The 261990-nt window shown below is 41.1% G+C and overlaps 16 protein-coding genes and 2 long non-coding RNA genes across 41 annotated transcripts; 10 read left to right on the plus strand and 8 right to left on the minus strand.

The window, feature by feature from the left end:
- Positions 1-6026: 6026 nt before the first annotated feature.
- On the plus strand, positions 6027-10111 carry tma16 (translation machinery associated 16 homolog). Its single transcript, XM_026171397.1, has 7 exons — positions 6027-6133; positions 6219-6322; positions 6609-6646; positions 6746-6830; positions 8906-9054; positions 9155-9197; positions 9401-10111. Exons 1-7 carry the CDS (start codon positions 6131-6133, stop codon positions 9588-9590), a joined length of 612 nt encoding a protein of 203 aa, XP_026027182.1. The 5' UTR covers positions 6027-6130; the 3' UTR covers positions 9591-10111.
- A 389-nt stretch (positions 10112-10500) lies between these two features.
- marchf1 (membrane-associated ring finger (C3HC4) 1) lies at positions 10501-48248 on the minus strand. Of its 3 annotated transcripts, XM_026171394.1 has the most exons (9): positions 48234-48248; positions 25323-25723; positions 18768-18818; positions 17607-17680; positions 15764-16582; positions 15430-15610; positions 15173-15317; positions 11676-11720; positions 10501-11582 (listed from the first exon to the last, which is right to left on the minus strand). In XM_026171394.1, exons 2-9 carry the CDS (start codon positions 25407-25409, stop codon positions 11266-11268), a joined length of 1719 nt encoding a protein of 572 aa, XP_026027179.1. In that variant the 5' UTR covers positions 25410-25723; positions 48234-48248; the 3' UTR covers positions 10501-11265. The 3 variants fall into 3 exon arrangements, with proteins under 3 accessions (XP_026027179.1, XP_026027180.1, XP_026027181.1); XM_026171395.1 differs by lacking the exons at positions 25323-25723; positions 48234-48248 and adding an exon at positions 22316-23088; XM_026171396.1 differs by lacking the exons at positions 11676-11720; positions 48234-48248 and having other exon boundaries at positions 25323-26394.
- On the plus strand, positions 37271-40239 carry LOC113024377 (uncharacterized). The gene is made up of 3 exons (XR_003272651.1): positions 37271-38495; positions 38575-38708; positions 39821-40239. It is a non-coding gene; the product is annotated as an uncharacterized LOC113024377 (long non-coding RNA).
- Positions 48249-51093: 2845 nt separating the features above from the next.
- tmem192 (transmembrane protein 192) lies at positions 51094-62213 on the minus strand. Of its 6 annotated transcripts, none has more exons than XM_026171407.1 (6): positions 61669-62197; positions 60766-60918; positions 60412-60673; positions 60175-60297; positions 53018-53123; positions 51094-51799 (listed from the first exon to the last, which is right to left on the minus strand). In XM_026171407.1, the coding sequence occupies exons 1-6, from the start codon at positions 61696-61698 to the stop codon at positions 51685-51687; spliced, it is 789 nt and encodes a 262-aa protein (XP_026027192.1). In that variant the 5' UTR covers positions 61699-62197; the 3' UTR covers positions 51094-51684. The 6 variants fall into 6 exon arrangements, with proteins under 6 accessions (XP_026027192.1, XP_026027191.1, XP_026027195.1 ...); XM_026171406.1 differs by having other exon boundaries at positions 60766-60921; positions 61669-62196; XM_026171410.1 differs by lacking the exon at positions 61669-62197 and adding an exon at positions 61484-61588.
- Positions 62214-62544: 331 nt separating this feature from the next.
- On the minus strand, positions 62545-93931 carry LOC113024378 (LIM and calponin homology domains-containing protein 1-like). 7 transcript variants are annotated; one of them, XM_026171399.1, is made up of 31 exons: positions 93360-93931; positions 84031-84101; positions 83853-83922; positions 83657-83763; positions 83536-83566; positions 83329-83439; positions 82734-82861; positions 82046-82116; positions 80380-80581; positions 80023-80223; positions 79259-79567; positions 78821-79090; positions 76548-76805; positions 75002-75364; positions 74558-74866; positions 72461-72817; positions 72158-72196; positions 70688-70817; positions 70454-70611; positions 69692-70340; positions 68042-68365; positions 67497-67596; positions 67382-67407; positions 67072-67185; positions 66829-66921; positions 66510-66711; positions 66246-66345; positions 65851-65925; positions 65606-65714; positions 64221-64323; positions 62545-63893 (listed from the first exon to the last, which is right to left on the minus strand). In XM_026171399.1, the coding sequence occupies exons 1-31, from the start codon at positions 93468-93470 to the stop codon at positions 63868-63870; spliced, it is 5217 nt and encodes a 1738-aa protein (XP_026027184.1). In that variant the 5' UTR covers positions 93471-93931; the 3' UTR covers positions 62545-63867. The 7 variants fall into 7 exon arrangements, with proteins under 7 accessions (XP_026027184.1, XP_026027183.1, XP_026027185.1 ...); XM_026171398.1 differs by having other exon boundaries at positions 72461-72820; XM_026171400.1 differs by lacking the exon at positions 67072-67185 and having other exon boundaries at positions 72461-72820.
- Positions 93932-95139: 1208 nt separating this feature from the next.
- uchl1 (ubiquitin carboxyl-terminal esterase L1 (ubiquitin thiolesterase)) lies at positions 95140-101123 on the minus strand. Its single transcript, XM_026171413.1, has 9 exons — positions 101018-101123; positions 100909-100920; positions 100344-100472; positions 99803-99944; positions 99476-99561; positions 97888-97935; positions 97542-97611; positions 97397-97455; positions 95140-96121 (listed from the first exon to the last, which is right to left on the minus strand). Exons 1-9 carry the CDS (start codon positions 101048-101050, stop codon positions 96038-96040), a joined length of 663 nt encoding a protein of 220 aa, XP_026027198.1. The 5' UTR covers positions 101051-101123; the 3' UTR covers positions 95140-96037.
- Positions 101124-106586: 5463 nt separating this feature from the next.
- On the plus strand, positions 106587-115122 carry anxa5b (annexin A5b). 2 transcript variants are annotated; one of them, XM_026171414.1, is made up of 13 exons: positions 106587-106732; positions 107440-107493; positions 110310-110394; positions 110723-110817; positions 112045-112158; positions 112294-112384; positions 112584-112663; positions 112745-112795; positions 113409-113502; positions 113817-113912; positions 114236-114294; positions 114509-114631; positions 114718-115122. In XM_026171414.1, exons 2-13 carry the CDS (start codon positions 107491-107493, stop codon positions 114778-114780), a joined length of 954 nt encoding a protein of 317 aa, XP_026027199.1. In that variant the 5' UTR covers positions 106587-106732; positions 107440-107490; the 3' UTR covers positions 114781-115122. The 2 variants fall into 2 exon arrangements, with proteins under 2 accessions (XP_026027199.1, XP_026027200.1); XM_026171415.1 differs by lacking the exons at positions 106587-106732; positions 107440-107493 and having other exon boundaries at positions 110286-110394.
- Positions 115123-131238: 16116 nt separating this feature from the next.
- LOC113023310 (uncharacterized) lies at positions 131239-133647 on the plus strand. Its single transcript, XR_003272539.1, has 3 exons — positions 131239-131330; positions 132734-132784; positions 133533-133647. It is a non-coding gene; the product is annotated as an uncharacterized LOC113023310 (long non-coding RNA).
- Positions 133648-146499: 12852 nt separating this feature from the next.
- Positions 146500-147500, minus strand: LOC113023312 (fibroblast growth factor-binding protein 1). The gene is made up of 2 exons (XM_026169333.1): positions 147430-147500; positions 146500-147341 (listed from the first exon to the last, which is right to left on the minus strand). The coding sequence occupies exons 1-2, from the start codon at positions 147498-147500 to the stop codon at positions 146666-146668; spliced, it is 747 nt and encodes a 248-aa protein (XP_026025118.1). The 3' UTR covers positions 146500-146665.
- Positions 147501-150712: 3212 nt separating this feature from the next.
- fgfbp2b (fibroblast growth factor binding protein 2b) lies at positions 150713-152067 on the minus strand. The gene is made up of 2 exons (XM_026169334.1): positions 151186-152067; positions 150713-151019 (listed from the first exon to the last, which is right to left on the minus strand). Exon 1 carries the CDS (start codon positions 151988-151990, stop codon positions 151205-151207), a length of 786 nt encoding a protein of 261 aa, XP_026025119.1. The 5' UTR covers positions 151991-152067; the 3' UTR covers positions 150713-151019; positions 151186-151204.
- Positions 152068-154983: 2916 nt separating this feature from the next.
- prom1b (prominin 1 b) lies at positions 154984-183334 on the minus strand. Of its 10 annotated transcripts, none has more exons than XM_026171417.1 (30): positions 182764-183334; positions 170256-170317; positions 169436-169462; positions 169134-169339; positions 166736-166856; positions 166576-166639; positions 166387-166476; positions 166026-166049; positions 165582-165799; positions 165415-165489; positions 165252-165315; positions 165090-165098; positions 164815-164974; positions 164425-164577; positions 163924-164047; positions 163701-163804; positions 163484-163568; positions 163245-163391; positions 162816-162887; positions 162092-162184; positions 161386-161403; positions 161140-161193; positions 160946-161026; positions 160147-160215; positions 159830-159919; positions 157554-157669; positions 157025-157087; positions 156775-156873; positions 155662-155696; positions 154984-155576 (listed from the first exon to the last, which is right to left on the minus strand). In XM_026171417.1, the coding sequence occupies exons 1-28, from the start codon at positions 183032-183034 to the stop codon at positions 156804-156806; spliced, it is 2730 nt and encodes a 909-aa protein (XP_026027202.1). In that variant the 5' UTR covers positions 183035-183334; the 3' UTR covers positions 154984-155576; positions 155662-155696; positions 156775-156803. The 10 variants fall into 10 exon arrangements, with proteins under 10 accessions (XP_026027202.1, XP_026027201.1, XP_026027204.1 ...); XM_026171416.1 differs by having other exon boundaries at positions 156717-156873; XM_026171419.1 differs by lacking the exon at positions 166026-166049 and having other exon boundaries at positions 156717-156873; positions 182764-183333.
- A 1145-nt stretch (positions 183335-184479) lies between these two features.
- Positions 184480-194659, minus strand: tapt1b (transmembrane anterior posterior transformation 1b). The gene is made up of 14 exons (XM_026171427.1): positions 194426-194659; positions 192046-192176; positions 191829-191947; positions 191420-191582; positions 191180-191315; positions 190660-190757; positions 190493-190562; positions 190239-190319; positions 189937-190046; positions 187930-187989; positions 186989-187057; positions 186823-186899; positions 186557-186729; positions 184480-186477 (listed from the first exon to the last, which is right to left on the minus strand). The coding sequence occupies exons 1-14, from the start codon at positions 194595-194597 to the stop codon at positions 186224-186226; spliced, it is 1713 nt and encodes a 570-aa protein (XP_026027212.1). The 5' UTR covers positions 194598-194659; the 3' UTR covers positions 184480-186223.
- A 1397-nt stretch (positions 194660-196056) lies between these two features.
- On the plus strand, positions 196057-197255 carry clrn2 (clarin 2). The gene is made up of 3 exons (XM_026169370.1): positions 196057-196309; positions 196724-196903; positions 196987-197255. The coding sequence occupies exons 1-3, from the start codon at positions 196057-196059 to the stop codon at positions 197253-197255; spliced, it is 702 nt and encodes a 233-aa protein (XP_026025155.1).
- Positions 197256-199141: 1886 nt separating this feature from the next.
- lap3 (leucine aminopeptidase 3) lies at positions 199142-205505 on the plus strand. Its single transcript, XM_026171428.1, has 13 exons — positions 199142-199345; positions 199519-199640; positions 199722-199776; positions 199863-199968; positions 200941-201100; positions 201194-201358; positions 202201-202359; positions 202431-202555; positions 202661-202749; positions 204401-204503; positions 204612-204691; positions 204770-204882; positions 205008-205505. The coding sequence occupies exons 1-13, from the start codon at positions 199247-199249 to the stop codon at positions 205192-205194; spliced, it is 1563 nt and encodes a 520-aa protein (XP_026027213.1). The 5' UTR covers positions 199142-199246; the 3' UTR covers positions 205195-205505.
- Positions 205506-206113: 608 nt separating this feature from the next.
- Positions 206114-209640, plus strand: med28 (mediator complex subunit 28). Its single transcript, XM_026171429.1, has 4 exons — positions 206114-206334; positions 208665-208731; positions 208810-208922; positions 209063-209640. The coding sequence occupies exons 1-4, from the start codon at positions 206176-206178 to the stop codon at positions 209264-209266; spliced, it is 543 nt and encodes a 180-aa protein (XP_026027214.1). The 5' UTR covers positions 206114-206175; the 3' UTR covers positions 209267-209640.
- A 2386-nt stretch (positions 209641-212026) lies between these two features.
- klhl2 (kelch-like family member 2) lies at positions 212027-222894 on the plus strand. Its single transcript, XM_026171430.1, has 15 exons — positions 212027-212529; positions 214621-214740; positions 214837-214943; positions 215057-215178; positions 218203-218365; positions 218530-218639; positions 218735-218851; positions 219944-220093; positions 220171-220288; positions 220462-220659; positions 220799-220900; positions 221149-221277; positions 221440-221580; positions 221674-221817; positions 222376-222894. Exons 1-15 carry the CDS (start codon positions 212462-212464, stop codon positions 222402-222404), a joined length of 1818 nt encoding a protein of 605 aa, XP_026027215.1. The 5' UTR covers positions 212027-212461; the 3' UTR covers positions 222405-222894.
- Positions 222895-228461: 5567 nt separating this feature from the next.
- On the plus strand, positions 228462-232913 carry msmo1 (methylsterol monooxygenase 1). Its single transcript, XM_026171433.1, has 6 exons — positions 228462-228542; positions 229324-229620; positions 229757-229905; positions 230391-230517; positions 230688-230842; positions 232440-232913. Exons 2-6 carry the CDS (start codon positions 229366-229368, stop codon positions 232627-232629), a joined length of 876 nt encoding a protein of 291 aa, XP_026027218.1. The 5' UTR covers positions 228462-228542; positions 229324-229365; the 3' UTR covers positions 232630-232913.
- A 1603-nt stretch (positions 232914-234516) lies between these two features.
- cpe (carboxypeptidase E) lies at positions 234517-252227 on the plus strand. The gene is made up of 9 exons (XM_026171432.1): positions 234517-234936; positions 244073-244269; positions 244459-244626; positions 246085-246202; positions 246807-246989; positions 248016-248155; positions 248716-248815; positions 249009-249127; positions 251039-252227. The coding sequence occupies exons 1-9, from the start codon at positions 234696-234698 to the stop codon at positions 251135-251137; spliced, it is 1365 nt and encodes a 454-aa protein (XP_026027217.1). The 5' UTR covers positions 234517-234695; the 3' UTR covers positions 251138-252227.
- The last annotated feature ends 9763 nt before the right edge of the window (positions 252228-261990 follow it).

Genomic DNA, 261990 nt, shown 5'->3' on the forward strand with positions numbered 1-261990 from the left:
GAACAAGACTCTGTGTGCCTGCAATGCATTCATTTTCAAAATATATTTCAGTCCATAGGTTTTTGGATAAACATAGTTTTGGTTGTTTTGTCTCAGCTCAACAACACCACGATGAAAAAAAAACAACTTCAACATATCTAACCAAATTAAAAAAAACACTGTCAAAGAGGAGGGCATATCACTGTCAAAGTATAACCAGGCTTTCTGATACAAACATTTGGATTAGCAGAAAACAGTGAAATCATGCACAAATGCTTTTTCTACCATAATAGCCCCATGAGTGGGAGGCTCAGAAAAACTGCCCTGGGGACCCTCAAGAGGGAAATCCAGCCATGATGATGACTGTGGATGAGTGAACAGTGAACTAAGTAATTCACAACATGTAAAAGTCTGAACAAAAAGTGCAGTAGTACTATCAGAAAAAGTACACTTTAAAATCTGATTGTGTGATATAACAAATTAAGAACTAGTGATTATATGTACATGCAGACATTTAATGATAGCTGCAATAGTTGATAGTTTTGTGTATTCATTGGTTTGAATGTTTTTACATTTTTCAGTTTGGTTTCAATTAGTTTACAAATACAACACATTTAAAGGTTGTTGAATTTTTAATAAAATCAATATAATATTTACATTTGATACTGATTTTAACTGGTAAGTCACACAATAGTTGTCCTGGGTTTAGTTGTGTATTATGTAAGGTGTCAGTCTCTGTCTAACAGAATCAAAACCTCCTATGTATGTGTGCCACAGGATCCCAGACAGAATCAGTGTCTTTCTTCTGGCCGAGTTCAAATAAAAAACGCCACATAAGCCCTGTGTCACGAAAATGGACACCAGGTATGAAATACAACAGCAAACACCCAACCCTCCACCTCCTCCTCCTGTTCCTGCTGGACCATCCGCCTCCCCTCAGCTAGCAGCAATGAATCATACTGGAGAATCTTTCCTGGGATCAGCTCCATCTCTGTTTCAGGAGCAAGCTCCATTGATGGTCACTCCCATTATCCCGGTGGAAGCTCACCTCCTCACTCAGCCAGGAACTGATGGCCAGGTGAGACAGCCAGAGGTGGTGGCAGGTGTTTACTGATAAAGGTGCTTAAAACTGTCAGATACTTCAGGTCAGATGAAAGAAAAATTGTTTTTCTGCTGCCACCTTCCTTGTATTTTACCTTTGTATAACTGTGGTGTGAAGCTTTGCTGATCAGTAAACTTAATCACTGCCTGTAATTATAATTCCAAAAATAAGTGAGGAGCGCAAAGTGAAGCTATGTATAAATGTAGTTTTATGCACATGTTCTCCTCCCACTGATCACTTTGTGTTGTTCATGCAATCTTCTTTGAATCTGGTGAAGATTAAATTACCAAAGTTTGAATTTGTCCACACGTACATGTTTCTGTGGCGCTTATCATTATTAGCCTCTGAAGTGCTGGACTAAGTGTCAGTATCGTGGGGTTGTAACCTTCTCCCTCCCTCCACAGAAGCTACTGTATCAGTGGCCTGTAAATGTGATCCCCAAAGCACCACCAGACACTGTTCTTGCTCCTCCACCCACCAGGTCCACTCCAAGGTAAGTTTGCTGTGCTGCTTTTTCTCACCGTCCTGCAGGTTTCTCACAGTGTTGACATGTGCTCTTACTCTGTGTTTTATCCCTGTAGAAAACGACCGCGTCAATCCCATCAGGATGACGGACGCCCTTCTATTAAGAAGCCACCAAATGCCTTCATGGTCTATCTGAAAGAGCAGAGGCCAAAGGTGGTGGCTGAATTGAACATGAGTGGGAGTGCAGCTGTGAATGCAGTTGTGGGAGCGAGAGTAAGTGTGTAACTAACTCTACATACATTTATGGATCTGTTCGTGTTTTGTGCTCGTGTTTATGCATGTGTACCAGCTGTCCTGTAGTAATGTGTAGTAACAGTGTAGCTGTGCATTTGTATATGCTGACAGTGTGTTCCTGTGCTCTTCTGTCCACAGTGGAAGTTGCTCTCAAAAGATGAGCAGGCGAAATATTTCGATCGGGCGGAGACAGAAAGATGGCGTCACACAAACGAGCATCCACAGCGGTCCACCAAAGACAACTACGTATGTCCAAAGTGCCAGCATTCATACATGTGCCTGTGACTGCACTGAATGATGAAACATTCACATCGGAGAGTTTGTATCAGCTCGTGAAAATTCTAATGTGTTTGTTTTTAGGGCAAAAAGAGGAAGAGAGTCAGAAATCGGAGCTGTACCACCGGTGAGAGACTATTTCTGGGAATCATGGCGTTTCCTTCGATACATCCGACCTATCCTTCAAATTCGGGGAAATGAAGGAGCGTTTGTCGGCCGCATTTGGAGCAGCCTTCGAATTGGGACAGCCTTCAGCACCTGGCTGTGACATAATCGGCCTTCAATTGCAGCCTTCGAAGGTAGTAGCCCCTGAATTGGGGCATAGTTAAAGATAGCCTTCCTGAAAAAATTCATTAGTGTGTTTAACAAAGGCTTGAACTTGTGACACAGCATCACATAAACTCATCACCTTTTGTCAAAGTAACAGTTGCTGACTGGCTAAGGAAGCAGGCAGGGAGAAGAATCTGTATCCCTCCATGAGAGAGAGGAAGGGATCACAGCTGGTGAGTTTCTATTGTCGCACAAAAGGACATTTTATTGACACCTGTTCTTTGCGGTTAACCAACATCCAGCAGTCATAGTAGGGATAACGGCAGGCAAAATTAATCAAGCATCCCTACATAGACTTCTGCTCAGTGCTAAATTCACCTCTCAGATAGTTTCCCATTCACTTTGAGCACTCATAGACAAACACATTTTGGGGCTCAAACCAAAGCCATCAAGCTCAATATTCCTTTGGGGGAGCTGCCAGAAACACTTCACTTATCCACATTACTATCTACATTCCAGATATCACCCATCCTACAGAAGTGGTAGCTCTCATTATCAGCCAACCACTCCAAACATATTAAGATGCATCTCTTTGAAGCCCCTGGTATTAGGACACCCTTCATTAAGCAACCACAATCCTCACGTGGAACAAAAGCTCTTCTTCTGGTTCAAGCAACGATTGCTGTGACTATTTAAGTCACAGCAATCGTTGTCAGTCCTGCGTGCTGCACAACAACATTCAATATTTAGTATTTACTGTTAGCTAGATTAATGCGATGGTGCTGTGTTTATTATGTCGCCCTCGTTTTTGCTTTTTCTCTCAACAGGTGATCTGGGAGATTTGTTTCCTTTTTAAGTGTCCTTTCTCACTGTCCCCCTTCATCTTTCTTTCTCTCTTTCCTATCCCCCAGCCATGTCTGTAACAACTGAAAATAAAATGAAATAAATAATAACAACAAAGGTTGATCAAATGGACCAAAAAAGCAAGGCCGTGATGATCCACTTGGCAAAGTAAATCCGTTGGGCATCTTTGTTGGCTTTCAGACATCAGTTCTAACAGCTACAACAACAACAGACAGGTCCCTTTGCTGTTGCATTGATATTTCGAGGTTTGAACAACATTACTGTTAAAAATAAATACCCATTACATCTGTTTTTCTCTGTTTGTTTTTTTGTTTTTGTTTTTTGTTTTTTTTTTAAGTGGATTTATGCAATACTTGTAATCTTGTTCATATCAGTCAAGGAGATGGATAGAAAACAACATTCAAAACCCAACTTGCTCATTTTGAATACTTAGTAATGCCATTCTGACGCACCAACAACTCTGATATTGGTAAATGACATCATCTGAGACTTTCTGAACTAGTTTGTGTTTACCTTTCTTGAAAAGATCTGGATCTTTTCCAGGAACCTCTCTGAGAGTCAGTCTGTCATTCGCCAGGTTTTCCATCACTTACTGGAGAACAAATTGTATGTGAAAAGTGAGAAGTTTAAATTTTAATCCTTACTCTATCTTGTCCCTTGGCTGTGTCGTCAAATGATCAAATTAGCACAGACCCCAGCCAGAGTCCAGGGAGTTATGGACTTGCCCTGAACCAGCTACCAGAAAACATTTTCAGTGTTTCCTTGGCCTTGCCAATTTCTACCGTAAGCTCATCCGTAAACACAATAAGATTGTACTGCCACTAATGTCAGGGCTCAGTTGCCAGCAATGAGAAAACGGACTTGGCAGAGAAACTGTGGCTCAAGAGTTGGCTGACTGGGGCACTGAAACAGAGCGAAAAGAGAGTCAAGGTGGTTCTGAGAAGTGCGAGCAAAGTCCAGGTGAAATGTCTAAAGTCTTACCTATTTGCAGGTAGAGTGAGCTGGAGGGGAAGGTCTTGGTTGGAGTGGTTGTGGTCTTGGTGGGTCCAGTGAGGATTGATCCTGAGGTTCCAAGCAGTGAAAGGGGGGCAGGCAGGTGTGGATGGATATCATTCAGTGAGATATTACTGGCTTTGATGGAGCAGAAGTGACCAGCATCCAGGTTGGAGAAATTATGGTAAGATGGAGAGAGTATGTCCATAAACTGACAGAGAAGACAAGAGAAGGTACTATGGCACTATGATTAACACAGGATACAAGTAGCTGCAAACTAACATAGGTTAGCAGACATTCTGGCAAGGGTTAGTTGTAAGCGCTGGTCTTAAGTACTGCCGGTCTAATCAGCTCCAGCTGGAAGCCCTGGGAGGAGTGATGATGACCCAGAGGAGCAGCGCCAGGCACTACGGAAAAACACTAACTCACCCAGACCAAGCAGGAAACCACTCTCACCTCTCCAAAGTTTCCAATCAGCTGGCATGAATCTGCTCAGAAGGCATTCAAGAGACTTAAGGAACTGTTTTATCACATCTGTGTGTGTGTAATAAATCTGCAAGCGTAGGAGATATTAATGGTTGAAAAGTCTTGACGTCTTGCTCAAATCACTGAATTTACACACAAGTCATCAGTTTCACATCACTCAGCTTTTAAATTGGCTGTTTCTTTACACCCGACTTTTGCAATACTTCTCCCACAACAGATCTGTGCAGCAGTTTGTACTTGTGTGGAGAGAGTAGTCTATAATTGAGAGCTCATTAACCCAAGTCAGACTCAATGCTCAGCAAGTACCACCAGGTGTCTTACTCTTAATGGAGTATTATCCTAGTATATTATTATTTTATATAAGTAAATGAATTCTCCCGTCACTACTGACAGAGAAAAAAGACTGTGGCAGAAAGGCATCCCACCTTATTAACTGTGACTAGGCTTGGGAGACAGAGCTATTCATACATGGTTAGTCTGCTTACTCACATTTCATAAATGCTTTAGTGTGATAAAACTTACATCGACCATATTTTTCTATTCTATAAAAATCCACGAATGCAGATGCAAAATTACAAAAACAAACACACACAAAAAGTATAACTGTCCAAAAACTTATGGGCCTGCCTGTAGCTCCAAAATGAGTGCATTTCAGGCAGACGGAGGCTCGCTCCTCTCCTCATATCCAATCTTTTCAATGAAGCCTGCAGTGCAGGGGGAGTCCGACTGGTCTCAACTGGTCCCACTAATGCCGCTGCATTCATTCAGCACCCGTGTGGACATGAATGTTGATATTATAATTTCCTCTTCTCTACAGATACTTATTCCTGAGTCAAGGAGTAGCACCTAAATCTTGCCAAACACAGATATAGATCAAATCAAGTACACTTGTTTTCTCAACAATAAACGCAATATCAGTATTGGAGTGAAGCAGATCCAAATGTCTGGGTTTTACTTAAAAAATGGATAAGAAGGAGAATAAAGCACCATTCTTTATCATTTTAATTTTATTCATGGAGTGATTACTTTGTGTAATTTAGCTACAGAATTTGTAATGTATCCATATTTATTGTGCAGTCTGTTTCAGTGTTTACATTTCTTTAATTATAAAAACATGAAGAGGAAAAATTCATTAATTTTCATTAATTTCTTATTATATATACGTGTGTGTGTGTGTGTGTGTGTGTGTGTGTGTGTGTGTGTGTGTATAAATTTCTCAATTTATTTTTGATCGCATCTTAAAATTGTATTATTATTAGTAGCAGTAGTAGTAGAGGTATCTCATTAAGTTGGAGGAACCTCTCTAGTTTCCCCGCACGACGTCCGGATTTAATTTGAAGACGGACCACTTCCGGTCCAGCTGTCAACAGACCCCGCAGCACACGTGTTTCCACAGTTAAAATGGTGAGTATGTTGAACTGTGGGGTTTTCTGTTTGTGTAGCGTTAATAAAAGGCCTCTAAATGATCGGAGCTCGTCGTGTTTTTTAGCCGAAGATTCAGAGGGGAAAACCTGCGGAGAAAGTGGTTCATCCGTACAGCCGGAAGGCAGCTTATATGGCCCGAGAGGAGTGCAGACTTAGGAGGAAAGAGAGGTTTGTAGATGGCCGCAGAGATCAGCTCACCTTAACGAATCAATAGCATGTTGTTAGCCTCACATTTGAGCATTGTGTTAAACTCTTGCCATGTCTCCGCCTCCGCGCTGCGAGTCTGCAGATGCAAATACGAGCGTGGCTCCAGGGACATGTTATTAAATGTAACTTGGGCTGATTGAGACACTTCATCCTGCCTTGACAGTTTTCTTTAACCTCTTGTGTGAAGTAAACAGCGTCTGTGTGATGATTTAAAGGAGGTTTAACTGGTTTCTTTCTGATGCTGCAGGCAAAAGACTGAGAAAGCTACTCGTCTAAGCAACATTGGTGAGAGCAAGCTTTTCGTTCATGTTATTGCAAGAGCAAAAAAGAAAAAGGTGTTTATTGATGTTTTCTTTCCTTTTTTTCTTGTATCTCCAATCACAGGTGAGAAGCTCTTGTGGTTTCAGAGTGAGCTGGATCCAGCTAAGGCGACTTACACAAAAAAAGACGCCTGCGACATCATTGAGAGGTTTGGCTCTGGGCTTATGTTCATTTTGAATTTGGAGTACATTATTTTTCATTTGGAAGTGCACAAACAAAAAGACAGAGAGAGCCCGTACATGCATTAAACTGTGAGCCCATCAGCCAGTCTGTGAGCTGCCCCAGTCTCTGGTGAGAGTGGTTCATGTTTTCAGGGCTGAGACTTCATCATCCATCAGCTGGCCATTGTTTACAAAACGCTACATGTCATCAGACAGCAGGTGATGATTTCATTTGGGCAAATAGAGCCTAGGGCTGCCACAAACGATTATTTTGATAGTCGACTAGTCACCGATTATTTTTGTGATTAGTCGACTAATCAGATCATCATCCATTGGACGTAAAACTACAGCTTATTGCACCAGCAGCATCTGCTCTTATATAACTATCATTAGCTTACAGCTTTAAGTGTTTAAGGTCTGTGCTAACTAAAAATAAAGACAAGATGATAGTTTATTAAATTTTAATGAAATTTGCAGATTGTCTCGGTGAAGTTTAATAAACTCCTTTCTATCTAAAATATAACAGGACACCGGAGTATATTCTGGAGCATCTCACACTTCTGATGATCAGTTGTCTGCTTGACGTTTATTCAGCTGTGTAAAAACTATAACTTTAATCTCAGCCAAACCGATTTACTCAGGAACAAATAAAATACTAAAAAAAGCCAAACAATAACATTTTTAAGTTATCTCAGTGACTTATATATGTTTAACCTGAGTAGCGAAAGACGGCGGTGGGTTTGAAAACGATTTCGGTGTTCTCACAGGCTCTAGTTAGCCTTGCCCCCGGCTAGCTATCCAGCTATTCGCTAACAGACGTCTCCGAAAACGTCGGCGCGCTTTTGAAAATATGTGGTGTCTTAATAAACTGAGCAGATATTTGAGGTTTACACAGCTACATTCTTGCCTGAAAATATGTTAAACGTTTATTTTGTGACCCAGAAAGAGTAATATTAAAACTAATTAGCTGCCGCCATTGTTGGAAACTGAGCTGGGCTGCGCTATGAATTCTGGGACAGAGCTACTTCTTCTTCGGGGTTTAACGGCAGCTGGCATCCTTGTACATGCAGCGGTGCCATCTTCTGTTTCAGTCCGTTATTACACTCTTAAATCTTACTACTTATTCCTGCGTCTTTTGTGATCTTACAAAGCTTCAAACGACGCATCGACTATTAAATCAGTCGTCGACAATTTTGATAGTCGACGTAATCGTGGCAGCCCTAATACAGCCCTCGTTTTATTCTCCAGCCTGCATGAACCCAACCCCCTCTACCATGATTGGTCGGTTCCACTCCGACTATAAACAGAAACCATCACCTTCAACAATCACAACCAAAAGTTTGAGCCGTGGCGTTAATTTTGTGCAGTTTTTATTCGAATGTATTCCTTTTTATGTGAAACGAAGATACAGATCAATCATATGTGTGTTTTATGAGTTTCAGAGTCTTTTGTGGTCACATAAATAACAGTTTAAGCAAGGAATTTACAGCACTGACTTTTCTTCATAACTTCTGCAGTTCTCTATGGTGTGCTGGATATCCATGTCAGGGGAAAATCCTGATTGTGTTCCCAAGTCGATCAGTTTGTCGCCAATAAAAACATCTTAAAAGACCAGCTTCTTTTATCGCTCCCAGAACAGTTTGGTGACAATCTTTGCATTTTCCAGCACAAAGGAGCACCGTGTCCCGAGGAAAAAATGGTAATTAAGCGGCCTGAAGATCATCAAATTAACTACCTAGATCCTAATGCCACCATAATCTAGTTACAGTCCTTGAACGTGAACAAGCAGAACCCCAGAACCTGTGATGAACCTGGAGCACTGATGAGCCAGGAATGAATCGCAATCAGTCAGGATTTTGCCCGGACACTGATATCCAGCACACCACAAAGAACTGCAGATCTCATGAAGAAGAAGGTTAAATACTGTAAACATTGACTTTATGCATAAATTATATTTTTCCCCCAATGAAAGTGTTTTAAACTCATGAAATACTTGTATATGTATCCTAAAATAAAATGAAGCAACAAAGTGTATGAACAGTAGTATGTTTTCTGTCTTCAGATACCTCCACAGATTTGACTCTGAACTTGAGCAGATTGAACTCATGAATGGGATCAAAGGTCGGCAGGGTCGTCTCCATGGCGCCAGAGAGGCCGTAATCAAACAGACCATCGAGCGAGAGCGGGCACAGTTTGAGGGTGTCGGTTTCGGTGAGTCCTCGTTTTTAAAAAAAAGAAATAAAAAAGAAACGAGTAATTTATAGACACCTCTGGCTGTAAAACTGTCTGATCCTCTGCTGCGGTGTTTCAGAAATCCCCGACATCATCAACGGAAAACATCTGAAGACCTTTAGGTGAGTGGACGAGCTTTAATGAGCTAAACTCAACCTCTTGTTTCTCTTTGTTTGAGAAGATGTTATAATTATTCAGCTTCCATCATTTCACGGATTGGCTGATCAGCTGATAAAAGTGCATACATGGACTCTTAAGTCTGAACTTGAAATGATTCGATTTTGAAGACTGGTCATTAGTATTGTTGCATTTTTAAATTTTGCAGAGAGTGGACTGGGGACCTGAAGAAACTTCCGAATATTAAACTGCGCAAGGTCTCGAACAAAAGTTTAGAGTCAAAGAAGGAAGGAGAGGAGAAACACGAGGGCGAGGAGAATCAGGAGAATGATGATAATGAGGAAGATGGAAGCGATTTGGACAGTGAGCAAATGGATGAGATTTCAGACTCCCACTGAGACTCTTCATGTTGGACCTGCTGGAGTATTAAGACTTTCAGCACACTTAATGTGATGTGTGAGAAAATGCTGCTGCTATTCCTGGACCGTCCACGAGATGGTGCTACAGCCTCAAATAGCAAAGTCAGATTTTTTTTTTCCCAGTCTGAACTCCTGCTAAAAGTTTCTCAGTGACTTCACACCAGCCTTTCAGAGGTTTCTACATTCATCATTTATTGCACAAACAAATATGCGTTTCATGTAACCAGAATGCTCTGTTTTATTTAGAAAATAGCGGTTGCGGTGGGTTTAAGACACAGAGGAAACTGTATTTTCTGTGAGGTGAGAAACCAAATCGAGACTATAAAAGTGGTCATGTGTGAGTAACAGTCGCTTTGAGTAGGCCGACTTTGTGTTGGTTCGAATCAAGAGAAATGCTCATAATCTAATGTAAAAACATGAATGGGGGGAAACCATGAAAGCTCTAGTTACATCGACATATAAATAAAGGTTGTCCAGCTCAGGACCTCCGAAGCTGCAAACGACTGGGCTACTGTAGACTTTCTATTTTAACAAATAATCTGACGATAACTTTCAGACTATTACGTTTTTAGATCTCCGACTGAGCTAAAGGTTCAGTTTACGGTCTGTTTCTCTACTTATAACATCTGACTCTTTGGTGTCTGAAGACCTGATTGTCCAAAAGGAGAGTAAAGGTCTCAGTATGCTTCAGAGCTTGTCACACAGGCCCGATCAGGCAGGTTTAAAACAAACTCAAGCTATTGTATTTTTTTTATCCTGCCTCACTCTCACTTTTGACAACTTTTCCAAATTCATTAAAAACTTTTGAGTAGTGTGTCTGCGGGTCATAGATCTGCACTTCATGTAAAGTGATTGGTCCATATGTTTTTTTCAAAAATACGACAGCAGCTCAACTTCTAAATGGAGAAGTCTCAGTGAACACCAGGGGCACAGATGTGTTACAGATCTCAGAGTCAGCACCGTGGCTGCAGTGACTGAATCTGGAGCGTTTCAGAGTAGCCCTTATCTGCTACAATGTTGCATCTCTGATTCTACAATTCATGCGAGGCTTCAGCTGGGCCAATCAGGACTGTGTAGGCTCTCTTCTGGGACTTCCCAGCTCTCAGCAAGAGCAGCAGCAAGTCCCCCTCACAGAACAGTGGCAGCATCAGTGAAAGCAGGTCAGAGAAGCTGGGTGGTAAAAGCTGAAGCAGCTTATTAATTGTCCCGCCTTGTGGATGTGTGACAGTGTCAGCTGATGTGGGGACTGATTACGAGTCATATGCGTGATTCATTTGAAACATACTGAGACCTTTGATGAGCATCTGCAGAGTGTTCACATCTTTAACTCATATCAGTGCAGGTTGAGAAAGTGCATACTGGGATAAAATAGTGTCGGTAAACCACAAAACACGGTCTTTACGAGCATTCTGTGCCGATGGCTTTGTTTCTGTCCTCTCTCCACACTCTGCCCCTCTTCTTTTCTTCGTGAAGCCCTTCTGACCCCAACTTTTCTGGATCACCGAAGGACTGGATCAGTTCGTTTGTCCAACAGCACCCACTGGAGTTGAGAACAACATTACAACACTGCACAAGTCCAAATCTCACTGTGCTCATTGACATTACCATGAGCAGAGTGGGATTAGGGACTGTTCTCGGAGCAGGAGGAGATGAGTCAAACAGGGTTTTGCGCCGGCGCCACGGCAGCCTCCACTGACGTGTCAGAGTCCATCGGAGCTGCCGGAGCTGGGGCCTGGCTGACCGGCACCTCCACGGTTTCATGCCTGCCATTGGCGATGGTGCTTTGCCGGGCCTGGGGGTTGTGCAGGTCCTTCTCAGGACAGTTCTGCACAGTGATGATGCGATTGAAGGCCTTGAGGCGGCGCCACAGCTGCAGGTAGACTTTACACTGGATGTACATAAAGATGAGGCCACCCGTGAAGCCAATGGCCACCACAATCAGCTTAGTCCAGAAGGGCCACTCCAGCACACCTGAAAGGACACCGACACACACACAGCAGCTGTTAGTGCCCCTCGCAGACGTGTGAGGGGTCAAGATGGTGGCATGTGCAGAGCTGTGCTTACCCTGCGGCGTATAGTACTTCAGAAGAGAAACTCTCCATAATTCGGCTGCAATCAAGAGCGATTTCTCTTTTTAATCTCTGGAGAAAATATTCTATTGTGCAAACACTGTAGAAATACTCTAAATATTAATGCTTATGATTTTATAGGTCATATCGTTAGCTTCATAGCATAAGTGCCTAAGTCATTTGACTAAGTCAAATGACTTAGGCAATTATGCTATGAAGCTAACGATATGTATTTTTCTGCATCTACTCTTACGTCCTACATCGTAAACACAACACGACACACACCACCACTGAACACAACCATGAATGTAGAAGAGCACTGAGGGGTGTTAACTGTGACTTGAAGGATAACTCGTGGATCAGAGGATACTGATCAACAATCGCATCATCTTCACATTCCTGAGAGTGTTCATCTCACAGATTTCAGGTATAAGTAGTGTACCATGCAAATTACTTTTGCATTAGTTTCCAAGTGGTTTTCTCCATCCGGCTGTTTTAAAAAAATTATTATTATGTTGTTGAGATTATACTCCGAGGCTGCAGTGGGAACCTTCCTGTCTTTGAAGTATAACATCTGAAACCTTATTGTTGCAGACAGTTGGTCTTTGGGTTTCACTTTCCAATAAATTTGGTAGGTGTTTCTCTTAGAATTACCAAAAAATGTGTCACCTTTGTCAAAATAACTTCCTGTAAACTTGAAAATTGAAACATTTTCAGTAAATGTTAATTTCCCCAGAAACACAAAAATGACACATTAAACTAAAAGCTCTTTTATATTCGTTAACAGTGACTTTCAACTTCATTAGGTACCGCTGCCTTGATTCTTCGTTGCACAGATTCAACAAGGTGCCGGAAACACATTTTGGTCCATATTGACACAACAACATCACACAGTAGCTGCAGATTTGTCAGCTGCACAGTCGTGATGTGAATCTCTCGTTCCACCACATCACAAAGCTGCTCTTTTGGACCGAGGTCTGGTGACTGTGGAGGCCATTTGTGTACAGTTAATACATTGATTTGAACATTGTGTGACATGGTGCGTTATCAGGAGATGTGCATACTGTTCTCATAAGGGGACAAAATCAGTCTGGCCCATCTCCTCTGATCTGTGGCATTAGCAAGGAATTTCGTTCCATAGAACCGCTGCACACTGGTTGTGTGGGAAAATCTTAGTCCATCAACAGTTTCTGAACTACCCAGATGAGCCCATTTGGCACCAACAACCATGACGGCGTCCCGTCACTTAAATGGCCCTACTTCTTCATTCTGATGCTCAGTTTGAACATCAGCAGATGATCTTGACCATATCTAACCAGCCAATGTGATTGGCTGATTAGATATTTCTTTTAATTGGCAGTTGAACACATGTACCTAATAAAGTGGCCTGTGAATATGGCAAGCGCGATGTAGTTACCTGGCCACATACCACAAGTATTGCTAAACATGCTCAGTTCAGCAGCTTCACACATTTATTTTGAGACTTTCAAATGTTATAAACTGTCTGAGAAACTGAAAGTTAACTCTTCAGAGGATGTCTAAAAGCAAAGTCCGTCTTCCACACTAGAGCAGGACGCCTAATGTGTCTAATGTTTAGGGACGACTATCACAGTAAAACACCTAATGTATAATGTACCTAATATACCCAAACAGGCGAAACTTTTTAAAATCACTTAACCAGAGTCAGGCATACCTGCAGGTTAAAGGTACCCTGTGGGGTGCTGTGGGGGCATGTTGGGAGTGGATTATGCACACTGTATTCTTTGACATATTGTACCAGTAGAGTTGAACCTAATACACTTTGCATGGTTACAATCCTGTATAAATCCATTCCACCCACATCAATACCGGCCATAAGTAACTGACTACACCAGAAAAGAAACATTAAAGAAGTTAAACCTACTCTGTGTGAGTGAGTGGAAACTCCTTTCCACTCACTCATGCCATCTGTATGAATGAATCAATGAAAAGGAAAACAACACCCACACATTAATGCACCCATTTTAGGAGTTCTTACTAATTCTGTGTATTTGTCGGTTATTCTATAAGAGAAGAGGTGAATATGAAATCTGAGGGATTTTATGGCTCATAGGGTGCATTAACAAACGCTACGCACACCCAGAAAAAGAAAGTGAAGTAAGTGGGTGAAAGGTGACATTCAATTATAATTCTCATTTAAAAAAGACAAACTATCAGCAGACAATTTAATTATAATTATAAATATAGATCCACACATTGATCATAGTAGATGATAATAAAAAAAGAAGGCTTTTTGTTTATGTTACATGTGGTGAGAAATAGTATCCAACATGTAACTATGGACACACGTGTAGGGATGGGTATTGATAAGATTTTAACGATTCCGATTCCATTTTCGATTCTGTTTAACGATTCGATTCTTTATCGATTCTTATTTTTAAAAAAGGAGAACACTAAAGTCGATTAGCTTAGAACTTTGTTTTATATCTTCTCTTTGAACAAGATAGAAATTTAGGAGTAACATGGCCTTACAAACCCAACAGTGAGATCTTAAGAGATCCACAGCCTACGGCTCTTCAATGGGGTGTCACCGGGTCCCCAGGAAAAAAAATGTAAATGTAAAATAATAAAATAAATATTCTTCTGTAGCAATAACAAAGTGTAACATAAATTATTCTGTAGCAATTACACAAGAATATCCAGAAATGTCCCTGCCTACAATTAAACACATTCACTTACCAAAGTGAAATCGGGGGCATCTGCTGTGGCAAATGGGTGCAAGCCTTTGACCACAAACTCAGTCACTGCTCGGTGACATTCGTCTATCCTGGCCTGAAAGGAGACGCTACCGGTAGACTGCAGCGAGAACTGCCAGCATCTGAGCCAGCCAGACTCTGTCTGTCTCATCACGGTCACCTAAATGCACAGTAATGGCAGGTTTTGTAATAAGGCAGATCGCGCTAACATAATATGCACTGTTGTTGATTATTTACCTGCCACATTAACGGGAGAGGACGTGCAAACGTTACCGCTGCTGCTGGGTTGAGATTCATGAGTCCGGAGCGGAATTAAAAACACGACATTCATTTAAGGTTATCGTGTGTTTTGTGAGCAAATGCTTTTGCATATTCGTAGTGTTTCCTCCCTTAAATGAAATATCTACTTTGCAAGTATTGCAAGTTGCCCTGTTGTCATCCGTTCTCGTAAAGTATGACCAAACTTTTGAGCATTTGAGCCGCTGGCGCCGTGTTTCCTGCCGAGTAAATGACGCTCCGCAACGTGGTGACGTCATTCGGGGCGACTGGAATCGATAAGGGAATCGTTTGCAAAAATGGCAAACAATTCCAAGGAATTGAAACAGTGGGAACCGGTTCTTGTTGAGAACCGGTTTTCGATACCCATCCCTACACACGTGTTGACATGCAAACAGTGAAGGAGACACCACAGGGACCGTACTGCATGCTGCCTGACTCTGGCGTGTGAGCGGCGGGGAGGCGAAGGGAAAGCACTGACCGTTCTTTCCGAGTCGGATCTCTTCAGCAGTTCTCCTCACCAGAATGTAGACCGACCACAATATACACACTATCGCTATCAGGTGAAACAGCACTGAACAGAAGATCTTCCTCCTCTCGCTCTTCGACATGTGTAGCTTCTCCCACTGGAAGAAAGAGGCGCGAACACAGGAGGGAGACAGAGAAACACGCTCAGAACTGCCCTGCATATCTCAGCGCTTAACGCTTTTCAGGAAGACCTAAGTGTGTGCGGCGTACCTTGCTTAAAGGTTTGAGCTTCGTCTCCATGATGAAGTCAAATTTGCAGAGTTCACAGCAGCGAGTGTCGGAGGATTTGATCCACTGGTTGAGACAGGCCTGATGAACAAAACTGAGGCTTCCCGTGCAGCGACAGGGCATTATCAACGGACACTCGTCGTCCCCCTCACAGTGGCAGATCCTGCACACAGACAGAAGGAGGAGAAATGACCTGCAGTCTCTGCACTGTTTTATTTTAGTGCCTCTCTTTGTCTTTGTTTGTTTGGCCTCATCTGGGCAATGAAGATAAACTTGGGGTCAGTACATGATCAGTTTTCACACTTATGTAACTAACCTGCAGACCTCCAGCTCAGAGTCGTCAGAGCAGGGATGCGGTGTGTTCCCATTCGCACCACAGTGTTTCTGGAGTGTGGGCACTGACATATCCCCGCCCCCTGAACCCTTCTCCTGGTATCTCTTGGTGATGAGCTCCTCGCCGTCGTCGGCCAATGAGGAGCTGCCTCTTGGGCTCTGTGACTTGTAGCTCTTCGTATCCTTATCTCTGCCCTGCGATCGATCCCTCTGCGATGCATGGCCGTCTCTCTTCACTGAGCTCCCGTGGTTGTGGCGCTTCTTAAGGCCGCTGCTGTCCTCCATCAGAGGTTGACTCTCTTTCCCTTCATCTGAGCCCACAGATTGCAGCTCCATGATCTCGGCTTTGTCTTCTCCTCCTTTGTGTGGGTTTATCACCTCCCTGTCCCGGCTGCTCCCGCTGCGGCGGCGCGCTCTTCTGGCTTTCTCTTTGCTCCAGCTGCGGCTCTCGCGGCACGCCTCATCCTCAGAGGAGTCTGAATGCGGCGCACCTGTGCACCGGAAGCGAGGCGGGAGATCCCTCCGGTTCCTGAAGGAGTGCTCCCTCTTCTCGCCCAGCTCACTACGGTCAGAGCTGAGGCTCCGGTCGCTGTGGTCGTGCTTGCCATTGGTTTCCACGCAGTCGATGGCCGTGCAGCTGCTTCTCTTGCGGCGGTGACGTCGCTTCACCTGCTTTTTCTGTGCCTGAGCCGATGAGCCCAGAGTGGTGCCAGTGACCGTCATTGCAGAGGAGTTGTGCGTGTGCTTTTTGTGTTTGCGTGACTCAGACACATCCTCCTCTAAGCGGGTCAGCTGTCCAGAACTAAACACACACACACACATTCACACACAGATGGAGATGAAATAAAGTGAAACAAGATGGAAAAACATAAATCTGTCATAACTAAAGCAATGGGCTGAAACATAGCTGCATGATTTTAAAGATTAAGTTTAGTCAATTTACTAGTAACAATTTATGCTACCATTTTTGATTTTGATTACTTAACAAGTAACTGGACTTTACACCATTGCAACACTGATTCTTTTCTTTTTCAGGCTTTCTGGTGTATTTACGGTAAAATGACACTTCTCTTTATATATTCTCTGCTGTCATAATTTCTAAGTGACAGAATTAGGGCTGCCTATGATTTCTCTCTTATACTTGGAAACACGTTATGATCACAGAATATCTCATTCTTCTTTAATTAATGTAGATAACAAAGAGTTATTTGCTATTAGAGGTTGCTAACACAGCTTCTGTTTCATTTGAAGCTGAGAGTAGTTGGACAGAAGCTGCCGCTGCAAAACAGGAAATGGATAATAGGAAACAGAATGGAAACTACAGCTTATGATCAGACTAAATAATCAAACAAGCAGGCAGTGGACATGGACTGAACTTAGGACAGCAAATTAAGGTGCTAACACACACACACACACACACACACACACACACACACACACACACACACACACACACACACACACACACACACACAGGCTTGTTTCGACCATGAAGCCAAAGGACTGAGCCTGTCAGTGTGGCCAACACGGCACCAGTGGGTATAACAAGCTGAAGGTTTCCATTTCTGCAATCAGTCATCTCCCCCCCATTGATTGCACTATGGGAGCGCCACAGCACACATTTTAAGTTTGTTATGCCCTTGGGGTGCAGCCGACCATGCTAATTCAGTCTCCCACTCAGAAGAGAAGTGTGCATGTTAATATCACAGAGAGAAGGCTGGCTGCTCTTGGCTTTAAAAGAGATGTCTTAACAGATATTTGCAGATAGTCAAGGAATGGAGTCTCTCTTCCCAGGTAACTGTAACTGCAAGAGAAGCCAATCTTACCTGCATATGTCCTGAGCGGATGGTGTTATGGATGTCCTTGAGGCTGTAGTGAGCCCTGCAGTCGAGTTGCTAGCCTGCAACCACCAACATCCTCTATTTAGTGCATTCTACAATTACTTATGAGTTACTAAACAACCAATCACACATTGTTTTATGAATCAGGTGCCAGTAAATGTTTACTGGTGCTCAAATGTGGTTGCATTTTAATTTTTTTATTCATTTATTTTTTGTAGAAGGTACTCCTGAAATACCCAAAACCCTAAGATTTGAGTATCAAACATACTCCTTAATGTACTATCATTTGTCATGTGGGTGACCCTTTACTGTAACTCTTACTGTAGGTACTGACAATTTAACTTACCTAATGGATAAAATATAGACAGTAGATATATATAAAATACTACAATAAGATTGAAGGTGAATCATTAATTTCTGAGGGAAAACAGCTTTTAGATTCTCTCCTACACACTGCAAAAAGTTTTCTTCCACTGTGCTTGCATTCAATAATCAGTGACACTGAGTAGGTTGCACCTCATTTATGCACCCATACTATACTGTAAATCGCTGCTGCTTTTTGAAGCTCTTTTAGCTAATATGTGAACAAAAAACTGCTTATTTCCGCCTCTGGCAAAAGTAGAGTAACTAGAGCTATTTGAGCTGCATTTCTGGTCATGTAAAAAACTTAACTTCCGTGTTATGATTTCTACTTTCAAATCGGGTTTAGTCTCAGATGATTCATCGGAATACACTGAAGACAGTCTTCAGCCGGTGATGTTGTTTTTGTTAAAAACAGCTGCCTAGTGCTGCTAAAAACCAGCGTGAGGGTAGCGAGCCTTATTTATTTGAAGGCCGTGCGAAAAAAAAAATAGAAAAGACTTATAGATGTGATAAAAAAAAAGTGATCTGTAGCTTTTCAAATGATGATTGATGTTTATATGAGAAATCTGAACTAATGGACCTTAAATGAAAATTGAGTACTCTGTGTGAGTCATGCATCAGTGTGCACTTGGTGTTTTGTGAACATCCATCTCTACTCTAAGTGTGACACACACCCTAACCACATTCTCGTACATCAAACTGTGCTTTCCCATGCAATGCTACCGTTCACTATGAACTGTGACCTTAATTTTAATGCTTTAAGCACCGATATTTAACAGTTACCTTGGAGATGTTGCTGGATCGACTCCCTGAGCGCCCAGGTGCCTTCCTCCCCTGCAGGGGAGATGGAGAGACAGAAAATCATTAGAGCCCAATAAACACGCTGAAGGATGTGATGCTTTAATAGTGCGCAGCAGCTGTGGAGCCTGAGGCTTTTAAACCAATGATTTCTTTGGCACACAACACCAGACAGAACCATAAAATCATATTGGAACAATATTTTACAGCCCTTGTGTCGACTTCAGCTAATGGCTGATTCACCCGAATATGTGTTAGTGCAATCTGCTGCAGAGCTGCTGCTGCTTTTTTTTTTTTTCTGTGTATGATAATGATAGATAAAGTCTTTTAAACTACTCAAATATGCCCATGTCAAGTTCAGGAAGGTGAATATTAATGCACAGAAAAGCAGCAAAAGGGTTTTGTTTTTTTCATTTATATTTGTTTGTTTCTTTTCTTTTTTTTTTTTTGAGAAATGAATGCCGCATAATAGCTTTAGCAATAACTTCTAAATCACCTGGCGGCTTCACCTTCAAACTGCAATCATTATAATTTAAATCAAATGATTACACACATCAGGCATGCTGTTAACGTTCAAACTAAAGTTTAAATCTTCCCCGTGCCCCCGCCCACCCAACACCAAGACCTCCAAAAATAGGCGAGGTGAGAAATGTGTCTGTTTTTGTAGAAAAGACACTAAAGTTTAAATCTGCAATAAAAACAAAACTCCAATAATCAAACTAAGCTGCTTTTAACACCAGCAGGTATTCAGCGCTGATCAGTCCTACTGTGTTTACCGATGAAAATCCAGCATCAAGAGTCGTGCACAGCCTCATGTCCTTGCTGCTTCATTGTGACCTGAGCTAAAGCCAGCCAATCCTATTACCTGGTTGTCCTGCTAAGAGCACAAGATGCTGCTCTGCAATGTGTCTCTATTTAAAGGCAACTTAAGGCACTTTTTCTAGAATCTGCCCTGAGCGCTGATTGTCTGAACTCACCTATTAGACCTTGGGCTTCGCCAGCAGACATCTGTGGCCTGCAGCAGCTTTACTTACCAATGAGATGGTGGCGAGTGGGAGCTACCAAGTGACGACCAGCTGGTAAACCACCAAGAAGGAAAATATCTTCTCCATAATAATTTGGTGCCAAATTATTTTCCAGACACTTTCGATCTGTCCTGATCCCAAAATTCTTACCATCATATCACTGAAACCTAGCTTCTATTTTACGTATGAACCACATCAACAACATGGCTCAATTCAAATGAAATCAGCTGGTTGTGAGTTGGGAAAGCTACAGATTGCTGAATAAGTAATGCAGATGAACCGAAGCAGTCACAGCGAGCAATTATTTTTCTGGTTCGCTTTCATCCTCAGCCACATGGACCTTTGCACCTGCATTATGGGATTAAATCTGGCTTTGTTGCAGATATTTGTTGGATACTGTTTTAAGTATCATACATGCAATGAGCTCAAGCTAATAACCTACCAACTGTCTGCTACTGCTGTGGGTGGGCAGTGGAGAATGAACTGGCAGGAGTTAAAAGGACAATGGACATCATGGATAAAGCTGGCTGTATTTTCCTTTCTGTCAATAAATCCTAAAACCAAAGATGTAACTGCAACTTTTCCCAAAACCAGTACCCATCTGATCCTAATGTCATATATTATAGAGTATCTATAACACCTGTCAGTATGAAAGTGGACACTTTAAAGGGCTGAGATTTGTTAAGTTTTATGTATCTTACAGGATGTTTGTGGAGTTCAAAGTTGGAATGTTAAATGTGCGTGGTTTTTCCATAGATCTATTTTTTTAAATACTTGACATAAAATAGGAAAACCTGAGCTTGCATCAGCCCATACACAGCCACAGTTGTAGGTACACTCTGTGAAAATCACTGAAATAAATAAGAGACACTGACAAGCAGAGAACTGCATCATCTAAGCTGATCAAGGGATTTTCTGATGGCCACTTTTAAATCAGTGCAGCCCTGCTTGGATTCAAAGCAAACACTCCTCTGCCTTTTAGAGGAGATGGACACGTGTTCACATGTATGTGACCAGTTATAATTACTCACATCATCTTTCCAAAGTTTCATAATAAAAAGGGTATTTCTAAGAAGATACAACTACTGATGCCTGGGAGTCGTGTAATTCCTTCCAGTCAGGTTGGTTTCCGTGTTGTGGTAAACCTCTAATGCGTCAAAAAAACAAACAAAAAAACCCCCCCAGAAGTGGGTGATCAAAGACTACAGCTATGAAAGGAAATAATGAGATCTTGATTTTGTTTGGAGTTTTTTCCATTAACATTAATGCTTACCCCCAAAACACAACCAACATCAGCTACACAACCAGTGAGCTAAAGCAGACATTCTCCAACAAAACTGATTTATTTTACCAAACTAGAATATCTTTTGGAAAAGACGTGCATGGACATGTATGTGCTGTTTTATTATTTTAAAAAAGTAATAGATGGGGCGATTAATACCATTTTCCTTCTTGCATTCTGTTGCTCTAAATAGTGTTTAACATTGCTTAAAACAACAAAAAAGAAATCAACAGGAAACAGACTTGAGCCTGCCAGGCCAACTGTTTCCTCCTGCTTCTAGTCTTTGTGCTATGCTAGGCTAAACACATCTGGGACCAACCTTAACTCATAGATAAAGTTCCAAAACACGTCATGTGTGAGTTGCTACAACTTATCGATACCCTGCAACTGAGTCTTTCACCCTTCTAAGGCCAACAAAGCCCAAACAATTCAAGCACACTTCCTTTGATGGAGCATACGTACAAATAAAGAAGAAGCACCTCTCAGGTAAGAAAAGAGGCCAAAAACAAGGGAGGCAGCACAAGTTTGTCCTACACCTAAAAATAAATACTGCACAGACCCAGTCAGATAGTTAACCTGTCTTTTATAAAGCACGTGTGCACAATATGCTTTACATGATAAAGGGGTGAGATGTGTCTAACTGCACAACAGCAGTCTAGCAGACAAAATAACACTTTGTGTATTTATAGACGTTTTCTAGCTTGCTCATTGTGTGAATATGTAAAACAGTTTCTTGCCTTTCTAAACGAAAGGACATTACATCAATTCGAAATACATCTATGTGACAACAAAGGTTAATCAAGAGAAAAGCAAAAAGAAGCTTTACCCTTAGCAGACGAGCATAAAGCACCATAATACCATAATAATGACTGCGTTCATAGCACTGGTACAGTACTGACACTTCAATTCTTTGGCTGGCACATAACAGAGATTAAAAAATACTATTCAAAGATATAAGAGCAAATGCTATTCTACAATTCCTAATATCAGGGCTAAACACTCACAAAAATACTTTGGTCATGAATTCTTAGAGAAAATACACGACATCAAATTTTTTAAGTGCATCAACTTTTAAATGCCACAGCAAAAGAGGGCAATAAGAAACTGACCATCATAAGACTCCAGCAAAACACATAATTCCTCTAGATTTAGCTTCTATAAGCTATAACTGATAGCTCTCCAGTAATGAAGTGAAGTTTCAGAGGTAGCGTACTGCTGTCGCTCACCTGAACCTCGAATCCTCTGTTGGCACTCTGGCTCTGATGCACAGCAGAAACTCTGGCGAGTCTGTGTGTGGACATGTGCATGTTTCTTCAGAGGGGATTAAGTGATGTAGCATGGACTGAGGGATGTATTTTGGTTCTGTAGTTTGGCATACGATCAAACACACCTACAGCCACATTTAGACAACCAACCGTGACACTGCAGCTGCACACTTTATATTTGAAAACGGTGCATTTGACAAAATTCCAGCTTTAAACAACCTCAGAGCATTTGTGTCTTTATAACACAAAGTGTTCACTGAGCCACAGTGAAAGTTCAGGTGAAAACAACAGATACAATTCCATAAGAAACCCAGAGTCACAGACCAAACTGACCAACAACTGTCAGCAAATCCTGACTTTATTATCAAGTTCTGATTGTTCCAACAATATATTTTTTTGTTTGTTTTTTGTTGAAACTTCAGCCGAATATCAACCATAAACAGATCGTCTTAAGATGCAGATCAAAACGGTAGAAAGGAACAGTGTTTCAGTGCTTTACGAGCACAAGCCGTAGCATTTAAAAACATGGAAATCCAAATGTAACAACTATGCATCTCACCATCTGGAAAGTGTCTGATTAGCAGCAGCATCGTTTTTCAGCATGACCAAGATCACCAAAAACACTGCCAATGCAGTGAAAACATACCTGGATAGAAAAACAGACGATAAAACACCATCAGTCATGGATCAGAGCCATGACCTCAACGTTACTGAAGCAGTGTGATATCTTCTCAACAGAGAACAGAACAAAAGGCAGCCAACATACAAAGAAGAGCTCTGAATGTTCTTCAAGAAGCCTGGAGAACTATTCCTGAAGACGACTTGAAAACTTACAAGAAATAGAGAGTTCAGGCTGTGCTGATGATCAAAAGTGGTTATACTAAATTCTGACGTACAAGCTTGCCAAAATTGTACAAACTCTGTTTTTACTTCATATACTGTATTTCCATTTATTCCATGTAGTACTGCAAATCCATCAGTTCTGACAAGATCTCCAACACCACCGGCTGAAATGCAGCCCAAAACCATACAGAGCCTCCACCTCCACATTACAAAAGGCCCTAGACTCTCCTGACCTCCTCCTTATGTAATGGTAATTTGAACCAAAAATGTAACATTTGGATTCATCACTCCATGAGACCTGTTGCCCCTGATTTTCAGCGCAGTTGTTTTGCAATTTGACATACCTCAACCTTTTCTTCCCGTTTCCCTTCCTAAAGAATGACTTCTTGACAGCAACCCTTCCAACAGTAGATGGATCTGCTGAAGGTCCGGATGCATCTCTCAGGTTTTGTGTCAGGTATTTGCTGGATTTTTTTTCCCATTTCTTCAGTACATGACTCTCAGATAGTGTTCATCTGCTGCAGATAGTTTTTAGGCCTGCCACTTCTTCATCTGCTATTTTCTTATCCATTTTCCTCAAACTTTTAAGGACACTCTGCACACCATGCCAAGAAGTTTTTGGCTAAGAGCTCACTAACAAGGAATCACACTGATGGTGCAAAAATAATATTCTATCCCTGTGGTAAAAGTAGAATACATTTTTAAACAAGATCAGAACAGCTTACTGTACAAACACCAATGTTTAGATATTACAGTTATTGCAGGTGTTTCTGCAATAGAAGCAGGATAAGGTTCCTCTGGTGGAAGTGCCCCACAAATCCAGCCTTAAACCACTGGTGTAACCAAACAGTAATGGTACACATGATGTATCATGGTTGATTTATTCAGATTAACTTTGAGTCCATTAACTGTATTTTCTTCACTGGATTGTTCTCAGCTGCAACTGAAAAAAAGAGGAAAATTGCAACAAAAAAACCCAAAACAAAACAAAAAAACCCCCCCACAATGTAATGAAATGATGAACATTTCCAAAAGTCTGTATACTTTTGGGACTGCTCTACAAGATTAAGAAGAAAACACAACACTGCACCAACCTGAGGAAGCTGGCACAGCTATTTCAGCAATTTCTCGCTTCATAAGCAGATTTGTAATGATTAGGGGGATATCAAAAACAAAGAAACTAGCCTGGGAAGACTTATTCAACAAATTATGTATGAGTATTATTTGTTAGATAATGTATGGGCATTATACTCATCCTGTTCTTTATCAGTACTGTCAGAGAAATACAGCACTATGCTATGCATCTGACTTTATCACCTGTGACCAGATGTGTAGCAGTTTTTGTACCACAGCATACCATGAAGTGAAGTGAGGTCAAGTTTAGGCCCATTCCTGACATTATGAAACCATTGCTCTGATGGTGGAAAACTTTAATCAGCAACTGAAGAACTGCAGATATCAAGGAGTATTTTAAGATGGAATGTTATTTTGGATAAGTTGATGCTATATTAAAATTGTATACAGCTTAAATATCAAGATGATAAATTTGACCATTCAATTTGTTTAGCGAGCTCTCCTGCATGAAAAATGCTTACGTATATGAGCTGTGCTCCATCAGCTCCTACAGCTGTGTGTGTGCCATGATGTGTCACTGTGGGATATTTTACTTGCTGTGAACTGATGTGATGTAATTTAATCCTTCAGTCTGTGATATGATAGCTATGATGTCAGGCTCTACCTCAAAGCACCAAACCCCAAGTGAAGGATCTGTGATACATCTATACTGTACATGTGTGTTGTTTAGTGAGTGAGCTGAAAAGCCTGGGAACTGAAACTGAAGGCTGATAAAAAACACGCACAGAAGCGTGCGCGCGCACACACACACACACACACACACACACACACACACACACACACACACACACACACACACACACACACACAATGTCCACAAGATTAATACTGAATCGATTTACCTCAGCCTTCTGACAGCAGAAACAACTTTTTTGCAATCTTAAATCACCAACTTTATGCTACTTTTAAGCCTTAACCAAAAAAACAACAACACAACGGTCACACAAAGCCTTTACTCACCCTTAGTGAAATTTCGAGGTCAGAGACTCACCTCGGTCTTGTCTTTGGAGCGAAGAGCACTCTTGCCATTGTTGGCTATGTCCCTGGACGGAACCACAGTTATCTGTTGTACTGGCATGCTGCTGTTTCCAGGCAACGCTCCGGAGTTACTCCCACAGCATTCCCAGTCCTGTCCTCCAATCTGCGTCCCTGCGTGGGATCTGTTCTCGCGTCCGCAAGCTCGTTCCTGAAATAAGAAGAGGCACTCCCGGATCGCACTTATTTATCGAGCCAATCCGGATCATCAAGAAGAGCGGAGATGAAACGGGATCAGGTCACCGTGGTAACAAGAAGATAGCAGGATGGTGGGGTGTGAGGTCGTCATGACGACTGGGAAACTACTCCACAGTGCCCACCACCTCCTCCTCTTCCTCCCCTTTTTTCGCTTTCCTCCTGAGAGCGAGACAAGAGAGGAAGAGTTGAGATGGAGCTGAGCAGTAAACAAGGAGGCAGGGAAACTGTGTTGTTGTGACGCACGTGTGTGTGAGTGTGTGAGAGTATGTGTGTGTTCTTGTGTGTCTTTGCAAAAGGGGTGGAGCCAGGATTTTGTCGCTGTATAACAAGCATAAGGTCCACGAGGATTAGGGCTTAGACTAACCTCAATCTCCTCCTCAGACCAGTGGCGCTGCTAATAAGCTTACACAACTTGTGCACATGGACAGCACTCACTCATACACACACCTCATTCCTTCAGTCATGTTAGGCAATTAAACGAACATTAATATCTGACTCGCTATGAAAGGACAAATCTCCAGCCATATCAGTCTTCACTTCAAAGAGTGCGTTTGTGTGTGGGAGGGTTGTGTGTGTGTGGGTGGCAAGGATGTAATCCTATTTCACATGGTCTCGGGTCACGAGGATTATGATTGATATAACCGGAAAATGTGTGACTGAAAGTGATTACTGAAAAGCAGGGGCATCTTCACAGACATGCTCAGGTAGTATTAGAGAAACTAGAGCCAGGAGTTAAACTAGGAGCAACTAAAGATGCTTTTAAAAAGTAGCTCAAACTACTTTGTGAGACAAAGAGTTACAAAATACATGTGACACATTTAAAAAATAAACAAAGCACCCCAATATTCACAGGTTACACATAAACTAGGGCTGTGCGATATGACCAAAATCTCATATCCCGATATAAGAATTCTATCGTCCGATAACGATATAAATCACAAAAATGTAACATTTTCTGTAAATTCTGTGAATCTCGGGCAGCTCGTCTTGCTGGAAGTGTTTCCAGCTGCGCGTCATGTAGCTGGAGTCGAGTGTTTTAACCGATGCATGAAACTATACATTTTTAGACATAAGTTGTAACAGCCGCCGTTTTCTTTGTATTTATTACACGGCGTGCTGCGGGGAAAAGCCTGTTCTAACGTTTGAGTCTAAGGTTTATTTTTTAGCACCTGGCGGCTCTTTTTTACTTGTCATCCGTAAACAATCTGCTATTTCACGTGATTCAGTTTATTTTGAAAAGTCTCAACAGGATCTTGAGCTTTATTGTGAAAGGTTTATGTGGAAAATAAACAAGCGGACACGCGATGGTGTTACCATCGTTGTTGCTAACCACAACGCATAAAAACAGGTGCTTGTCTGTCCATAGTGTGGTTATATAAAATATAAGAGAAAGAGAGAACTTTACGAAATTAATATAGGCACTACAGTGACCATCAAAATGGTGAAAAAATATTGCCGTAAATAGTTTATTTTGCGACATCATGAAACAAACGACAGCGTAAAATGAAACTATAGACGTTTTTATATCCTCATCCGATATATATCGTTATATCGAACAGCCCTAACATAAACCCTCAAAAGTGTAGTATCAGGTAAATGTTAAGTGGTAGGAACGTTTCTGCTGGGTTGTTGTTGTGGGGGGGGATGGAAAAATAATAAAGGACACTCATAGGAGTAATGGGGCGTCTCGTGTGTCTGTGTGTTATGCCTCCAGTCAAATAACATCCATAACCTCAAATAACGGAACATGGTGTCAGAAGACAACTGGAAACGTTAGTTGGGCATAAGTGAAAGGTTTCGGCGTCGGTGCCAGGTTAAAGGTCGGCCATAGAGGAGCTGCGCGAAAAGAGACGTGGCGTCATGAGTCAGTTTCAAGTCACCCCGCCGGAGAAGTTCACTGGACCAAATGGATAAAGCGTTTTGACAGATTTCGCATCGCGTCTGGATTGGAGACGCAAGCGGACGAAAATCAAGTGAACGCCCTTATCTACACTATGGGCGAGGAGGCAGAGGACATATTGGTATCCCTGCACCTGACTCCCGAAGAGGCGAGCGATTATGAGACCGTTAAAAGGAGGTTGGATGCTCACTTCGTAGCCCGAAGAAACATCATATTTGAGCGAGCGAAGTTTAACCAGCGCCAACAAGAGACGGGTGAGTCAGTTGACAACTTCCATACTGCACTGCATTGTCTGGCAGAACATTGTGGATACGGGACTTTGCATGACGAAATGGTGCGAGACAGATTTGTCGTGGGTCTGAAAGACAATCGATTGACAGAACAGCTACAAATGGATCCAGAACTAACGCTAGAGAAAGCGCTTAACAGAGCCCGACAAAGTGAGCTTGTAAAGAAGCAACAAGAGATGCTAAGCACTAACTTTAAAATGGATATTACCAACTCACAACTGAACCGTGTCCATGCTAAACGGCAAGAAGGGGCACGTCCCAAGCAGCTGACACCGCTACATAAACAAACCGCCAAAACACAGAAAGAAAAAAAGACACAATGCAGAAGATGTGGAGACATAAAAGGTCACAATCTTCAACAATGCCCTGCGAGGGAAGCCGCATGTAATTACTGTAAGAAAAAAGGACATTTTGCCAGGAGGTGCAGAAACAAAAAACTGTGTGAAGTCAATGCTGCAACAGTTTCAGAGAACAGCGATACAGATGATGAGGTCGCTTTCTTGGGTTCCCTCTCTGCGGACACCAAAGAGAGTCCATGGGTAACAGAGATACATGTGGACAAATGCAACACATTCTTTAAAATCGACACCGGAGCGGATGTCACAGCAGTCCCAGAGACTTTCTACACACAGCATCAGTTGGGGAGATTGGATAAGCCCAAAAGGGTTCTGCAGGGCCCAGGAGGAACACGTCTGAAGGTAAAAGGCATGTTCACAGCCACTCTCAGCAAGAACAACCACAAAACCAAAGAAGACATTTATGTCGTAAAGGGTTTATGCACACCGCTGCTGAGCGGGCATGCTGCAGTGGCACTACAGCTGGTTGCTAGAGTTAATCATATTAGCTTAGACTCTATTGACGCTGTCAAACAAGAATTCCCCAAGCTTTTCAACGGCTTAGGCAAAATGGAGGGGGAGTACAATATTGTTCTGAAACCAGAGGCACAGCCGTTTTCCCTCTCGACCCCTAGGCGAATCTCTCTTCCACTCTTACCAAAGGTTAAAGAAGAGCTGAACAGGATGGAGCAGCAGGGTGTCATTTCCAAGGTGGAGGAGCCCACTGATTGGTGCGCGCCTATGGTGGTGGTTCCTAAGCGCACAGGCAAAGTGAGAATATGCAGCGATCTCACTGAACTAAACAAATATGTCATGAGAGAGAAGCATCCACTCCCTTCAGTAGAACACACACTAGGACAGCTTGCAGGAGCAAAAGTGTTTTCAAAGCTGGATGCCAATGCAGGATTTTGGCAGATTCCCTTATCCAGGGACTCTTCTTTGCTCACGACCTTTATTACACCTTTTGGTCGGTATTGTTATAATCGTCTGTGCTTTGGAATCTCATCAGCCCCAGAACACTTCCAGAAACGGATGGCACGCATTCTTGAGGGTTTAGAAGGAGTCCTCTGCCAGATGGATGATGTGCTCATCTGGGGGACGTCACAAGCAGAGCATGATGAGAGACTTCGAAAAGCACTGGTTCGACTGCAGGAGGCTGGAGTAACATTGAACGACAAGTGTGAGTTCTCCAAGAACAGGATAAAGTTCCTGGGGCAGGTCATTGAGGCATCGGGGGTTAGCGCAGATCCTGACAAGGCGCATGCCGTGAGTTCCATGGATGAGCCCAGCAACGTAAGTGAGGTGAGACGCTTCCTGGGCATGGTGAATCACCTAGGAAAGTTTCTTCCTCACCTGGCGGAAAAAACGCGCCCCCTAAGAGATCTACTGAAGAAGTCCAACCTGTGGTCATGGGGGCCACAGCAGCAGCAGGCTTTCGACGGCATCAAAAAAGAACTGACAACACCCCCAGGGCTTGCTCTGTATGATCCAAATGCTGAAACGTGCGTATCAGCTGATTCATCTTCGTATGGCTTGGGAGCAGTGCTTCTCCAGCGGCACGCCGATCTAGGGTGGAAACCAGTAGCATACGCTTCAAAAGCTCTCAGCGCGACAGAGCAGCGATATGCTCAAATTGAGAAGGAGGCCCTCGCTTCAACATGGGCCTGTGAGAGGTTTGCAGAGTTCCTAATTGGGAAAACATTCCACATTGAAACAGACCACAAACCTCTGGTCTCGTTGCTTGGCTCCAAGGGCCTGGACGAGCTTCCACCTCGTATACAACGTCTACGCATGCGATTGATGAGGTTCTCTTATACCATATCTCATGTTCCTGGTAGAGACATTGCAACAGCAGATGTACTGTCAAGAGCTCCTGTATGTGACACAACTGATGGTTTGCCGGAGGAAGAAATCAACTTGTATGTGGAGTCCGTCATAGCAAGCCTGCCAGCCACAGAGCCACGACTCAGAGAAATCCAGACACATCAGGACAATGACAGCATTCTAAGCCAGCTGAAGAAGTTCTGTGTGGAAGGATGGCCAGATAAGTACTCCATCGAAAGGGTTTTCCAGCCTTATCTGCCATTTTCAGGTGACCTCACAGTCCACAATGGTTTGCTTCTTTATGGGAGCAGAATAGCGATTCCCACATCGCTCAGAGCAGACATTCTGTCTAAACTACATGAGGGACACCTAGGAATAACGAAATGCAGAGAGAGAGCTAAACAATCTGTTTGGTGGCCAGGCCTGAGCAGTGAGCTGATAAAAGTGATTGGGACCTGTGACACTTGCTGCCGTGAGCGGACTAACCACAAAGAAACCATGCTACCTACCGAGTTCCCACAAAGACCGTGGGCCATGGTTGGAACTGATCTGTTCCAGATAGAGAATAAACAGTACCTGGTCATTGTGGATTACTTTTCCAGATTCTTCGAAGTTGCCAAACTGACATCTACAACATCAGAGGCAGTGATCGTGCACTGTAAATCAATCTTTGCACGTCATGGCATACCAGAGCGGGTTCGCTCTGATAATGGACCTCAGTTTTCGTCTGATTCCTTCAAAAGATTTGCACAAGAATGGGGTTTTAGCCATGAGACATCCAGTCCCCACTTCCCTCAGAGCAATGGGGAGGCCGAGAGGGCAGTCAGGACCATCAAAAGTCTTCTTAAAAAGTCTGGCGATCCCTATCTCGCCCTTATGGCATACCGGACCACTCCATTGGCAAATGGCTACAGCCCAACGGAGCTTCTCATGGGTAGACGGATAAGGACAACTATTCCTGTCATCCCATCACAGCTACATCCAAGAGGTACGGACACAGACAAGCTCAAAGCTATAGAACAATCGTACAGACAAAAGCAAAGACAAAACTACAACCGCAGACACAGAGCACATGATATGCTACAGCTCAATCCTGGAGACAAAGTGTGGGTCTCAGACATGGATACTAGAGGGACAGTCGTGTCCATGGCAGGCTCACCGAGGTCCTACATCATCGAGACAGCAAAGGGCACGCTGAGAAGAAACCGTTACCATCTTACATGGACACCTGGGGCACCAGAGATTTCTGGCGATCCACCAGAGGCTTCACCTGAGAACTCTGTTCCAGCTGCACAGATTGTGTCGGTTCCAGACACTATCTCACAGGAGGCCTCCAGCATACCTAAAAGACTATGTTTGCTCATAGGGCTTGGAACTGAGTGAGCACTGGGGCAGAATAATCCCCACACTCAGGCTGAGGGCTGGGTAGTCTACCCCATCCCTCATAGAGACAATGAGAAATAAAGCAAATGGTTGCACTGTTTAAACATGTTGTTTGTAGCTGCACTGAATAGTTCAGAAATGTGCACTTATGCTTAGTGTTCAGAGTTGTATACTTTGAGAGTTTATTTTTGGACATTCTGAGTAGTCTGGTTTGAAACCAAGCGAGTTCAGTAAACAAGCTGTTACCAGATAAAGCACAAGGACATAGTAATAGTATACTTTAAAGCGTGCGGGTCTAATCTGTTTTCTTGGTTATATTCCAGCATCACATCCTATTTAGTAGGGGGGATGTAGTATCATGGTAAATGTTAAGTGGTAGGAACGTTTCTGCTGGGTTGTTGTTGTGGGGGGGGATGGAAAAATAATAAAGGACACTCATAGGAGTAATGGGGCGTCTCGTGTGTCTGTGTGTTATGCCTCCAGTCAAATAACATCCATAACCTCAAATAACGGAACAAAAAGTAGGCCTAAACAAACAAAAAAATTCATCTGGGCTTTTGATGAGGACACATCACAACTCCTCACATTAAATTCCTGTTGTTAACAAATACGCTTTCATAGGATCTTCTTGGTTAAAGACTGAACCAGTTTTCTTAGATTATATTGTAAGGTGAAGACCCTGCAATATTATTAAGAATGAATGAATGAGTGAATTAGAAAAATGTTCATCTGTTGTCAGCATGTGCTCGTTTAAGGTGGACTGAGCCAAAGTGGAAAGCTGTAATCTGGTCTGATAAATCAAAGTCAGGAAATCATGGAACAGCCATTTCTGGGCTAGAAAGAGACACCATATAGCTTGTTTTTGGTGCACAGCTCACAAGCAATCATATGTGACTGTATGGAGTACCATTAGTGTGCAGGGCACCACTGTGTTGCATCATCTCTTCTCCTCTGAGTGTTTGGGAGCTAAGGAGTCCAAATGGTTTTGCACTGTTGCAGCAGGATTTCAGCTGCTCAGGAGGTAAGAGCCTGCTTTGTTGTATTATTCATTTTGTAATGCTCCAAATGTTTTTTCAGTGGGTGACAGCTCAGGAATGCAGGCTGGCCAGTTTCAGAGATATTATGAAATACACGGCATGAAAAGAATCCCGAAGTGTAATAGGAGAAGAGATGAGGGTTAAGAGTAGGGTTGCCAACCGTCCCTTAAAAAACGGAATCGTCCCGTATTTCGAAACAAAAGTACACGTCCCGTATTGAGCTAATAAGGGACGCACTTTGTCCCGTAATACAGTGAGAATCAAAAGTAGTCTATAAATGTTTATGGAATTAACGCTTTGTTTGAAAACATAATTCCCAGCCCCTCTCCTGCTTTGTGACCAATGAGCTGACAGCACACTTATGACAATTCGAGTATGACAATTCAGATTATCTCATTGGTCGAGGAAAGGTCGCTTGCGGAGAAAATACCGGAAGACAACAGATGACCACAACAACAAGCATGGCCAACAGGGAAACAAACGCCGACACTGCGGTGCACGTCTCGGACGACAGTACACCTAAAGCTGGGCAGACACTGTGCGATTTTTTTCAGTCACGTTATTCAGCTCTTGCTCAAACTGCACGATTGACTCGCAGGGATTAGAAGTTGGTAGGTCACGATGCAGGTCTCACACTATACGGCCCGATGCTCTGATGCGACCTGAGTGCTCACACTGTGCCAACATAACATGAAGGTTATAACAGACAATCTGTCGCTCTCTCTCTCTGTCTTTCACTCACACAGACACACCACCATCAACTTTGCTAAATTGCTAATGAAAAACATGATCAGGCAGCTGTGATTGAGCAGCAATGTAAATCCAACTGTTTTCACGGTTGTTGTGGTCGTGATAATTTTGTGATGCCACATCGAAAAGGCTCGGATGAGCTTTCCAAAGTTCTACAAGTGCCTCCATCACTTGTGTCCAGATCACACGCTGCACAGCCGTGCTGCGCCGTCTTTTTCACCGATGTTTACGTGTTTGCGCGTGAGCAGTGTGAGCGGCTGTGGTGACACCCTCACGAGCGATTGATGATCGGGAGCTGGTCGTGAGGTGTTAATCGCTTCTCGTTACCCCACGTATACTACACGATGCACGATGAAGGCCAAAATCGTGCACGATAACACCTATAAAGCGCACTGCACTGTGTGCCGGCGCACTTTTTCCATAGGCATGCTTCTAGTGGTGGGCACAAGAAGAACATGAGGGGCGTGAAAGCTCGGGGAACCCTTAACCAATTTTTTGTCCACCAGGCCACGGCAGAAGCAGATATGGCATGTAAACACTGGTTTGTTGTTTAAACCCTCTGGTTAAGGTTAATATGGGCATGTGCGGTGAATATCAGCGCTATGTGGCCAGAAGTGTGATAATATAATTTATTTTGTGTAATAAACAACTGCAAGGATGGATGATTACAACAAATTGATGACTAATACATAAAAGTAATACATAGATGAATAATGATGATGAGTTAAGGTGCGTAATCATGGGAACAAGTGGGTTTACAAACAGGAGCAGCTGATTAGAAAAGCTGAAATAATACCTCAACTGAAGCCAATTGTACTAAATGCACTATATGTGCACTGTTACAAGAATATTTTTCGTTCTATTGCTTTCTATTAATTTATATAATTTTAAGTTAAGCAGGACAGAGTTCTTTTAAAGAAAGATTTACTTATATTCTCAAAAGTTAAGCATGACAGGCTTCTGTTTAAGAAAGAGACCTGTTTTACTGTGTTAATGTTGTCATTTTGAGCTAAAAATAAATGGCTAAATGATCATTTGTTTCCCATATGGTCATATCACAAAGAATATGCATCTGCTTAAATCAAATTCAAGTCAAATGGTTAAAAAATAATTTCACACACACAAAAAAAGAGCTACCACACTGGGAAGGGTGAAGACAACTGGGTTGCCCGGCCCTGGCCACGAGGTGTCCCTTATTTATTTTTCAGGGAGTTGGCAACCCTAGTTAAGAGAAGCCTTTTGAGAGACTTATTTTGGGGCAAATAAAACTACATTTCATGAATTTTCTTGCAAGCTTTAAGTTTACTCCATGACTTTATGCAGAAAAACTAATGAAAGATAACTTGTTTACGTGATTATCTGTGTGAACACCTATATCAAAGCAGAGGTTTTTACAGTTTGCGGGTTTGGCCTATTCAGGTGCGTGTAAACACAATGCCACAATCTCCCCAGGAGTGGATGTCCAAGCAAATCCCAGCATTGCACAGTCAAACCATGCAATACTCAAAGAAATCTAAGAGCTACATCTCAGACTCTACAGACTCTAAGTATGGCTTGTTTGGAAAGGTTCTGTCATGGTCCTGGGTCGGTGACCCAGCGCTTTTAGTTATCATTTTCTAGTTTATGATGATGATGATTATTATTGTTTGAGTTCTGTGTGTTATATTTGGTCTGCCTTTGAGTCTGTCTCTGTCTATGGTGTCACCCCATCTGTTTGTGAATCTGTCTGGTTAGGTCAATGTCTTGTCTGGTTCCATGTGTCTGAGTTTCCTGTTTTATTGTGAAGGTTTGTGTCATATGTGAGTGTGCTCAGTTTACGTTTCCCCTGTCTCGTCAGCTGTGATTTCTCCCAGGTGTGTTCCCCTCCTGTCTCTCATCCCTTGATTCTGCCGTCTGTGTATTTAAGCCCTGTGTTTCTCTGTGTCAGTGTCGCGTCGTACCCTCAACTAGCTGTGTGTTCTGCGTCTATGTTCCTAGTGTTTGGTCTCCTGCTCCAGTTTAGTGTTTCTTTCCAGTGTTTCAGTCCTTGGTTCCGCTGTTCTGACTTTTGGTTTTCTTTTGGTGAGTTTAGTTGTACGAGGTTTTTCCCAGCAATAAAGCCGCGCCTTAAGTTTCACTTCCGTGTCTGAGTTCTGCATTTTGGGTCCACCGCTCCTGCTTGCCTGCCACACAGCGATTCATGACAGGTTCACTCTCAGTAAAAAGAACATGGCAGCATGGCTTAGCTTAGCTTATCCTAGCAAAGCTGCATCTGAAGAAAACTGCAAGACTTCTGGAACAATGTACTTTATTCAGATGAAACCAAACCAAACTGGCCTAAAAACCAAACTCAGCATTTCAGCACCAACAGCTCACACCAGCTGTCGAGTAAGGTGGTGGAGAGATGATCATTTGGGTTTGTTTTCCACCCACAAAAGCTGGGTACCGGGCAGTCATTGAGTTGACCATGAACTCTTCTGAACACCAAAGTATTGTAGAGTCAAATACGAGGTCATCTCTGTGACAGGAATAAAGAGTACAATGATGCCAAACACAGCAGCAAATCTACAACAAAATGTCTATAAACGGAAACTAGCGGTGTTGCAGTGGCCCACTGAAAGTCCTGACAGCACATAAACAAATGTCCACAAACCTCAATGCACTGAATTTTAGAGAAGAGTAGGTCAAAATCTCTCCACAAATTCAAGTTATATCAGCTCAAGCTGGCTTTACAAGCTACTGAATCATGGCTAGGACTGAATTCATTTACCATTTGTCACTTGCATATATTGTTATTTTGTGTTCTGTTATGTTTTAGTCAATCATAATGCTTTAATGTAAACACAGCACATGTAACCTTGGCTCTGCATACTATCTCTGTTTGTGGTAGCATTGGTTACATTCAGTACATCTGTGTTCCTAAAGCTAAATGTCACTTAATCATTAGTCGATTTGAATCTTTCATTTGTTTATGTAGTTTGGTTATATTTACCACTGTGTGTTCCTTTGTGCAGGTCCTATATGTGAAACAGGTATGTGCTGTTTTCCTATCACTTTCCATGCTGCTTATGTTATGCTACCTTCAAAGGATTGCACAGAGCTGTATAAAAACGTATTTTTACACATGGATGCATGTGCGTGAAGGTATTTTGAAATAGCTGTAAAATTACGAGACACTCGCTTTTATAAGGATTTTAGTTTAACACAATATAGCTGCAATCAAGTATAATGTTACGTGCGTGTGTTGGTGGGTTATTTGTTTCCTAATGTGTGTATGCAAATTCACCTGTGCAGGGGCTCGGCTGTGATTGGTGGACCTAAGGAACGACCTGATGTAACTGGTTCCTGCTGTGGACATGAACTATAAAAGGGCGACTGAAAAGCTGCGGTGCGGGGGGTGTGGCAGACTTCCCGTGCACTTGCCTCAGGTCCAGACGGAGCGGCCGTAGCTATTTGGTTAAAAGGTCGGGCATGTGTGTGAAGTGCGGAGCAAGTAGGGGTGAGCTGCCGATTATTTTGGGAAGCCTTCTTTTCTCCTGTGTTTTTAGACCAGGGAGGTCAGACTGTGTTATTTCTTTCTTTTCTTTTCCTTGAACAGGTCAGAGGGGAACCGAAGCCTAGGTTGAGTTTTGTTTGTTGTGTTGGCCTTAGCTCACCCCGAAATTATACACTGCCACTACCATTGTTGTGAATAAACTATTGTTAAAAGTCCGATGCTGTGACTGTGTCTGTTTGGGCGTGGGAAGTCATGGGACACCCCGCTCCTGTTACGGTCATTTCGAGCCGGGTCGTAACATATAAGATATAAAATAAGATTTATTTTTAAATACATTGTTTTTGCATTGTTTCTAACCAAATACAGGGTTTTTAAGACTTGCAGAATCACTGCATGCCACCATTTTTTCAACAGAGTTAGTGTGGAGTTCACAAACTGCCTACATGCACAATAAAATTCAGAAGATTACAAATAGCAGCATTCAAGCTGCACATCTCAGGGGACATAGAAATAGTTCTATGTTTGGCTTTTTACGGATGATCAGCAAGCATTTATTCTCAAAAGAAGGTGTTTTTTGTGTTTTGTTTTTTTTATTAAAGCATTCAAAACTATATCCTAAATCCAAACTACCTTGGGATGTACAGTACTTTATTTATTATTATTATAGGTTATAAGTTAAGTGGTTTGAATCTTTTAAAATCCTTCTTTTTTTTAATGAACATGCTCTTGTGCTTTGGTTGAATTGAACTTAAACTTTCTGTCTCCAGTTTGTTAGTTTCTCACTTCTCCAGACTGCAAGATTTCCTGTGTGGAATGATTTTCATGAGCAGTGACCCATAGTTTGACAAGCAGCAAGTGTCAGCATTCAGAAGCTTCCCAAAACCACTCCAGACACTTATTTGTGGATTTATTTTAAAGCACCATCTAAATTAACTTTAATTTTAAGAGATTAAAACTGAATGCACAAAGTCAACAGTTACATTTGCTTTGATTTTGATGACTATGACCCTGGGATACAATCTTAAAACCTCTATTTTCATTCTCCTGTTCTGCTTCTACCACCATCTTTGCTGTTCCAAAAGTACCCTAAAAGCTTTAAATTCAAGATTATTGCTCCTATAATATCTCTGCTCAAACTATCTGTTCTTATGCTTTTATTTCCTGATTCTTTTGCAGAACGCACATGAGCTGTACCACAAGAACATCAACTGCATGCTAAGAGCAGTGACAGCCTTGGTTTTAAAGAAGTGGTGGTCAAAGAAATGCCCCAGATAAGCCCACCCACATCCTTTTTACTGACACATACATACTAAAATAAACATCACCACAAAAACATATAATGGCAATGGTAATCAGAATTAATACTCTTTGTGGTTCCACATTTTCCAAACACCATTCCTTTATCAGTTACAGTCTGAAAAGCTTCAGTTTGTCAGTGTACATTTAAAAGAATACAAGCATGTGTTTACTGGATGCTCGCACTGAAGTTGGGCATGGTTTCAGCATACAATTTTACCACATCACAAGCCTTGAGAAAAAACATTTTCTTCCACAGAGAGGTTCAGTTACTGAGGAAACACAAAGCTCTTCATCTCACTGTTTAAGACCCAAACCCAGGAAAAGCAACATGCTTGAAAACAAAATGCATGCTTTTGGAGTTAGAACTTTCTGTGTAAAACACACAGAGACACAGACACACACATTCAGGGGAGGCTCAGGGCACCATTAATAATTACGGTTAATATGATCTCACTTAAACTTGAGAGGGGACGTGTAAGTCAGCTCTTCACAGCTCTTGCAAGTGCATGACACAGAGAGAGAGAAAGAGAGAGAGAGAGTGTGTCAGAGAGGACATAAAGTGTATGTGTGTGTGTGTGTGTCGTGTAATGCAGCTGCTGCGTGATGATCAACATCCACAAGCTTCTTTACTTCGCTAAGTAAGTGTTTCTCCCTCATTTTCAATTGCTGTGTCATATGATGTTGGATGATCTCACTGATGAAACTATCAATGTACAGCTGTGGGAGCAGGCGTAAATAGATGGCCTCTTCATTAGCTGAGCTGGAGATGCTGACCATCATGTTTTCTCTCCTGGTTTTTGCCCTCTTCACACTTGGAGGGATGCTCAATGAGGAATGTGGACAGTCAAATGGTACAACCAAGACACACACACACACACACATACACTAATGTCTGGACTGTGACTTAGCGTCTGCACTCACACTTAGGTAAAATAGCAAAATATTAGAGCACCAAAGTACTTCAAAAATGATTACACATTTCAAATAATAATAATATATAAATACATATATACATTCATACATATAGGAAATTTTTGTCATCAACTTAGTGAAGTTTGTCAACTCTGCAAGCATTAAGCACGTGTGGCACACATGTTTAACGAGATTTGGATTTCCACATAACAGAGTTATTTCCACATAACTGAGAGTTATTTCCACATAACTGAGAGTTATTTCCACATAACTGAGAGTTATTTCCACATAACTGAACTTTCTATATCTTCCTCCTGTTAAGACAAACCCGTCTAATTATGAACCTCAGCTTTGAAGCGTTATCTTTAACCTTATTTTCACACAATAAGGTTCTCTTTGTATTTCATTTGTACTTCCTTTGACTGGAATTGCTGCTTTGTTTTATATATTTTATGTTTTAGTGATATTAAATTATTATTATATTAAATGTATTATATTTTTTTTCCATTGGTTCATTTATACTTCCACTTAGAGAATGCTTCAGATAAAAAAAACTACCACTAGATCACAAGGCAAACTGTCCAGGCAGGATATAAGATTCTTATATATCTATTTACGATCTACTATCATGAATGAACCCCACACAATTTCTATCAAATGTATAAATCATATTTGATAGATTTATATATATATATATATATATATATATATATATATATATATATATATATATATATATACACACACACATATATATATATATATATATATATATATATATATATATATATATATATATATATATATATATATACACATACATTATTACATTTAATTCTAAGATTCGATTATGATAGGTCCATTTTTTTAAACATTTATATTTAATAGCCTACAACATGAAAGATGGTCAAATTATTTTGTTTGGCATCACATTAATTATTAAATGTTATTAATAAATCATTATTATTTTATGTGACCAGATCTGTGATAAAGTATTGCATTTTGAGGTGAAAAACCAAAGCAATTAACTTTCTGTTTCCATTTTCTGCAGCGACTAACACAAACCCACAAAACGATGTGCTGACTGTCTGACTTTGATGAGGGTTATGATTCAGATACAGAAGATTCACAGGGGAAAAGCAGCCCTCTGAGAATGTGACAGTCAAAGCCCCCTCCTGTGTGAACCTGTTGGTTACCAGACAAAAAGTTGAACTGATAACCTCTGAACACAAGTGCATGTGTACTTTGTTAAAGGATCTTGCATCCTCCAGGATGAGCCATAGGGGAGTGGCCTACACTACACATTTTAAAAGAAAAAAAAAGGACTGAACAAAGAAACGCCTGCTTTAACAAACAGTGTCAAGTCAGTATCTCGTGCCTGCTTTCTTTGTGAGAGTGTGAAGACAGAAGGATTTTATCTAACCTAGATCTGTAAGCAGCTGCTTCTACCAGTAAGTTTTAAAAGCTTAACCGTACCTGCTCTTCTTCTTATTCACTCTTTTCTTGTACCTCCTCTTTGAGTTGCTCAAGGATGTTTTCTTCTACCCACTGACGGTTACCTTTGATACTGGAAGGCAGTTGAAAAATCTAGGTCAAAAACAAAAGGTGTGTTTGGCAGGTTGTGAGCAAGCCATCTGATCACTCTATTGAAATGAGAAGTATGAATCACTTGTGCCAAGGCTCAAAGGCTATCGCTAGTGTGAATGCCTACATTTACAGAGAGAAAAATGTAGGAATCACAGGCCATCTGTGGTCGGCTACACTGATTCATTCAGCCTGTCTGTGACAACATAAAAATGCTCTGTTATTCAGCACCAGCTCTTGTTTGACAGCCGTGTTTTCATAAACATGTAAATCTATAACTATTTTGCTTACCTGACACGTGATGGCTAAAGAGTTAAAACAAAAAGAATATAATAAAGGATGTTTGATTCTGAAACTCTGCTGAAGATTAAAAATTTATTCACTGATGTTAAGTTCACAGAAAGTCCCTGAAACTTCAGTGACTGTACTTTTTTCTTTGATTTTTCACACTGACTGTTTTATTCATGGGAGCCCGGCCTGGAGTTTCAGCCTGCCACTCATACTGCGATACCACTGTACATTTCTTAACTTTCTAAACCCAGCAGGTGATACTGCTGAGGTTGTGTGAATTCTCACATTTCAAGCTGAATATAAAGCAGAGAAGTCTCGAATGTAATGCCAATTCCAAGTTTATACAGCCCTCTGGTGGCAGTGCATGCAGAACTGCACTCGAAGGATTGCAAAAGCCTTTAAAAAAAAAAATCGTCTACTGAACTCACTTACAGCCTGATTTGCTGGGCAGTTTACAGAGAATTAAACTGTTTAATATTTTAAAATGCGCCCCATTTTCATGAATACACATAGTCCATAACTTAATCTTAGAAGTATACACTTACCAGCCACTTCATAAGGTAGATGTTAGTATTCATTTTGCGGTACAGTGCCGCTTTAATTCAACCTGATATTGATTGATGATTTGTTCATACTGACACAATAGCATCACACAGCTGATAGTTGTCGGTTCAACCACATTCCATCGGATTCAGGTCTGGTGACTGTGGAGGCCACCTGAGTACAATGCGCTCATTGTCATTTTCAAGAAAGCAGTTTGAGATGATTTGACCTTTGTGACATGGTGTGTTATCATGCTGAAAGCAGCCACCAGAAGATAGGTCCACTGTCATCATAAAAGAGTGGACATGGTCAGCAAAAATACTCAGGGAGACTGTGGCATTTAAAAACATGCTCAGTTGGTACTAATGGGGCTAAAGCATGCCAAATAAACATCTCCCACCACCAGCAGCCTGAACAGTTGATACAAGGCAAAATGGATCCATGCTTTCACACCACACCAAACTGTGACCCAAATGTTGCAGCTAAAATTGATATCCATCAGATCAGCAACATTTCTACAACGTTCTATTGTCACATTTTGGTGAGCCCGTGTGAAATATAGCCTCCTGTTCTTAGAGGACAGAAGTGGCAGAAGTCTGCTGCTGTAGCGCATCTCTTTCAAAGTTCTCACCATTCTCTGTGAACCGTAGAGATGGTTGTGTGGGAAAATCCTAGCATTTAAGCAGCTTCTGAAATACTCAGACCCCCATTTGACAACATAACACATTTGAAAAGATTAAAACCGCCTTTCTTTCTCATTCTGATGCTCACTTTGAACTTCAGCAGGTCATCTTTATCATTTCTACATTCCTAAATCCACTGAGTTGCTGCCATCTAACTGGCTGACTAGAAATTTTCTATAACAAGCAGTTGAACAGGTATACCCAGCATAGTGGTTGGTGACTGTATAATTAGAAGCAAGAAGTTTAGTGAGCTAGATTCAAGATTGTTTGTTTGTCACGTGCATGGTTATACAGGTATAACACGCACTGAAATGTGACCTGATACGCTCCTCGACTGTGCAAAGAAATAAAAAAAGAGATCCTTTCTATGAGTAGTCTGCATGTTCCAGCTTTGCCAGTGTGGGTTTAGTAATTCCAGCTTTAGGCGTGGAAATGAGCCTGTGTGGTAGCTCTGTCTGTGCCTGAGCATAAAATTATACAGTGAAGCTACACTGTGGCAAAGAGTAATTTCTTCACTCCTCTGTATAAATGAGTCCTGTTTTGTGTTGTATAGTTGTGTAGATGGAACTGCCATTCACTGGCTTTGAGCTGACCTTCATCATCGTTGCCTTCATCATCTTCACTCTCTTCAGTTTGGCTTCAGTCTGTTTTCAACCACAGGCAGCCCGGCCAGGTACACATTTAGCCTCTGATATCACCACAGAAACCAACGTCAGCCTCTCTAACGCCGATTATCTATGCTCTATCTCAGAAAAAGATGTCTATGAAGTGAAGAAACTGCAGCCATGTAACAAGAAGCAGAGAGTGATCATCAAAGAAGCTGGACAGAACACATAAAGCAAACATTATAAACCCCAGCTGAGTGAAGGCAAAACTGAAAACACCGCTTACTGTTCTTCTTTTTTTTTGTATTAGTGTTGACGCAATTCCCATTACAGTAGGTTCCCACAATAAAGATAAGGTGGCAATAAACTGTACCCTATTAATTATACAGCTTCGTGAGTTATGAGTATTGTTATAAGGCTGAAGGTAATCATTTAGAAGTGTAACACAAATTGCTAACAGCATAACGTGATCTCAGCGTATTCAGGTATCTGGAGAGGACGATTAGATAAACTTGTAGAGCAAAGATCCTGTTTGTACAGTTTATCACTGTAACACCACATCTTTTCTTTCCTCTATGATAATTTGCTCTTTAGCTCCATCTCCAGTTTTAAAAAAGCATCAGCTGAATTCTGAACTGAGGCCACAGAAAAATAGGTAGAGTTAAATGCCGTGGAGCTGAAGAACCAGACAGAGCCGAACACTGATGCACAGATCTCTGACAAGCCGTGATGTCTGAGTTAGGATTTAACAAACCAAGTGACTTTCAGCCCCTGCAGCCCTCGTGGGGTGACATCCCAGGGGGTTAGAGGCTGCTCCCTGTGGAGAATGCCCCTCGACCCTTAAGCCCTCCATCAATCCTCTGCAGTCAGCCGTCTAGCTGTTGACATGAAGCGGAGGAGGAGCTCCAGAATAAAGCAACTGAGGAAGATTTTCTTTTAAAGACAGCGTCTTTGGTGTGTAATGATGATCCTGTGTGTGTGTGTGTGTGTGTGTGTGTGTGTGTGTGTGTGTGTGTGTGTGTGTGTGTGTGTGTGTGTGTATGCAGCCATTGAGGTTAGTATTGGGCTGTTGAAGAGATAAAGGGTCTTCAGAGTAATTAAGCTCTGGCTGGATGGCTACAGCCCTCATTAACACTGACGATATTGTGGCATGACAACAGACCCACTATCACTCTAATGATGGTCAATGAACTCACCAGGCCACAATCCACACCCGTGCACAAAGACACAAGGGCAAGGACACACCCCTACAAATTCAGACATCACGGCACATTTCAACTATGGCCACTCGTTTCATCACCTACACTCTGCTCCTGAATGAGAAACAGAAGAACCCACACAAGCTCCGGCCATCACGTCAGCTCTTTGATTCATAAGACCTTAGACTATGGAAACATCTCACGTGCAAACCATCCTATAAAGAGAGGGGTGATCATTCTTAAAAAGAAACAAACATAAACTCTTCCATATAAAGCACAAGGAGGTCATAATTATATGCAATCTTTGGACTATTTGTGAAATCGTGGTCTTATAATGCCAATATTTGTTTTTATTTTATTTTCAGCCCAGCAGTATTTGCAACAAGGCTTATAACAACCTATATGCCTATATTGGCCTTCATTTTTTTCTCATGTAATCCATTCTGTATCAAATCACCCAGAAATTTCCCAGAAATTCAGAACTCATTCACATTGTCTTTCTTGAACAACCAGCAGTGTGTACAATGGAAATGTGTTCAGCTTTCTATTATAACATGTAGCCCAACTGCTAAATATTTACATCTGAGAACCTACGATGAAAAATATTTATAACTAAATATTTCCGTTAAGCCGACTGGTTCTGGTATCTTTGTTTTTAGCAAAATAAATCCTTGATAAATCATAATACTGTGTTATATTGGTCATGAAATATTTCAATATCACCATTGAGCAGTCCCGCTGCTCATGATTTTTTAATATAACTGTGTTCTAATGTAAAAGGCAGTTGTGTATGAATAGTCTGAAAATAAAGATGGGAAGTTTATTGGGTTTATTTTGTTCTATCTCTAATGTAAAATTAAAAACTGTGGCACAGAGAATCACCAGATCCTCAACCATCATCAAATCTACAGCTGTACATCAGCTAAACATCAGTATCGACCTATGTGATTGATATCAAGTATAAAAAAATGGGCGTTGATTTGCCACATTAACTGTGCGCTAGATAAATGTTTGAAAATAGTGTGCTAAGGAACTGAGAGGATGACCTGTCTTTTGTTTATGCCTCCAGCGAAGTTGAAAAGACTTTCAAGAACGGTGATCTGGAAGCTCAATGGGGAAAAAACCTCACTAAAAAGTTCTACTGGTCACCCATCTACAGCATGTACCTTATATTACCATTTCAGTGTTTTAATGATATGTGCTAATGATCACCCAAGTCTAAAAGTTACAGGGGCATTTTATGGAGCACTGTTCTTCCAAGCAAGTTTTGTCAGAGATAAAGAAAGCTCCTTATCTGCTGATCCCGGTCAAGAGATGATGACAGAGGAAAAGAAGAAAGTGAAACTTTAAGAGGAGGGGAGGAGACGCTGTAAAGTCAGTACAGCTGCTGGGAAAACCAGGACTGCTGTTAACACTCGTAATAACAGCAGCCCTGCAGTCCAACTGTTTTCTGAGCTGCACACTAATTCAGAGCACACTGCCTGCTGAGTTCAGGCACACATTGGACTAAAATATGAGCACGCTGAGCGACGGGATTAATAACGGGGCTGGTACTTGGGAATGCTTCAAATAAATGGTCACACATAAGGCTGCAAATAATTTGCTACCAGCTATTTTTCCTCATTTAGTCACATCATGGTTCTGAAATGTCAAAAAAAAATCTTTTAACGTTTACTGCTATGCTGGACTAACTGCCCAAACTCAGACTTTTGAGTTTTACAATTTCAGTAGTCTGTCTAATTTAATTTTTTGAGACTTTTTGCTGACAAAAAAGTATTTAATCAGCTAATAAAATTCTTGCTCTAATCCAAAAAGAGGCTGATGTTTTAGCGCAGATACAAGTAGCAAGACAGCATTTTGGTTACTTTACACTCAGAGAGGTAAATCCACTTTCCAAATGGTTTCCATCACACACATGAACACATAAAGCACACATCCTGATGCTGTTTTAGCAAAGCAGAAAGAAACAATTTAGATAAATGCTCATCCTTCTCAGTCATTTCCACAGCAAAAGTGGATTTGCAGCTGTTCTGTTTTCTATCGATGTCAACTCATTATCTTCACATGTTATCTTGGGCTTGTTGTTTGTTAAACACTTCATACAATGCAAAAATGCACTGCACTGTTTAAGTAACCAAAGATGGCTCTCACGCCACAAAAGAACAAGCTTCACCTGCAGCCCTGCCAGGGTACTGCAGCAGTGTGAGAGCTCGCCCAGTCTGTGTGTGCCTCTCTCACGGGGGTGTGTTCAAGCAGGCTGGGTAATCCTCGTAAACACGAATAATCCCTTTTATAAGGGCAAATTATTACAACACGCTCTGCAGCGAAGACCTGGTGGGAGAATCTGGTATGAATCTTACTCTCTTACTCCAAAGGGCAGGTAGACAGAAAGTGAGGAACACAGAGAGGCAGAGGTCTGGCAGGAGTTAGCAGGCAGTGGATACCAGGTGGCTGTGAATGACAATTGAGACCAAATAAGCATATTCAAATTGGGAAAATAAAAGTTTTTTAAATGACAAAGGCAGCTGATATGCAAAGTGCAGCTCACCACAGAAACAAACTACATACCTCAGCAGAGTGTTTGCAGCAGGATGAATGTGTGTGTTTGTGTGTTGTTGGGGAAGAATCTCTGTCATTTCAAGGAGCATTTTTGCAAACATCATAAAGCAATAAAAGGCAACATTTGAAAATGCGACACCGACAAACAACACTAAAAAACACAAAGACCCTGGCCTTGGCTTTATTCTTGAGAGCTGAAGGAGCTGACGGCCCAGGTGCTCGTTCAGAGACTCTCTGACTGTTTCAAGCCCTGCGGTCCATTAGTGTCCTGCTGCTCCTCTAATCCTCATTCACATGTAACGGCTGACATTTCATCTTAATGTGTTAATTCATTAGCTGGGTGCTGAATGGAGAGACTCAGTCCACAGAGACGGCCGTCAGCAGACACACTAATGAGTCCCCCCCGCGCGCAGCCGGTGACTGCAGAGCTAATGCCAAGTGAAGTGGGTTACCTGCTGCAGGAAACCCCAACGATGGGCTACCCGGATACCCACGCAGGGCTGGATATTTCTTGGAATGTGGCATAATAAAAACAGCGCTTATACAATACAGACTCTTTTTACCAAAACCAAACAAAAGAAGCAAAGCCGAGAGAAATGCTGCTATTGTAAATGAAAAACCTGTCAGCACCACTCTTTGGGCTTTTAAATGTGCAAAGTTCTGCTTTATTTGATTTATGTATTCATTTTTAATTTCACCGTGGATCCATTGTAAAAAAATATATTATTTAATGATTATTTAATCATTTTTGGCATAATAATAATAATAATGTATTTTATCAGTGGGAAAAGCTGTGATGCAGTTAAAAATCCAGACTTTATCCCTTCCCCCTTCCCACTCTAAAAATCCTTGCTGAGGTTCTGCTGCTCCCTCTCATCGGATGAAGCCAGAAAAATAAGAATAACTAAACAATCTTTATATAAGTTAGCCACAGAATGCTTTGTTTACTTCTCTGGTTATCCTTGTGCTATAAGATATTTATCAAGTTCACCTGGATATTGTGGGTTGTTTTTTTTAACTGTAATGGTTTATCCATGTGATGAGAGAAACAACCAACTAAAAGCCAACATTACAGAGGCAGGCCTTCATGCTGTCACTCAGAGACAGTACAAGATCTACACAGACAGTTAAGACGTCTTTGGCCATCATTAGTCTGCCGTCCCCTAGATTTCATTCAGAGGACCGCTGCCCCCACCACCTCAACACCCAAAAGCTCCAGATGTATATATGTGTGTGTGTGTGTGTGTGTGTGTGTGCGCGCGCGCGCGCGTGTGTGTGTGTGTGTGTGTGTGTGTGTGTGTCTTCATCTGTTGGGGGGCAGGAGAGAGCTAGGCGGGATCTGGTTCTTGGAGGACCTGCTATTTCCAGTCACAGCTTCTTAAATCTTTGCTCTAATGTTACAGGTGATAAATCTTCCCTGCCTGCTCACTCCGCTCTCTTTGAAAATATCAGCCACTTGCGCACACAAAATACAGCATGCAGCATGAGTGTGTGTTCAAGGGGCAGTTCAGGGTGCACGGAGGGGGCTTCCTGTCATTTGAATTACCCCTCTACATGTGGGGTCAATATGTGCCAAAATGTGTGTTTGTGTGTGTGTGTTTGAGGGATAGAGAGTTTGTGTGTGTATGGGGGGGGGCTGTTGTGGGAACTACCCACCCACCCCCCTCCCTCTAAAAAAGGCTGTATAAAGGAGGAAGGGGGAGAAGCACCTTTGTCACTTCGCTCTCAGACACAGAGACAATCACTCTGGACACACACATTCCTTCAGGGACATAGCAATTATCCTCAGAAGAGATCTACTTGTTCGTACTGGATTCTCCCAGAGGAGGATTTTCTGACTGAAAAGAGAAGAGGGGCAAATCTGAAAGACACTCAGCATCTCCAGTCCAGTCCGGATTTGAGCTACAGGGACTCTCCGGAATTATTTGTGAAAATTATCATAAGTTTCAGCTCCTGAAACCAGCTGCCACCTAACTATGAGGATATTCAACCTGCTCTACCTTCTCATGCTGCTCGCAGTCATGGCAGCATCGGTCTCCTCTGCCAAGCCAGGTAAGCGTCCTCAGACTTCACCACCCAGAGGTGTCCATTTAAAGGGGGACGCCTATAAATCTGAACGTTAACGTTAGTAATGTCTGCTAGGTACAAAAATAAATACATAAATAAAGCTTTACAACCAGTTACATGGACCAAAACATAGTCCCGGTCAGCAGCGTTCTGAATCACTGCGCACTGACCCTTAAACTCGCATCCATAGCAACAAGCTTGGACTATGTTAGCTATAGTTAACTGTCACTAATAAAACAGATTAGCTTAACCCTATGAGTTAAACAGACTTAAAACTTTTAATAGAAAAGTTTATTTTATTTTTCTGTTTTAACCTAAGCAATGTTAAAAGTGCGCGAGATAATTTGACGGCCAATTATTGACGGGATGTTGGACGTTACTTCTTTATAACAGTGGTGATGCATTCACTGCTTGTTGTGAAAATTGTTGTGAAAAAGTTAAATAGTCAATATTTACAGTTATTATCTCAAAGATTTTCACCCGGTAACTTGAAATTATTTTTCTCAGTTTTGAGTTATTAGGTCAAACTTTTTTTTTGACTATTTGGAAATAAATAAATGAAACTTTTAGTGGTGGAATCAAGCTTCCTCAGCTCAAAGGCTCCAGTCTCATAAACAAATTACAGCTGAGTGACACTGATAATTAAGTGTCGGTATTTATTGATTTCGCATAATGCAGGAAAAGCACTTTTTAAAGCCTCCTTTTAGCCTGACCACAAATAAGTACCCCTCATCTGTAATAAGGAAAAAAACGTTTTAGTGTTCCTGCCTCGTAGCAGGTGCGCTTTCCCCCGCAAATTCTCGACTTTTTTTGCGGTTATCTTTGCGCAGATGCAAAAAAAAAAAAAGAAAAGAAAAGAAAAGAAAAAAAGGGGAGGGGGCGGCTGCTGTTAAAGGGGGAGGTTTTGTGCCTCGGGTCGTGATATAGGTTCATGTGCTGATGGCGAGGACACGATGATGAGAGGATAAAAGGAGGAGTGGAGGACAGCGGAGCGCCGCCGGGGTATCCGCAAAGCGGACCGGTGGGCCCTTTGTCCCCGGCTGGAAGGCGCTCCGGAGCGCTTTTGTTAATGACAGTGTTAAAACTTCATGCAAATACCCGTGCTTTATTTACATGACATGGAGTAGCAGTGGCAAGTATAAAGCAGGCTACCTTCAGGGTGGGGTGGGGGGCAGCTTCTTTCAGAGGTACAGGCAGAGAGGGTGGGAGGGGAGTCATAAAGTCATCTGGCGGTTTATCTCTTCCTGGGCTTGGCTGGCAGTCTGGATTTATTAGGGACGTATAAAAATAATCACGTGTTAGGTGAGTGTGTCCCAGCTGTTTGTAAATGGGTTGCAATATAAAAAAAAAAAAGAAACTCTTAAAGTGGTCAGGAGAGGTTATAGAGTTGCAGAAGGTTCAAAATTATATATGCCAGGCATCCACCTGCAGACCGCATGAATGGGCAGCTTTTTGCCTGATAGCAGTCTAATTTAATTAAATATCTGTTTACATCTACAATCAAACCATCTCTTTTACTCCAGATTTCTTGAACCTGAGGAAAAAATACCACAGACACCACTGCCCACACAGACGCTGCCTGCCTCTGCACTCCAGAGTACCCTTCCCTTGAGGTAAGAGACATTCACTCATGCATGTGTTCATATATAGCAGGAGGTTATGAGCCGAGCCTAACAAAAACAGGCTACGTGGCCGGCAGGTTGGCAGTCAGGAAAAGCGTGTGTGTGATTAGTGTTTACGAAGAACAGAGGACATAAATCTCACAAACTGAACTGGGAGGAGGTGAAAGAGGGGACTCAAGGTGACTTTATGTCTAAATGCTGTTTTTATCCATTACAGGTCAGGAGAACTGCAATGGGGAAGACTCGAGGAGAGAAATGTGAATATGGACCGCAGTTTGTGGCAGAAACATCACGGCTGGAGCCCATGAAAGAAGGGGAGATATGGGACTCCACAAAGATGCCACCCACAGACTTTAATGTACATGTATCTGCTTCTGCAGCAAGAATCTGAATATTCATTAAACCATGAAAAGCTACAACAGCTGGGCGACCACAGAGCTGGGCTCGGCCAGTTTTGAGCTCCTTCCAAATGATAAAACGGGGAAAATAGCATGAGAGCTTTTAATCAATATCATCAAGTATATTCAATAATCGATTTAAAAAGCTGCGGACCAAAGAGCTGTAAATACCCCTAGTATAGCTACAAATTGTTTATATTGTATGTTCAGATGTTTATTGAATTACTTTTTAATAAAAACAAAACAAAAAAGAAAACTGTTTTGTGTTTGTGTTAAAGATGCAATGCACTACATCCAGATTACACTTAACTCTTGACAGAACAGGTTTAAAAAAAAAAAAAAAAAAAAAAAAATATATATATATATATATATATGAATGTTAAATGCCCCGTATCAAACGGGGGATCCTGCTACCTGAAGGCCTCCTATTAAATCTGCACTCTCATCTGGAGCCACACGGGAAAGCCCTTGTAAATATTGCGCTCCCTGTGGAGTTACGGATACCGGAGCATAAAGGAGACACAATGCGGAACAAACACCAAGGCTTCAAATGACAATCTCCACATTTCATTAGTGTAGAGTCCCGTGACTGTTGGGAGTTTTAAGCGAAGAGGGAGAAGGCATTTACTCCAGCTGATGTTGACACTGCTGTGTTTCTATTGTTTCGTGCTCTTGCACCACATCACACAAGATAAACACTCGCCGACAAAAACAAAGCAGTTGCCACATACTTGGATACAGTCTCAACTCTCGCAGTGAAAAGGCTTTAAAAATCACAAGAATATTAAAGATTTATTGAAATCTGATCACAAACTATTCCAGTGACTGAACAAAGAAACACACTCCCCAAATAAACCACCGGCACACACATTTTTAGATACATAAAAAGCACTTACACGTTTTACAGCATGGTTTAACCGCTCTCGTTTAGTTTGATGCTGATAAGTGACAACCTCTCCCTGCTCGGTGAAGATGATCTTTAGAACAATTTCACCGCTCTGTTTCTTTCACAGCAACAAAAAGCGGCAGCACACGTGGGTCACCGGGGGTCGTGGCACAGTGATAACCCCCCCGCCCACCTCTGATCTGTGACCCACGACTTCTCCCCTCTGCCTCTTTAACTGCCCTCCCGCTTTCAGTTCACCTCCTCCTCCTTTATCTGTCCATTTCAGGTGAAGATGCCCCACAGAGGAGCCCTCTCACTCAGTCTGTGTGTACAGGTGCATTTGCCCACAGCTTCCCCTTCTTTTAAAGCCTCCAATTGCTTTTTTAAAATTCCTTGTAGAGTTAAATGATCAGGCTCTTTTTCCCCAGAGTGTTGGAGGGTGTCCTCGTCTGGCATCGAGGAAGAGGCCAAACTGTGGTTAGTGCTGTGCAGTGAGGTTGAGCAGCCTCTTGCTCAGTATGGTGTTGTGCTGTTTCAGGTACTCGATCAGATCGGCCTGTTTCTCCACCACCTCCTCCAGATTAGAGCTTCCTCTGTAACAAAAATAAGAGTTTGTAAAAGATCCTCATACAAGAATACCAGCCTTGAGGGTTATCTCAAGTATTTCTCAAACTATGCAGCAATAAAAAAAATAAAAAAAATGTCTACAAAATCTTCAAAAAGAGTGTGAGGGTCCAAAAATGCCGCCATCATCTCCGAGCCGAAGCTCATTTAAAATGGACTGAGGGAAAGTGGAAAGCTGTTCTGTAGTCAGACGAATTGAAATTTGAAAGTCTTTCTGCAGACAACACCAAAGAGCAGAGGGAGCATCCAGCTTGCTTCGGCGCTCAGTTCAAAAGTAAGCATCTTTTGTGTACATTAGTGTCAATGTACATTTGGAAAGCCATCATCAATGCTGAAAGGTATACACGCAGCTTTTGGGGTGACACGTGCTCCCATCCAGGTGACGTCTTACTCGTGAAAGACGTTCCATATTTGAGCAAGACAATGCTAAGCCACACACTGCATCTACTGCTACAGCATGTCTTTGTAGCAGAAGAGTCCAGGTGCTTAACTGGCCTACAGGTCAGATCTTACCCGAATAAAAAAAAACATAATATAAAAAAATTAAAATTGGCCAGTCATTAAATGGAAAATAAGACCCAAGACTGAGCAGCTAGGATCCTGTATTAGACGAGAATGAGACAACATTCCTCTCCAGCAGCTCCTCTCCTCAGTGCCCAGATGTTTACAGACTTGTTAAAAGAAGACTGGATGCTACACATGACCCTGTCTCACATGTTTTGGTATCTGATTGTATATACACAGGTTTGGAAGCAATTATGCTACCAGCCAGGGCTTGCTTGTTTCAGTAAGAAATTAAAGTCTGCACATATTAGAGCACCTCACTCACTGAAACATTTAATTCACTATGAAACAAAACAAACAAACAAAAAGATCACAAAGGAAGCCTGTAAAACATGCACCAAGTCTCATGTTGTGCCTCATCAGGCCCACATGACTGCATCTCCAAGCACTAACATCATAAAATTGTACTTTTTACCAAAGTTATTTTGTAATCTTTACCATCTGAATGTGAGGTAAATTGTAAACCGATCACGGGAGATGCTCTTAAACTGATCCCTTTTAAAATGGAAACTCATGCTGCTATGGCTTAAAATCACATTCATTCAATTCATGTGTCTCCACAGAGGAAACTTAAATCTGAGCACAGCGACACTTCTGTGGGTGCCTGAGTGAAACTGCTGTACCTGAATCCCGTCTCAGTCGGTGCGTTGGTGACGCTGTAGGTGTGTGAAAGCTCTTCCTGGCTCACATCTGGTGCAGCGCGCTCTCTGTTGAACCGCATCACTTTAACTGGAAAAGCAAACAAAAAGCTCTTAGCCTCGCAATAAAATCATCAAACCCGAGTTTTAATGCTGCCGACTGCTTGTAAAGGCACACAGACATTATTGAGCAGTGACAGGTTTCTACCCACGATAATCACCTAGGTGAGAAACATGACACTTTTAAAAAAAAATTTAAATTGTTTTTCATCCCTCTGACTCTCCTAAACACATAGAGGCTGTTATATCCTGCAGTTAGTTCTTATGGGCTGCCATATCCTGCACTTAAACCTCTAATTCTCACACCCTAAACATGCACCTTTACTAAGGGGTGGTGCTAGCAGCAAGGTGTGTGTATGGTGGGTCCAATAGTTTACAGTAAGAGAAGCTGCAAACAAAATATGTGCTGGAGGAGTTTTTAGGGTCACAAGGCTACGGTTTGAGTACGTCTGTAAGCCTGTATGGGTGAGGCTGCGATGAAGGCCAAAGGGAGGAGCTGGCCGAGTATTGATAAGACTTGAGCGTCATTAGCCAGAAGAAATTGTCAGGGAGGTTCTAAAGAGCACTATCTTTACTTTGCTACAGTGCAGCATCTCAACATCAACACTCACACACAATCCAAAGAAATGCTACACATTCCTGCATAATGAGGCCCTAAATCTGTGTGTGTGTGCTCACAAGTAAATAAAGCAATAATAAGTAAGTATTTGTGGGAGAGATTCCTACATTCCTCAGAAATGAGGTGGAGGAGAGAAAAGCAAAAGGTATAAAGGCAAAATGTCACGATGAGCCTTTGTTTGATGCAGAAAAATCACAAACTGCTCTGAAATATTTACAATACCAGGAGAGAGAAAAAAAAAAAATCAACCATTTTCCCAGCTCACAAAAACGCTTTCATATATTAAATTTTAAAAAAAAAAAATTAAAAGAAAAGTTTCATACACGAAAAATGCCTTTCAAAAATATTTTTTTTTTTTTAAAAAGCAGATGTATGGACAAATGTCCCTGAAAACTTTGCAGATTTCATTTTACTTTAAATATATTTGAACATTTAGCCGTTTTAACTTACATTAATTAGAACATTTAACAACGCAAATAAATCTAAGGAAAGCATGCACTGCATGCGGCAGGAAAAATCTTATTAACATCATAAAATGATGTATTTACATTTAGTTTTAGCAGACACACTGTCAGCGCTGCAGGCATCTGCTTCAGTAAAATTCTGACTTCAACAGACAGACACAACAGGATGGATGGATTGGGCAGTGTAAAGGAAGTGATACATTTCACATGTTCTTGTTACAGACTCTCACGGCTGGACAGACAGAGCTCAGGCCTGGTCTGCTCGCATCTGAGAAGCCTCAATGACCCATCCAGGAAGGCCCATTTCCAGGTGACAACAGCAAAGCTGCAGAAGTGCTAAGAGCGAATGCGCCCAGCATGGTAGTGCGCCGGAAGTGTCGGTGCGGCGCGGCTTTGCAGACCCCACGTCTACATTGTTGTAGCTATGCACCATCAGCAGGGGGCAGTGTCAAAAATATGTCCCACAACCAGTTATGTGGGCTACTGTTGTTAAAGTTTGTGGTGTTACAACTTCTACCACGAAAAGACAAGCGTTACCACAAGAGTCTTTCTAGTGAAGCAAAGCAAAACAATGAAAACTACTGACTGAAGCCATACTTGATGCTTTTCAACAAAGCTTTGAGATTCTTAATGTTTTTGAAGGACCACATGCAAGTACATCTGCATAACAGCTTTGGTAAAGTTCCCACAATCCTCCTTCTCTTAGCCAAAGAGCATCAATGCAGCACCATGACCTAGCCACATAACAGAGAGGAACCAGCAAGAACACACTTTTGAACAGAAAGCATATAGATAACAGAGAGAAGCAGCGGTGAAGTCTTCTAGGTGTAGTATATGCTATGAAAAAACATCAAAGTCGGGCACAGAGTAGCAAAAAGTGGTTAAGAACAGCAGAGCCGAGACCCTGTGGAACTTCAAGTTCCAGACACACGAGCAGCTGCTGACTAACCGGCCAGACACAGCGGTGGCTGACGAGAAGCAGAGGAGGCCAGCTGTGACAGATGTGGTAATCCCAGCTGACAATAACATCAGAAAGAAGGAGCACGAGAAGACGGAGAAGTAGCAGGGCCTGAAGGAACCAGTGGAACAGATGGTGGACAGAGTGGAGGAATTTGGTATATTAGGCTAGGAGAACACACAACAGGTTCAACATCTGAGATGATGAGCAGTGCAGTCCTGGGAACAGCTAAGATACTGCTCTGAATCCTAAAACTCCCAGGCTTCCGGTGTAGCAATCAGTGGGTAGAAAGAAGAACGCCAGTGCTCAGTTTCCAATAACTATAGATCTTTTGCAAGTAGGTCAGCCGAGAGCATGTTTTCCCTTACGAGTAATGTTGTCTAAGAGTCTTTTCTATCAGTAAATAGATAAAGTAAGCCACAGTATTGCAAACAATGAGCACAGGGTAATTTTTCATGCAAACCGACCCACATTTACTATATATAGCGAGGTGTGTTGAATGAGGTGCATTAAAAAGGCACATTAACATTTATCATTTACCTGCAGGGAAAAATATTCCAAGCATTAAACATCGATGATTATTTATCATTCATAAAATGGTGTGAGAGATTAAATATTCACTTGTAGTCTGCACTGATAGGCATCAAACAAATATATTCTAAAATAATAATAATAGTAATAATGATAAAATAATGGAGGACCTCCTGATCAAAAATGTGGTTTGAATCTTTTAAAAGTGATTCAGTCTTGTTTTACTTCTCCCCATCATGCAGTATATGGGGTTGGTGTGTGATCGGGTTATACTGCAGCTATCAGCATCAATGTGTGTGTGTCTCTGTTGTGCCCTGCAGTGCTTACACTAAGTTCTTGGTCAGCCAGAAGAGAGAGATGTAAGGTAGGCCTTTGAAGGCCGGGGCATGGCTTTGATGTGCAAGGAGGTCTATAGAGGAGAGGGTATTCATGTTAAAATGAGAGAGGTCGAAACATACAGAAAACCTTCAAAGACACACACACACACACACGAGCACAGACACATACCCACACACGCAATCACAATCAGGCACGCACTTCAAAGACAAGTTGAACGAGGACTTTATGGCTGCAGGCATTACATCTCTCTCTGAGAAAAAGAAGAAAAAGAGTTTGCTTTTTTCATTTTCTTTTTCACGACCTCACTGGTGCCACCTTGACTCTCTCCGATCTGTCAGGGTGCCTGTTTGTGCTCGGTTCGTGCTGTGAGGCATCGTTCTGATTGTGCTATGCCTGACTGCACTGATCTGAGCAGGAATGCAACCGGTGACCAGGGACACCCCCCACCACACACAAACACACTGAAAAACCAGCACTGTAAACACAGGGACAATGTGCATGGGTCTCCCATGGGTGAAGAGGGTGAAGGGGGTGAGGGCTACCCTTTGGCTAGGTTAAATCCTAATGCCTCTAATCTTTTCTCTGTGGCTCTTCGGTATCTTCATCTCACATCTGTGCCCCTCAGCTGCCAAACACAACTTTAATATGGATTTCCTTTCATCACATGATTCTTCAATATCAGCATCCTCTGATTTAGCATCTTTAACAGGAGTTTTCACTCAGAGGGAGGCAGGACTTCAAACACACACACACACACACACACACACACACACACACACACACACACACACACACACACACACACACACACACACACACACACACACACACACACACACACACACACACACACACACACACACACACACACACACACACACACACACACACACACACACACACACACACACACACGGCAAAATACTGTTAACTGCCGATTACGACAATATCGCATCGTGGTATTTTTGAAGACAACAAATTGCAATTCACACAATTGATTAAAAAAACAGATCTTTGTCATATGTTGCTGCGATCTTCACCCTCTGACACTTTGGATAAGCCTCAGTTCCTCTAATCTGGATAAGCAGTTAAAAGAAACGGGTGGATGGATGTAGCGGTTGCGTTTGTTAGGGGTTAAGATGCCAACCATGAGCCACAACGTCTCCAGATCACTAGCACCTGGGGGGGCTTTAGTCACATCTCTCTCATTCATTTCCTGTGGTTCCTCCCCGTTCTTCAACAAAGGCAGAAAAACAAATCTGTATAACCCCGATAACTTGCCAAATGAAACCAGATACCTTTTTAGTGCCTTATTTACTAAAAACAAAACAAACAAAAAATTTCTTTCCTTCTTTAAAACTTCTATTCTTCTCAGACACGTCATGAATGAGTGAACCACATAAGAAGATTTTAAATCAGTGAACTACTTCATAAAATCAAAAAATTAAGAATTGCTTTGGGTGCGTCTGCTTTTGATTCCTTTCCCCTGAACTAAAATTTGACTTCCTGCTACCACACAGTTTAGTTTGATGTGCCTCAAATGGAAAACTGGGAAGAATTTCAAGAATTTCTGGAGATTTATATTAAAATAAGGCGTTGACTTAATTTACAGCTGTGCACGTACGCGGTGTATAGCTTCATCTTATAAAATACTTACGTACAATTAAATGAAGTAAATCTGAGTCTCTGTCCTGTAAAACCATCTGAACACAGCAGTGTCTTCTACTATACCCGGTCCTCCTGTATGAAAACTGATTTGGTTTTAGGCATGCACGGCATCACCTGCTTATTTCACTGCATGTGTGGAAAGCATGCATTTAATGCATTTCATGGCTAGATTATGGTTCTGTGCTTTTTATTTTTTGCCTTTTTAAAAATGCATCACACTGTTTGCAAGTCTGATTCTAAAGGCTGTTTCTACATAAAAAGCAAACTTTTAGCTAACCTGACATTAAAAAAACAAACAAACAAAAAAAAAAACCAGATGATAAAAAATTTTGTAGATTAGTTTGGTTTCACCATCCTAATGAGCAATTAGTTTTATACTACAAAAAGCAGCGTCACAGTGAGGGACCTTTCCGTTAATAGCCGCTGCTTCGAGCCAACAAGCTACCAAAGCTACTTAATCTGAAATGTGTATCACAGGGTTAAATAACAATAGCTAAATTTAACCAGTTTGTTCTTGAGGGTTAAGGCAAAGGAAACGCACACAGTGGACACACAGACAGTGTTCAAAGTCTGCAAACACCGTGCTGAATCTGAAGCAAAGAATCAGCAGATCAGCAGAGAGGAGGAGGGTGGACAGAGAGTTGAATGGTTGATTGTCATGCTGTCGAGTCTGAAAAGGGCAGGGCAGGTATTGTAATGCAAACGCACTAAGACACAGTGTGGGGGTAGTGTGTGTGTAATGTAATCTACAGGGTGTGCCTCTCAATATAAAAAACAGCTGATGTTAGAGCTGCTATCTAATAAGTAATGCTGCAGCACAAAAAACACACTCTTATTATGAACTAGTGATTGAGAACCAACAGTAAAAAAGTGTTATTACATTAAACTCTACAAGCTGTATGGAAGCCAGTGAATGTGGTAGAGATAAAGTCCCAAACGTCTCTGGAGGTCTTATATCAGCTGTTTTTTTTTTAATCTGAGAAAAAACATCAAAAAAACCAAAACAAAATAAACTGATATTCGGTATTTAGTCAAGAGTTGTTTTCACAATGAAACTCTGGAAAATATCTGGAAAAACCTGGTCTGTGCATTATCTTACATGTGGCAGACACAGGACACCCACTTGCTCGCTCGCGATAGACTCTCTGGACAATTACTTGCTCTATTCCCACAAGGATTCAGTCAAACATTACACAGACTTTACTAGAAAGCAGGCAGGTTAAAGACTGTTTAATGTCTGCCCCGACTGATTAGGGCAAAAAAATGTCTTTAAAAAAAAATAAAAAAGGTTTAGGGGCTGTAGTGCATGAGTGAAAACAGCTTTCGTTCATTGCCAGGCGACTTTTTAGGAAAGAGAAGAAAATGTCTTTAACAGTTTAAAAAAAAAAAAAAAAAGGAAAAAAAAGAAAAAAGAAGAATGATTAAGCTAAGCATGGACTTCCTGTTTATTTTTCCATGTGCTGCCTTTTTGCAGCTAATATACAATACGGGATGCTGTGTAATAATAATAATAATGACGATGATGAATGTAATAACAGAATTCACTGGTATTGTATATCCGTTTTTAATGCAGTGCTGGCTGAGGGCCTGAAGCTCACAGGCATCCAGTAGTGACTTTAAGTCTTGTTCCTTTCTACAGAGAGATTTCCCCAGATTCTTAATGTACTCCAAATGAGATATAGCCATTCAGGGAACATTATTTTTTAAAATTTTCCACAATTTATAGATGCTGTTTTTGTGCAGATCAGTGAAACTCTGCTTTTCCAGTATGCTCATTTTTATACTAAAGTCACTAACCTGTTGCCAGTTAACCTGATTAGTTGAAAATGTTTTTGCAGCTGTTTCATTTTAGCACCACTTACTTTTCCAACCTTTTGCTCTCCCGGTCCCAACTTTTTTGAGACGTGTTGCCGCTGAAGAAATTCAAAGTGAGCTGAGATTTTTTAAGAATATTAAAACATCTCATTTTAAACATTTCATTCATCTTCAGTGTTCTATTGTGAATAAAATATTGGTGTATGAAGTTGAAAATGATTGCATTCTGTCTTTATTCACACACGTCCCAAACCACACCCAGACTTAAGTTTGACCACAACGAGTTTATCTGATCTGTACGTAAAGGAACTTATATTTCAGTTTCTTCTTCATAAAGAATTTTAAAACTGTATATTTTGTCTATACCTACCCTTTTTCAAATGTATATTTGATTTTTAAAATGGTTTATTACTCTACAACTTCAAGGTTAAACTATTTAGATGTGACAGGGAAGGTAGGAAAAAACAAGTACATGTGCAGACTAATTGGTTAGCAACAAGGAGCTCGAGTTTCATCTTTCAAAAAATAATTGTCTTGGTGTTTCAGAATGTAAGCCTGAGTATTTGATGATAAAGGTCTATATACATTATTTTAGAAACCTTAAATTTGTCTGCAGTCCTACAAAAGGGTCAATCTTAAATCCCCGATTGAGATTCTTTTACTCAACATTAAAATAAGATCACTTTACCTATGTAATACAGCAGGTATGGCAATGTCAACAAGACCTCAAATCCCAGAATACTGAGCAGCACGTAGACGTGTACAGTCTGTGGTAATCTCGCAGCCAGAAGAGTCATAAGCAGAGCGTTTCCTGTTCACACACACAGAAATATAAACACTTACTTATGTTTTAGGATTACTGCCACCTTGTGGATAACACTGCCCATTACAGATTCATTCACTGTATCCTCATGAAAAGTTGTACCTGCAGAGTGTATGATGAACGGCACCTGTTTCAGCCTCTGCATTTGTCTGTAAAACCGCAGGTATCCTCTGCTCCGAGCACGACTGTGGTGGTGATGCACGCAGCCTGTGAACACCAGCACCAGAATCCATAAACACGACTTTGCGAACACGATGACGCTGTCGCCTTGGACTCTCCCCAAAATACTCTTACACACTTCCTCTTGGCCGAATTTTAATACACACAGCACTGCCACGCAGACAGACAACACAACATAAACCACCTGAAAAGAACAAGAGAGTAGAGGATTTGAGACTTACTGGTATTTAATGACTTGGTGAACACTGCGTATGTGCAAATGTGTGCATATCATACATTCAGCAGAGTCAGCAGGATGGCATGGCAGTGTGTTGGCACAGTCTGAAACTCTCTCCTGATGGCAGAGTGGAGGGCATCCGCAGAGATCAGGGGCCCATCCACCAAAGGCTCTTCCTCTATGCTTCGTGTCATATCTGCGGAGGAGCCTGCCTGCTAAAACAAACACATACATGCTCTATGCAACTGCCGCCAGGTCGCTTAAAAGTACCTTAAATTCATTAAGTACGATCAGATCCTTGAGTTTGAGTTGATTTAGCAGCTGTTTACAGGAAGAAGCAGCAAATTTAAACGGTTTTTATCTCAAATTCACTATGGGCTTTTGGGTCTGATAGAAGTAATAAGTGGAGACTGAAAACAATGACTTCCCAAACTTACCCAGAAGCAGGTCTGCAATTAATTTGAGAGCAGACCAAGCAGGTCTGGCTTTAAGGTTTGTGTGCACTTCGAAAATGTATGCAAAACTAACGAGTATTTAAGGCTAGTCAGTCAAGGTTTAGGCACTTAGAAGCGTAAAGACAACTTATGGTGTGCTTACTCCACACCACTTGTGCTGGCTACTAAAAGAAAAAAAGAAGCTAATATAGGGTTTCAGTTCTTAATCTCGGTTCAATATCGGCACTGAAAATAAGGGAAATGAGCACATATTCATGAGTTAAAGAACTCGGTAGAGATATATAGAGCAAACATTTACTAGTTAATTATTTCCAAAACAAACCTGCTGCGGAACAAGAGAAGCAGAGTCGCAGCTAATTCACGTCTCATCGTGTTGTTTTTAGCCGACAGCTTCAACTAGCCAGCTAGCTCACAAGCTAACTTCCGCGTGCAGTTAAACATCAATATAAGGAAACAAGCGCGCTGTTGACGTGGCAATCAATTTAATGTGGATTGAAAGGTACGTACTGCATAAAGCGAGGGTCCCTTTGGGTCCATCTGTCCGGACGTTCAGCGTTTTTAAAATAACAACAACAAACTACATTGGCTTACAATTTATTTGCCAGATAGGTCAGGTGAATATTAGTAAACTTCCGGTCCTTCCTTTTTTGGCGCCGTTTTCTGGCTACTTGCTCAATAGTTCCGTTTTTTTTTAAATTTTAAAACCGAAAAATAATTACATCAAAACGACTTCAGATTGCGGTAAAGCCAAAACCGGACCGGATATGAAAAAAAGTTTACTGGTGTAAAAACCAGTTAGTTTTTTAAAGGCTCATTGAAAAGAGTTTTAAGCCTCAAACAAACTCATCCATCTACGAGGTGAACTATGAACAAAAAACTTGTGATCTGAATTTCTAAAGTGGGAAATGAAAAAAAGGCGAAGGTTTTAAGGGTGAAGAAATGACTCATCCTTCACACTACACTACTCATAATGTACTACAAAACCCGGATTACAATGCCAAGAGCTTACGTAGTGCTGTCTCAGAACATTTTATATATATTTTGTTATTTTTGTTTGTTTCTGTGTGTGTAATAAAATATAATACGACCTTCCTGAAACATTTGAACATTTCCATGGTAACAGCGAACAGCACCAATCAGAGACCTCGCTGGAATTTAGGCTTCTGGGTAAAGTAGTTTTCCCGCGATATCGAAAAACAAAACTGTTATTTGCTAAAATAACGCTGAGATCTCAGAGTTTCGAAGGGAGCACATACCGTCGTTTAACAGCGTCGAAGCTCGTAGTAAGTGTACTTGGCATGGCTATAACATTACAGCTCATAATCAAAATCGTTTATGTTGATGTCAGCATGAAAGTAAATCCAAATAAAGAAACAGATAGCATCCCATTTAAAACATTTTATTGATAAACATACAGTTACTATAAAAGACAATGAACTGTGCTCTATTCCTCTGAGAGATGAAGAAGCTGTCAGGTTTCCAGATTGAGGCGAGACAAGAGAGGATAGGACAGTTCAGATTATTCTCTGGGGAGGCAACGCTTGTGATACAGAGGCAAATGAGGAGAGATTTTAGGACACTGTGGATTACCTTAAGAAGATATTAAAACAGGGAAGCAGCAAGTAACATTATGTCATTGGTTTAGTTCACTGGAGGCGATGGAAGAGGACAGCAGGTGATTAGGAGAGACTGATCCATTTAACATTTATTTTTTGCTGGTATGGAACTGTGCATTAAGTCAAATCACACACTGCATTCACACACACACACACACACACACACACACACACACACACACACACACACACACACACACACACACACACACACACTATGTGCCAAGACCTTTAGGTCTGTATGAGTGTGAAATACTCCTGCACACTCCACTCGCCTTCGCATTCATTACATAAGGCACTGATTCAGGTGCAGTCTGTGAGAAGAAACAATGGCTAAAACATCCTAAAGGGAAATTATTTAAAATTCAAAGAACAAGCATTATTACTTAACAACATGCATTCTCATTCCTGTAAAATGACTTATAGAAGAAAATCAAAAACAAAATCATCAGAATGATGTACGACAAACACAAGGATAGGTAAGAAAATAACAACTCACTATCCATCTGAGCAATACTCACAAAAACTTATATATATATATGTTATTTTTATCCATGCAAAACTGTAAACACAAAACCCAAAAATAAAGGAGAAGGTATGAGTAAGGCATTATAATGGTCAAGCTACTTCAGGTTATCCAACCTGAACCCCTTTTGCATCACACTCAAGAGAGTGGAGTCACATGATCAATGCAGAAGCAGGAGTTAATGAGTCAAGATTTGGGAGGCCGATGTGTTACAGACAGTAGTGTTCAGCTCTTGGAGTAAGATCCCTATTGAATGTCTTGTATGGATGTGCAAACGCCTAAACAAACTGGTTTTTTGATTACATCCATGCTACACATACTAAAAACAAGTGTATACACGTGTACGGTTAAGAAGTATAGCGATAGTCCTGCAAGTCCATGTAGTTGAGACTTTTGACCCACGTGGATTCAGACTCCTCGTTGTGAACATCCACGTGAACTGTTGTGCATTCAAGGAGGAAAAAAGATGATGACTTGTAGCGTCAAGACTGTTTCAGTGTGATTCAGGGTTTTAGAAGAGTTCTCCACCCAATCACAGAGGGTCCAGCTCCAAAACAGTGGTCATCATAGTGTGGTGGGCTGACCTCGGCCTGCAAACAGAAACAGACATTAACAGTCATATAATAAGTTTACACTGAAATGGTTTGTACTATCTAAAATGTTTGGTATGTGAGATAAAGACAGAAACGATGTCTGTATATACTCATACTATAGAAGTTACTCAGACACCACAGACATTACAAAAATCCGATAAACAAAAAAAAGATGTTAGCAGTCAAAAAGCTGAAGTCAAAATGGAGCCCACAAACCAACGGGTGACATCACACAGGCTAGGTATGTGTTTTGTATGCCATCTGTGTGCAGGACAGGATGCAGTCCCTCTGTGCTGGTTTGTGTGGGTGTGCGTGTCTTCTCACCCCGAGATGCAATGTAGCACTCGTGGCAGCTCAGCATTCCCTTACGAATCCGTACGTCAGTCCCTGCAGTGGCGTCACCAAGCTGTACACCACACAGTCCACACTGCGTTTGGAAATACGGCAATTAACATTATGTACACACAGGACTGTCTTCATGTTGAAAACTCTCATTTTTACTCCTGTTGTGCATCAATTTTTTATGTGTTCTCTTCCTTGGACATAATTGTGATATAAACTCACCCACTTTATTATGTATACCTAACAGATCGGACCCCCTTGCCCACCCCTTATTTTTCCTTTCAGAAATGCTTCTTAAGCCATCAGTTGTCATAGATTCAACAAGGTGCTGGAAACATTCATCAGAGTATCACACAGTTGCTGCAGATTTTTCAGCTGTACAAATTTTGCAAATGTTTCTCTCATTGAAATTGTCACACCACTTTGGCAAGGTGCTCTGTTGTATTGAGATCTGGTGGCTGTGGAGGCCACTTGAGTACAGTGAACTCACTGTCGTGTTAAATGACCAGTTTGAGAGTATTTGAGCTTTGTGATTCGGTGTGTGATCCTGCTGGAAGTAGCCAACAGAAGATGGGTACACTGTGGCCATAAAAGAATGGAGATGGTCAGCAAAAATTGTCAGGTAGGCAGTGAAGATGAGATGATGCTCAGTTTGAGGTTATCTCAGCTTTGGGATATGGTGTGCTACTCTAGTCATTAAAGACTGGTACACTGTGGTCATAAAGAGATGGACATAGTCAGCAACAATACTGAGCAACAATATTTAGATAGTTTGTGATGTTGAAATGATACTCAGTTGGCACTAAGGGGCTCAAAGTGTGCCAAGAAAATATCCCCCGCATCACTACACAACCCAGCAGGATAGATTCATGCTTTCATGTCTTAATGTTGCAGCAGATATCGAGACTCATAAAACCAGGAAATGTTTTTCCAGTTTTCAAATGTCCAATTATGACTAAAAGAGCAAATTGTGTCTAAGGTTTCTTAGCTGACAGGAGTGGCTCTGGAGTGGTCTTTTGCTTCCAATCAGACATGTTGTGCCTTCAGACATGCTCTTTTTCATACTTGGTTGTAACAAGTGGTTATTTGAGTTAGTGTTGGCTACCAGGCCACCTTCAAAGCCACGCAAACTACATTCTTCCACATTCTGATGCTCACTTTGAACATAAGCAGGCCATCTTGACCATGTCTACACTGAGCGGCTGCCATGGGACTGGTTGAATAGGTATCCGTTTTTAGAAGCAGGTGAACAGGTGTACCTAATAAAGTGGCTGGTGGGTGTAGATGTGCTCAGGTGATCTCTGCGTATCTGCTTCGATATGGAGGAAAAATAAAATCATCTAATTAATCTGCATGAGCGTGCTAACCTTGAAACAGTGCATGTGGAAAAACAGTCCCAGCGTATCTATGATCATAGCAGCGCCTTTTCCCAGAGGCTGAGAACAACCAGTGCACAGTCTCTTTCCACTAACACACCTACACAAAAAAGAGAGCAGGGGAACAGTTAGTCAGATACAAACTCTGCTTTCCCCACATTAATGGATCTTCAATCTGCTGATCTGTGGTAATATTTCAGGTATTCATTGGTGCATATGTGTGCTAGCATCATCACCTGCTGGGTGAGGGAGGCTGAGGCTTTGGAGAGGAGGACTGTTGTTCACTTGTAACACCATCATGAGATCCAGATCTGAGGTTACAAAAAAAGAAAAATATTCACATACACAGCTGAAAGATATGTGCCATGCTAGTACCCCCCCCCCCCCCAAAAAACAAACAAACAAAAACAAACAAACAAAAACAAACAAATAAACAAACAAAAGAAACAACTTAAATCTTCTGACAATTGAATATTAACACCAGACAGGAGAGGTTGCTATTTTATCACAGGGCTCTCCAGAGAGAGCGAAAGTGCGAACTGCTGCTGCCAGAATTCAATCCAATAAGTAAAACAACTGTATAAAATAACACAAGGGTGTAGATACAGGCATATACAGCCACCTGGTGTACCTTTTAACAACCTGTCCCTGGTTCAGCTGAGTATTGCGGTCCAGAGAGGCTGTTTTCCACAATTCCTGTTTCTTTGAAGGTTCAACATCAGCCCCAGAATCTATAAAAATGAATAACATAGTATGATAAACTCTAAAGAATGCTTTACTGTTCTCATTATAAACGTTGTCCTTTGGAGGCTAAAGCTTCTTTGATCCAACTTCTTCAGATGTTTGTTTTTTCCCTCGCTTTGTCGGTCCAGAAATGTAAGTACTTCATGCTCACCCTGGAAGAAATGCAGCTTTGATGCATGCTGATCTTCATTCCCTGTAGAGATTTTTTGGCCATTGTGCTGCAGAGGAACATTTTTTCCCTTTGTGTTGTCGTTTTCTGTACCAGGTGAGGTTGTCGCCGTCTGTCCTGACACCTGGTTTAACAGGCCGGTAGGATTGAGGGGTGTGACGGTCTCCTCTAGAATCCGTCTTTCCTGGAAGAAGCACAGAGAAAACAAAAAATCAAAGATGAAAAATAGGACGTGCAGAACCAGCACACATAGTTTTTTTTTTTTTTTTAGCTTAAAGTGAGTCTGTCTAGATGTTTGCACCTCTTCATTGTGCTTCCTCTCCTCCTCTTCCACCTCGAGCTGTGCTTTCTCCCATTCCTTCATCAGCTTCTCTTGCTCTCGCTGGTATTGCTCCTGAAGTGAAACACGTTCATGTTAATTTCTGAATGCTCAGAAAACACATGTGACACACACACACAACATTTACACACGTGTCCATTACATCGCGTGCAGTCTGTTTTCTGCAAGGCATTCGTGCACATACACATCATTACACTGCAGTACCTTTAAGAGGCGCTCCTGCTCCTGTTGCCACCTTTCCAAGCGCTTACGCTCCTCATTGGGGTCCCAGACCCAGTGATTAACACGTTTAGCCAAGTTCAACATGGGGGTCTCAATCTACCCAGACCCGACCAACAACCACAGACACACACATGTATACCCACCAAAAGGACAGAAAGAGAGGAAAGGTGAGAGGACAAGTCTGACTACAGCGACTACAGTGACCACTGGAGACGAGGGGTCAGGACAGGATCATATTAAAGAATGAAGGAGAAACAGAAAGGAGGAGCTGGAGCTGCTCAGAGATACTCACGGTCACACTGCTCTCCTCAAGTCCTTCTGTGGAACGAGACAGACGCAAGCAGAATATTAGAGAAATGAAACGGGACGGCTACGCTGTGAAGGATTTGTTTGAAATGCAGTTTTACCCGAGACGGTGGGAGAATATTCTTCCATGCTGCTGGGTGTGGAAGATGGTTGAGTATTTTTTTCATCCTCTGGTTTCTCAAACAAGCCAGTGGTCTCAACCTGTGGATATGTGGGGTGAATATTAAACTATATTTATAAACTATCCAGTGGTAATAAAAAGGCAGGAAAAATAATTAATGAAAACTTAATTAACCCTGCTTGAGTGGCTTTGCATGATTCATAGTTTTAAATACTTATTTCTCTCATACTGGGCCTTGTGCAACTTTCTATAATGACCAATACAATTTTTTTGAAAGACCTTCAGAAACCGTGGAGAACTATTGCTCAAGACTCTGATGAATTTTCTCTTTACACCCTATGCAGCTGCTGTTTTACGTTAATGTAATTGTTCAATAATGTGATCTTCTTTAAACTATACTTTTGCTTTACAAGGGAGATCCATCACTGGAAGAAATGACTGTAGCAGAATGACAGCTTTTGTGTGGTACTTTTGCTAAATGGGACAAATAGGAAGCATCTTTTAATATGTCACTTGTAGCATTACCTCTCCGTCGTTTTGGGTGTCTGTGTGAAGCGGCTCCACAACCTTCTGCGTAAGCTCTGTCACAATAGTTGTTGTGATGATACAGTTTCGACCTTCGATCAGGGAGCTGATGGCAGAGCCTGAAGACGGCGTTGACTTCTCCGTCTCCGTAGGCTGCTGCTCTGCAGTCTCGGCACTTTTAACAGCCTCCACAGGTGGAGCATCTTTCTCCGCCTCTTTGGATAAAACATCTTTGGTCTCCTGTGGTGAGTGCTGAGGGGAGGTAGGTGGAGTGGAAACAGTTAGCTCCTCCGTCTCCTCTCCATTCACTCGTACCAACCCGTCCTTTTGAGAGGAAAGCAGAGAAAGGCGATGAGTAACTATAGCCAACCTATTTGGCATTTACTAAAACTGTACAAACTTTAACCGTGTAAAGCCTAAACCATGTTCACCAACTGTCAGAAAGTTCAATTTTTTAACTGGAGTGCTTATTGAACCTTCTGACAAGTTTCAATTTGTATCATTTTTGCAACCTTTGCTTTAGGGCTCAAAAACCCATGTATTGAATATGACACATTTGGTGCTGCAGGGTTTAAGAAATGGTTTATAAAACTTATAATGTAGTTAAAAGCATATGTAAGGGCTAGTGTGTTCATCAAGACACATTATTCGTTAATAATAAAAAATTGCTGCTTATAATGATCTGTTTTTACACAAGACTCCAATTATTGTATGACAGGAAAAGTCATACAGTTGTTGACACTGATGGGGCTTTTGTGTTGTTTCTCAGTTTTGGATTCTTGTTTAATATTATTGAGATTTGTTTCTGTTTTGTTATCAATGCTGTTCTGCTGCTTGTGAAGTTTTTGATTCTTGCGTTTATCGAGCTTTTGGTCCTTGTCTTGCTTCTGTTATTGACGACTCTTCAGTGTTCTCCTGCCTTTGACTCCCTCAGCCATGTCTATGCGTGCAAACACTTTCATCTACTTGTTTTTTGTTATGTGTCTCTTGTGTTTACCTCCTGTTTTCACATGTTGTTTCTGCCTGCTTTCTGCCCACACCTGTGTCCCGTTCCCTCCTGTCATTTCCCTCTGTTCACCTGTTTGTCTCTGTAGTCTGACTGCCTGCTGCCTCTGTTCCCTTTCCCTACTTTTCAATTATTTTGGGGGGCTTGTACATTTTTCATTTCACCTTTTCTTGCTTAATAAAAAATGTAAAAAGCTCAGCTTTAGTTTTCACATTTTGCTTCCCATGTCTGCTGCTGGGTCCACTTTTGTTTTCATTCTTCCCGAAACGGATATTTGCTTACACTTGCATTGCAATGTCTAATCTAAGCATTAACCATTTAGCCATGTGAAGGCTTTAATTACTAATGGCAAAATTTAGTTATTTACATGTAAACAAACATTAGGACTACAGGGATATTTTACCTAGACTATATGGATGGGAAAATACATACAGTTTTACATTTTCATTAGTGTTTAAATCTTCATAATGAATACTTTAAAAAATAATACTAATAAAAAAGTCGCCCATGATATTTTTTTCATGAAGAGTATTACAAAAGGTTTTGATGAGCAAGAGGAAAATAATAAAACTTTAAAAACATTAAAAGCTACAAACAACACAGGTACCAGCTATCAGTCAATCCTGATGGATCTGAGTCATTACCTTAATAGGTTTGTGCCCAGGGAGGACGGCCCCAGGCTGGCAGTAGGGTTTGGCTGCCAGCAGGGGGATGGGCCTGGAGGACACAGATGGTGGGGAGGGGAGAGCGTTTGCCGACTGTGTGGGGTGAGGCTGCCCTTGCGCACTCTGAGGTGAAGTGTGTTTTGTCTGAGGCTGTGGATCTCCTGTGATCGCAGCCTGTTGCGCAGTTGGAGACTCCATTAGTTGGGTCTGGGGTTCATTAAACTCCAGAGACTGAGGTGACACACTCAGTGAGTCTGTGACTGTGGACAGAGGACTGGTTGGACTGTTTGGTGTTAGAGGGCTGGTGGCTAATTTTTCTTGCTGATCTGATGTGTCTGTCTCTATCTCTTCAGGTTTCATGTGCTCCTGATTTGTAACTACATGTGATTCTGGTTGGCGCAGAGCCTCTGACATCTCAGCGTTATTAACAGGTGATTCTGGCTTCTGCTCTTTGTCCAGCTCATTTAGTTCGTTTTTGGGTGTGGAGGTGGATCTGGGTAGTTTTAGGGTGTCCAGTACTGCATCACTGATGGTGAAGCGGAGAGCATAGCGCTGCAAAACCAAGGCTGCCTCCTCTGGAGTCACTGCGCTTCTGTAGGCTTCACACAGATCTGCTTCTCTGCGCTCCCTAAAAAGAGCAGCAACACAAAGCATTTGTCCAAAGGTAGAAATACTGTCACGACACTAAATAAAGTATGTTTGTAAGGAAAGCAAGAAAAATGGTCTCTGTATAATCCTTACTTCTCCTCCACGATCTCTTTATAAGTCTTAATGCTCTTCCTCTTATTGCCGTCACGTCCCTCCCCCTTCATCCTCTTTTCTATTCTCTTCCTCTCCTCCTCCTTTCTGATTAGATCCTGTGACGCGCTGCGGCGGCGATTCTTCCAGCGAGCCAGGTCCTGTCACAAGTTCACATCATTAATATGTGGTTCTTATTTTCCCAATGCACCCTAAATGCTTCCTCACATCACTCACATCTTGCCAGTGGTCCTCATCCTCCAGAAAGTTGTTGTACTGCTCGTGCATGTGTTCATGTCGCGATTGGCTCAGCGACGGTAAGTGTCCCACCTCTTCCTCGTTAAGCATGTCACCCATACTTACACTCCTAGAAAAACAAAGGCTATAGTTTTACTTTAGATAAATCCCTTAAACGCCACAGTTAATCATTTTGCCTGATTTGGCTCTGGAAAACCCCTCCAGCAAGTTTAATCTATTATTTGCATTTAGTGACATCAACGTGTGTATAACACAGAGCCTAAAATAACACCCAAGCACTAGTCTAAAACAACACATAGTCCATGATAAAAAAAAAAGCAGCAAAAACAGGAAAAAAAGTCTTGAAAATAAATGCAACTGCAATTTTTTTTCTATAAATATACACAAACACGGAGAAAGACATGCACAACCAACAACTGTCCACTAAGAATACAAAATGCCCTCCTTAACTTTCTTTGCTACTTTGATAGAAGTTAGAAATAAATGTTTTGAGTTTTTTGGGGTTTTTTTTTAAAACATTGTTCACAAGGTAACAACCTTTCTTTTTAAAGTCTGGATAATGTCCATACGTCCTATCCTGGATCTGGGTTCTTTTGGTTCAAGGATGAATATATTATTTATACATGAAAAAAAAAACAAATACAGCATGATAGAAAAAATATAATAAAACCAATCTTTCTGTATATTAGTTGTGTATGTGTTGCCCGTGTCTCAACACAGTAACACTAGCAAAGACATGTTACTGCTTCTGCAAACTAATCACGAACCAGCTAATAAACTGAGCAAACACAACCACAGACTGTATATAAAAGATGGACATGGCTTCTAGGTTTAAAACCTGCACTCCTGTTAACACCAGCAGGGGGCGACTCCTGTGGATGGAAAAAGAGGCTTCCAGTTGTACACGGTAAAATAGAAAACGCCTGTGCTTCGTTTCTTCGTGACCCTTCCTGATGAATTTATGGGCTCACTTCCTGGTTTCAAGTGTGTTATGGTCCTCGGTAGACGGAGAAGCTGGTATAAACCCAGCTTCTCAGCTAGATCCACTTCTTCCTCATTGAGTACAGTTTTGAAACATCAAGATAGTGTTTGACAAAAATGCTCATCTCCAAGCATATGAGACTTACTAACTAACCATACTAACCAGTAAGTGTGGCACAGTGGCTGTGTCCATCTTTTACATACAGTCTATGAACATAAGATAAGAAACACAGTCATTCAACTTTGCAATGTAGTACAATCCGATGAAGGAGTCTATGTTGATGTGTAGTTTCATATGTAAAAGCAATCAATGGAAACCAAAAGCCTGACGCTATTGATGAATTAAAATGTATCAAAGCACATTATTGTAAGCATATTTTTGGATTCTACTCATGAATTGTGGCATGTGTAGTGTGTCCATATTGTTATCATGCAGGTGCTCATCCAGATTCACAGATAAACACTTACTCGGTGTCCTCAGACATAAAAGCAACACGTCGGCTCATCCTAAAACAGCAAGTAAATGAGAGGAAAGAGCAGGTGAGGGTATGGGTAAGAGCGGGGTTTGCAGGCGCCCTAAATGCACACAATATTTTTCAAAGCTAGCAATTTAACGTGTGAATCGCTAACAGAGGGAAATGTTTTGCTTTGCACATCTGAACAAAATCATAACAAATAAAACCTGCTAGAAAAGCAGAGCAACAATCCCATTCATCAAATCTGGGAGGGGGAGTGATAACACATGCACAAAAAGCTTAACAGTTATCTCACATCATTGGAGGAAGCTCGTCGTCCTCCAGCCAGAAGGGTTTCTTTCGAGGTTTCTCATTTACATCCTTCTTTCTCTCCTCCACCTCAGCTTTTTCCTCAACTCTCTCCTCCACTTTCTGCTTTTCCAGCCCTGACTTTACACTACAGACTTGTGCAGGACCAGGACTGGGTGCAGGCACGAGTGAAGGAGAAAAGAGGGGTTCAGCAGTAACTGTGGCAGAGGTATTAGGGACCATCGCACCTTCGCTTTCTTGCTTTTCCTCCTTTTCCTCACGCCTTTCTCTCAGCACTGCAAACGTGGGACTGGTTGGAGCTTTGGAGGGCAGGGCCTGTGGCTCTGCTGCCACAGCAACAATACTGCTGGAACAGCAACCCAGTGACAAGGCCAATATTAACAGAAAATATGCTTATAGGGGAAATTAAAACTGCATCACTGAAGACTGAAAGCTGATCCACTCTGGGTATGTTACAGCCTGCTATGAGATCACTGAGCGGGGATGGTTAGACAGTGCTTAAAGAGTCGGGTCACCCAAACAACATAATAATGCTTTTCTTGTCAACTTTTCATCTGATCTACTTTAAGTTCAACTTTGCTGTTGAACCAAGAAGGTGGAGTGTGAGTTTTTAGACTGTTTCATCAGTTCTGTTTCACGGATTCATTTTAAAGTCACACTGTATTACACTAGATGCTCTCTGTAGTAGCTACCAAGTCTCTTGCTGTTGAAGGGGTGTTCTTCCTTCATACAGTTGCCAAGTGCTTGCTTATAGAGAATTGTTGCAGTTCTCTGCAGTTGAAAAACTGAACTGAGCAGATTATAGTGGCTCCATAATGATGTGGCTTAGTTTACATATTAACCTAAGAAGAAAAAGATCCCTGGTTTCATTCTGGAAGACACAAATCCCTTTGGGGTTGTGTTCAGAAAGGCATTACGTCATTGGTGTAAAAATCTGCCAGATCAAATATGCGGCGCTACCTGCTGTAGAGACCCCCTAAGGAACACCTGATAGCATCTTTCTTTATTGGAAATTGTACAATGATACAAATGTCATTATCACCAAAACAACCAGACTACCAGAACAATATATTTAGAGGGTGATGCAGAAGATTTAGGTAATTATTTGTAATGATGGTAATTTAACTGGATATTGAACATGGCACACAGGTAAATCTTGCTACTACATGTTATATCATCTTGTAAAATGATACTTTTGCATCATTTCACTTTATTAAGATTCTATTTATGTTCACAAAACATGAACATGACATATTATGAGATATATGATATATTATAATGCCATCATGTTGCATGGCAACCACCTAACAATGGACTAGAAGGATCTGAGCATTACTGGGGACCCAAAAATGGACTAATTGCTTTAAGTAATCACACTCTCTTAGAGTGATGAAGTATATTGGTTTGCCAACAGCATGAAAATACTACACAGCACTGCAGCATGGGTAAGTACTAGTTTACATAAATAGGCAAAGCTTTCTGGCAGTTTTATAGATTTGGAGAATTTTTATAATTTGCATAAATGTGTTTCTCATCCCTAAAGCCAGATCTCTGCCAAAGACAGATTAAGTATTTATAGACTTTTTCAAGTTTACATTTTCACATAATTAGGGTGACCCAACCTTTAAGAGTTTCAACCTCTTCAGACTGAAACAGCAGCCATTTATGTGATTCAGCCGTGATTCATAGCCAACAGTCCTTTACACAACAACGACAAAAGTCACGCCTAACAAAACCTACGTTAGATGTCACGACAAAACATTCAACCACATTAGTTCAACCAAAGCACAAATGAGCCAAACCACGTGGGAAACAGAGCTGCAAGAATCCGACCACAGCAGCAAATCAAAGTCAACCAATCCTTTCATATGAATGAATGAACATCACACTCCACGCTGCAGGCATTCAGAAACACTCACAGCAACAATGCAGGCAAGTCGAGACTGTAATTCACCCAGGACACATGCTAATGTTAGTACTTGAAGATGTAAAGTAAACATCATTAAACCTTAATCCTTGCCAATAAACACTCTTTGTTAGTTGCAGTAGTTCACAAGTGCCACGATTTCTTTTCATTAAATACCTTTCACCCTCCTTCTTTTCTGTCAGCTTAGGCCTGCTGTGGAGCTGCTTCATAGCAGACACTGGACTGATGTTATACTTCACTGATCCAGGAACAGGCAGGAACTGATTTCTTTTAGCTGTGCTCGCTTTTTGGAACGACCCCGTCCTTCGAGCCATCATATCATCTTTCTCCGGGTCAGGCGCAGGCACATTTTCACCACACTCATCCTCATTATCACCGTATTCCCACTCTCCCTGAGACGCTGATCGGATCACTGTTGTCTCGACCTGCTGTTGAGGTGCTTCCATGGGCTGCTGGTGCTCCACTCTGTGACAAAAAGTCTTTTAACTGAAAGAACTAAACACCAAGTTATAGAACCTCTTTTATGATGCAAACAACACCCGAGCTTGTTAGTTGCATCTGCACCCTGTTAGACACACTCCAGATCACAGCTCAGCCCACCTGACGTCCAGTTTCTTGCTCCTGTCTGCCTGCACTTTCTTCTTGTTCTGCGGAGCAGCGTCTGTGGTTACCTCTCCCTGTGTGCAGCGTTTGGAGGAAGGCAGAGGTAGGAAGCGGTTGTAAGTCACTGTAGAGGCGCTTTGTTTATGGAAAACTCCCGTCCTCCTTGCCATCATGTCGTCTTTCTGAAGATCTGGGACTCTCCCCTCTTCTTCTTCCTCCTCCTCCTCTTCCTCTGATCTCCCCTCATATTGAGCCAGGCGGGCATCGATCTCAGCGGGAGTGGGAATGGCCTTGGTGGTCCAGGGTGGGAGGTCATCAGAGGGAGAGGTAGTTTGATTGGGGTCGGCTCCAACTACCTGGCTGTTGGAGTATTGCATAAAGGCTCAAACTACAGCAGCAAAAAACAGGTCACGTGCACCTGCAGATGACCCAGATATGGCCACAAAGCCCAGGCATCGACATGCAGGAAAGCACAGCAGCAAGAGCACAGACCAGAGAAGAAAATATCAACATTCAAGATTTAGGGGGGAAAAAGCACACAAACGTGACAAAGGTACAAAACTAAGATATTCAAGAGGTGTTTTAGTTATTATTATTATTATCATCATCTTGTACATTTGTATGTTCATGGCTGACGTATTGTGACAATCTCCCCCTCGGATATTAATGGCCAGAAAAGTGCACAACATCAACAGATGTTCACTTGATGATGAAAAATGAAACACTTTGTTTCATATTTTCATTTTCTATTTTATTATACATCTGTATAATAATATAATTAATTGGGACAAAAATAGACTGAGCATCAAATTCTAGTCCTTGAATGTGAGCGAATGTTTGTTCCAGATTCGAAGTGACCATCTCAACGTGTTCGAGAAACATGATGAGACATCGCTGAGTCAACACCCTGACAAAACTGGTCAAAATTTGCTCTTTAAATAAGTGAGGCCATGACTTTTCTTAATAACTAAATCATTTGGCTTTCATAAATCAGATTTAAGGATAAATCTGCGACAGGGTTTTTCCTGCAGATAAAAAATTCTGACAGCCTCTTAGAGAGAATGTAGTCAGAGCCAAAGGAAAATCCCTTCAGTTTGTATTTTTTGTATTTGTGACTGCATTTAATTAAGCACATTTCTATTCATCACATGCTCATAAGCAACAGGAACTTTACTATATGTATGTAATAGTGCTTGTGTACATGGTCTTCTATTAAAGGCTCATTCTGAACCAGGAAAAACCCCTACAGCTGACGTATGAGCTGCCCGGCAGATTTATCAAGCTCCATTTGCTGCAGTATTTACTACATGCATGTGTGTGTGTGTGTGTGTGTGTGTCAATGTGTAGGCTTTCCTTGCCCATTAAAACTACAAGCAAATCAGGACATTGCAGGAAAGACCATTCAAACTACCTATTATACAAATTCAAGTAGGAGCAATGCAACAAGTGATGCAGCACAAAAGCTTCCCTGGTGCGATCCATACTAATGCAAGCGACTTGGAATTCAAACCACTAAGTTGCCTCTGTTTGGCCGCGTCCATACCTGCGTTCCCACTCTGAAAGCTGGGAGCCCAGGCCAATGGTAGGCATGGCTATGGTTGCCTTGGAAAGGAGTCGTCTAAGTAACTCCGTCTCCTCGCCTTCACTCGACATGACTGTGTCTATTGGCTGCTCGATCTCAGTCACGCCCCCAAAGGTCACAACTTTGCCTTGACCTCGTCCAGCCTTTGCTGATCCGCTGAAGGGACCTCCATAATTTTTCACCAGGCAGGCCTGACACACGGGGCCTGGGCTAGTATCACTGTACATACAGTCTCACAAATTAAGACCCACAGCCACAAACACACACACACAACACCAGCAACACCACAAGCAGGGGGAAAAGAAATAATGAGCAACTACAGACGGAGGATGAGACTGTGAAAACAAAAGAAGGATTACATGGAAATGTTGAGTCAGATAGTGAGGATGGATGCACAAAAGAGGACAAAGCATGGGATTTTATATCCAAATTACTCAAACACTCATGTTCGCACACAGACACAGACACACACACACACACACAGTAAGGATTTGATCTATTCTAGGTGGTCACATTTTCTGCTCACTGCTGCTCCTCTGGGAACACAAAAAAGTCTTTATCCTATCTAATGACATCAGCACAGGCGGAGAAAAACAAAGCCAAGCAGTGCTCGCAGCCAACAGTCGCCTCTTTTTTGGTCTCACACACGGTCTCATACACACCGGCCAATTCCCTGCTCCTTTTCAAGTCCTGTCAAAGAAGACTGAAGAGGACTGAAGTGCACAATGATGAGGAGAACAAACAGCAGGCGAGAACACAGGGGGACAACAGAGACGAGGGAAGAAGGGAAAGTCCAGAGAGATGTAATTTAAAATTACTCTAAATATCTAACAGTAAGAGACTGTTGGGAGGGCTATAAACGTTATTTAATTTAAAGGCTTAACTAGTGACAGCTCACATTGTTGATGATTATTTAATTGTTCGTAAATGTAATAAATGTGACTATGATACGGAAACGTCTGTCTGTTTGCTTGTTTGTCCGCAAACTCCTCCTGGACCATTAGGAGTTGAGCCACTAAACTTGGTACACAGATACATTTAGGCCCCTGAAGGTTTTTATCTATATCAGATACTATGATGTTATCATCGTGTTGTCTAGCAACCACCTAGCAAAAGGCTAAAGGGACCCTTTTGTTCCCTTGCATAAACACTGAAAAACACTACTACGCCTAATGTTTTTAAACTTTTATTAATGTGTCACTTTGCCAACAGCACGAATGAGCCAAATAGTGCCGTGGCACAGGTGTGTAGTAAAATTAGACATTTTGAGAACTATGCTCACTTGCCAGGAACAAGATCCAAAAACTGATACCACTGTGGTGTAAGGTTATTATTGTTGACCAAAACTTAAAACTTAGTGTGAATTTTTTAAAAACCTAAATCAAAATAAACAAAAACATGCTTTAAAAAATGAAAACAAACAGAAATGCTATTGTGCCAAAAAATAATATTATAGAAATATGTCTTCAGAGGAGGCTTTGTTAGATATGCTTATTGAGACTATGACGTCTACAACACAAGGTTTGTACTACAATACCTGTTCTTATCCTTATCAACTAAAATAATCAAAGTGACACTGAAACTAATAAAACATACACTGTAACAAAACATTTTATACAATAAAAAGCTGAAGTGAAACAAAGCTACTCTGAAACTTTTTAAAACTCATACCTATCTCATTTATTATCATTTATTATCTCATTTAACAATCAAGTCTGAAACAAAATCTCTGAATTTTCCTCTGGCTGTTTAACGGGCTGAACGTGTTGGGTTTTTTTTACAACAATTATTTATTCTAAAATTATAATTTCACTTATGTTTTTGTTGTTTGGGTTTTAGATAGCTGAATATTCAATTTTCTGCCTTTTTAAATTCTATAGAAAGCATCTCATTTTCAGTTTCATTATCCTCCACCTTTTTGATAACATTTCCAATTAAAACACCAGACGTGATACTCTTCTGTGTCACACCCTGCTGGGGGGTTTAAAGTGGCTGACACAAACTGAATCTATATTGCTTCAGCTAAAAAATGAATTAAACACTTCTTTATATGAGAACTGCTTACCAATAAATAGTTTGATGATCTGATGAAGACTAAAATAAAACAAGAAACACACCCACCCACACCACCCATTCTCTTGTCACCTCTTAAAGATCACACACTTTGCATACAGCAGCATTTACATACATTGTCTTGCGTGTTTGCTGAAACAGACTGTGTGTGTTTTGGGCACCTTGGTTCACTCATCCTGAGTCTCTCCCACTTCTGCATATCTGCCTGGCTCATGGAGGAAGACACAAAGCTGACCGGGCCGTCCCTGTGAGGGAGGGGCCTACTCTGAGCCCGTCTACGAGCCAGGTCGTCCTTCTGCTTATTAGGCATCGCTTTAACCTTCCCCTCGTGTCCCTCGTCCTCCTCATCCTCCTCCTCCTCGTGGCAAGAGGGAGAGTTTAGGAAGGGGTTGTCTTTGCGTGTAATGATGTCAGCAACCGCCTCCTTCTCACTGTCCAACCACAGAGCCAGTACAGCAGCATCACACGGCACACATCAAAGTGGAGCGCAACACATCAAACCACAAGTGACCGCAGCAGGCAAAGAAACAAAGAGTGAGAAGAACGTTTAGAGGTGAGCGAGAGGAAATGGAGTCAAAACAACACCACGCTTTGCTAACCTGATCTCCTTCTCCTGAAGCATTTGCTGCGAGGCTCGTCTGATGCCCTCCCAGCGCTCTCTGTCTTTATCGGTACATAATGGAGGAGGGATGAACTGGTGCACTTTGGGTGCGACTGTGCCACGATGAGCTCGCCTGGACGCCAAGTCATCCTTCCGGACATCTGGAACTTTCCGCACTGCTGCTTCCTCTTCCCCGTCAGAGGGGGAATCCCACGCAGACTTCTGGGAGCTCAAAAAGTCGTTATCACGGCGGAGGATGATGTTCGGAGATGGTGACCTCGGTTCCTTTTCCTCCGTTTCGGGAGGGCTGGGGTTAGAGACGGGGTAGTGCAGCGAGGCAGTTTCAGAGGATAGTAATGTGCGGGTTTTGATTGACATGCGCCCAAACGGTTGTTAGTCCAGGTCAGTAGTCAGATGTGTCTTTATGTGTTTTAGAAACATGACACAACCACACAGAATTCCCGTCAGCTGAAACCTCTATCACAACACAAAGTGACATGGCTTAACTGCTCCTATATGTCTCTTCTCCATAAATCCAGCAATGACAAATCAGTTAGTTCACAGTCACAACAGACATCAGTGGGCTATCACACAAACATTCTCCTTAAAGCAGCAAGACAGTTACAGGCAGACAGCATCACTAAGCCAAAGGTTCATCCAGAGCACCTGTTTCTACCATCAGAAGTTCATGTTAGTGCATGTAAACAAAACCGTTTCTCCACCACAGCAGAGGCAGGAGTTGTCATGCCCATCCTCCCTGACCTGCTGTAGCGAACGACAGCAGGAAGAACTTTAATTCCTGCCTTCTCCAGCTTCTGCATCCTCCTCTGCTCCAACACTTCCTGGGTGACCACTTCCTCTTCCTGTTTTTCCCCATTGTTCTCAGGTGCCCAAGTGACAGTCTTGGAGGTTTTGTGGAGGAGTGTAATTTTTTTGCATTGATCTGCAGTAGCTTGTGGCTGACTGAGGAATGGCAGGAAGATTTAAAAAAGCACATTTGTGTTTTTTGTGCTTTTACCTCTTTTTTCACCTCGGTTTTTGTTTTTCCACAGTGACACTTGTATTGCTTTGGAAATCATTTAAAGCCAAATAATTTATTTTTAATATGTTGCTCATTACCTCCGCTGCTCTCTCTCTTCCGTATGTGGTTTTCGCCGTGGAGTTGGGACGTAGGAGGTGGCGTTGGTTCGGTTAGGAAGAAACTGGTTAAAGGGGACAGAACTTCTTGCTTCTTTGCTGGAAGTCCTTCTGGCCAACATGTCATCCTTCCGCACATCTGGCTTCCTGTTGGGGGCATCGGCCTCCGAGTCGCTGCCTCGCCCTGGGCAACAAAGAGCAACAGAGCATTACAGAGAAAATAATGCTGAAGGTCGTGCAGTTACTTCAAATTAGGCCTTCGATATAACACATAGAGACATACAGGACCCAGTTTTCACTGACACTGAGATGCAATCTGTAGTTGACTCTTATCAGGAGAAGAGAAACGACATTTAAATGTAGCCAATACATTTTAAAGGCCACTTCAGTTCCTCCTGGTAGCTTAAAAAAGACTCATCAGATTCTTACATAGCAGGAGTTTGCCTCCCAGACTGCAATCTAAGATGTGGTTAATGTTGTTAAAAGGATGTATCAACGCAAACCATCTTTTCCTAAACTTGCCCGAGCAGAGCTATTTCTCAAATCTAACCAAACTGCAACTGAAAACTGAAAATAACATCAAAGAAAGGAACGCCTTCTGCCTCAAAGCCCTGACAGCAAATATCTCCCACTAGCCCAACCAGCCTTCATTCACAAAAAGTGACTGAAGGCAGTGACAATCCCCTTTGGCATGAATCCTGTTTGTCAACAAGTTCGACAGGCTCCAGATAACTAATTTGCACATTAACAACCACAATAAGTGCAGGATCAAGATAATGAGATTAGTACCAATTATTTATACCAGGTGCGAACACCCACGGATGAGATGTCATTACCCAGCTGAAGCACTCAGACACAGATCACATGGTAATCTTTTGTGTAAATGTTCTTTCTAAATGTTGCCAAAGAAACAGTAACACCATATTTTTTTATTACTTGTGACATGATCATTATAGATACTTTTAAGCATTTTATCAATTTATAGCAACATCACAAAGTCCTTTCTACTCCTACCTCCATGACCTAAAGGAAATGTAGGGAATAAGGCTATTTGTGGTTTGGGGGTAGTGTTTTTCTTGTAACCCTGCTGAGCATACGGTACATTATAGTGTCGACATAAAAGACACAAACAGGATGTCTGTGATACTCCCTCCATCACACACACACACACACACACACACACACACACACACACACACACACGGCGTGTGACAGGCAGGATGTTAACCTCAGCCTGTGTCTTTTCACAGGTCCAAACCTCTAGAGACTGCTACTGAGACCAACAGCTGCTGCATCTGGGATCCAAAACACACACATACATGCACGCACACACACACACACACTGTGATATTCAGCTGTTGCCCTCAGCCAGTCTGACCAGTTGCACTATATGAAGGTTAAACAACCAACATGCTGTCGAACAGCAGTGAGTCTAATTCTGGACGAGCAGATTTGTATTTAAAGGAATGCTGTAGTTGAGTATTTGGGTATCTACACTTTTGCAGTTTTCCTTTGAGAGTCATTTGGGAGCTTTGCAGGCCGCCAGCTTAACAACAAAGGCTTGACACAGTAGAAGTGGTGAGAAGCAAACAGCTCTCTGAAAATATAAAAACAGGATCCACTTCAGAGGCATTTCATCAGAACTGACCGTCGCTGTTTCCTCGATTCACGACGTCGGGAGAAGGGCTGTGCTGCGAGCGTGAGCCAAAGGAATCCAGACTGGCAAGAACAAAAGGACACATACCAGAATACATTAGACATGATGTAACTGAAGTCACTGATGGGACACTTGTTTGAACACAAATGGAGGTCAAAAGCTGTGCAATTCAGGGTAGACCAGGGGTGTCAAACATAAGGCTTGGGGCCCAGAGTTGGCCTGGCAAAGATAAAAGCAGTGCAGTGCTCTCTTCTGATACACTCTAACATCAGAACAAAAACTGTGTGCTGGATGCTTCATGGCATGGGTTTCTGCGGGCTGAGCAGCTCTTGTAGGTGTGATGTGTAGATGGACCATTACTTTTGTCCATATTTAGATCCATGCCCCCACCTCCATTTAAAAATAAGGTGTGAACACCTGGTGGGAAGGGAACCCGTTCTTTCTCTGTGACATCATACAGAACAAAGCGAAAAACTCTGTATGAATGTCGACAGCAGTCTGAAACCTGAGCCTCGCAGCCCCCACTGACCTTTTTATTATAAACTTTGGCCATGCCTAATATAAGCATCTGCCATCGTTAGGAAATTAGGAATAGCATAATAGGTCCATTTTAAATACCCTTGTGCCTGCAACAGCAAATTATACAGCATGTTCAGGAGTGTTGACAGATGTGTCTCACCTGTCTAGGGAGTTGTCTCGAGTGTGCCGTGGCGGAGAAAGGGACTCACTCCTCTCAGAGTCCCAGCAGTCATAACCGCTGTCTCTAACATTGCGCTTCTGTGAACTGTCCCCTCCTTCCTCGCTCTCCTGCACACACATCAGGTTAAGTAAATTAAGTAAGTAAAATTGTATTTGTATTTGTAAAGCTAAAACATAAAAACAAAAATCAACCAAAAGCATGTTTAAAAAGATGAGTTTTTAGCTGTTTTTAAAAGACACCACTGAGTCCACAGATCTCAAATTAATGGTATCTCAGGTTAATATGCAGTCGACTGTGTGAAGCAGGAGCAATGCATGATGAAGCTCAGTTATGGGTCGTCAAGTCTAAGAAGCAAAAACTAGAAAAGGGTATTTTATTTAAACAGACTTGATTCAATGGAGTCCACAGATCCAGTCTGAACAATTTTTCATATCCTGTCTGCAGGTGTTGTTGTGTAACAAAAACAAACCCGTCTCCTGTTTCCCATCTCGGACACCCCAACAAAGACAGGAAACTAACAGGTCCATCCCCCACACCATCTGCCATTTCTGTACCTCGCTGTGATTTCACTCACCAACTTCATCTGAGCAAGAAGCCCCTCGAACTCCTTGAGGTTTAGAGTAGGCCCACTATAGGAAGCACAGCCACTGGCAGCTTTCCCCAACCAGTACACTGTGTTCAGCACCTGAGAGACACAGCCACAGGGGTTTAGGGTATATCTATAAATGCCAAACAGACTAATACTCAAGCTAACGAAAGAAAAAAAATGGTAACAACTCACATTCTTTAGTTTGCGGTTGCAGTCTGAGTCCCTAACAAGAGAGAAGAATATTACTATTGCATGTTACTCTGCTACTGTAAAAAAAAACACAAACCACACATTTGCACATTCACTCATTTACTTGAGGTTAGCTCGTATGGAAGTGTCCTGCAGGTCCCCTGGGTCAAACAGCTGGGCGCCCTTCAGGCCCAACTCCTCGCAGCCACGCAGAAAGACTGACAGGTTATCCTGGAGGAGACAGCAACAGCCGGTCAGTTCATCACTTGAACAGGGGTGATTTACAGAGATCAGTGTCGCACTGGAGAGTGTTTCCTTACCAGCCCAGCGATGGGGGTGGGCAGCCTGTTGATCTTCTTGACGAGTCCTGGTTTGATCGCACTTAGGAGCCTGTGTAGAGGAGGAGAGGCCGAGATTTATTGAGTCTTATGGGAGTTTGTGCATGTTGGTGATGCTTGAGACATCAAAAAGTGATATGAAGTGAGGTCACAGGCTTACTCGCATAACAGGATGCCGTTCTCCAACGCACTGCGGAAGTCCTTGTCTCCAAAGCTCTTCCCAGTTACAGCCTGTGGAAGAAGGACAGGAAAACACAGATGTAAAGGTGGTGGATGGGGACACAGAGTGCAGCTCTTTGCATAAAATGGGTGAATATTTCTTTAAAATATCACAGAATAAATAAAACACCTGTGGATTCTTCTGTATGATCAGTTAAAACAGGCCAAAACTCATCAACATGTTCTATTTACAACATTATATAACACAGAAAAAGAGACTGGTATTCTATTACTGTTGGTAGAATTAATCAGCAAATATTTTTCAGCTCTTTAGTTAGAATAAACAAGCACTGATTAGCATTAAGATGCTAATGTGAATGATATCTCTGCTTTACCACCACTTGTCAGATCAGATCACAATCTGGTCTTTCTTCAGCCCACACATAAACCCTGTGTAATGAGGCGGCTTGTTACCACCCGCTTATTCAAGAAATTGTCTCTGGAGGCTAACCCGTGTCTTAGGGAGTGTTTCAAGTGCCCAGACTGGAGTGTGCTGCTGGAGTCACAGGATAACAACATAGATGTGGACAATGACAGCAGGATGGACACCATCAGGGACTATATTAGCTTTTGTAGGCATGCTGTGGCTCCAGTTAGAAACATGTGGCTGCTTTCCCAATAAATAAATAAATCCTGGATCATGAAAAAGCTCCTTAACTAGAAAAAAAAGCAGGCATTCGAAGAGGAGGACAAGGAGAAGCTCAGGTGTCTGGAGTGGGAACTGAAGAGAAGCCTGAAGCAGCCAAAGGAAAGTGGTCCTGTAATAGTGGAAAACATCCTCTCTCAAACCGGCGCTCAGAGTATATTGACCGGTTGAGAAAAATATATGACCTTAACCTACCAAATTATAAAGACCCTGGAGTGTCTGGCCCTCCCCCTCTTGAGTCTAGGCTTCGTGTCCAGGACCCCTCCAGTTTTTGTCACCAGGACCACATTGTATACAGTCCTTTACATGCTGCACAGGACCTACACACACCTAGAGAGCCAGGATGCATGTGAGAATCTAGTGTATTGATTTCTCTAGTGTTTTGGACAAACTCCAGCCTCTCATATTGGAGGGGTTGGGTGTGGATCCCTTCCTGATGTCCTGGGTAACAAACTGTTAGTATGACCTCAGTTCGTCAGGCTGGTCAACTGTGTTTCTGGGACGGTGAGGTGTGATACAGCGGGCGCACAGTGGCCTGTTTTAGCACCATTCATGTTAACACTATAAACAGCGGACTTTAAATACATGCAAAAATACTGTGATGACACAGTTATTGTGACATGAATCAGTAGTGGACAAGAGCACTAATACAGGAACCTTGGTGAGGCCTTCAGTGACAGATGCAGTGGGAGCTGCCTCCCACTTAACACAACTAAAACCAAGGAGATGGTGATTGATTTCAGTAGAGCTAGAGCATCCCATCTGCCAGTCTCCATACAAGGCAAGGACAGGTCCTATTGGATGGCAAGTTGGACTGGTTGCTGAACACCAATGCTCTCTACAGGAAGAGACAGAGCCGCCTCTTCTTCCCACTGAGACGGCTGGATAAGCTGGTGGAAAAAGCCAACTCTCTGCTTGGCAGAAGGCTGGACTCACTTTTTTACAAGTGCTCTTTAAATGATCATAACTCTCATTCAAATGGTTTCATAAAGAAGAGAACACAAGCTTTACATGAATATTTGGTTTATCATGGTAGCACAAGGCATTCATAAGATAACGCTATCTGAACACAGACAGAAAAAATCAGCTCCACGTAGATTTTATCATGCACGAGTCACAATACCATGTTCTTCAACTGTTTTGGGCTAGAGAGAAAATTTAAATGGCTCCTGAATGATGAGGATTGTTTTGTAAATTTGCAGCAAAATTGATAAAATATGTCCATTAGGCCTGTATGAAACTGTGGTGAAGAAACTGAAACCTATAATGGACAACAGTGGACACTCTGGGAAGTGAAGCCACCTAAAACATCATCTCACACTCGTACACATTCTGCCTTCTGCATCAACCTGGATGGACTGCACCTCCTGTTTTTACCACAATTTCTTAAATTATTTTACACATCTAATCCTTTTATGGTTATGACTGGAGGGATGATTGTTTCTTTAAAATGAGCTCCTAGGTATTTGAATTTCCCCTTGGCGATAAATAACATAGTTCTCTGTCTAAGAAAGATATCACCTGGCGGTTCTTCCATCATTATTTGCAGCCCATATGTGAAGCATTTACTCACAGGACACATGCTTACACAGGCCCTGGATTTGTGCCTTTCTATTTTCCTGACAGAGGAACCTGCTCCTTCCCTGCTCACCCTTCCCCCAGCATTTTTTCATCAGCTGAAACCAAATTAGAATGACACCACGTCGCTGACACACTGCTCAGTGTCCTCTTTCAATTTTATCCAAAATGTTCCCATATGCCGCAGCGATAACCTCAATCCTCTAACCTAGGCTCTGATTTGGACTCTATCCTGTAGGAGAGGAGAGAATCAGGAAAACCAGAGGTGATTTACCGCCCTCACACCAATGCACCCGCACGCCATGCTTTCAGGAGCAGTTGTGTAATCAGAGGCCAAAGATGAATGAAAGAGAAGAGACCAATGCTGTTTAGACATTTAATCCAGATTAGTAGAGATTACAGTTAGCACCCAAACCGTTAAATGCAGGCCCACACTCTCTGATTCTGCTTTTCACATATACAGACTGGTGGCAAATTACAGGATACATACCAGATTAAAGTTGATCACTGAGAATACATTTGAATTTATTGGCCGGCACCACTAATTAACCTAACCCTACAAAGTACATATACAAGTACGTTGGGTTGTGGGAGTATGCTAGAGTACCCACGCAGACATAGAGAGAACATACAAACTCCATTTACAATGTATTATATTAAAAAAAGAGAGAAATTGAAATAAAATACAACATATTTTATTTCAATTTCTCTTTTTTAGTTCCACTGCACATATTGTTCTTGAAGAAGAGCACACACAAGCACAGTGCATCTGTAGCTATGAAAACAATATCACTTTTCTTTATTGTTACATAAGTGATGAACAGATGTTTCCCACTGGCATCCACTTCTTTTTCTTGTCTTTCATCACTCTGTGTGTCACTCTCTTACACTCACCCACCCACAGAGAAACACATACATAAAGCTTATATTTCTATCTTTGTGAGGCCCCTCATTCACACACAACATCTCCTAGCTAAGTTCTAAACTCTAATTCTAAACTGACCCTTGAAGAAAAAAGTGTTAACATGAAAGCAGCTCTTTGAAGATACATCAGGAAGAGAGGAGCAGTCTCTCCTCAGTACAGGGTTTTAAATGCAGGCTGGTATTCGTTAGGTGTTTTAAAGACTGTAAAACATTTAGAGCACAGCCATGTATAATTTACTCTCAGAGTAGAGTACTGTATTTAGGGGAGAGCAGGACTACTGTTTGTGTTTTGTATAGTTCATGTGTGTGTGTGTGTGTGTGTTTGTGGAGGAGACAGCAAACAGACAGTGGGTGGGAGGTGGAGGTGGTTAATGATTGGTTATGTGAGCTGAAACTGAAATAAATGCAGCGATTAAACACAGTGACTAATGTAAGTGTGCATGTTTTTGATAGAGAGCTCAAAAATATTGAAGCAGAAGAGAAAAGAGAAGATGCCAAAAGAAGAACTGGGGCTTTATGTATTGTATGTATTCATGTTAGCTACAAAAACCCAAGCCAAAGGCCTCGGAGGTATTTCAGCGCCAGTAACAGTAATTCGACCCTCGCTCATAGTGGATCGCTCTGCTCACCCTGCGTGAATGGCAGCAGCAGCTACCACTTAAACCCTGAGGTGTGTGTGTGTGTGTGTGTGTGTATGCGCAGATGGGTAGGGGAGATGCAGAAGTAGGCCAAAGTACCCTTTATTTTAACAACTGAAAAGATGGAAAGAATGAGAGAGCAGACACATAGGAAGCAGAGGAGGAGAAAAATATCATGTGCTGTAATCCATTTAGGTGGTAAAAGACAGGGTTTCACAGGTCAAGACTAAACATGATGACAATTTGGGGCCACTTTGCTAAAGATGCAACTGTCAGGAAACCTCCTGAGTTAAATCTACATATTATTTTCTTTCCAAATATAAATGTTCTGTAATCTTGTGAACCCCCCAATTTATGTTAAATACAAATTCAGAGGCACTTCATTATGTAATTCCAGTATTACTTAATAAATGATTAGGAAGTGTCAGACCAATATTACACCCAAGCTTATATTCTGTGTTTAACATCCATCCATCCAACCATCCATATTTTAATGAGGTGATGCTTTTCTTTGTGAAAATAGACCCAATACAAATTGAATATATCAACTTATAATGAAAGAATTTTCAATTTTCCCACAAGATCCAAACCATGTAGCCAGTAATGAGAAATCAGGGTCATAGAGGAGCTGGAGTCTATCCTATCTGCCATAGGGCCCCTGGACAGATCCCCAGTCTGTCACAGGAACAGAGAGACAGCCAATTTAGAATCACCAATTAACCTACTAAACTCCACAGATGGTGGATTTAAACCCAGGACCTTGTTGCTATGAGGCAACAGAGTTAACCATAGCACCACCATGCTGCCCCTCTTTGTTCTTTGGTTAATTATACTATGTACTATACCAATGAAAAAAAGAAATCTACGTAGATTCCTTTGCCCCTCAGCCTCCTGGCAGATATACCTGTGGCATCAATTTCAAAATCCTACGTCACCTCATTCATGAGTTCACAAGATTTTCAGAAAATTTGACCTCTGACCTTGAGATCAGCAGGATTAGAATACATCTGAAATTTCTAGAAGATATCCCTATGTTATCAATTTGAAACTCCAACACAACTCATTCTGAAGTTATCGTATTCACAAACTTAGGTGTCCATACTGGTTACCCACCCACCCAGCAGGGTAACAACAATAAAAAAACGTTATCCATCTGTTTTTTAAAGTATGCAAACCAAGAGATAAATCGGCCATTGACATTAGCAAATGTCATCTTATTTGCCGGCTGATCTCTGTCAACCATGCTGGTGCCATCCAGTATTGAAGCTTCCAAAAACATATTTAGACATTTTTGATAACTTAATTTACATTTTACTGTACTTTGTAGATAAACAATAGTTGTGTTCACTACATAGACCCACATCTTAAAATTTTATCACATGGTCAACAAGAATAATACTTGTTTAAATATTTCACTAAAAATATGGTTGTGTGTAGATTTTGATGTGCTTTGAACCTTAAACTGTAGTACTGTTTCATGCACAAGAGACTAATACCACATTACCACATCCAGTCACAATTTGGTTTTTGTGCGTGTTGTGTAAAACATGAGAGTGACTTTCCATAAACCAAAGAAACCTCTGCTAACAACGAGCCTGTGCGAGTATTTTGAAATTCTTTCATTCCCCATCTGATGCATGGAAAATCCATGAATCCATGCTCTCACACTCTCCCGTGCAAGCCCGGCTGGCTGTCTGAGACTATCAGCGTTAATCTGACTTGGACAGCTGTGACATCTGGCACACACACGCGCACACACACTTATTCAGGCATACACATTCTTCAGTTTATTCCCCATGCATCTGACTCTATCTCTTGCTATGTGGTATATGCTGATGAAAGCAGAGGCTCACGTTTGTCTCTGAGGTTCAAGTTGAGTTTAACCTGCTCAGCAGCTGAGACTGTGTGTATGAGCCCTGTGACACTCCTGCCTTGTCTTGTCTATAAACAGATAGAAAGGCCCTGTCGGTGCCAGCTGAATTTCCTGCTCGGGTCATTTGATGATATATAGCCTACTGCCCCCACTGGAAAGAGTGACACCTGAGAGCCTGCCCGTGTTATGTTCCCATAGTGACCGGTGTCACCCGACCGGGGCGTGTCCGAGGAGTGTGCAAGGCTGTCAGGAGTATCATGCATAGCTGATTGGCATGCGTGAGTGTGCATACACTTTGCATAGTTTACAGACATGGCAGACAGGCACTGAACAAGTTGCAGGGAGTGTTTGGTGGCATGGTCATCTCTGAATCCCCATCCCCACCTGTGAGAGTGTAAAAATACCCCACCAGAAATAGGTTGAGCCTGAGCAGCCTGAAAATAACTGGAGTATTAGGAGGCAGGAAGACGACAAAGCGAGAGGAACACTGAGCAAAGACGCAGGAGAGATTAAGATTAAGAGGTGGGCATTAACCTAGACTAGACTGTGCCTGCTGCTGAGGGAAAAGCTAACACAGTCCACAGTGTAGGGTCAAAAACTATCAGGTGCTGAAGCTGTATATGTAGTTATGAAAGTGGCAGATGGTCCCAAAAAAACAAAGAGGACTCAGCCAACTGCAGAAGGGCTTAAAAATGACTTTTATCTCCAAGATTTAGAGTGTTAGATAAATCTGAAAGTTGAAGACCTATTTTCTTCTCAATAAAGACACAGTACTGTGTTTTAAATTCTCATCTCAGTACTTTGAATATACTGCTGTCTTTACAAGTTTGGAGGCAACACAACAATGCATATGTAAAGTTATTTATCTAATGCTTATTAAATGATGATACAAGTCACAATAAATGGAGTGCATATAAATAAAGCACACACAGCCTGAAATACAATGATGAATACTCCAAGTTATGGATAAAGCTTTCAAACTTTTTAAACATGAACAAGTAACAAATCTGCAACTCAACAAATCTGAGCTCATCTATGAATTATCTTTAAAACAAATCCATTATTCTCATGTTGACAACAACCAGAAGTACCCCATTATCACTAATGCAGCTAACGGACCGTCAGTCCTTTTACTCTTCTATCCTGTTAATCATTATGCAACCCAATGGGGTCCTGACCTCCAGATTAGGAGCCACTGTTACACTGAGTGCACTGGCTGGTTGTTTAATCTCTGATTGGATTTCAGTCTTATCTGTATGCACTCATTAAAGGCCTGTTCACTTAACTGTTTGGCTATGAAGCTTTCCTGAATCCAGCTTCTCCTCGACAAAAACACGAGTATTATTCAGTATTAGGTGTGCTTTCTTGTATAGATGTAACCCTTTGTAGCCTCGACGTCAGGACTGTCATTAAAAGAGGACAAGTACTACTGAGGACAAAATAGATGTAGAGCTTGCTGTGCTTCAAATTTGGTCGAGCTTCAGCTTTGCTGCAGTTTTTCACATCTCATTGATGACAGGACACTGAGACTTACTCTATATTAAAATTCAACCAAGTGTGAGCTCCAGTGCTGTGAAAAAGTAATTGCCGCTGTCCAACTGCAAAAGGGTGACTCGAGTAAATACAAAATGCATTTTTTAAATGATTGAGGGAAAACAGCTATCCTAATTGCCCCCTCAGCCTAATAACTGGTTCTGTCACCCTTGGATGCAAGAACTGCAATCAAGCACTTGTGATAACTGGCTGCGAGTCTTTCACACCACCGTGGAGGAATTTTGGCTCACTGTTCTTTGCAGAATTGTTTTAATTCACCTACACTGGATGGTTTTCAAGCATACCCAAGTCCTACTTTGATGAAGCTTCCTCCAAAAACCTTCATTTTATTTATTTATTTATTTTTTTGAAGCCACTCAGAGAAGGACTTGCTGGTGCATTTGGTTATTACCTATCATGTTCTTTTCATGAAATACTGTCAGTTTAATGCAGATGTAACAGGACTTAAAGCTTCCCAAAACTTTTGTGTTAGACTACAGAATATTTTTTGTCTCTGGGTTCATCAACATGTTTTGTTTTGGGGTTTGTTTGTTTTTTTAAATAAATGGGAGCCTTTGTGTTCTTTATGGTCAGTAGTGGGTTTCTCCTTTTTTTTCCTCCATTTTTGTCCTGACTCTTTCTTATTGTTGAATCGTGAACTCTGACCTTAACTGAGGCAAGTGAGGCCAGCAGTTCTTTAGATGTTGTTGAGGGTTCTTTGTGACCTCCTGAATGAATCATCAATATGCTCTTGGAGTAATGTTGTGAGGCTGGTCACTCCTGGGAGGGGTTCACCACTGTTCCAAGTTTTCTCCATTTGTGAATAATGGATCTCACTGTGCTTCACCGGAGTCCCAAAGCCTTAGAAATGGCTTTGGGACTCTTTCCAGACTGATATATGTCAATGACTTTGTTTCACAGCTGTTCTTGAGTTTCTTTAAATCGTGAGTTTGTTGAGATCCTTCAGTTCCTTTAGTTTGCTACCTGTCTTTATTAGACAGGTTCTATCTAAGTGATTCAACAGGTGTGACAGTAATCAGGCCTGGCAGTGACTAGTGAAATTGTACTCAGCTTTCAAAAAAATGTGATTAATTACAGTTAATTCTTGATTTAACAAGAGGGACAGTTATGATTTCATATAGAGGTATCTCATAGATATTTCTTTTCCCCTAAAAAATTAAATCATAATTTTAAAGATGCATTTTGTATTTACATCTCTTCTAAGTAGGACCAGGTAGGAAACAAAGTTAAACATTTTAAGGGGCTTTATCCATAACAGCATCCTGTTCTCTCTCTACCAGAGCCTGTGGCAAACTGGCTAATGTACAGGACAGCCAGCACAGTCTGTGGGAGTCTTGTGAAAACACAGCATGGTGTGAGGCTAAAGCCAAAACTTAACATTAAAAAAAAATAAAAATAGTCATTTTGAAGCAGCTCCAGTCCTTTATCTCCTCTATCTGAAATGCTGGCTGGCAGGTAGCTGAGCCGCTCTGGAGGTATAAAATAGGTCATAAGGCAGCAGCTCCGCGGGCAAACCGTGATTCACCGCTCAGGCTGATGGAAGGAGGCACTGTATCCGAGCAGATGATGGTGGAAGCGATGCAGCAAATGATAATCTCATCCGATGCGATCAACCGTGGGTACAGTGAAGCATCTCGTGCGTGAACACTGGCCCGGTTTCATAACCATGGCAACCGGAATCCCCTCGCGCCTCAAAAAGGGGGGCGTTTCTCCTCCTAGCAAGTAGAAAACAGGCTCTCCATCGTCCCTACACAAACAGACACTCTGCGAGCTTTTACTTCATGATGACGGTTTATTTTCGAGCCCGAGCGGCGTTTAAAGTCCCTACAGAGCAGGTGTTGGCGTTCAGTGTCATTAGGACGACGACACAGGTGAAAACTTTTCACACGCACAGTGGCTGTTGTCCCACACGGACACCGCATCGTCCCCCTCCTCCCAAACAGGTGACGCCTGGGGTGATTATTTATATCCCCGCTCACAGCGTGTGGCTATATGACCCGTTTATGTCCCCGGTGTGCAATAGCAGCAGGCCTCTGAGCCCCCCTCTCCTCACTTACCTCTATCCATTTCTGAGCCTCCCGACAGGCTGGTTCGGGATGGTGCTGCTCCAGCGGCTCCTGCTCCCGCGGGGCATTCGGTGAATCTCCAGAGGCACCGGGGCTAGCCATCTCCAGACAGGCCGAGACCAAAGCCGGACGATACGGTGATACGTGATATGTGATAAGCCTCCCTTCAGATGGTCTGTGTCCGGAGCCCGTTATGTTCGTCCTCGCGCGCTTCCCCCGCAACTCCGCGCTCTGTCACGGCGGGTCCTCTCGTGCTCCGCGCGAGCTCTGCGCAGACTGTGGCGCAGAGACAGACAAGCGGCTCCTCGCGAAACGCGAACCAGGCGCTAAAAATAATGACTCTTTTCCGCCGAACTGCGCGAGGCTTCTGTCCTCGGCCCCCGCCGCGCGTTTCGAGAAACGTGAACGCGCAGGCAGGAATCTCTGCGGGGGAGGTCGAGATAGATAGGAGAGATGCAGAGAGAGAGAGTGATGAGGGAGGTGGGGGCTGTTCGAAGGTGACCCATAATGTGTTTGAAGGGGACTGGTCATACCTGAGCACAGGTAGACTGTAGGCTTTAAAATGTGAAGCAAAGAGCACCATAGAAATGTAAAACTGCAGTATTTAAATCACAGGCAGGTAAAGTCAGCGTGTTTTTTATTCACAAAATCAGATTTGTTTGGTATGAATCTCCAAAGCATGATATAATCAAGATACAATACCTATATCACAGCTGATAAGTCTTTAGTTTAGTAATGTGACAATACTGAAGTCTGTCCCATAATTAATGACATGACATGTATACGTAAAAAAAAAAAGTACTAAAACGATTGGTTGATCATATCAGGTTGATCAGGTCCTGCTTCAGACTCAAAAAGTCAAGAACCTGTGAGCTCCAGTCCCAGCACCACCAGGTTAGTCAATTTAAGTTGTAGCTCAATTTAAGTGGCATGTGTTGGAGTTTAACACACACAGACTAAAAAGAATGGATTGGTCATGTGTAACTATCAGCACTGGTGATAACAGCTGTTTCAGATCACTGAGCTTAAATGTGGCTTTTTCAGCTGGCAGGTCAAACCAGTTATGTTGGATCCAGTGACCTGTTCAGAAATACATTCTCGGAGTAAGAAATAAATGCAATATTTCCGCTCTAACTGCCTGAGTGTACTTCATGTTCCTTTGTTTCTTATCAAAACATGAAGTGTTGCTCGTGCCAGTATGCTGCCTGCTCACCTGAAGGACAGACTGTCTTATGTAAGCACAATGATGAGGTGCTATAGACAGCTCTTTCCTCTAGTTTCACTCTTTTGAAGTTGGACAGCAGCCAAGTGCAGTCCAGGATGAGCCTGAGGTCGTTTAACCACATCACAAGACAAAGGTTTCACTTTGTGTGTCAGCTAAAAGCCTGTAATGTTAGAGTAATGGCAGGGGTAGAAAAGTTCAACAGTGAAATGGTAAATGGCCTGTATTTGTATAGCGCTTTTCTAGTCCCTAAGGACCCCAAAGCGCTTTACACAACCAGTCATCCACCCATTCACAGCCACAGCGGGGCGCACTGACAAAGGCGAGGCTGCCGGACACTGGCGCCACTGACCACCACCAGTAGGCAACGGGTGAAGTGTCTTGCCCAAGGACACAACGACCGAGACTGTCCAAGCCGGGGCTCGAACCGGCAACCTTCTGATTACAAGGCGAACTCCCAACTCTTGAGCCACAATCGCCCAGTAGTTCATTTCCCTGTACCGTTTACTTAAATATACCCAATGGATATTAGGAGACAGGACAACAGGACAAGGAGACAACAGTTGCTTTATTATATTCCCACAGCTGTATTAACAGTATAACGACAGCGACATAGGATTTGAAAGTGCAGAAAGGTAAACAATTCAAACACAGCCAGACACCCAGCACTGCACAACAACCAACATACAGTAGCACTTCAGATGTTCCCTACTTCACTTTGGAAGTTGTATTATCTGTTAAACTGGCACAGTAAGGGTATATCCGTTTGATCATTTGTGGATCCTTGGGTTTTTAAATAAGGTGCCTGTTCATTTTTTGAACACTGCAATGAACTGAACTGATTTGCGATCACACTAAACATAAGCTTATCAGAAAGAACCTCAGTTTTCCAGAGACGTTTCAAAACAGTGAGTAGGTTTCTTCCTTGCTCTAAACAATGGTTGATTATTCCTACAGATACATTTGGGCTATTCAGCAGAACATCAGATTAAGAACTCAACCACACAGAAACTAAAGGGCTTCAGAAACAAAACTTCCCTCAACATCTTTTGTCTCATCTGTCACACTTGTTGGCACAAAAGGTATTTTAACATCAGTCTTCTGAGTTTGACACAGATGCAGTGGAAAAAACTTTCAGACATGTGCACACAAGCAGTGGTAATGACCACATGCTGTACAGATTCACAGCTAAACCACATTAAACTGTATGGACAGGCTTGTACTGTTAGTGTCTGCAGAACAAAGGGCTCTGATTGTGTTTGTGTACATGTGGTAATGCTAAACAAGACTTTGTTCATGAAATAAGAGAAATGTGGAAACAATGTGCTTTAGTGCATAGTGTCTGCAGATGTATGCGCACACAGGTTGCCTGTTGATTGTTTGTCATGTGAACGCTCCAGGACATTTTGGTTTACAATTTGCTCAATTTTGTGTCCTACTGAACATCTTAATTCTGACAGAGAGCCACTGCAGAGAAGCGCACTTCACCTTTCTCCCTCTCCATAAATCCACGGCACACTTTGGCTGCATCCTAGATATGATCAAAAGATGACATGTCAACTAATTATTCAAAACAATCCACTATATTTAAACAATACATCAACTAATTTTAAAATGGGAGTGCACTATTCAGAATATGAGGAGAGACTGTCCTAAAGCGCATTTGTATTAACGTTTATTTTACTGCTGATATTTTCATATTTTAGTAGGGCAATATCACTGATGTAAATGCCCTGATAATGAGGTCTAGTGCTGCCAGTTAACACAGATCCATGTTAAGTTAAATTGAAACACTTTAGGGAAATTCATCCTCTAAATCAGTGGTCCCCAACCCCGGGCCTTGGACCGGTACATGCGTCGTTTGGTACCGGGCCGCGAGAGTTGAGGTTCAGGTGTGAAATGTATGGTTTTTAAATCTGTTTTCAGCGTTTTTGTTATCGTTTGTATCATTTACTCTGTTTTCCTTTGTCTTTTCACGTGTGTTATGAATAAATTCTTTTTTTTCGGTACCGGTACTAGTTTTATTTTGTTGTATTTATCCGCGACACCTTAAAGGCCGGTCCATGAAAATATTGTCGGGCATAAACCGGTCCGTGGCGCAAAAAAGGTTGAGGACCTCTGCTCTAAATGTTTCAACAGCATTACATGCTGTGCACATAGGTAGCTCTGAAAGCAGCAGTCTAGCAAGTTCCACTTCAGTGCAAGTCTATCATAGTGGAATGAAGGTATTCAACTTCCTAGTAGCTGGGTGATTTTAAAACAATACTGTGGTATTAACTGGGAACTTGTTGAGCATTCGACACCATTGCCAGGTGCAATACTGCCATCCTCCGGTAGTAGTAATGCATTACAAGCAGATGTTCATAAAACAAACCAGCTTGTTGAACTTCAATTAAATTAAATACTAATTCTTACTTTAGAGGCAAGTCTTTTACCATATCTAGTTCTCAATAAATTACCACATTTAATGATGCGGTTTTATCTCACATAAACGTGGGTTTGCCTTGTGATCATTTGCTGCAATCATAAATAATCCAATAAAAATTTACAAAGCAAATTAATAATTGCAAAACTCTCACACATTTTTGCATTTCATTGCCAGGTTATGTAATAATTTAACCTCATTTTAAATGACTGCAATTTGTATATCAGATATACAAATTGACTAAGCCCAGTTTGGCAGACTCTCATTCACACTCCCTCTCCAGTTTAATACACGACTAGTTGATATGCAAAGAACAATGACTGTTATTTTCAGTTTGTAAATGTTCAAAAACTGAAAAGTTCAATAACTGGATATACATACCATTACAAAGGACTCCTCTTTGGTAGGACCGTGGTTCACTGGTCCATTTATTTTCCCATCTTAAGATATAAGATATTAGAATCCACAATGTAAAACAAATACAGGGACAGTAACTACAGGATTGTGCATGGGGCCAAATTCTTACCAAATTCATACAGCTGTCCATTTACATTGACGAAGGCAATAAAGTGAAAGTTGACTTTATCTGCTTCTGGCTGTGAAGGTTGAGACAAAATGAATAACTTTGAAAAAAGCAAAGATACCATAACAACTACTTCTGTTTAAATATATAGTCTGATCTCTTTAATAACCCGCACCCCATCTCACATGTGGTCCATAACAATGTAACTGCCTGGAAGCTAATGAAATAAAACTGCTCATAACAGCAATCTCATATGAAGTTGTCCTACACAGGTCTAACATTGACCTGCATTACATGTGTTTGGTCTGAATGTGGTACAGTGTGTTGATGTTGTGGTAAAATGCCTTACCCGACACTGGCCCTGTGCAGCAATCTCATTGTGAGCATCAAAGATTGCCTAAAAGGGGGAAGAACGTGCAAGATGTAACTAATGAAACATAATACTTCCATTTTTATTTAAAAAAAAAAAAAAGTAGCAGGGCAGTCAAACAAGTTTGAAAGGTTTTTATAGTGTTTTGTATATAAGTGAACCCACCTACTACATCTAAAGAAAATTTGGCAGTATGTGGCACCCCCAAGTGGCCTTAAAAACCAATTCCATTATGCAACATTCTAGAAATTCTAGGCCATTATATTCACTCATTTTCACTTTACTACAACTTTGCTAGCAGACACTAGTCTCAGATATGACACTGGAATATAAAGACACATACACCTATGTGACATTAACAATGTTTGCACAATATAGCATTTTTTTAATATATACACACAAAGGAGGACAAGTCATTTCAAACTGAAGTTTAAAGCATCCATTTTAAAATGGACCGTTGGAAGTTTCCCTGTACAATTGAGCTGATTTCAGGTCAGATGAGCCCCTTATACAATAATACTTTGCCATTACATTTATTTGGTTGGTCGACACAAGTATACTACAGACAGACTATTGTACAAGTCATCTAATATTCCTAGATGTGAAGACTTTAGGATAAAAAGATTAGAGTTTGTTTTAATTTTTAGTTTGTCCAGCAATTAGACTTTGGTGTCAATGTCTCTCAGCAGTCCCAATAATCTCCATTACTTGCTGGACTCCAGTTATCTAGGTTGATTGTGGACTTTAGGTGGGCCAGGAAACCCTTGACCCGTTTCAATCCATGGTCAATGTGGACATTGTGGAGGACCACAAATACCTTGGAGTACACAGTAAATAAACTTGAATGGGTTAAAAACACCACTGAATTCTAAAACAAGGGCCAAAGTAGTCTCCATTTTCTGAGGTGGCAGCAGAGGTCTTTTAATATCTTTTCGACAATGCTCAGGATTGTTGCATGCAGGGGCAGCAGGTCAAGAGTCGCAGATGTCAACAGACTCAAACTGATCCACAAAACCAGTAATGTTGTGGGAACGGAGCTGGACTCCCTTAGGGTGGTGTCTGAGAGGCAGATATTGCCCAAGATAAGGACAATGCTGGATAATGCCTCTCACCCACTCCATGATGTGCTGGCTAGTCACAGGAGCACATTCAGTGAGACACTGAGATTACCAAAAAGCACCACTGAATGAAACAGGAAATCATTCCTGCCCATCTCCCTCTACAACTCCATATAATACACTGTGCACACTGCAATAGTTACACCCGTGGCACATGCTTTACAGTAAAACATCAAATGACAAAGTTTCAGTTTAGAGTTTAATGTCAATCATATATTTCACCTCTGTAATATTCTTGATATTTATAATTGAGCGATTTGTATATATTAGAGCCATTTCTTAAATGTGTAAACTATGTAATGTATCATATTATTTAATTAGTTCAACATGTTACTGTTACTGTCTTGGAGCAACCATAATCCTAATTTCCTTAGGGATTATTAAAGTATTCTGGTTCTCATCTACCAAATCAGATTTATTATAGACCAAATAATTTAACTGCACTTTACTTTGTTTTTCTCCAGATGTTTGGCACGGTCATCAGGAGACATATTTGCTGTCTCATCCAGAAATTTCTTCAAGGCAGAGGCACCATCTGAAAATGTCAACATTATCTTAGATACCAGGAAGATTGATTATGCACATCAAGCTGAATCATGGGGTAACAGCACTCTTTGTTGTTTAACCTTTCATTTAGTACACTTCCTCCATGCATTTTATAGAAACAGATTTGGAAAGTCCAGTAGGAAAATTTACACAGGCAGAATTATTTTATTCACCAATTTAAATATTTACTCACATGTTCAGTTGGTGCACCAGATCCCTCTTGTACTCACCAAAAGTCATTTTGTCTTTGTTGTTAGCCACAGCATGGAGCAGGGCAATGGTGCCACAGGAATTGACTGCTGTCTGCTTCAAGAAATAAGCCTCAGAACCTCCTGAAACCTTATCAGCTTGCTGAGATCTGAAAGACTCATGCTGCGGGAGGGGGGGGGGGGAAGCATGTCATCATCAGTCTGATAATACTGTGTAGTGGGTCTACCACTTAAAATGAGCCGAGTCAGGAAATCTCAACCATCAAAAAAAAAAATTCCATTGTTTTATTAACTGCAGTATGTTTAAACTGTTTAGTATGTGAAAAAATATTAAACTTTAACCATTTGCATTCAAACTTATAGTAGTGATAGCATCTGCTGATTCATTTCCTTGTAGCCATCTCTCTCGCTCTCACTCCTCTACCCATCTAAATAACATTAGGAGTTATTTTTCTATCCATGCCCTCCCTGCATCTCTGCGTCACCCCACTTGATACGGCCAATATTCGCTTGCTCGACCCACCCTTCCAGGAAGTAGTCAGCGCCACCACCCTGGTGTTACCTGTTGCGTTAAGGGGAAGAGCAGCATCAAGGCACAGCACGGCTTCGGCACGGAGGAGAGCTGCTCACCCTCCAGCCCCAGCACGTCGACGAAGCGCCAGCTTTCACCAACGCCCAGCTTTCCCATCATCTGAAAGGCACAACGATGACGGAATAAAGAATAAGCCCCAACAGTTGCACACTGGCAGACGATGCTCTCAGAAGCTGCTCAGAGATGCTGCGTTATGCTGGTTCACTCAGGCCACACCCTTTAGCCCAGACACTGGGACAGCCGCGGGAAGGATGCTACTGCCCGTTAATATGGGATAACGGTCAAACTCTTGTTAACCCTGATAATTTCATTTTTAGTATCAATTAACGCTGTTACCTGGATAGTTGGCGATGCAACTACACCTCTACTGGTATACTGGTGCTTCGTAGTGGTCTGATGGCGTTTCAATGTTGGAAACACGTTAACAGCCCTCTAAACTAATTAGCCTCTGTGAAACTTACCTCGCGGTTGGGTCAATCAGTGGTTACTAACATGTCGCCATTATTCGGCGGCTAACGTTTAATTTCATACGCACCTTGTTCAGCATCTGAAACAACAAAAACAAACGAAAAAAGACAGCGGTAAGACAAAAATCGGCTGTCTTTGAAAGCATTACTGTTGTAATTAAGCACACATTTCCTTACCTCCGGATTGATTTCCATCGGGGTCCACTCCATTGTTGCTAAAGTTGAGCTATCACAGGTCAATCTGCTATCTCGACTACAGCGAACAGCCGCGCGTGTACCCTTATTTATCGCTGCTGATCATACCACTTACCGACAGACGCGGGGGTGGGCCCAGAGCAAATAACCGTCGGTGCACAGATTTAGCAAACTACCGGACAAATATCAGACAGACTTAAACGCCAAATTTAACGTTCTACACGCCCGAATACCAAAGTACATATCAGAAAGACATTTACGTTTATAAAAGTAGATATTCATGAAATGACACCTCTAAATACAAGATCATTCCGAGTAAATCGCGTTCTTTCTAGAAAGTAGGTGTGGCGTATTGATGACTGCCTATCAACAATGCTTGTGCAGCCTCTAACACTTAAATAAGATTTAAACTGCAGCCTTCTTATACCTGTTCAACGTCTTTGCTACTTGCGCTCCTGTTCACTGCACATGCAACAAGCTAACAGTCACGGCAATATTAATTATATTTATTTGTAGTGCACAGACTACGTTTATTCCCCTTTTGTCGTCCTTGTTTCCACAGACCACTTAAGAGAAAACTAGAAACAGATTATTTTTTTCTGTAATTCGCTATGTTATATGACAATTATAATCAACGTGGAAAAAGTCAGTATGAAGAAATAATACTTTTTCAAATAACCATATTTAAAAATAAATAAATAACCCAAGCTAGTAATAATAAATGATCAAATGTATTCCCATACCTAAATACTATTATTCTGGTCTCTTTACCAGAGAGAGTTATTATTATTTAGCCTTTCTCCTTTAAAAACAACCACTTATTAGTAACTAAAGAGCATATTTACATATGAAATGAGGCTAGGAGTTTATAGCTTGTAGTAAGTAAAACCTGAATTGATAAAACTTGTAATCACATGTTGTGCCACACCTAGAACTGGATGGTTAGTCTGAAGAGTGTTTTTCGTACAACAATCTCAGTGTTTTTACTTGTATGAAATCTTTGTGTGCAATGTCCTTGAAAATCAGATTTTTTTATTTCTTTTTTTCCCCAAACATGGGGTTTTCTGCTTCAGGATAATGTATTTAACTATTCATTTGCTTGTGTTGTTGTTCTTTAAATAATATTAAATTATTATAATTGTTATAAAGAAGAAAAACTCTACAGACTTTAGTTGCTAAATATGACCTTAGCCCAGGGTTCCAGTGGGATTGTTTCCTTGTGTCTTATATTCCCTGCTTTTCTGCATCTGTTTGCTTCCTTTGGTGTGATTCTGGCCTATATGCCTGTGTTAGCACCTGATTATTTATGCAGGTACTTGTCTGTTTAGGTGAGACTAACCTGCTGAGTAAATTGTATGTGCAATAGAGTCATTTTCTCCTGCCTTCCACCTGATGGCACAATAACATAAGAGATGAATGTAATGTCAACATTACATTACATACATTACAAGTACACTTGTGCATATGAAAACTTTACTTGATGAAAATATGTTGTTTCCTTCATACTGCATAGCTCATGAATCATCTGACTCTGACATCTGATGTGTAGCTAAACTTCTTCACACTGATAGAAAGACAGAAAGACTGCCCTTGTCTGTATGCCTTTTGTGTTTCATTTGCAGTAACTTCCTGTTGTATTTTGGTAACTGCTGTTCCTTGTGGGTCTTCCCATATTTTACTTCCTCTGTGTTTGTTTTCCTTCGCTATCAACTCCACCTTCACTGGATTCACCTGTAGTTATGGTCCTTATTTGTAGTCCTATTTTCTCCTCTGCAAGTTGTTGGCTAACCAATTTTACTGACTGTGTTGTCTTTCTGGTTCCTTCTGTTTTGGTTTTGTTGATTTCAGTTACGTTTTCCATGAAAGCTCAGCTTGTGTTCATCAATGTGCTGCCTAGTGTGTCCTGAAACTGGGTTCTTTAAGGTACTTGCATGTACGAATACACTGTGGTTACAGCATGCATGTTTTATTCATGGAGAATGGACTTTAAAATACACCCACTGGCCACGCCATGAGGTGCACCTGTTCAGCTGTTTGCTAATGCAAATATCTAATCATCCATTAAAATAATATGCATAGAATGTTCAGACTCCTTTGGGCTGAGAGTAAGAAAAAGGTAACTTAAATAACCACCCATCTCAACCAAAGTATATAGAAGAGCATATCTGAAAACATAAAACACTATAGCAGCAGAAGACCATACCGGGTATCACATTGTATGATAGGGTCAGAATTGGTCTAAACAACATGAAGGAATGGATCCATCCTGTCTTGCATCAATGATTCATATGGGTGGTGGCACAATTTGTGCCCTTAGTGCCAGCTGAGCATTGTTTAAATACCACAGCCTGAGTATTGTTGCTGACCATGTCCATCCCTTTGTGTCCACAGTATACCCATCCTCTGATGGCCGCCTATAACAGGATAACGTGCTATTCAAAAAGCTCAATTCATCTAAAATTAGTTTCTATAACATGAACAGTGAGTTTATGTATTAAATGGTCTCCGCAATCATCAGATCTCAATTGGACTGATTGTTGCTGGATGTGGTGATTAAAATCATGAATACACAGCTGAAAATCTGTGTAGTGCTATCATGTCAACATGGAGCAAAATCTCTGAGGAATGTTTTCAGTACCATGTTTGAATCTATGCAGTAAAAAAATAAGGCAGTTGTGGAGTCAAAAGGGGGTCTGATCTTTGGAATGTGTACCTAATAAAGTGTTGCAGTAAATGAGTGTACATTGTACTGAACCTACAAAATATATGTTTTATTCAGGCAGAATGGATTTTAAAAGTATGTTTTAATCAGATGTGATGATGGAAGTCACCTGAGGGAAGGGCGGAGATTTCATGTGGGTGGGCTCACAGGTCAGACTGAAATGGGTAGCTGGTGATATATTCTATATGTCTGCATCCATTTGTCCGTCTGCCTGTGTCGATGGCATATTTACCTGTGGGTTTAAAAGGGGAAAGCAAGAGTATATAGAAAATCCAGTAGAAGAGGACAGAAGGAAGAAGAAGTGAAAAGAGAAATCGGATACATTTGAATGCTCCTCATATTTGCGGAATATTCCTCTGATCACACACTGGAGGCTTGAGTTAAGACCTTCATTCTTGGAACTTCATCTTCTTCCATTTGATCTTGAAGAAATTTGACTGAAGCTGTTATTTTTTTAGCACCTAGTGTCTGGGCCTCTCAGGATGGTCGCATCTTCCAGAAGACAAGAAAAACCAAATAATTACCTGTAGACAACAGAATAAGACCCTAACAGTGTTATTGTACATCACCATAACTCTAAGAGGCAACAGTTTCAGACAGCGGTCTGTCCATCCTGGTGCATACTTGCTGAGATGAATGGTGTGCCTCCTTTAGGAGCAGGTTGGGGATGGAGCACGGTGGTGTACTGTTGTATCTTCGCCTCGCTCAGCATGCTGTTGGCTCTGTTACTCTGGTTCTTACTCAGACAATTACAACGTTTCAGAGGCAGAAAGTGACAAACACGCGGTGTGATGTACACCTGCTTCCAAAAGCGGCCTGTTTTTCTTGTTTTTTAATTAATGTGATCAATTTATGAATTGTGGTATAATATTTAAAATATATTAGGTGTCTTTAAATAGTAATTCAAAATAGTATGTTTATTGATGCATGTTGTATTCGTAGTATGTTTGCATCCACACGTGGATGCATGTCAGTCGGATTACAGTTTTATTAAATGTCATGTCTGTCATTCCAGGAGCGATTCTGCTCATAGTGTTCATAAATGTATGATTACTTCTAGACCTCAGCTTGATATGTGCTGGATGAGTGCAGAAGTGCAAAGAGTCCAGAAAAATACAAAAAAAAAAAACAACAGCAAGATTTTTGGATGAAGTTGAGAGTTTGCGTTGTGAAGACAACCACGGTGGTGCACTGGTTAGAAATGAAAGAAGACTCCTCCAGCTGTCTGGGGCCTTTCTGTGTGGAATTTGCATGTTCTCCCAGTATCCGTGTGGACATTCTCTGGGTGCTCTGTGGGTTTTCCCACAGTTTGTAATTCTAAATTGGCCAATTTAGCTGTGAATGTCTGTCTGTGTTAGCCCACCTTTCTCCCTGTCACAGCTGGGATAGGCTCCAGCTGCCCCCATGTCCCTAAATTGAATAAACTGATGGATGGATGGAGCATTTCGGAGCTTCCAATAGCCAGAGTCGTAAGCAAATGTGTATGGGTGAAGCCCTCAGAACTTTTTCTGATAAACTGATGCTTAAAGTCATCCTCCAGTTAAAAATTCTTTGTACCAACTATGTCAATGCTAAGAAAATTGGGATGTTTGATCTTCACGATGCAGAACGGTGTGTGTGATATTTGTAAGTACTGGCAATCTGTCATGCTGAAGGGGAAAGTTTTTATTCCTGTAACACCTGGACATACTGGCAGCATCAATCATGACGTCTCAGAAAAAGCCAATTTCCCACATGCAGTTCATACAAGTGTGATGTTGGAAGTTCAGTATTTCTTTTTACCCATTTAAATGTGAAAAATCAACTCTTTATTTCTCAAAAATTGTGTTTATAATAAAAGCTTTCAGTCGTGTGCGATGGTGTCAAAATCTGCACAAATCTTACCCACATAACTCGTGTTTTTTAACAGGCAAACACACACCTCTGTCTGTGTGTGTATAGCTTCTTTGTTTGAATCGATCACTCCCTCTCAGTTTACTTGGTAAATTATTGACATGGGATGAAGATTCCCAACATGCCAAAGCAGAAGGCTACTAAATGAAGAGCATTCATGATCCTAATGATACAAATCAAATCCATATATGTGTTTCAATGGTGACGTTCTTTATTGGTCACATTTTTTTCACGGTGACAGCCATGTTTCTGTCAGTCTCCCCTGACATGAATACCTGCCCTTCTGTTAAAGTTCACCCGTGTTTTTATAGGTTGCATCATCAAACAGTAGCGATAAATTATCTCTGGCACCTTTTGTTCTGTCTCTCTGTTAAAATTAAACTACCATAAAAATTAAAGGTTTTTTTTTTGCAAATCCGCAAACTTACAAATTCAGCAGAAGATGAAATAATCATTTCGCCCACCGTATCTTCTCACATCAAGTCATGAAAATAAACACGTGACCGAAGCATTATCAAGGAAATGGACTAGAAGCTGTAACTTGTAAACACTGTGTAGTGCTGCAAATCATTTTTGTGAAACATCCCATGCCACGTTCACAGTTATAATTTCCACTAGGATGTAATGGACACGAAATCAGAAGGAGGTGGAGGGAACCACGCCTTCAGGCTAAACCAACAACTAAGCATCTGTTTGCTTACACAGAAACTTTATAATATGTAATGTCAATATTGTATTTTCAACTTGCTCCGCTTCTCCAAGTACTCCAGAAGGAGCATGTTAGATGCAAAATATCGCACCTCCTCTTATAAACCATTATAAAACACGCAGCATGAAATAAAGACGCGAGAAAGACCCTTGTCATCATTTCCCTGTTAGCAGCTCAACCACGTAAGAAAACGACATTTCCCAGAGTGCTCAGGGGCAAGGCAGCCCCGGTGCCCTAAGCACTGGGGTGTGGCTCACTCACTCACGCGCATAGTTTTTCCAAGTGAGCTTCTCCTGTCTACTTCTCCTCACTTCGCTCTCTGCGGGTCTCTCCTTCCGTCCTCTGAGCTCCGTTTCACAGCTGCGGTTCATCGGTAAGTGCCTCACCGGTGTTCACTCTCACTTATAGGAGACCTATAGAAAGTTCCGTTGTATCCACCAGGTTGTGCCAAGATAGGTATCCCGGACAAAATCTGTTTCCCCTGCGTCCGGAGCATTCGCTGCGAACGGAAAGCAGATCCAATTTATTCCGCCTCCATTATAGCCAACTAGACATGGAAGTAGTGATGTTTTAGTTCTGTGAAAAATGAGTGTCGTTCCATTACCGTTCAGTTTGAGGGTTACTACAGAAAAAATATATATTTATATTATTGTTCTCGCGTGGACGGGATTATTTAACAAACTGAGGACTTTTTGCCTGATAACTATTTGTATCCTCCTGTAACTTTACTGAATAAAGAGCTAACATCTCCAAAATTGCAGGAGTAGTTATTCAGTATAAGAAGTGTTTTTGAACTAAAGATCAAGACTATGGGATACTGTTTGTCCGTGATTTGGAGACCCCAGCTTAGTTTGACGCCTTCGGGGATACTATCTATCTTGGCACATCAGGGGCACAGCCGGACCCCGTCTCCACCTGATGATAAAAGACTTGTAGTCTAGATAGCAGCTGCTGTATATACCGTACAGCAGGAAACCCTAGCGGAGATGATTAGGAATGAGTTAATTACAGTAGAAAGTTTACCGGAAATAAAGAGTTGTTTCGTCTCCTTGCCTGATAACATTTGTTTCTCTCCAACAGATCTGCACTTTTTTCTTTCGTTGGAAAAACAAACTTAAAAGACTGTCAAAAATGGTGAGTCCTTTCCACTCTGCTCATTTCTCAGATATCAGCGCAAATAAACACGCAGAACTGAATATAAAACGCTTGCTGATTAATCAGATTTTGCAGAAGTCTCGAGGAATAAAACCGTTATTTATGCAAATGTTTGACTCACTGGCTTTAAGCCGGTAAAGTCCGAGACAACGCCCACTTTATGAAACTTTATATAAGGTTCTCGGTGAGCGTTGTTGTTGTCGGGAGACAGCAGGTTAACCTTTGACGCTTTTACAGTTTGTATTGAACCTTAAACATCGTGAAACAGTAAAAGTTAGATCCGTTTTTATATGCGTGTTTTGGGTGTGCGCGCATGATCGTGAGGCTGGAGAGAAATCTCATTTGGGGAAGTTTGGTGTATGACTCATGTGGGCTCTGCTCCATTCGGGTGGGTCTCCTCTGCGTTTTTCCACTTCTCCCCCTCTTTCTGTGTGTAATGCACACATTTCCACATCTGGTCTGGAGTTTAAAGCCAGCCTCCCCCTCTTAAAGGGGAATTTCTTACTTTTCAGCAGTTGAGTTACTAAAAAAGTGTTGTTGTTTGTTTTTTTTAAATGTCATCAGCTGTGCTGTTGTTCGTTTCCTGACAGTTTATTCTGAGAGCGTGTTTACTATGAAGGGCTAACAAAACATTTGAATAGGTCTTTCTTAGACAAGCATTTCTACTACGTGTGCATTCAGATCTGATATATGTAATATTATCCCTGTCAACAACAGACCTCTACTATTCTCCCAACACACCTGTTTGCTTTCCTGACGAGTGTGGACTTTATATTGACTCACACACTTGCACACAGTGCTGCTTCTGTAAATACTTAACTACAGCACATAATGTGGATGCCACAACAGATCAACTGTATAATCCTGTTTGCACAAAGAAAATAAAAGGATGTTTCCTTTAGTGAGCTTTTTAATTAAAGATGGCATAATAATGATACGTTGCATCTTTATGCGGGATCGGGTATCAGGCTAGAGCTGTAGTCGTGATCACCGGAGCTTAACTCTGTTGACAGCATTTGCACAGGTAACAATAAAATGGTACATAATGGAGGACATCCTTTTGCAAAAGCATTGCTAGGTGATTGTGTACAGTCTCCATGGCAACAGCAGCCAGTTAAGAAGGATGGTAAGTAATAAGAAGTGCTTTTAAGGAGAGACGCCAGCTGTGATGGCCTGTGGTGTTTACATACATTCCCCCCCACCCTCAGGTCATGCCTGGACCCGCTCAGGGGAATCAGTGCATCACTCGCTACAGACTCCAACCCCTAGCATTCCAGTGTGAGGGACGTGCATTGTGTTATGTTGTTGTTGTCTAAATACCTCCTTGTTCAAGGAGCCACGTTGAGTCTCTTTTTGCTTGATTGGATGATTGGATGCGTGTCATTTTGACATTCCTTCGTGCAGAAACAGACAAAATCCTGGTTGTTAACAGCGACTCTTGTGTTCCTAGACCTTTTGACTTTTTAAAATTTTGAGGGTCAGAATTCCAGAAGCATTCCAGTAGTTTTCCTCTCTAAACGTTCCGCTGATTTTTATGAGCGCGGGAGTGTCTGGAATCAGTGCATTGTTGTTACAGAAAGGGACTGTTTTACTAAAAATCAATGTTAAAGTCAAGCTGTAAGTCATTGGGTCATTAATCTGAGTACAAATCAGGAGTAGGTGTACAAAACTATGTGCCTAACAAAGTATACACATCTGACATTGTTCTGTTGTATCGCACAGAGAAATGAATATTTGTGGGCTTAAATCCAGTGATTTGAATTTTTTGCAAAGACCCAACGTCCTTGATGATACTGTACACGTTAAGAATGTGCCCATATAATATCAGCAGTACTTGGTGTTAAATACACCGCACTACATTGAGAATGATAACCTTGGATATAAACAGAATATATACAACTGACAATAACAATATGTGTAATGTAATTATCATAGCTACCACTCTACCGACAAATACTCTGCATGTGTTATTGCAGTTTTCATGGAGGATTTCGTACTTCATCATCTATACATTCACCAACCAGTTTATTAGCTACAGCTGCTTGTTAAAGCAAATATCAGCCAATCATATCAGTGCATGTACGATCCCATAGGTCAAGATGACCTGCTGAAGTTCAAATTGAGCATCAGAATGTGGAAGAAAGGTGATTTTAAAGTGAATTTGAATGTGACGTTGGCTTAGACAACATGAAAGCATGGTCCATCCTGGCTTGTCTCAACAGTTCAGATTGGAGGTGGTGGTGTGAGGATATGGGGAACGTATTCAGCAGGATAGCACACCATTAAGCTAATGCACTCTTTGTGAAGAGTTCCTGTTCCTTCAAGACTGTGCGCTACTGCCAAACATGCCAATAAAGTTTAAACTGTGACACTTCAAAAAAAAAAAAAAAAGATAGCACACCATGTCACAGAGCTCAAATCTTCTGAAACCAGTTCCCTTAACATGAGTTCACTGTATTCAAATGGCCTCTGTAGTCACGAGATGTCAAACCAGTAGAGCAAGATAGATGGGAAACCGACAAATGTGCAGCAGCCGTGTGATGCTGTCTGTGAATATAGATCCTCTAAAGAGTGTTTCCACCACCTTGTTGAAACTAAACTAAACTCAATGAAGGCAGTACTAGCAAGGTGTACCAAAGTTGTGTGCATTTACACATATAAAGGTGTAGAAGTTGAGTGTCTCTGTGGAGAGGTAATCGGGTGCAACAGAAAGAAGAATTTTAGTCAAAAAGGCTTTGGCTTTGGAAAAAAAGTGCAAAGAACAACTTTCTCTGTGCACATCTTCCATGTTGCAGGCCAACAGAGGAACTGTAAAACCCAGCGCAAATTTCAGTGCCAGTGCGGACGCAGAGGTTCTGCACAAGGCCATGAAAGGCCTGGGTAAGTTGATCATGTTTATTCATTCATGCAGTTGGGAGAGCTTGTTTCGGGGAATTTCTTTTCAGTGTAGAAATCCCTGCTGTCTGGGTGGAGCATCGCACAGACAGCAGTGACTCACAACCACGTGAGCAGAGTAACTTGAGATGAGTCACTGTGAGCAAACACATCTGCTGACCTAGACTGCAGGCTGTAATTATGTGGTTTGAATAGATGTAAATATGAATCCACCTAGACAGCGAAGGACCATTGTTATGCAATTTGTGCTGCATGCAGCGTATCCTGTGACATAAAGAGCTTTGCTCATGAACCGTGTTTGTTGTCACTGTAGGGACCGACGAGGATGCCATCTTGCAGCTGGTCACGGCTCGCAGCAACGCCCAGAGGCAGGAGATCAAGGCCAGCTTCAAAACTCTGTATGGCAAGGTCTGAACACCTCTTGGATAGCTGTTACCTCGCTCGAGCACATCTGTCACACCTTCAGTTTAACTGTCCCACTGTTATAGCCGAGCAAATCTGTGGGCCAAAGTCACACTGCCCCGCATTAAGCCACTCCAATCTCACTCAGACTCATTCTGCAGTCTTGGCACTTTATCTATAATTCCAAATCTCTGTAATTCTCTATTACAGAGGTTTGGAATGCTCTAAAATGCAGATGATACTAAATAGAACTGTGCACCAGTAGTAAAAAAAGTTACAAACTACAAAAAAGCCCCAATTTTCCTATATTTTTATTGTTGAAATATGATTATCTTAAATCGCTAATACCTTCATGTTAATAAATCACAGCTCTGTGTATGTAAATATTTATTTATCCCTCTAATGTTGCTCTGGGTATTTAGTCAGCGGTCTTACTACAATACACAACATCTGTGCCTGCCTGCGATTTCCTCCTACACGATCAGGAGCAACAAAACCTGGTGCATCTGCGCCCAAGGCTGTTATCTATATCAGATGTTATGATGTAATAGTGTTGCTTAGCAACCATCTACCAACAGGATAAAAATAACCCATTTGTAAAAGTGCAATTTTAGCTTCGTGACAAAGACAAAATTTTCAAAATGCATGTGTGACGTCATCGTTTTGCCTAGCAATAGACCAGAAATACTAAACTTGGGGCATGAACTAGTTTAACAAATCTGCCATATTAACTGTAAAGGTGATGATGACGTATCTGACGTGTTTACAACTGGACCCACGCTGCCAAAAACATTGAACAAACAGTCAATGAATTAGTGAAGATTAGTTACAAAAAAAGAGGCTCACATCTACACCTCTGTTCACCATACAGGTTATACAGTTAGCTGACAGTGCATTAAGACTGCAAAACAATACTTTAATGTGCAATAAACGAAGCTGCTGCTAGCTACTGTCATGTTGGCACAGCTTGACGTAAAAGATGAAACGACAAGCGTCATTTGGTTTAACATTAGCTTGACGTTAACACAAAGGTTTACTGAACCTTTGAGCAGAGCCAGGTAGCTGTTCGAACCCTAATCTGAATCTAAGTGTATTTTGCAATTTTTTTTTTTTTTGGTTAAGTACAATGAGGCTTCAAAGTATTTGACAATAGTAGAAAGTTGCTTCACACTCTGGGTTTGTGGTGATCCACACCTCGTTAAAGTGCATATTGTGTATCTCCACATCTGTCAGGACCTGATAGATGACCTGAAAGGAGAGCTGGGCGGGAAATTTGAGACGCTGATTGTGGCTCTGATGACTCCACCCATTACTTATGATGTGACATCACTTCGCAATGCAATCAAGGTACGTGTGCCAGTGACGGATATAAACCGATCAGAAGTCTCACGCCATGATCTTCATGTACAGACAGAAATTTTAGCACCGATAGCAGCTGGAAACTCAGGCGGCATCTGTGACATTTCCCACTTTGGCCTGTAGGGGGCAGGGACAGATGAGAAAGTGCTTGTGGAGATTCTTGCCTCCAGAACATCTCAGCAGGTGAAGCAAATCGTCGCTGCCTACAAACAGGGTAACACTTGCACAGACACACACAAGTTAGACAATGTTTTTTCACACTGATAATGGTTTCAATATAATTTTAGTGTACTTAAAATGAAGCACATTCAACGTGCTAAGAAGTAAAAGACACCTGTTTTGATTCTTGGAGAAGACACAAATCTTTTTGGGGTCATGTGAGGGCATTGAGTATTGCAGTTTGTTTCCTTCAGAGTATGATGACGACCTGGAGAAAGATATAACGGGTGACACTTCAGGTCACTTCCAGAGGCTTCTGGTTATTCTTCTTCAGGTAAATGTAATCCTCTCCTCTCCTCTCCTCTCCTCTTCTCTCCTCACCTCTCTTTAATTAAAATGTTCTGTCCCTTCTCAGGCAAACAGGCAGACGGGGATCCAGGCGGAAAGCATCGAGAGTGACGCTCAGGTAGGCTTTTTAAAATATTTGATTCCTCATCATCAGTGGCTTTTGTTTTTAGTCTCACGGCATGACCATCACATGCGTTTGGTCAGGTGTTCAGTTAGTCTGTAAAGATGGTTTGACGACCTCTGCTGGACAACATGAGCAAAACTTCCCTTAAAATGTTGTCATGTTTTTGCTTAGAGAAAAGGTCCTGTGAATCTTTACTAGGCTCAGCTCTTTTCCTCTCTGGAGTTTTTACTGCCAAATCTGATCATAGATAGCTTAGTGAAATGTATCTAGGTGTGATTTCTGTTGCAAATCAATTTTGTCACGTGGAAATCACTTCAAAGTGAAGCACAGTGATTTGGATCGGACAACAACATGCTGGGTCTAGTACAAAGACTCAGTATCAGTGCAGCAGGATCTGAGGTATTCAGGCTTGGTAGTCCACAAAAATGGGCATTCTGGACCTGTAAGACTACAAAAGCAGGATAATCTCCTGCAGAGTTTACAGTAAAAATGTGCAGTTTTTTTCAAGTTTTCTCCTGTACTCTGCCAGTTCTCCCTGTGATTTAAAAAAACAAAAAAAAACAAAAAAAAAACCACGCCTTAAATAATTGTCATTTTCTGGTTTTAGGCCCTCTTCAAGGCTGGAGAGCAGAAGTTTGGCACTGATGAACAATCTTTTGTTACCATCCTGGGTAACCGGAGTGCAGAACACCTCAGGAAAGGTTTGTGAGTGTGGGGTAAAAACAGTTTGTATGAGTGGGTGAAGACAGAGTGGTCCAGGGTGTGGACAGTGTTTGCACTCTGAAACAAATTACATCTGCAGCCAGTGATGTCAATTATGTGTTGGCTAAATGAATATATGACAAGATTCAACAGCTTTGATTTGAAGTTTACTCACCTCCACTTACTGCCACAGGTTCTTATTTGGTCCTACACACTTTCCCTACACACTGTGGGTTGAGCTTTACTGAAACGGGAGATAAGCCGTATAGCTGCACTAACATCAGACTCATTCCAAACTTTATTTGCATTCCAGTATTCGACGCTTACATGAAGCTGTCTGGATATGAGATTGAGGAGAGTATCAAGAGAGAAACATCTGGAAACCTGAAGGACCTCCTCCTTGCCGTTGGTATGTGCTCTAGACGACTCCCTGAAGTTATTCTTTTGTCGCTTGCCCCCCAAAAAGGAAGGCTTTATTTCAATCCTGGTAAAACAACACAACAATAAACTAAAAAAGAAAGCATCAGCAAATGAAAAAATAATATATAGATAGAGAGAGAGAGATCATCAAAGCTTTTTTCCTATTTGGATCTTGCAAAAACCACATTTCTGTAGCACATTTTAAACTGGGTCATGGCGTCATACTTGGACATTGGTTCAGTTCATCACTCAGTCTTACTACCCATAAGTACACAGTGATGAATTTCCTTTCTGTGTGTGTTTTTTGTACAGTGAAGTGTGCCAGGAGTGTTCCTGCCTACTTTGCTGAAACCCTGTACTACGCCATGAAGGTAACAGCACAGACAGGTTTGGCAGCTTGAAGTGAGGCTATCTGAGTCGGTGCATGTTTGCCAGTAATGGTTTAACCTGTCAAAATGGGTTTATGACATAATGAAGGCAAAAGGGCTTAATGCTTATCACTATGGAGTTATTCATGTATGTTTTACGGTTGTGCGTTGATGTTTGTGAGGTGTTTGGTCACTGCATTGTGTGTTCTCGACTCAGGGTGCAGGCACTGACGATAACACCCTGATCAGAGTGATGGTGACTCGCAGTGAGGTGGACCTGTTGGACATCAGAGCTCAGTTCAGGAGGCTGTTCGCCTGCTCTCTGCATTCGATGATCAAGGTACACACATAATATTTTTACCTACATAGACACCTTGATACTTTTTGCCTTTTCTCCTAAATTGTGCCCGTCTTTGTTTGTTGCAGGGAGACGCCGGCGGTGACTATCGTAAGGCATTACTTGCGCTCTGTGGCGGTGATGATGCATAATCATGGCAATAATCGCTAACGGCAACCACACCTGAAGTGCCTTCTCGGCTGTCGGCTCAGTGAAACAACAAGCTAACCACAAGAAACTCAAAGTCTTGGTTCCTCTCAGCAAAGCTGTCTTGTGTCGGAGAGAGAACACATAAGATCTTTTAAAACTATGATTCCAAACAGTGTCTTTGAAAGGTAGCTAACATTTTGTCAACATGAATGCAGCTTTTATCCACTAATTTCTTCACTATACAACGAAATATTATGCTGAAGTATCAGACTTCAATTGTCTAGTTTGCACTTTGTATGGGAGAACATATATATCCAATAATAAATGCTTAATTTGATGAAGTTCAGTGGTGTCTCGTTAATAATATTGCAGCCAGTATGCTGTTTTTTTGTTTTTGTTTTTTACATATGTATTGACCTCTCATGACCACAAGAGGGAGTCAAAGGAGTTTTGTTAGAGATGAGGTGAGCTGCTGAGCTCTGACCCTCTGTAGGCGTCTTCTTCAGCTGATAGATGGGGAAGTCACTCACTACTCAGTGTTCATCTTCAACATCACAGAAGAGCTGCATGTTTTTATTTCCCAGGCTGTACTAAAACAGAATTGTAAATCATGCAAAGCTAAGTAATTAAAATATTAAAATACTTTTAGGCTCAGGTGCAGTGACACAGCTTTAACAAGAAGAAAAGTCAGTCATTCACCATCATCTTTCTCTTCTTCCTGCGCACTAAAACCACCAAAGTCCTCTCCTCCAGTGTCGGATACAAACAGGCTCAGGATGGCTTCGTCATCCACTCTCCGCTTCTCTCCTTCGTTGTCACTTTCAAAACCAAAGAAATCCTCGTTGTCAGTGTCAGAGTCGAACACCCTCAGAAGGGCCGTGGCGGTGTCCTCCTCTCCATCATGCAGCAGTCCAGCCCTTCAAAATCCGTTGGTGATCGTGGATGTTTTCACACTTTTCCACGCTGTCAGAATCCACCGGTGGAGTTGGGCATAACTTGCTTTTCGCAAGTTTATCGCCGCTCATCATCCACGCCTCCCGCTGAACGCGTAGCGCTACTTTGAAGTTTGTTTTTCGAGCTACTTCGTACGGCACTACGTTGCCTGGCGGACGGACATGTGACTAACATACCACTCTTGAACCCCGATCCTTCCGCCAGGCAACGTAGTGCCGTACAACAGCGGAACAAACAAAACAAATCGTCTTACGATATCACAAAAATCATGGAAAATCCATAGAAAAGCCGCACCTGACTAAAAGCCGCAGGGTTCAAAGCTTGTGCAAAAAGTAGCGGCTTATAGCCCGACAATTACGGTATTTATTTTAAATTGGGCCTTTGTACAGCCGGTTCGTCCTCTCTCATTTACAAAAAAACTCTATTACATATAAGAGGCAAATGTGCATTATAAAGGAGGGATTATCTCAGGTCTTGTTATGATACTCTGTCATTGTTTTTGTGGAAGAGGTTGGCATTTATTGTTGCCACAGAACCCGGCAGCCAATAATGAGGTCCATACGTAATATCGGATCGGTCCATCTCTATCTATTAGGCGTCCATTAATATTCCTGTGTGTGATATTTTTGTAATTCGCAGTAATTTTACAAACACGGCAAAGAAGTCAGTCCTTGAATTTGAGTGGAAGAATCCACTTGCAAATGGCTTATAAAGTGAATTGGCTCTGGATACTGGATCACCTTAAGCAAACATTTAAGGATCTGATCCCTGTATCCTGCTTGTGGATTTTCCTTATTATCTGCACTCACTCCTGGGTAAAACAAATTAACCCACAAAATGACTAAAAATAGAGGTGGGGAGACATTTTGGTGGTACTATTTCCTACTTCACCCTTAACCTCTGACTGTGTGGTGACACTTGATTGCACCCTTGAGCTGTGATGAAGGATTTGTTCGAACAGTTTGTCTTTGAGCATCTCTTTTATGGCGTCTGAGAGAGAGGACTGATGTGGAAAAGGTGGAAGTCACACTCCAGACAACTTTTATGTGTCTGTCTGAGGGAGCAAAGAGGTCAGAGGCAACACTCCCTTGTCCAGGTACCACACATATACGCACATGAGTGCACGCATCACACGTCTTACTACTTATATTTCTGTGAGAACAAGCGTTCGTGACACTGGTTGCTGTCACTGAGAAGATAATTAGAGGCTTCTGCAGGAAACTTCAGGAACAAGCCTCCTGTTTGGATGGCGTGTACAACTGGACCGGTTATGCATTTGAGTCTTTCATGATTTTGTGGAGTGTTAACCTCAGAGCAAGTCATCTGGGTCTCAACTCTGTGTGGTGTAGTTCACAAATCATTTCATCGACCATACTGAAGTGTGCTCTGATTGTGAGGTGGAAGATGTTTTGTTCAGCACAAATGTCAGATACAAAGTTTAGAATTGTTGGAGGGCTTTAAAACACAAGCTTAAAACACGTGTAAGGAGCTTCCATGTTCCCCCTGTCCCTAAGTCTAGTCTAAGACGGCTGTAGGTGTGAATGTGAGTGTGAAGGGTTATCTGTCTTCTGTGTTAGCCCTGTTGTTAGCCCTGTGAGAGACTAGCAAACTTTCCCTACCTCTTGCCCTGCTAGGATAAGGCCCACACCCCAACCTTGGATTGGATAAGCAGAAGAGGATGGATGGATACAATGGATGGATATGTGCGCTGCACAGAGACTGTTTGTGTACATTATCAAATCCACATTGTTATTCTTTGACTTGTAGAGCAGCTATGCATAATTTCACAGATCATTCTAGTCCTTATTTATCTCATACGTGGCTTAGACCAGTCCCTCAGTTTATTTATATATTTTCCCTCTATCTCTATCCCAACTTTCTTCTGATTGGGTGCCCCTCAAAAACAGAAGGTTTAAACAGCAGATGTATTGCTGTGTGCCCTATGATCATATTAGAAATATCCACTCTCACTGACATCATATGGAGCCAAGAGCAGAAAGAACATTTTTAAAATGTTAAAGCAGTCTGAGCAGTTATTTGTACATGATGAGCAGGGGCGGTCCTAGCCTTTTTGGCGCCCTGGGAGAACACTGCCTCTGACCCCCCGGATACACACACACACACACACACACACACACACACACACACACACACACACACACATACACACACACATTAAGGATTGTATATTAACATATTTTATTGTGACAATTGTTGTCAAAACCATACTAAATTTGACCTGATAAATCTTTTATAATAGATCATAACATACTTTGTACAGGATCAGTGTGGTATTAAAGATTACAAATGGTAGACATATTAAAATACTTCAAAGATTAATTATTTAAAACATATTAAAATACTTGTCTGTATGTAATAAACTAAGTAAATGTACCTTTTCTGCTTACTTTTTTCTTTTCTCTACATTTCAGGGAGAATTAAACTAAAGATTGGTCATTTGTTCTTTAGCTGGTAACAAACCTTTTCACAGCTTGGCTCCAGACTCAGATTTGGTGCCTTTCAACATCTGAAGATGTGTTTGAGTCTGAATTATTTAATGAATGGATTTTGACACTCTTGGCATGCCATAGCTGTGTAAACTTCAAATATCTGCTCAATTAACAAGACATCACATATTTGCAAAAGTGCTCTAACGTTCTTGGAGATGCATGTTACCCACCAGCTGACCGCATAGCTGGACTGGCCATTGGGCATACCGGGCATTTGCCCAGTGGGCCGACGGTGATTTTTCATTTTTATGTTTGTTTTTGTAACGGTATAAACAATGAAAGTTGGTGAATTAGCCAATTGGTCATGATCAACTCTGGGCTGGACCAATTACAATATGTATTGAGGTGAAAAGGAACGCGATTAGTCCCGTACTTCAGCTAAAATGAAAAAGACACAAAGCTGGAGTTATTCTGTGTTTTTGCCGCACAACTGCCTGTTCTTCTCTCATTCTCTCCCCTCCCTCTCCTGTTGCTACTTCAATTGTGAGTCCGATCAATGATCAGCTGATTGGCTTTTCTGCCGCAAGTCCCGTCTCTCTTGTTTGTTTATCGCCCACTTTGCACCAGAAACAGGAAACCAGCGGATGTTGCGCTAAACAACAGCAGCACGTTTAAGCTTGATAAGCTGTTGTAAGAATTTTTTTAATATGACTTTCTACTATCAACTGTTTGCTGGAGCCACAGCCGTAAAAGCTGCTGGTCATGATATCGGTTTGGAAACATAAGGTTGATACAAATCATACATATACACCAACAAGACAGTGTACATCACTGTCACAACAGCGTTTGTTTTAGTTCAAAGGCTTTATGGTTTTTCCTATAATACCTGGTGGTGGTTTTGTCAGTTCAGCCTTTTATATTATGTTTAACCCGAGTGACTACCTGGTCAGCTGGTGGGTAACAGGCGTCTCCGAAAACGTTAAAGCACTTTTGCAAATATGTGATGTCTTGATAAATCAAGCAGATATTTGAAGTTTACACAGCACCATTCTCCTATGAAAATATCTTAAAAGTTTATTTTGTGACCCAGAAAGATTAATATTTCAAACTCCGCCACTCTGCGTTCCTCCGCCACTGCCTCGTTTGAGTTTTGGACGAAATGGATTCTGGGATATTGCATTTCGTAATTTCGAGCTTATTGGAGACCAGAACAGCCAATCAGATTTTTTTTTCATCCAAGTCTGTGATTGGCTGGTTTTGCGGCACAAATATAACGGTGTACAGAAAGAGTTGAGTGCGTGCGGGCAGAAATGTTGAGAGTGCAAGCAACACATTGCGAGCAAGCGCAAATGCAAAAACTGAGCGACAGGGGCTGCTATTGTGTGTGTGTGTGGATAATAGCAAACACTGAAATACATTTTCTGCACGCAGGAATGAATTTTGTTCACTCAAATTTAGCTTTTCTTCGCTCAAAATAAATTTCTCCTGAAAATGCAGCACTTGCACCTGCAAATCTTTTTTACGTGCGCTCAAATTTTTTTTACGTGTGCTCAGAATAGTGGCACAAAAATAACGGCATAAGAGTCAAAGAACTGGCTACAGGTATGATTAAAAAATTTGAAAGCACCGACTTCAACGCGCTGATGCTAAAACAGTGTTTATGTGTCAATGATTTATTAGTGAGGGGCTTCTCATCAAACTGATTCTGATTTGATGCCGTTGCAGCTTTCAAAGCGTTTTCACACAGGCCAGTGCTCTACTGTTTTGATCTTGCAGTATGTGACTTTGATCCGAGGGCATAAATAGAAGTTAAACAAGGCATTGTGAAAGTTCAGAGAAAATGGTTTTTCAAAGTGAAACTAAATCATTTGCAATGTCAGTATCCAATGTTAGAACCCATATCCCCATTACTTCAGAGGATATTTTACCTGCTATCAGCAGGTAAAATATCGATTGTCGATTGTCTCTCTGGATTACAGTGGGGCATGATAGAAAATGGGTCCTGTGACTCCAATGTCCAAGCAGCACTTGCTGATATGATTACTGATGTTATACAGTCAGTTAGTGCAAGCATCATAAAAACTTCACTTCTAGCAGTTCAGGACCAATTGACAGATGTATCATCCTAGACACACATTAGCATCGCCGTGGGAAAAATAAGCCCCATATTGGGAGACTCTCTCTCAACCAGCATTGCTGCCGCTCTTAATGTCACCCATGAGGAATGTGAGGAATCTGTGAAACTGACACAAAGGGTTGAGCAGGAGATCTCAAATAAAGTCAACTCGGGTCAGGTTCTAGTCTCAGAAAACCCTGATTCTGTTGATGTCAGCGGAAAAATAACAAACTTTACTCAGCTCCTTTAGTTCAAGTGATGAGAGCCTTGAATCCAAACTCTCTGAGATGGGAACAATTAAAGAAGTAAGTATGGCTCTCATGAGATGGAGTACAGACACAAAACTAAGTAAAGATGACAAGGTCTGTCACATAGAACTGCAACCCATTGTCATGTTCCTGGGTCTGTTGACCCAGCGTTTTAAGTTTTAGTTTATTTGGATGTTGTTTATGTTTAAGTTCATTAGATTAGCGAAGTTCATTTGGTTATTAGACTCCTTGTGTTTTCTTCCCCTGTATTTAAATTTCCCTCACCCTTTGTTTCATGCTGCGTGTCTTATGTTATCAAGTTTGTATTATCATGTCTGTCTCGTGTTTCCTGTTTTATTTTGAAAGAGTCGTGTGTTCTTTGTTCATTGTATTTAGTTTCACTTTCCTTGTCCTGTCATTAGGCTCATGTAAGTCAGCTGTTCCTCCATGTGTTCCCACTTCCCCTAATCACCTCCTGTGTATTTAAGTCCTCTGTTTTCAATGTGTCATTGTCAGGTTGTCTGTTGTCCTTTGTGTCATGTTTCCAGGTTCTGTGCTGTAGATATTTTTGTGTCCATGTTAGGGTTCATGTTTTGGGTTTCTATGTTATCTTAGCTCTCCCAGTTTAGGTTATTGTTTAGCGTCTCCTCTGCCTTTTGTTTTGTAATGTTTTCACCAGCCTTAATAAACGGCTCGCTTTCTGTTAACATTTAAGTTTTTGTTTCATGGTGTCCGCATTTTGGGTCCTTTTCATAATACATACAGTCCGCCTCTGCCAGACTGCGACACCCATGAAGGGAAAAGAGAGTGATAAATCTGCAGAAGCTGAGGAGAAAGCTGTTAAAGTTAAAGATGATGTGGAAAAAGTTCCAGCTGACATTGTAAATGTGATAATTACTAACATTCAGTATCCTGATGCGGAAGATAATACATTAAGTGAGAAGTGTAGCTCACCCAAACCTGCTTTTAATGGGAACATAATTATCGAAATGGTGAAAGACTTTTTTGCATCATGGGCCCTAATTACAAAACCAGATGAAGCAAAACAACACTTCTCCAGGCTTGCCAAAAAGGAATTTGAAAAAATCAGGTGAAGAAAAGCAAAAGGTTTTTCATCTTTCAAAGAGAACAGGCAAACTCCCCTGAGAGAGCTGACGCCAGCGAAAGGTTACACTTAAATCCCACAGGTTCAATCCCAGAAGTTCCCAGAAAATCACCAACCTTAGAAACCGCAGTTAAAAATGATTCTCCACTCAAATTTAGAACAGTCATGCCAGTTATGAATAAACTGTTTAGTAAATTAACCCACGCAGAACACCTTGATCTGACAAGTAAGGAAATCAAGATGTTTTCAAGGGAGCTGACAGATAAAGCGTACAACCTTGTCCAGTCAACATATCCAGCCCCCACAATGCAAATGGGTAAAGATCTCTCAGAATCCGAGATCTCTAAGACTTCACAGCGCGACTGTAAGGTACCCTCGTCTTCTGACATGCTCGATCTGCTCATAGAAGATTCAGTAGAAAGGTTCTTACAAAAAATGCTTTTCTGGTTGGAGAATGAAACTTTAGTGCAAACTATTACAAATGACAACATTTCTGGTGCCGTGGAAGATGTAGTAAGAGCGCTGACCCCATCGGAGGAAGAAGATATGACTGGATCAGATGCCAATGAAACAAGCGACAGACTGTCTACATCACAGCCAAGTCCGGATACTGATCTCACAAATCAAGCAGTCCTCTATGTGAGTGCAGTAGAACTGGAACCAAGTTTCAAAAACAGGCAATAAGCAGGCATCTCTCACATTCAACCCACAGAGGGTCAAAGTCAGCCGCAAACCTCTGAAAACCTAGAGGAAGAACTGTCAGAAAAGTTAGTGTCACCAGATGCTAAGGAAATTGCCAAAGATTTTAGTCATATTCTATTAATGATAATCTACAGAAAAACCCACAGGAATACCAAAAAGCTTCTAGATCTAAAAGAAATAGAAACTGCTATCAATTATCTGACCGAGTTGGTCCATTCTGAAGTGAGATGTCCTAAATCCCTGAAAATTCTTAAAAATAATATGTATAAAATAACAAAGGCCACTGCTAAAGGCCTTATCAAGGAGTTTGGATCTCCAGACCATTTCTTCTCTGTACTGATATCAGAAGATTCCTCTTTTGACAACGCTATTCTGAAGCGCCTAACAATTCATCTTGGTGTCTCCAAGAAAGCCAAATATGGTAGTTTTTTTTTTTTAGCATTGTTAAAAGCTTAAAAGAAGCTGTTCAGCTGTCACTTCAAAGGCAGTAGTGATGACTAAATTGTCATCTTGATTTTTTTCAAATCTTAAAGCAATCTAGTCTGGCCTCAGAATTAACATCTGATGTATATTTTATTTGAAAACTATTTAATTAGACTTAGAAATATTCTTCTGTCACGGGGTCCGTGAGCAGTCTGAACTATTATTATTTCATGTGTGTGTCTTCTGCACTGCTACTGTTCTGTGTCCACATTTGTATGTAGGCAGGTGTGTGTGTGTGTATATGTGTGCAGCTGTGTTCTGTTGGCCAAGTTACAGGCACCTTCAGGCCTGGTGGGTGTGGCTCTGCTGAAGGACCGGCCACACCTGAAGTCCTTGCCAAACACCTGCTGCTGATCAGGGCTCGTCGGGGGAGCTATTTAGGAGAGTGATGGCGCTCCCACCGACGTGGGATCGTTGAGTTTAACTCCAAGTCACTGTGTGTCAGTGTATGGTAGTGTGGATCGTGTATGCCTGTGGGGGTCAGTGGCTCACGAAAAAGAGCCGGCTCTTTTGGCTCCCAACTGGCTCTTCAGGTTGTTTTGTTGCTTTAATTAATTTATTATTAACAATAATATAAAATTAAGCACAAAATGAATTACTAATGTAAAAAACAAGTGGTTTTATTTATATATGTTTATATATGAGACTATGGCCCCTAGAGACAAAGCATGCACAAAGTCCAAAGCACGTGCAAACTCCAAAACACATTTCTAGTGTTAACTGAACTTCCTTAACAGAGCTACCTAGATCACTTAAATTACAAAATTGAAAGCATATGTTTATTGTTTGTGTATTTATACACAAGCATTCATATATATTAATATAATTAAAAAAGAAATGTTCATTTACAAAATACAACTACACACCAAATCCGGTCGTTGGTACTTCCTGGCTTGTGTAGCCACGAGGTAAAAGCTTAACACTGCCTCTAGCATCCTGGAGCACTTCTGTTCTTCCGTACTTCTTTTGTACGTGTTTTGGAGTTTTTACGTGTTTTGGAGTTTGTACGTGCTTCGGAGTTTGTACGTGCTTTGTCTCTAGGGGCCACCGTAAATATACTTCTATTTATTCACTCCACATAAAATGTAATAAATAAATCATATAATACTAAAATCAACTGTTCACATTTCAACTTTTAACTATTTAAATTTTCAGCTTTTTTCTTTTAAACAAATTTGAAGTGAAACAACACAAAACACTGCAAACCACAACAAAATTAAATATAAATTGAAATATGAAAACAAAAAGAAGATGCATATTCTCTGTCATGCCTGCATGAATAAACTTTCTGAATCCTTTAACGTCTACAACTGAAAATAGTTGTGGATGATTACACTACCTTTCTAATGTGACGTTGTTGTCCCTGGCTCTCTTTCTCTCTCCCTCTCGCTCTGTTCCTGTGCTACTGGGAGTGTAACTACCGCCCCTCCCCCCTCATCCCAGCGCGGAGTGAAGCGGAAAAAAAGTGCAAGGGAGAGGGTGAGAGAAAGGAAAAGAAAACCCAACGGCTCACGATAAGGAGTCGGCTCGCGTCGTTCACCTCAAAGATCCGACTCTAATGCTGGGCAGACACTGTGCGATTTTTTTCAGTCGCGCGATTCAGCTCCTGCTCAAACTATACGGTTGACTCGCAGGGGTTAGAAGTTCATAGGTCACGATGCAGGGTCTCACACTATACGGCCCGATGCTCTGATGCGACCTGAGTGCTCACACTGTGCCTCCATAACATGAAGGTTATAACAGAAATTCTGTCGCTCGCTCTCCCTCTCTGTCTTTCACTCACACAGACACGCACACCACCACCATCAACTTTGCTAAATTGCTAATGAAAAACATTGATCAGGCAGCTGTGATTGAGCAGCAGTGTAGTTCCAACTATTTTCACGGTTGTTGTGGTTGTGATAATTTTGTAAGGCCACATCGAAAAGGCTCGGATGAGCTTTCCAAAGTTCTACAATTTGTTCCTCCATCGCTTGTGTCCAGATCACACGCTGCACTGCCGTGCTGCGCCGTCTTTTTCGCTGACATTTGTGTTTGCGCGTGCGCAGTGTGACAAACTGCGGTGACACCCTCACGACCAAGCGATTGATGATCGGGAGCTGGTCGTGAGGTGTTAATCGCGTCTCGTTACCCCACGTATACTATACGATGCACGATGAAGGCCAAAATCGGGCCAATCCCCAAAACGGTCGCACGACTCAAAAATTGGCTCAAAATGGGCCAAAAATCGCACAGTGTAAGCCCAGCATAAGAGCCATTTGCGACCGACACATCACTACTGTGTGCCGTCACACAGGCCCACACGGTAACTCGTTAACAGAGATTTGCCGCATTAATGCAGTTATGGCGTTAACGTCACGCTGACAGCACTAAAATAGTAATCTCCAAATGTTTCTTTTTACCAACCAACTCCTCTTTGATAGCTGCTGTGTCCATCTTGTCGTTACCTTGTCTCTTTCTCTCTCTTTTCCTCCGCTCTGTTCCTGTGCTATAGTGATGTGTCGGTTGCATGCAGGCCTATATTGGGCAGGGATAGCTCAGTAGGTAAAGTGGTCGCCCCATGATCGGAAGGTCGGCGGTTCGAATCCACTTAACGGCTACCCTGAGGTACCCCTGAGCAAGGTACCGTCCCTACACACTGCTCCCCGGGCGCCTGCTTAGTGGGCTGCCCACTGCTTCACTGAGTGAATGGGTCAAATGCAGAGAAAAAACAAGTAATTTCCCCATGGGGATCAATAAAGTATCCATTATTATTATTATATGACAGAGAATGTGCACCTTCTTTTTGGTTTCATATTTTAATTTATATTTAATTGTGTTGTGGTTTGCAGTGTTTTGTGTTGTTTCACTTGAATTTGTTTAAAAAGAAAAGGCTGAAAATTTAAATAGTTAAAAGTTGAAATGTAAATAGTTGGTTTTCGTATTATATGATTTATTTATTACATTTTATGTGGAGTGAATAAATAAAAGTGTATTTACAATGGCCTCTAGAGACAAAGTACGTACAAACTGCTAAGCACTTAAAATCTTCAAAACACGAAAAAATCCAAAACACATAAAAACTCCATAGCACGTACAAACTGCGAAGCACTTAAAAACTCCAAAACATGTAAAAACTCCAAAACATGTACAAACTCCAAAGCACTTAAAAACTCCAAAACACGTAAAAACTCCAAAACATGTACAAACTCCAAAGCACTTAAAAACCCCAAAACACGAAAAACTCCAAAACATGTACAAACTGCGAAGCACTTAAAAACTCCAAAACATGTACAAACTCCAAAGCACTTAAAAACTCCAAAACACGTAAAAACTCCAAAACATGTACAAACTCCAAAGCACTTAAAAACCCCAAAACACGAAAAAATCCGTAAAAACTCCATAGCACGTACAAACTCCAAAGCACATATAAACTGCGAAGCACTTAAAAACTCCAAAACACGTAAAAACTCCAAAACATGTACAAACTCCAAAACATGTAAAAACTCCAAAACACGTACAAACCCCAAAGCACTCAAAAACTCCAAAACACGAAAAAATCCAAAACACGTAAAAACCCCAAAGCACATACAAACTGCGAAGCACTTAAAAACTCCAAACCACGTAAAAACTCCAAAACACGTATGTTTGAAAGCACAAAACAAATCACAAACTGTTTTTAATTTAGGTCTTTATTTTTATTTTGTTTATTTTTCAGCCGTTGATTTTATGGCGATATGATGCTATATTGCATATATATTACAGATTCAGTTGAATTTAAGATTTTTTAATATAGCATCAAACTTTCTCCTCAATTTGCTTCATACTGTAAGATAAAGACCCTACAGAAAACCCAGATAAGTTATTAATTCCTTATGAGCAAGCACTAGGGGACAGTAGGGAGGAAAACCTCCAGCAGAAGTAGGCTCAGGAAGCGACGGTCATCTGCCGTGGCCGGTGGGGGGGGGGGGATGGTAACGATAATATGAGGAGACAAGATGAAGAGTATTTCTAAGTCTAATTAAAGTCTAATTAAATAGTTTTTGAACAAAATATACATCAGATGTTAATTCTGAGGCCAGACTAGATTGCTTTAGGATTTGAAAAAAATCAAGATGACAATTTAGTCATCACTACTGCTGAACGGCTTCTCAGTTAGTTCATGGGTTTTCAGAAATGAATCCATCGATTATAGAGTTTATATTTTTAAACTAGTTCATTTAAGGTCTCCAATTAGTTTTTAAGATTGTTTTCCACCGACAGTTTTTCCATACATTTTTCCACTGAAAATTGTATTTTTCTTTCTCTGCTTCCATTAGCTTATACAGCATGGGATCTTGATAGGAAAGCTGAATTCGATGTTGCAGTTACAGCATTCACAAATGCAAAAATTTCTTTCTTTCTTGTTAGGTTTTAAATTAACAGCTGGCACACTGATTTGATCTTCCATTCTTGAGTCAAGTGTGTTGGAATTTTGCATGCGGAACAGAGAGGAGTTGGGTTCTGAAATAAGAACTGGCACACTGATTTGATTTGTTCGTCCTCGTCAGAGTCAACTGTGTCGGGATCCTGCATGCAGCACAGACAGCAACAAAACAGTCGGGCTATGGATGAGAAAAACTGACATATTCAGCTTGGCCTCTTGGGTGGTTTGGCTGCTTCCTCTATGAACGTTGCAGCTATTATGTTATCGATGAGTGGGAGAATTAATGCCATCATTAGCAGAACTGTTTCTGCACTATTCCACTTTTAAAATAGGGCTTTGAAAATCATCTTGTGGAGGTTTTTTGACTTGTTTAAGGGGATTTCATCAAATTGATCCTCGATTTGAATCAAGATTTTGATGATAAGTCTCCTTCAGATGGCTTCAACTTCTTCCGGACTGATGACTTCGCCTGATATTCTTACCACTTGAATAACTGGGTTTTTCATACACTTTCCCAAACAATCTGTAGATTGTTTTTCATTTTTTCTTTTATGTGTTTTGTAATTCCTAGATCACTCCTACTTGTGTTAGTAGTGGTTGATTTTGAACATGCATTTCTTTGTGCTCTCTTTTTTAGTTTGGCTGCCTCTTCAATGAAAGTTAGAGTTATTATGTTGTCAATGAGTGGTAGATTTAATTCCATCATTAGCAGAACTGTTTCTGCACTATTCCACTTTTTTAACAGAAATGTGAAAAAAATCTCATGGAGCTCATGCATCCTTTCGAGTGTTTTGAACTGGTTTAAGGGGATTTCATCAAATTGATCCTTGATATCAACCCAGATTTTGTTGGCAAGCCTCTTGGAGATGGCTTCAACTCCTTCCCGCCAGATAACTTTGCCTGATTTTATTATCACCTGCTTAACTTGGTCTTCCATGCATAAAAGCAGCAACAATTTGTAATTGTGTCTTTTGTCTTTCTTGTCTTTTGTGTTAGTTGCCATTGTTTTTGAATATGCGTTTCTTTGCTGTCTTCGTTAAAGATAGCAAGAGCAATGACATTACACAGCCTGTGTGACGTCACACAGACGCACGGGGCGATCCGCTCTAACTTGTTAACAGAGATTTGCCCCATTAATGCAGTTATGGCGTTAACGTCACGTTGACAGCACTAAAATAGTAATCTCCAAATGTCTCTTTTTACCAACCAGCTCCTCTTTGATAGCTGCTGTGTCCATCTTGTTGTTACCTTTCTCTCTCTTTTCCTCTGCTCAGTGTTGCCAATTTAGTGACTTTGTCGCTATATTTACCGAGTTTTCAGACCCCCTTAGCGACTGTTCTGGCAACTTTTTCTGGTATTATTGGAGACTTATTTATGACAACTTTTTGACGTGAAAACGCGTATCGCTCTTACTCTCAACAAGCAGTGGTGCTGCCGTGGGCACCTCACTCGTGCCAAAGCGCTCACAGGCGGAGGATAGTCCTTCCCCAGCTGCTATCAGGGCAGGAGACGTTCACACCTATGCGTCCAAACAGTAAATGAGTCGCGCATGAGCGAAGCCGCTGCTCCCGCACAGACTGTAACGCAATCAGTTCTTCTTTTACTGTTATGCTGTTTTGTGGATCACAAGGTTTAAAACTACTTATAAACACACACTCTCACACACAAAGTAACTCCCTATGGGCTCAAAATGTGGTCATAAATATTTTGTACTTGTACACAAATCATTTTTACACATATAAATCTTTTTTTTTTTTTCTTCAGGCACACCTAGAGGATCACAAGTCACACACAGAATTTTATTTATTATAAGATTGTAAACAAGCATTCCTTATATAAGAATTATTTCAAGAGGTGTGACTGCATTTTACATAAACTTTACAAAAGTTGTTTTTGTAAGAATCTAAATAATACAAAAACAAACAAAATTGTAAATAATAGAAATCATGGAAATCATCGCAACTTTATATTCTAAAAGATTTGTGTATTTTACATTTATTTTCCAACATAATGAGGAAATACAAAAATATAAAAGACAAGGATTGGCTTAAAGACTGCCAGAAATAAAGTAATGGAGAAAAAAAAATCATTTTTTTACAGGCTTTTTCCAAAAGGTTTAACAATCATTGCTAATAATGATTTTTACAATCAAACAATCAAACCTATCAAAATGTATGAAATTTGATCACTGGAGTTGTTGTAGTTTCCCCTCCCTGATAATGCATATTAATTTATAGTTTTCTGAATATTTCCCAATTTGGAATCAAAATCCAGAATGAATTTTTTTTTTTTTTTTTTTTTTTGCCTGTCCCGTTTGGCTCTTTTGCCATCAGAATTGTTGTCTAAAGGCAAAGAAAGATGCCCAACGGATTTACTTTACCAAACTGACCATCCCAGCCTTGCCGTAATGGTCCATTTGATTCACCTTTTATTGTTTATTTTATTTTCACTTACTGAATACGGGACAGACTTGACTGGGGGAAAGAAGGGGAGAAAGAAAGAGGGAAAGAGAAACAACTGAGAAGAGGGACGGGGGAGAAGGGCAAAAAACAAAAACCAACAGAACGGGCAGAGAAAAAAAAATGCATATATCAATCACCTGGATCACCTGCTGAGAAAGAAAAAAGAAAGCAAGCAGAAGAGAACAAGAGTAATAGAATAAACAACATCACAATGATATATGGGAATATGACAGTAAATACTAAATGTTAAACATTATTGTGCAGCACATAAGATCAACAGAACACAGTGTGCTTTGAGGTAGGAGCCAAAAAGGGTGTAGTTTGTGGGTGTGATCACCCGTGTGTACACCTGTGAGCATGGACGCGCTTGTTTTTTGTTTTTTAAAAGGTTCCTTCATGTAATAATCTGCTAGAGGGTGTGGGGGGGCCACAGCCCCGTCCTCCAGGGCGTGAAGCAGGTGTGGAGGAGATCAAAACTCCAGACATCCAGAGGTCCCCAGAACACAAGAGACCAAGGAAGACCAACAGAGGGGCAGCTGCGCCACTGTCCCGGAAAGAGCTGAGGAGAGTCCCAGATGAGGGCTCACTCAGCAGCCGCGGAGCAGAAGCCAGGGGGAGTTGCAGTGACGCGCCCGTGAGCTCCGCCGGCAGCCAGCTGCGCCTGAGTGACCAAGCCCCAGGCCGAGAGGCCGGGGGCACCCCACCTCCGAAGTGGCCCGAGCGAGCCCCAGGCTCCAGGCCCCGATAAGCGGCCGCCAAGGAGTGAGCCGGTGTGTACCTGGACGCCCATCCCCGGACACAAAGAACCACCAACGCACCGATGTCTGAGGGGGTCCGCCACTGGCAGGGGAAGTGGTGGTACATATAAATCTTTTTTACGCACACACAAATGTTTTTTACACATACAAATCTTTTTTACGCACACACAAATTCTTTTTACACATACAAATCTTTTTTACACACACAAATCTTTTTTACAAGTACAAAATATTTATGACCACATTTTGAGCCCATATTTTACAAACCAATTGACTGTGTGCACGTTAGCATATGCTACTTCCGGTGCGGAAACTCCTGTGGGGAGCTTTGTTTCTGGTGTCCTATTCGCGCCTGGTTTATGGTCCAAAACAAGTTAAGCAAATGAATGAATCAAGCGGCGATTTACATTTCTATAGATGTCTTGGGCATTTACCCAATATATCTGTAAATGATGTTCATCGACTTGTTGATATTTTTTCCCTGCACCTCAGGGCAAAAGAGAAAAGGGATTCAAATGTTATATTTCTCAGCTGTCCCTCGTTTATCGCGGGTGTTATGTTCTAAAAATAACCAGCGATAGGTGAAATCAAGTAGCCAATTTTATTTTTTGACGATGCAAAACGTTTCGTGGACATCGTGGACATACAGCACTGCACTTCAGAGTCACACTGCTAGCGATCGATGCAGCGATTCTGTACTGTACAGGAGAGAGGTCACGGAGGAGATCGTCTGCAGCAATCAGGACACAGGACACAATGTGACGTAAAAAAAAAAAAAAAAAAGCATGCAAACTTGCACTAAAAAATCTGCGAAACAGTGAGGTGAAAGGTTAACCGCGTTATTAGCGAGGGACCGTGTAATTTTTAAGGTAAGTCACAACATACTCTTCGTAAATACTAATGTATAGAAACCCTTACCAGCAATCATTCATTTTTTGTGTGGCTTTTTTCACGGTTTGTTAACATGCTGTGTAGGTGTGTACTTGACTAGCTGATCTCGACATAATGGGGGAAACATCTGGTTTGACTATTCTTCACCTGTAGTTTGAATGCTGAACATTTGCCTGTCTAAATCATAAGACCAGTCACTATACAGAGATGTGCTTCTGAATGTGGACGATGTGTCTTCTGCATGCAGTAATGCAGTTCTGCTTGTGTTGAGTGATGTAAACAACTCATCGATCTAAACTCTTTAAACGTCAAAATTGATCATTAGATTTTTTATGACACAACAGTGGTGAGTGTTCCCACCTTCTGCTCTTTGTAACTTAACGCGATCATTCCGTTTTCGAGTTTTGGACATGATTTTGGAGTACATCTTCGCAGTAGCAATTGACCGCAAAGTAAAGCTACCGGAAATGTACAACCCTACATCCGGTCTCAAACCAGGAAGTTAGACCCTGTGCACGAGAAAATGCTAACTTCCTGGTCTCAAACCAGGAAGTTAGACCCTGTGCACGAGAAAATGCTAACTTCCTGGTTTGAGACTGGATGTGGAGTTGTACATTTCCGGTAGCTTTACTTTGCGGTCAATTGCTACTGCAAAGATGTACTCAATTCATTTGTCAGAGCAATTGGACTCACTCCCGCTATTTCATTCCCAGGTTTGAATTTCAATAGCACTTTAAATTCCTCCATCAATACTTTCTTTCTTTGATCATGCCTAGCATCTTCCTCTTCAAGTGTCAACTTGTCCTTCCTAACCCCTACCTTTCTACTATGTCCAACTTTATGCCAATCAACATCCATGTCCTCATCATCAGAAAACCCTCCACTACTTGCCATTCCGACCCAGTCACAATTCTGATTATGCAAATCCACCGCCTCCAGAGATCCCAAAACCTCCTGTCCGTGTCCGGACCTGTTGCGGGTACCCCCTCCAGCCCATCCATTCTCATAAAGTATAACCAAACTTTTGAGTGTTTGTGCCGCTTAGGCGCCGTGTTTCCTGCCGGGTAAATTACGCTACGCAACGTGGTGACGTCATTCGAGGCGACTGGACTCGATAGGGGAATCGTTTGCAAAAATGGCAAACAATTCCAAATAATTGAAACAGTGGGAACCGTTTTATTCTGGGAGGAGACACAAATCCCTTTGGGGTCATGTGAGGAAGGGCATTGAGTGTTATAGTTTGTTTTCTTCATATGATCACGACCTGGAGGAAGCTATAGCTGGAGACACTTCAGGTCACTTCAAGAGACCTCTTGTTATTCTTCTTCAGGTAAATATAATCCTCTCCTCTATTTAATTAAAACGTTCTTTTCCTTCTCAGGCAAACAGGCAGAAGGGGATCCAGGCGGAAAGCAAAGAGAGTGACGCTCAGGTAGGCTTTTTAAAATATTTGATTCCTCATCATCAGTAGCTTCTTTGCTTTTAGTCTCACGGCATGACCATCACATGCGTTTGGTCAGGTGTTCAGTTAATCTGTAAAGCTGGGTTGACGCCCTCTGCTGGACAACATGAGCAAAACTTCCCTTAAAATGTTGTTCAGAACAGGGCGTTATGTTGTCATGTTTTTGCTTAGAGAAAGGTCCTGTGGTGTCTTCTGGTGTTTTTACTGCCAAACTGATCATAGATAGCTTAGTGAAATGTATCTAGATGTGATTTCTGTTGCAAATCTATTTTATCACGTCGAAATTACTTCATCGTGAAGCTCAGAGAGATTTGGATCTGACAGCAACATGCTGGGTCTAGTACAAAGACTCTGGACCTCCGGATCTGAGGTATTCAGGCTCGGTAGTCCACAAAAATGTACATTCTGGACCTCTAAGACTTCCATAATCCTAATCATTGTTGTAGCTCATCACATTCCCTCGATGGCTTCATGTACTATCATCTATTGAAATCACCACTGAATCCTTGACTTGGTGGAAATGTTTCTCATCTCTACAACAGAGTTAATATGATATGAAAGCAGGAAAATCTCCTGTAGTGTTTACAGTAAAAAGCGTAGTTTTTTCAAGTTCTCCCCTGTACTCTGCCATAGACACTAAATTCAGCTGTTTCTCCCTGTGATCAACAAAACACGCTTTAAATGATAACATGCATGATGCGTCATTTTCTGGTTTTAGGCCCTCTTCAAGGCTGGAGAGCAGAAGTTTGGCACTGATGAACAATGTTTTGGTACCATCCTGGGTAACCGGAGTGCAGAACACCTCAGGAAAGAACTGAAGAAGCTTCTCGGATGAGAGGTGAAACGTCTTCAAGCAACTTTCAGAAGTCCAGACGCTTTTCTTTCCAAGCTCCTTTGACTACAATGACAATGACAAGAAAGCTCCTTACCATGCATGGAGGGTTTCACCCCAAGTCCAGCACCCTGAGGCTGTACGCTAAGTGGAAGGAAGGGGGCCGGGGACTGGTGAGTGTCAGCACCACAGTCCAGGATGAGACAACGAACATCCAAGAATACATTGGGAAGATGGCCCCAACTGACCGAGTGCTCAGTGAATACCTCAGGCAGCAGAAACCCAAGAAAGAGGAGGGAGACGAGGAACCATCATGGAAGGACAGGCCCCTGCACGGTATGTACCACCGGCAGATAGAGGAGGTGGCTGATATCCAGAAATCCTACCAGTGGCTGGACAAAGCTGGACTGAAAGACAGCACAGAGGTGCTAATCGTGGCAGCACAAGAACAAGCTCTGAGCACAAGATCCATAGAGGCTGGGGTCTATCACACCAAGCAAGACCCCAGGTGCAGGCTGTGTAAAGATGCCCCAGAGACAATCCAGCACATAACAGCAGGGTGCAAGATGCTAGCAGGCAGGGCATACATGGAATGCCATAACCAAGTGGCCGGCATAGTGTACAGGAACATCTGTGCCGAGTATAACCTGGAAGTCCCGAGGTCAAAATGGGAGATGCCCCCAAGGGTGGTGGAGAATGACCGAGCTAAGATCCTGTGGGACTTCCAGATACAGACGGACAAAATGGTGGTGGCTAACCAACCGGACATAGTGGTGGTAGACAAACAGAAGAAGACGGCCGTAGTGATCGATGTAGCGGTTCGGAATGACAGCAATATCAGGAAGAAGGAACACGAGAAGCTGGAGAAATACCAAGGGCTCAGAGAAGAGCTCCAGAGGATGTGGAGGGTGAAGGTAATAGTGTTTCCCGTGGTAATCGGAGCACTAGGTGCGGTGACTCCCAAGCTAGGCAAGTGGCTCCAGCAGATCCCAGGAACAACATCGGAGATCTCTGTCCAGAAGAGCGCAGTCCTGGGAACAGCTAAGATACTGCGCAGGACCCTCAAGCTCCCAGGCCTCTGGTAGAGGACCTGAGCTTGAAGGATAAACCGCCCGCAGGGGCGTGCTGGGTGTTTTTCTATATATATATATATATATATATATATATATATATATATATATATATATATATATATATATATAATCAAAGCTTTTGTTCCTATTAGGTTCTTGCAAAAACCACATTTTTATAGCACATTTTAAACTGGGTCATGGCGTCATACTTGGACATTGGTTCAGTTCATCGCTCAGTCTTACTACTCATAAGTACACAGTGATGAATTTCCTTTCTGTGTGTGTTTTTTGTACTGTGAAGTGTGCCAGGCAGGAGTGTTCCTTCACTATACAACAAAATATTATGCTGAAGTGTCAGACTGCAATTGTCTACTTTGTATGGGAGAACATATATATCCAATAATAAATGCTTAATTTGATGAAGTTCAGTGGTGTCTCATTAATAATATTGCAGCCAGTATGCTGTTTTTTTGTTTTTGTTTTTTACATATGTATTGACCTCTCATGACCACAAGAGGGAGTCAAAGGAGTTTTGTTAGAGATGAGGTGAGCTGCTGAGCTCTGACCCTCTGTAGGCGTCTTCTTCAGCTGATAGATGGGGAAGTCACTCACTACTCAGTGTTCATCTTCAACATCACAGAAGAGCTGCATGTTTTTATTCCTGTACTGTACTGAAACAGCTTTGCATGATTTACAATTCTAAGTAATTTAAAATAAAATACTTATTTATTTTAAATTGGGCCTTGGTGCAGCCCTTCTGTTCATCCCTGGTTTGACTCCTCTTCCTTTAAGGCTGTCTTCCCTTTAAGCCAACGGTGTCAAACTCATTTTCCATTGTGTGCATATATATATATGTATATATGTATGTATGTGTATATGTGTATATATATATATATATGTATATCATTTACAAAAAAGGCTATTACATATAAGAGCCAAATATGTTCTTTATCTACTCAATTTATCTTAAAATTGAAATTACTTACAGATTCAGATTTTACATATAAAAAAACACTTTAACTCTTACCTGCAATAGAGCGTTTTATGTTATTGCATCATTACTAAAGGAAAAGGTCAGATTAAACCACTACTGCATGTATATCATATATATCATCTACTGGTGATGAGGCATAATGAAAAGCTTTACTGCATTCGTTTTACCAAACGATCTGGATGGATGTTCACTGTAAACTTCACTATGCAGGTATTGACTTCAGCTAAGTCAATACCTGCATACTAACGATAAAAGTGAGAGGAATGTGCTTTTCACGCCTCAGTGTATGTGTTTGATAAAGGAGGGATTATCTCAGGTCTTGTTATGATACTCTGTCATTGTTTTCATGGAAGAGGTTGGCATTTATTGTTGCCACAGAAACCGGCAGCCAATAATGAGGTCCAAACAGCTGGGTGTGGGGTCAGACCACCTCGAGTCACTGGAAGAACAATACCTTTGACTCCTCCTACCTGGTTGCCTTGTGTGTCTTTGGGTGTGGGAGACTATGAGCGGGCATGTGAACAGTCAGCTTTTTCAGATTTTGTCATGGGTATTTGGTTGAGCGTTGAGCTGTGCTTTGATATTTTTCCCGTCTGACATGCAGCCCCTCCCCCTGCTCCACACACTGGCCAAGGCTCTGTGAACTACAAAAGAATCTGATGGGAAGTTTGTTTAAGAAAGAGGATTAGATGCTGGTTAATGTGTCCAGAGAAAGAAGCAAATCAATGAAAGATAAATGGCTTTGTGACAAACGTTGTGCAGCCTAATTGTGTCTGTGACTGTCTATGTTTCAAGAGGTGAAAGATGGCTCATTTATAATGTAAAATGCTAGCAATGTCATATGGTACTGTCTGGTGTAGGTACACTAATGAAAAGCTCATCAACTGGGATAAAGCTGGAATAGGCAGCAAAGGTAACTGGAGAAATATAAGAAATAAATTAAATGGTTTCCTCCCTTAAAATGCTCTGCCAGGGCTTTACTGAAACCTCCCTCAGTTGCTGTTTATTTGTGCATTAGTATTCAGTGTTGTATTTAATAACTGAAAAGCACTGAAGAATATCTCCTTTCTTTGCTTCAAGAAACTCTTGAACTGAGCAGAAGGTATGGACCTGTACATTTCACAAATCATCCCGATACCTTTTTCAGCTGTCACACTATCAAAAAACACTTTGAATGTGTGACCTTTGTGCATACATGTACTGTAATGTTGCTTGTGCCATGTTTGAAAGATGATGTGGTATTCAAAGGAGCTTGCAAAGAAAAGCGACTACGATGACTACGATGACTACGATGACCTGGATGACTGAGAACCTTCACAGACATGATGTGGTATTGTTTGTATGATGAGCTGTTTCTTCCTACTTTTCTCTTCCCGTCACTGTGGTACAAGTTGATCTATTTATCTATCTATCTATCTATCTATCTATCTATCTATCTATCTATCTATCTATCTATCTATCTATCTATCTATCTATCTATCTATCTATCTATCTATCTATCTATCATCTTGCAATTTGATAAGACTCAAATCAAAATAGAATTAAAATCTTTTTTTTTTAAACTTTTACTTGGATTTAATAAGTCTGATAAAAGGTCACGTGGCTGCTATTCTCATCTGCTTTCATCAAGTCATGCTGAGGGTATGTGTCTGCATCTTTATGCAGAAGCATGGTAATACAGTTTTTCTCAGTCGCTTTGGTGCGTTTCTCAGAACACCATTAACATTTGCACAGCAGTTAGTGCATTTCCCAAAACAATTAGTGCAAACTGCAAAACCTAGTGGATAGCCTGCAAAAGCACGTCACATGCACAGAATTGATTATCCATACCTCAAAAGCAAGTATCCATGTCAATGAAACTGTCAGTGCCATCAAAATGAAAAGTCTTGACACCATCTTTATGAACAAGATAGTCAAATGGCATTGTCATGTTTCCACTATGACAGTTTATAATTTCAGTGTTTCCCATTGCAAAAACAATTGGTGACACCTGAAAATGCTGACGACAGCACTATGGCCTACCTGTACAGCCATCTGAAATGTGCAGTAAAGTCACTGTAGATGTTATGGGAGTCTTGGGAGTAACTGAGTCACTGAATACGTATGTTTCACATTTCCATTGTGTAGAAGTGTTTGTAATCCTACAGAATTGTGCAAAAGAAAAATATGCTACAGTCACTTGTGCACTGTAGAATACATGTAAACATAAAATCACCCATTTGGTAGAGCTGTGCACTAATGTGAACAATAAACAGCACATGTAACAGTACAGTAAATCATTCTGGCACATCCAGACGTTCCTGTCTGTCTGGCCACATATTTTCATCTACATCACAACAGATGTTATCCCTCGCAATGCAGCGAGGAAAGTATCTCCTGGAGTGGCGAATCCATCCTCTGCAGGACCCTGCTGTGATGTCGTCACATGCTGCATCCATGGCTGCTAGCAGGGCCATTTGCTCATGTGGATTTCATTTTTCTTGAGTACTCTGTCAATTGTTGAAATTGGAACAGATTCAATATTGCCAAATACCGTGTAATTCTCTATGACAGCGCTTTGTATGTCTCTCAGCTTTATTGCATTGTTTGCAATGACCATTGCACAAATGGCTTCTTCTTGCTGTGGGGTAAAAAGGGGCCCTCTTCCGCCTCCGCGAGGTTGTCTTACAATCCTATGTGGTGCAGAGTGAACTTTTTGTGAAATTGCAAATACAGTACAGTAACATGTGATGTGTCTGAGATGGCACAGTACAGTACAGTGTATTACTGTTTGCATACCTGTTTTCCCTACGGAATGTTTGAATGATTGAACTGACAGTAGTTCTTCCAATATTGGGTTGCACCCTTCGACCAGCCTCCTCCATGGTGAGGCCGTGATTGACAACATGGTCCACAATTGTAGCCCTTATTTCATTAGGAATCCGCCTATATCTGCCTCTTCTCCCTCTTCCCCTTCCCCTTCCTCCTTGCATCCTCACCCCTCTTCCACGGTGCTGACCTTCCATTTTGTGTCACAGAAGTGTAGAAATGGTACACACTAGCTCCTGCGCAGTTTATATATGCTTGCCAATTGGGGATTCACAGGATTCATCCATAATTGACAGTGAACAAGTTGTTTGTCATTGGTTACAACTAAACTTTCACACGCCTCCTCATGAGTGACAGCTGTAATTCACCTGAGATCAATTGTTCAATTTCGGAGACATTTCCAGGGAAAATGATACAGAAAGGTATAGGATTTGCTTGACAGATGGCCAATATTTGGCATGTGATAACTAGTTCAACAATTTTGTGTGTGATGACTCAAGCAATGGATGTATGACTATTAGTTTTATTGGGAACGACTATTCAGCATCCATAGGTATGATTACTTTTGACTGACATGACATAAGCAAATGGAAATGTCAGAAAGCAGCAGGGAAATGTATGGAAGCAACTGATTCATGTCCAAAATCATTTGCAGTTTGTTCAGAGAGAGGAGAAATTGCTACTATGATGTGCACAAATGGCTGAGTGTTGTGGAGGTTGAACTAATAGTTATGACAATTTCAATTCTGATCTGAGGAACGCACCAAAGCGACTGAGAAAAACTGTAACAGTTTTACAAGTCTATGAAAAACCAGCTGTTTTGGCATTAAAGTCTTAAAGTCTAAATGTTTCTGAGCAGGGCTAAAGTGCTGAACTGAAGACTTAGAAACGTGTTTTCACATGTTTTTTATTATTATTCATCAGGAATACACTTGTACAAAAGGGTTTTGTGTCTTTAGACTGACTGAAGAGGAGATGGGAACACATCAAAGGGGTTTTCTAAAGAAGGTGATGTAATAGTTTGAACCAAGGACTCAAAGGCTGCTGCTTTCACAGCTATAGTATCCTCTATAAGAGGAATAAACAAGACGAGACGTGCCCAGTGTAACCTATACAGGAAGGATAAGGAGATGCACATACCTGAATATGACTCAGATGAGCTGATGATTATTGATAATAATGAGTCTCCCCCCAGGGGCTTCTTCACCTCATCAGGGCTTAGAGTAACAGTTTCAGATAATCCTTAGTCTTAACAGGGCTCCTCATGCTGTGAAGAGGCTTTACACAAATACTGTACAACATGTATTTACATGAGTATTTCATGAATTTTAAAGAAACAAAAAGACTACCATTAATTTTTGTTTGATTTCCTTTCTTTAACAGTGTCTGCAAGCCTCTTTGGCAGAAGCCCAAACTTTAGGTACAATTTGTTTAACACATTTCTTTTTTTTTAAATAGATTTCTGTTTAAGGTCGAGAGGGCTCACAAAGTGACTCTGGATTCACAAGAGAAGGACATATTATAATATTTGAATGCTTTTTTTTTTTTAACGTAATATTAACTGACTAAAGGAAAAACTTTGTGTGTGTGCCTGTGTGCTCAAACACCTGTGAGGTGGGACTACAAGCAAATTCCTCTGAATACACCCACCTAATCACACCTCACACCTTACTACAAGCCAATATCTACAAATCTTACAATCACATATAAATTCATATGTGTGTTTGATATACTTCATCAGTTTGCTGACCATCGAGAGTATCTTCAAGTCATCCGACAACGCCACCAAAGTGCCTGGGATTGAATTTCCTCTAGTATTTGCTCTCATTTGCTTTTCATTTTAACACACTGAAACTCTTGAAAACACAGAAGCAGTCTTTATGAGGTTTTCCATCCATCCCTCCCGCCATCCATCCAGTTGTCCTCTTCTACTTATCCCATCCAAAGCTGGGGTGGGCATTATCCCAGCTGTCAAAGGGTGAGAGTTGGGATACACTGTGGAAAGGTCACCAGACTCTCACAGCGCTAACGCACAGAGAAAGACAACCGTTCATGCCTACGCCAAGTGTAGAATAACTCATTAACCTAACAAGCATGTCTTTGGACTGGGAGGAAGCTGGAGTACTGGGAGAGTCCATGCAGGCACAGGGAAAACATGGAAACTCCATACACAAAGGCATGATCACATATATAAAAGCACAAACAGAAGATTAAAAAATGACGTATTAAATATCAAGTCAAAATCATGGATTTAAAAAAAATTCTATGTGTAAGAAAGGTTAAAGTATAATAAAGTATAATAATCTATTAGGCGTCCATTAATATTCCTGTGTGTGATATTTTTGTAATATGCAGTAATTTTACAGACACGGCAAAGAAGTCAGTCCTTGAATTTGAGTGGAAGAATCCACTTACAAATGGCTTATAAAGTGAATTGGCTCTGGATACTGGATCACCTTAAGCAAACATTTAAGGATCTGATCCCTGTATCCTGCTTGTGGATTTTCCTTATTATCTGCACTCACTCCTGGGTAAAACAAATTAACCCACAAGATGACTAAAAATAGAGGTGGGGAGACATTTTGGTGGTACTATTTCCTACTTCACCCTTAACCTCTGACTGTGTGGTGACACTTGATTGCACCCTTGAGCTGTGATGAAGGATTTGTTCAAACAGTTTGTCTTTGAGCATCTCTTTTATGGCGTCTGAGAGAGAGGACTGATGTGGAAAAGGTGGAAGTCACACTCCAGACAACTTTTATGTGTCTGTCTGAGGGAGCAAAGAGGTCAGAGGCAACACTCCCTTGTCCAGGGACCACACATATACGCACATGAGTGCACGCATCTGTAACATTCGAGTCTTACTACTTATATTTCTGTGAGAACCAGCGTTCGTGACACCGGTTGCTGTCACTGAGAAGATAATTAGAGGCTTCTGCAGGAAACTTCAGGAACAAGCCTCCTGTTTGGATGCCGTGCACAACTGGACCGGTTATGCATTTGAGTCTTTCATGATTTTGTGGAGTGTTAACCTCAGAGCAAGTCATCTGGGTCTCAACTCTGTGTGGTGTAGTTCACAAATCATTTCATCGACCATACTGAAGTGTGCTCTGATTGTGAGGTGGAAGATGTTTTGTTCAGCACAAATGTCAGATACAAAGTTTAAAATTGTTGGAGGGCTTTAAAACACAAGCTTAAAACACGTGTAAGGAGCTTCCATGTTCCCCCTGTCCCTAAGTCTAGTCTAAGACGGCTGTAGGTGTGAATGTGAGTGTGAAGGGTTATCTGTCTTCTGTGTTAGCCCTGTTGTTAGCCCTGTGAGAGACTAGCGAACTTTCCCTACCTCTTGCCCTGCTAGGATAAGGCCCACAACCCAACCTTGGATTGGATAAGCAGAAGAGGATGGATGGATACAATGGATGGATATGTGCGCTGCACAGAGACTGTTTGTGTACATTATCAAATCCACATTGTTATTCTTTGACTTGTAGAGCAGCTATGCATAATTTCACAGATCATTCTAGTCCTTATTTATCTCATACGTGGCTTAGACCAGTCCCTCAGTTTATTTATATTTTTCCCTCTATCTCTATCCCAACTTCTGATTGGGTGCCCCTCAAAAACAGAAGGTTTAAACAGCAGATGTATTGCTGTGTGCCCTATGATCATATTAGAAATAGCCACGCTCACTGACATCATATGGAGCCAAGAGCAGTAAGAACATTTTTAAAACGTTAAAGCAGTCTGAGCAGTTATTTGTACATGATGAGCAGGGGCCTGTTTGGTGCCCTGGACGAACACTCGCTCCACATTTATATATATATAAGGATTGCAAATTAACATATTTTATTGTGACAACTGTTGTCGGAACCATACTAAATTTGACCTGATAAATATTTTTTGCGTGTGTGTGTGTGTGAGAGAGAGAGAGAGAGAGAGTATGCAAATGGCTAACAAACAGTCATTATAATTCGTCTTACATTGAGAATAGCAGACAAATCAACAACACACCTCTTCCAGTTAATGGCTAATTAACACTATGCTGAACACAGTCCGAAAGATTAACTAAGCCACATCTGTGTCTACTCTCTGACTACTGTTTACCATCATAGCCGAGTGGCTGACAAAAGTAAACGTTTTCCCAGTCCCTACTGATGAATGTTATCTTGTTTCAGGGTACATAATACATGCCATTATCCAAAGACACATCTGCTTACCTGTATCTTTCGCTCTTTTCTCCTCTTCTTTTCTCTTTTTTTCTAAACTGAGGACCTTATAGCTTTGACCTTTTCTTGTCCATCTTCCATCAGTAATTTTGCACTCCACTATCAACACCCAACCCCACAACAATATCTAACAGACCTACACCTTAGTGGAATCAGTTTTGTATATGTTTTTTTTCTTCTTCTGGGATTTCAAAACAACCCAGGAAAGAATAATTAATACATAATGGGCTTGATAACATTATGAATTGATAATGTTATGATTGATTGTTATCCATTGATAACATTATGAATGAAATCTGCACTATTTGATAGCAGCACACCCCCTCCCCTTTCGACAGGTTGTGTGTGAGCAGCAGCAGCAGCAAGCAGGTGCACCGAGGGCCCTCACGCTCACTTATATGTGAGTGATAGAATTTAGAAAACACATCGGTGCAAATTATAAGTCTTTATCATAACGTCTTCTGGTTTTGTGTTTGTTGTAGGTCTGTCAACGTGTTAACGCTGTCATTACGATTAATGCAATAAAATTTTTTAACGCAATCAATCTATCTGGTGAGCAAAATAGACAAACTTTGGACAAACTGCCCAAAATGCGTTGACAGAGACATTTCAGGGATTTTGAGTCATTCTCCAGGTGGATTAATTGCATTAATCGTGATGTTAACTTTGGAAGCCCTGGTTTTTTTTGTTTTTATTTGTTTTAGAGAATCCCCCGCTGTCCCGCCCCTCTCCTCCCTGTGCAGCAAGCAGCAGGGGCACCTGGTAAATGGAGGGCGCCCTTACTCCTCGCAAATTGCCAATGCCATGATGCAGCATGGCCCATGTTGCCCATATCAAAAACCGCCACTGATGATGAGTTCCTTGACTATGATTAATGAGACTAGCAAATGGACTTGAATATATAAAACACATGGTTTTACTGCTCTTACTGAGCAATCAGAGCTCATTTAGACTACGAGCCACAGTCACCCAGTGCTTGTTATTCAATGTGTAAGGACATCTCAGAATGTACACTGGTGAACCGGAGAAATAACCACCAATCTTCCAATCATCAGACACAGTCACTCCAGCCAACAATAATATGCACAAAAAGTATTTGAGTAAAAAGTTGGAACTGTTGGAAACACTGTTTTAATGAAATAAGACTTAGTGAGGACAAGAAAAGACAAAATCTGACACGTTTGCTGTTTATATTGTTTATCAAATTGCTCAAGGACTAAAAAACACAAATGTGGAGGATAAACACAGATTCTTCCATTAGTGGTTGAATGATGACCAGAGGTAGAAGAAAACAGACAACTCATCATAATGAGCACTTCTGCGAGACAAACAGCAGTGGAAGAAGCATTCGGGTCAGTTACATTAAAGTAACAACAGCAGTGCAGTTAATCATACTTGCAAAAGCATTAAAATGTTTCCTGTCTGCAGGTCGGGGACTAGGTTTTAGATCCTAGGATCAGAACAGCGCTTCAATGACACAACATGAGGTGATTATACATAAACACACAGAGAAACTGACACTTTATACCTATCGCTCTGACTATGTCTGATCATGCAATAAACGTGTCTTTTTCGATTATACATGTACAAATTATCACAATGTTATATTTTAATGTATTAACATGAAAGAAAATATTCAAAATTAAAGTCCATGGATGATGAATGTCTAACAGTGAAGGTAATTAGAGCATGTCTACTTTATGGGATAAAACACAAGGATAAAAAATAATGCCAGAGTAACACAGAAAATCCTTACTTTTCACAATTGCCCATACATTATGGCATTTCCAAGAAACTAAAATCTTCAGCTCTGATCTGTTGAGTCAAACTCAACTCATAAATTAAAGCTGCAAGCAGCGTTATGAGGGCCCTCGCACCCCCGGCACGTCGAGCCACTGCCAACACCTCAAACCGGCACGTCCGATGTGATGTCACATTGATGGATTTCATGCTTTTAATCACCAGCTAACATTTCATCTTATTCAACCAGGATTATAGTCATGCCACTAGGTGGCGCTCTAACCATTATTGACAAATAGCATAACAAACATTTCCAAGCTCGAGTCTCATCACACCTGCGACCTTTGGGAGAGATTGGACATTGTGTTTTTTAGTGACAGCAGATTACTGCTTTTTGCGAGTGATTGAAACTCTACGTGCCGCCATGACCACCCCGTTTCCCTGAACGGAAAAAGCTTCGCAATTTAACATCACAAAGGTCTTTAGATTCTACACACTGAAGAATGCTTCAATATGATGAAATCCCTTGGAGGAGTTCGTCAAAGTATGAGGCCTGAAAAGGGGGGAAAATGTCATCAAAATTACACATTAATTTTAAAATGGCTGACTTCCTGTTGGATTTGGGATATTGCTCCAAGAGACTTTTTTGTACATCTTGATATCTTACACAAGCTTACCAAGTGTCAGACTCATAGATAAAACACAGAGCAGGGGCTGATGTTTTGAAATATTGTAGGGGGCGCTGTGGAGCCATTTTGCGCTATTCAAGGAAAATGGTTACATGACAACAAAGCCTTCATCCATTTGGAGGTGTGTGCCAAATTTCAAGCCTCTATAAACTTTCCAAGCCCCTCAAAAGCCACTTCATCTTTCATGATGAACCGCGTTGCCACCAGGGTGCGCCGTTCAGTTTAAAGTCACAATTTTTGCACTGAAGCATCACGAGGGACTGATGGTGATATTCACCGCTTTTGAGGTGGCCACGATCAACCTGTGAAAATCAGTACAACAAAGTTAAAGCCATGACATTTCCTGTTGCCACTAGGTGGCGCTGTCCGTATTTCTGACAATGGGCACATCAATCTGTTCAGGGCGGGTCTGACATCATGCCTGTAAAGTCTGGTACTGAACAGACTGGATTTCATTGAGTTATACTAATTTGTTTCTTCATGGCGTGACATCAAAGTTCGCCATGCTGCTGGGGTCACACCCTTTCGCGAAAACTCACAGTTTTCACTGTAACCCAAGACCAACTCCTTAAGGCTTTCCTGGAGAAATTTGAGGCTGCAGATGTCACCCATCACTATACTGTACCCCAAAGTGTAAAACATGACATTTCCTGTTCCCACTAGGTGGCGCTGTCCCTGGTGTCAAATATGGCAGTTGAAATATGTTCAGGGGTGGAGCCTTATCATATGTGTGCTCTTTGGTCAAGGTCAGAAAATGTATGACAAAATGAGAGGCAATAAGATTTTCATGGCGAGTCATCGAAATTCGCCATGGCGCCACGGCCTCATAGTATTGTGAAAACTCAAAAGCTCCGCAATTTAACATGGCACAAGGGTGTAGTTGACACTGTCCAAATTTGAAGTTTATAGGACCAAATCCCAAGGAGGAGTTCGTTAAAGTTCGAGGCATGGAAATGGCAAAATTAGAGCCAAAATGTCACCTTCTCTTCCAAATGGCGGACTTCCTGTTGGGTTTGCGTCAATGGGCCCACAGACTTTTTTGTTCGTCTTGGAATGATACACATGTGTGCCAAATTTCATACATGTAGCTCAAACCATGTGGTCGTAGGGCTGCATTTAACAAGGCATAGGTGGCGCTCTAGAGCCATTTCCCAGTGCTCATAAGTAAAACCATTAAAATACAAAATTTTTCACCAGACCTGGCATGTGTGCAAAATTTCATGAGTTTTTGAGCATGTTTAGGCCCTCAAAAAGGCCCTTGTTTGGGGTGAATAATAATAATAATAATAATAATAATAATAATAATAATAATAATAATAAGAAACGGAGCAGATACAATAGGGCCTTCGCACTCTCAGTGCTCGGGCCCTAATAAGATCACCTGAGTAAAATCTGTAGACTCAAGCTGGTGCGCATGCGCACAGAGAATAATCTGATTATTGCTGATTAGAAATAAAAGACACAAAAAAGCCGCTCATGCGTCCTGTAGCTAGCAGTCCTCCTCGCTTTGCATCATGGACAGGAAGAAAGAGCACACGCTGGCCCAAGAGCTGCCGCAGTACTCTTCAGCCGTTTTGCCGTGGTCCGCGCGCCGCCTCATGCACGCTGTCGTTGCAGTGGAGGTGGAGTGAGATGATGGGGGCGGTGAGGGAGGCTGAGTCCCCGGGTCTCCGGACTGAGCGGAGACACGGGAGCTCGAGATGTCCAGCTTGAAGTGCGCACTTCGTGGCGCGCGCTTACACATCCCGGCCCTCACCAGCGCGCGCTCGTCCTTGCACACTTTACCTTGGAGCCGTTTAAGCGCGCGTGCCACCTGCTTCCAAAAGTTTAGGGGCTCGGACAGGTAACCCGGGCAACCCCGGGGTTTGGCGTTGTATTCACAGCGCAGGTCGGCGATCCCGCCTGTGACGCGCGCCTCCGGGTTCTCGCATTTGACCAGTAGCTGGACCGCGTCCCTGACTTCGCTGGCGACCCACGTGCACTGCATCCTTTCCTTTGTGGAGAACTTTCCCCGGCCACCCGCTACACCCACCTTGGACACGGCTCTGTCCGATTTTCGGGCACCGCAGGACAGAGAGACCAGTTGTCCGAGGAAAGCCAGCAGCAGCCAGGGAGCTGAAGCCTTTAGTAGCAGCATGATGTGTTTCAGCAGAGTAACTTTCCACCTGAAAGCAAATATATGTCTATAAATGGTGACACTCAAAAAAAGTGCAGCTGAAATGTCTCAACACCGAGGTGCTGTTCCTAACTTACCGACAATGGCTAGTGTTGCTGTGCGTAAAACTTCTTCTTGTGCTGCTACTGGCGTGCCACATGGCTTTCATACATAGGTACTATCACGCCCACTGCTTCCGTCCAGCACACGCACGCCCCCCCCCCCCCCCCCCACACACACACACACACACAGAGAGAGAGAGAGAGCACTATAGAAATCTAAATGAGAAAATGTGGCAGCAGTTCCTTATCAGATTATGTTTTGCTATGACATGCCCAAAACGGATTTTTCCACCTCTTACAGTGAGTAGAAGTGAAGATGATCAGTGGGTGATGTGTCAGCATGCCAGTACACGTTCTTGGTTGATCCTAAAGAGCCACCATGAGCCTGATTACCATTACAACTCCAACCCTCTGCTGTCTTCAGGAGATACGTCCCCAGATTATGTTCGCAGGTTTTGTGTTTCTTCTTCTTTTTTCCCCTGTTTTTATAAAAAGATTCTTGATCATCTAATAATAACCAAGATTAAAAGGAGGACAATAAAAATTAAACATGAGGACAATCCATTCTTATGAAAAAAGACTGTATTCTTTGGATCATAACTTTAATTTTCCATGTTAAACTCAAAATACCATTAGGGATTATAAAGCTGCTGATCATAGTTCCCTATAAAGAACCAAATATCCATCTTCCCTTGAGTTGGTGGAGATCAAACACAGAACTAACGGAGTCTTACAGAGAGACCAGAGGCACAAAGTTGCTGTTCTGGATTTTAAATAAGCAAAAGTCTGGTATGAGTTCTCTTGTGATGCACACATATGTGTCTAATCCAGACCAATGTTTTATGGTCTTTTTTATTTTATTTTACTGCATATATTCTGATTTCCCATCATAGGAAAAGATTGTTTTACCTACACAAGTGTAAAATTACATAACTCCATGTTACTTGTATCTAGTAACTGACCACTCCTCATAGCTCACACATGAATTGTTCCCATTTCTTTAGTCGAATCTGTAAAAGAAATACCAGGTAACAGTTTGACAGGCAAAAAAATAGTGTTTTTGCACCAACAAGGTGATTCCCAAAGAGCTATTAGCTGAAAATGTGGCACAAGGTGTGCAGTGAGTCCTTAAAAATATGGGGAAACTGGATAAGAGGAAAGAAGAATCAACAGGCTCAAAAGCAACTGTCCACTGCAGATGAACAGTATCTGAAAGTCACATCCTTAAGAAATGTTGTGCAGTGTCCTCCAAGAGGTTGTACCTTTTTCCCTTTTTTTATAATATAGAGAAGTAAAGGAGGACTCAAGAGTTTTGCACAATACTGTAAATTGTAAATCATTTAAGGTGAGTGGACTGAGATCTGAAGTTTGATAATCAAATTAAGGCAGTGGTAAAATCTAGCTTCTTTCAGCTCAGGCAGCTGGCAAAAATAAAGTCAATTCTTTCACGACAGCACTTTGAGACAGTGATCCACGCCTTTGTTAGCACTCGGCTGGATTACTGTAATGCACTTTATATTGGGGTCAGCGCATCATATATTACTCATCTACAGAGGGTGCAAAATGCTGCAGCTCATCTTTTAACTGGCACTCGAAAGTTTGAGCACATTTCCCCTATTTTAGCTTCACGTCACTGGCTGCCCATTTCTATTAGGATTTATTTTAAAATTCTTTTATTTGCTTTTAAAGCTCTCCATGGCCTAGCCCCATCTTATCTCTCTGAGCTGCCACAGCCTTATACACGCACCCGCTCTCTCAGGTCAGCTGATCAGCTGCTCCTGAATGTACCAGGACTGGGCGTAAACTTAGAGGAGATCGTGCTTTTGCTGTAGCAGCTCCAAAACTGTGGAACGAGCTCCCTTTAGAGATTAGACAGGCCAGTTCTTTACCTGTTTTTAAGTCACTCTTGAAAACCCACCTCTTTACCCTGGCCTTTGACACCACGTGAGATGTTGGTTTTTATTTTTATTTTATTTTTTATTTTAGTCGTTTTTAGTTGATTCGATGCTGTTTTATCTTGTTTTTGTTTTTGTTTTAATATAGGGCTGTTTTAATTTTATGCATTATGTTTTTATTTATTTTTGCTGTTTTCTGTTATTCTATTGTTTTTAACTTATTTTCTGTACAGCACTTTGTTCCTGTGCTGGGTATTTGAAAGTGCCTTATAAATAAAATTGGATTAGATTGGTGAGGACTTGATTTAGAGAGCTATCGTATGCTTTCAGGAAATGATTGCAAGTCAGTGTAAAGTCCTTTAAAGTGATGCAAACTATGACTTTGTGCTTGTTTGTCTCCATGTTTGTTTTGGACACATTTCAGGAAAAATCTCACAGCGAGGACACTTCTGCAGCTCTACAACTTTTTGGTTGCTCCTCTTCACACCTTCATGTCACCACTAGAACAGGGCCCCAATCTGTTTTTGAGCTCCCAGCTCAGCAGCATCATCTTGTGTTCACCACAGGTTAAACAGCCTAAAAACAGATCACAAGTACAGTACTTTCTACTCCACGGTAGTTAAAGGCAAAGATTATACAGAAAGTAAAATGATGAACGATTGACTCCAGCAATAATAGTTGCAGGTTTTTATATTTATATTTGTGCTTCCAATTTCCTCTTTAAATCTGCACACATTCCAGTGTTGTAATTATATTAAATCAGGCCTATAATAAACTATAGAGTTTGTTTTAGTCTTATATTAATACCTGAAACAAATTCTATAGTTTTCTTATGGTCAGAGAGCACAACACGGAGAACACAGCTCTCACTTTGATTTGGCTCGTTGTCATTCTCACTTTTTTTTTGCTTAGCTTACTTAGCTTACAACACATTTAAATTTCAAAGACTTTTTCCTATACTTATAGAACTTATAGTAAATGATAGAAATTTGCAATATCACACAGGACTTCTACTTCCTCTTTTTTGCTTATTCCGTCTTTGGGACTGAAAAAAAATCAAAGTGCTAAATGTGACGTAACTCTCCCGTCTTTATCAGATTGTGTGTGTGTTTCACGGCCACCACATCCATTTCCACTCATCTTCGGCATGCGCACAGACCCCCTCTGTTCCTGCACACAGCAGCTCTCAGGACTCAATTCATCAGCTCATACAAAGACGTTTTTAGCTCTGCTCAGACACCTCCTGCACCTCATGGGTTCTTTCAGACTTCGTGTCGCACGGTAGCAGCTTCCCCAGCTGGACAGCAGTCGCGGTGCTCCAGCCGAAGGGTGGAAAGAAACAAGATCTCATTTTAATAAATGAGCGTGAAAGCTCTCTGCTTTGTTTCAGCTCAGTAGAAGAAGAAACAGAGGGACACAGAAAAGAGGAGGGCCACCACTCGGATTTTATTCTCTTCTGCAATTAAAGCTGGAGGGAATTTTCCATCATATACAAACAGAAACACATGCCTGCTATATTTTCTCCTTTGTCTTGCTGTCATTTTGACACATTCAAAAAAAAAAAAGACACTACAGGAAAGAAATCATCTGCTAATTGCACACAGGTGTAGGTCAAGGGTTTTGGTCTCAGTCTGTAGGGTGCTGTAACGTGAGGAGTTCGGAGTTCGATCAAATGACTCCAGGAGCTTCCACACAGAGGTCAAAGATGGAAGTGCGGATGGGGCACTCCAACTGAAATAAAAACAAAAAAGCACTCAGGAACATATTGTACTAGCATTTTCAAACTTAAATGACAAAGAAAAGTCACATTTTCACATTAAAAATGTAAGTTTATAAGCGTGTTCATTGCTAAGATCTCTCCCTCTCTGCCCTTTCTTTTCCTTCATTCGTCACTCACCTGTGGCTGCGGTATCGTCTCAGTTTTGGAACCAGTTGATGACGTAGGTGCAGATGCCTTGGAAGCTCTTCCAGCAGTAATCGGATGCAAGACGGGAAGCTGTGGATTCAGGCAGCTCCGTCGGGTGATCACTGGTTTTCTCAGGCTTAGGAGTAGTCTTCCTGCTCTGACGCCCCTTGCCTGGCTGCTTATTGGGCTTCACAGGTTTAGGAGAAGTAACAGGCTTGGTCTGACCTGGCAGTGCTGGTTTACGTGGTTCCTGAGCGGGCTTGGAGGGCTTCAAGTTGGCTGTTTTGGGCCAGGAGGCCAGCAAGGTCATCTGAGTCTCATCTGGGTATTTCTTGCACATGTGCGGGCGGTAGATTTTAGTTCCCTGGCAGGCGTGGCTCAGTTTCCTCAACTCCCACATCATCTGTGTGAAGTAGTGGCGAGGGTTCTGGTTGTAGGCCCGGCACAGGGTGGGTTTTCCCTGGAAGTCGCAGTAGTAAGAGCGTCCTGGGGTTTGGCCCTTGCAGGAGACACGAAGGCGGGTGTAGTTCTCTGGTGCAGACACCACCATGGTGCAGGAGTCTTTGGTCTTGGTGCTGAATCTGATGGGTTCATCCCAGATGCTGCGCTGCTGCTGCTTGTCATTGTCGCTGCTGTTGTCGGTTTGAGCATTTGAAACACAAACAGCTGCTGCCGAAACCAGCAGCAACAGTCTCAACCCAGCTCTCATGGTGTTCAGCGTGGACTGATGGACGAGCGAGGGCTCAGGGGTGATGTGTCCGCAAAGAAAGTTAAGGTGTGGAAGGACGGAAAGCATGCAACTGGGAATTTATAAAGCTGAAGCTCACAAAGAAGGCATTATTCAGTTAAGCTGAAAAGTTTTAACCCCTCCCTCATGCTACAGACACACACAGAGCAACCACAAGGTTCGTGTGGTATGCTAAAAAAACACCAAGGAGTAACGTATGGAAGGAAAGGGTGAACATAAACTTAGAGATGAAGACAGGAAAAGGAGGGGGGTTGGCTTGTGGGAGCCGAGGGAGAATTAAGAGGTCTGAAGAACACGCATGAGGCCAAATAGCTGCAAGTCATTATGCAGTGTCACATAAGAGGTTCATTGACCATTGATCAGGAGGGGAGAGCAGTGAGGCTCCAGAGCCACACTGCAGGCTCAGGTTACTTGGTGGAGATTTAAGAGTTGATATGTGACTCAGTAAAACAACAAATCTTTAGATGTTTGATGACTTTTGTTGCAGAATTAATTGAAATGGACTTCTAGGACGTCTCTCAAAGTTTCCAAAGATGGTAAATTATGTTTTACTTGCAGTACATATCTTACACTACAGGAGTGTTTTTGGTTGCACCTGGAGAAAATGTTTTATCCTGATAGTTTGAGAGGGTCTGACTGCAAATCTCACATCCGGGGGCACCTCTAGAGTCTGCGGGCGGAGGTAGAGCAGGTCATCTGCTAAGTGGAAGGTCAGCGGTTTGATCCCTGTGGCTCTTCCAGTTAGAGCCGGGAATCTATCTAAAGATAGTGAACTCAAGAAACAGCAGTCCATTTATCATTTACCACATGCACACAGCGACTCTGTTGGCAGCTCTTGCATACATGAGCTGTTAATGTTGTGAGCTGTTTGGATTGAGCGGGCATGGCGTAGGTCTACTGCCTGGTAGTTTAAATTTAAATACCCCCCTTCCCCCCTACTGCATAAGCACTCCCATTCCTTGGGCACCACCAGTCTGGAGAGCCCGAGTTCAAAGTCAGACCAGACTGAAAATTTCCGCATTAGCTAGCGGGTTTGTTTGCTGAGTGAAAGAGTGTGTAAGTGCACGCACAGGCTCAGTGCATTCTGGGAGTTTTTATTTTTATGGCGGTTAGCCTAATGAAGCGGGGAAAAGCTCAGCTGGAAGAAACGCCGAGGATGTGTGTGTGTGGGCTGTCTGCACCATGTTTTCCTATATTTAGTTCTCTTCTCATACGGTGCAACAGCATCACACCACCTCTAACCAGAGATGGGCAGTAACACGTTACTTCTGATTACTTTTTTCAGGTAACGAGTAAAGTAAGGGATTACTATTGCAAAAACGGTAATTAGATTACCGTTACTTTCCCGTAGGAACGCTGCGTTACTGCGTTACTAAAACAGTGATTTTTTGCGAGAATGTCTCACGACAGTGACGTAAGCGAGTGCGACGTTAGTGACAACAGCTGTGTGCAGATCAACAATGGATCATATATGGAGTGCAGGAGAGAGTATGAGCGTGCAGCGTTTAAAGCGTGGAAGTACTGACCTTACTTTGAGTTTGATTCCATAAAAAGTGACAAAAACATTAGCGTCCGTTGTGCGTGGGAAGAAAACTTATTTTTACAGCGAAAAAAACCCCTAAACTTCCAAGCAAGCACCGAGTGCACAACGACGTGATGGGAAACTCACAGAGAAACTCGCGGATTCTTCAACTGACCGCTGCGGCACACCTGCACCAGGGTAAACCTCCGCCTACCGCCAGTCCTGCTTTACAGGTGAAAATAGAGCAACAGGGCCGCTGAGTCTTTGATGTTATTTATTTTCTGCTGTGTTTTACTTGCATCTATTTGAAAGAGTGAGTGTAAACACACAAAAAAAATTATTTTATTTTATGTGCTGGAATGTGCACAAAATAAGTTTAAATGTTAAACAAATTTCTTCCAGTCAATGTTGCATATAATTAAATTTTTGCTTGATGCATAAAGTTAAAAGGTTAAAACTAATAAAACAAGTTTTAAAAAGAGACTTTTCCATTTGATTACATTTTGTATGATGGATTATGCAGAAAAAGTAGAATTGGGCTGAAAGATCTATCGCTTTATCACCTCTTCAGGTTGTAAATAGTGTTTTTAAAAAGTAACTAAGTAATTAATTACTTTTGAAAATAAGTAATCAGTAAAGTAACGGGATTACTTTTTGGGGGAAGTAATCAGTAATTAGTTACTGATTACTTTTTTCAAGTAACTTGACCAATACTGCCTCTAACACCACCAGCACCATCATCACTTCCTGTGTCTACCTCCAGCTGCTGTGTGCGCATTGCAGTTATATTTTTGTATTTTCTAATTCGCTTTTATTTATTTTTTTTACTTGTTTTAATTCAGTTTAGTTTTCAGGATGGATTTTCTAATTTTCAGTTTAGTTTCCATCTTTTTAATTATTATGGAGCACATGTCAGAGGCCAATTTTCAGAAAATCAGGACAGATGTAATAAGAAAAAACACTTTTAAAAAAGTTCATAGTACCATTTCAGTTCATTTTATTTTAGCTAAAATATTTTGTCATCTAGTTAACTATAATTCATCTCTGCATGTGCCACATGAGCATCACGTGTCTTCCTGAGCACGTATCAAACTCCTTTTAAGTCATTTTTTAAAGGTTTTGCACACAATAAAACATTTCCTTTATATTTAGAAACGTGTGATTTATGAACCATGTTTATGCAATAAAAAACAGACGACACTGGATTTGAGTTTTTATTTAGAGATTTGCATCCTCACCACAAGCCCAGTTGTGTTTTTCAGACCTTTAATATTGCAGAGGCTTCTGGGAATTTTATTTGACAACACAAGCAACTCATTACAGTCTGGTGCCAGATATTTTGTGTGTCTCAATCCTAACACAGGTTACCAAACTTTTGAAGCTGATCAAACAAGTTGATACATCAGTTTTATAACAAACAACAAATTTTGCTGATTCAATAGTAGCGTGTGTATTTAAGCTTTAACCTTTGTAGCACTGCGCGTCTTATGTTCAGATTCTGTCGGCAGGCTTGCGCTTGTGCTTAAATGAATAATTCAATACCTTTGGTCTCTTTGGTCAAAAACACAGCTGCACAGCTGTTTGGTAGATTCCCATGAGAGATGTGATCTGTGTCAGTTCTGAAAGAAAGCGAGTAGCTACTTTTTTTTTTTTTTCAAATTGTCAAACCATTCCTTAAATAAACACCTGCTAAGTGAAACCTGTTTGATGCAAATTATGTAAGCTATATTACAAATATTCACAGAGAAAAAGAAAGCTATTACTACAAACCTACTTACATGTTATAAAACAAAGTTTAACAAAAAATATATAAAACTTTCAAAAGACTTGAAAGTGTAAAAACTGTACACTTGTGTTGCCTTGTTTAAAACTGATTATGTAAGTACAAATTGATTCTCTATGCAGCTAAATATGCAGCTGTTGGTGTACATAATAAAATGGTAAAGGGGTCGAGAAAACACTTCATAGGATTTTGCTGGCATTAGTGGTTTTGTCAAATGGCCTGAAGGACTACTGAAAGACGCCTTCATCCCAGAGTTCACGATTGTTCTTCCCTTTTGTCCTTGGAAGTGTTAAAAGATCTGAATCGGAAGCCTAAACAGCCCAGTGATCCTGGAAACGAAGAAAGCTTTTAGAAAAATAAAGTGCACTAAGAGTCAGGTATGAAATATGTGAAGAGATACAGATGAGCGCTTACCACAAAGGGAAGATCAGTTCCAGTTCTCCTGTCCACTGTGGAGGGAAAAGAAAAGGTAATGTTTTATGTTAATGACTGGAACATCAGTCAAATCATCAGGAAGAGCATCTGGAGCTGTTGCGACACCTTGTGACTGTTACTGTCATTGCTATTATTATAAGTTGCAGGGTGAGGGTGATGGGTTTTTTTAAAACCACATAGTAGATGATTATAAAAAGCAAATGATTTCCTGTGGTCCACACAATGGGAATCACTTCCACAAATCTTTGAAGATTGGAGGGTAAACATGTACACAGGTATACAGGAATTGTATTCATATTTCTATAGCTGAAATATGTGAGAGTTACACACAGAATAATATTTATTAATTTATTTTCCTGTGAGGTTTTCACCTGCACACATTCAAAGCCAGGACTTGTGTTTTGGGGCCTTTACTGTTATTTCACAACTGGTGGGGAAAACACGAGTTTTCCAACATTTTTTTAGTGTTTGAAAATAGTTTTGGGTGCTCTGTTATTCAGAAGGAAACACAAATCAATCATGCAGAGCTACGTGCGTTCGTGACTCCTTCCAGGATTAAACCAGGGACCTTTCAGGAATCTAAAAAATGATTTTCTTGTTTTTTTGTTTTTCCAAATAATAGATTGATTCATTTTTGGTCTTAACACAAGAAAAATGTTTCAGAAAAATAGTGTAGCATTAGGTTTCTTCTGTTTTGTCCTGTTGAGGCTCATTTTCCTTTAACTGGAGAACACAACAGCGCTTCAAACACAAAAGCAAAAGATTTTTCTCTCTTCCTGTGCAGCTTTGACTGAACACTGCATATATCCAAGGATGAAAACTGATCTAATTGAGGCACAATCTGGATGCCTGACACGTGGCAGCATCATGTGGATATAAGCAGTTACCTCCATCACAGAAAACTTCATTTCAGTGGGCTCTGATGTTTGAATGCAGTGATGGATGAAGAAGATAAGAGGGAAGTCAGGAAAAAGAAGGATGTTTTTGTCAAAATGAAATCAGCGTAGTGATGGTGGGATGCTGGATGGTCTTACATGGCTGGTTGTTAGCGTAGCTGTAAGGGTTAGTGGAGTCATCAGTGATCGTCAATACCTCATCAGCAGGGAGAGAGTTCCAGTGGGTCACCAGACTGAGTAGCTCGGGGGGGCAGAGGCCCGAGGGAACCGAGTCAGAGTGTCAGAATAGGGAGAGCTGAATGCACACACACACACACACACACACAGGGAATTCTTTATATCTCTATATGTGGTAAATAAAAATTTACGCTGACAGGACTCCAAATATCCCTCCACCAATTAACACTCCAGCATGCAAGTCAGATTTAGCTCCACGCGGCTCGTACCTGATGGCAAGGTTTCCATGGATATCACACACCTGTTCACCGTGATTACCTGTATTAGCCATACTGCAAGAGAAGAACGAGGGGAGGGGCAGATGAAAAAGGGGAAGACTCCTGTGAAAGTGACAGGGATGGAGTGATCCACAGAGAGCGACGCTCGCATCGGAAAGAAAGAGAGCGCGAGCAGTGATGGGAAAGTCCATGTTAAGAGCTAAAATGCCGAGCTCGTGATTTCAGAAGAAAGAGTGAAAAAGCTCAAGAGATTCGAAGCTGAACAGTCCCGTTCCAAAAAGCGAGTAAGTGTGTGGGAGAAGATGAGAAAGTGCATGAATTATCGATGTTAAAGTGCAACAAGCCATGGGTAAGAGGAGCTGGAGTGAGCGGATACAACACAAGGAGAAAATACGAGGAGAATCCGTGTCCGTGAAAAGGAATAATGGACAGAGAAAAGGAAAGAAAATTATTAATGAATTTGGCTTTGATTTACATCAGAAAAAAACCCAGGAGGATAACGAGGAAGGTTTGGACTCACTCTTCAAAGACGTCCTCTGTGTCCATCCTTCTGTAATACTTGGCCAGTTTGACAGAGAAGATGATGCTGGGGATGAGCAGGATGCAGCAGCTGCCGAGACCAAACCAGAATGTGTTCTGGAAAATAAAAGTACCAGTAATCACATTTTATGCGATTTCATTCATTGCTGTTACTTTTCACTAAACACTGAACTCTTAGTGCTAAAACACTGTCAAAAAGATTTCAAATCTTGATATTAATGTGGGTATAATAAGAACTCATATTTGGCACAATGGCTGTACCCGTTTCTCTGTACCTGACAAAAGTTGCAGAGACTGAAACATTGTGTGGAGGTTATAATATATTTCTACATAACAACAAGACAACGAAACCACTATTTTATTGATTATTATCATTTATGGTCCACCTGCTTCATATTATTCTAACATTATTGTAACACAATACAGTCCTGTGAAAAACTAAGTACACCCTTTCAGTCCATAACTTGTAGAACCATCTTCAGCATCAATAACTTGATACTTTTCCTGTATGAAATTTATTGGGAATTTTGGCCCGATAACACAGGACTCTGTGTGAGAAGTTTGAGTCCAGCTTTATCTGTCACACAGATGGAGTGGAAGTGGAAGATGCCCAGTTCCCGTGGCTCCAAAACAAACCCAATTCATCATCCATCCTCCGCCGTTATGAGGTGTTTGTGCTGCTGTGTTTGGTTTTCATCAAATGTGGTGCTGTGCATTAAATACTTCACTTTGGTCTCTGGTGTCCAGAGGACATTGTTCCAGAAGTCTTGTGGTTTGTTCAGATGTTACTTTGCAAACCTCATCGTGCTGCCATGATCATTTTAGAGGTAAGAGGTTTTGTCCTGCAACCCTTCCTAAAGAAGTCACACTTACTCAGTCTTTTTCTAATCTGAATGTCATGAACTGAGGCCTTTAGAGTCTGAGATGTAGCTCTTGGATTACTTTCAGTCCTTCTGAGCCTGACTTGAGTGTGAGTTTGCTGGGACATCCATTCCTGAGAGATTGCGGCATTGTAAATGGTAAATGGTAAATGGCCTGTATTTATATAGTGCTTTACTAGTCCCTAAGGACCCCAAAGCGCTTTACATATCCAGTCATCCACCCATTCACACACACATTCACACACTGGTGATGGTAAGCTACATTGTAGCCACAGCCACCCTGGGGCGCACTGACAGAGGCGAGGCTGCCGGACACTGGCGCCACCGGGCCCTCTGACCACCACCAGTAGGCAACGGGTGAAGTGTCTTGCCCAAGGACACAACGACCAAGACTGTCCAAGCCGGGGCTCGAACCGGCAACCTTAACACACATCTGGATATTCAGATGTGTGTTAACACAACACCTGTAACATCCAGACCAACAAACTACCAAAATGTCCGCCTTTGTAATGATCTTCAGACTTGCTGTGGATCAGCGAATCAAGTGATTAACAGTGAGTAGCAGCATCTGGCTGCAACTGACGACCTTAATTCCTATTGAAGAAGTAAGGGTGTATTTAATTTTTTTAGGGCTGTAGAGAGTCCCATAAAAACATGTTTACCTTAGAAATGTACTGATGTACAAGTTTAAAGTAGACTAAAAGAGTAATTGCAAATGCTTGAGCTAAGGTACTTGTTAATATGCAACAACTCTTAAATCAGGGGACTTTTTATTTGTAATCATCACTGAATGAAATGTCAGGACTGTGACTTTTAAAGACATAATAACATCATGGACCAATGAATTAATAATAAATATACTTGTTGTAGTACTGCTAATGTCACACATTTATGCAGCTGCATTTCACGAACAGAAGCCTAAAATATGTGTGCACACAGACACACACACATGCACACACAAAGCACATCTAAATGTACAGTAGCTGCAGGCAGTGCAAAAATTAAAATCCTGTTTATATTGCTCACAGTCTTTGGCCTGTTTGGGCTCATTAAACTCTCAGGAAGTCGCATGCTTGATATACAGCAAGTATAAAAACATAAACCTTTATAACTCCTCAGGGTCAGGAGTGAAAACACGGAAGAATCCATGTGTGTGTGTAAATCCCCGGCCCAGACACAAAACAGGCTTTATTTAATCTCAGTGTTTGTGAACAACACACCGTTCTCCTCCTAAAACTCTGAGCTCCCCAAACAGTTCACATAAAACCACAGATATATTTTTAGTTTACATCCAGGTACATGAAGGTACATGCACTGTGCAAACAGCTGGGAAAACACACATCCACACATACAGGTAACCACAATGACATCTTACCAGTGAGTCGATTATGAAGCTGCATCCTACTATTTCCATACTGTCCACAATGTTGCTGATGGGTTTACACTGGGCCACCTCTGTAGTTAGCTGTAGGATAAAAACACACATGCTGGCTGATCTCTCTTCAGAATCCACATTTATTCATTAACTTCAAGTTAAATCAGCAGTTCTTAAACCATACTAAAACTTAAACACTAAAACTAAATTAAACACTGACTCAGATAATCAGAAGAGGCAGAGGAAGGATTTACTATACTGCAAATTTTGTACAAAGACACTGAAGAAAACAATAGAGAAAATGGCAGAGTACTCACAGAGTTTTTAACCCATTCTGTGTACTGTTTGAAGTATCCCACCAAGCCCTGCACATACGCCTTTGTTTCCTACAACCAAAAAAATGAAAAACACTCATGAGTACTCACTATGATCACGATTGAGATTTCAAGCTCTGGAGTTCATTTCCCTGTTGGATCAAGATTAGCTCTTTATACACTTTTCTTTAAAATGTAACCTGATTTGAGCACTACGATAATGACGTTCTTGGCCAGTGAATCAAGTTTGGATTGCAAACACAAAAAATATTTATAATAATGTAATCAGTCTGCTTACAATGGGACTCTAATAAGCCACAGAAAAACAAGTCGTCTTTATTCTGAGGCAACACATTTGCTACCAGAGAACAAAATCACAACACCAGTCGCCTCAGAGCCCTTACGATTATAAAGCAAAGACCCTACAATAATAGAGGGAATATTGCAACAATCATACAACCCCTCTATGAGCAAGCATTTGGCAACAGTGGGAAGTAAAAACTCCCTTTTAACAGGAAGAAATCTCCAGCAGAATCAGAGAGGGGGATGAGGGGAAAGAAAAGAGAGAAAAAGGAGACCATAAGGACACAAAGACAAAACGCACACTTTGGGACAATTTAATGATGTGAGTGTTGGTGTAAAAACCCCTGAGAGAAGACAGGAGTGGAGCACAAATGCCCAGTGCATCATGGGAAGTTTGCAGCCTGTTGTGGCATGATTAAAGAGCTTTTTGCTGTGTGTTCAACATTTATCTTTTGATGCTCCATGTCACCATGTTATGTTGAAGCCTTGATCGATGTACCTGCTTCACCACGTGGGAGGCATTATGAGCGATGAGGTACTCTGCTGCATCAATGGCACTCAGGACATTTGTTACTTTGACCTCAGAGAGAAATAAAAGCAAAAGAAATTAGTTCACGAAACGTGGATAGGTTGCTAAGGAAATAATTGTTTACACTGCTATCTGTGGTCTATAACAATAGTTTTCGTATTTACTGGCAGGTCGTTGGATGTCTTCTGTAGCTGTTTGACACTCTGGTGCAGCGTACTCTGTGTGAGAAGATTAAAGCACAAGCAGTCACACGGTGAAACAGACACACGCACAACTCCCTCCTTATTTACAGATACACATCCATCACATCACGCCACCGCTGTCACAACATGAAGGACGTTGCTAAGACAACACACACAAAAAAAGAAAATAAATCACTGTCACAGTGCTGCACATCAACAGCAGCTTACCCGTGCTCTGACATATTTCTGTCACCACATTATGAAAGAAAAGAACAAAAAGAAGGAACACTGAGGAACAGAGCAAAAAACAGACCATGTAGATGTGTTTTGTCCCTGAAGACATTCTCTGTTCATTAAGATTACGTAATTACCACTATTTCCCTATTAAATAATGGTAAAAAAAAAAAGAAAAAAGCTTAGGTGTAATGCTACATGTTTGCCTCATTCAGTATGTGCAGATGTGCAAATCCTCCCTGGGCCACTTGCCACCAGCTTTCCTGTGCTAGGCCAACTCACAGGTTCTCCTTCTATGTGGGGTGAGACGCTGCTGAAATACGTGCTGTTGTTTTTTACATGAGAGTCACTGCTTCATACTAACTCAAATACTATTATCCTCACCTCCTCAACCCTGTAGGTATCTGTTTTAGTAACAGAAACAGCATTTGGCTCAACCACTGACAGTTTGTTTCATTAATGGGGTCAAAATGATTTTCATTTTACCCAAAAATGGGTAAAAAATTTACGTTTTTTGTTGTGATGCCTGAAATAAAAAAGCCTCAATTCAAAATCCTCTGTTCATCTAGGACACTGCTAAAGAAAAATAAACAGGTGATCTTCATCGTCTTGGTAGCTGAATATATAAAATAAGCTATGAGAAATAAGTGTTGAACTGTTAATAGTGCTGTTTGTATTTGTGCTGTGGTTAGTTGATTACCATTGCTTGCTCCAGTGGCACCACCTGTTCTCGGTGAATGAATCTAATGCTGCTGGCATGGCCTCTCAGTGCGTTCTCCAGAGCACCACGGGGCTGTAAACAAACACAGTTTTAAGGATACAATATGTTATTACAGATGTATATTGTTTAGGTTCCCATGAAAATGTAGAATAGATTTTGAGTCTTTAACGTAACTAAAAACAAATATTTTGTCATTGTTTTATTATAAGTTTCACTACAAGGGCACATGCAAACATCTCCCTGTGTAACAAGCTCCAGAACCCGAACACGTGGCATAAATGTGTGCAACGTGAACATGAACCCTAAGTTCCTTCAACATGGGTGTCTGACTATATGTTTAGAATTGCCGGTCTAACACATATATATGACATTCCTGCTGTCAAGTATTAAGTCAAGTACTGCCAGAGATGTGCCATCCTTCATGAAGATGAAATTAAAAAATCCACTTTTAATCAGATCATTTAGACAGATGTGAAGATTCACTTTAGGTCTGTGGTGAGAACCTGACTAATTCAGCAGCTCAAGTGTTCATAATTTTAACCAACTGTGACATCGTGGCTAATAGTTTTTCACCCGTTTTGCATCCACAAGAGAGCAATAGTGGGACCTCTGACTGCCACTGCTCTACAAAAGGCTGTAACCGTGCATGCATACAATATGTTGATGCTGATCTACAACACATGTGCAGACATTAATGACTCACCAGCTGGTCAGCCTGACCCTCCAGGTCGCTACAGAAGGACAGCAGATCTATTAGAGTGACTCCTTTATTTACCTAAAAACCAGGAATTTACACATGAAAGATGGTTAGTATAAAAGGTTTTAGTTAAGGTTTGTTTGGGGGTGGGGGTATTTTTATTAGGGATAGCTTTTAAAGTTGCATAATCACTGTTTCAAATTAAATGCATTTTATTTATGCATATTAACAAAACTGGAAGATGTTATGATTGCATTCAAAATATTTTACATTAAACAAGAAAAATAAAATTAGCAGAATAATGGAAATAATTTTTACTGAGTGTATGTGCATGTAAGCGGAGTGAAGGGCTTTTTGTGCACAGGATATAAAGGAAGTAAACGGTGTGCATCGTGCCATTCAACATAAACACAACCACAGATGCACACAGCTCACCTCAGTGAGATAAACCTGAAAGTCAATCTGTCCAATTCCAGAGTTGGCAAAGTTGATGAGGTTGTCTCTGCCAGCCTGCTCCAGCAGCGTGATGCCCTGCAGGTCCACCTGCACACTATCAAACACTTTGGCCAGGTCCCTGTTGTACTGTTGTGAAACACATGTGTAGAGTCAAACTACCATTCACCTTCTGCCATCAATGCACCTGTAATGGTGACATACAGTAACATAGCTCTTACCACTGTTCTGTTGAGGAAGGAGTTAATGTTGAACATGGTCTCCAGCTGCAGAGCGTGATACAGACCGTTGTTGTCATAGCACTCCCTGTGAGACAAAACCATGATCATCACAAACACAGTGCTGTGATGTTTTCTGCTTAACTACAGGTAATGAGTTTCTTACAAAAACAACTAGAAAAATGGATTCATTACTTTTTCGTGATAACTTAAATGTTACCTGTACATGCCGCCTAGAGTTAAATCAATATTTGGATTCTGGAAAAGCATCCCAGGAAGGAAGTTCCTCTTTTCAGGATGGACCAGGAACGGCGTATCAATGATCTACAGACACACACACACAGTTTAAGAAAGCAGTGTTGGCCATTTTACGGCTCAGATAAAAGGTGAAAATAATAAAATCTCCAGCAGAATAAAAATAAAAGACAAAAGAGAGTTAACACCTTAAACAGTTGTCTGTTAGCCAGAGGTTCACATATCAGCTTTTCCACATTGCCCCCGACAACAAACAGGGTGGTAACGATGACCATCAGCACCCAGGCAAAGATAAACGAGAAGCCAACACCACTGCAAGAGTAAAAAACAGACTCTGAGAGACAAAAATAATATTTTTGCTGTTATTTCCCACCATATATCACAAGAGATAATCCCGTAAGAGTCCACTTTTGATAAAACCAGTATTAATGTGAAGAAACTCTCTGAACTTGAGACCTTTCTATAATTATTTCATGCATTTACTGTTAAATTTAATCTTATTTGAAGAACACTATTGTGAGTCTTCATTTTTTGTAAAGTAAACCTGTACTCAGTGCTTATAATGCTTCCTTTGTTATATGACTGTAAGCTAAATGGATCACAGCCACTTTTACAGTTTGAACTCCACCCTGAAAAAAAGATCCCTGAGTGATGCCTTCAGGCGAGTGAGTGTTGTGATGGAAACCTACGCCATCAGCAGGTTTCCCCCAGTGTTCGACAGGCAGCCGCGGGTGGTCGGGCTAGCTTGCTTGTCGTAGCCACAGTTACCACACAGCAGGCCGAGGATGTTAAAGGCCATCACCAAGACGACCATGCAGAGCACCGCCACGCAGGCGATCCACCTGAAGGTTAGACAGAGAGGTTTACCCACTTTAACCTAATTCATTGTAACCTAGAGTGAGATTATTTCTCACAAGCTGTTCAACTAGTTTGGTTCTTTTTATTTATTTATTTTTTAAAAGCAGTGAGAAGGACCGTGTGTTATAACTAGAGCTGAACCTTAACAGCCTTGTTTCTATCTATGACGTTTTAACATCCTCACATTTTCTTAATAGATTTTTAAAGAGAAACACACAAACCTGTAAAAATCCATCTGATCGATTTGGGGGTAATAGGACTCAATAGCTTTGTGTCTTTCATTTAGGAAAATGGTGAAATTTGCCAGAGAAGCTTCCACGGGGAACATCTTGGAGAAGCCGGTGATCTCTGCACCGATCTTATCCAGCATCCCCTTTACTCCTACAAACACAATTGTAACAATAAATAAGTCAGACAGAAATAAACTGGAAGGCTGGGGGTTTTAAGGTGAAGTGAAAAAGGGATAATGTGTCTGACACAGAAGAGAAAAACTTACGAGGCAGAGCTGCAGTTTCATCATCCACAAGTATGCAGACAGAGATGAAAGAAGAACATGAAACACTTTATACTCACTCTTATCTCATTTACAAAACAGAGCTCTAGCTCACACACACACACACGCACGCACGCACGCACGCACACACACACACACGTGTACCTGCAACAATGTTTTTTGTTTGCTCTTTAACCAGTCTTGGCGTGTCGTTAAAGGATGCGTAACCCTGTAGATGAACAGAATAAGAGAAAAGAAAGATGACAGGTGAGACAAAAAGTTTTAGCATGGACAAGATGATGATGCTGAGTGAGAGACGGCCACTAACCTTTTGTACAATGTTGCTGAGATCTGTTTTCAGGACAGTATTGACATTGGCCAAGGCATGATTAACATCTGGGATCTGACAGACAGGAAAAAGAAGCAGAGTAAACCTGGAGATATTTCTCACGGTTAAAATGTTCCAGTATTAGATGGCATATTGCTTCTTATCACCTTGGAGAAGTCAGCATTGATTCCCAGCTGGGACAGTGTGGAGCGGATGGTGTTACAGGTATGTGACACAGCTCCGTTCGTGCAGGCGGGGTCGGACAGGGTGTTGGACAGAGAGGCGCGCTCTCCTGACAGGCTGGCCTGAAGCTTCCCCACCCCGTCCTGCAGCACCTCCAAGGACGAGCTGACGTTCTCCAGGGCCTCTTTGGTCTCCCGCATGGCTACAAACAACAAGCAATATGACACACAGTGAAACTACTTTTTCTTGAGACAACAGCATGCTGGGCTTTTTTACACCGACCACAGAGGCACAACCCACAGAGGAAAACTATAACAAAAAACAGTTTCCAACTTAACACAAAGGTTCAGAATCACCATCTGCTTCTAACACTTTTGCAGACACAGCTACGAACACTGCACCACTGAGTCCCACTCAGCTCACTTTACCTTTGATGGCACTCTCAACTTTTGCTTTAGACAAAAGAAAATGTGAGAGAATCATAGAGGGGAAAAAAGAAAGAAAAAGAAATGAAAATTAAATGGTGAGTACTTTTCCTTAAAGACTGTCTTTAGTATTAAACCCACAAGAGAAGTTGTGGCATTTAAATGGCATTAGCTGTAACCGTAGCAACTACTTAAAAAACTCCTGATTTTATTAGAAACTTAAATTTGCTACAAAATTTAAAATTTTATGTGTATTACAGTACATCTTTTAAAAAGAACAACTGAGTTTTGTTTAAGAACTTGCACACTGGTTTGTGAGTCCGAGTTGTGTAATCTCAACGGGAGGTTTATACAGAGACGTTACCTCCTGCCATACGCAGGGCGGTGTCCAGCGAAGGAATCACTGATTTCTCCAGCTGAATGTGGATCCTACCCCCCAGCAAAGGGCCAATGTCTGTGAGGAAGCACAGAAAGGTCAGAAAGTTCAGCACAGTTATGTAAAGTGAGAGATATCAGACAAACACTGTGTGCAAACATGCAGGGTCGAGCTTACTGTCGAGGTCTGACAGGACTTTGTTCTTGGCTGTGGTGTACTGGGCTGTCAGGTAATCGACTTGCTGCAGCAGGAGACACACAGTATTAATAGATATTAGTTATATTATATTATTGGCTTTTGTTTTTTCAAAAATAAACGGGTTATTGTGAGGACATACTGCAGGCGTGTTGTTAGCGAACGTCTTCAGGTCTCTCATGTTGGTGTTAATGAGCCGCCGAGTGCTTTTGACCTGTGAGCTGATGTTGTGGTTTGCGGCGAGAGCAATGAGAACACCCACACTGAAAAACACATGCAGGATCAATTAGGAGAAGAGCAGTGCAGTGACCACACTTTAACAGCAGAGAGCAGCACAGCTACATAATGGGGACTCCTGCATTATGAGTTTTAATTCTTGCTCACTGAAGATTCAACTCTGCCCTCCACAGTTAGTGATGTAAGAAAAACTGTACGGCTGAGTGTACAAGCTAAACATGGAAAGTGAAGCTAAGCATTAGGATTATGTGGTTAGAATTCACTGTGATTCACTGCAAAAACACCTTATTAGTTTTACAGTAGTGATATTTTAGACTTTCTGTAACAAACAAAAACAATGTAGAAACAGTAAAAAAACAAATCAACAAAAGCAACCAACTGGTTATATTGTGCTTTGGATGTGAGCATTCACATTTGTGCTGTGAAAGGACTCATTTAGATAGCGAGGCCTCTCATGGTCAGCCAAGTAATATCGGTAACACATAACTGTCCTCCACATTTAAATCAAATTTCAGTGGGCTTGCCTCTTCCACACAGCAGGTACTCCGCATGCTCTCTGCATATGAGCAAATAAAGTTATTGGACATTTTTTTTACCCCACATAAAGGAAAGCATTTTTACATATGTGAAAAATTATACGTGTAAATATGTGGCGCCAACATTGACCTGCTGAGATCTGTTCATTATTACAAGGGTTGTTAACTTTTTGGTCAGACTGCTTTCAGGAGCATTTTTGTTCATATTTTAAGTCGTAACTAATTTTAACGAATAGTCTGGCATGACACCTGATAGTCTTTTAGCTTGTAGGTTGTAATCTATTTGAGAAAACAGATAACTTGTGTAACGTTTTGGGTTCATATGCAGTGAAGAAAGCTATCCAAACCTACCTGGCACCATGTAATTTGACCCCTAAGCCTAATAACTGGTTGTGGCACCTTTGGCAGCAAGAGCTGCAATCAAGTGTTTGTGATAAATGGCAATGGGTCTTTCACATCACTGTGGAGGAATTTGGCCCACCCTTCTTTATTTAATTGTTTTGATTTGGTCACATCTGAGGGTTTTCAAGCATGAATGGCCTCTTATATGATTTTTGAGCCATTCAGAGGTGAGCTTGCTGGCAGGGATGGGAATCGAGAACCAGTTCTGTACAAGAACCGTTTCCCAGTAGTCAAATTCTTTGGAATTGTTAGTCTGTTTGCCTATCAATACCATTTACCGGTTTCTGCAGCAGTTCAATCAGCTAATTTCAGTTTGTGTGCCGGAGATGGAAGATAGTGGTACGGTCTACAGCCTGGATATAGTCATTACATTTAGTTTTACTACACAAAAGGACAAGAGCACGATGGTAAAGTGGAAACTGCATCCAGGTCAGAAAAAAAACGCATTATGCTGCCAACACAACTTCGGCTCCTTGCAAGCACCTGCACAGACAGCATGCTAATGCTAAGCTAGCCAAGAACCCAGAGTGATGCTATAAAGCTGACTGAATGCTGACCTCAGCCCAGCAACCAGACCCTGAACTTCAACAGATAACAAAAGCAGTAATGAGCAATCAGGCTTGTAGATGCAGTTTCCATCTGTTTATTGACTGACATATGTCAATGACTTTGTTTTTCAGCTGTTTTTGAGTTTCTTTAGATCGTGGTATGATGTGTTGCTTTTTCAGATTTTTTAGTCTACTTCACTTTGTCAGGCAGATTCTGTTTATTTCTATTTAACCTCTATTTATGCAGGTAGTCCCCTTGAGAATCAATGTCTCATTTACAAAAGAGACCTGTTTCTGACAAACATATTAAAATTACAACAATAAAATTTAAATTTTCTAATGTTTACACAGTTGTATCAAAAACAGGTGCTTTAAACAAGTGTTTAAATGATTTCATGATTCAGCAGGTCTGGCAATAATCATAGCTGGAAATGACTAATGAAATTATACTCCAATGTGATTCATTGGAGTTAATTCATGATTTAGAAAAGGGGCAATGATTTTTTTGCATAGGGCCAGGTAGGTTTGGATAGCCTTTTCCCTTAAAAATTGAAAGAATCATTTAAAATCTGCATTTTGTGTTTATTCTGGTTACTGTGATCATTTTTAATCATCAAAATGTCTTTGATGATCTGAAGTGTGGATGTGTGACAAATATGCAAAAATAACAAATCACCGCAGAAGGTGAAATCTTACAGGTACTTCGCAATACAGAAATCAAAGTAGAGGAGAACCAGTGTCATTAAAATCATCCTCATTTTGGAGTATAGCAGACTGATAATGATAAAAACTGTGAAGAAGAGGAATGACGACTCACATGATGAAGATGGTTGTAGCAACCAGCGAGGCGGTATAGAAACCTCTGTGACAGTCTGCATTTTTCCTCTGTCTCTGATGCATCTCCCCTCCACAGTTATCACAGCATCGACACATGCAGAAGCACATAGCTATGACGGGGATAAGGACCACAAACACGACGCCGAAGGTTGCACATATGAGAAATCCGGACTCGTACTGGATCCACTGCGGGAGGAGAGCATTCACCCAGTTATCAATCTGCTCTCTGCCCTTTACTTTTGACAGAGATATGCAGTGAAAGCTGTGTTGAGAGGAGTTTACCTGCAGCAACAAGACGACGTTTTCTGGCTGGAGCACCAAACCAGATGTGGAGGTGTGCAGAAATCACACAAGCATGAACAAAAAGAAGACATGCAAACCAGGTCAATGTGACAACAGAGGGATTAAAAAAAGGAGAATCCTCATTTCTAAATGAATAAAGTTTTTCATGATGTGACACAGTCACTTTGTGGTTCCTGCTGTGAAGTGATATTTTAATTTCATTAAAATTATCCAAACACATAAAACTAATAAACTTTAAAGTGAGACACAAAACATGTTTTTTTCATACACTGCTCAATTGTTTTGTGTAAGTATAAAATTAGATAGTGCTTCTTTTAAAGATTTAAATTAAATAAATTAAATTTAAATTATACTTCACAGTGACGTGTCATCTACTAGTAATTTGTGAGCAGTGTGCCCCCAATACAATTGCAAAAACCTGCAAGTACACAATTTAGAAACCCAATGGTCTAACGTCCATTCAAAATATGTTACTGTATCAGAAGAGCATGTGGGGGTTCTGTGGAGGGTAATTGGGGTGGCTACAGCTCGGGAGGTAGAGAAGGTCATCTGTTAATTGGAAGGTTGGTGGTTGGATCCCAGGCTGCTCTTGTCTGCATACCTCAGCATCCTTGGGCAAGATACTGAACCGTGATCCATTCATCATGGGAAAGTTATAAAGCACTTCAGTGTAAAAAGCAAGTGCTTGTAAGAATGAGGCATGTTTTACAAAGTGCTCTCAGTATTCAAGTAGAATAGAAAAGCACTATAAAAGAACCAGTTCATTACCATTTGCTAGTAATTTTAACACTTAACATACCTTTCTCCATTCCTCTATTTTGATTCCACCCATGTTTTGCTGAATGACTTTGACAATGAGATCTGCAAAAAAAAAAAAAAAGAACACACACATACAGACGAGTGCTTACATACAGAAAAACTGCCGCACAGAGTAGATGCTGTGTTTCAGTGATTTACAGGCAGGTACGTGATGACAAGCAAAGTTGGAGAGGGTAAAAAAGAATCCATTTATGTGCTCACAAGCAGACAACGCGGATTACGTGGGATCGTTTTTTAATTTCCGAGGAGAGGACGGCACTGAGACCGTGTTTCAGTGTTTTAACGGGAGCTGTTTGAATTGTGTAGTTTGTCACCAGTGACTTCAGTTCAGTCCAGCTGTCTGTGTTTACTGTATATAGGTCAGCCAGCGCTAAGCCTACCTGCAGTGTGACTCACAGCAGTGTTACTCAGCATGTAAAAGATGATTACGATATGCTTCTATGGACACAAGCTCACACATACATATTACATGTATGCCTATTTGACAGCATTAAAAGCAGGATATCTGTGCCACGTATAGATACAATCACATCCAAGCGTTCCAACACACTCACATCAAAATACTGTATTTGACAACTCAGCAGAGGTTATTTGAAGTTGTACAATTAAATGACTTCACAGCGTTTGTTTGCCAGATTTCTCACATTAAATCAGTAGTTCACAATTTCTTTTTTCGGGTCTCACTTCAAAAAGATACAAATGTCGTTTACACACATTATTTAACTCAAACACTCAAACGGCTTTATTAAAGTTTTGCATTTTTCTTATTAGTTTTTATTTCTGTTTAAAGTTTTTGTTTCCAGACAGTCTCCGGAGTGGGTTTAGTTTGTATTCTTTTCAGTGTAGGGTTTAGTCTTTAATTATTCTAATATGACAGGTGATTGTCATGGGCAACCTATTAGACATACAGAGTACAACAGAAAACAAAACAACACTTTATGAAAGCAGCTGACTCTCAGTCGTCTAGAGATCTCAAATCTCGGTAGACATTTGCATCTGGGCCTTGTTCGGCATGTGCTGATACATTTCAATCACATAGTAGCTCATGATCCAGTACAACTCCCAGGCAACCCTAATGTGAAGTACAGAAGGAAAGTTATGTTTTTCAAGTATTGCACAAACTAATGAGAATTAAAATCTACTGAGAAGTGAAGGAGTCCTGTAAACAGTCATATCTTGTTTCACTAAAATCTGACCAGTACTCTAGGAGGAGGAGTGGTTCTTGTGAAAATGGTGAAAAGCTCCTAGGAAACAACAAAAATACGATCTTGAGCATAATTTGGGTGAAGACTCATTAAGTGATTAAAAACAATCGGACTAAAAATCAGTCCTTGTGCCGGGTGGGCTGAAACTAAAAGTGAGAGCATTTCCACTACTTTTACTTTGTTGTTAGTAGGGGTGCAACGATATTCGTATCGATATTGAACCGTTCGATACAGTGCTTTCGGTTCGGTACGCATATGTATCGAACAATACAACATTTGTAATTTATTTTATCAACTTTCCTTCTGACGATGCTGTCTGTGTTGAGTGCTCAGTGAATCTGTGTTCGACTACTCCGCCTAGGCTGCACTGTCGAGCGCAGATCCACTGAGGGCTCAACACAGACAGCATAGTCAGAAGGAAGAGTGCAGGGCAAGCTAGCGAGACAGAAGTTAAGCTCTCCTTGCAACATGGACCTCCCCCGCTCTCATTCAGATCTGGCGTTTGGAATTATTTTGGTTTTCATGTGACGTATGACCCTGAAGGTAAGCGAGTCATGGACTAAAGTAAAACAGTATGTTGGATGTGCCATGCAATGCTCAATTACATTGGTGTGAACTAGTGTGTTAGCGCAGTTAGCTCGTTAACGTGTTGGCCGTCTAGCCCCATGCACGGAGCGATCGGCGGTAGCTCGTTAACGGAGATTTGCCGTGTTGTGGCGTTAAGGTCATTTCAACGAGATTAACCTGAAAGCACTAGTGGGAACACAACGAATATGACTGCACATTTACGCCGACATCATCCTAGTGCAAAGACAAGTGGAAGCAGACAAAAAAAAGCAAGCATGCTACTAACTTTAGCCGAGTTATTTAGACAGCTGTTAGCACATGATTCTCCTTATGCTGCTGAGAATATAGCCCAGAAGAAGCGGATAGTATAGCTTTTATTTTGGAAAGAGACATTTCTCTGTAATAAACTCTTTTCCAAAGATGAGTGATTCCTCAATCAGATACAGGGCTCGCAATATCGCTAGCCCGACGTCCCGGGGCTAGCGATTTTTTTCAGTCGGGCTACCAAAATCTATCTCTTCCCTGCCCGTCGGGCTATTGTAGGAAAAATATATGTCAATGCTTTTGCATTCTTTCAGAAATGTAGCTGGGTAATTATGTCATTGGCATCGGTGAGCCACTGTCAATATGTGACATATTGAATTTGCGCTTGTTTTTTTGCTTTCACTTTGCAATCGTGCGAACTGTGTATAGAGAGTGACAGCACTGATCTGTGAGTGATGATAATTTGTGCACCAATTCCTCTGACATCGTCTTATTAATCGTTAGCTTACTATGCAAACATGACAAGTGAAATCTCCCACAGCAAGCTTAAACATGTGAGAGGTTGATCGCGCAGAGAATCGCTGAGCTTATGTGAGTGCGTGTGTAAAAGCATTTCAGTTCTGCTGAGCCAAATAAGACAGGTCAGGGTGAAGAAGTGACAGCCAAAGAAAAGCTTACCACAAAACGGAGAAGTTATGACAAATCAGACTATAAGGCAAAAAGAAAGTGCAGCTTTATGGTTTCATGGACAAAAGAATTTCTGTGGCTGCAATATGATGAGCTAAATAACCAGGGCTGCACATAAGTGGTCCGCAGGTGCGCATTCGCTGTCAAAATAAAAAACACGCACAAGGGTTAGGGTTAAATTTAAAAACTGTACTTTTGAGTTAAAATATATATTTATAATTTTAATAAATGACAAATTAAAAATGCTTGAACATTTTTTTGTATCGAAAAAATATCGAACCGTGACACCAAAGTATCGAACCGAACCGAACCGTGAATTTTGTGTATCGTTGCACCCCTAGTTGTTAGTGCACAACACTGTTTGCTATTTTTACCAGAAAAATCAAGTTTTTATTTTAGTTAACAAAAAGCATTTTTTAAAGAAAACTATAATAAGGTCAACATAATGTTGGCAAAGTTGTTTATTTTCCCAAAAAGAAAAATATCCAACCTTTTCCCTTTTTTTCTGTCTTTTAACTTAATATTATCTCACAGCAGAGCTTCTCAGATTAGTACCGTGTCATGTGCCACTGCACACAACAAGCAGATGGAGACCAGTTTAGCAAATAGATGTCCCTCACACACACACACACACACACACACACACACACACACACACACACACACACGTGTGCGCACGCGCGTGCACACACACACACACACACACACACACACACACACACACACACACACACACACACACACACACACACACACACACACAGATTCTGGTTCAAGCTTCTGCTTGCACACCTGCTGATCATCAGGTGAGGTGATAAAGTGCACTTCACAGTGTCTACATGGTTTTTAATCTTCTGTTTGTACCGAGCTTACCAAACATTTAATTTCTCTTTCTTTCCCGTGGAAAGTGTGCAGTAATGTCTGTTTTCATAGCAGATTTAATTGATCACATGTCAGAAAATTACTTTTGTGAGTCTGAGGTGGTTTCTTTAAATTACATGGAGAATTACACACACACACACAAAAGCAGCAAATCCATCCAAATCAGAGAATGTTTTACATTTCGTGCTAGAAATTTTTGACAGAGTTAATTATGAATCAACAAATCAATTAGCTACCTTATCCTAGATCTTGTATTGCGTACTATCAAAACAAAGGAACAGATCTTCCAGATGACTGAACAGAACATTTTGTTTTTTTGTGTTTAAATTAATTTTTTATGCATTTATTTTTGTTGACTGGCAACAAACTGTCTTTTTCTTCTTGCATTTTCAGACTTCCTGAACATTTCTGCTCAGTCAAACAAAAGTAACAGTGATGTGTGCTTTTCTTTTGTAACCACACAGATAATCCTCTCAGTACCCAATACTGTGTTTCTGCTCGTGGTGGGAGGGGACTCGCATTTCTGTTTCTCTAATCTCTGTGAAAATGCTGCTAACACTGACCGGCCTGTCACAAAGTGTGAAGACATCTTTACTGGTTAACTCTGCAGATGCAGCATATGAGCACCTCACAGTAGGGTCAGTGCCACCTGCTGTTGCTCAGCTACTTAGTTAGCATTAGCCACTGAGGGCAGTTAAGCTTACACAGCTTAGTTCAGTGACCCAGTATAGGAGCTACCTACGGGAAATGAAAGGAAGAGAAGGGATAAACAAGCATCAGACTTATACCTAAAAGGATGAACAGACCACTGCCCAACATGATCTCATACAACCTCAGTAGTCCCCGAGGAAAACAACTCTTTTTTTTTTTTTTTTAAATGAGCAAATATAAATAGAAAAATTACCATTTTCTTGCTTTTAGTGTCTTGTGAGAGAAGCTTTTGATTGGTTTTAGTGTAGTTAGTGAATATTTTGTTTTTAATTAAAGACATTTCAATAAATCCCAGCCTGGCCTGAGTGTTTTTCTTACACTATAAAGGCAGTTGTGCATCAGAACTGCAAGAAAGACACAGGTAAGATCAGAAATAAATTATAATAAAAATAAAAATCTAAAAATAAACCCTCTAGTTAGCTAATCTGATCTACAAATCAGAATTTACAACCATCTTACTGTAATCTGTAAATGTAGGTAAACACAATCCTCTACACTGACCTGCTCTGAGAGATTACTGGAAGATGTGGGCAAAATCTTATGCAACCCAACCACCACCTCTGATGCTTTTAGGAGACATTTGCATGCATGAATCATACACTTAACGACTATATTAGTCAGTTTCTATTCATAACTGTTTGCCTTTGTGTTGCAGTTAACAAAATAATAGACTCACGTTCACCATTATGTATGAAAGTTTTTTATTTTTGATCAGAGGGTTTTTAAATTTAGCCATCTAAAGCAATCCAAGCTCGTCAAGCGCTTGTTAGTATTATATACTTTTGCTTGGTGAATAAGACGACTATAGTGGAAATCTGCAATAAGAAATGTAATCAGTCCCAACCATGTTTTCTTGTCTTTTCCCCCAAGATTTATTATCCAACTCCTTCATCCTGACCAACCCCCACTTTAGGAACAGCTGCTTCCAATATTAGCAGCTACCAAGAGCTAACATATAGACAGACGCTGACTTGATTCAATTTCTTTTCCTTTTGAGTCCCTGAAATTCAAAAGCGCTCATTTACTGCATATAAGTGCATCGGTGCCTGGGTTGCAATGGAAAAGGTGTTGCTATCGTGATATAAGATCTTCCAAAAACAGAGAACTTTTGTTACTTTCAATAAATGATGAGTGTTACACAATCCATTAAGCGCTGTACTTCATGTCAGCATGAGACACTAAAGGAAGTCAGAGCCAACTGTTTGCTACAGCAAAACTACTAAGAGGATTATGTGCCATGTCTTTTTATGCTTTTGTACAACACACTCAGACCTGTTTCAGATTCACATTTGAAGAGATGAGAAATGAAGACAAAGAATTTGAATTTAAAATGTATTACTCAACATTTCCTTGATGAACTCAATTATCAAGTGAAATTATGAATAAAAGCTGGTTTCCTCCCACAGATCAAAGACTTGCATTGGTGATTATAAACTGGCCATAGGTGTGAATCATCACATTAATGGTTGTCAGTCTCTGTGTGTATGCCAGCCCTTCAAAAGGCTTGTTCTAAAGGTTGCTTCTTGTGTTACAGAATTAGATGAGAAGTCAAGAAAATGGATGGCCTTAAAAGAAAAGTTTAAAAAAAAAGCTAATTTATTTAAATAGCTGTCGATACCCAGCTGCCCAAACATTCAAAGATAAGAACATCAGCTAATATTCACAAACACGGTGCTTGGAAATAATTATTTTTGTTAATATACATAAGAGGCGTACAGAAACTGCAGAAAATGTGTCTACAGTCTCAGATGCTAAAATGCAGGATTTTAAATAATTTCATTCTCCAAAATGTGCGAGTTCCTCTTCAGAGTGATCTAATTTAAGACGCTTGGTAAACATTCCCACAACCAATCACAGTAATTAAGGCAAGCAGACAAACACCAGGACTATGACCCACTTTCGGTATTTGTGTGTGCACACGCCTGTGCATGTATTTACCCAAAGTTGTGAGTGTGTGTGTGACAATGCCATCTGCAGCAGTGGTAGCAGGACAGTGTTAGCATTAGCCTGTGGATGCTAATCCTCTAATCCAGCCTGTGTGTATCAGAGGGATAAGACGCTGCCTCCACACTCAGTGAAAGAGCCCAAAATGCTTCTTCACTGTTAGTGGAAAAAGGGATGAGTGAGTCCCAGAGGAAACCCAGTGTCAGGAAATGCTGATACCCCGCTGAACCTAAGCACACATGTTTTATTCTCTGCTAACACTCATATGCAAACAGTTCTGCTGGAATCGCCAAAAATAAATGAAATTTACAAAGTGAGGGGATTTATGGGGATTTGGACACAGTCTGATAACTGTGCCACATTACACTGATTAACTCTTTACTGATTAATTTTCAATGTTCTGACAGACCTGACAAATCTCATCTTTAACACTGCAGCCGAACACAAACCTGCCACCTCTGCAACAACTAACGATGACCGCATCTAAGCTGAGCACATAAGCATGCACTGCAGCACAACAGAAAACATGGACACATAGAGTTTAGTGCAGGACTCCATGGAACAATGTAAACTTGTCAACTGCTCTGAACGGAGGCGAAGAACAAGCAGGCAGCAGGAGGAAGTGAATCAGTGAATCAGATTGCCAATAAATCAAATTAATTCAGCTGTCTCACTCAGTGAACAGACTGATTACCCCACACAGTTGAAAAATACTTTTGGCATTTTAAGAGTTTTTTTTTTCTTTTTAGTTGTTATACAGTTAGTTATACAATGTTTACCACACCTCTTACTCTTTGAATTCAGATTTTTCAGTCCCATTGCTGTATCAAGATGCATTCATAACCAGACTGATTCCCACCCCTTGCTTTCCTGGCAATTCTCACTTTGGAAAAATACAGGGAAATACTTGCCAGTATTTTATTTTAAAAAATTAAATGTATAAGCTTTACAGATACTACTACTAATAATTCATTTTTTCAAATAGCTTTAAACTCAATCACATGTGGTGTTTCTTTTGACCAAACAGCAGATGTGCTACAGTCTTTAACTGTAGCTGTGCAAACATAAAAGGTGTTTGCATGTGGAAAGACCACAAAACACTACACAACTGTATTACTTCAACTGTAACGTCATGACACATCCAAGTATGTGAAAAACACGTTTCTCAGATGAACATAAATTTTTATGTTTATTAGGACTTTATTTTGTTTAAGACAAACTTTTTCAGCCTCTCGGCACATTATTTTTGTTACTTCCTTCTATTAGTACATGAAAAAAAATTATACAAAAGGCTAATGAAATTAGCCTGGTTCATAACTTATGTTAAAAGCAATTTATCTGAATGTAGGGATCGCTAATACCAAAAATTAGACTACCCTCAACTAACCCACATGGGAGTAAAGCTATCAGTATCTCTCAAGTCCATAGAAATGTAAAAAAAAAAAAGAAAAATCAATGTATCTTAAAGTTCTTTTATGTTTTGTCTCTCTTTTGATTTGTAAAAACTAATATCATTCAAATTTCAGTGAAGGAAGATGGAAGGGATTCTGGAATTCAAGCAACACTACTGGATTATTTATTTATAATATTACAATTAATATAACCATATTATAATTTTTTCACATTTTTAGGTTTAAATATCAAGGTTATCTGCATATCATGACGTCAGTTAATATGTTTTTTTTAAGGATAAAGGAATATTCGTTAATTATCGTTTCTTATGAGAAAATATTTCGTGGAGGCTTAAAAATATGTATTTTATTGAACCTTCTCTTGATTTAGGGATTGTGGCAGCTTTGCAACCTGAAACAAACACATGCACTGGTCACTACCTCAGAGGATCAGGATGTGTAAAGCATTTACAGTGGGTAAAATTATTGAACACATCGGTAAATTTCTAAGTAAATGTATTTCTAAAGGTGATATTGACATGAAATGATCACTTAATGTCGGTAACAACCCATCCAATCCACACATGCAAGGAAATCAAGCTATAGATGTCTATAAATTAAGTGACATGTAATAATGAGAAACGACACAGGAAAAAGTGTTTAATGAAATGTATTTAATACTTCGTACTAAACCTTTTGTTGGTGATCACAGCTTCACGATGTATGGAGAAACTAGCCGCATGCACTGCTCGGGTGTGATTCTAGCCAGTTCTTCCCTACAGCCAGTCCTCAAATCCTGGAGGTTTCGTGGACCCATTCTATGAACTCTGAGTTGTTTCTGTAGATTGGCTGGGTCATTCTAGTAGCTTTGTTTTCTTCCTCTGAAACCAGCTGAGAGTTTCATGGCTGTGTTTGTGATCATTGCTTCCTGAAATGTCTTTCAAATGTCCTGAAATGTCATTTCCTGGTAGACGGAAGAAGATTTTTATCAAGAATGTCTCATCACATTTTTCCATTCATCCTTCTTTCAATTAGACGAAGTGTGCTAGTGCCATAGGCTGGAAAACGGCCATACACTGTGATACTCCCACCTCCAAACGTCACTGTTGGTATGGTGTTTCTGGGGTGATATGCACTGCCTTTTGACCTCTGAACATTGTGTATTATGGCCTCCAGTGATATCAATCGTAGTCTAATCTGACCAGACTATATTCTCCCAGTATTTTACAGGCTTGTCTAAATGTTGTTCTGCATACATGCTTCAGCATGCCTTTTCTTTGCGAATGGAGTATTGCAAGGTGAGTGTGCATACAGTCAAGTGCATTACTTATTGCTTTCCTTGAAACAATTGTACCTGCTGATTAGGGCTGCTCAATTAATCGAATTTTAATCACGATTACGATCTGGGCTTTCAACGATCATTAAAAATGACCGAGCCGATTATTAGCCCCTCCCTCATTTATCCGCGACACCTTGAAGGCCGGTCCGTGAAAATATTGTCGGGCATAAACCGGTCCGTGGCGCAAAAAAGGGTGGAGACCGCTGATTAAGAGGACCCGAGGGAAGCTCGGAAAGCTAAGCAGAAGTTATTTGGAGAGTGACTGCCGTTGGTTGAAAAGAGTTAAAAAAAAAAAAACTTCAGTGGTGTTGCACACTATTTTATATTATTTTTTTAAAGTCATTGTTAACCCTTTAAAGCCGGTCAGAGCAGCACGCTCCGTTTTGCGTAACTATTGTTAAATCCCTGTAGAACCTGAACCGTGTAAGCTAGCGCAATAATTTGTTTTGCACATGAAACCGGAGGAGTTGTACTTACATCTGATGCCATCAGCTTGTCCTCGGTCACGGTTTCGTTCCACATATAGCTTTGCAAAAATTGCATAAAAAGCGCTTGCATGAACAAAAACATAATATTCCAGAAACACGCTTTGCCGTTCCTATCAGCTGTTCGTAACACTTCCCACAGTGAAATGATGCACATGCTGTTTTCTTTGCAAATTTGCATCATAGGATTGTTTTTTGTTTTTCCTGCAGTATATAAAAATTGCTGTATCTCCAAAATAAAACTATGAAGACACTCAAAATAAATTTCCTGTGGTGGGAAACTATTTTTTGCAACTTTATTGTATTTAAAGTTTTGAGGGATAAACCTCTTAAACTTCTCCAAGTAGAAATATATGTAAACAAAACAAAAGCGATTTTCAAATTTTTTTGTAGTTTATTGCACTTTTTTGAATTTTATGTAATTACTATGCACTTAATGCATACATATTATTAAAATATGGGCTATAACAGTTGTATTGATGTATAGCAACTTGAAATGCTCCCACAAATGGCACTACAGCATGTAAAAAAAAATAAATAAAAATAATATAAGCTCTGGTGGACTTGGTTCTATAGTAGGTCTTAAAGGGTTAAATAAATATCGTCAAATAATCGTGATCTCAATTTCAGTGAAAATAATCGTGATTATCATTTTTGCCATAATCGAGCAGCCCTACTGCTGATTCCAGGTCTTTTTGTAGCTCTCCACAAGTGGTCCTTGGCTCATAGACAACTCTTCTGATATTTGTTTTCACTCTTCTGTCCCAAATCTTGCAGGGAGTAGCTGGTCATGGCAATTTCATAGTGAAATTATGTTCTTTTCACTTCCTGATTACGGCCCCAACAGTGCTCACGGAGAGAGCTCATTAGTTTTACCCATAATGACATATTTCTTGTATGATACCTTAGTAATGAGACAGCTTTTTATGGCACTTCAGATAGGATTGAACCAGGTGGCCAATCAATATCATTTATGTAAGTACTGACAAATTTCAGCTGGTGTCATGACTTTCCATGTCCTTTTCTCTGTCATTTCTCATTATTACACATAATTTATGTACATCTATGGTTTGATTTCATTGCATGTGTGGGCTGGATGGGTTGTTACAGACATCTTGTGAGAATTTCCTTTAGAAATATATTTACGTGTTCAATAATTTTTCCCCTACTGTAAGCTTGAAATTGGAAGCTTTAGAAGCAAATGAACAAAACATATATATGGCACCTTCTTCTGATTTAATGTTCATAACAGTTTTGCTTGACAGTGTTGCATTCACCACAAATGAACACATGCACCTGCCACTGTCTACCAGGCTCAGGTCGTGTAAAGCATTTATACATATACGTACAGGGAGATGATGTGGCATCCAGGTGGGCTACCTGTGTGTGTGATAGTGAGTCATACTGGAATGGAATAGCAGCATATGGTGCAGCGGATTAAGGTATTATGCTGTGATGCAGGTGACTGGGAAAGCTTCCCTTAATCGCAGATCTGCTAATTGATTAGCCAGCCAGCGGCCCTAACCCTGGACACCGAAATGGCAGCAACTTAAAACCTTCAATCCAATTGCTGTGTGTCATCAACCAACGTGACCACCCATAGTTGCACATACAACACATAAACAAACTGTTTTTGATGGGATGTGATCACTGGATTACTTACTGGCCTTCATCACAAAGACAACAGAGCAACATACATTGTTTTTATTGATCCTGTGATCACCTATGAATCACCTGGAGCATGGGCTTGCAGGAGATCATTCATGACAGCTACGGATCCCTTTAAGCTGCTCAACAATCGCATATCATCACAGCATACCACCCCCTTTGTGCTCTTTGAGTTTGAGGGATTTTAATTTTTTTTTTTCTTTGGGGGGGGGGGGGGGGGCAGCAGTGTTAAAATTAGATAACGATGACATGGCACAGGTTTACCTCTGGGTTTAGGGTTACAGACACAGCAGCACAGCACAAATAACTCGCGCCACAGCAGCCTTGTTGAGGTTATTACTGTTTATTTGGACTTTGCCATTTGGTTTATGACGTACAACAGTCCAGTCAGGTCCCCGACCTCTAAGCCAAGTGAGTGATTTGTGAGCTGCCTGACGTTCAATGCCTTAAAACAAATCATGGCATCAACGTGGGCAGTGAGGAGAATCAAAGTCTAAAAATAAATGTCTTTGTTTAATCAGGATATATATATTTTTAGATTCTCACATTAATTATAGCTTGTGTGGACCCAGACCTTTAAATGGAAAAACAATGGTCCACTTTTTTTCTTTTTTACTTACTTGCTTTAATATTGAAATGCATATCAATATTTTTCTTTCATGTAAAAATATGTTTAATATAGCTGTATCTATTTATAATTAGTTTTTTTTAAATGTGGTTGAATTTACCCAATCAGAAAACATTTTTTTTGATTTTCAAATGGATAAAAATACGAGAAAAATCCATAGACATCTATTAAGTAAGGTTATGCAAACGAATTAGCTTATTCATATGCAGACTAATAGAGTTTCATCCCTGAAAGCCTGCTTTCAGCCAAGAGAAACCCTGCATACACACATTCTCAATTGTACACTTTTCCACCACAATTGCACACTTATTGCACACAATAAAGTATCTCTCTGTCTCATGTCCTGTGATTGTGACTGTGATTACACTGACAAGTAATGCACTTCTTACATAAATGGACTGTGGACTTGTATTTCATATATAGACAGATATGCATAAACATATGTATACTGAGCATCTGTACAGCAGCATCTGGATGACAAGTAAGGTTGAGTCAAGTTTGTGGTCATAACGAGTTCTGCTGCTGTAAATAACAGATTATAAACCGGGTGCTAAAAATACTTGCTGAACTTTCTCCTCAGGTAGCCTAATTAAATGTGATTGGTCGCACCTGTTCGAGCCGCACTAACGTTGAAGTTGAACTAGGCCACGGTGGTGCACCGTAAAGACAACGTCCTGGGAATAGGAAACACGGGTGGGGAGGTGTCGGTAATCTCACCTTTGGGAAAGGGGTTCGGCTGAATGATGTAGAGAAACGCGTGGACCATATGGAAGAGGATCCCCATGCTCCCTGGCTCGTAATAAGCGTGGGTGTCGTAAACCGCCGCGGGTACAAACCCAAAATCCAGCGGCTCCACCGGCGGAGGTGAGCGCTCTCTGCGGGAGTCCGACCGGACCTCAGCCGGTACCGCGCCCCTCTCATCCGCCTGCTCTTCGCTGCCTGTGGCCCCCCAGCAGAGCAGCAGCACGAGCCAGCGTGTCCACAGCATGGCTCCCCAAGGTCCTACTCGGTTTCCAAAAAAAAAAAAAAAAGTATGAGGGGGAAAGGAAACACAAAACTGGAGGGAGAAGGGGGGTGACACCTGTCCCTCCGGGTGGTGTTTTTTTATCCCCACACCGCAAAAACAACCGTCCTAAGGAAAAGTTTTAAAAACAACATCCAATGGTCGCAGGAGTAGCAGCCGTTAGCTACGGGTTTCCCGGTACGGAGTCATCACCGACATCTTCCCGGGGCTCCGGCGGCCGAAGACGAGCGCTCACACATTCTCACCGGCTTCGTCCTGCGAGCAGCCTAATCTCGCGTGCACGTAAAAGGCTCGAGCACGCTCGCGCGCGTTTGAAAGCTGGTCGGGAGCATCTGTGGCGCGCGACACCGCTCTGACCAGCCACCTGTCACCCTCTCTCTCTCTCTCTCATCCCCAGGTGTACTGTTCAAGCAGAGGTTCAGAGAGGGTCAGCTGAGCACGCCCGCTGACTTCACAACAGGAAACCAAAAGGTGGATTTAAGCAGGCTGTTTGTTTGTCCAGGACAGAGTCAATACAGTAAAATATAACGAGGTGTGGAGATTTTTGTTAACTAAAAATAACAAAATGAGTGAATAAAAACCAAAAATGTTTAAAAAAAAAAAAATCATAAATCTTGCCTCTGCTATTCATACTAATGTCTTACTATTTGGCTTTGTTTGTGTTCTTTTTCTCTCAGGAATTAAAATTCTGCTTCCAACATCTGAGCCAATAACGCAACTGGTATAAATTTTGAGCTTTTTGACCCTGCAGTTGATCCAACAATCATCATTTTGAAGGGTTTGGTTCATGGGGAGATATTTTTGTGTATGAACGTGTTTCAAGCTTGATACATTTAGTCTGAGCCTGCTAAAGTAGCTTTGCATGATTCAGAAGTTCAGAATAATCTTGTTTTAAATACTGTTTGACTTGGCTACACCTTGGGCCTCTGTGAGTAAAAGTGAGTCTGGACACTTAGCAGTTGTCTGTTAGATAGTTCAGCAACGGGAACATCTGGCAAAAGATGCAAGGTTTGACTTGGCAAGAAAGTGTGGAAACAAAGCATTGAGTTTAACGGAAACAGTATAGTCTGGTTAAGCCTTTAAAAACCGCTTTGATGGCTTCATGAGTAAGTGCTCTCTTTCGTCCTCTCTCATCTCACATGCAGCTTTTATGTGGCACCGGATGGGTTAAATGTGGAAAAACCTGAAATATGTCGACACAATCAGGGATGTCGTGTAGCCAGACCATTTATGTGAGCTGGACCTTTGGCAAAAAGCCCCCACCCTACCCCTGTGTGTGATGACATACACCCCCTCTAAATGTCCATTCAAGGGGAACAGTGGGCTGCAGTGTTTGCCTGGTTAACAGGGAGGGCATCGACTCCTTTCACTGAAAAGCATGCGCGCACACACAAAATCACACCAGAAACTTACAAAACAGTCTTGTTTTATTCTCCTTCTACCACGTAAGGAGATACATTACACGAATGAGCTGTACATGGAAGAGAAGAAAAAAAAAACTCATACACTGTCCGTTTTTAGGTAGAGATCCATCCACATGCTGAAAAATACCTCACATATGACACACACACACACTAATGCTGCATTCACACTCCTCCTTCCAGCAGTATACAGCTATTTTTTTCCACTGTACGGACCATGATCCTGTAGTGAGACTGGACTTGGCCCCTGGCTGTGCCCCTCATGGACCCTCACTAGTCTCAGTTAAGATAAAAAATCTTGTTCAACAGTTGGGTCTATAATTTGTATAAGTATTGCATAAAAATGTCTCTAATTCCCAAACGGTTAATGGATCATTTTTGTAAATCCCCTTGAACTGAGGTTTGAAGTCTGCACTTCAGTCACATCTTCACTGTTTGATTTAAATCCACTCAAACTACAAAAACTGTGTCACTGTCCAGCAAATTAAGGACCGAACTGTGCCTGATCAGTTTTTAGTCCTGCGTTCCTCCTGCTCAGACCTTTGAGTCAAAGATGTAGCAAGTCCAAGTTGCAATTCTCTTTCCACGCAGCCAGAACCCATCCTTGTAATAACTCTTTACTTCCTTCCCCAGAAAAATCTTAATCCATCGTTTTGCATAAAAAGATATAAACTAGCTTCAACACAGAAAACCTGCACTTTGTTCATTGACAAGCTAGTTTTGGCCTGGATTATGAAGAAATCAGCATACAATGAAGCATTTCATGTGATTTTCACATCCACTCTCACTCAGATAGCGAGGAATGAGAAAACATGTCAGATCAGTTTCCAACATCAAAAAGCAAACAGAAGAAAATGTTATATGGCTGTGATGTGTCGCCACTATTATCTGTAGGCCACATGCTTCAATGAAAAAGGTACAAATTAAGCACATAAATAAGTCACACCTGTCAGGCCTGGTAGGCCATCTCAAAATAAATACAAATCTGCACCATCATCTCAGTGCTTTAAGGTAATACCAACACAAATGACATTAAGCCTTCCAACTTTTTATATCTCTTAAGTTACCAAACCAAACATTACAACTGAAGCTGATGCAGCCAAGCAAAGCCATTCTTAGTGTCACTGCTGCCATATTTAACCTGCTGGGACTGCAACTCACCTCATCACCTCAGATCAACCTCTGTGTGTGTGTGTTAGAGCTTCTGTCTGCAGAATAACTTCATGATTTGAATCCTTCCATGTGATTGTGATTCAATTTAGAAAAAAGATTTGAAACCTGTCATAAAAACTTCATTTCAAATATCATCAGCCGTTTTTTTTTGGAATAATTAAAAAAAACTAGTAAAAACTTTTGTTCTTTCTAAAAACAGCTTCTTACTGATTGTGCTTCTGAACACACGTGATTTGACATACGCAGATTTCTCTCTGTAGTCTGCTCCTCCCGTGTTTTACATGCTGTCTTCATCAGCGAGTGCGTCACCGCCAGGCCTCTGACCCAGTGCCAGAGCCCGCTTGGCTCATCAGACACACGCAGGACCAGCTGGAAACGTCTGATGCCACCTCGGATGCTTGTAGTAACAGCTTTATGCCTTTGCTGGTTTTGTCAGTCAATAAATAAATAAATACTTGAGGGGTCAGGTGCACAAAAGTAAGTACGGTCTGAGCATGCTCCATGACCCATGTCTGATCCCTGAACCCTGTAGTGTTGCCAGGATTGCTACACTGGTCCTTCAGTCTATTCGGTTGCCACAGATGGTGAAGCGATCTATCTCCAGCAGGTCTTTCTTTGGTGGTCGGTGTGCAAGTCCGCCTCCTTCCAGTCCCGTGTCAGCGTTGATGATTTTGTCATCGTCCTCCTCGTCAGGAGTCGTCAGGAATGTGTCTGAGTCACTCTTCGGGAAGGAGGGGGCAGCGTTTTCTGCTGTGTTGGTGGGCTGACAGATGTCTGACGGCAGAGAAGTTTCTCCTTTGTCAGCTGTGGATTCTGTTATAAAGCAAGTTAAGAGTTTTTAGCAGCAGTTAAACTCAGGAAAAGAGACAGTGAGACAGAGTGACTGAGCTACCTTGCTGCGGTGAAACGTGAACATGTTTTGTCCGGTGAGCTCTAGAGTTTGCACGGCTGGAGGCGACAGAAGGCGGAGGGTTAAAGAGCTTTTCCTCCATATTGGCCTCTTTGACAAACACACAGGAAGTTCCCAGGAGAACGATACTGTTGAGAACCTTCAGAGTGATCATCCTGCTCACACAGACAGGCAAAAGTCACGTGAACATGAAAACAAACAGTGTCAAGAAAATAATCAAAAATGATGAAGACATGTTGGCCAATTACCCCAAGTAAAACAGCAGCACACACATAAACGAGAGCGACCCCTGGATCTTCACTGAGCTGGTCACCACTCTGATCAGCTGAAAAAAACATCGTCACATTTATAAGCAAGCAAACATGGGAGCAAACATCTCAATATCAAAAGCCATCCTGTGAAAGAACGACTGACCAGCAGCGCTAAAGGAAGCGGGATGAAGCCCATTCTCCTGGATACTGAGTCACTGTAGTCTGTGTACGCCTGGAGACACAGTTAACACATTGTTATGTAAAACATCAACAAGCAGCACAGTTTTACTCATGGATAACTCAGTCCATTCTTTTAATGAAATCATAAGCTAAAAATCAGGAAAAACTGCTGGATGTGCTTTCAACACGTTCCTCATTCACTGTTTAAACGTTACTCACCGACTGATGGATCAGAATCAATAATTATCAGATGTTATGATCAGAGGTGAATAGCAATAACAGAAAAGGACATATGCACAACACCGTCATCAGTGTATCATGCTGCAACTGAATCAAGGTGTATGAGGCAGGGCTACTGGCAATGGTGGATGCTGGCACGCATGTCTGAGCTCTTCTGAGTGTGGTGGAAATGTGACCGGACAGAGGTACCAAGATGAGGCGCCCCAACCTGCACCGGTGCCATTCTTGCGGCAGCAACCCACCCTACAGCTGTTACCGGCACACAGTGGCCAGTAGATCAGGAGCATGTCCTGGCGCCAGTCAGGATTTAGTCCCAAAAGGTCTCCTACTGAGCATGCCGGGGACATGCTGTGTTGAAATTCATGAGAGGCAGCCGCAACAAGTAAGCAGTGCACAGCTGCAGCCTGCACTCAGGAATGGAGAGACATCCCTCAACTTACTCAGGCACTGAATATGCAGTCCAGGCCATACCTTGTATTATAGTGAGGGTTTATGAAATCTATTCAAAACGCTAACCTGCCTTTTGTTTTTGGACTAGTATATATAATAAAAAAAGAGGAAATAAGATGATATGTAGTGTCATACAGAAGAAAATGTTGTCTTTCATTAGAGAAAACACAAACAGCACCTTGTCCTTTTATTTGTATTTTCCTAAATTACTGTGATTTGAGCCGCTTCACTCACATTTTTCTGCCGACTGCTGACTAGGTCAAAGGCGAGGCTGGCTCTGTATTCCCCGTATACCTGAGACAGAGACAACGTGTCAACCGATACAAGAGAAACATCAAAATATAAAACAAATAAGCTACTGAGTAGAGCGCCTGCCTTGTCGTGGTGACGTAACAAATGTTAACTTGTTTACTGCAAGTCTCATAATTGGTTTACCTGCTTGTTCTTTACTGTGGTGCATGAATGCGACGTGAAAGCACAGTAAAGGTAAATTCATGAAGCCGAAAAGAAGCAAAAATGTGTGTGTGCGGATTAAACGTGGATTAGTATGGACTCACAGGTACTTGAACACTTACAATGTGAGTGAGGTTTGTGTGATTAGGTTTGACAGTTTGGGGATAAAGGGGTTAATCCCTTCCTGTGGGGCTGCTTTCTGTTACATAAGCATAGTTACAACTCGTTGGAGGAAAATCAAAGAGAAAGGCGACTCATGAGGGAAGGAAGTGAGAAATTGATAAGGAAAAAATGGGCCTGCTGACGGTTTCTCTTGCAGGTGGATGATTCTCTAACAGTATAACAATAGTGCTAAAGAGACCAACAAAGTGAAAATACACAGATTTGTAAATCATGAAATACTACAATATAACATATTTTATATGGGTCAAGTGACCAGAACTCTAATCCTGTTATTGTTCTAGATCATCTTAATTTGAGGTCCATATGGTAAATACTAAATATTTTACCTATTATGTTTTGAAACACAAAACTAGATTTAACATGTATATAACCCTAAACATGACAGAAAAATATGCACCATCATTTCAGTTCCTTAAAGTAATTTCTATCACTGCTGTTAGTTTTGCTGTGAGATCACAACATTGTAAAATGGGTTACACTGTTTGAATGGTGAAGTTTGTTTCTTCAATTGAAAACAGTGGAAGCATTTTCACTTGGATCAGTGTGCATTAAACTAAGCTCTTGCCATAGGACCATATATCAAATCTAAAATAGAGCAGATCAAACTTAGTTGCTGCTATGCGTGTTAGCCTGTTAGTGTGGCATCATTACATTACTCACTGTAAGCATTTTTCCTGCATATACAACTGAAATTCTGCACATTACTCTCAAATTTGTTTTGTTGACCGCTTAGTTGGCTTTCTTTTCTGATGCAACTATTGTCAAAGCACAGATTCTCTCTGATGTTAAGTAATATACAGGTTGTACTGACCATGGTGTCACAGGTCCAACCCCTTCATATCCCCAGTTACTGCCTGGAGAAACCTTGTGTCAGGTTAAACTGGCCATCTGCGAGGCTGTGTCTGTACTCCCCATATACTAAATCTAACCTCACAGGTATGACACGTTTTCCAAAAGATCCCTGACGTCCTTTGAAGAGAAATGCCCATAACTGAGGAAAAAGAAGCTCTAAAACTTAATTATCATAGTGCACTGGTTTTTCTCTGTACACTGCAGCAGATGTTTAATGATGCCAAGAATATATAAATAAAACTGCAGCCCATTTCTAAGTTCAGCTGATACATGGTGACACTATACCAATATTTAGATGTGCTTATATGCGCAAAAGCACATCCAAATGTAGAAAGTAATAGATCTAAGACATAAATGAGAAAATATCCCATTAAAATGTTTTTTATACCTAGAATAGTGACACTCCCCACTAATCTTTTCCACACAAATATCTGAACTGTGTTGAAGCTGATAGACAACTGTCCACAATTTTAATTGTATTAATAATCTTTTAAGCTTATTTCCCATTTTATGGTGATTTATTCCAAGTTTTTCCACATCGGAGCTTGCTAAGACTGTCAGATGTTCATTCTAACTAACAGATTTATTTTATCTGATTTAAACTGTGTTTCTCATTGTACTGAATTGCTGTTGGGTGAACATGATAGAATAGTTCAATAGTTCTAACTAATGTGTTTCTCCTCTAGTTGCCAAACACTCAACTGCACTTTAACCAAGTTAATAAACCGTCAAACGTACAGAGAAAGGACTTACATCAGCACTGATGTCATTGAATTTGGTGATAAAGGCGTGCTTGACAACATCCACGGCAACCTCTGAGGCTATCACCATGACTACATCAGGAAACAGCACCCACAAGTGGTCTGACAACAAACACATTGAAATCTAATCAGTATAATTATTTAATCTAGTATTAGTAGTAAAAGAAAACAGTGAGCTACTTAGCAAGAGTGAAAAGACCCGATTATGAACCTAATCGGGGTACTATGATAAAGCACATCTGTATGCAGCTGTATAGCTTTCAGTACTCTTTGCAAAGCTTTGTATTAGGTTACCGGCATTCCATGAAAACTGCTCCATGTTTCTCAGACAGACGATGAGCAGGAGGATGTAGTTGGTGAACCTCTCTTTTATGTCTATGGGAAACAAACAAATCAATCCAGGATTAACCTACTTTGTGCTCACTGCAGTTGAGCTCGATTCCACATATTTACCTTGTATTAAATAATCATACTGAGATGAGGAGGCACAAAGTATTCAAAAATTTTGATTTTTGTGGAACGTAGCCAGCTGTTTTACCACCACTTACCACTGTTTGACATCTGGAAAAGGTTGTTCTTTTCAAACTTCTTAAATACACTCCCTTTGATCTCAACAAACTGCAGAAAAAAGAAAAACCCAACATAAAAACATCAGGACTGAACTGGAGATGCCGCATGTTTTAAACGGGGTAATATGTCTGTGCATAAAACTCACGTTGTTTGACATCATAATGGTGAGCAAGGACTTGTTGTGGGAGTTGAAAGCTACATTGAGAGTTGTGGCCTGAACCATGATGAGGATGGCATGAAGAACTGGATACATATTGAGGAAAAACACACATTTTCTGCACTGTAATAATACTGACGCAATGACTTTATGTTCCCTACTAGTCTGAAGTACAGCTGTTAGATTTGCTGCTGCTGATTACTTCAACTTTGATTGACTGTTTGGTTTATGAAAAAAGTTGAAGACTGGGAAGATTAAATAGCAGAGTGATGAATAACGCTTGTTTGGGATCACTGGGGGCATTTATTCTTCCAGGTCTTTCCTTTTGCCTCTAATGTGGCCTTTTTCTATCAGTTTCAAAATCTGAATTTAAGCTTTTAATTTCATTTGTTTTAAATACACTTCAGGAAAACATTTTGCTGAACGATAAAACTGATTAATGTTGCAAATCAACTTTAAACTGACTAACTTTTAACCGTTTTAATATCAGTGATGTTTTTGAGGATACAGACGTAGAGAACAGCCATGAGGAAGTGAGGAATCACGCCAATATGCGCTCTCTTCTTCTCCTTGGGTTCTGTGGCGGTCCAGTACAGAGCGTCCAGTATGTCTTGGCCAAATGATGAGAACAGGCGGTCCGCCACCTGACGACACAGGGAAGGGAAGGATGACGGGGGAGAGCTAGTCAATGTGTGGTGCAGTGTCATTAGATACTGAACTGGCCAATGAGGAAGATTACACAGTGTACCTCTAACATGTTGTAGATGATGTATAGTTTGATGACAGACTGTCCTCTGATGAGATGGTACATCATGGCGTAATCCACGTAGCTCATCATTGAGTAACACAGCACCATAATAAAGCCTTTGAGTACGTCGCACACCTGGGCTGGCTGAAGCAAGCGGGAGCCGCTAAATAACACACAAACGTCACAGACAAGGAAAATGTTCACAAGAAAATCACCAGAACAGAACAGCATAGTTGGCTGTTGCCTCAGAGCTCTGCTGCCCCCTGGAGGTCAATAATAACATTGCACTGCCTCAGACAAAGACCTTGCCCAGGGTGACAGAGCCCCCTTTAAAGTGGGACTGCAGAACATATTTATTCCTTGCACCTGTTTTATAAAATGTACTCTAATACTTATGCTTATACGTTACCTGAGACCACAACATGGCACTGTGAAGAGTCGCAACAGGGCCAGAATCACCCTGAGGGGCAACAGCGTAAACACATAGAGGAAGGCGTCCAGACAGAGGAAGAAGCCGAATGTCATCAGCTGAAAACAGGAAGAGAGGGGAGAAATACATTTATTACAACTGTGTTTATTTCATTTCATTTTTTTTCTTTAAGTGTGGGGGTGTACAGTGTGTTCACCTTCTCCAGTTCTTTGGGGATGCGGAGGCATGTGTAGACCCTCTCTCTGCGCTCGGTGTATTTGGCCTCGTTGTGTTCTAGGAAGTAACCTCTGGTGAGCTCAGTAGTTATGAATCTGACCAGAGACAGGTCTACAGATACAGACAGGAATAAATTATTATTTTTACTGTGTTTTGAATCTATCACAAACAACACTATCAACACAGCACACATAGAGGAGTCCTTACTTAATGGTAAATTCCATCAGATGAGAACTGGCTACACTAAAACCAAAACTACTCGAGCTAATCTGCTGCTGGAACCGTCTAAACTCCTCTGCTGAAGCTTAGAAACATGAACGAAGGGATTTGTTCCCATTTAGCCACAAGAGTATTAGTGAGGTTGGCCACTCGTGGTTCGATCAGGCCTGGTAGGAACTCCAGTTCATCCCAAAGGTGTTAAGGTTTGGAAAGTTAAAGCTGTTCTGGTCACTTGGTTTTATATCAACTTTTTTTATTTCACTTACATGTTTGAAGCGGCTTTAGACCTTATACTATGTTCTTTTTTTCTTTTCTTTTTTTAAATATTAGGCTCCTTTTTTACATTATATAATGACAATGCATACTCAGTATTCTGTTCAGAGTCATCTGGTTTTTCAAGTACTCATAGCATATTTTGTTCCCTTTATTTGGATAAATCCAATAATAAAAAAGAAGTCCTCTTCATTAGTATTAAAATGGACTATCATTAGCATTCATTAACATCCAGTGCTTTTATTTAGGTATTTAATCTGACTTCTAAATCAGTGCAATTTAACCTATGGTAACGATATTTTATATGCGTGAACTCAAGAAGAGCTGAGAAACAAAGTCTTTGACATCTAGCAGTCTGGAAAGGGATACAAAGCCATTTCTAAAGCTTTGGGACTCCACAGAGGCATGGTGAGAGCCATTATCCACAAATGGAGAAAACTTGGACCAGTGGTGAACCTTCCCAGGAGTGGGCAGCCAACCAATATTACTCCGAGAGCTGATCGACGGCTCATCTATGAAGTCACAAAAGAACCTGAACAATATCTGAAGAACTGCAAGCCTCACTTGGCTCAATTAAAGTCAGAGTTCATGATTCAACAATAAAAAAAGAAGAGACTGGATAAAACATGGTGGTGGTAGTGTGATGGTCTGGGGTTACTTTGCTCCTTCAGGACCTGGAAGACTTGCTGGGGTAAAAGGAAACATGAATTCTGCTCTTTACCAAAACATCCTGGAGGAGAATGTCTGGCAGTCAGTGCCCTGAAGCTCAAGAGCACTTGGAGCACTTGCCAGCTATCGCAAACGCCTGACTGCAGTTCTTGCAGTGTTATCAAGGGTGACGCAGCCATCAGGTTTAGAGGGGAATTATTTTTTCACACAAGGACACGTAGGTTTGAATAGTGTTTTTCCCTTACTGAATGAAATCATAATTTAAAATGCATGTTGTACTTACTCTCGTGAACTAAGACCAATATTAAAAAGTGTTTGATGTGAAGCAAATATGAAAAGGGCTCAAACAGTACTGTATTTTTTTCCAGCTCGGGGGGAGCTTTATAGATAAAGTTTATTTTCTGAACAAAAGGAGCAGAGTTCAAAATATGTAGGTGTTTAGCAACCAAGAATGGTCAAAAAAATCTTTATCCAGTTGCATTAAAAATAGCAATATTGAGTATATACATAAGAAGACCGCGAGTGCACCTTCTGAATTCACAGAGAAAGAAAAGTGCATAAAATTTAGAAACAGCTGAGCTTTATGGAAGGGATGTACACGCTTTCTAATAAACAAATCTTACTAGAATAAACCACAACAATTTATGTTGCCAATCATCTGAAAACACATGGCCTTTTTTTCTTCTTCTTGCAACTGGGTCAAAAATGATTGCCGTAAGCATTACGTTGAGCAATCTTTCAAGTCAACACGGGTGTCTGTGCACCTATGGCTCACACGGTGTCCACCGACTCATCCGAGTGCGCCTGTGCAGAGAACCAAACCGCACGAGAAGCCAACTGGCTGACCTGGACTTTCTGCATGATCACATGCAGTACTGCTGTCTTACTAACAGTCAGAAATCCTCCTGCTAGGTTTAATTTGGATGCAATCACACAATTGTGCCACCTGCTCGTTACTTTACTCCAGCTCAGTTTCTCACAAACAGCTGCTGAGGCTGCCTGCAGCTACATCCCCACAACATGTGCAAACTCGGAGCAAGCCCCGATAAGCTGCAGAAGCTCAGTTGATATTTTACATGCCTTCTCGAGAAACTCTACAAAAAACACCCTACAGCCGCCGTAAACAATAATTATCTCAGCTGCTAGCTAGCGCTGTCAAACTGGGAGTCAGCGCCTGTGGAAACGAAGCTAGCTCTCACCTGACAGGTTGCTCTTCTTTCCCCTGCTAGCGCCATTTTTATCGTTAAATCCCAGCGTCTCCGTGACTCCGTCTTTCTCCTTATTCTTCCCCGCTGTGGCAGCCTTCTTCTCCCTCTCGCTGTCCTCCTTCTCCTTCTCTTCACCCAGACCTGTCGACAGCGCCTCCGCCATCTTCGCCAAACGAAAGTTTCAGGCCTCTGCTGCCTGGGAAACTGACGGTCAGACGTCATCACGCACTGCAGGTTGTTCAACTCACCGGCAGATGTCGCCAAAGCCCTGAGATTATTTGCCGCACATTATTTATTTTTCCCCTTTCTCAGTTTATAATCCCACGAAGCTAAAAACATTAAAAAGACTGTATAAAATGACACAACTATCAGCTTACGTTTCATTATAACCTATTCAACTGAGAAAGACTGTGAATGAACAAAATAAAACATACAAAGCTGATTGAGTTTTTATTACCGTGTATGCAATAGATTCACTATCATCATAACCCTTTTCCAATTGCACCTATAGGCAATTAGGCAATTAGTTGTGTGAAAGTAACAGAAACACACACACAAATGTGTTCAATATTTAAGGAATTTGCTGATTTGCGTGGTTCTGCTCTTCTTATATATCGCTGCAGCCAACACATCTCAAGAGACACAACTTTTACTTTGAAGGCGGACTCTGGCGGACCATTACACCACTAGCAAGAAGGTGACACAAGGCAGGATGAATTCATGCTTTCATGTCTTTTATGCCCATTTCGGACCCTGCCATCTTGATGTCACAGCAGAAATCAAAACCCATGAAACAAGGCAACCTTTTCTAATCTCCTGTTGTGCAGTTTTGGTGAGCCCATGTGACTTTCCGGACAGAAAAGCCCCTGGTGCAGTCTTCTGCTGCTCTAGACCATCTGGTTTGTGTTCAGAGATGCTCTTCTGCGTACCTTGGATGCAACCAGTAGATCAACAGTAGATCTACAATCTTCGGTTTTGAACACATCTCATCTTGAAGAAATTTCTTCAAATTTGCCAAAAGCATACACTTGGACCACAAACAATTTAATATTTGGAAGTCAAAGGTCAAAGTCATCAAGTCTTTATGTCTTCTTAATTTCAGCAATGCCTTGAAGGTAAGAGGTCGAAACACAAAGATGGGGACCAATAAACCCTGGTGGTAGCTAATAGTCCACGCTGACCTTCAGGCTCTGGGACATAACGAACCACATCTGTCATAATTAAGCACTGGTACATGATTTTTAAAGCTGTAACCAGAATTATAGGTCACCGCTTAGATGTCTGCATGCAAAAGCCGAGCAACAAAGGTTAATTAATCCCATGAATAAAGAGGAGAGTGAAAATAGGGAGAGAGACAGAGAGAGAGCAGAAACCAAGCGCGCAGCACGGATAGAGTTTCTCCCGGCGAGGGATCACTTTGACCTCCATGGATTCAGTTTCCCCTTCCTTGTGACTCACACGTCAAAGCTACACGCGACACGTTGATGCTACACAACGGTGGGAGCAACTATGATGCTTTTTCTTTTCTTTTTCTTTCTTTCTTTTTAAATTGTGGGATAAACTTATGGTGATCGCCGAGCGCGCACTGCGGTTCCTGCCTCGGGGCACCATGGGCTCGTAAGATGCCTTCTCTGTGGAAGCGGATAACATTCTCGGTGGCCTCGGCGCTCTGTATCGGCTCGGTGGTCCTCTTGGTGGTGGCTTTATCCACGGAGCGGTGGGTTACCGGGCGGATCCTCTGTAAAACCGGGGTGGAGATAGTGAATGCGTCAAATCCCGAGCTGGACCAGTTCATCGGGAGCATTTATTACGGATTGTTCCAGGGAGGAAAGACCAAGAGGTGCGGGCTCGGGAACAGGCGGTCCAAAATTTACAGTAAGACGATTTCAGACTTTTAAAACTACACCGATGCTGTCTCATTAGAGTAGAACAACACGTGAGCATCACTTTTGTTTATTTTTACAGGGGGGTTCACCCTGAACTCAAACTTTGTTCTTTTAGTTGTGACATGAGTATAAAACATTTACTAAGATATGATCATAGGCCTTACAAAGAAGCTGATTCTGTGAACTCAAACCACTTTTACACTCACAAAAATCAGCGTGTGGCCTTATTTTAATGAATATACCAAAATTTTAGGGTTTGGGTAGCAAACAAAATACTAAAATTATCTAAGTTTGTTTGCTATCCACAAATTTACATAATAATGTAGAGGGTTACAGCTCTACTTTTTATACAGTCCAACAGAGCTGACAAGATGCAGTATTTGATTCTTTCTGCTCTCTCCAGTTTTCCCAAAGCTTGTGCGGACACTGAACGGGGGCCTCCACATGATGGTGATCCTGTTCCTGCTGGTGGCTGTGGGTTTCGCGCTGGTCAGTCTGTCTTTCTGCATTTACAACGCACGCAAGGTTCCATACCAGAGCATCAAAGGGCACAAGGGACTCTATCTGTGGAACTTCATCGCTGGTATGTCCGGGTTGGTATGTCTCAGATGATGCATCATTTTGTTTCTTGTCCTTTCCCTGACTTGCCTGCTCCTCTGTCTGCAGCTCTGTTTGGTGCCCTGGGTGTTCTGTGCTTCCTGGCAGCTGTCAGACACCACAGTCTGACCGAGCGAGTGGCAAACTTTAGGGAGCACCTCTTCGTCCTCGTTGTCTTGGATGACAGTCTGGACTGGTCTTTCTGGCTCGGCGTAGGCAGCATTGCAACTCACTTTGCTGTCTGTGGAGTGGTCGCGATGAGTCGTATCAAGCTGCCCAAACCGGAGATCAAAAAACCTGAAGAACCGACTGTCTCTGCTGTGGACCTGCTGTACTGAAGAATATTGTTTTTTTGCATTTTCATCACTAATGATGGACAAGCGCCAACCGTCAAAACAAAACAGTGCCAGGGCCCTGTTCCTTTGAAGCTGTAACTGAGTTTTAGGTTAATTACAGCCAAAATTATGGAGTCATAACTACATAAATTAACAAGTTGGGACTAAAGTGGCGCCTAACTCACATACAAAGCCCAGGCAAATTCGTCCTTACCTTGATGATCATGCAGCTGTTTGAAATGACTAATGTATTAGTATAAATCTGGCTTTGATGCATATGGATTTATACATTGTTATATTTGATTTTTCAGAGTAAAAGTCAAGCTTAAAAGTAAACATGCCAAATCTCATACTTTGAATGAGTGCTGCAGTGTGCAGCACAGATCCTAAAGTCAGTATGAAAATATATATATTTTTCTTTTAAATAGTCGTGTAAATAAAGTGTTAATGTGTAATCCTATGTTTGTACATCATGAATTTAATTCAGACACTTCAAAGCTCAGCAATACATGTCTGCAAAAGAGAATAGAGGGTTACATTAGTTATGTCAATCATTCACACTAGAAGAAGATTCACTCTCCTTGGTCAGTCAGTTCATGCAGGAGACAGACATCGAGATAGAAGAGATGGACTGAATGAATGAAAAAGCTGCAGAGCGTCCATCCTGAATTACACCTTTTACCGCATTCATCATCTACATATTGTTTGCAAATACATGATTATTTTCCAATCATATTTATGTGTTGACAAAGACAGAGTAGTGTCTCAAGTACGTGGTCTCTGTCAGGTCCTTTTCTGATGCTTTTTAAAATTTACTTATTTCATTTTTAAAAAGTTTTAAATGCTGAGCTTGAGAGATTCTTAGCCGATGATGCAATAAATAATTGTATGATGTGTTTAAATAAAGGACAGTGCTTTTAAGTAAAGTCTTCCTATGCAGCTTTCTATGAAGACAAAAAAAGTTGTTTGTTAGCAAAAAAGTGAAAAAATTATTTTGAAAAAGAGTTCATGTTACATCAGCAGGTCGAACTATTTCAGAGTCTTCAAGATCCATTCTCCCTTCTTCATAGAAACGTGTGTTCAGGCGTCTGTATATAAGATAGCATTAAACATCAAGTGCTTACTTTTTTGTGACTAGTTTATGACTTCTCTGGACACCAAAGCTTTGTTTTTCTTCTTAAGAGATTGTCTACAGCAGGGGTGGACAATCTTCCCAAAGAAGGCCACATGAGAAACTGAGACTGTTTCTTACGCGGCCTGACATTAATTTGAACTTTTTCTAATTTACTGGACTGTCCCTCAAGAATAGTTTCTAATATGACCCCATTGGGAAGATTAACTACCCACCCCTGGTCCACAACATATAACGTCCGATATCCCTTCATTCACACACATATACACATGGTTTAATGATGTTAGAGAATCCCCTAAAAATCATTCCATGTATACAGTTAACTTTTATAATGGAGACGTGCTGTACCTACTACTAATATTGACCAGAAGAAGACTGATGATGCTTTTTAATGTCAAGCTTGAAAGAATATTTATTAGTAGATTCATGTTATAGTCAAAAATAAAAATACTGAAGATAAATACTGTGTGTGTTTTTATCTTTTTGCAGTTTATGTCAAGATTGTTTTACTTAGTGAAGTCAAACAAAGGCGATTGTATCAGTTTATATTACAGCCATTTTAACATACAAATAAGGAACCCGTGAAAACAAATATAAAGTGTTCATTAAAAGTATGAAGTTGCTACATGTTTTTCCAGCTTTAGGTCTTCTTAAACTGCTTTGATCGCCAAATAATACCACCAGTATCCGTAATACTGGCTCTTAATCAATTATCCATCTGCCGCTAGGTGGCGACAAAGCCCTCTCTCCGTCGTCTCACTGTGACGTACAAATAAACGCGACCGATCGGCTTCCTCTCGCACATGCTCAGTGTACGACCTTTAAAAGTGATTTATTTGGGCTCTCGGTGTGTGTGCAACAGATGACAATGTTTCTGGTGAGGACAGCTGCGCGGACGGCGGTGCGGACAAACTCCTGCAGGTCGTTTTGTGTCTCACACACTCAGCTGAGCGACAGAAAGGTGAGTTTAGCATCTGGTGACAGTTACATCATCATCATCATCACCACACGAGACTCATTCAGTTTCAGATCAGTTCGGCTCCGTGTGTTGGTTCAGATGCTCTGCAGGTTCATGCGTGAGAATGTGGCCGTCTGCATCTTTTATCATATTAAACGGTGTTTGTGTGTCTACAGGGTCTGGTGCTGGGAGTGTTTGAGAAGGAGGAGGAGGAGGATGAGGGCACTCTTCACCTGACAGAGGCGGCTGCAGGGTTTGACAAGTCTCTCTCCGGAAAGCTCTCTGAGCTGCTCAAACTGTGAGTCTCTTTTACCTGCAGACTGAGAGTGAACAGCATCCTTTGTGTGCGATTAGCCTCATAAACATTTGTATTTCCCAGCTCTGGGCCTGCACTCAAGAACGGCAAAAGCAGAGTATTTTATGGACTTCACAAGGTAACAAGGTGTGACTTTATGTTTATAAACCCCCGTCTACTCAGTCTAAGATCTCCTGATGAATGTTGTTTGTGTGTCTCCTGCAGGACTTCCCATGTGTAGCATTAGTCGGTTTGGGTAAGAACAACGCAGGTGTTTGTCGCACAGAAAACTGGGACACCAGCAAAGAGAACATCAGGCAGGCTGTGTCAGGTATGCCGTTGGTGTGTATAACAGAAGGAGTAAAGTGTTGTGCAATATGGCTTAAATGTGTTATGGACTGGTTCTTATATAGCGCTTTTCTACTCTATTTGAGCACTCAAAGATTTATACAACATTCCCCATTAATACAAGCATTTTTTTTTTAAACTTCAGCGAACACTTCATCAGCCAGGGATAAATCCACCAATCTTCTGATTAGTAGATTATCTCACCCATCTATCCATCCATCCTCTTCCACTTATCCAATACATGGTTCTGGTGGCATTCCTACATATTTCCAGTTCCTTATGATGGATCTCAAGGTGTGAGATATGCAATCTCTCCAGCGGGTTCAGTGTCCTCCACGGGATCTCCTTGCAGTTGGGTGTGACTAGAAAAGCTCCATTTGGAGGCATCCCAACCAGATGCATGAACCACCTCAGCTGGCTCTTTTTTTTTTTTTTTTTTTTCCATCTATGACATATCCCAAAGTCATTGACCATTAATTTTATCAGCCACAAAGTTAACTCTGCCTTTTCTTATTCCTTCTGTTTGTTAATCAAACAGTCATGCTATAATAATCTGTCAGTGTGGAAACTGCTGTTATGCTTTGACACCCTTAGAAATGTTTGTACAAGTCTAAGGTGCGTTTGCGAATGAGTGCTTGTGTAATCCGTGTACTCTGGGTACTGGAGCATAGCACAGCACCTCTGAAATGCTTTGGATCTCAAAGTGAAAGTAAATTTAAAAAGTGCATCCTCTGATTCGGACACGAATGTTACCTATCTTTAATGCCTCTAGGATGTTTAAAAGGTAAAAATAAATGCATCATATTTGACCTTTAGCTCAGAGGTAATGCAGATTGTCACCTTCAGGTTCTATTGCACAGAATTGCTTCTGTTGCATGTTACATCTTCATCTGCACTCATTCGGGTTTATGCTGAATTCGTACCTGGTTTGTTTCTGTCATTCATGCGCGTTCAGCTGGCTGCCGGTTGCTTCAGGACCTGGAGGTGAGCCACGTGGAGGTGGACAGCTGTGGTGATGCCCAGTCAGCAGCAGAAGGTGCCGTTCTGGGATTGTTTCATTATGACCAGCTCAAATCCAAGAAGAAGACCAAAGTAACAACGCAGCTTCACGGCAGGTAGATTCGAGAAACTGAAGCTCGCTGACTGTCAGAGGTTTTTAACGCTTTAAATACAGCGACATGCTACTTCCTGTGTCTGACTCTTCCTAGCGCTGACGTGGTTGGCTGGGAGAAAGGCATCGTGTATGCAGAGGGCCAAAACCTGGCACGGCTTCTCATGGAAGCGCCGGCCAATCACATCACGCCTACTGCTTTTGCCAAAACCATTGAAGAGAAACTGGCTCCACATGCTGATCGAGTCACCATACACAAGAGGTGAGTGTTTCGTTAATCATCATCATCCCCGGCACCGCTTTCAAAATCAGGAAGAAAAAAAAAAAACATGTATTGTCATTATTATTGTTATTATTATTGTTATTATTATTGTTATTATTGTTATTCTTCTTCTTCTTCTTCTTCTTCTTCTTCTTCTTCTAGCTCTGAGCACTGAATGTATTTATTTACATTTTTTTCATATTTTTTTTTTTTAAGTCATGGGCTGATCTGTTTTCTTTCATAGGGGAACTGATTTTCTTTGGACTTGTTCAATTGGTTGAACAAGATGTTACCATGTTTATATTGTGTAATAGACACACAGTGTTTAATTGATATAAAGAAAAAGCTGTGTGTGGCCTTTAGGCATGGCACATACTCTTATAAACAGATAAACAACAGAGCATCTTCAAAATAACTGCGCTTTGGCATCTAAGAATTTCCCCTCCAGGTTTCAGGACCCTTTCAATTCAGTTTCCAATTTCGTTGTACTATTGTACTAGGTATGACTGTGCAATGACAATAAAGATTTATCTCTTATCTCTCAAATTACTTTGCCTCCTCTCATCAGTTTCTAATCAAATACTGTACAAAATCGTCCCATTCCCCCGACTGAAGGCATATAAAAAATATTTTTTTATGCATCCATTCTTTTCCACTTACCTAATTTAGGATCAGAGGGGGTCTGGAGCCTATCCCAGCTGCCACAGGGCGAGAGGCAGGGTACACCCTGCACAGAATAGCCCCAATAAGTGAATTACTGTTGTATATTTGCCGATCCTGTTTTTGTTCTGAAGAGTAGATGAAGTAGAAGTGTTTTTGTCTAATAAACTGTGCCATTGTAGACCGCAGGCTTGGATCGAGGAACAACAGATGGGAGCCTTCCTTAGTGTGTCTAAAGGTTCAGAGGAGCCCCCTGTCTTCCTGGAGCTACATTACAACGGTTCTCCTGACAGTAAGCAGCCTCCGCTGCTCCTAGTGGGGAAAGGCATCACGTTTGACAGGTAACACACAGCAATACGGGCTGGGATCAGATACACCATACAGTGCTGTCTTTACGATTCTCTGTCTGTAGTGGGGGCATTTCTCTGAAGCCCTCTGCCTCTATGGATGCGATGAGGGCCGACATGGGCGGAGCTGCCACGGTGTGCGCCTCCATCGTCACAGCAGCATCTCTGAAACTCCCTGTCAACATTGTCGGTGAGCATCTTGATATTAAATACCCTGTTTGTTTGTTTTTTAAATTTATTTTTGTCATACATAATATGTGTAAGTCTGAGCACTTCACTGCCCTGATTCATTCAGGTCTGGCCCCCTTATGTGAGAACATGCCCAGTGGGAAGGCTACTAAACCAGGTGATGTTGTCAAAGCCAAGAATGGAAAAACAATCCAGGTTAGTGGAATCCTGAAATGGGCATCGAATTGCTACCTGAGTGTGCTTGTGCCAACACTGTGGCTCAAGTGTTAGAGCGTGCCATCTACCAGTCAGAAAGCTGATGGATCAATTTGCAAGAACTTGGAATTGCTTCTGAATGTTAGAAGGTGCTTGGACATGGATTAATGTGCTGTAAGAATGTGCTTGTGGCTGGTGTTTATTATTAAGGGGGAAAAAAATCCAAACCTACATGGCCCTGTGTGGAAAAAGTGATTTCCCACTAAACCTAATAACTGGTTGACGACCCTTGGCAGCAACAACTGCAATCAAGTGTTTGTGATAACTTTTCCAGCACTGCGGAGGAATTTTGGCCCAATGATCATTGCAGATCCCAAAGGGTTGATTCTGTTAGTCTGGACGTAGCGTTTTCAGTGGGAGAAATGATTTGTCTCTCATCCAAATGACTTCTTCAGTCTCAGCTGACTGCAGGTTTCCCCAACCTTATAAACAGTATATTTGTACAATGACTGACACCAGCCCACTGAATGAACAATGGGCTGTGAGGTCAGTTCCTTTATCATTAATATGCAGATTGTAATGACCATTGATCAACAACCAATTAAGCCCAATTATTTGCAAAATTGTTGTAATTCAGCCCCACTGGAGGGTTTTCAAGCATGAGCTGCCTTTTTAAGGTCATGTCACAGCATCTCAATTGGATTCAGGTCAGGACTTTTGACTAGGCCACTCCAGCGTCTTCATTTTGTTGTTTTTAAGTCATTCCAAGGTGGACTTGCTGGTGTGTTTTAGATCCTTGTCCTACTGCAGAACCCAAGTGCGTTTCAGCTTGAGGTCACGACGGGCTGGACAGCCTCCTTCAGGATGTTTTGGTAGACAGCAGAATTCATGGTCCTATTTACCACAGCAGTCCTCTAGGTCCTGAGGCAGCACAACAGCCCCAGAACATAACATTACCACCACCCTATTTTACTGATGGCATGATGTTCCCTTTCTGAAATCCTGTGTCGGCTTTATGCAGATGTAATGGAACACATACCTTCTAAAAATTCAACTTATGTCTCATCAGTTGTTGAATCCCGAACTCTGACCTTAACTCAGGCAAGTGAGGCTTGCAGTTCTTTAGATGTTGTTCAGGATCTTCTGTGACCTCCTGGATGATTCATCGAAGTACTCTTGGAGTAATGTTTTGAGGCCGGCCATTCCTGGGAAAGTTCGCCAGTGTTCCATGTTTTCTCCATGCCTGTATAATGGTTCTCAACATGGTTCATTGGAGTGCTTAGAAATGATTTTGTAACCCTTTCCAGACTGATAGATCCCGATTACTTTGTTTCAAAAGTGTTTCTTTAGATCATGGTATGATGTGTTGCGTTTTGAGATCTTTTAACCTGTCAGACAGGTTTTATGTAAGTGACCTCTTGATTCAACAGGTCTGCCAGTAATCAGGCCTGAGTGTATTTAGTGAAACTGAACTCAGCTTTCCAAAAAATGTGGTTAATCAGAGTTAATTTATGATTTAACAAGAGGCACAACTACTTTTTCACACAGGATCGGGTAGGTTTGGATAACTTTTCTCTTTCACACCACTATAAGTACCAGGACATTTACTGCATGTGTACAGTTGTACAGTGTTTTTGTTTTTGTGTTCCAGGTTGATAATACAGATGCAGAGGGCAGACTGATCCTTGCTGATGCTCTCTGTTATGGACATGTCTTCAACCCCAGAGCCATTGTCAATGTTGCTACGCTAACAGGTAGGATTTCTTTAGCAGTTTGTTTACACAGTGACATCAAATTTTCTTTATGCTGCAAGACATTAATCATAGACAAATGTCAAAATCGTGGCGTATTTTGTCTTCAAGGTGCGATGGATGTAGCGCTCGGCTCAGCGGCAGCAGGAGTCTTTACAAATTCTGACTGGCTCTGGGAGCAGCTGCACAGGGTACTGCAGATACACGTTAAAACACGGTGTCTCAGTTCATCAGCTCTTCTGTTAACGTGTGTGTGTCCGTGTTTGTAGGCTAGTGTTGTGACAGGTGACAGGGTGTGGCGGATGCCTCTGTTCCAGCACTACACCAAACAGGTGACTGACAGCCAGCTGGCTGACCTCAACAACATCGGCAAGTACAGCCGGTACGTATCTGTGTCTCATCTCCTGTTAGAGGCATCGCTGCAGCAGAGAGACGTCCAGTCAATGCTCCAGTGTGCAATGAATTGGAATTTTTTTTTTCTTCTTCTCATGAGTGATTTCTTTTTAGTTCTGGTGGTGCGTGCACTGCAGCTGCATTCCTGAGGGAGTTTGTCAAAGCTCCTCACTGGGCTCATCTGGACATCGCCGGTGTGATGAGTAACAAAGACGAAGTCCCCTACCTGAGGAAAGGCATGTCTGGAAGACCAACACGTACACTGGTGGAGTTTGCTGCTGGTCTAGCCCACAATGGCTAAAAGGAGATGGACAACAAATATTGATTAGACTATTTCCCAATCTTCTAGCAAGACTCAACAGTGTAGGAACAGACCGAGGGCCAAACACGATGGTCAAATGCCACACAGTGTGAAACAGGCCACTGGATAAACTGATATAATTATATGAAATGGAGATATTTTTGTAAAACATCTGAGCTTCACTGTTTCCATAAACCACATGCATCAGTCTCAGACCAGTCCCTGGTCCTGTTGTCATCCTGAAGCTGTGTAGCATCAACAGTATTTTTTGTAGTATGAATAAATAAATTCTTACTGGTAAATAAAAACTGTTTTGTATGACTGTCACTGTTCAAACATGCTCTATTGAGAATGGATGTACACGGTGTACCTCATTATAGTCATGTGATGATTTATTTATTTATTTATTGCTAGTTTAGGGGCAAGGCACTGCCCCCAGTTTTTTATTTAAATTATTTATTTTCTTTTATTTGAAGGATTCTGGAAACCTGGCTGCAGATTTGCTTCCACTCAGAGATGGCAAAATGAGTGAGCTGGCCTCTCCTCCTGGATGATACCTGACTCACTCGTCCCACAGGTGTTCGATGAGTTGGAGGTCAGGACTCTGCATCATTTGAGTGCACCCACACTAAAGTGGGAAAACAGTTTCTTTGAGGACAAAGACTTGTATGTAGGGGTGTTTAAACTACGTTTGCATTCCACTACAGTGATGCAGCTGCTGCCAATTTCTGGTACACAACTGTACAAAATATGAGACATTACTCAGAAGCTTTAATGTATATAAAGATATAGATTACTATCATCTCTCAGGAGGACGCTTTGACTAAATTATGTCCCCCACAAAAAAGCAACAGACCAGAAAGATATTGCCACTGTGTCCCAAAAGATGTGCAAAAGGTTGTCCACCTAAGTTTGGCTAGAAAGCTCTGTAGACTGTATACGCATGCGCGGACTGTAGAGGGGAAAAACAATCGGATCAAGATGGCTTCGTCCATGAGTGGGATGTTTAGCGGCCAGCAGCCTCCTGGTGCACATCCTGTCGGGGGTCCCGGCGGACCGGGCCAGCCGAGTTTTGCTAGTGCCGCTCCCAGGACGCAAGGAAGCAACACGCTGGTGGATGAACTGGAGGCTTCTTTTGAGGTAGGAGTCTTCAGTGCTGGCTTCCTTTAGCTGTGCATGCTAACTGTCGCTAGCAGCTTTAGCCGGTTAGAGTTAGTGTTTGTTTGCTGGTGCTGTTGTACCGCAGGGTGTACCCATTTTACATTCAAGTCCTGTTCTTAAAATTATTAAAAATAATAATTATTATTATTATGAGCAAGTATTGTGGCGTGTAACAAAGTCCCAGCCTCGCCCCCTGTCTGTGCCCTGCTAATTAGCAGACACTTGGTAACAAACACACGGGCTGCTGTCTTTTTTTTTTTCTAACACCTAAAACACCATAATCCTCCCTCTTTGTCACTTAACTAAAGAAAAAAAAGAAAAAAACACAATAGACACACACTTCACACATCATGTACATCTGACTCCTTTGTTGGTTTAATGCGCTATGCTTCTAGCATTAAGCTGGGCAAACACTGTGCGATTTTTTTTTCTTCAGTCGCGTCATTCAGCTCCTGCTCAAACTGTACGATTGAGTCGCAGGTATTAGAAGTTCGTAGGTCACGATACTATACGGCCCGATGCTCTGATGCGACCTGAGTGCTCATACTGTGTCTCTCGCTCTCCCTCTCGGTCTTTCACTCACACAGCCCCCCCATCATCAACTTTGCTAAATTGCTAATGGAAAACATTGAGCAGCAATGTCTATCCAACTCTTTTCACGGTTGTTGCGGTCGTTTTAATTTTGTGACGCCACGTCGAAATGTCTCGGCTGAGCTTGTGTCCAGACCACACGCTGCACTGCCACGCTGAGTTCTCTTTGCACAATATAAATTACACGAAGGATCTTCTCACATGCGTCTAACTGCTTTTGGTTGGGGACCTTAGTTCTTCAAAAATAGCTGTGGTTTTATATTATGAAACCAGTTTCAGCATGTCTTTGGAAAAATTTACAAGATGACAAAGCTTGGAGACAGACCCGTACAAACACTTTCACACAAATGTAATCTCCAAAGAAAAAGGGTACAACCCAGATGTCCCAGTGGATATCCACAGATAAAGAGCTACTATCAAACCTCGCTGCCCGAATGAATGCCATTTATGTGCCAGGTGTTTATCACCTGACATCAGAAACCACTGTGAATAATGCTGCTGTCAGAGTAAATCTCTGCACCCAGTGACAAACACAAGAATGGAGCTCTTTAATGCAGACTGTATTTAAGTTTCACTAAGGCATAAACATAGAAGTAGTTCTAGTTACAGTTTTTTACTAGCATTGATGTCTTTATCGTATTTTTCCTCAGTTGCAAATCAACAGCATTGCTAATTTCTTTGTGTAGGTTGGGAGGCAGGTATTATTCACATATTTTAAAGTTTAATTAATCTATTTGAGGACAAGCAGTCTAGAAAACTGCCTGGACTCAAAGCTGGAACATCACTCATTCCACATCAAATCATCACTTTTTTTTAAAAGAACATTTTCTGCTTAAGCACCTTTGATTTGCTTGAAAGTTTCAGGGTTTGAAATTTATAATGATTGCTGTGAAATTTTAGCTTCATTTGTTAAATACTATTTTAGATATCTAGGCAGTCTGAGGCAGTGTGTGATCAGAAATATCTCAAAAACTTTAAAAAAATAAAAGCATGACAACGTAACAAGTATCAGTTCAACATTTATGGTACAGCAAAATAATTAAGGGAAAAGGGGATTAGTAACTCATTTCATGTGAATAGTTCAGATTTCCATCTCCACATGCCGTAATTAGCAGTCTAGTGCAACACGCTTACCCAAATACTACGACTGCTACGGCATGTTGACTACTGCCATGAATGCTGCAAGACTGTGAACTTGTTTGACTCCCCAAGGCAGATTTCAGGGTGAGAAAAAACATGCTTGAAGTGGGTCAACAGATCATTTTTCTAAAAAGTATCTGATATAGAAAGGTAGCATTTCACAGAAATCATCATACATGTCATAATAATGGATTGCATTTATATAGCGCTTTTCAAGGCACCCAAAACGCTTTACAATTCCACTATTCATTCACTCTCACACACTGGTGGAGGCAGCTACAGTTGTAGCCACAGCTGCCCTGGGACAGACTGACAGAAGCGAGGCTGCCATATCGCACCGTCGGCCCCTCTGGCCAACACCAGTAGGGTAAAGTGTCTTGCCCAAGGACACAACGACCAGGACAGAGAACCCAGGGATCGAACCGGCGACCTTCCGGTCATAAATGCGCTTCCCAACCCCCTGAGCCACGGTCGCCCCAGATTTTGGACCTTTGATCTTAAAAGTTTTAGCCAAATTTGAGATGGTTGAGCAGAATGTCTGTTATGATTTAAGAATGTTGTCTCTTTTTATTCTTTAGGCATGTTTTGCATCCCTGGTGAGCCAAGATTACGTTAATGGAACAGACCAGGAGGAGATTCGAACAGGTCAGTGAAGCACAACACTTTTATTTTCCACATTTCACATTTTAGTCCGTATGCTGACATGTGTTGTGCTTATTGTAGGTGTGGACCAGTGCATACAAAAGTTTCTGGATGTGGCTCGGCAGACTGAGTGCTTCTTCTTACAGAAAAGGCTTCAGCTGTCTGTGCAGAAACCAGAGCAAGTGGTGAAAGAGGTAAACTATTGCAATGAATTGGGTCCACTTATGTTTCCAATAAATTTCCTTGTTATTTGTGCAAAATAAAATAAACAACTAGTCATGAATGTATGTATTATTCATTTTTCTCAATTCGTCAACTTGTCCTCTCACTTCAGGATGTGTCAGAGTTGCGTAATGAACTACAGAGAAAAGAAATGCTGGTTCAGAAGCACTTGACGAAGCTACACCACTGGCAACAAGTGCTGGAGGATGTGAGCGGCCAGCATCGTAAACCCTCAGACCTTCCCCCTCCTGGACCGCTGGCCTTTCTGGAGCAAGCCTCTGCAAATCTGCCCCCTGCCCCTTTAAAGCAAAACTAACACACCACATGTACAGTCACATCATTTGAAACTGCCCCGCTCTCAAAATGTGCTGTTATGCATCCAGTGTGTGTAATAAACCGCCTGGAAACAGCAAAACAGTCGCTTGCCAAAATAAAGACTCTGCAAGGTTGGGATTGACCTGAGTCCGCCAAGGCTGGCTGGAGATGACACAGAAACAAGATATGTGAGCTTGCATTCATCAGTTGTGTATGCCTCATTTGAAGTAATCGGCAAATAAAGTCTGGATTTGAAGGATGGCAGTGTAATGTGACTGTATCTAAAACAAAGAGCACTTTCCTGCAGAAATGTGGGGAGGTTATTACAATATTTCTACAGTTTTTTTCCTCTGTTTTCATTTATGTAAATATTTTCATTGTGTATTTTTTTTTTATTGTAAAAATAAAATATGATAATTTTTGAAACTATACTGAAGTCTTAGTTATTTTTTTTTTGCAGAGTGCATTTTGTGATATAGTGATTGAAACAGGTTTGACCTCGCCCTGTAAAATTTCCAAGGTGTACTCCTCGGGTTTATTGGTGGGTCACAAATGAGTAGTACTCAACCTCTAAAACTAGCTTTGCATCGTCTTCTGATAAAACACTGAACCGAGCCTTTGGTGCAAACCAGAGGGTCAGTGTTTAAATGGCATGGAAGGATAAAAACAATGGGTTGTGGCATTTTGGTTCGGTATTGATACTCCTTTAGAAATCCTTGAGTTTTGTGGAAATTAAGTATTACATCAATAGATGTAATACTTGATATAATAATACTAGACGCACATGAGACTGTTGCTCAAAAAACATAATTTAGGAATAAATTATTTGTCCTCTGTGTTTACATAAAAACAAAATAACATTGCTATCTTGGCATTTTGGTTTAAACAAATCTACCTGCCAACAGCTTTTATTCCAGGTCACCACTACACTGAGTCAGTAGTGAGTACAGAGCATTATGAAAGCATGTTGTCTCTGATGTAATTGGTGTCTTCACACCACAGCAGATTTGTTCTGCTCATTCTCACAGCTCTTGCATGTTCACAAACAGTACAGTCAGGCAAAATATCCTCACAGATGGTGCTCCGAGGACAAAAATGTCTGCAAATGGGTCTGTGGTCCTGACATGAAGAAACCTGGATTTTGAATGTAACACTAATGTGTTTAATTAGCAGTTATCCACTCTTTTAGTACAGTTTCTGATTGACATGGACTACATTTAACATGTTGTATAGTGTGTGTCTAATGCAGGCAGATATCTAAATTGACAGAAAGACTAATAAAAAATATAAATGCTCATGTATGTCAGTTTTTGACTTCCAAAGACATGACTTGGGAGAGAAGAGCAGAACATATTAGTCGCAAGGATGAGATATATGAGTATTTGTGGTCATGTTTGCGAGATACACACAGAATTATTAGATAATGAAGCAATCAGTCTCAATCAGATCTCATTGTGCAGCATGACAATAGCCCCAGGCATGTACTGCTGTATACGGGTTCTGAGTAAGTGTCCAAATAATGAAATAAAAGTAAACTGATAAGTGAGAAATATGATGCCGATGAAGAAAATGTTGACTTACAAAGTAAAATGCTAAAATAAAACTTTGTGCTTGATGATAAATAAAAGTTTTGTAATCCTATGTTTAAATTTAATCAAAATTGTGACTTACTAGGAACAGAATAACAAGAATTTAAGCCAGTAGTGAAAGATATAAAGCTAAAAGACATAGAAAAGAATAAAATAGAATAAAACTTGATTGTCATTGTACATGTACAACGAAATCGTGGGTGCTCCACATCAGCTGTGTTGGAATAAAATATAAATAGTAGACAGCAGGAATAAATAGCATACAGGAGAAATATATACAAAAACAATAGAAAGATACATCGGAGAACAAATTGCAAAGTGCTTCGAAGTAGTGCAAAGAAAATTTTTGTTAGATATTATAGTATAGTATTATTTTATGTGTTTATTTATTTATTTTACTACAAAACACATTGGTCTTAACTGTGCATATAAATAAAACTGACTTACTTAATATAATACTACAAATTTCGTAATAAAATCAAAACAGAGAAATGCTAAGGCAGGTTTAGCATGAGGCAAACACTCAGTAATATGATATCTAAAATCTGAATCCATAGTATCTAAATTCTGCCATGAAAATTTTAATTCCAACTTACTGATTTATAAATTGACCTTATTTAATAAAGTATAACTTAGACTTTAAAAATCTAAAGTTTGAGTCCTTTAATCAAAATCGCGGTAGTATATCAAAATAACTTGTTATAGTTTATGAAAGTAAATCAAACACCTTGAGTCTGTAGCTGAAAATGATACAAACGTAGATCATAAACAGTCAACCAAGTCAAATTTATAACAGGATCAAATTTAGAGTACGAGGTCAAAACTGTGACATTATAAAGCAGTTTCTGATTTACAAAGTCAGATTTAGAGATATAAAAATTTGGGCTTGATGAGAAGCAAAAAACACGTTTCATGTTCTTATTTTTAAACTGAATAAAAAATAAAAAGTAATGCAACAAAAATAGGGCATAAATTGTCCATCATAATAAGACCAAACCTGGAGTAAATGATGAAGTCTAAAGTATTTACAGTGTCACTTTACAGTTTCCCCTTGTGATACTGTAAATTATTTACTTTATAATGTAAGGTCCTCTGTTCCTGTTTATGAGCTGTCTCTTTATGAACAAACTGAACGGAGTGTTTGTTCAGTTTCGTGAGTCTCCCACAGCTAGAGGGAGACAGCGCTTTCTTCTGGGACGCCTTGGCTGCTCAGAGGACCGTCTTTACCGACATGTCCTTGTTTGTGCGTTTTAATCAGCGATTGGAAAATAACAGGTATCCTTGTCCGTCCGCCTCTCGCACCCATAAACACACAGGAGTAATAGAGAGGGGACGCTGAGTAAAAACAACCCCCGTCTGACCCGGCGGTGTGCGCCTTTCCTGCGCGTTTTTCGGCCCACATAAGGAGCAGTCCGCTGGGTACAACAGCCGGACTGAATCGCAACGTGTCTGTGGAGAGTGTCACCGCAGCAGTCGGGCTGTGTGTTTCTATGGAACAGGCTGCTTTAATGGGGCTGTCGTCAGCCCGTCTCTCCGCCTCTGGACAGATGATCGCCGTGATTCACGCCTGAATTTAGACCCATCGAAGACGACACTGTGGATATGGAATGGTGCATGCCGCTGGGCCAAGTTTTCAGCCTCTGAAAAACACCAGAATCATGGACAGTCATCCGCTGTAAGTGCAAAAAGCTGCTGAATCTCTCCCCCCCTCTCTCTCTGTGTGTGTTGACGTTTCCCAGTGGCTGCTTGACGGATGGTGCCGCATTGACAGAGACAGCGGCCAGCCGGTGTGGCTGCTCAATGACCGGGTGGGGAGGACTGATACCCGGGGACTGTGGCTGCAGGATCAGGCTGCAGGCTCTGTGGTGGTGTCATAACGTTGTGCTTGTTGGTCTAACGCCTCTGTTTCTGTTCGTGGCACTGAGGACGTGTGCTTCACAGCCGTGTGTGGGTGTATTTGTGACAGAAAACAGAGGAGCAGCATGTAAATGTACATGTTGAATGTTTGATTTCAGGAGAGGGAGGGCAGAGGTGTGCGCTCAGAGGTGCAAATAACAAAGTAATTGTGCGGATTATATATATATACTTCTAGTCCGGCACAGTTCAGCCAACTTGATCGATCTGTTTTTAATGAATAGTCAATAATGAAGGTTTAAAGTACACACACGATCTTATCAAACACCTTGGGCAGTCAGAAGGTTCCATCTTAGGTTAAGCTTAATCAATGTTTTACGACACACGCCAGAGTCTCAAACATGAATGGAAATCTGTAGCAGGACTTTTCCTGTTCTCTCTCACAACCTCTTCAGACTTATCATGAAACCCTCAGGAGAAGGGCCCCTGAGTAGAGCTGCTGGACTATGGTGCCACCTGAAAGTGCTACTTGATTCATCAGCATAATAATATCTTACACACAGGAGTCATTTTTCTTCTAAATTGTAACTCGTATTTTTCTCAGAACATTTTCGCTATTAATATTGAATAAGCACTTTTATTAGTGCTGCAGTGTTCTTACATTGTTTCACTACTTATGTCAGTGACTGGAGAACTTATGCAGGGTGTGTTTGTATTTTAAGATGTGCAGCATCTTCTTCTCACCTCAGCAGATCACCCGCCTCCATCTCTCCTTATCCCTAGCATCCTCCTCTGTCACACCAACCCTCTGCATGGCCTCCTTACCTACAACCATGAATCTTCTCTGTGATTGTCCTCTTTTCCTCCTGCGTGGCAGCTCCATCTTCAACATCCTTTGCCTGATATATCCACTCTCCATCCAATCCATCTCAGCCTTGCCTCTCTAACCTTTTCTCCAAACTTCTCAACCTGAACTGTCCCGCTGATAAATGAATTTCTAATCCTGCCCATCCTGCTCACTCCCAATGAAAATCTTAACATCTTCATCTCCTTGTCAGTGCCAGCGTCTCCAAACCATACATCACAGCATGTCTCAGTAATGATGTGCAGCATCATACAAATGCTGACTGACTGCATTCTATGTAACTACAAATTATAACAATAAACAAAAACAATATGAATTTGCATGCAAAGCGTATAACTTTGGCAACATTGGCTATGTGCTAAACTGCTCTTTCAAACACAAGTATCAGCAGTGTCTCAGGCAGTGCATCCCCTATTCTAATCATAACGCTAGTGCAACAACAACAGTTAATAATATCAGCAATAATAATGATAATAGAATTTATAGCAGAACCGTTCAGCTTTTACATGCTACAACTGAGAGTCTGCACCTTGTTGATATAAACTAATAATTAAGGTCTTTAGATAAGATTTTAAACAAGACAAAGCACTACCTGATACTGCAGCTTTGACTGGACTGCTAAACAGTTTACAAATGAGTGTTTAATCTTAATTGTGGACTCCTGGGAAGATGCCTTCTTTACGCATGTGAAAATCAAGCTTGGTCCTGATACAGCGCCCTCTGAGTGTGTGCGTGTTTTTTGTCAGGAAATCAGGAAATATTACACCGTCAGTTTCCAAATCAACAGTAATTTATCTTCTCTAGGAGATAAACCAGCCGAGTCGGGGTTTAAAGTGATTGCAAAGACACTTTGGAAAACTTAATGAGAAGTTAAACGCAGTGTCTGATTGTGCTTTTGGTTAAAGCTATGGTGTTTAGAAGTGATTCTAAACAAAAAGATGTCCTCACTGTGATTGCCGTGCACCAGGAGACCCGAGTAGCTCTCAAGTTACGCGTTTTGTGTTCCCTGTGTGCTTCTTGTTTACGTATCTGTACTGTTCCTCTCAGGTGCACTAGACTTTGTCCACACTCTCTGGACAAAGAGGACGGAGTGGAAAGGCACGGTCCCGTCACTCTGAACCCTCGCCACATGAGGAAGGCGTTCAAAGTCATGAACGAGCTGCGCAGGTGTCCCACACTGTCTCTTCAGTTATTTGTTGCCTCGTCCTCACCAAATCCTTTCTGTAAACTGTAACGGTTTCTGTTTCCTACTCGTGCATGTAGCCAGAGCCTGTTGTGTGATGTGACCATTGTGGCAGAGGACGTCGAGATTGCTGCTCACAGAGTGGTTCTGGCTGCTGGGAGCCCTTACTTTCACGCTATGTTCACAGGTAACGGCCCTCCTCCATTCTCATCTATTCGGTTCCTTTCATTGTTTTTAGTGCCTGACACAGTTGCTACCTTTGTGGTGCTGAAAAGCTAACGTGTGCACATGTACTAACAGGCGAGATGGCAGAAAGTAGGGCAAAACGAGTGAGGATAAAGGAGATGGATGGCTGGACTCTGGGCCTGTTGATTGACTACATCTACACGGCGGAGATACAGGTCACGGAGGATAATGTGCAGGTAAACACACACATGCATTAGCTCAATAACTACGGCCTGGACTCACACTGAGCAGGTTTGCAGCATTTGCAGTGTCACACTGGAAACTCGACAGGAAGTGATTTACCTGTAAGGCAAAAATAACATTTTAGTTCAAGCTTTCTCGATGCATTAAAGCTCATTCACATCAAAGGCTTTGTTAGCTTCACACAAAAACACGGTCTCTTTGGTTATCAGGTTAAGGTGAAGAGTTAAACAAACTATTCTGGGTTTTAACCTGCTGGCCAGCTGTGGGCTTTCTGTGTGGGAACTCTGGTTTCCTCCCATGGTCCAAAGACTCATATGTTAGGTTAGCTGATGATTCTAAGTAGATAATATAAGATAAGATAAGATAACTCTTTATTGTCATTGCACAGTCATACATAGTACAGTAGTACAATGAAATTGGAAAAACTGTCCTACATCGGCACTACATATAACACAACACGACACGATATGACACATCACAACGCAACAAACAACACAACACAGTATATTAACTTAGTATAAAAAAGAAGAATAAGTGTATGTGTATTGCACACTGTTATTATTGCACATTAATTATTACTGCACCTTGTTATACATATAAATATTATTGTTATTGTTTTAAACATTGTTACCTCCCCCCTAAAAAAGTCCAGGGAGGTATCCAGTCAGGTCAGCTATTTACATTGATCAGGGCTATTGCCCTGTTGTAAAAGCTGTCCTTGAGTCTATTTGTTCGGGACCTCAGCAGCCTGAACCTCCTGCCAGACGGCAGCAGCTTAAACACCCGGTGTCCTGGGTGTGTGCAGTCCCGTAGGATGCTGCGTGCCCTCTTGAGACAGCGAGTGCTGTACAGGTCCTTCAGGGAGGGAAGAGGATGTCCAATGATTTTTTGGGCCATGTTGATGACCCTCTGGAGTGCCTTTCTGTGTGCTGTGGTGCAGCTGGAGAACCACACACCGATGCAATATGTCAGCACACTTTCAATGGAGCAGCGGTAGAAGACGGTCAGCAGCTCCTTCTTCAGGTCCATTTTTCTGAGGATTCTCAGAAAGTGGAGACACTGTTGGGCCTTCTTTAAGACCGCAGAGGTGTTAGAGCTCCATTGGAGGTCTGTGTCTATGTGCACACCCAGAAACTTGAAACTGGAGATCCTTTCCATGCACTCCCCGTTGATGCTGACAGGCTGCAGCTCGGACTTCCTCCTTCTGAAGTCAACTACCAGTTCTTTTGTTTTGGTGGTATTGAGGTCCAGGTTGTTATCTGCACACCAATCTGACAGCCTCTGAACTTCAGCTCTGTACGCAGTCTCATCTCCCCCTGAGATGAGCCCCACCACGGTGGTATCATCTGCAAACTTGATGACTGTGTTGTCTGGGTGGGAACTAACACAGTCATGTGTGTACAGAGTGTACAGTAGGGGACTCAGTACACAGCCTTGTGGAGAGCCGGTGTTGAGGCTGAGGGCTGAGGAAAGATGAGGCCCCACTCTAACTCTCTGTACACGGTCTGAGAGGAAGTCTCTGATCCAGCGGCAGGTGGTGGAAGGAAGTCCAATTTCCAGCAGTTTAACTATTAGTCTGTCCGGGAGTATCGTATTGAAAGCAGAGCTAAAGTCAACAAAGAGCAGCCTGGCGTAACGGCCCTGCACTTCCAGGTGAGAGATGGTGGTGTGGAGCGTTGTAGCGATGGCATCTTCAGTTGATCTGTTAGCTCTGTATGCAAACTGGAGTGGGTCGAGTGTGGGTGGCAGGCAGGACATGATGTGACGTCGGACCAGTTTCTCGAAGCACTTCATTATAACAGGTGTTAGAGCAACTGGTCGGTAGTCGTTGAGGCTGCTAATGTTAGTATGCTTTGGCAGTGGGACAATTGTGGCTGACTTTAGACACGGCAGGATGCAGGACTGGGACAGTGAAGTGTTGAAGATCTAGTGAAGACTGTACATGTACATGTACATGATATCTTTCATATTTTCCATATTATGTCTTCACACTTCTTAAGCTTTTCTTATCTTGAGATAACTATGGATCAGGAGGTAAAGCAGGGTGACTACTAATCGAAAGGTTGGTGGTTTGATCTTACATTGCTAACACTGGTAGGCTCAGTGTTTTTGGTGTTGTGGCTCAAGCAGTCTTTACTAATCGAAGGGCTGGAGGATTGAAATCTTTTAACTCAGTAGGAAGTCGTGTATTATGATCAGGGCTTATGGTTGGGTTAAGGTCTGGAGTCTGGAGCCCTGTCGCAGGGCCAGAAGCTAGAGAGACAAGGTGGTGCAGCAGTTAGTACTGTTGCCTCACAGCAAGAAGATCGTGGCTTCTAATCCAGTCTGGGGCCTTCAGTGTTTGCATGGGTGCTCTCCTGATACTTTAACTTCCTCCCACAGTCCAAAGACATGCAGTTAGTGGGGCTGGCTTAACTGGTAATTCTAAATTGGTGTGAGTGTGATTGGAAAAATCTCCTGGGTTTCAGGAAAAATCTAAAACTTGCATCTGTATTTAAATAAGGCTGTATTTAATATTGGGTGTCATTTAAAAAAAGATGACACTGACCTGGATAACTAAGTTTTTCTGACGTAAATATTTCTGAAATGCATTCATGAAACGATGAAATGTGATTTAATCAGGCTTTTTCTCTAGAAGTTTTCTACTTGCTTTAAAACCCACGAAATTAAACCAGAAAAGCAGTTTCCATCTTTGAATAGATTTTTTTTAAACTTGGGAAGGATCAGATCACCACAGTGCAAATAGAGGCACTATAAAAGATGCACGTACAGCATGTGATCACTTTGATTGGTAGCTGTGCTCTAAGCTCAGCTGAGTTTATTTTTAGGTTTTCACTTCTCTCTTGGTCTAAAAGTTGAAAAAGACTGGAACAGTTTCATCAACGTAAACTGTCAGTGAGTCAGAGATTGCTCTTCTGCACACCAGGCCAACCTGTCACCGCTCTAAATGTACTGATCTGTACGCTGTGGCAGTAAAGCCGAAACCTGTGTGCAAACCTCGTGTTCTTGTTTCTCAGGCGCTGTTGCCTGCAGCGGGGCTGCTCCAGCTGAACGAGGTGAAAAAGGCTTGCTGTGAGTTCCTGAGCTCTCAGCTTCATCCGTCCAACTGCCTGGGAATAAGAGCCTTCGCTGACCTACACGCCTGCTCCCAGCTTCTCACGCAGGCTAACAGCTTCGCAGGTTTGTGCGTTCAAAAGTCTGCACGTGTGTGGCAGCACTCCCTGTTCCTTTATTTAAACGAGTCCGCGTGTCCGGGAGGATCTGGGGAGACAGAATGAGAACAGGTGTAATTAATGAAGTTGTGGAGAGAAGCAGCTGTGTTTATCTGCAGTTTGTGCCCGCAGAGCAACATTTTACAGAGGTGGTCGGGAGTGAGGAGTTTCTTAATTTGGGCATGGAGCAAGTGTCCAGCCTTATCGCCAGCGACAAGCTCACCATACCCTCAGAGGAGAAGGTACGCTCTCTCGTCGTTCTCATTTTGCACGTATAGCAGAAGTAGAGTAAAAACTTTACAATGATTTGCGTGTGCCTGTGTGCGCTGGTGTGCAGGTTTTTGAGGCCGTCATAGCTTGGGTCAACCACGATAAAGACGTCCGCCAGGAGCATTTGGCTCACCTGATGGAACATGTCCGCCTGCCGCTCCTCTCCAGAGAATACCTGGTGCAGGTGTGTTTAGCTGCTGTTCTTTAATCTGCACTTAAATGAAGTAGAGTTAAAGTTTTATGCACTGTCAGCTGCCAGTAACCTTTTGTGTGTCATCCTTTTTTAAAAAAAAAAGAAAAAAGAAACTGGGCTGGTGTAAAGCCTCCTTAATGTTTTTTTTCCCCATCTCTTTGAGTGATGTAGAAAAGCACTATATACAGAACATGAACCACATGTAGGTCAGAGAAAGAAAAACGGCAGGAAAGGTGATTAAAAGTGAATTCAGTAAAAAATGTGGGAAATAAAAGATGAAAGAGGGGCTGACAGGAATAAGGTGCCACAGTAAATTATGAATGTAGACAATGTACACAATATAATGTAATTTATACTTTTTAAAGACCAGACTCGTGCGAGTGCAAACAGTGCAGCAGAGCAGTGCTTCAACATTCAACGATGGCCTGTTTTATTGTTTCTGGGACGTTCAAACAAGCTCACGCAAGAAAGGCTTTCTAATTCTGTCATCTTGCTGGTGAGGTTGGTTATGACAGGAAGATGTTGTGTGTCTGTGTGTCTCTGTGTGTACACTTCACTGATGTGTTGAAGATATGTATAAAAAACAAACAAACTATGATGTAAAGTGAATGTGTGCTTCACTTGTCAGAAAGGGCACTTTTATTGAAAGTGATGAAATTAAAAATATAAATGAATGTTTATTTTTCTTTGTCACTTCTGTTGCTTTAAAGAAGTGGATTTGATTATTTCTTGGTGCAAAACTGAGTGCAGTGTTTGCTGTGGCTGAATCGTTTTTACAGTAAAGTGGCAGCGGCTGAAGTCCTTTAGCATTTATTTTTTTACTGAAAAAACATCATGACCTTGTACAAATACCAGTCATTTCCTGAATATTAAAAAAAAATTAGTTAACAATGCCTGCTGACAGTATTCAGTTTGATATAAACACACTTTGACTTATATATTTTATAAGCCAAAGATTTTTCACTTTCTTATGGGTTTTTCTTATGCTGACTTTAGCTCAGAAACATCACACTCACTGCGATGTACTGTAACGGTAAATCATGCAAGCTGATCGGTTCCTCCCTCACTGTTCACTTGTGTCAGCGGGTGGAGGAGGAGTCTCTGATTAAGAACAGCAGTGCCTGTAAAGACTACCTGATTGAGGCCATGAAGTACCACCTGCTGCCGGCCGACCAGAGAGCTCTGATGAAGACCGCCCGCACACGCATGAGGACTCCAGCCTGCTGTCCTAAGGTACTAACACACTATGAACACTTACATCCACATCAAAACAGCATGTGATCTTGTAATGGCATCGCTGTTGTGCGTAGGTGATGGTGGTGGTTGGCGGTCAGGCTCCTAAGGCCATTCGAAGTGTTGAATGTTACGACTTTGAGGAGCAGCGATGGTACCAAGTGGCTGAACTCCCAACTAGGAGGTGCCGAGCAGGTAGGAAACCCTCAGTAATCATAATAAATGAGCTGAAGAATGTCACCAGTTTGATTCTCATCCTACCAGGATTTTCCCAAGAAAAAGTGAGAATAAAAAATACATAAAGTTTTATGTCACTCAGCACTGATCAGGAGAATGAAAGATGTTTTAAACTTTGTGTTCTCTCTCAGGTGTTGTGTATGTGGCTGGATGCGTGTACGCGGTGGGCGGTTTCAACGGTTCTTTGCGCGTGCGGACGGTCGACTGTTACGACCCGATGATGGACCGCTGGACGAGCGTGAGCAGCATGCAGGACCGTCGATCGACGCTCGGGGCCTCTGTGCTCAACGGACTCCTGTACGCTGTTGGAGGCTTTGACGGCAGCACAGGTCTGCTGCTACGCTTTTTTTTATTTGTGTGGTCGTGACATCAGCGTGTGACGCCAAATGTCCTTTAAAAATGTGACAGCAGAGAATTTTCAAAATGTTTGACTGCTGTATTTTTGATTGACGCTCTGCGTGTTTGCAGGTCTGTCTACGGTTGAGGCGTATAACGCTAAGACAGACGAGTGGTTCCATGTGGCGCCCATGAGCACCCGACGCAGCAGTGTAGGAGTCGGCGTTGTCAATGGTGAATATGATTCCCAAACTAAAATTAGCTTTTAGAAATAGAAGGTGAAAAAAAAACTAAGGAAAAACAGCTTCAGTAGAGCTCATATTTTTCTTTTTTAAAACAAACCACTATTACAAAATACTACAGTACTACGATATATACTATGGCAAGAGCGGTGTGATTAAAAATATCATAGTTCCTCCATCACTTGTGTCTTTTATCCGCCCCTGCACCTCGTTCTAAATTATGGATTGCATGTTTTTCAGGGATCCTTTATGCTGTTGGAGGTTATGACGGAGCCACCAGGCAGTGTTTAAGTACAGTAGAAGCTTACAACCCTAAAAGCAACACGTGGAGCTATATAGCAGAGATGGGAACAAGACGCAGTGGAGCAGGTGTGTCAACTTTTGAAGTTATTTGTGTTTAAAATACTAAATGGAACAACTGATCTTTTTGTCAGTACAAATCTTTACTGAAGCTTACTTATAAAAGAGGACTAAATGAAAAACATTGCACAGTGTGATCTCTAGTAAGTGCATGTCCAATGCCTTCCTCAGGTGTGGGTGTATTAAAAGGTTTACTTTATGCTGTGGGGGGCCACGATGGTCCATTGGTGAGGAAGAGTTGTGAAGTTTATGATCCAGCCACTAACAGCTGGAGACAAGTAGCTGACATGAACATGTGTCGACGTAATGCAGGTAAGCAACACGGCGTGTGTTCACCAAGCAGCCTCGGATGTGTGGTGCTCTTGTGTTAGATGTCTTTTAATCGTTGTGCGTTTGTGTGTGCAGGCGTGTGTGCTGTAAATAATGTACTCTACGTGGTGGGAGGAGATGACGGAAGCTGTAATTTGGCCTCGGTGGAGTTCTACAATCCGATCACTGACAAGTGGACGTTACTGCCGACCTGCATGAGCACAGGTCGCAGTTATGCAGGTCAGCGCTCCACATATGGAGCCACACAGTTTTCAATGCTTTCTTGAAGTTGGCTTTTGTTATTTCTTGTGGTTACTTGAGCCATACTGTGCAGAATGATTTACAAAGGGGCGCTTTATATTGTAAGGTAGAGGCCCTGCAATAACATAGAGAAAACTGCAACAATAAAATGAATCCTCTATGAACAAGCAATTAGCAATAGTGGGAAGAAAAAACTCCCTTTTAACAGGAAGGAAACCTCTGGCAGGACCAGGCTCACAGAGGGGCAGCTATCTGCCGTGACTGGTTGGGGGTGAGGAGAGGAAAACGGGACAAAAGACACACTGTGGATGAGAACCACTTAATAATAACTAAAGATTCAATCCACAGAGAGTGAAGAAGAAACACTCAGTGCATCATGGGAAACCCCCAGCAGCTTAGAGCTATTGTAGTGCAACTAAAAGAGGATTCAGTCACCTGATCCAGGCCATCACTATAAGCTTTACCAAAAATGGAAGCCTGTTGTATAAGAAAACGAGGATATAGTTGTTTGAACTTGTTTTATTTCTGTTACTTCAGGTGTGACTGTGATTGACAAGCCCTTATGACTGCTCTAAACACCTGCCGCTGATTGGGAGCTGAACGTATTCTCCTGCTGAATACTGATCTTGGATCTGTCTACGATGCCAATGCTTCAAATGTTGGGCAGCATTAGCTTAGGCACTGACGAAGATGAAGGAAATTACAAGAATGTTGTTGAAGATGACGAGGATTTTTGCACTTACCTGAATGGGGGGAGCTGTAACCAACAAGGGGATCAAACCTGTGTTTTAACCCCTCCCATCTCTCGTGGCAGGACCGCAGCAGTGACTGGACAAAGCTGTTTGAAGCATCTGTGTACCACTGCAGTGCCACAGAAACGCTACTGATATGAAGCTACTTTAACTCCAGAGTTATTTTAACATTAGTAATGTTAGCTCAGAGAAAGACCACTGGCCTGCTCCATGGGAGAGGAAGGCAGAGAAGGACCATTTGGGACTGAAATGGGTTTCTCTTTCATTTTTTAAAAATCCTATTGAGAAGTGAGTTGTGTGTGCGTGTGTGTCTGTTTGTGTGAGGGCTCGTGTGTGTGTGTGTGTGTGTGTGTGTACGCTAGCATTTAAAGGTGCTCTGTTGCTTGCACATGTGAGCATGTGTGTTCGTGTGCATCTGGTGTGGTGACGCCTGGTTCGATGCCGCATGAACGCACTCCGTGTGACCTCCGATCTTTTACAGTGTTGCAGGGTGGCTGCTCAAGAGTGCCTGAATGTCAAAGTACGTTCTGTCTCCCCTTCTCCTCTATTATGCCTTCAGTACTGTTACTGGACAGAGAGTGGCTGCTGGTCTGGGATAGAGAACACACATTTTGACTTCGGGTAGGATGCGATGGCTGTGTTAGCTCGCTTTCAACCAGAACAGCAACGTGAGAAGCAGCTGTAGCAGGTGACGGCGTACAATTATTCTGGAGGAAGCTGACTTTGATTGGAGCCAGGAGCCTCGTTCACCTTGCCAAAAAAACAAAACAGTGATCGGTAGAGGGGAGAAAAAAAAATACAAAAACCAGTTGGATGTGTCATCTGGCAGCCATATTTAGTGTGGTTGTAACCACTCATGACAACAGCAGGCTGAACTCACTGCATGGTTCCTGTCTCTAACCTGCTACCCTCCAAACCGTACCCTCTTCTCGTTCGGTGTAGCAACTGTATTAACTACTGCACACCCTGACATACTATGAATGTGCCAATTTTAATATGTCTCTTCTTTTCTGTCTCTCTTTTATGACTCTTCTTCACTAATCTGTTCTCTCTTTCTGGAAAGTGACCAAACTTACTGTTGAGTTTCTTTTGTTTCTTCAGTCTCTCGCCTCTCCTACTATATTGCTACTTGGTATCGCTTGGTATCGCTGTTTCTTGTCAGTGTATTGAGGAATGTCATGTAGGCTAATGACTTTGACAATGTTTCACTACTTGTTTTATATTATCATTAATAAATATGCTTCTTGTATTTAAAGCTGTGAAATGATATAATCCGTTTTTAATATTTTGCCAAATCAGTAAAACCTTGAAATGGAAATTCCTGTGTGTGATGCTTTACTCCTGTTACAAAAACTGATATTTCATAATGCCCAGTGTCCCTTTTGGTCATTTCTCATTAGTATATCTGGTACAAAATACACTTCATGATGCTTTATTCTGTTTTAAAGGCAAATATTGTATTTTCTTTCTCCTTTAAATGTATTGATGGAGCAAATAGAGTAACACAGAGCGTTTTTTAAAATCTTTTTTCCTTTTTTTTTTTTTTTTTTTTTTTTAAATTGACGCATTAGATGCATTAGTAATTTAAATTTGCCAAAAATACTTCTGTTTCTTGGACTGTAGGGCTTTTATAGTGTGGTCTACAGTTATGTCCAGTTAGGCAAAACAATAAAATTAGTTTGTTGTACAATGTATACCACCACAGGGAATTTTAAGCCAAGCAGTTAGGATTTGATTGAAGGGGTTTAACAAAAGTGTTGTATTAACTGTTTGGTAATTACAAGAATTTTATTTTTATGCATAATCCCCCTATTTTCAGTGGCTCGAAAATAATTGAATTATTGGCTTATGAACAGTTTTGTTGTGCAGTAAAACACTTTCCCTCTTTCTTTTTTTTAATGTCGCAGCAAACGCATCTGAAGTTTTAATTCAGGGTGTTGAATTTTTATTCTATAGATTTTCACTGTAATTATCAACACAAGGCCCAAAGAGCTATCGGTGCAAGGTAGGCTGAAAAAAACTAAATAAATCTACCACACAGAGAGCATAATGTTTAGTGGTGACATCCTTAATCTGGTACATTGTTATAACAAAACAAATGAATATTAATGTATATAACAGTTAAAAGCAACTTCACAACACCTAACCAAGTCAAGAACTCTCTCCAGGAGGTAAGTGTATCACTGTTAAAGCCTATAGTTAAGAGACCTCTTTATCGATAGAACCACAGAGGGTTTATAACAAGGTGCAAACCACTAATTACACTCAAGAACATAAAGGCCAGATTAGGCTGTTCTGGGGAAACAGTCTGAAGAAAGAAAATCAAGATGAACTTGTACCAAAATGATGGAAAGAGAAAAGTATGGAGGGGAAAAAAGGAACGGCTCAGCGTAACACATCGGTCAAACATGGTGGACGCAATAAATTAAGAGTGTTTATTGATGGTATGACTGCTGATTGAAACAGCAGGATGAACTGTGATGTGCACAGGACTACAGACTCTGCTCAGATTGAGACAAATGTTGTAAAACTGATCAGATAGTGCTTTACAGTGTAAATGCTCGTAAGACAAAGGAGCTGATAGTGGACTTCAGCACTAAGCAGGAGAGGAACTACCAGACCCCCGTCATCAACGAGTGCCCAGTGGAGAGAGTGGACAGCTTCAAATACCTCGGAGTTCACATCACGCAGGACCTAACATGGTCCTGTCACATCAACACCGTGGTGAAAAAGGCCCGACAGCGTCTCTACCACCTCAGACGCTTGAGAGACTTCCAACTGCCCTCCAAGGTGCTCAGGAACTTTTACTCGTGCACCATAGAGAGCATCCTGGCGGGAAACATCTTAACCTGGTTCGGGAACAGCACCATGCAGGACAGACGAGCTCTACAGAGGGTTGTGCGGTCAGCTGAGCGCACCATCCGCTCCGAGCTCCCTGACCTGCACTCAATCTACAGCAGGCGGTGCTGGACCAAGGCCAGGAAGATCGTGAAGGACCTCAGCCATCCCAACAACAGACTGTTCTCTCTGTTGAGGTCAGGAAAGCGATTCCGCTCCCTGAAGACCAACACAGAGAGACTGAGGAGGAGCTTCTTCCCGCAGGCGATACGGTCTCTCAATCACACCACCACACAGTCCTGACCCACACATATAGTTCTTACACACACACTGGACATTCTGGACATTGTTTTCACTTCATCACTTAATCACTTCAAGCATATTTGCACTGCACAAGACATAATGTGGATTGCACAACACTGGTCACTACATTCTTCACTTCCAGTTAATACTTGTACAGCTGCTGTTATTGTGTATATATTTATTTATATTTCTTCATACATTCTTATATAGTTCTATATTGTGTATTTTGTTGTACAGTTATTTTATTTTCAACTTTAATTTATATATTTTATCTTATTCTTCCCAGTTAAATTTACCCTTCATTCTAATTTGTGTTGTACAGTTATTTCATTTTTAACCTTAATTTATATTTTATTCCTTCCTAGTTAAATTTACCCTTTTTAATTTTTCATATTTATTTCCTATCTTATTCATAGCCTTTTCCTTTTTTGTTTTCTTTAGGTCACGAGCAGTTGTCCAAGCATTTCACTACATATCGTACTGTGTATGACTGTGTACGTGACAAAATTTGAATTTGAATTTGAATATGCTGACCCCAAGCATACTGTAAAAGAGTTTCTCAAGGAAAAGTAATGACATACTGTTCTTTTTTTTTTATCTTTCTTTCTTTCTCTTATTTCAAATGATTAAAATTTCAACAAAACAAACACGGGAAACAGAAAACATGATAAAAACATTTTCAACAAAAGGATCTGTAACGCAAAAACAAAGGGTGTTCGAAAGGGAACTCAACCTTGTAATTAAAAAAACAATATTTGTGTCTTCACGATACCAAATATTATGTATTATCCTTATTGCTTTGTTTTGCATTGTGCATATGTTTTGTAGAGGACTCTTGTAAGTGTTGCCCCAGATTTCAACACAGTACTTAAATATGGTAGTAGCAATGTGCAGTAAAGTGTGTGCAATCTTGTATTGTTCAGGACGTACCTTGTTTTTCCCAAAATCCCTGTGGTTTTTGAGATCTTGTTTCACAAGTGTTTGATTTATACTTTCCAACAAAGCTTGTAGTCCAAAGTTACACCAAGAAATCTCTTTTCAAATACTCTTTCATTGGATACGTTATCAATTTCCAGTCTCCAGTTATAAACATTTCTCGATTTCCAAACAACATAAATTTGGTTTTGGATGAATTTAAAGATAACTTTAAGTCTTTAAAGCCTTCCCCAGAAAAAAGAATGGTTGTATCATCTGCAAAAACAACAAACCTTAGTATGTTTGTAACTCTACAGATGTCATTGATATACGTAGTAAACAATTTGGGACCCAGCACTGAACCTTGTGGGACACCACAGGTAATATTCAAGAACACAGATTTTGACTGAGCAGTTTGTATGAATTGCCAAGATAACTTTTTAACCAGTTGTTTTTGTTTTTGTTTTTTACCCCTCTCACACTATATCTTTCCATTTCTGTAAGAATATTTTGTGGTCATCATATCAAAAGCCTTTTTCAGGTCAATAAATATCCTCACTTCATATTTTTTATTATCTATGTATTCAGTTATATTTTCCACTAACTTCATCATTGCCATAAATGTTGATCTAGCTGATCTAAAGATTAAAATAGTATTATTCTCAATAAGTTGTCAAGCCCTGCAAAAAAATAAAATAAAAATAGATGTCCAGTTATATTGGAGAACTGTCTAAGTAAGGAAACTGGGCTGTAATTTGTAAAATTATGGTTCTGGTGGTTGAGCGTGGTTAAGCCTAGGCCTCGTGGCAGAGCCTAAAGCCTTAGCCTGGGCCTGATGGCTAAGCCTGGTGAAGCCTGAACCTATAGCAGAGCCTGGACCTGGTAGGGCCTGGTCCTGGTGGTTCGGCTTGGGGGAGCCTGGACCTATTGGCTGAGACGGTGGCGGAGCCTGGCCCTGGTGGCTGAGCCTGCATGGTTTCTGTTCAATGGGCAAGTCAGTCGCCTAATTTCAACCCTACAGACATGCTTTTTAGTTCTTAAAAATTAAATGGAGACAAATCCACAAACAAGCAGAAACTGGTGACATCCATGGTTTCTAGACTTGAGGCAGTCTTTGACTGCAAAGGATTTTCATCCAAGTATTAAAAACAATCCACACTGTAAACTTTTGTTAGTTTGTTCAATTAATTTGGATCCTCTGAAAATGTCTGCAATTCCTTGTATACAGTTAGCAGAATTTCTTTTTTATGTTACACGTCTTTGATTTAAAATGCACTGTGATGGTCTGCAGAGGTAACATTACAAAAAAATAAATAAAATAAAATAAGTGCATCATTATCCAACAAATGATGGTTCTGTCTGTAGTGTAAAGGGAGTTGCACAGTTGGCAACTAACTACATAGTTTGCTTTGGAACAGAAACGATTATATTTTATGTTAGATAATATGGTAACAAATAGGAAAACCTAAAGTTTAATTTGTGTCGAATTAGTTATTTTTAATACAGAAAAACAAACATAACTCATACTACGTGCGTCTCAACGTGTCCACAGTATTTCCACAGTAAACACTGGAGTCAGAATCTGTTATAAAATACAATTAAAAGTGAAGATAACGCATGGCTCAAGTATCTCGGGACGAACCACCCCATCTCTTCCCTCATACAGCCTGTTAACTTATGCTTCGGTTACGAAAGCAGACCTCACTTCTGATTGGCTGTTGCTGTAGAAACCCCCAGTCTCACTATAGTCGCTCCATTTTGCGGACCAATCAGAGGGGAAGTTCGGCCCCTCGACGTCAATCTCCTTTCCTCTCGGCCAATCGGAGTATCCGATATTACTATACTTCACCCGCTCGGCCACCTCTCGCTCAGGTAGACGGGACATACAGCGGAAAGGTAAGGGTTGAAGCTTGTTGTCGGCACTAATCAGGGCATTTAGCAACATTTTTAGCTTCTATAGAAAATACTTGTTTGTTATTTAGGCGTAAAAACAGCAGAATATAGTGCCACAAGTTCGGGCAAAAGCCTGTAGAAGATATTTAGGCCTCTGCTAGCTTGTTTACTGAGACGTAGTTAATGATTCATAAACTAATTTAATAAAGATTTTATTTATGCCACCTGCAGTTGACACACTGGTGCTTTTATGAGGTGTTATGTGTTAAGAGGTAGTAGGGTTTAAAATTGGAGAGCTGTTAGCTTGAATGCGTTTGTGAGATGGGAAAGTGTCAATACTTGTATTATTAGTTTCGTTATGCGTGTTTTTATTGATAAAAATAGTTACTCTCTGGCAGCTTTAAAGAAAACTTTAAAAAAAACGTCCTAAAGTTGAATGTCTGCTTACTGTAGGCAACAACTTCGTCAAAAAATGACAAACAAAGAGATGTAGCCCAGTCAAATGACAAAATTTATGGTAAAGTGGCATTATTAAATGACTTAACATTGAAAATTATGTTTTTTTTAAATAGCTGTTCCTACTTTGAATACTTTACTTCTACTATTGTATTTTTTTTTTCAGTTAATAATTATCCTTAACATTATGTCTGATTTTTGTCTTATATTTTTATTTTAAAACTTACACTGTGGTGTAGCATGACTATAGTGGAAATGTAATTTTGCATCGATTCTACTTATTTTTGTTCCTACAGATATAATTAAGAGCTGTGTTCCTGTCTTTCAGGCCTCTCTCCTGACCTGCAGCCAGCTTGCATTATCTTTCAGCATGGCGGTGAACGGCACTGCAAACATTTTGAGCTCTGCCTATCTTGCAGTCGAGTATGTCGATGCTGTTCTGCCAGAAAACCCATTCCAGCCCTCCCTGAAACACGCCTGGGGCTACATGCTGGACAACTACACCAAATTCCAGATTGCCACCTGGGGCTCGCTCATCGTCCACGAGTTAATCTATTTCCTGTTCTGCCTGCCCGGTTTTCTCTTCCAGTTCCTGCCTTTCATGCAAAAATACAAGATTCAGCAGGTTTTTTTTTTTTTAAATTGTTGGATATTGATCTTGTTTTTTATTTGTTTGTTTGTTTGAAGATGGATGGTTTACGCATTCTCCTGATCCCCGGGAAGAGACACAAATCCCTTTGGATTTTTTTTTTTTTTTTCAGGACAAGCCAGAGACGTGGGAGAAACAGTGGAGGTGTTTCAAGATGCTGCTTTTCAACCATTTCTGCATCCAGCTGCCTTTGATCTTTGGCACTTACTACTTCACCGAGTATTTCAACATTCCTTATGACTGGGACTCCATGCCACGCTGGTCAGTGCAGATCAATAATGCACACCTAAATGGATTAAAGTGACCTAGACATACAGTAGAGCGGTTTCACAACTGTCATATGAATTATGGGTCCTGTAATGCATTGCTATTAACCACAACTATAGGATTAAAAAAATGTATTGACATCATGTTAACACTGGTATTAACCCAACTTTATTTACCAAAGTGTGACCTTGAAATCAAATGTGGACTCCCTAAATACAATAATTATGGTTACAATGAGACTCTTTAAGACTCTAAAGAATTTTTTCGCTCTTGCACAGCAATAATTTATATAAAAATATACTTACATTTTATTATACATGACCTGATATGTTGCTCTGCTTCTAAATAGAAAGGGAACATTTGAATATGCTTTATACATGTAACACAGTTGTTCCACATGTTGCTAATTGTCTGTCAGATCTGTCTGTTGGGATAATTTCAGTGTGCTTTTGTAAACTTCTCTTGGCCTTCTTCTCCAGGCCATATCTCCTGGCTCAGTGCTTGGGCTGTGCTGTTGTTGAGGATGCCTGGCACTATTTCCTTCATCGCATACTGCATCACCGCCGGATCTACAAGTACATCCACAAAGTCCACCATGATTTCACTGTGAGTAAAACAGATGAGTGATAAGATCAATAAACAAAGCTTTCTGCTGAGTCTGTTTATGGAAGAGTTACTTATTAAGCGTGTTTTAGCAGCTGTTTACAATTAAAAAACAAACAAACAAAAAAAACACTATGTGTACGTACAGTCAGCATGTCTCTCCACTGCCTCAGGCTCCGTTTGGCATGCAGGCAGAATACGCTCACCCCGCTGAGACGATCATCCTCGGGGCTGGCTTCTTCATTGGCATCATGATCTTCTGCAACCACGTGTTATTGCTCTGGGCCTGGGTCGCCTTCCGTCTGATGGAGACCATCGATGTTCACAGGTAGGACACAGTGGGCGCTTTCCTTTTCACTAAATAACTCCTCGCTCTGCTGAAAATCATTCCACAATCAAAGATGATCTTTCAGTCTCTTAAATGCAGCTCAAGGAAGCACATGAACCTTGCATCTCTCTCCTTCTCTCATTCTCTCCCTTCAACCCAATGAGATTTGTGGGAAAGATACAGGTGGGGGGAGTGAGGAGAGAAGTTGGAGGTTTTAATTTCTCTTTAAGCTGAACCTCTTGTCCAGAAACAGCCTTGTGCCAGATGGTTTATTATGGTGGCTGTAAATAGGACAATGTAGTTTGTTTTCACTCATTTTTATTTTACAGCTTCATCACTGAGCCCAATCAAACTGATTAAGCATACATCTTAACTTTAGTTTGTGGTGTGTCGAGGTCGTCCTCTAGAGGGCCACAGAGCTCATCAGATGTTCTGTTAAACAGTCTTCATTAACTCCTTTGTTAATACAGGACACATTATCACACATTTGTAGTGTAGAAATAGTACTTTTGACTATAATATTGTTTAATTAACTTTTTCTATGAAAACAATGTTTACTGTATAATAATAATAATCAAAATTACACATTTATTTGTATAGCGTCTTTTTAAGAAAAGGCTCAGGTCAAGATATTCAGAAAACTCAGGAAAAACAGTTTGATAAGTTTGATAACAATCAACATTAAACATTATAAATAATGAAGCAAATTAACAGTCAAAGTAAAGCAGATCATAAACATTTGCATCGTTACTGAACACTATAAAGTTCTGGGAAGACACAAAGCTCACAGTCTGCCGGTACATCACAAATACATATAGACACACACACACGCGCACACACACACACACACAAAGGAAATATACACTTGACCACCTGCAGATATAGATTACACATTAGAAATTTAGAAATATGTAAAGGTTATGAGTTTTACAAAGACCTAAGGTTAGGGCCAATGTGAAGTGTTGAAATTTGACAAAATTAAAATGTGTAAAATGTACAGCATACTAAAACGGTTTAAAAGGAACATAACTAACATCATTATTCAGTATTGTGATGAACGTTTTGTGTGAAAATGCTTTAGATACAAAGTTCCCATATGTCTGGGACTGACATCAATTGGTTTAATCTTTCTTGCTTCTTCTTTTGTCATGATTCTATCAGAGGTTGCTGATGTTGTTGATTTAATTTGTTCATTTAAAGTGTCAATTATTTTAAAATCAGGGTTGGGTTCATAAGCTGAAGCTACGACATGCGCCCTTTCCACCTGTCAATTGATTTCTTCTTTTTATTATTTAATTTCTTGTGATATAAGTAAAATGATTCAAACTAATTAACCGATTAACCAAGTTTAAGTAGTCTCGTACAAATATTCTGTGCACTCTTCTAAAACTGAAAACATCAGCCTGAGGACAGAGCCAAGTTAAACCCATCTTTTCTTCAGTAACAGACTTTGAGAACCATTCTGCTTTCTGAAAAAGACAAATGTTTTTGTTTTAGAAGGATAGTTATCATCAAAGATTTTTACTCATTTGTGAAAGTTGGTCACTTTTTGGGTGACATTATGACATATCTTTTTTCCTCTTCTTATTTCTATTAGCGGTTACGACATTCCTTTGAACCCGCTCCACCTGATCCCGTTCTACGCCGGCGCTCGTTTCCACGACTTCCACCACATGAACTTTGTCGGGAACTACGCCTCCACCTTCACGTGGTGGGACAAACTGCTGAAGACAGACAGCCAGTACAACAGCTACATGCAGAAGCAGACAGATAAGAAGACGCAGTAAACTGCTCAAGCCTCCCTTCATGGACACACGCCTGTCCTGTCAGGTGGAGAAGAGGCAGTGAGCCGTACAGACAAAACCACGCAATTACTGCTGATTTTCATCTCTGTACACTTAATAAAACACATGCAAAAGGTGTTTTTAAAAAACAAGTCAGCACAGCTGTGGTTTGATTATGAATCAGACTGCGTGTTGGTTCGGTCTGCCTTCTGTGCCTTCTTAGAAAAGAAGAAATGTCTGCTTTTTTTATTCCAACAGCTGGCTGAATAAAAACCATCAAGTCCTCACTTCGATTTTTCTTTGTTATCAAAAGGCTTAAACTTAAATGCTTCTTTAACCCTCTGAATGTCTCAGCACTTTAGCACTTCCTCTAATTGATCTGATGTGGTCTTTCCTTCCTGTAGCTGAATCTGCACTTCGGTGGAAACTGTATAAACTCAATGCAGACTTTTGAAAACAAACCAGTCAGGCGTGTTTGATGCAAACTGTAAATTATTGATGAAAAGGGGATGTGTTCTAGGTCATTCAAGCCTGTAAAAATAATTAAATGCTGCTCTAATTTTATATAAAATAAAAAAATCTTTGGTGTTTTGTTTTTCTGTTTTTGTCAGAATAAAATATGTGAACAAATTTAAACAGGAGTTGTTGCTGTAGCAGTTTTGTTTTTCTGAATTTAGTCAGAGAAGAACATATGTGCCAGCGAGCTATAAATTTATCCATTACTGCTAAATTGACATTTTTTAAATATAGTGAGTGGAAACACTGACTAAGTGCTGCCATGCTTAGGCCCGTTGTATGTGTCAAAGTAGCATTCCAGAGGCTTGCTGGGTGAAGATAGCATCTTCTCAAAAATGATAAGTGTTTTTCATTTTATTTGTCAGTGGATTTAATGTTGTGGCCTTTCGGTGTACATGGAGTTGGTTCACTGCTGCACTGTGGACACACCCCCGCAGCTCCGTCCAGCGCACACAGGCAGCTGCATCAAGTGAGCCAACAGCAGCCAGGACCAAAGAGGAAGTGAGGCATTTTATGTGACCCGGGAAAAACTCAATACATAAAACTGGCAAATTCTAATTGTTAATGGCACACAAATAAATAAAAACACCTTTTCTTTTTACATTAATACCGGAGCTTTGGTGAACTGTGCTGCTCAACAGCCTAAGACCATGTCTGCATGTTTTGAAAAGTTGTTTTGAAAAATTAATAGATTACTTAAGTGTATAAAAAATTTTATAAATTAAATTTTATTTATATAACCCCAAATCACAACAACAGTCACCTCAAGGTGCTTTATATTGTAAGGTAAAAGCCCTGTATGAGCAAGCACTTGACAACAGTGAGAAGGAAAAACTCCCTTTTAACAGGAAGAAACCTCTGGCTGAACCAGGCTCAGGCAGGGGCAGCGATCCTTGCCATGCCTCGTTGGGGGTGAGGTTTAGGATTATAGTCCTTAATTTTGCAATATTGAATATTATTGTGTAAAATATCTTCTACAAAAGAAAAAAATGACACAAAAACAAAGCAAAAATGAGCAGGAAATGACAACAGAAGCATCTCAAGCTATAGCAGCATGCATTCTCTAAACTGAATGTGCGTGTTTTAACATAAATAATGCCCTGAAAGAGTTCCTGTAAGGGCCATAATACAAACTTTTTTGTAATATTTTGTCATTTGTGCTTATTCATACTCTTCTACTGACTTATTACGTCCATGCTGCAACCTGCGGGTTGTCTTGTTTACTTTTCGTTCTTTTTCCATCCTCCCTTTTTATTTCTTGTATTATCAATAACGAGTTTTCCTTGTGTATAAGCAATTTAAATAAATCTTGGCTTTTTCAGTTTATTTTGAAAATTATGACAGGATGTGGGGTTGGTTGTGGCTGGCTTTACGCAGTATGTTGACGGGGAGCCTGAGCTCAGGTACAGCGCATCACACTCAGAGGGAAGAGAGAGAGAGGCAGAGGGAAGGATATTTATAGCCTAAAGCGAGGCTGCAGCGCAGAGATAAGGCTCGGAGCCAAGGCGCCGGCAGGCAGGGAGACAAGCTTAGGAAAACGAGGACGCGTCAAAATGAAACACTTCCTTACGGTTGTTATACTCGGGGCTGCGGTAGTCACCCTGGTCAGCGCGGCCAGTACCGACGGGGCGATCTCCTTCGAGTACCACCGCTATGAGGAGCTGCGGAAAGCGCTGGTGTCGGTGTGGCTGCAGTGTCCGACCATCACCCGCATCTATACCATCGGGGAGAGCTTCGAAGGCCGCGAGCTGCTGGTGCTAGAGATGTCCGACAATCCGGGGACGCACGAACCTGGTCAGTTTTACGCAAACACAAAGTCTGTTTCACACCGAACGCGCGGGACCATCACCATCCCCACTCCCTTTGTCCCTGCTTTCTGTCGTGGAATGAACTAATATAAATCCATTACCACCCGCTGGGATAACACAAATACATTATGCACTATTGCGCATAGCAGCAGTTTGGCTATGCCCTCATTTGTGTGTGTGTGTGTGTGTGTGTGTGTGTAAAGGTTATAGAAAAATGACTTGTGTCCCCGAGATAACAGCAGAGGAGGAGCGCAGGTGGGTCGTGCTGTGCGTAAAGGGGCGAGCGAGGGCCCCGCTGCATCAGTTCTGATGAATCTAGATAGTGGGATCAGCCGTGCAAAGCCGCCATTTTGCTGATTGATAATGATCTCTTTGCGCTTATCCCGATTCGTGATTCTTAGAAAACACCACAGATCGTGCCGTGACCTATTTGGAGGTGTTTCGAATTAGCCTTTCCAGCTTAAAAAGGAAGTTCAATTCAAAGGAAGGAGGCTTTGACTTAAATGGACCCATTAGTCATTAGCAGGGCTCTACAGTCATTATCATTACATCCCTATCTGCTTCAGTGCTCTGTACTATTTACTGGATGAAACAACAGATGATGAGTTTTACTGATGCGGTGCATTAGGCAAAACAACTACAGATGTGGTTAACCGCGTTTTAGATGCAATCCACCTTCTCCTTTTGCCAAATTTTCCTCTCCTAGATGGGAAACTTCCATTTTGGGAGGAAAGCTGCATCTTCAGACTCATCAGATGGCTTTCCAAAATATTTTAAATACAGAGGGTGTTTGTTCCAGGGCCCCAAATGATCATAAGCTCTGTGGAAAAACGACCGTGGTTAAATTTCCCCGGAATATGAGCCTTTATGCTTTCTTGGAAGGATGTCACTGAAACAATCTTTGGTTTCTTTATTTATTTTTAATCTTTTAGCTCTCTTTTTAAAATGCCAGACTTGGAATCCATGTCTTCATTTGTATATATGATGGTAAACATTAAAAACACCAATCCCTAACTGAGCATTGGCTTGTTTTTCACATACATTAGTAATAAAGTCCTTTTATCATTTTGACCTCTTAATCCAAACCTCACTGCTGACCCGCTCAGACTCATTGGGGTGCTTTAAGTATGGAAACAGTGAGAGGTACACTGCTGGTCCAACCCTAGCCTGTAGTTTATTTAACCTTTAATGAACATTTGGGAATGGTTTAGTGATTCCTAGCCAGCTCTCTCCAAATGGGAGCTTTAGCCATGATCTACTGCAGGAAATAATTGATTTCATTTCAGTAATCCTGAGCTAGAGTTTTCAAAGGAAAGCGGAAACTCGTTATATTGTAGCACAAAGGTAATATTTTGTGGGATTTATTTGTGTGGAGAGGTGTATCTTTTCTATGGGTGTATTTTTGCGTCGTTAATGGTGTACCACAGGTTTGGTGTGCCACTCCGCTCACATGGTCACAGAGTCTAATGACCATACATACTAAATAAGTCTGTAATAGTCCAGTGGGCGTACGCAGGCATGAGTCACAGTAGCGAGTCGTTATTACTACCAGATGAGTTTCCAAGCCGCTACTTCGCTAAACAGGGCTGGGGCCTCCCCTCCTCCTTCAGCCTTTTCCTTTTCCTCCCTTTCCTCCTCTCCCTCTGCATCTCTGCCGAGCAAAACATCCACAGAGGGCAGGAGCACGATGAAACAGAGAAGCGCAGAGGGAGAGGAGCTCCAGATGGGGCAGAGCAGAGTAAGAGGAGGGAACTGACAAGAAGGATAAAACTCAAGCTTCCTTTAAGGCGTCCTGCTCATATTTTATTTGAGCCTGCAGTGTGTTCGAGCTAAGGTGGAGCCAAAATAGCTGTTGCCGGGGCAACAGATCGGCTTAGTGCACTGAGCCGACTAGCGGCTCGTGGTTGGCTGGCTGACTGTCTGGCTCAGGGAAGACCATGGTGATGGTTCTGAGCGGATGCATCTGTCAATAAGCAGCCATCTGTCATGCGGTGCGGCACTGGACCTGCCTGTAGTCATAAATACTTGTAACACATTAGTATACATTCAGTGCCCATAGTGTGGATGGAGTCTGGATCAGCAGGTCTTTCTATATTTTCAATGGGTCACATTCTCACTCACCAAAACAGACCCCCGAACCCAAATTAGTGCCTGGTTTGCTCTCATTGATTTTGTTTCTCGTCTTTATGTTTGGTTATGTTGCTGGTGAAAAAAAAATCTGTAGCTGACAGCAATGCCTTCCCAGGAAACGAATGAACTCAGCAGAACACGAGGCAGCTAAGACCCACATATTTTCCTGCAGCAGTTTGTTGTCAACAAATCTTTTTAAAAAAAAGGAGAGTGAGTAATGGACTGGGGTGTGCCAGGTGGACAGACACATGATTCAAACAAACAATACTGCACTGATTCCGCTGGATGTGCAGGTCTGCCTAGACACTTGTTATCTGACAAGCTTACCATTAAAAAGGGGTAAATGTTGCGTTTCCTGATTCTTTCTGCTGTCCACGGTGATACGACATCACAGGGCAGCGCTTCAGACCTGTTTCGAGTGCCATATATATGCGCTTTCAGCTTGGCATTTCCTTTAACATTGTATGATGGCATGAAAAGTTCAGGACTAGGCTTTTCATGGCTGAAACTACTTGGCATGATATGATACTTGAAAAAGAAACAGGAAGAGTGAAATGATTTGAGGAAAATGGCGTGTTATTCATTTACCGTTGACACCAGCCTGCCAGAAAGTGATCACATGTAGGCTTTTTTTAAAAAAAAGTCAAGTATTTTCATTTTTATGTATTCAGGTAGATTCATCATATGCCACTTCTCCACCATCCACCTTTTAAAAGGGAAACTGCTGCATTAAATCTGTCTGAATATAGTTAGGCTACTACCACCGCTTAAACTGTACATAAGAAACACGTGAATGTCCCTCAAAGTGCACATTATGTACTTTTGATACTCAAGGAGCCATTTGAGGATTGTTATTCAAACTAAAGGATTTGAATGCTTCCATCATTTGAAGGAGTCTGAATCTCACAGCTGGCTTATATTTAAGCTAAAAGCTTCTTTTCATCAGGGGAAATGAGGCTCTGGTTAAACTCTTTTGGCTCTCATGTCTGGAACCATTTACAATGTTTCTAACACCAGTAGGAGAAACCCTATATTGTAATATGCTTGGCTTTGTCTGAAGGTGAAAAAAATATGTCAGTATGAGGTACTGCTTGATCCAATCTGCTGTAGACCATCTCACGAGGTGGAAGATGTCATAAGACTGCACGGCCGTCTGTTTTATGATACGACAGTGAAAGTGTGAAATCCCCAGTGAGCACAGACTGAGATGCCCGGTTAAAGCATATAACAGGCAGACACACCGCTGAATATAACATATCAGATGACACTGGGTGTGTTGACTATAACCTGTCCTTTTCAATGCTACACGCTCCTGTTAGAAGACATTACGGTGGAGGGGAAGGGGATCTAAAATGAGGACATTTTGCTTCGTGTAGAGATGGTGAAAACAGCCGAGAGACAAGAGGTGCTGATGGGAAAAGGAGCTAAAAATGACAGGAATGATAATTGAAAAAACAGGAGCGTCACAGGAGTGCAAGTGTGATGAGGGTGAAGAAGAACACGGGGAGAATAAGGGAACAGCAGAAATGGAAAAAAATGGATGAAAGAAAGGCCAAGGCATCAGCCAGAGGTCATTCATTATACATCAGACACCCACAGCCATCTACCACCTCCTCCTCATTCTTCGCCTTCACTCTGCTCTGACATGTTTTTCCTCCATCTTCCACTGTCAGCTTTGCTTTTATTCTCACCCTTTCCTACACTTTTTTGTTCTTTGTTCCTTTTTTTTCCTCTCTTGATATTTTATTTATTTTTTGTTTCTTCATTTGCAGTTTATTTTTGTGTGGCTTCACAGCCGACATGTAGGCACTTCTCTCCCATGTCTTCAATCGTGGAATCCTGAAAGATTTTGATGATGTCCATGTCCTAAAAACACAAAAATCAAAAAACCCAGTCTGCTTCTAACACTTGTCAGTTTCTGAGGTATGTACAGAAGAGCAGATCCTTTTTCTTTTTCCCTTTTGGCAGGCGTCGGTTATAAGCAACTATAGCTCCCACAGGCTGTGAGAGTGCTCTTTCAGGAGAGCACAGCCATTAATGTGTAAATGAGAGGCAAAAATTGCACAAGTTCTATGTTATAGACTACAAATGTAGAGGCTTTGAAATCTTGGACGTGAGTTGTTGTGTTCTGAAAACAGTTTCACAGGTTTTTAGAAAGGTGTTTAGACACCAGCAGAAACTGGTGCATTCACGGGGGATAGGGGGAATCAAGCATTTACAGACTACAGCAGCGAATGAGCATCCGCATACCAAGAATTTTTTTATCGATGCCCATCCAAAAGAATCTAAAGCAAAGACTATAGATTAAAGATAATTGTCAGAATAAAAAATGACTTCATGTGGTAGAAATAAACTGAGCACTGGTGAGCTTTCTCTTGTCTTTGTCCATGTGTCTGTAATGTGAGCGTGTATATGAGTGTGTTTGTGTACCCAGGCACGAGACAGACGGACAGATGCGGAGTGAGAGTCTGTTTACTCGCTCTCACAGTTCATTTATCTCCCTTAGAACCTGCCCCTGGCAGGGTTGCCACGACGACTGAGAGCGTGCTTAATGTGGTCATTCCCAAATGACGTTTGTAGCTGCAGCCATAATTACTCGGTCGCCTAGGAGACTTTAGTGCTGCTGATCATTTGTGACAAAGGTCGGAGGATGCATTGGATTTTGGCAGCGTCACATGTGTCATATTAACCTTTAGCAGCAGGGAGTGATTTAAAGTTAAAGAGCATTTGGAAACTCAAGTTTTTACTGAAGTTAAGTTGTGATATGTAAAATCCATGAAAACAGAGAAAGATGATGTGATGTTCTTCTTAATCAATTAGTTAGACTAAATTTTTAATGGTTTCATCTTCACCTCATTTGAATCACTGTAAAGTGAATCTGTTTTGGCTTTGGGATGTTTTCCACATGAAGGATGTGGCTGATCTGGACCTTTGTCATATTTTACATACTAGTAAAACCTGTTCAGCCTTACAAATTAAATATTAACTGCTTTTGTGAGTATCATATGTGGACTACTTAAAACATGTATGTACAAAAGTCTTGCACCAACCCTTGTTTCTTCTTTTCAGTTCAGCTGAATTGAATTTATATACTGTAGCACCAGTTCAAAACAACAGGAGTCCAACTTTCTTTTAATAGTTCTTTTAATTTGTAATAGTTCTCCAGACTTTCTGAAAGTCTTTTAAAGTTCTTCTTTTGACATTAGCTGCTTTTTCACTCATTTTTAATCCAGTCCTTGTACCTGGCTATTTTCAGATGGATGAAGAATCAGATACATCTTTTGTTTGCTAAGCAACTTAACACTGATCTATGAATCACTGAAGCACAAAAAGGCACCTTAGTCAAGAGGTGAACCGGTGTTTACATGTACCAGATGACTTAGCAAACATCCAGTTTAAAATTGTATCTGAATGCACTTTGTTACTAGCAACCTATCAAAAAACCTCATCATCTGTTCTAATTTCAAAGATAACAGATGGAATTATGATTTTGATACACTATATAATACCATCAGAAAGGCATCTGAAGGTTAACAGCGTTATGACAATGATCCCAGTACATAAAAACCATACCTGGATAGAAAAAAAACACAGTCAAGGATTGGCCTCCCAGAGCCTGGTGCATTGTGGGATCATCTTGACAGAGAACAGAACAAAAGGCACCAAACATCCAAAGAAGAGCATCGAGTGTCCTTGAAGAAGCCTGGAAACTGTTCCTGAAGACTACTTAAAGAAGTTAGAAGAAAACTGCCAACGAGAGTTCAGGCTGTGTTGAGGAACAAATGTGGTCACACCACATATTCACTTTCAAGCTTTAAAATAAAAAGAAACAACGGATGAATTCACATAGGAATGTTTCCTGTTATGAACTAATGCTATCACAGGTGACGTCTTACATTTCAGAAGTGAAGGGTCTCAGCTACATCAGTTTCATATGTTGAAAAATCCACATTTGCAGTTTCATGTGTGAGCAGTTTTTTACGCGGGTGTCAGAGTTAAAGCTCATTCTGACCTTAACAGAAAAGAGGAATAGATTGAGAAATAAGGGGGAGGGTTTGCATGTGTAAAAACAGAACAGATGGAGCTGTTATGAAGTGTTAATGAGGGTGAATCTGCAAAAAAACATATGAAAACAAATGACAGGCGTACTCCTCATGTCACCTCATAACTAGCTACATGAGTCTGCACATATATGGGTTCTAAATAAACATGCACAGCTCTGTAGTCTGCATGCTAACATGGAGTTCAACAGCATAAAAGCGTGTTTCGTAAGGGAGACGGGAAATGTCTCACGATACTGAGCATCTGTTTAATAGCTTGAAACACAGTAACTCATTTTTTGGCTGAATGCAACATCAAAGTGTGTGTGTTTGAGTGTGTGTGCACATGCATATGGCAGCTCTGTCGGGCTTCTGAAGGCTGTAAAAACAAAAACATCCAGCAACGCCAGGACAGAAAGAGTTAATTGCAGGCTTGAAATCATTAGTAGCAACTGTGAGGAGATTCAAACATTTAAAAATAACCTGACTACCAGATGTGGCTGGGTGGTGTGTGTGTGTATTACTCACGCATGAAGCTGCTGGCATTACTCTACAAATACATGAAGAGTACAGCCAAAATGGATTTAAAAAGTCTTGAAAGCATTTTATACAATAATTTAGTTGTAGAAGAATATATATAAGATACACAGAATAATAATAGTCATTATTCTTTAGTGGAAAAATAAGGACAACGAAATGACCCAATCAGGGTAGAAGGAAGAACAATAAAAACACAGTTCTCAGTAAAACCAGCACCCTGCAGCGATTTGGCTTCAGCACACTTGGATACTCGCTTGCTTTTCAACATCTGCCATTCTCAAACTACATTTTATAACTTGTAACCGATCTGAACAAAAGACTTTGTTCTCGTGCAGCCGCAGAAAGCCATTAATCTTCGATTCATAGCCAATCAAAGAATGTTTACAGCTCGCTGCAGCTCATACGTTTTCTTCTTTGTCATTTTGTTAAAGGGCTTTAAATAGGTCCAATTTCAAACTTGTCCGTGTTTTGTATATATTTGTATAGATGAAGAGCCTAATTAGTATCTAAAACAGATGGTGGGATCATGTGGGTTTATTACAAGGCAAATTCACTGGGCTCAAGACAGAAATAGCTTTTAGATATGAAAGCAAGATCACCTTTGATAAAGAAAAGCAGATGCAGTTTTTCTACCCACGCACTGACGTGGCCAATAACAGTAAATCCACCAAATGGTACAGTGTATATTTTTAGATAAATACAAAGAAAGGAACCAAATTTAGAATCAACTCAGATCCAAGGTTCTCAAAAACAGGACAGGATGTTGAAATGTGCAAAACATAATCAGGATATCAGACTACGACCCTGGCGCAATACAGTAATATGTGTATTAAACACAGACGTTCAGTGAGCAAGGATAAAAGTACATTTCTTAAAGATTTGTCATCCAGTCACACAGGTCTAGATGCTGACTGGTAACTGTTCAGTGAGGACTAATGTGTATCCCCTGATCATTTGGTGAGGGGTGAAATTGCTCTACCAAAAATCATCTTGCGTTGAGGCAATGTTGCCTGCAAACACTCAGCATTTACTTTTCGAGCTGTAGGGAAAAATTAGAAAAACTGACACAAAGCAGAAACATAAGCCGTCCACCTTCACAGTTAAAGTTGCATCTTTTTGGTCTCAGTGGTAAGCACAACTTTTACTTTTTCTTTCTTTTTTTTAAATACTGCTTAATAAGTTGTTGGTGAGTGTTTGCAGACAAGGTGGCAAGTTTCCATGACAACTACAAGTGACCAGTACACAGTTTTTACTGTTGACAAATCCATTATTTGCAAAACATAAATGTTTTAAAAATCTGAAATGTAACTGATAACAAATGAGTGGCTGCGGCTCTGGAGGTAAGCAGGTCATCTAATAATCGCCAGGGTTGGTGGTTTGATCCTTGGCTGTTACAGTCTGCATGCCAAACTGTCCTCATCAGATTGTGAATGCGTGTGAATGTTACAAAGAAGGAAAAAAGTGCTCGTATGATTGTGTGTGTGTGAACGAGACTTGTTGTTTGAAGTGCTTTGAGTGGAAAAGTTGAAATAAGAAGCAGTCCATTTGCCGTTTACCCACTTTTCTGGTGATCTGAAGAGCTCACTGTGGTGAAGATTGGCTTGTAAAACCTTTAAAAGCTTTTGAAAAAAATCCAAAATTAGATTGGCATTTGAACCTGCCATGTACGGCCTCCTGCCTCATTTCAGACAAACACCTTCATATTTAATAGACGTAAAAGACGTAATAATAAAATACTATCCCCAAGTGTAAAATACACTGATAATTTGGTAACTGGAATGACTTTAAGTGACTTTGTTAATTAGTAGGTTTTAATCAATCATCAGTAATCATAGTTGGTGACTGTTAATCAGTGATTTGGGGAATTAATTTTGGTGTTTTGAGTTAAATTCTCTCTCAAACCCATCATCAGCAGGCTCCTCGGTGCCACGTGTCTGACAGAACAGTGTGTGACACAGTCGCTGCTTAATCCACTATGTCTCTCTCATTATTGTCCAGAGGAGCACTGGGCTCGACGTTTGATATGATGTAACCTTTCTGTTGATGAGTCAGTGTGTTCGTCACTCCTCGAGCGTGGACGTCCTCTGTGTCCACGATAACTTCCATAACAAATCATAATGCGACCTGTTTGGTCCCGAGGAGATAACAGATTGTTTCCATGATGGTTTCCCGCTATAGTGTCGATGTGGCCAGCTGTATGTGTGCATTTTTTTCTTTTTGTGAGATTACGTGAGAGTGGTTTATGCTGATTCATTGTCAGCTTTGTCAAATCCTCCTCCTTTGTGAGATGTGTGTTCAGTTCTGCCTCTCGGCCAAAAACCTGCTCTTCACAACAGGGATGGTTACATTATGTCCAGTCACAGTTACGTCTGTGTGACAGTGACTCAACAGGAGCCTTCTGGTTTCTTGCAGGTGAGCCTGAGTTTAAATACATCGCCAACATGCATGGCAACGAGGCGGTGGGCAGAGAGCTGCTCATCTACCTGGCTCAGTACCTGTGCAACCAGTACCAGCAGGGCAACGAGACCATCATCGATCTCATCCACAACACCCGCATCCACCTCATGCCGTCAATGAACCCCGACGGCTTTGAGAAAGCCGCCTCACAGGTGAAGAAACAGCACGTAAAAATCACTTTTTGAACTTTACGTCTGGACAGTTTAAGCTTGCAGCCCTGCAAACAGTCATTTAGGAACCACAAGTCTTTAAATTACACCTACACAGCAAGAGCAGCATCTATTAAAGCTCCAGACACTGTCTTTTAATCTGTCCCCATCTCATTTCTGTTTACTGTGCAGCCCGGAGAGATTAAGGACTGGTTTGTGGGCCGCAGTAATGCGCAGGGGGTGGATCTAAATCGTAACTTCCCTGATCTGGACCGCATCATCTACATCAACGAGCGGGAAGGCGGAGCCAACAACCACCTGCTGCAGAACATGAAGAAGGCTGTGGATGAAAACACCAAGGTAAAACAAACTGACTTACTGATTACAGGATAAGGTGGCCGTTATTTCTTACTTACCATGAAAAGACTGAAGTAGCAATAATAATGCTAAGACTCAAATGTTTGAGTCTTATTCACCCTTTCTGTGTCACTCAGAAACAAGCTAATTCAAGCTATGTAATAAATATGCTTATATAAGTTCATTAATAAATGATATTAACATTGAGAACTTTATTTTAAATATTTTTAAGAAATGTTGCACAGAAAGGAATAAATAGTCCATTTGCTCTGGTCTGTTTTCATTTAGTATTTAGTATTTAGTATTTATTTATTTATTGTCATTGTCAAGAACAATGAAATTGCGTTTGGGGCTTCCATACAACCCCAAAAAAAGAAGAAAATAATAAATACCCCTTAAAACCCAAGTGTACATATTTAACCCAGTGTGACTCCAATGCAATAAGACAATCCTTAGCAATAATGTTCGTAGAAATTCAGACAAAGACCTGAGAAACATGACAAAATACAACAATGCAACCCATTCAATATTATTGTACTGTGAGATATGATATCAGATATGATAGTTATCTATTTAAGAAAGAGGGGGGGGGCAGGAGGGGGAAGAGAATAAAGATATGATGCACCAATGCAGACCAGTTCATTGCTATTAAGAAGTTGGATATGGTTATTGTCCGTGAGAGGGGGGCAGAGAGTTCAGGAGCCTCACAGCCTGTGGATACAGGCTGTTGGCCAGTCTGGATGTTCTGGCCTGTATAGACCTGTACCTTCTCCCTGAGGGCAGCAGATGGAAAAGGTGGCGCGCAGGGTGATGTTGGTCCCGCAGGATACTGTGCACCCTCCTCAGACAGCGAGTGGGGAAGATATTACTGATCTCTGGCAGACTTGTTCCAATAATTCTGCCAGCTTCCTTCACCACCCGCTGGAGTGGGGTGTCCACTATGTGTGTGTGTGTGTGTGTGTGTGTGTGTGTGTGTGTGTGTGTGTGTGTGTGTGTGTGGGTGGCATTTTTTGTGTGTGCATGTGCAGAAATGATGAATTGATAACTAGCAATTCAAAAATGGCATTTTCATTTATTATTACCCCTTTCATGTTCATTCATCAAAAGTAACCAAATTTGATGGGAAATCCTTTGAATATTAAGTAATTTGATTACTTGTAAATTCTAATTTTGTGACATACGTACATGAAATTTAATGGAATCTAATCAAATTAAATTGACTTGACTGGCATGCATTCAGTTTATACCAAGCATATTTTCCTTAATGATTAATCAGTTGAATAAATACAACTTTGATTTGATATATTTCAACTGCATTTTATTCAAAATTATTGTACCATGTTTATTGAGGGTCAAGAATCCTTTTTTTGAGTTTGTGTAGGTCGAAGGTGATATTGCTTTAGACATTTATTATCTAAACATTATTGTAATTGTAATTTTTTTAATGTTTCACATTTGCAGCTGGCTCCAGAGACCAAGGCTGTGATCCACTGGATCATGGACATCCCCTTCGTCCTCTCGGCAAACCTGCATGGAGGAGACGTTGTGGCCAACTATCCATATGATGAAACCCGCACTGGTACACACACACACACACACACACACACACACACACACACACACACACACACACACACACACACACACACACACAGTATAAGGACATTTATATCACATTTTAGAGTCCATTTGAGTTTTATTGAAGCCTATTCCCTCCACTGAAAAGAAAAAAACATTATAAAACACTGGCGCTGCTCTTCATCATCATCATCATCGCAGATATGATTCCTGATGATGCGACCCAAATATCCACATTTAAAACTTCCCAAACAGAGCAAGTGAAGTTTTTGCTTCGCCTTTAGTAGAAGAGATCACTCCCACACCTGTTTTTCCTGTTTGGGTTGTTAAACTGTATGTAAACTGTTCCTTTCTTTCATGTGAGGATGTTTATCAAGATAAATATTTGAACCGTTTATGTAACAGCAAACATTTTAGTCCCTTTTCTTTAGAATGCCGTAAATTTGATTTAAATCAGATGGAAAATCTTTCCACCGGCCGGTTCCTCTGCGTCATCGCTCAAAGCAAACAAAATGTGTTGAGCAGGCACACGTTTTCTGCTAACACTTCATCATAGCCGCTCTCTAAATGGCGAGCGCTTGTTTGTTCTCTTTCCTCTCATTAAGGATCCACGCATGAGTACAGCGCCAGTCCGGATGATGTGATGTTCAAGTCTTTGGCTAGAGCCTACTCCATGTATAACCCCGTCATGTCCGATCCTCACCGAGCCCCGTGTCGCAAGAACGATGACGACTCCAGCTTCAAAGACGGCATCACTAACGGCGGGGCCTGGTACAGTGTGCCTGGAGGTAAGAGGCAACTAAAGCATACCTCTCAATAAGGACTTTCTCCCTTGATTGCTCAGTATGGCCAAGCCACCAGCTCTCAGAAGAGTCCTGGTTGCGCCAAACCTCTTCCATCTGAGGCGTCTGTGCTCATGGGAACTCTGATGCAGCAGAAAAGTTTTTGTAGGCTTCCCCAGATCTGGGCTTTGCAACAACCCTGTCTCTGAGCTCTCTAGGCTGTTAATTTGAGCTCACAGTTTTTGCTGTGATATGCATTGTCAGCCACGAGGCCTTCTATAGAGAGGCAATTAAATTTACCACAGGTGGACTTCAGTCAAGGCGTAGAAATGTCTCAGCAATGGTCAAGAGAAACTGGAGGGATTGAGCTAATATGTTTTTTTGCAATAGGCTTGAATTCTTATGTAGATGTTACCAAAAGCGGGCAGTATGGTGGCACAGTGGTTAGCACTGTTGCCTCACAGCAAGAAGGTCCTGAGTTCAATTGCACCATCAGGTCTTTCTTTCTTTCTGTGTGCAGTTTCCATGTTCTCCCTGTGCTTGCGTGGGTTCTCTTGAGGTACTCTGCCTTCCTCCCACAGTCCAAAGACATGCAGTTATTGGGGTTAGGTTAACTGGTTATTCTAAATTGCCCATAGGTGTGAATGTCTGTCTGTATGAGTTAGCCCTGCGACAGACTGGTGACCTGCCCAGGGTGTACCCTGGCTCTCACCCTAAGACTGCTGGGATAGGCTCCAGTGTGCCCGCAACCCTGAAAAGCCAAAGAGAATGGAAGGATGTTACAAAAATTCTGTTTTCAGTTTGTCCGTATGGGGTAGTGTGTGTAGATTAATGAGGAAAAAAAGAATTGATGGCATCATGCTGCAACATAACAAAACTGAACAAGGTGACGTGGGTGTGAAGACTTTCTCAAGTCACTGTATTTAACTATGTATATTGTTTTCAGGTAAATGGTTAACCCATTTTCAAATATATAATCCTGAATTCTGTTGACTTTTTCGGTTTTGCTTTCTTTCTCTCTGCGGTTTACAGGAATGCAGGATTTCAACTATCTCAGCAGCAACAGTTTCGAGATCACTCTGGAGCTCAGCTGCGACAAGTTCCCCAATGAGGAAACGCTGAAGAGCTACTGGGAGCAGAACCGCAACTCGCTCGTCAACTACATCGAGCAGGTAGGCAGGACTCTAAATACAGATGCCATAAATCACGGTTTGCAGTCTCTTCCATTTGCACAGCTGACCCAGAGACAATACCAATGCTTGCAATCTCAAGTCTATAAGTGCTAATGCTTGAAATAAACTGCAAAATGTGTCATCTATAAGAGCAAAATTGACCTTCACAGTCACAACATATTTTCAGATCATAGGTTGGATCTGGCAGGATTTATGTGACTAATTCTGCTAATGGAGGTGAAAGAATCGTGACTTTGATGGTAAAAAGGAACCACATAATCGGACACGTAATGCCGCCTCACGCCGTCAGAGTTGCAACTGCCCATCCAGACGTCAGACACTAATTTGTGGTGATGCCACTTCTTCCTTTGTTTGCTCACAAGAGATTGCTCAACCAGAAAAAGCTCTATATTTATTAAATGCTCAATGCTCTGCTGAGGACACTGTTACATTACATCTTCTCCACCAAAAACGAACAAATCTTTTACACCTGAAAAAATGCTGCCATCAGTCCTAGAGGGAACATGTTCTTCACGTGTCAATGTGCGCATTGTGTGCAGGTTCACCGTGGTGTTAAGGGCTTTATCCGTGACCTTCAGGGCAACCCTATTTCCAATGCCACTGTATCTGTGGAGGGTATTGACCATGACATCACCACAGGTAAATTCACACAATTCACAAAGCACAAGTGCTATCACAGCTTTTACTTGCTCCATGTGAGAAATATGACGGAGAGATGGTGCAATGCCTCCATCTCGTGGATAGTGTGGGTACTGCAGTTGTTGCTCGGAGCTGCTCTGAGCATCAGTGTGTTGGTTAAACACATTTTAATAAGACAATCTGTATTTTATAGCCAAAGATGGAGACTATTGGCGCCTACTGGCTCCAGGAAACTACAAAGTGGCAGCCTCTGCCCCTGGATACCTGACTGTCATCAAGAAGGTGGCTGTACCCTACAGCCCTGCAACCAGGGTAAGACACACAAACAAATGACCCATCACATTCCCTGTGGGGTCCTTTATCTTTCCAGAAGGTAACCTGAGTGGAAGTTTCCCAGCCATATTTTCTGGATCTCTAAACCCTACACCTATATGAAAATATACAATCTAGAATAAGTCACTGAACCTTGGTCCCTCCAGCAGACACCACAAACACATCAGATGCTGGATGTCTGACGAATGTTGGCACCGCCTACGTAATAATGTAAGGTCTCGGTTGAAGTGTCTGTTCACAATAAGCCACTAAACGTTTAACAGCTGTTAAGTGCTTAGTATGAGTAACAAAGGGAGGAGAGTTTGTTCACTCAGAAGCCCTCATGTCAAGCTGCATAGGACGGAATTTGTAGGGCAGAATTTTTAAAGTCTGCAAGCTACCAAGTGAGTCTGCAGCAGAAAAATGATTATGAGTATTTAAACTGAATTCTATTCAAAATCAGTCTGGATTGCATATTCTTGATAAAAGATATCAGAGTCTCTATTTTTTTCTTCTTACCAGCCCTGTTAACAATCTTAAGATTGCCCAGATTAATTTCTAGAGAACCAGTTGTTTTCCTGTCATGGAGGATGCTTTAGTTTATCAACTAATAGCTAAAGAATCTTTTCAAAGCTTCCAGTTGCATCACAGAGTCTTTATTATCAGATGGAATCAGTTCTGCTGTTTTTGAACTTCTGCCCAGACTTTTCAGGACATTAAAAACAAGGACAAACAGATGAAAAAGCTGAAGTAATAACTGCACTAAACACTGCTGGAACTGTGCAAATTTTAAAAGAGAATGAATCGCGCACTGAAGGCACAGGAAAATGGCTACTTTTAGAGACCTTCATAGATTTCTTTTTGACATACAAGACATTTTTATCCTTTTTTCAGATGTCTGCGCTTATAGATTGCATTCGATTTTATTGCATATGTGCAATGACAGTAAAGATGTTATTATTATGTTGATATGGTCTCATATGGGGGGTCATGATAACCCTGTTAGTGTTTTAAGATAAGATCTGGTGTCAGTTGTAGTTTAATAGAATTGTCTTCCAACCGGCCCTGTCCTGGTCGATGGTGCTGCTACATCGCTGTTCGATGCTGCGATCTGTTCTGAGTCAGTAAAAGCCTGGAGAGAGATCAAAGAAAGCAGTGATATTCATCTACATGTGGCCACCTGTAACTGTGGATTAAGTGCGATGACACCAACTGAGCTCAAGAAGTGCAGAAAACCTATCATATAGACCAAATACACCTATCATAGTTTATATGTTAAACTTCAACATATAAACGACTCGTGTGTCATACTGAAACGTTTGGTGTGATTCCGGTAAATACAGCTCCAGTATTCCTTTTAACCTAGAGGTATGAGCAGGAGAGCAATGTGTCATGACTTAGCAAATTCTGAACATTTTAGTGACCAATAAATCACTGTGATTTTTACTTTCCACAATAATAAGTTTCCACAATAAAACACACCTTTCAGCTTTTCATGTATTTTGAAATTGTTTTTTTTTTTTTGGAGACCTGGAGTGTAAATGTGCCTGTTTCTAAAACCCTTTGGATCATCTTCTGTTCCGTCTGTAGACGTGACAATAAACACAAAAAGGTTCTGCTATTCTTTATAGAGCAGGTTTGAGATGTATTTTTTTCATTTCCAAAAAACTAATACATATTTTACATATTGGAATTAAAGAATAGCAACAAAATATCCAGTATTGATTCCATCCTAATGCCTGCCTGTCGATACAATCAATGTTTGGATAGAGAAAATAGGAAAAAAAGCAACATTTGAATGAATGAATAGAAAAGTTTCTAGTTAAAGAACAACTTACAAAACCAACACATTAGCTCCAAAGTCCGTTGGATCCTCCTTGGTTCTCAGCTGCTGTATCTTGTGTGTCTCAGGTGGATTTTGAGCTGGAGTCCCTGATGGAGAGGAAGGAGGAGGAGCGGGAGGAGCTGATGGATTGGTGGAAGATGATGTCAGAGACACTGAACTTCTAACGATTTTGTCTCGCTGACGATCGGAGCATCCACAATTCGATGTAATATAGTCAACGTTCTGTGTGCCCGTCCGCTCTGAAAAAGAATATATTGTCTCTTCTTCTACTTCTTTCTTTTGATTGTGTTCTCTCCATTCTTACTTTAATTAATTTTGTTGTTTATTAATGTAAGAGTTTGCCTCACACTCCTGTAGATTGTTTGAATATCCTGCGCGCGCAGTGAAAGACAAAAGGAGGAATTTGCAGGCAACTTGCTGGCAGTGAGATTGGTCTTGACTTCCGTGGTATTGTGTTCTTTATCGTACACGTGATTGGTAACCATGGCACTCACCTATATATCCAATGAATGACTGACTGAGTAATAATGTATGTAAAAGATCTGTTTACATGATTGCCACATGGCTCTGTCTATAAGTATTCATTTCCCCTCCTGTTTTAAATGTCTCTGTTTCTCCAGGCTTTAGTACCAATACATACACAACGCTACTACACACGAAACCTTCCAAGTCTGAGTAGCTGTAAACACACACTCTGATACTCGTGCTGTTTTTTTCCTGTAAAATAAAGCCGATGTCGCACTACGGTACTGAGATAATCAGGGACATTGAAAACACTGTAAAATCACTGTAAACATCATATTGTAAACAGTCTATACAGGCAAGCTAGTTTCCATATACGTTATTGATGTTACGATTTTTTTAAAACTGCAGCACAGCTTTGATTCCAGCACAAGATGAATGGTTATAATATTATAATATATACTGTATTTATGAACTAGGTATAGCAAGAAAAGTTTTTTTTTGTAACTAAAAAAATATGAAGAACCACGATCATGACACTAATAAATCAGTCAACCCAAAGCCATTCCTTTGTATGTGCACTACACAGGAAATACTGTAAAACATAACGAAGGAAGATTCATGTTTACTGCAACATGAATCTTTTGAGTGGACAGTTGGCTGACTTACATGGATGCAGTTCACTTCATTTTAGAGCTCAGAAAGGATTTATTGAATGTATGGCTATGGAAATGGTTTAAACAATGTAAAGAATAAACAAATCAATAAAACTCCCCTCTTTATGTTGTCGAACTGCCGTCTGGTCTCTTTTGTTTCAGCTCTTTTTGGGTGAGAGCAACTGCAGTTGTTCACTTCTTAATGAGGCTGATGGATGGGAGCAAATGGGTAAGGCTAAAGCCTTTATTAGGTTTTCATTAAAAGCTCAAAATAGCCCCTCTATTTTGAGCTTTTTACTTTTTTACAGGGATAATTTGGAAAGCATTTGCTGTTTGCAAGGAAATGGAGAAACAGTCCCTAAAAATAGGCCCGATGGCGAGATGCCACAGTGGATTACAGGGGAAACATTCAGCAGAAGTTTTGCATTAATGCCTCAAATCTGTTAACAAAGTCATTTTATTTATGGTTTCTTTATTTCCTCATGAGCAAAAGAATTTCACTTTATGATGTCAGCTCATCTAACAGCATATAGTTTTAGGTTTTCAGTGCTCACAGCTGTTGCCATAAGGTGTTGCTTACGGATGGTTGGAGAAGTTACCGCCTATAATTATAGCAAACACCCATCCGTGAAATGGTCATATAACAATCACTACTGCAAATTCTGACTTACCAAACCAAGTTTGATGTTCTGGTACAAGCACGTGCCTGTTTGATTATTGTATAAGAAGATGATGTTTGCATTTTAAACATTTTACAGCTCAAATAAGATGAGAATATAAAATTCTGATGTAGATTTCTATTCTGTTTGAGTGCAGCAACGCTGTGCATCTCTCTGACTTGGTAACCTTTTAGCCTTCTCTTTTTTTTATAGAAACAGCTCATTTCTGCATAAACTTAAACTTATGTTATAGTTTATGAATTTATTGGTAAAAAGCAAAAACAATTAAAAAAAAAGGGAAGTAAGATCATTGCAGGAGCTTCTCGATCTTGTATACCAGCAGTATAGCAATGTTCAAACGAGTAAGAAAAAAGAAGTTTTATAAATCAGGATAATAAAAAAATGTTTAATTCAAAAGAAAATGATTTTGTTACATTCAGAATTTCTGTTAAACACTGAATGTAATTATTTTGTTTTTGTAAATATTTTATTAATATTAAGGTTGGTTACAGTGGACATCATCTCTAAATTGTGTTGGCATGGACTCAATTTCTGATGTCAGTTTGACTCTTCTAATCACTTTACATATATCGTTTTTTCCCCCTTGCACATTAATGCATAGTGCAGTGGATTCATGCAATTTTAGCAACTCCAAACTGAGGTCTAATCAGGCAGAATAAGTGAAAACAGATGTGTGGGTGTGACTGACCTTTAACAAACAGCAATGAGAACAAGTAAGAAACAGTGAGCTTGTGTTTTCATGGATTTGTTCACTTAACCACTTCACTTTGACTGCGCATCTGGTGAGGAGTGACGTTTAACTAATGCTCAGTGTGCCCATATAATGCCTGGCAGATCAGTAATTTCTAAAATACTCATTAACTGAAACCGGCACAAATGACTACGTCACATTCATCTTTATTCCCCATCCTGATGCTCAGATTGAAAGATCTGTTTGTCTCTCCCTCTCCTCTGTGTGCGTGTACGGAGGTGGGTGTGGTCCAGAGAGGACACACCTGTTGTTGGCATGGCAGCTTTTTGTCTTTCAGTGACAGCACTTAAACCTGACTCTTGTCTGCACTCACTTTTAGATTGTGGCTCTACTCACATTCAGCCTGTATAGCTCAGGCATCTTTGAACTGCTTTCCCGACCCCTTTGTCAGCTCACAGTGCTTCTTGAATATATGAGATATATGAGCCAGCCTTGTACTTACCTGTAAATCTGACTGAACCACTCTCACACCAACACTCCCAGAAACGTGCCTGTTCTGTAGCTAAAGGAGGTTGGGATGTTGGCCCTGTGGTAAAAGCCTTTTTGAAACTTACCTGAACGCCTGTCTGGAGATACTTAGCTCAGTGTAACTTTACTTTGATATTACAGCTTATTTATTCTATACCATATATTTACCTCCACAAAGGGCAGATCCGATTTGATTTAAAGCAGCCTGTGTTCACTGACTCAGAAGTCTGTTTTTACAGAAGGACATCTGATATTTCACAGCAGGAAAAACGCTGTCCAGTGCTAAAATTACAGATGGATGAATTCCACCAAGTTTCACGGTTCTGGTTTCTGCTGGCTCGCTTTCCTTCTTTCCTAACTTACAAGGATTTCTGAAAAGATCAGAGCCATCAATAATGTCATTAAAAGCATCTGTGCTTCATATTAGGACTAAAACCTGCTGTCAAAAGACCCCTTCACTTCCAAGTTCTTGGATTGAAATTGCTTGCCTAGTCTAATAAGTTATGAATCTTGAATAAGGGAGGACATAATTTATGTGAGATAGACAAGCCAGTGCCAGTGTTTGACTTCAGCTTTGTGTTTAGATATAAATCTTACTGCGTGTTTGTACATATTGTGCCTTCATATTGGTAGAAAAAAATGGCCTTAAGCATTGTTATCTAACTTTCACTCCCTGCAGTCACACACACACACACACACACACACACACACACACACACACACACACACACACACACACACACACACACCTAGCAAGGGTGGCACTTTTAGTCCAACTATGCGGTTGAATCAGCTGTTTTAGCATTAGATGCTAACTCTGCAGATCAATGGCAACCTCGGTCTATTACTCATACCGACCCTATTAGCATCTGCTATTAGCATCTTGTCATCAATACCATTGATCAAGCTGCTCTGACTTCAGGGCAGAGCGGGACACAGAGGGGACCTGCTGAGAGAGAGAGAGAGGGAAGAGGACATTAATCTGATCAGTCAAACGTGATATTAGACAGCTCCTCCCTCATCAATAATGCAGGAAGACCTATTTGTTTTGGCACTGGGGCCAGTAAAAATGTGATGACACTGTGCTGGTAATTAGTTAATTATTGGACTGAAGTAATCAGCAAATATTTTGATAAGTGTTGGAGCGATTTATAACAAAAAATAGGGGGTCGGCTTCTTGTTTATCATTTATGAGGTTCCAATGTTGACGTTTGACTAGAGAAAACAGCATGGAGGTGTTTATCGTGATTTTTACTGATTTATTTGAAAACAGATTCAGTTTTACTGCATTTCAGAAATGTTCTTTCTGTACACACACACACTTAGAAAACCAGGACTTTTATGAATGCGTTTGTTTGGTTGCATGTCTAATTTTACACTCCTGCTGCCACAGCTCGTCTTTGTCATTACTTCTTAAATCCTGCAGATGACAGTAGTGTGCTGACGACCTGACAAATCACAGAGAGAAGAAGTGTTTGCACACGAAGACTACAATCTTCTAAAGGTTTCTGCACCCTCTGTAAAGGTTCACCATCAAACTCTCAGTCATTAAACCATTAAGTCACAAATCTGATAAGTCACAGCCTGATTGCATTTGTTGTTAAAATGTTTGGCTTATTTTTAACAAAGTTAGACTGTTTGTTTTAAAAATGACCCAAGAATGATTTGGTAAGTAAAAACTAAAAAATATAGACCTGTTTTATTCTCAGGTTCACTGAAAGTATGTAATGCAGCCTTGTCTTCATACAAATGGTGGAGGAGTAACTGATCTGTCTCTGCTCCTTCTTTTGTGATACATGTGTAAGGAGTGGTAACGATAAATCACACCTCAGAACCTGTATATATGTAATCTATAATAATGCTAAAACTCCTTGATTATTAGAGTTGCAATGATCTATATCGACTTGTTGATTTATATCAGCCTACAGGTGAATAAGATGGTAAATAAGCTGTGAGAGAAGGAGAGCGGGCTCAGAGGTTCAGTACATACATTTCTTTCACACTCCCAATTTTTTTTTTACTCGGTAACTTATTTTTTTGTCAAAATTTTAAAACTTGTCTTCAGCTGAGTTCATGCTGACTCAGTTAAAATTATTTGAGACGCAACAAGAACATTTTCTGAACTTTAAAAGCTCCACTCAACAAGAACTGTGGGCACATTTTGATATCTCAAACTGGTGGTATTAACTCTGAGCTGAAACTGGGTTTGATCTTTGATATGAGGATTTCTCCCTTCTGTTCTCTGTCAGGATGATCCCACACCGCTTCAGTAATGTTGAGGTGCGTGCTCTGGTGAGGCCAATCCATGACTGATAGTGTTATATTGTGTGTTTTTCTATCCATCTTACTCTAATAGCAGTTTGGGATCATTTGGCATGCTGAAAAAGAAGCCAATTAGATGCTTTCCAAATGTTGGATCAAAATCTTCCAAATTACACTTTTTCTGTCTATAATTCCATCAAATTTGACCTCCAACACTACTGTCCAAAATCAAGGCCCAAATCATAACAGTGCACTGCTGTACCCCTCTCCTGACCTACTGGTGACAATATGAATACAAATGTCAAATTTGCCTCTCACACTGTGTTATCTTTTGCATTTTTAATAGATTCAAATAAAGAAATGTGAATAAATGATGTGTTTTTTTTTTCAACAGGCTGCTATCAACAAAGGGTCTCAAGATATGGTTTAAAATGTGATCTTTGTTTAACTTTTTACACAGTCTATGGTCTGTCGCTTGACTTCAGTTAACAGGAACTTCTTTCTCAGTTTTGAGAAAAACATTGGTTCTCACAATGTGCCAAAGCTGATTTTGCAGCTAAAAGATCTTTGTACAGCAAATCAACCCTCACTCACTCACTCTCTTCTCTCGCTCTCTCTCTCTCTCTCTCTCTCTCTCTCTCTCTCTCTCTCTCTCTCTCTCTCTCACACACACACACACACACACACACACACACACACACACACACTGCATATTTCTATAGCCTTTCTGAAAAGAAGCATATCTGCAGTAAGCAGAGGCCAGAGCGCACACACACACGTTGATCATACAGCTGCGTTACCATATCTCTGAGGACATTGCATTGACTTATATTAAGTTCCTGGAGCTTTACCCTAGTGTAGTCTTACATTACCTTAAATCAATTCTTCTAAAATTTGGTAAATCATGTTATGAAAACTTGCTTTTTTGCCCCCCAAAACAAAGCTGAGCCTCCACGTTATAACAGCGTAAATAGATTTATGTCCCCATAACACGAGTAATACAAGTGCACACCCAATACCAAGTTCCAGAAGAAGTGCAATGTCAGCAAATGGCTACTGTACACACACACACTTTCAGCATCTTCAGCTTTCAGAGAAGCAAGGTGGTTGGTCTGTTAAGGTGGTCTCACTCGGTGTGTGGCGCTGTCTGTTACTGTTCCCCAAATTCTAACTCGACATTCAACTCAACTTTCTTCCTCCTTGTTCAGTAATGACAAAATTACCGGATCAACAAAAAGTTGTTTTTTAAATTAAAAAACAAAACAAAAACGTAGATATTAGTTCAATAAGTCCAAGTGAGTGTCATAAGGTGAGGACGATGATAGAAAATCACAATCTGAACAAAATTCAGACAATAATCTTGTGTCTGGATATTCTTCATTTAATTTCATATTGTAGATAAAGAACAAACAAAAAACTAAATAATAAACCTTAACCCAGTCGATAAAAATGTGGAGCATAATGTGTCCTGATCAGGGACACATGCTCCAGGAGGGTTTTTCCTGTTAATAACTTTTGCATCTGGATAACTGAGTTAGGGATGACTGATAGTCCTGGAGCCAGTCACCTGTCCTCCGACTTTAAATCAATGAACTGGACCTGTGGGTCAGTCATCGTGCCTTTTGGAGCATTTTTAATGGATTATCAGATTTCTATTTTGGCTTGCTGTGTAGTACAGACCTTCTGAGAAGGTTGGGCTTCGGTTATGGGGCTATGGTGAAATTCCAGTGTTTTATTAGTCTGCAGCCTTTATAAATGAGCTGATACGTGTGTCTGTGTACCTGCACAACTTAGCGCTCCACCCTTCAATCTAAATGTGGTAACTTCTGGTTCTAAAAAACAGTTCAAAGTCCAAAACCAATAGGAGATGTCACTTTTATATTCTCATTGATAAATATATCAGCACTAGGCTCTAAATACATTTCAGTACCAGCAAATGATTTGAGATTAAAAAAATAACATATCCATGAACTCTACAGGACACAGCTAAGGAAGAATCTTAGACACTGTATATAAGAGTGTAAAGGTTCAACAGCCCCTTTGACCCTTTTACAGTAAGGCATTTACTGGGAGATCTTCCCTTCCTCATTTTCCTGCATATGTTTTTCCGTCTCTACCTCCTTGCAGCTGCGGCCATCTTTTGACACCAGTGTGCATCCTGCTTTCATTCTTCTTCTCCCGTGTCGGCAAATTCTGGTGGCACAAAGACAAAAAGCAGGTCTGTGTCATCTTTCCAAACTGGCACGCGCACACCCGCACGAGAGGTAGCGGAGGAGAGATGAAGGAGCAGAATCAGAGCCATGAGAGGTGCAGAAAAGAGGAAATAAGAACAAGGGAGAGCGAATGGCACGCACAGCTTGGCATTTATGCAGAGGATTTCCTCTCCACACCTCGTCTTCCCTCCGCTCGCTCTGTTTACATAAGGAGCCACTTCACATAGTAGCTGCCATGTGTGTCTTGTATGTGAGTGCTGCATATATATGCACTTTCCAGTAACACGGACAGAGAGCATACATGGGCGCCTTCATTCCTTTTGCTGCTGAACTTAAAAATAAAAACCTCAAGTTTCACATTGTTTCGAGATTTTTTTTTTGTATGCTTTGTTTTTCTTTTTCAGCAGTAAAAGTTATGAGGAAATTAAACTGCCTCGACGTGTTTTTGAAGCTACCGAGCAATATCCAGGCATTATCATCATCCTCTGCTGGGCTCTGTTGTGGTGTCAGCAGACTGTCTTTTAGCCAAAAGGTGATGGATGTCTCTGGCCACCTCTTTGCTTCCTCTTGAGGAATTTCATAAACCTCTTAGGACACTTCCACAGTCAGCAGACCTAGGAGAACACATAATATTTTCTTTTTTCTTACCTAAGGTATTGTTATCGTTTTAGCTTTGTCTTCATTTTCTGCCTCTGCCTGTTCCCCTCTAACCTGTCCCCCTCTTTTATTAGCTATCCAAAACTTATCTTTCACTAATTTACTTCAGTGAAAGTTACAGAGGTCGGGCAAGAGTATGATGTTCATGCTGTAGTAGAGGTTATCGTCTCAGTGGTGTCTGTTAAGAAACCAAGGAATCTCGTTTATCTTTTATTTTATAAAAGAGTAGGTAATTATTTTTATATAACAGTTTTGATATGCCTAAGAAAGCAAGCACACTGTCTGGTAAAGACTCTAAGGAAGGTCTGAATCTAACACCGGGACTAATATAACTATCTAAAGTCCACTAAAACCTACACCTGTTTTCACACCTTGCCTCATGTGACTAGGTAGTTCACTCTATATAGTTGACTTTAGTTTATTAGCTAACTAGCGGTCATAGCTTTGTAAGCCCTGAGGATAAAGAAAGATACAGAAAGGTGAGGTTTCTCCGGCTCGATCAAAGGCGGTCAGCATCACTTGCTCTTTGGGGGTTCTTGCTCCCACAATGCAGTTTGTGGGGATAAACTCGTACAAAAAAGTAACTAAATAAGTAGGCAAGTAAGATAGTAAACATTTATTTATAAGGCACATATTATAAACACATTTTTACACACAGATTTCACTGACCAAAGTGCAGTAAATAAATTATTACATCTATTTATAAATACAGAGATGTAATTATTTTAAACATTTTTAAAAAATAGGATATTGAATTATGAGGCCTTCAACAAAAAACAGCGAAAAACAACTAGAGGACAGCAGGGGATGAACAAAGTTACAGATATAATAAATGAAGGATTAGTGGGCAAAAAATGTATACAGGAAATGTCTTTGTAATCACGTAGGTTACCAGTGTTGAAAAATACTACTGTTTTATGGAGTCTGTGACAAAGTGGGTGAGAAGACCATTTGTCCATATTCTTAGTCAACATTCTTGTTCTGATTAAACCATATTTCATATGTAGTCTGCAACAGGCAAACATCTACTATCCCGGGTTTGTTTATGTTTTGCACTTTTACAGATTATATAATATAACATCTTGGTTTAAATCAATTCCTACGAGTTTGTTAAGTTAACATGTTCTTTATTTCAACTGTTAATTTGTATTGTTTAGAACTTACCTTACCTACCTGTCTTCCAGAAACAAAAGGAGGAAATGTAGTTTTACTTCCTGCTTTATAGCTTCTGGGTTCATCTGAGGTCACAGGATGAGACCAGGTGCAGAAGGGGAAGAATTCTTGTAATTTAATAAAGTTGATTTTAGAGGGTTTGTGGAGAAATAGATTTATTGTTGTACTATGTATTGATTACACCATAGAGTTTATGTTGTTAGTAAAGAGTGGCAGTAGAGGTTTGAATATAATCATGTTCATCTTACCTACTGAATGGAATAGTCCAGAGGAGAAATTGTTTGGTTAAGTGGACTATTTAAGCAGAAAAACTCAGGTGTTCGAAGAGAAAGGTTCAGGTCAGTGTAGCTGTGTGCAGGCTGACCTTAGTTTCCGTTGATTTAAGTTCAGTTATGTTTATTTGAACTGAGTTAATTTGGAGTTGAGTTTCTTATTTGTTTCTTTGTAAATATTGTTTGGGTCACAAAATGGTGAATAAATCAGTTGCTACACTGCAAAGCATCAGTCTCCTGCACTTCTTTGACCGCTTAAGTCAAGTCCTACCACAAAGTCAACTACCCAGGCTTGTTAAAAACTTGTTATTGTGGTTAAAAACTTGACCCTTGAAGTCTTTGGCCTTAAAGTCCAGTCAAGGAGTTTATTTTGGATGAATGACTGACCGATGTTTAGCCATGCTTTCCGTTACAAAGCACTGTGCTACGTCACAAATGAGCCATTTAAAAAAATATTTTAACCAAAAAAGGACAGAAACTAAATTATGAAGAAAAGCTTACCTGAATATACATGATATTTACTTGAACAATGCTTACAGTAACATGGCGTCACAGTGTACCACTACATGTTGTGTTACTTATACTGCTGTAGCAGTAAACAAAGAGATACACCAGGTCACCAGAAATAAGATTCTCATGCAATGATCAATTTCTTCAGATTTAAGATCTCATTTAGGGCTGTATGCATTGATTTAGGGGCGTTTGTAGTGTACATGTATTATTTATGTTCTTGGAAACCTGCTAAATATACATAACATACTTAACATGTTCCTGAGGGAAACATCTGCTTCTTCAGCTAAATGCTCCACCACCACCACTGTGTCCGCCTTCCAGAGCATGCAGCTGTTTTTATCTATTTAAGTAAAAACAGCTGTATGCTCATATTATAGCATACATTTTTTACATTACAGATTTCTTTCAGCTTGATAAGTCGTGCTTTAAATCTCATTCAAGTCACATTTTGGGTCAAAATCTCTGTTTTTAGCAGCATTTCATCAGGTTGATGAATATGTTGCACATCAAAGCTGAATGTAATATTTTGACATGAATATCATGAAAATGTGGCTGTTGTCTTCATATAGATGAATGGCAGTGTAGGAAATGTTGCTGTGGATTTGATATGTTTCTATGGATTACAGCAGAATTAATTCAAGGTAACTGGGGACTCTATGAGTGACAAAGATAGCTTAAACAGTCTGTTATAACCAGAGTGGATCACTCAAATGCCTGATTCAGATAATGCATATCTTTGAAGTCAGAGTAGTGTGCAGCAAACCTGGTGCAGTTCAATTCTACTGCATCTAGAAACAAAGCTAATATTAGTGCTCCAATACCTGCAGACCACAGCACTTGGAGGAGTCTCGAGGGGCTGCTGCTTTGTTTGAGGGTTCCTCTTGATATTTGTGTGCGGGTGTATGTGTGT

The sequence above is a fragment of the Astatotilapia calliptera genome, chromosome 6 (genome assembly GCF_900246225.1).
Source record: "Astatotilapia calliptera chromosome 6, fAstCal1.2, whole genome shotgun sequence".
Lineage (NCBI taxonomy): Eukaryota > Metazoa > Chordata > Actinopteri > Cichliformes > Cichlidae > Astatotilapia > Astatotilapia calliptera.

Coding starts and splice junctions, on each gene's coding strand:
- cpe (XM_026171432.1), top strand. CDS start 234,696: ATGAAACACTTCCTTACGGTTGTTATACTCGGGGCTGCGGTAGTCACC. Junction 234,937..244,072: donor TCCGGGGACGCACGAACCTG/GTCAGTTTTACG, acceptor GGTTTCTTGCAG/GTGAGCCTGAGTTTAAATAC. Junction 249,128..251,038: donor CCTACAGCCCTGCAACCAGG/GTAAGACACACA, acceptor TGTGTGTCTCAG/GTGGATTTTGAGCTGGAGTC.
- klhl2 (XM_026171430.1), top strand. CDS start 212,462: ATGGTGCATGCCGCTGGGCCAAGTTTTCAGCCTCTGAAAAACACCAGA. Junction 218,852..219,943: donor CCAGAGAATACCTGGTGCAG/GTGTGTTTAGCT, acceptor CACTTGTGTCAG/CGGGTGGAGGAGGAGTCTCT. Junction 221,581..221,673: donor CATGTGTCGACGTAATGCAG/GTAAGCAACACG, acceptor TTGTGTGTGCAG/GCGTGTGTGCTGTAAATAAT.
- tapt1b (XM_026171427.1), bottom strand. CDS start 194,597: ATGGCGGAGGCGCTGTCGACAGGTCTGGGTGAAGAGAAGGAGAAGGAG. Junction 190,047..190,238: donor GCAGTTTTCATGGAATGCCG/GTAACCTAATAC, acceptor GTTTGTTGTCAG/ACCACTTGTGGGTGCTGTTT. Junction 186,730..186,822: donor GTGCTGCTGTTTTACTTGGG/GTAATTGGCCAA, acceptor CTGTGTGAGCAG/GATGATCACTCTGAAGGTTC.
- clrn2 (XM_026169370.1), top strand. CDS start 196,057: ATGCCTTCTCTGTGGAAGCGGATAACATTCTCGGTGGCCTCGGCGCTC. Junction 196,310..196,723: donor CAGGCGGTCCAAAATTTACA/GTAAGACGATTT, acceptor TGCTCTCTCCAG/TTTTCCCAAAGCTTGTGCGG. Junction 196,904..196,986: donor TCTGTGGAACTTCATCGCTG/GTATGTCCGGGT, acceptor CTCTGTCTGCAG/CTCTGTTTGGTGCCCTGGGT.
- med28 (XM_026171429.1), top strand. CDS start 206,176: ATGGCTTCGTCCATGAGTGGGATGTTTAGCGGCCAGCAGCCTCCTGGT. Junction 206,335..208,664: donor AACTGGAGGCTTCTTTTGAG/GTAGGAGTCTTC, acceptor TTTATTCTTTAG/GCATGTTTTGCATCCCTGGT. Junction 208,732..208,809: donor CCAGGAGGAGATTCGAACAG/GTCAGTGAAGCA, acceptor TGCTTATTGTAG/GTGTGGACCAGTGCATACAA.
- tma16 (XM_026171397.1), top strand. Junction 6,323..6,608: donor AGACTTAGGAGGAAAGAGAG/GTTTGTAGATGG, acceptor CTGATGCTGCAG/GCAAAAGACTGAGAAAGCTA. Junction 6,647..6,745: donor TACTCGTCTAAGCAACATTG/GTGAGAGCAAGC, acceptor CTCCAATCACAG/GTGAGAAGCTCTTGTGGTTT.
- marchf1 (XM_026171394.1), bottom strand. CDS start 25,409: ATGCCAGTACAACAGATAACTGTGGTTCCGTCCAGGGACATAGCCAAC. Junction 17,681..18,767: donor GATCCAGCAACATCTCCAAG/GTAACTGTTAAA, acceptor TGGTGGTTGCAG/GCTAGCAACTCGACTGCAGG. Junction 16,583..17,606: donor TCCGCTCAGGACATATGCAG/GTAAGATTGGCT, acceptor GTGTGTGTTTAG/TTCTGGACAGCTGACCCGCT.
- prom1b (XM_026171417.1), bottom strand. CDS start 183,034: ATGCTGTGGACACGCTGGCTCGTGCTGCTGCTCTGCTGGGGGGCCACA. Junction 166,857..169,133: donor GCTACAACCATCTTCATCAT/GTGAGTCGTCAT, acceptor TGTGTTTTTCAG/TGTGGGTGTTCTCATTGCTC. Junction 157,088..157,553: donor ACAGAGGACGTCTTTGAAGA/GTGAGTCCAAAC, acceptor CTTCTCTTGCAG/TATGGCTAATACAGGTAATC.
- uchl1 (XM_026171413.1), bottom strand. CDS start 101,050: ATGGAGTGGACCCCGATGGAAATCAATCCGGAG. Junction 99,945..100,343: donor TCTTCCCCTTAACGCAACAG/GTAACACCAGGG, acceptor CCCCTCCCGCAG/CATGAGTCTTTCAGATCTCA. Junction 97,612..97,887: donor CTGCACAGGGCCAGTGTCGG/GTAAGGCATTTT, acceptor CAACCTTCACAG/CCAGAAGCAGATAAAGTCAA.
- msmo1 (XM_026171433.1), top strand. CDS start 229,366: ATGGCGGTGAACGGCACTGCAAACATTTTGAGCTCTGCCTATCTTGCA. Junction 229,906..230,390: donor TGGGACTCCATGCCACGCTG/GTCAGTGCAGAT, acceptor CTTCTTCTCCAG/GCCATATCTCCTGGCTCAGT. Junction 230,843..232,439: donor GAGACCATCGATGTTCACAG/GTAGGACACAGT, acceptor TATTTCTATTAG/CGGTTACGACATTCCTTTGA.
- lap3 (XM_026171428.1), top strand. CDS start 199,247: ATGACAATGTTTCTGGTGAGGACAGCTGCGCGGACGGCGGTGCGGACA. Junction 202,556..202,660: donor ACTCCCTGTCAACATTGTCG/GTGAGCATCTTG, acceptor TGATTCATTCAG/GTCTGGCCCCCTTATGTGAG. Junction 204,883..205,007: donor AACATCGGCAAGTACAGCCG/GTACGTATCTGT, acceptor ATTTCTTTTTAG/TTCTGGTGGTGCGTGCACTG.
- fgfbp2b (XM_026169334.1), bottom strand. CDS start 151,990: ATGCTTTCCGTCCTTCCACACCTTAACTTTCTTTGCGGACACATCACC.
- anxa5b (XM_026171415.1), top strand. CDS start 110,301: ATGTTGCAGGCCAACAGAGGAACTGTAAAACCCAGCGCAAATTTCAGT. Junction 110,818..112,044: donor TCAAAACTCTGTATGGCAAG/GTCTGAACACCT, acceptor CACATCTGTCAG/GACCTGATAGATGACCTGAA. Junction 114,295..114,508: donor CCCTGTACTACGCCATGAAG/GTAACAGCACAG, acceptor TTCTCGACTCAG/GGTGCAGGCACTGACGATAA.
- LOC113024378 (XM_026171398.1), bottom strand. CDS start 93,470: ATGGCTAGCCCCGGTGCCTCTGGAGATTCACCGAATGCCCCGCGGGAG. Junction 67,597..68,041: donor ACACCCAAAACGACGGAGAG/GTAATGCTACAA, acceptor ACATATCCACAG/GTTGAGACCACTGGCTTGTT. Junction 65,926..66,245: donor CAGGGACAGGTTGTTAAAAG/GTACACCAGGTG, acceptor TTGTAACCTCAG/ATCTGGATCTCATGATGGTG.
- tmem192 (XM_026171406.1), bottom strand. CDS start 61,698: ATGGACCCAAAGGGACCCTCGCTTTATGCA. Junction 60,922..61,668: donor AGGGACCCTCGCTTTATGCA/GTACGTACCTTT, acceptor TGTTTGTTTTAG/CAGGCAGGCTCCTCCGCAGA. Junction 60,298..60,411: donor GTTCATCATACACTCTGCAG/GTACAACTTTTC, acceptor GTGTGTGAACAG/GAAACGCTCTGCTTATGACT.
- LOC113023312 (XM_026169333.1), bottom strand. CDS start 147,500: ATGAAAGCCATGTGGCACGCCAGTAGCAGCACAAGAAGAAGTTTTACG. Junction 147,342..147,429: donor AGCAACACTAGCCATTGTCG/GTAAGTTAGGAA, acceptor ATTTGCTTTCAG/GTGGAAAGTTACTCTGCTGA.